The sequence below is a fragment of the Ranitomeya variabilis genome, chromosome 2 (assembly GCF_051348905.1).
Source record: "Ranitomeya variabilis isolate aRanVar5 chromosome 2, aRanVar5.hap1, whole genome shotgun sequence".
In the NCBI taxonomy this organism is placed as follows: domain Eukaryota; kingdom Metazoa; phylum Chordata; class Amphibia; order Anura; family Dendrobatidae; genus Ranitomeya; species Ranitomeya variabilis.
The window spans coordinates 3,456,781-3,668,652 of NC_135233.1; the positions used below are offsets into that span (position 1 = coordinate 3,456,781).

Consider the following 211,872-nt stretch of genomic DNA (forward strand, 5'->3'; position numbering starts at 1 on the left):
CCCATACCCAGGTCCCCATATTGTAGATATATCCCCATACCCAGGTCCTCATATTGTAGATATATCCCCATACCCAGGTCCTCATATTGTAAATATATCCCCATATCCAGGTCCTCATATTGTAGATATATCCCCATACCCAGGTCCTCATATTGTAGATATATCCCCATATCCAGGTCCTCATATTGTAGATATATCCCCATACCCAGGTCCTCATATTGTAGATATATCCCCATACCCAGGTCCTCATATTGTAGATATAACCCCATACCCAGGTCCTCATATTGTAAATATATCCCCATACCCAGGTCCTCATATTGTAGATATATCCCCATATCCAGGTCCTCATATTGTAGATATATCCCCATACCCAGGTCCTCATATTGTAGATATATCCCCATATCCAGGTCCCCATATTGTAGATATATCCCCATACCCAGGTCCTCATATTGTAGATATATTCCCATATCCAGGTCCTCATATTGTAGATATATCCCCATATCCAGGTCCTCATATTGTAGATATATCTCCATACCCAGGTCCCCATATTGTAGATATATCCCCACACCCAGGTCCTCATATTGTAGATATATCCCCATACCCAGGTCCCCATATTGTAGATATATCCCCACACCCAGGTCCTCATATTGTAGATATATCCCCACATCCAGGTCCCCATATTGTAGATATATCCCCATACCCAGGTCCTCAGATTGTAGATATATCCCCATACCCAGGTCCTCATATTGTAGATATATCCGCATACCCAGGTCCTCATATTGTAGATATATCCCCATACCCAGGTCCCCATATTGTAGATATATCCTCATACCCAGGTCCTCATATTGTAGATATATCCCCATATCCAGGTCCTCATATTGTAGATATATCCCCATACCCAGGTCTCCATATTGTAGATATAACCCCATACCCAGGTCCTCATATTGTAGATATATCCCCATACCCAGGTCCTCATATTGTAGATATATCCCCATACCCAGGTCCTCATATTGTAGATATATCCCCATACCCAGGTCTCCATATTGTAGATATATCCCCATATCCAGGTCCTCATATTGTAGATATATCCCCATACCCAGGTCCCCATATTGTAGATATATCCCCATATCCAGGTCCTCATATTGTAGATATATCCCCATACCCAGGTCTCCATATTGTAGATATAACCCCATACCCAGGTCCTCATATTGTAGATATATCCCCATACCCAGGTCCTCATATTGTAGATATATCCCCATACCCAGGTCCTCATATTGTAGATATATCCCCATACCCAGGTCCCCATATTGTAGATATATCCCCATATCCAGGTCCTCATATTGTAGATATATCCCCATACCCAGGTCTCCATACTGTAGATATATCCCCATATCCAGGTCCCCATATTGTAGATATAACCCCATACCCAGGTCCCCATATTGTAGATATATCCCCATATCCAGGTCCCCATATTGTAGATATAACCCCATACCCAGGTCCTCATATTGTAGATATATCCCCATACCCAGGTCCTCATATTGTAGATATATCCCCATACCCAGGTCCCCATATTGTAGATATATCCCCATATCCAGGTCCTCATATTGTAGATATATCCCCATACCCAGGTCTCCATACTGTAGATATATCCCCATATCCAGGTCCTCATATTGTAGATATATCCCCATACCCAGGTCCCCATATTGTAGATATATCCCCATATCCAGGTCCTCATATTGTAGATATATCCCCATATCCAGGTCCTCATATTGTAGATATATCCCCATACCCAGGTCCCCATATTGTAGATATATCCCCATATCCAGGTCCTCATATTGTAGATATATCCCCATAACCAGGTCCTCATATTGTAGATATATCCCCATATCCAGGTCCTCATATTGTAGATATATCCCCATACCCAGGTCCTCATATTGTAGATATATCCCCATACACAGGTCCCCATATTGTAGATATATCCCCATAACCAGGTCCTCATATTGTAGATATATCCCCATACCCAGGTCCTCATATTGTAGATATATCCCCATACACAGGTCCCCATATTGTAGATATAACCCCATATCCAGGTCCTCATATTGTAGATATATCCCCATACCCAGGTCTCCATACTGTAGATATATCCCCATACCCAGGTCCCCATATTGTAGATATATCCCCATACCCAGGTCCTCATATTGTAGATATATCCTCATACCCAGGTCCCCATATTGTAGATATATCCCCATACCCAGGTCTCCATATTGTAGATATATCCCCATATCCAGGTCCTCATATTGTAGATATATCCCCATACCCAGGTCCTCATATTGTAGATATATCCCCATATCCAGGTCCTCATATTGTAGATATATCCCCATATACAGGTCCCCATATTGTAGATATATCCCCATACCCAGGTCCTCATATTGTAGATATATTCCCATACCCAGGTCCTCATATTGTAGATATATCCCCATACCCAGGTCCCCATATTGTAGATATATCCCCATACCCAGGTCTCCATATTGTAGATATATCCCCATATCCAGGTCCTCATATTGTAGATATATCCCCATACCCAGGTCCCCATATTGTAGATATATCCCCATACCCAGGTCCTCATATTGTAGATATATCCCCATACCCAGGTCCTCATATTGTAGATATATCCCCATACCCAGGTCCTCATATTGTAGATATATCCCCATACCCAGGTCTCCATATTGTAGATATATCCCCATAACCAGGTCCTCATATTGTAGATATATCCCCATAACCAGGTCCCCATATTGTAGATATATCCCCATACCCAGGTCCTCATATTGTAGATATATCCCCATACCCAGGTCCTCATATTGTAGATATATCCCCATACCCAGGTCCTCATATTGTAGATATATCCCCACACCCAGGTCCTCATATTGTAGATATATCCCCATAACCAGGTCTCCATATTGTAGATATATCCCCATACCCAGGTCCTCATATTGTAGATATATCCCCATGCCCAGGTCCTCAGATTGTAGATATATCCCCATATCCAGGTCCCCATATTGTAGATATATCCCCATACCCAGGTCCTCATAGTGTAGATATATCCCCACACCCAGGTCCTCATATTGTAGATATATCCCCATATCCAGGTCTCCATATTGTAGATATATCCCCATACCCAGGTCCCCATATTGTAGATATATTCCCATACCCAGGTCCCCATATTGTAGATATATCCCCATACACAGGTCCCCATATTGTAGATATATCCCCATACCCAGGTCCTCATATTGTAGATATATCCCCATACCCAGGTCCTCATATTGTAGATATATCCCCATATCCAGGTCCCCATATTGTAGATATATTCCCATACCCAGGTCCCCATATTGTAGATATATCCCCATATCCAGGTCCCCATATTGTAGATATAACCCCATACCCAGGTCCTCATATTGTAGATATATCCCCATATCCAGGTCCTCATATTGTAGATATATCCCCATACCCAGGTCCCCATATTGTAGATATATCCCCATACCCAGGTCCCCATATTGTAGATATATCCCCATACCCAGGTCCCCATATTGTAGATATATCCCCATGCCCAGGTCCTCAGATTGTAGATATATCCCCATATCCAGGTCCCCATATTGTAGATATATCCCCATACCCAGGTCCTCATAGTGTAGATATATCCCCACACCCAGGTCCTCATATTGTAGATATATCCCCATATCCAGGTCTCCATATTGTAGATATATCCCCATACCCAGGTCCCCATATTGTAGATATATCTCCATACCCAGGTCCTCATATTGTAGATATATCCCCATACCCAGGTCCCCATATTGTAGATATATCCCCATACCCAGGTCCTCATATTGTAGATATATCCCCATATCCAGGTCTCCATATTGTAGATATATGTAGACCTGGGTATGGGGATATATCTACAGTATGAGGACCTGGATATGGGGATATATCTACAATTTGGGGACCTGGGTATGGGGATATATCTACAATATGAGGACCTGGATATGGGGATATATCTACAATATGAGGACTTGGATATGGGGATATATCTATTATATGAGGACCTGGGTATGGGGATATATTTACAATATGAGGACCCGGATATGGGGATATATCTACAATATGGAGACCTGGGTATGGGGATATATCTACAATATGGGGATCTGGGTATGGGGATATATCTACAATTTGGGGACCTGGATATGGGGATATATCTATTATATGAGGACCTGGGTATGGGGATATATCTACAATATGAGGACCCGGATATGGGGATATATCTACAATATGGAGACCTGGGTATGGGGATATATCTACAATATGAGGACCTGGGTATGGGGTTATATCTACAATATGGAGACCTGGGTATGGGGATATATCTACAATATGGGGACCTGGGTATGGGGATATATCTACAATATGAGGACCTGGGTATGGGGATATATCTACAATATGAGGACCTGGGTATGGGGATATATCTACAATATGGGGACCTGGGTATGGGGATATATCTACAATATGGGGACCTGGGTATGGGGATATATCTACAATATGAGGACCTGGGTATGGGGATATATCTACAATATGGAGACCCGGATATGGGGATATATCTACAATATGGAGACCTGGGTATGGGGTTATATCTACAATATGGAGACCTGGATATGGGGATATATCTACAATATGAGGACCTGGGTATGGGGATATATCTACAATATGAGGACCTGGGTATGGGGATATATCTACAATATGAGGACCTGGGTATGGGTATATATTTACAATATGGGGACCTGGATATGGGAATATATCTACAATATGAGGACCTGGGTATGGGGATATATCTACAATATGGGGACCTGGTTATGGGGATATATCTACAATATGAGGACCTGGGTATGGGGATATATCTACAATATGAGGACCTGGGTATGGGTATATATCTACAATATGGAGACCCGGATATGGGGATATATCTACAATATGGAGACCTGGGTATGGGGATATATCTACAATATGGAGACCTGGGTATGGGGATATATCTACAATATGGGGACCTGGGTATGGGGTTATATCTACAATATGGGGACCTGGGTATGGGGATATATCTACAATATGAGGACCTGGGTATGGGGATATATCTACAATATGGAGATCTGGATATGGGGATATATCTACAATATGGAGACCTGGGTATGGGGATATATCTACAATATGAGGACCTGGGTATGGGGATATATCTACAATATGAGGACCTGGGTATGGGGATATATCTACAATATGGGGACCTGGGTATGGGGATATATCTACAATATGAGGACCTGGGTATGGGGATATATCTACAATATGGGGACATGACTAGAGATGAGTGAATATGTTCACTGTCCCAATGAACAGGCTCGCCATGCATGTGTTTGAGTGTCACACAGCCGTGGCATAAGCAGCTGCGGTGCCGATCAGACGGCGCGCTCCATGTAGCCAGGATCCCTCTGCAGCTTGTTCGATAAGTGCTATAGCTTGCCCAGTAAGAGGGAACCAGAACATATTTGCTCATTTCTAGTGGTAACGCAAATATTTTCACGCACTTTTTACCGAATGTTTCCGATTTTTTTTTTTATTATTATTTTGCTCGTGTTTCTGATCAGGAATCCGAATGTGCCATATTCATGCCGAGTTTATGTTTGGTGATTGTTTTTCGAACAAATTTGCTCATCTGTAGTCTGGATTTCACAATCTTTCTTAAGGATTGTTTCTCCTGGATGCCCGGACGTCTGTTGTGTTGTTTGTCGTCTGGAGGGTCCTGGATTTTGACTACAGACCGTACAGGCAGAGGTCTGATACCAAAAGTTGGGAGTCAGTGAGTATCGCATGGTTCGGAGCAGTGGGACTATCGGCCTCGGGGACGGGATCTTGTGGACTGAGGACGTTTTATTTTGGCCATGTGCCTGAATTTGTTGTACAACCATGGATGTAAGGAATAAAAAGTCGCTGCCTCGTTAACCTGCCTGGGTGATTATTACAACCTCCGATCTTCACAGAGGTCTTTCCTCATTATGTCCCATCATGCTAGGGTTCTTTGGGGGTCTCGCTTCCTCTTACGTAGACTCCTCGAGTAGGGGGGGAACCAAGAAGCAGCGTCTTCAATGCGCTTGTTGCTGGTTAAAAATTAAAAGGAGAGCATTAAAATATGATCAAACAAATAGATTGAAATAAATCAATTCCTTACTTTGTGTATCTTCTAAATTCTCATAATGAAGTGGCGTAGAATGACCTGTCGCCTCGGAGGTATGGCCGGGATCCCGGGAGCCGTTCCAGCAAAATGCAAACCGAAAATGTTTTCTTTCCTTTGCAGAAACCAAATTTCAATTACCTTTATTTCAAATCACACAAACCAAAGAGAAACAAAAATGCATAAAAAAAGGCACCAAAAACAGAAGGAAAAATGCAAGTGACCTGACAGTGACCTCAGCTGAAGAATTCATGCAGATTCTCTGTGATCCATGAGCAAACACTGGTGCTGGGAATGAAGCTGGAGGCTTTTTTGTTTCTTTTTTATGCACATTTTAAGCTGCGCTTTACAGTACGAGCAAAAGCCGAGATGTCAGAAATCTCATGCAAACACATTGGGGGGTTTCTGACATAAAACAGCAGCAGATGACTTCTTTCAGCATTTTTTCAGTGTTGTTTTCACCCATTCACCCATAGGAAGCAATGAGTAAGTGCAAAAATGCAGCAATAAAACGCAGGTATCAGGATTTGCTGCATTTTAGGTTCAAAATCCTAAGTAGCCTCATGTTTATTGGGGGCTCTAATATCTATAAGCAGGTACAAGAGACAATAAAAACGCAGCAAAACAAATACAGGAAATAAGCAGCAAAACCCGCTTTGTGTCAGCATCTTCTTTACTGCCAAGAGAGCAGGTTTTACCGGCAGAAAAAAATGCAGCAAAAACGCAACATGTGAACATAACCTTACACTGGCACCTGAAGTGCAGGCAGCATGATCCATAGTGTAACAGCCTCCCTCCCTTCCATCCTCCCTCCCTTCCTTCTTTCCTCTCTTCCTTCCTTACTTCTTCCCTCCATCCCTCCCTCCCTTACTTCCTCCCTTCCTTCCTCCATCCCTTCTTCCCTTCCTTCCCTCCTTTCCTGCCTGCCTTCCTCTCTCCCTCCCTTTTTTCTTCCCTTTCTTCCTCCCTCCATCCCTCCCTCCCTCCCTCCCTCCATTCCTTCCCTCCTTTCCTGCCTGCCTTCTTCCCTCCCTTCCTCTCTCCCTCCCTTTCTTCCTCTTTTCCTTCCTCCCTTCCTCTCCCTCCCTTTTTTCTTCCCTTTCTTCCTCCCTCCATCCATCCCTTCCTTCCTCCATCCCTTCTTCCCTTCCTTCCTTCCTCCCTCCATCCCTCCTCCCTCCCTTCCTTCCTCCCTTCCCTCCATCCCTCCCTTCCTTCCTTCCTTCCTCCCTCCTTTCCTGCCTGCCTTTCTTCCTCCATCCCTCCTTCCTCCCTCCCTTCCTTCCATCCTCCCCTCCTCCCTCCATCCCTCCCTCCCTTCCTTCCTTCCTTCCTCCCTCCATCCCTCCCTCCCTTCCTTCCTTCCTCCCTCCTTTCCTGCCTGCCTTTCTTCCTTCCTTCCTCCATCCCTCCCTTCCTTCCTCCCTCCTTTCCTGCCTGCCTTTCTTCCTTCCTCCATCCCTTCTTCCCTTCCTTCCTCCATCCCTCCCTTCCTTCCTTCCTCCCTCCTTTCCTGCCTGCCTTTCTTCCTCCATCCCTCCTTCTTCCCTTCCTTCCATCCTCCCCTCCTCCCTCCATCCCTCCCTTCCTTCCTTCCTCCCTCCTTTCCTGCCTGCCTTTCTTCCTTCCTCCATCCCTTCCTCCCTCCATCCATCCCTTCCTTCCTCCATCCCTTCTTCCCTTCCTTCCTTCCTCCCTCCATCCCTCCTCCCTCCCTTCCCTCCATCCCTCCCTCCCTTCCTTCCTTCCTTCCTCCCTCTTTTCCTGCCTGCCTTTCTTCCTCCATCCCTCCTTCCTCCCTTCCTTCCATCCTCCCTCCCTTCCTTCCTCCATCCCTCCTTCCTCCCTTCCTTCCATCCTCCCTCCCTCCCCTCCTCCATTCCTCCATCCCTTCTTCCCTTCCTCCCTCCATCCCTCCTTCCCTTCCTTCCTTCCTCCTTTCCTGCCTGCCTTTCTTCCTTCCTCCATCCCTTCTTCCCTTCCTTCCTCCATCCCTCCCTTCCTTCCTTCCTCCCTCCTTTCCTGCCTGCCTTTCTTCCTCCATCCCTCCTTCTTCCCTTCCTTCCATCCTCCCCTCCTCCCTCCATCCCTCCCTTCCTTCCTTCCTCCCTCCATCCCTCCCTTCCTTCCTCCCTTCCTTCCATCCTCCCCTCCTCCCTCCCTCCCTCCATCCCTTCTTCCCTGCCTTTCTTCCTCCATCCCTTCTTCCCTTCCTTCCTCCTCCCTTTCTTCCATCCTCCCCTCCTCCCTCCCTCCCTTCCTTCCTCCCTCCTTTCCTGCCTGCCTTTCTTCCTTCCTCCATCCCTTCTTCCCTTCCTTCCTCCATCCCTCCCTTCCTTCCTTCCTCCCTCCTTTCCTGCCTGCCTTTCTTCCTTCCTCCATCCCTTCTTCCCTTCCTTCCTCCATCCCTCCCTTCCTTCCTTCCTCCCTCCTTTCCTGCCTGCCTTTCTTCCTCCATCCCTCCTTCTTCCCTTCCTTCCATCCTCCCCTCCTCCCTCCATCCCTCCCTTCCTTCCTTCCTCCCTCCTTTCCTGCCTGCCTTTCTTCCTTCCTCCATCCCTTCCTCCCTCCATCCATCCCTTCCTTCCTCCATCCCTTCTTCCCTTCCTTCCTTCCTCCCTCCATCCCTCCTCCCTCCCTTCCTTCCTCCCTTCCCTCCATCCCTCCCTCCCTTCCTTCCTTCCTCCCTTCCTCCCTCCTTTCCTGCCTGCCTTTCTTCCTCCATCCCTCCTTCCTCCCTTCCTTCCATCCTCCCTCCCTTCCTTCCTCCATCCCTCCTTCCTCCCTTCCTTCCATCCTCCCTCCCTCCCCTCCTCCATCCCTCCCTTCCTCCATCCCTTCTTCCCTTCCTCCCTCCTTCCCTTCCTTCCTTCCTCCCTCCTTTCCTGCCTGCCTTTCTTCCTTCCTCCATCCCTTCTTCCCTTCCTTCCTCCATCCCTCCCTTCCTTCCTTCCTCCCTCCTTTCCTGCCTGCCTTTCTTCCTTCCTCCATCCCTCCTTCTTCCCTTCCTTCCATCCTCCCCTCCTCCCTCCATCCCTCCCTTCCTTCCTTCCTCCCTCCATCCCTCCCTTCCTTCCTCCCTTCCTTCCATCCTCCCCTCCTCCCTCCCTCCCTCCATCCCTTCTTCCCTGCCTTTCTTCCTCCATCCCTTCTTCCCTTCCTTCCTCCTCCCTTTCTTCCATCCTCCCCTCCTCCCTCCCTCCCTCCCTTCCTTCCTTCCTCCTTTCCTGCCTGCCTTTCTTCCTTCCTCCATCCCTTCTTCCCTTCCTTCCTTCCCTCCCGTCACATTGAGGACGTGTGGAGTTCCCTGTCGTGTGACGTGTGGGGTGACGGGACACATCCTCACTGGTGCTTCGCCCTCCACCCCTGGGGGCACCACTGTGGATTGGCTGTGTGGGAGGTGTGACACTTGTGGGAAGTTGTGCAGCTGTATGTTTGGGCACAGCCAGTGATCTGGGTGGGGGTGTCAGACATGTCGGTGCAGGGATTGGTCGGACACTGTGTGTTTTCAGTGTGTAATCACTCTGTGCTGACAGTGCAGAACGTGGACAGTCACTTCCAGGCACATGCTGTATAACGGTGACTGGCTTTGATCCCTCAGGTATAACGTGTCGCTAACATCGCAGGTGAAACAATGGTGGACAGTGTGTATCGCACCCGGTCACTGGGGGTGGCAGCTGAAGGCCTTCCCGACCAGTATGCTGATGGGCGAGCAGCTCGTGTCTGGCATTACTACATTGGGGACAAGAGAGGCCGTACAGATGAATATCGGACCTGGATCCTGAGCCTGCTACACCAGCATGACTGCCAGACGGTGCTGGACGTCGCCTGCGGCACTGGGTGAGCACACTGAGACATGGTGACAGAGGCAAACCTGGAGTGACAGGACGCTTGTACACTGTCATGTAATACATGAAACAGAATATATCAATGAGCCGATGTCCTGACACACAAATCTCCAGAGCTACTTACATGACATACAAGTCACATACGGTAGTGCACGGCATGGCGTAATCACCTACTGTCATGCACCGCTCCGTCATCCTGTATTATCAGTAATACACTGCTCCGTCATCCTGTATTATCAGTAATACTCCGCTCCTTCATCCTGTATTATCAGTAATACACTGCTCCGTCATCCTGTATTATCAGTAATACACCGCTCCTTCATCCTGTATTATCAGTAATACACCGATCCTGTATTATCAGTAATACACCGCTTCTTCATCCTGTATTATCAGTAATACACCGCTCCATCATCCTGTATTATCAGTAATACACTGCTCCGTCATCCTGTATTATCAGTAATACTCCGCTCCTTCATCCTGTATTATCAGTAATACACTGCTCCGTCATCCTGTATTATCAGTAATACACCGCTCCTTCATACTGTATTATCAGTAATACACCGATCCTGTATTATCAGTAATACACCGCTTCTTCATCCTGTATTATCAGTAATACTCCGCTCCTTCATCCTGTATTATCAGTAATACACTGCTCCGTCATCCTGTATTATCAGTAATACACTGCTCCTTCATCCTGTATTATCAGTAATACACCACTATGTCATCCTGTATTATCAGTAATACACTGCTCCTTCATCCTGTATTATCAGTAATACACTGCTCCTTCATCCTGTATTATCAGTAATACACTGCTCCTTCATCCTGTATTATCAGTAATACACTGCTCCTTCATCCTGTATTATCAGTAATACACCACTATGTCATCCTGTATTATCAGTAATACACTGCTCCTTCATCCTGTATTATCAGTAATACACTGCTCCTTCATCCTGTATTATCAGTAATACACTGCTCCGTCATCCTGTATTATCAGTAATACTCCGCTCCTTCATCCTGTATTATCAGTAATACTCCGCTCCTTCATCCTGTATTATCAGTAATACTCCGCTCCTTCATCCTGTATTATCAGTAATACTCCGCTCCTTCATCCTGTATTATCAGTAATACACCGCTTCTTCATCCTGTATTATCAGTAATACACTGCTCCATCATCCTGTATTATCAGTAATACACCACTACGTCATCCTGTATTATCAGTAATACACTGCTCCGTCATCCTGTATTATCAGTAATACATTGCTCCTTCATCCTGTATTATCAGTAATACTCCGCTCCTTCATCCTGTATTATCAGTAATACACCACTACGTCATCCTGTATTATCAGTAATACACTGCTCCGTCATCCTGTATTACCAGTAATACTCCGCTTCTTCATCCTGTATTATCAGTAATACACCGCTTCTTCATCCTGTATTATCAGTAATACACCGCTCCATCATCCTGTATTATCAGTAATACTCCGCTCCTTCATCCTGTATTATCAGTAATACACCACTATGTCATCCTGTATTATCAGTAATACACTGCTCCGTCATCCTGTATTATCAGTAATACACTGCTCCTTCATCCTGTATTATCAGTAATACTCCGCTCCTTCATCCTGTATTATCAGTAATACACTGCTTCTTCATCCTGTATTATCAGTAATACACCACTACGTCATCCTGTATTATCAGTAATACACTGCTCCTTCATCCTGTATTACCAGTAATACTCCGCTCCTTCATCCTGTATTATCAGTAATACACCGCTCCTTCATCCTGTATTATCAGTAATACTCCGCTCCTTCATCCTGTATTATCAGTAATACAGCGCTTCTTCATCCTGTATTATCAGTAATACACTGCTCCATCATCCTGTATTATCAGTAATACACCGCTTCTTCATACTGTACTATCAGTAATACTCCGCTCCTTCATCCTGTATTATCAGTAATACTCCGCTCCTTCATCCTGTATTATCAGTAATACACCACTACGTCATCCTGTATTATCAGTAATACACTGCTCCTTCATCCTGTATTATCAGAAATACACCACTACGTCATCCTGTATTATCAGTAATACTCCGCTCCTTCATCCTGTATTATCAGTAATACACTGCTCCTTCATCCTGTATTATCAGTAATACTCCACTCCGTCATCCTGTATTATCAGTAATACACTGCTCCGTCATCCTGTATTATCAGTAATACACTGCTTCTTCATACTGTATTATCAGTAATACACCGCTCCATCATCCTGTATTATCAGTAATACACCGCTCCTTCATCCTGTATTATCAGTAATACTCCGCTCCTTCATCCTGTATTATCAGTAATACACCACTACGTCATCCTGTATTATCAGTAATACACTGCTTCTTCATACTGTATTATCAGTAATACACCGCTCCTTCATCCTGTATTATCAGTAATACACCACTACGTCATCCTGTATTATCAGTAATACACCGCTCCTTCATCCTGTATTATCAGTAATACACCGCTCCTTCATCCTGTATTATCAGTAATACACCGCTCCGTCATCCTGTATTATCAGTAATACACTGCTCCTTCATCCTGTATTATCAGTAATACACTGCTCCGTCATCCTGTATTATCAGTAATACACTGCTCCATCATCCTGTATTATCAGTAATACTCCGCTCCTTCATCCTGTATTATCAGTAATACACTGCTCCTTCATCCTGTATTATCAGTAATACTCCGCTCCGTCATCCTGTATTATCAGTAATACACCGCTCCTTCATCCTGTATTATCAGTAATACTCCGCTTCTTCATCCTGTATTATCAGTAATACACCGCTCCTTCATCCTGTATTATCAGTAATGCACTGCTCCGTCATCCTGTATTATCAGTAATACACCGCTCCGTCATCCTGTATTATCAGTAATACACTGCTTCTTCATACTGTACTATCAGTAATACACCGCTCCTTCATCCTGTACTATCAGTAATACACCGCTTCTTCATACTGTACTATCAGTAATACACCGCTCCTTCATCCTGTACTATCAGTAATACACCGCTTCTTCATCCTGTATTATCAGTAATACACTGCTTCTTCATACTGTATTATCAGTAATACACCGCTCCTTCATTCTGTATTATCAGTAATACACTGCTTCTTCATCCTGTATTATCAGTAATACACCGCTCCATCATCCTGTATTATCAGTAACACACCGCTCCTTCATCCTGTATTATCAGTAATACACCGCTTCTTCATCCTGTATTATCAGTAATACACTGCTCCGTCATCCTGTATTATCAGTAATACACTGCTTCTTCATACTGTATTATCAGTAATACACTGCTCCTTCATCCTGTATTATCAGTAATACACTGCTTCTTCATCCTGTATTATCAGTAATACTCCGCTCCGTCATCCTGTATTATCAGTAATACACTGCTTCTTCATCCTGTATTATCAATAATACACTGCTTCTTCATCCTGTATTATCAGTAATACTCCGCTCCGTCATCCTGTATTATCAGTAATACACTGCGTCTTCTTACTGTATTATCAGTAATACACTGCTCCTTCATCCTGTATTATCAGTAATACACCGCTTCTTCATCCTGTATTATCAGTAATACACTGCTCCGTCATCCTGTATTATCAGTAATACACCGCATCTTCATCCTGTATTACCAGTAATACACTGCTTCTTCATCCTGTATTATCAGTAATACTCCGCTCCGTCATCCTATATTATCAGTAATACACTGCTCCTACATCCTGTATTATCAGTAATACACTGCTCCGTCATCCTGTATTATCAGTAATACTCTGCTCCGTCATCCTGTATTATCAGTAATACACTGCGTCTTCATACTGTATTATCAGTAATACACTGCTTCTTCATCCTGTATTATCAGTAATACTCCGCTCCGTCATCCTGTATTATCAGTAATACACTGCTTCTTCATACTGTATTATCAGTAATACACTGCTCCTTCATCCTGTATTATCAGTAATACACCGCTTCTTCATCCTGTATTATCAGTAATACACTGCTCCGTCATCCTGTATTATCAGTAATACACCGCATCTTCATCCTGTATTACCAGTAATACACTGCTTCTTCATCCTGTATTATCAGTAATACACTGCTGCGTCATCCTGTATTATCAGTAATACACTGCTCCATCATCCTGTATTATCAGTAATACACCGCTCCGTCATCCTGTATTATCAGTAATACACCGCTTCTTCATCCTGTATTATCAGTAATACACTGCTCCGTCATCCTGTATTATCAGTAATACACTGCTCCGTCATCCTGTATTATCAGTAATACTCCGCTTCTTCATCCTGTATTATCAGTAATACACTGCTCCATCATCCTGTATTATCAGTAATACACCGCTCCGTCATCCTGTATTATCAGTAATACACCGCTTCTTCATCCTGTATTATCAGTAATACACTGCTCCATCATCCTGTATTATCAGTAATACACCACTACGTCATCCTGTATTATCAGTAATACACTGCTCCGTCATCCTGTATTATCAGTAATACACTGCTCCTTCTTCCTGTATTATCAGTAATACTCCGCTCCTTCATCCTGTATTATCAGTAATACACCACTACGTCATCCTGTATTATCAGTAATACACTGCTCCTTCATCCTGTATTACCAGTAATACTCCGCTCCTTCATCCTGTATTATCAGTAATTCTCCGCTCCTTCATCCTGTATTATCAGTAATACTCCGCTCCTTCATCCTGTATTATCAGTAATACACCGCTTCTTCATCCTGTATTATCAGTAATACACTGCTCCATCATCCTGTATTATCAGTAATACACCACTACGTCATCCTGTATTATCAGTAATACACTGCTCCTTCATCCTGTATTATCAGTAATACTCCGCTCCTTCATCCTGTATTATCAGTAATACACCACTACGTCATCCTGTATTATCAGTAATACACTGCTCTGTCATCCTGTATTATCAGTAATACACTGCTCCTTCATCCTGTATTATCAGAAATACACCACTACGTCATCCTGTATTATCAGTAATACTCCGCTCCTTCATCCTGTATTATCAGTAATACACTGCTCCTTCATCCTGTATTATCAGTAATACTCCACTCCGTCATCCTGTATTATCAGTAATACACTGCTCCGTCATCCTGTATTATCAGTAATACACTGCTTCTTCATACTGTATTATCAGTAATACACCGCTCCATCATCCTGTATTATCAGTAATACACCGCTCCTTCATCCTGTATTATCAGTAATACTCCGCTCCTTCATCCTGTATTATCAGTAATACACCGCTTCTTCATCCTGTATTATCAGTAATACACCGCTCCTTCATACTGTATTATCAGTAATACACTGCTCCTTCATCCTGTATTATCAGTAATACACCACTACGTCATCCTGTATTATCAGTAATACACCGCTCCTTCATCCTGTATTATCAGTAATACTCCGCTTCTTCATCCTGTATTATCAGTAATACACCGCTCCGTCATCCTGTATTATCAGTAATACACCGCTCCTTCATCCTGTATTATCAGTAATACTCCGCTTCTTCATCCTGTATTATCAGTAATACACCGCTCCTTCATCCTGTATTATCAGTAATGCACTGCTCCGTCATCCTGTATTATCAGTAATACACTGCTCCATCATCCTGTATTATCAGTAATACTCCGCTCCTTCATCCTGTATTATCAGTAATACTCCGCTTCTTCATCCTGTATTATCAGTAACACACCGCTCCTTCATCCTGTATTATCAGTAATACACTGCTCCGTCATCCTGTATTATCAGTAATACACTGCTCCATCATCCTGTATTATCAGTAATACTCCGCTCCTTCATCCTGTATTATCAGTAATACACTGCTCCTTCATCCTGTATTATCAGTAATACTCCGCTCCGTCATCCTGTATTATCAGTAATACACCGCTCCTTCATCCTGTATTATCAGTAATACTCCGCTTCTTCATCCTGTATTATCAGTAATACACCGCTCCTTCATCCTGTATTATCAGTAATGCACTGCTCCGTCATCCTGTATTATCAGTAATACACCGCTCCGTCATCCTGTATTATCAGTAATACACTGCTTCTTCATACTGTACTATCAGTAATACACCGCTCCTTCATCCTGTACTATCAGTAATACACCGCTTCTTCATCGTTTATTATCAGTAATACACCGCTCCTTCATCCTGTATTATCAGTAATGCACCACTCCGTCATCCTGTATTATCAGTAATACACCGCTTCTTCATCCTGTATTATCAGTAATACACCACTCCGTCATCCTGTATTATCAGTAATACACCGCTTCTTCATCCTGTATTATCAGTAATACACTGCTCCGTCATCCTGTATTATCAGTAATACTCCGCTCCTTCATCCTGTATTATCAGTAATACACTGCTTCTTCATCCTGTATTATCAGTAATACTCCGCTCCATCATCCTGTATTATCAGTAATACACTGCTTCTTCATCCTGTATTATCAATAATACACTGCTTCTTCATCCTGTATTATCAGTAATACTCCGCTCCGTCATCCTGTATTATCAGTAATACACTGCGTCTTCTTACTGTATTATCAGTAATACACCGCATCTTCATCCTGTATTACCAGTAATACACTGCTTCTTCATCCTGTATTATCAGTAATACTTTGCTCCGTCATCCTGTATTATCAGTAATACACTGCTCCTTCATCCTGTATTATCAGTAATACACTGCTCCGTCATCCTGTATTATCAGTAATACTCTGCTCCGTCATCCTGTATTATCAGTAATACACTGCGTCTTCATACTGTATTATCAGTAATACACTGCTTCTTCATCCTGTATTATCAGTAATACTTTGCTCCGTCATCCTGTATTATCAGTAATACACTGCTCCTTCATCCTGTATTATCAGTAATACACTGCTCCGTCATCCTGTATTATCAGTAATACACTGCTCCTTCATCCTGTATTATCAGTAATACACTGCTCCGTCATCCTGTATTATCAGTAATACTCTGCTCCGTCATCCTGTATTATCAGTAATACACTGCGTCTTCATACTGTATTATCAGTAACACACTGCTTCTTCATCCTGTATTATCAGTAATACTCCGCTCCGTCATCCTGTATTATCAGTAATACACTGCGTCTTCATACTGTATTATCAGTAATACACTGCTCCTTCATCCTGTATTATCAGTAATACACCGCTTCTTCATCCTGTATTATCAGTAATACACTGCTCCGTCATCCTGTATTATCAGTAATACACCGCATCTTCATCCTGTATTACCAGTAATACACTGCTTCTTCATCCTGTATTATCAGTAATACTTTGCTCCGTCATCCTGTATTATCAGTAATACACTGCTCCTTCATCCTGTATTATCAGTAATACACTGCTCCGTCATCCTGTATTATCAGTAATACACTGCTCCATCATCCTGTATTATCAGTAATACACCGCTCCATCATCCTGTATTATCAGTAATACACCGCTTCTTCATCCTGTATTATCAGTAATACACTGCTCCGTCATCCTGTATTATCAGTAATACACTGCTCCGTCATCCTGTATTATCAGTAATACTCCGCTTCTTCATCCTGTATTATCAGTAATACACTGCTCCATCATCCTGTATTATCAGTAATACACCGCTCCGTCATCCTGTATTATCAGTAATACACCGCTTCTTCATCCTGTATTATCAGTAATACACTGCTCCGTCATCCTGTATTATCAGTAATACACTGCTTCTTCATCCTGTATTATCAGTAATACACTGCTTCTTCATCCTGTATTATCAGTAATACACTGCTCCGTCATCCTGTATTATCAGTAATACACTGCTTCTTCATCCTGTATTATCAGTAATACACCGCTTCTTCATCCTGTATTATCAGTAATACACTGCTCCGTCATCCTGTATTATCAGTAATACACCGCTTCTTCATCCTGTATTATCAGTAATACACCGCTTCTTCATCCTGTATTATCAGTAATACACTGCTCCGTCATCTTGTATTATCAGTAATACACTGCTTCTTCATCCTGTATTATCAGTAATACACTGCTTCTTCATCCTGTATTATCAGTAATACACTGCTCTGTCATCCTGTATTATCAGTAATACACTGCTTCTTCATCCTGTATTATCAGTAATACACTGCTCCGTCATCCTGTATTATCAGTAATACACCGCTTCTTCATCCTGTATTATCAGTAATACTCCGCTCCGTCATCCTGTATTATCAGTAATACACCACTCCATCATCCTGTATTATCAGTAATACACTGCTTCTTCATCCTGTATTATCAGTAATACACCGCTTCTTCATCCTGTATTATCAGTAATACACTGCTCCATCATCCTGTATTATCAGTAATACACTGCTCCATCATCCTGTATTATCAGTAATACACCGCTTCTTCATCCTGTATTATCAGTAATACACTGCTCCTTCATCCTGTATTATCAGTAATACACTGCTTCTTCATCCTGTATTATCAGTAATACACTGCTTCTTCATCCTGTATTATCAGTAATACACTGCTCCTTCATCCTGTATTATCAGTAATACACTGCTCCGTCATCCTGTATTATCAGTAATACACTGCTCCATCATCCTGTATTATCAATAATACACTGCTTCTTCATCCTGTATTATCAGTAATACACCGCTTCTTCATCCTGTATTATCAGTAATACACTGCTTCTTCATCCTGTATTATCAGTAATACACTGCTTCTTCATCCTGTATTATCAGTAATACTCCGCTCCTTCATCCTGTATTATCAGTAATACACTGCTTCTTCATCCTGTATTATCAGTAATACACCGCTTCTTCATCCTGTATTATCAGTAATACTCCGCTCCGTCATCCTGTATTATCAGTAATACACCACTCCATCATCCTGTATTATCAGTAATACACTGCTTCTTCATCCTGTATTATCAGTAATACACCGCTTCTTCATCCTGTATTATCAGTAATACACTGCTCCATCATCCTGTATTATCAGTAATACACTGCTTCTTCATCCTGTATTATCAGTAATACACTGCTTCTTCATCTTGTATTATCAGTAATACACCGCTCCGTCATCCTGTATTATCAGTAATACTCCGCTCCTTCATCCTGTATTATCAGTAATACACCGCTTCTTCATCCTGTATTATCAGTAATACACCGCTTCTTCATCCTGTATTATCAGTAATACTCCGCTCCGTCATCCTGTATTATCAGTAATACACCACTCCATCATCCTGTATTATCAGTAATACACTGCTTCTTCATCCTGTATTATCAGTAATACACCGCTTCTTCATCCTGTATTATCAGTAATACACTGCTCCATCATCCTGTATTATCAGTAATACACTGCTTCTTCATCCTGTATTATCAGTAATACACCACTCCATCATCCTGTATTATCAGTAATACACCGCTTCTTCATCCTGTATTATCAGTAATACACCGCTTCTTCATCCTGTATTATCAGTAATACTCCGCTCCGTCATCCTGTATTATCAGTAATACACCACTCCATCATCCTGTATTATCAGTAATACACTGCTTCTTCATCCTGTATTATCAGTAATACACCGCTTCTTCATCCTGTATTATCAGTAATACACTGCTCCATCATCCTGTATTATCAGTAATACACTGCTTCTTCATCCTGTATTATCAGTAATACACCACTCCATCATCCTGTATTATCAGTAATACACCGCTTCTTCATCCTGTATTATCAGTAATACACCGCTTCTTCATCCTGTATTATCAGTAATACTCCGCTCCGTCATCCTGTATTATCAGTAATACACCACTCCATCATCCTGTATTATCAGTAATACACTGCTCCTTCATCCTGTATTATCAGTAATACACTGCTCCGTCATCCTGTATTATCAGTAATACACTGCTCCATCATCCTGTATTATCAGTAATACACCGCTCCATCATCCTGTATTATCAGTAATACACCGCTTCTTCATCCTGTATTATCAGTAATACACTGCTCCGTCATCCTGTATTATCAGTAATACACTGCTCCGTCATCCTGTATTATCAGTAATACTCCGCTTCTTCATCCTGTATTATCAGTAATACACTGCTCCATCATCCTGTATTATCAGTAATACACCGCTCCGTCATCCTGTATTATCAGTAATACACCGCTTCTTCATCCTGTATTATCAGTAATACACTGCTCCGTCATCCTGTATTATCAGTAATACACTGCTTCTTCATCCTGTATTATCAGTAATACACTGCTTCTTCATCCTGTATTATCAGTAATACACTGCTCCGTCATCCTGTATTATCAGTAATACACTGCTTCTTCATCCTGTATTATCAGTAATACACCGCTTCTTCATCCTGTATTATCAGTAATACACTGCTCCGTCATCCTGTATTATCAGTAATACACCGCTTCTTCATCCTGTATTATCAGTAATACACCGCTTCTTCATCCTGTATTATCAGTAATACACTGCTCCGTCATCTTGTATTATCAGTAATACACTGCTTCTTCATCCTGTATTATCAGTAATACACTGCTTCTTCATCCTGTATTATCAGTAATACACTGCTCCGTCATCCTGTATTATCAGTAATACACCGCTTCTTCATCCTGTATTATCAGTAATACTCCGCTCCGTCATCCTGTATTATCAGTAATACACCACTCCATCATCCTGTATTATCAGTAATACACTGCTTCTTCATCCTGTATTATCAGTAATACACCGCTTCTTCATCCTGTATTATCAGTAATACACTGCTCCATCATCCTGTATTATCAGTAATACACTGCTCCATCATCCTGTATTATCAGTAATACACCGCTTCTTCATCCTGTATTATCAGTAATACACTGCTCCTTCATCCTGTATTATCAGTAATACACTGCTTCTTCATCCTGTATTATCAGTAATACACTGCTTCTTCATCCTGTATTATCAGTAATACACTGCTCCTTCATCCTGTATTATCAGTAATACACTGCTCCGTCATCCTGTATTATCAGTAATACACTGCTCCATCATCCTGTATTATCAATAATACACTGCTTCTTCATCCTGTATTATCAGTAATACACCGCTTCTTCATCCTGTATTATCAGTAATACACTGCTTCTTCATCCTGTATTATCAGTAATACACTGCTTCTTCATCCTGTATTATCAGTAATACTCCGCTCCTTCATCCTGTATTATCAGTAATACACTGCTTCTTCATCCTGTATTATCAGTAATACACCGCTTCTTCATCCTGTATTATCAGTAATACTCCGCTCCGTCATCCTGTATTATCAGTAATACACCACTCCATCATCCTGTATTATCAGTAATACACTGCTTCTTCATCCTGTATTATCAGTAATACACCGCTTCTTCATCCTGTATTATCAGTAATACACTGCTCCATCATCCTGTATTATCAGTAATACACTGCTTCTTCATCCTGTATTATCAGTAATACACTGCTTCTTCATCTTGTATTATCAGTAATACTCCGCTCCTTCATCCTGTATTATCAGTAATACACCGCTTCTTCATCCTGTATTATCAGTAATACACCGCTTCTTCATCCTGTATTATCAGTAATACTCCGCTCCGTCATCCTGTATTATCAGTAATACACCACTCCATCATCCTGTATTATCAGTAATACACTGCTTCTTCATCCTGTATTATCAGTAATACACCGCTTCTTCATCCTGTATTATCAGTAATACACTGCTCCATCATCCTGTATTATCAGTAATACACTGCTTCTTCATCCTGTATTATCAGTAATACACCACTCCATCATCCTGTATTATCAGTAATACACCGCTTCTTCATCCTGTATTATCAGTAATACACCGCTTCTTCATCCTGTATTATCAGTAATACTCCGCTCCGTCATCCTGTATTATCAGTAATACACCACTCCATCATCCTGTATTATCAGTAATACACTGCTTCTTCATCCTGTATTATCAGTAATACACTGCTCCGTCATCCTGTATTATCAGTAATACACCGCTTCTTCATCCTGTATTATCAGTAATACTCTGCTCCGTCATCCTGTATTATCAGTAATACACCACTCCATCATCCTGTATTATCAGTAATACACTGCTTCTTCATCCTGTATTATCAGTAATACACTGCTCCGTCATCCTGTACTAACAGTAAAGTCTTCCTCACACGTCCATTTTTTACGGACATGCACACACCCATTATGTTCCATCGTGGTGCTAACATGTCAGGGTTTTCAGACAGAATACAATGTAGGAGAACGTGGTCAAACTCTGCGCTGCTGGATCATGCAGTCCAAAGGCATTATTAAAAAGCGGTCGGATGTTGCCAGGACCGGGTGTGCGACAGTCCAATGAGGAAGACCACCAGTCAAAAGTCAACTTTGAATTTGAATCTTCTATTGGTTTATTAAGAATGGCATAAACCAGTGCAGAGGCCAACCAAGTAAACATGGCCGCCCTGGCATCACGGGAACACAACAGATACCATATTGAGTGGGGAAATCAGTCTTTGATACTCTGCTGATTTTGCCCATTTTCCCTCCTGCAGAGAATGGGGGGTCTGTAATTGTTATTGTAGGTGCACCCTCCTGTGAGAAGATCACATCGTATCATTGTTACCTCATTAATTTGCATTTTATTGCCTGAAATAAGGATCTGATCGCCGCCGACCGACCAGCAGGAATTCTGGCTCTTACAGACCTGTTGGCTTCTTTTTTTTTTCAGAAAACCTAAGAAGCCAGCGCTGCCTGTGGTCGGCAGCAATACATGAAGTGCACATATTGATATTTAGCAAACAATTGATGAATTCTTGGAGCCACGTCACGGCATTCTCAGATGGGCCAGTCCTACTCTACGTGTTTTATATTCGCTGCGCCATTACGGCCTCCTAAATGTATTAAATGTACCTGAAGTGTTTGTGGATCCCTCTGATGGCGCCAGAGGGGCGAGCGCAGATGGAGGCCGAGCGCAGATGGAGGCCGAGCGCAGATGGAGGCCGAGCGCAGATGGAGGCCGAGCGCAGATGGAGGCCGAGCGCAGATGGAGGCCGACCAGCAGGAATTCTACAGACCACACTCATTACCTGAATTAATGGCGCCTGGATAGAACACTCCTGTCCACACGCTCAATCACACTGCAACTAGTCTACACAGGAATATATAGCCAACACCTCTGCTTCTATTAAAGCAGACTTTACGCCTCAAGATAATCATATATATATATATAGTAAGATGGCCGCCAGACGAGTTCTTGAGGGGAGATGTGTGTCATGGCGGCTATTAGCTGCGGTGATGTGAGCTCGGAGGTATGCTCCTGCACATATAGTGCTGAGAGAGTTATTTGGCCATTCCAGGGCCAGGTTTTATGAGCCATCATAAGAGATGGGTGGGAATGACCGCTCACATATCCCCACCCCAGGGGCGTGGATTGGCAGATAAAATGGTGGCCGAGTCTCTCATTCAGTGTCTGTGGCTGGAGGAGTGCAGACCTCCCGTGTGTGTTACTAAAGACACTGACCTGAGCAGGCCGACCCGCAGGACTATATGGACTACTTGGTTCCTGTTTGTGGATCGCCCCCTCTATGGGTACTCGGTACTGGGTCCTTCGGTTTGCAGGAGGATGTCACGGTGGCTGACCCGGCCCGTGGCCCTAGGAACGCCAGTGTAAAAGGGAAAGGTCTTTAAAGGGGAAGTGTTCGTGACGCCACTGTGGTATTCGGTCAGGGTGACCGACGCTGCTAAGGGGTCCGCTGGGGTGATGCTATGGCAGCTAGATGGTATACCTTCCCACAGGTGAAGTGTATCCCCAGGGCTCCCGGTGTGTAGATGGTGGAGGTGAGAGGTGCAGTGAAGAACGAGGACACAAGGTTGCAGTCTCTTTACCTTTACTGAAGACTACAGCGTCCACAGTCCAGAGCACCAGATCACAGGGCAGGCAGAGTCCGGACGGTTTGGCGGCAAGTCCAGAGTCCCCTTATCCAGGTGGAAATCAGTAGCCTTCCTCTGGCGCCTGTGTGTTGTAGTCCCTTACTGCTGAGCCTCTCATAAGGTCCTCACAGATGTTGTAGATGTTATGTCTCTCTCTGTCCCCCAGATGCATAGGACAAACCCGTATGACCGGTGGCTTGAGGTGTTTTACAGGGACTCGGTATCATGCTCCAGCCTCTAAGGGGTGCCACCATGCCTCCTGGGTATAGGGCGGGCAGGTAACGTGACATTAGCTGTCCTGCCGGTCTCGGGAGCAGGGCATAAAGGATCATTGCTCCCTCGATGCCCTGTCTAGACTTCTATATATACAGGGTGGGCCATTTATATGGATAACACCTAAATAAAATGGGAATGGTTGGTGATATCAACTTCCTGTTTGTGGCACATTAGTATGTGGGAGGGGGAACTTTTCAAGATGGGTGGTGACCATGGCAGCCATTTTGAAGTCGGCCATTTTGGACCCAACTTTATTTTTTCCAAAGGGAAGAGGGTCATGTGACACATCAAACTTATTCATTCAGAATTCCACCAGAAAAACAATGGTGTGCTTGGTTTTAACGTAACTTTATTCCTTCATGAGTTCTTTACAAGTTTATGACCACTTATAAAATGTGTTCTAAGTGCTGCCCATTGTGTTGGATTGTCGATGCGACCCTCTTCTGCCACTCTTGACACACACTGATAGCAACACCGCAGAAGAAATGCTAGCACAGGCTTCCAATATCCGTTGTTTCAGATGCTGCACATCTCGTATCTTCATAGCACAGACAATTGCCTTCACATGACCCCAAAGATAAGTCTAATGGGGTCAGATCGGGAGACCTAGGTGGCCATTCCACTGGCCCACGACGATCAATCCACTTTCCAGGAAACTGTGCACTGAAGATGGCACGTTCGCTGAGTTTTTCCAGCAAGATGGTGCAGATTATGGGTGTCAGGCCCGAGCATTCCTACATGAACAGTTTCCTGGAAAGTGGATTGGTCGTCATGGGCCTCTTTTAGTGCTGCCTCCCCCATTGGTGAGTAGGACACTACTTTTGCAGCAGATCCGGCAGTTTTTCCGCATCTGCCATGTAACGGATCACTTACGACAACACTGCGTTCGGCCTCATTCATTCCCTATGGGACTTGCGGACATTTGCGGCACTTGCGGTTTTGCTGCGATCCGGTAAATGCGGTACTTGCAGCAATGGAAAAAAAACACTGCTAGCAGTGTTTTTTGTATCACCGTAAGTGCAAATCCGCACATGTCCGCAAGTAGCCATCACTACCTGTCCCTGCACCTTCCTAGCTCATCCCTAACCATCCCCCTCTGACCTAAAACTGCACTATAAAGCTTTAGAAAAACAATGTATTACCTGACATACAGGTCCTTCTCAAAAAATTAGCATATAGTGTTAAATTTCATTATTTACCATAATGTAATGATTACAATTAAACTTTCATATATTATAGATTCATTATCCACCAACTGAAATTTGTCAGGTCTTTTATTGTTTTAATACTGATGATTTTGGCCTACAACTCCTGAAAACCCAAAAAACCTGTCTCAATAAATTAGCATATCAAGAAAAGGTTCTCTAAACGACCTATTACCCTAATCTTCTGAATCAACTAATTAACTCTAAACACATGCAAAAGATACCTGAGGCTTTTAAAAACTCCCTGCCTGGTTCATTACTCAAAACCCCCATCATGGGTAAGACTAGCGACCTGACAGATGTCAAGAAGGCCATCATTGACACCCTCAAGCAAGAGGGTAAGACCCAGAAAGAAATTTCTCAACAAATAGGCTGTTCCCAGAGTGCTGTGTCAAGGCACCTCAATGGTAAGTCTGTTGGAAGGAAACAATGTGGCAGAAAACGCTGTACAACGAGAAGAGGTGACCGGACCCTGAGGAAGATTGTGGAGAAGGACCGATTCCAGACCTTGGGGAACCTGAGGAAGCAGTGGACTGAGTCTGGTGTGGAAACATCCAGAGCCACCGTGCACAGGCGTGTGCAGGAAATGGGCTATAGGTGCCGCATTCCCCAGGTAAACAGCGGCAGAAGCGCCTGACCTGGGCTACAGAGAAGCAGCACTGGACTGTTGCTAAGTGGTCCCAAGTACTTTTTTCTGATGAAAGCAAATTTTGCATGTCATTCGGAAATCAAGGTGCCAGAGTCTGGAGGAAGACTGGGGAGAAGGTAATGCCAAAATGCCTGAAGTCCAGTGTCAAGTACCCACAGTCAGTGATGGTGTGGGGTGCCATGTCAGCTGCTGGTGTTGGTCCACTGTGTTTCATCAAGGGCAGGGTCAATGCAGCTAGCTATCAGGAGATTTTGGAGCACTTCATGCTTCCATCGGCTGAAATGCTTTATGGAGATGAAGATTTCATTTTTCAGCACGACCTGGCACCTGCTCACAGTGCCAAAACCACTGGTAAATGGTTTACTGACCATGGTATTACTGTGCTCAATTGGCCTGCCAACTCTCCTGACCTGAACCCCATAGAGAATCTGTGGGATATTGTGAAGAGAAAGTTGAGAGACGCAAGACCCAACACTCTGGATGAGCTTAAGGCCGCTATTGAAGCATCCTGGGCCTCCATAACATCTCAGCAGTGTCACAGGCTGATTGCCTCCATGCCACGCCGCATTGAAGCAGTCATTTCTGCCAAAGGATTCCCGACCAAGTATTGAGTGCATAACTGAACATTATTATTTGATGGTTTTTTTGTTTGGTATTAAAAAACACTTTTATTTGATTGGTCGGGTGAAATATGCTAATTTATTGAGACAGGTTTTTTGGGTTATCAGGAGTTGTATGCCAAAATCATCAGTATTAAAACAATAAAAGACCTGACAAATTTCAGTTGGTGGATAATGAATCTATAATATATGAAAGTTTAATTGTAATCATTACATTATGGTAAATAATGAAATTTAACACTATATGCTAATTTTTTGACAAGGACCTGTATTCCTACGATAATGAGGCTCCAGGCTTCGGCGTAGACTGGGATGGGCAGTCTCCGGGTCTCCATTCTCTCTGTGCACAGCCTCAGTCCCTGCCTCACTGCCTGTGCACGGACCTCCCTCCACCGGACCCGGTAATCACCGCTCGCAGTGGCATACCGGCAGAGGTGTATCTAGGGTTTCTGGCACCCGGGGCAAGAATTCAGTCTGGCAAACACCCCCCCCGGACATATGCGATTTGCACACTTAGTCATGTACCGACGAACTCCTCTCCCTAATGCTCTCAATGTTCAGTGAAAAACTGAGAGAAGCAGAAGAGAAGCTCGTTGTCACAGAACCATAAGTATGAAAGTCGCATATGAGTGAAGTGTCCATGTGACAACTGGAACCTGCAGAGCTGAATCCTGACATCGCAGCTTCTGAATTCTCACAACTAATGCACTGCACACTTTTAGGATTCTCCCTGGCCGGTGGACGGTCATGTCAGCACAAGCATGTGGTTTATATACTTCTGACCACATTCCGACTAGACGTGCCCGGCCTCGCTCAGTTCATTATCATTGACTGAGGCCACACACGTCTAGTCAGCACGTGACCGCATGTATGTAAATCACCAGCACGAGAGAATCCTGACAGTGTGCAGGGCGCACTGTGAGAACTCAGAAGTCTGCAGTCACAAAGAATGACTGCAGACTCAATATAAACCTGGACATCCCCTTTAATGCTCCTAACATAAATAAAAACATGAGAGTTAGTCAGTATCACAAATAACATTTACATCCAGGTACCTTATAGATGACGTCGCCTCTGGAGTCTTTCTCCTTCTTTTCTTCATCTTGTCCAGACCCCATGATGAGTTTTCTCCTCCACAGCCGTCTCTGCAGACTTCCATCTTCTCCGCTCTTTTGCAGAAAATCTCCACATGACGCCCTTAAAGATACAAGTGTCATTATAATGCTCCTGACTAAAAAATTGCCCCTCACTATATTGTCTGCACAAAATATGACCCCCACACTGTCCCTCTTATGGTACATGCTCTTCACACTGAACCTCTCCTTTCCACACCGGCCCCCTCTTCACACTGTCCTCTCATACTGTGTCCCCCCTATAGGGCCCAGTATTTATACTGTATTCTCTCATCACACTCCCCCTCCTTGGTATACTATCCCCTCCTGGCTGTGCCCTCACACTGTCCCTCCATGCTACACCCCCAATATTCAGTTTCTATTCTGTGCCCACTCACTTTTCTCCCTCATCATACTATCTCCTCTCACTATTCCCCTCCCTCCTCATACTGTCTCCTCTCACATCCCTCCTGTTCACTATACTGTCTCCTCATATATTTACCCCCTCACTTTCTATACTGCCTGCTCACCTGACTCCCCATACTGTGTCTGCACACATCCATTCACCCTCACTCCCCATACTCTGTCCACATACATTTTTCACATCGCTACTCATACTGTGTCCGCATACATTCCCCCGTTCGCTCCCCATGCTGTCTACACCCATCCCCATCCTGTTTCCTCATACATGCCCCCTATTCCCCAGTACTGTTTCCTCATATATGCCCCCAATATCCCCCTTTGCTCTTCATTTTGTGTCCTCAAATCTCCCCACATTAAATCCCCCCCCATCTCCACTCCAAATCTCCCCACACAATAAATAACCCCATCCTCACTCAAATTGTCCCCACATATAATAAATCCCCCCATCCCCACTCAAATTGTCCCCCTCCCGTCCACTTAATCTTTGGTGTCTTCAGCTCTACTGGAGCACTTACCACCATACCACCAGTGTTCGCCTCTGCAGCGCGAGTGAGTGACGTCAGCAGTGTGATCACATGATCTCATCACGCTGCTCGCATTACTCTGACCCGACAGTCAGAGCCTCAATTGTACTCACGTCTGTAAGATGCGAGTACAATTGATCCCTGAGCAGGGGCGGATACTGACAGCTTGGGGCCCCTGTGCAAGAAATGTCTCTGGGCCCCCACCTTTTATGACGACAAAGCTATATACAGTGCTCAAAAAAAAATGAAGGGAACACTTAAAAAACAGAATCTAACTCCAAGTAAATAAAACTTCTGTGAAATCAGACAGTCCACTTAGGAAGAAACACTGTTTGACAATCAATTTCACATGCTGTTGTGCAAATGGAATAGACAACAGATGGAAATTATTGGCAATTATCAAGACACCCTCAATAAAGGAGCGGTTCTGCAGGTGGGGACCACAGACCACATCTCAGTACCAATGCTTTCTGGCTGATGTTTTGGTCACTTTTGAATGTTGGTTGTGTTTTCACACTCGTGGCAGCATGAGACGGACTCTACAACCCACACAAGTGGCTCAGGTAGTGCAGCTCATCCAGGATGGCACATCAATGCGAGCTGTGGCAAGAAGGTTTGCTGTGTCTGTCAGCGTAGTGTCCAGAGGCTGGAGGCACTACCAGGAGATAGGCCAGTACACCAGGAGATGTGGAGGGGCCGTAGGAGGGCAACTGTTGTGAATTCTGCTCTTGGGCTCCCTCCGGTGGTTGTTGGTGGTAGTGCAGTTGTCTTGGGGTTGTAATCCAGGGCAGGTGTTTCTGCTGATTGCAGCTCTACTAGGTATTTAGGTTTGCAGGATCCATGAGTCCTTGCCAGTTGTCCATTGAACCTGGAGGGATTGCATCTCTCTCTGGCTCCTCATGCCCTGCTGCCAATTCAGCTAAGATAAGTGTCTGTTTTTTTGTCTCTGTGCACACATGCAGTGTGCTTTGCAATTCAGTGCAATTCATTGTGTTTTTGTCCAGCTTAGACTTTGTTTGGATTTTTCAGTCATGCTGTATTCTCAGGAGATGCAGATATACCTTCTATGTCTTTAGTTAGATGTAGAATATTTGTATTATCTGCTGTGGATATTTTTAGGGTTTTAATACTGACCGCTTAGAATTCTGTCCTGTCCTTTTCTATTTAGCTAGAAGTGCCTCTTTTGCTAAATCCTGTTTTTCTGCCTGCGTGTGTCTTTCCTCTTATACTCACAGTCAATATGTGTGGGGGGCTGCCTATCCTTTGGGGTTCTGCTCTGAGGCAAGATAGAATTCCCATTTCCATCTATAGGGGTATTTAGTCCTCCGGCTGTGTCGAGGTGTCTAGAACGTGTTAGGTACATCCCACGGCTACTTCCAGTTGCGGTGTTAGTTTAGGGTTTGCTGTCAGTACAGGTGCCACCTACTCCTGAGAAAGTCTCTCATGCGGCTCCACGGTCACCGGATCATAACAGTACAACTGGCCAACAATGAGTTAAATGCATCTCAGAAGAAGGGAAGAAAGAGCCTTTTTTTTCTGTAGCCTGCTTTGTCTTTTCTTCCCTCTTTTCCTCTGGGTGACTGAGGAGTCTTGTGCTAGCATGGATGTTCAGGGATTAGTTTCTCGTGTAGACCAGCTTGCTGCTAGGGTACAGGGTATTTCTGATTATATTGTTCAGACTCTGCTTTTAGAGCCTAGGATTCCTACTCCTGATTTGTTTTTTGGGGACAGGTCCAAATTTTTGAGTTTTAAAAACAACTGTAAACTGTTTTTTGCTCTGAAGCCTCGTTCCTCTGGTGATCCCATTCAGCAGGTTAAAATTGTCATCTCCCTGCTTGCTGCGTGGCAACCCTCAAGATTGGGCATTTTCCCTGGAATCTGGGAATCCGGCCTTGCTTAATGTAGATGCCTTTTTTCAGGCTCTAGGATTATTATATGATGAACCAAATTCTGTGGGTCAAGGGGAGAAGACCTTGTTGGCCCTGTCTCAGGGTCAAGAAGCGGCAGAATTGTATTGTCAGAAATTTAGAAAATGGTCTGTGCTGACTAAATGGAATGAGGATGCTTTGGCGGCAATTTTCAGAAAGGGTCTTTCTGAATCTGTTAAAGATGTTATGGTGGGGTTTCCCACGCCTGCTGGTCTGAGTGATTCTATGTCTCTGGCCATTCAGATCGATCGGCGCTTGCGGGAGCGCAGAACTGTGCGCGCTGGGGCGTTGTCCTCAGAGCAGATGCCTGAGCCTATGCAGTGCGATAGGATTCTGTCTAGAACGGAACGACAAGGATTCAGACGTCAGAATAGGTTGTGTTTTTACTGTGGCGATGCTTCTCATGTCATTTCAGTCTGCCCAAAGCGTGCAAAGAGAATCGCTAGTTCAGTTACCATCGGAACTGTACAACCTAAATTTCTGTTATCTGTGACCTTGATCTGCTCATTGTCATCATTTTCTGTCATGGCATTTGTGGATTCATGCGCCGCTTTGAACTTAATGGACTTTGAATTTGCCAGGCGTTGTGGTTTCCCCTTGCAGTCTTTGCAGAACCCTATTCCTTTAAGGGGGATTGATGCTACACCTTTGGCTAAAAATAAACCCCAGTTTTGGACACAGGTGACCATGTGCATTGCGCCAGCCCATCAGGAAGATTGTCGTTTTCTGGTGTTGCATAATTTGCATGATGCTATTGTGCTGGGGTTTCCATGGTTGCAGATACATAATCCTGTGTTGGATTGGAAGTCTATGTCTGTGACTAGCTGGGGTTGTCAGGGGGTTCACAATGACATTCCTTTGATGTCAATCTCCTCTTCTTCCTCTTCTGAAATTCCAGAGTTTTTGTCTGATTTTCAGGATGTATTCAATGAGCCCAAGTCCAGTTCCCTTCCACCGCATAGGGACTGTGATTGTGCTATTGACTTGATTCCAGGCTGTAAGTTTCCTAAGGGCCGACTTTTCAACCTGTCTGTGCCTGAACATACCGCCATGCGGAGTTATGTTAAGGAGTCTTTGGAGAAAGGGCATATTCGGCCATCTTCTTCACCGTTGGGAGCGGGATTTTCTTTTGTTGCTAAGAAGGATGGCTCCTTGAGACCCTGTATTGATTATCGCCTCTTGAATAAGATCACGGTCAAGTTTCAATACCCTTTACCTTTGCTTTCCGATTTGTTTGCCAGGATTAAGGGGGCTAGTTGGTTTACTAAAATTGACCATCGGGGGCATATAATCTTGTTCGTATTAAGCAGGGTTACGAATGGAAAACTGCGTTTAATACGCCCGAAGGCCATTTTGAATACCTTGTGATGCCATTCGGGCTCTCTAATGCTCCATCTGTTTTTCAGTCCTTCATGCATGATATCTTCCGGAATTATCTTGATAAATTCATGATTGTATATTTGGATGATATCTTAATTTTTTCCGATGATTGGGAGTCTCATGTGAAACAGGTCAGGATGGTATTTCAGATCCTTCGTGATAATGCTTTGTTTGTGAAGGGGTCTAAGTGTCTCTTTGGAGTGCAGAAGGTTTCTTTTTTGGGCTTCATTTTTTCTCCCTCATCTATAGAGGTGGATCCGGTTAAGGTTCAGGCCATTCATGATTGGATTCAGCCCACATCCGTGAAAAGCCTTCAGAAATTTTTGGGCTTTGCTAATTTTTATCGCCGTTTCATTGCTAACTTCTCCAGTGTGGTTAAACCCCTGACCGATTTGACGAAGAAAGGCGCTGATGTAATGAATTGGTCCTCTGCGGCTGTCTCTGCCTTTCAGGAGCTTAAACGCCGATTTACTTCTGCCCCTGTCTTGCGTCAGCCGGATGTTTCTCTTCCTTTTCAGGTTGAGGTTGACGCTTCTGAGATTGGGGCAGGGGCCGTTTTGTCTCAGAGGAATTCTGATGGTTCCTTGATGAAACCGTGTGCCTTCTTTTCCCGTAAGTTTTCGCCTGCTGAACGCAATTATGATGTCGGCAATCGGGAGTTGTTGGCTATGAAGTGGGCGTTTGAGGAATGGCGACATTGGCTTGAGGGAGCTAAGCACCGTATTGTGGTCTTGACCGATCATAAAAATCTGATTTACCTCGAATCTGCCAAACGGCTGAATCCTAGACAGGCTCGATGGTCCCTGTTTTTCTCCCGTTTTGATTTTGTGGTCTCGTATCTTCCGGGTTCTAAGAATATTAAGGCTGATGCCCTCTCTAAGAGTTTTTTGCCTGATTCTCCTGAGGTACTTGAGCCGGTCGGCATTCTGAAGGAAGGGGTGGTCCTTTCTGCCATTTCCCTTGATTTGCGACGGGTTCTGCAGGAATTTCAGGCTGACAAACCTGACCGCTGTCCAGTGGGGAAACTGTTTGTTCCTGATAGATGGACTAGTAGAGTGATTTCTGAGGTTCATTGTTCTGTGTTGGCTGGCCATCCTGGTATTTTTGGTACCAGAGATTTGGTTGGTAGGTCCTTTTGGTGGCCTTCTTTGTCGCGTGACGTGCGTTCTTTTGTGCAGTCCTGTGGGACTTGTGCGCGGGCCAAGCCTTGTTGTTCCCGTGGTAGTGGGTTGCTTTTGCCTTTGCCGGTCCCTGAGAGGCCCTGGACGCATATTTCTATGGATTTTATTTTGGATCTTCCGGTTTCCCAGAGGATGTCGGTTATCTGGGTGGTTTGTGACCGGTTTTCTAAGATGGTTCATTTGGTGCCTTTGCCTAAATTGCCTTCCTCTTCTGATTTGGTTCCGTTGTTTTTTTCAGCATGTGGTTCGTTTGTATGGTATTCCGGAGAATATTGTGTCCGACAGAGGTTCCCAGTTTGTTTTTAGGTTTTGGCGGGCGTTTTGTGCTAAGATGGGCATTGATTTGTCTTTTTCTTCCGCATTTCATCCTCAGTCAAATGGCCAGACTGAGCGAACTAATCAGACTTTGGAAACTTATTTGAGATGCTTTGTGTCTGCTGATCAGTATGATTGGGTGGCTTTCTTGCCATTGGCCGAGTTTGCCCTTAATAATCGGGCTAGTTCGGCTACCTTGGTTTCGCCCTTCTTTTGTAATTTTGGTTTTCATCCTCGTTTTTCTTCGGGGCAAGTTGAACCTTCTGATTGTCCTGGTGTGGATTCTGTGGTTGATAGGTTGCAGCAGATTTGGGCTCATGTGGTGGACAATTTGGTGTTGTCTCAGGAGGAGGCTCAGCGTTTTGCTAACCGTCGTCGGTGTGTTGGTTCCCGGCTTCGGGTTGGGGATTTGGTCTGGTTGTCTTCCCGTCATGTTCCTATGAAGGTTTCTTCCCCTAAGTTTAAGCCTCGGTTTATTGGTCCTTATAGGATTTCTGAGATTATCAATCCGGTGTCTTTTCGTTTGGCCCTTCCGGCCTCTTTTGCCATCCATAATGTTTTCCATAGATCTTTATTGCGGAAATATGTGGTGCCCGTTGTTTCCTCTGTTGATCCTCTGGCCCCTGTGTTGGTTGATGGGGAGTTGGAGTATGTGGTTGAGAAGATTTTGGATTCTCGCTTTTCGAGGCGGAGGCTTCAGTACCTTGTCAAATGGAAGGGTTATGGCCAGGAGGATAATTCTTGGGTTTTTGCCTCTGATGTCCATGCTGCTGATTTGGTCCGTGCCTTTCATCTGGCTCATCCTGATCGGCCTGGGGGCTCTGGTGAGGGTTCGGTGACCCCTCTTCAAGGGGGGGGTACTGTTGTGAATTCTGCTCTTGGGCTCCCTCCGGTGGTTGTTGGTGGTAGTGCAGTTGTCTTGGGGTTGTAATCCAGGGCAGGTGTTTCTGCTGATTGCAGCTCTACTAGGTATTTAGGTTTGCAGGATCCATGAATCCTTGCCAGTTGTCCATTGTACCTGGAGGGATTGCATCTCTCTCTGGCTCCTCATGCCCTGCTGCCAATTCAGCTAAGTGTCTGTTTTTTTGTCTCTGTGCACACATGCAGTGTGCTTTGCAATTCATTGTGTTTTTGTCCAGCTTAGACTTTGTTTGGATTTTTCAGTCATGCTGGATTCTTAGGAGATGCAGATATACCTTCTATGTCTTTAGTTAGATGTAGAATATTTGTATTATCTGCTGTGGATATTTTTAGGGTTTTAATACTGACCACTTAGAATTCTGTCCTGTCCTTTTCTATTTAGCTAGAAGTGCATCTTTTGCTAAATCCTGTTTTTCTGCCTGCGTGTGTCTTTCCTCTTATACTCACAGTCAATATTTGTGGGGGGCTGCCTATCCTTTGGTGTTCTGCTCTGAGGCAAGATAGAATTCCCATTTCCATCTATAGGGGTATTTAGTCCTCCGGCTGTGTCGAGGTGTCTAGGATGTGTTAGGTACATCCCACGGCTACTTCCAGTTGCGGTGTTAGTTTAGGGTTTGCTGTCAGTACAGGTGCCACCTACTCCTGAGAAAGTCTCTCATGCGGCTTCAAGGTCACCGGATCATAACAGGCAACAACCCAACAGCAGGACCGCTACCTCAGCCTTTGTGCAAGGAGGAACAGGAGTAGCACTGCCAGAGCTCTGCAAATGTGCATGTATCTGCACAAAGAGTTAGAAACTGACTCCATGAGGATGGCCTGAGTGCCCGACGTCCACAGATGGGGGTAGTGCTCACAGCCCAACACCGTGCAGGACGTTTTGCATTTACCACAGAGCACCAGGATTGGCAAATTTGCCACTGGCGCCCTGTGCTCTTCACAGATGAAAGCAGGTTCACACTGAGCACATGTGACAGACATGACAGAGTCTGGAGACGCCGTGGAGAGCGATCTGCTGCCTTCAACATCCTTCAGCATGACCAGTTTGGCAGTGGGTCAGTAATGGTGTGGGGTGGCATTTCTTTGGAGGGCCACACAACCCTCCATGTGCTCACCAGAGGTAGCCTGAGTGCCATTAGGTACCAAGATGAGAGCCTCAGACCCCTTGTGAGACCATATGCTGGTGCGGTTGGCCCTGGGTTCCTCCTTTCTAAGCTGCTGTATTATTTTGAAACTCTACCGGTTAAGGTCACCGCGAGTGAACTTAAAGCCCTTCAGGCATCCATAATGAGGTTCATTTAGAATAATAAGCGCCACTGCATATTCAAGCATGTCCTTGTCTCCCTTAAGTCCCAAGGGGGCCTTTTGGTCCTGGATGTTGTTAAATATTACTGGGCGACTCATCTACGGAGGAATGCCAAACTAGGACAGCACGGATCTTATCTGGATCCATCCAAAAACCTGAAGATGACAACAGGTACCCCAAAAACTGCACCTCCTGGACTGCAAAAACACATTTTTCTAGTTTAGGATGCAATTTGTTATCTTGTATTATTTGCAGCACCTGTTTAACATTCCCCTGATGTGTCTCCGAATCAGGAGAGTAAACCAAAATATCATCTAGATAGACCTCCACAAACCTAGCCACCAAATGATGGAAAATATCATTGATGAAATACTGAAATATCGCAGGTGCATTGGTCAGACCGGAAGTAGTGATGGGCGAGCACTAAAATGCTCGGGTGCTCGTTGCTCGGATCGAGCAAATTGTAATATTCGGGTGCTCAACCAATGTAAGTCTATGGGAAACACGAGCATTTTTCCGATGGCCCCCCAGCGGTCTGCAGAGCGGCTAGAAATTGCGGAAATCGATGAGAACACTGCTCAAATGACATGGGAACATCATGGGGAAGACCCCTGGAAGCATTTCTGACTCCCAGGTCACTGCTGTGAACAATGTTGTCCGAGTTTCACGCAATTTTTACAGACACAATAAAACATACAAAAACTCAACCAAAATGGATTTTCCTGGGAAATATGTTAAGGAACCTCCTTTCCAGGGTAATGACTTGTATATAATAAATATACAAAAACAAAAATGTTCCTCCACACCTTGGGCTATGTTCACACGTAGCGTTTTTGATGCGTTTTTGAACTTTAGCATTGCTTTCAACCAAGACAAATTCATTCACTGGGAAATGTCATTGTACCATGTTCCAACCTTATCTGGCCATGTGGTGTGTGACACATCATCAGACACATCCTGTTCATTTATGAAGGCGGACTCTGAAAGTCACAAAGCCTATTTATATAGGGCCATCAGGCGGCCTTAGGCTGCGACACTAATGTAAAAACAACTTCTAGCACAAGGAGGAAAAACATGAACCCTTCTACATCAATTGTAATGTGAGGTCGGCCACATATACAAATGTATCACATGAACCTGCAACTCCCAGTATGTCCCTAATAAAGAGATGCTGGGAGTTATTATTCTTTATCAGACTGCGGACCATACCGGAACCACAGCACTGATGAGACACAAATAAATATTTACAGGCGATAGCTTCTGTGATTTCTTTTCGTCTCCATCTTGTCCAGACGCCGTGGTGACTTCTCACATCCACAGCTCGTCTCTACAGACTTCCATCCTCTCCATTGTTCTGCAGCACTTGGGTGTTATTAAACTGCCCCCTGTATAAAAACATCTGTACTGTGCCCTAAGTAATCACAACACAAGAAAATACACCGTACCCACAGGTTAAGACTAGACTTCATACATGAAATGTAAAAAGTTCAATATTTTATATAAATTCAATGTAAATGATAGAAATAAAAGAAATAAGCAGGGAATCCCTGGGCTAAGCAGGGGCTCATATAAGGGTGTACATACACATATATCCAAGGCCAAAAAGGAATTAATATATAAACCTAAGGTTTACAGATGAATGTTTAATATCCAGCAAAAAATGCAGGTATGACCACTAGGGCAGAGTATTCGATGTTAGACATAGGGAATTGTGGCAGTGCACTTACGTGGCGGCACAGAGACGTAGAAAACATGGGAACACCGTCTCTTTAAGTTTTTGATGGTTTATTGTCAGGCAGCATAAACCAACCCATGGGAACAAAACAATAAAAGGAAAACAACAATGCTGCAGCACAGTCCGTATGTTGTGGGGTGGCTCCCCGCTCTGGAGGAGCACAGGTTCAGTCTGCGCTCGATGAGCCACAAAGCCTCTGGAGACTCCTCTCTCCCGGCTAGCCGAATGCAGACTGCCTATAGAGCTCGGTTATTTAACGCTAATCCTGTGTTTTCCCATCATGTGATTGATCACATGATCATGACCTCACGCAGGTCCTGGCAGGTCTTCCCAGAAGATAGAGTGGACCTTCTCCCACCCGCTCTATGAAGGTCCACATAAAACCAGCCCTTTTATGTAACTTAACCCTCACAACACGTAGTGTGCTGGACAAAAATGCTCTGGTTTCATATCACTGACGCCGTTAAGCGCAGTGACACATATCTCCCTTCTACCACCCTGCCACTGACTCTGTCACATATTACCCCCTCTGCCTACAGGCGGGGGTTCACTCACTAGGCAGGGGAGTCTGGACAGGGCATCTGCATTCCCGTGCAACTTTCCTGGTCTATGTTCTACGTGAAAGGTGAACTCTTGGAGGCCCAAGAACCATCTCGTCACCCGAGCATTCTTACCCTTTGTGAAGAAACCAGATTGTATCTTAATTTCCCAGACAACCATGTTTTTGCAAACCAAGAAGAATTGACTTTTTTATCTGTATATTGGCTTGTGGATTTAAGTGCTTATGTCTGGTGGGTCAAGAAGACAGACTTGCATACGCATACTAATATACTATCTAAGATACTGTGTAACTCTGTAATACTGACTGTACATAGGGTGTGTTTATCTTTGTTTATTGTGTGCTGATATGCTAATTGTGTATTATATTCTATAACCAGTTTGCTGACTTCGAAGGTAGGTAGGGAAAGGCTGTGAGGGGGACTGAAGAACAGTGGGTAATTCTAAAAATTGATTACCTGCCTCAGGTATAAAAGAGACTTATTTTCTTCTGGTTGGAGTCTCTCTTCAGGATCTCAGCTGAGGGTACGTTGGACCCGGCTGAAAGAACAGAGGACTGCTCTCAGTTATCTTACTATGCTTGTCGTTGCCTCCTCTCTGCATGCGTAGCACAGGCGGAGTAGCGACCCTGGGAGATCAGACATAACATCTACCATTATCCCGGCGAGTCAGCGGCAGGGTGAGACTCTGTAATTTGCACCATCTTGGGTATTACTGGGACTGTTCTGTGTGCTATTGGGTATTGAGGTGCAATAAAGTATTGCCACACTGTTTTACCTTAACCCTGTGTTTGTGTAGTGTATTGCCCACCAGAAGATAGAGCGGGCATTCAGTGGTATGAGACCTGGTCCATGCAGTCTTGCTAAAGACAGCCGGGCCAGCGGATGAGAGCACCCACTGACCCTGTTTCTCCACACCCTTCTTTTCCCTCAACCACCTCAGATGGGCATGTTCAGACACCAGCTTAAACCTACGGACCAGCAGGTAGTACCTCAGGGTATCTACAGCCCATTTTATAGCCAAGCACTCTTTTTCAACGATGGCATAGTTTCTTTCACATGAAGAGAGCTTCCTGCTCAGATACATGATGGGATGCTCCTCCCAATTCACCTCCTGAGATAGCACGGCTCCCAAGCTGACTTCTGGATAATTAACTCCTAGTTGAAGTCTGGTGCGACCAGAAATGGATGGCTACATAGAAACTGCTTCAGCTCCCGATTCAGCTCTCAGTCTCTTCAGACCGCTTCACTAACGTCGACCTTGTGCCTCGAAGGAGGTCCGTCAATAGCGCGGCAATCATGGCGAACCTTGGGATAAATCGCCGGTAGTAACCCACAATTCCAAGAAACGCTTTCATGTGCCTCTTGGATAGTGTTTGTGGTCATTTCTGGATCACCTCAATCTTGTTTATCTGGGGCTTGATCTCTACCCTCCCGACGACATAGCCTAGGTATTTGGCCTCTTCCTTTCCCACAGCACATTTATTTGGATTGATGGTGAACCTCTCATTCCTCAATGCATCCAGAACAGCCTGTAGATGACTACCTCAGTCCATGCTGAAGACCACAATGTCATCCTGGTAGGCGGCGGCATACTTCTTATGGGGAGCCAGTACTCGATCCATAGCCCTCTGAAAGGTTGCTGGGGCCTCTTGTAGACCAAGAGGCATCCTGGTGTATTGGAAACACCCATCTGGTGTCGAGAAAACAGTCTTCTCCTTAGCACTCTGGTACATGGGGATCTACCAATAGCCTTTCATCAGGTCAAGGTTGGTAATGTACCTCGCAGTCCCCAGTCTCTCAATGAGTTCGTCCATCCAGGGAATCAAATACACATCCAATTTGGAGACCTCATTCAGTTTGCGTTAATCATTGCAGAACCGCCACTCTCCATGGGGCTTCGGCACGAGGACTATGGGACTCGACCTTCCGCTTTTCGACTCCTCGATCACCCCGAGGTCCAATATCCTCTTCACCTCATTGGCTATTACCTCCTGAAGTGCTTTGGGAATTCGATATGGCCTGAGGTTCACCCTTACATGAGGCTCCATCAACATATCATGCTCTGCTAACTGCGTACGCCCATGCAACTCAGAAAACAGGTCACGGTTCTGCTGCAACAGTTCCTGACACTGTTGTCTCTAGGCCAGTGTGAGAGTCTCTGCAACCGTGACGTCGTCCACTGTGGCTTGGCGACTGGCACTTAGGCAAGGGGTTTCCAGCGAATCCTGTTCTCGCCATGGCTTGAGCACATTCAAATGGTATATTTGGTGTGGTGTTGTGAATTTGGATTCTGGGCTCCCCCGGTGGCTACTGGTGGAATTGAACTTGTGACATCATCTTCCCTGTTCACCTGTTCTGATTAGATCTGGGTGTCGCTATATAACCTGGCTTCTCTGTTAGATGCTTGCCGGTCAACAATGTTATCAGAAGCCTCTCTGTGCTTGTTCCTGCTCCCAGACATCTACTAGATAAGTTGGACATTCGTCCATGTTTTGTTTTTGTATTTTGGTTCCAGTTCACAGCTGCAGTTTCGTTACTGTGTCTGGAAAGCTCTTGTTGATCAGGAATTGCCACTCTGGTATTATGAGTTAATGCCAGAGTCCTAAAGTAATTTCTGGATGTGTTTTGTTAGGGTTTTCTACTGACCATGAAAGTATGCTTTCTGTCTTCTGCTATCTAGAAAGCGGACCTCAAATTTGCTAAAACTATTTTCCTGCTGCGTTTGTTGTTTCATCTCATATCACCGCCAATATATGTGGGGGGCTTCTGTCTCCTTTTTTGGGCATTTCTCTAGAGGTGAGTCAGGTCTTATATTTCCCTCTGCTAGCATTATTTAGTTCTCCGGCCGGCGCTGGGCATATAGGGATAAAAAGTAGGACATGCTACCTGGCTACTTCTAGATGATGCGGTAGGTTTAGTTCATGGTCAGTACAGTTACATCTTCCAAGAGCTTGTTCCTATTGAGGCTTATGCTAGTTCTCTGGCCATGGAGATCATGACAGTTTGACCGGCCCACTAAAGGGTTAAAATCCTTGGCTGAGAAAGGAGAGAAATAAGAAGTCTGCTGAAAATTTTTTTTTTTTTTTTTTTTTCTCTAGTAGTTAGTGTGCTCTTAATTGGATCACTTGCCAGTCTGTCTATGCTGCAGTCTTTCTTTTTTTTCTCTCTCCTTCTAATCTTTGAATGGCTCTATGTTCACCTGTCTATAATGGATCTACAGAGTGTAACTGCAGGTTTGAATAATCTCGCCACGAAAGTACAAAGTTTGCAAGATTTTGTTGTTCATGCTCCGGTATCAGAGCCGAGAATTCCTTTGCCGGAATTCTTCTCAGGGAATAGATCTAGCTTTCAGAATTTTAGAAATAATTGTAAGTTATTTTTGTCCCTGAAATCTCGTTCTGCTGGAGACCCTGCACAGCAGGTTGGGATTGTGATTTCCTTGCTCCGCGGCGACCCTCAAGATTGGGCTTTTGCATTGGCACCAGGGGATCCTGCGTTGCGCAATGTGGATGCGTTTTTTCTGGCCTTGGGCTTGCTTTATGAGGAACCTCATTTGGAACTTCAGGCAGAAAAAACTTTGATGTCCCTATCGCAGGGGCAAGATGAAGCTGAAATTTACTGCCAAAGATTCCGTAAATGGTCTGTGCTTACTCAGTGGAATGAGTGTGCCTTGGCGGCTACTTTCAGAGAGGGTCTTTCTGATGCCATTAAGGATGTTATGGTGGGGTTCCCTGTGCCTGCAAGTCTGAATGAGTCCATGACAATGGCCATTCAGATCGATAGGCGTCTGCGGGAGCGCAAACCAGTGCACCATCTGGCGGTGTCCACTGAGAAGACGCCAGAAAACATGCAGTGTGATAGAATTCTGTCCAGAAGCGAGCGGCAGAATTTTAGACGGAAAAATGGGTTGTGTTTCTATTGTGGGGATTCTACTCATGTTATATCAGCATGCTCTAAGCGTACTAAAAAGCTTGATAAATCCGTTCCCATTGGCACTTTACAGTCTAAATTTATTTTGTCTGTGACCCTGATTTGCTCTTTGTCATCTATTACTACGGACGCCTATATCGACTCTGGCGCCGCTTTGAGTCTTATGGATTGGTCCTTTGCCAATCGTTGTGGGTATGATTTAGAGCCTTTGGAGACTCTTATTCCTCTGAAGGGGATTGACTCCACCCCATTGGCTAATAATAAACCACAATACTGGACACAAGTGACTATGTGTATTAATCCGGATCACCAGGAGACTATTCGTTTTCTGGTGCTGTATAATCTACATGATGATTTGGTGCTAGGATTGCCATGGCTGCAGTCTCACAACCCAGTCCTTGACTGGAGAGCTATGTCTGTGTTGAGCTGGGGATGTAAGGGGACTCATGGGGACGTACCTTTGGTGTCCATTTCATCATCTATTCCCTCTGAAATCCCTGAGTTCCTGTCTGATTATCGTGACGTCTTTGAAGAACCCAAGCTGGGTTCGCTACCTCCGCACCGTGAGTGCGATTGTGCTATAGATTTAATTCCGGGTAGTAAATACCCAAAGGGTCGTTTATTTAATCTGTCTGTGCCTGAACATACTGCTATGCGAGAATATATAAAGGAGTCCTTGGAAAAGGGACATATTCGTCCATCGTCATCTCCCTTAGGAGCCGGTTTTTTCTTTGTGTCAAAAAAAGACGGCTCTTTGAGACCATGTATTGATTATCGGCTTTTGAATAAAATCACGGTTAAATATCAATACCCATTGCCGTTGCTGACTGATTTGTTTGCTCGCATAAAGGGGGCCAAGTGGTTCTCTAAGATTGATCTCCGTGGGGCGTATAATTTGGTGCGGATCAGGCAGGGGGATGAGTGGAAAACCGCATTTAATACGCCCGAGGGCCACTTTGAGTATTTGGTGATGCCTTTTGGTCTTTCTAATGCCCCTTCAGTCTTCCAGTCCTTTATGCATGATATTTTCCGCGATTTTTTGGATAAATTTATGATAGTGTATCTGGATGATATTCTGATTTTTTCGGATGATTGGGACTCTCATGTCCGGCAAGTTAAGAGGGTTTTTCAGGTTTTGCGGTCTAATTCTCTGTGTGTCAAGGGTTCTAAGTGCGTTTTTGGGGTTCAGAGAATTTCCTTTTTGGGATATATTTTTTCTCCCTCTTCCATTGAGATGGATCCTGTCAAGGTTCAAGCTATTTGTGATTGGACGCAGCCCTCTTCTCTTAAAAGTCTTCAGAAATTTTTGGGCTTTGCCAACTTTTATCGTCGATTTATTTCTGGTTTTTCGGATGTCGTTAAGCCATTGACCGATTTGACTAGACAGGGTGCTGATGTTGCTAATTGGTCCCCTGATGCTGTGGAGGCCTTTCAGGAGCTTAAGCGCCGTTTTTCTTCTGCCCCTGTGTTGCGTCAGCCTGATGTGACTCTTCCTTTTCAGGTTGAGGTCGACGCTTCTGAGATCGGGGCTGGGGCAGTGTTGTCGCAGAAAAGTTCTGACTGCGCCGTGATGAGGCCTTGTGCCTTCTTTTCCCGTAAATTTTCGCCCGCTGAGCGGAATTATGATGTTGGGAATCGGGAGCTTTTGGCCATGAAGTGGGCGTTTGAGGAGTGGCGCCATTGGCTCGAGGGGGCCAGACATCAGGTGGTGGTATTGACTGACCACAAAAATTTGATCTATCTTGAGACCGCCAGGTGCCTGAATCCTAGACAGGCGCGCTGGTCATTATTTTTCTCTCGGTTTAATTTTGTGGTATCGTACCTACCGGGTTCTAAGAATGTTAAGGCGGATGCCCTTTCTAGGAGTTTTGAGCCTGATTCACCCGGCAACTCTGACCCCACAGGTATTCTTAAGGAGGGAGTTATCTTGTCAGCCGTTTCTCCAGACCTGCGGCGGGCCTTGCAGGAGTTTCAGGCGGATAGACCGGATCGTTGTCCGCCTGATAGGTTGTTTGTTCCTGATGATTGGACCAGTAGAGTCATCTCTGAGGTACATTCTTCTGCATTGGCAGGTCATCCTGGAATTTTTGGTACCAGGGATTTGGTGGCAAGATCCTTCTGGTGGCCTTCCCTGTCACGAGATGTGCGAGGCTTTGTGCAGTCTTGTGACGTTTGTGCTCGGGCCAAGCCTTGTTGTTCTCGGGCTAGTGGATTATTGTTGCCCTTGCCTATTCCTAAGAGGCCTTGGACACACATCTCGATGGATTTTATTTCAGATCTGCCTGTTTCTCAGAAGATGTCTGTCATCTGGGTGGTGTGTGACCGTTTTTCTAAGATGGTCCATTTGGTTCCCCTGCCCAAATTGCCTTCTTCTTCCGAGTTGGTGCCCCTGTTTTTTCAAAATGTTGTTCGTTTGCATGGTATTCCTGAGAATATCGTTTCTGACAGAGGAACCCAATTTGTGTCTAGATTTTGGCGGGCATTCTGTGCTAGGATGGGCATAGATTTGTCTTTTTCGTCTGCTTTTCACCCTCAGACTAATGGCCAGACCGAGCGGACTAATCAGACCCTGGAGACATATCTGAGGTGTTTTGTGTCTGCTGACCAGGATGATTGGGTTGCTTTTTTGCCATTGGCGGAGTTCGCCCTCAATAATCGGGCCAGCTCTGCCACTTTGGTGTCCCCGTTTTTCTGTAATTCGGGGTTCCACCCTCGATTTTCCTCCGGTCAGATGGAATCCTCGGATTGTCCTGGAGTGGATGCGGTGGTGGAGAGATTGCATCATATCTGGGGGCAGGTGATGGACAATTTAAAGTTGTCCCAGGAGAAGACTCAGCTTTTTGCCAACCGTCACCGTCGTGTTGGTCCTCGGCTTTGTGTTGGAGATTTGGTGTGGTTGTCTTCTCGTTTTGTCCCTATGAGGGTCTCATCTCCTAAGTTTAAGCCTCGGTTCATCGGTCCGTATAAAATATTGGAGATTCTTAACCCTGTTTCCTTCCGTTTGGACCTCCCTGCATCCTTTTCTATTCATAACGTTTTTCATCGGTCGTTATTGCGCAGGTATGAGGCACCGGTTGTGCCTTCCGTTGAGCCTCCTGCTCCGGTGTTGGTTGAGGGTGAGTTGGAGTACGTTGTGGAAAAAATCCTAGACTCCCGTGTTTCCAGACGGAGACTCCAGTATCTGGTCAAGTGGAAGGGATACGGCCAGGAGGATAATTCTTGGGTCACTGCATCTGATGTTCATGCCTCTGATCTGGTTCGTGCCTTTCATAGGGCCCATCCTGATCGCCCTGGTGGTTCTGGTGAGGGTTCGGTGCCCCCTCCTTGAGGGGGGGGTACTGTTGTGAATTTGGATTCTGGGCTCCCCCGGTGGCTACTGGTGGAATTGAACTTGTGACATCATCTTCCCTGTTCACCTGTTCTGATTAGATCTGGGTGTCGCTATATAACCTGGCTTCTCTGTTAGATGCTTGCCGGTCAACAATGTTATCAGAAGCCTCTCTGTGCTTGTTCCTGCTCCCAGACATCTACTAGATAAGTTGGACATTCGTCCATGTTTTGTTTTTGTATTTTGGTTCCAGTTCACAGCTGCAGTTTCGTTACTGTGTCTGGAAAGCTCTTGTTGATCAGGAATTGCCACTCTGGTATTATGAGTTAATGCCAGAGTCCTAAAGTAATTTCTGGATGTGTTTTGTTAGGGTTTTCTACTGACCATGAAAGTATGCTTTCTGTCTTCTGCTATCTAGAAAGCGGACCTCAAATTTGCTAAAACTATTTTCCTGCTGCGTTTGTTGTTTCATCTCATATCACCGCCAATATATGTGGGGGGCTTCTGTCTCCTTTTTTGGGCATTTCTCTAGAGGTGAGTCAGGTCTTATATTTCCCTCTGCTAGCATTATTTAGTTCTCCGGCCGGCGCTGGGCATATAGGGATAAAAAGTAGGACATGCTACCTGGCTACTTCTAGATGATGCGGTAGGTTTAGTTCATGGTCAGTACAGTTACATCTTCCAAGAGCTTGTTCCTATTGAGGCTTATGCTAGTTCTCTGGCCATGGAGATCATGACAGTGTGGCTTCCTTCAGCCTGACTGGTGTACCTTGTAATTCACTTCACTCAGCTTCCCCACTACCTCGTATGGGCCTTGCCACTTGGCTAGGAATTTGATCTCTACCGTGGGGATAAGCACGAGCACGCGGTCTCTGGGCTGGAACTGTCTCACTCTTTGTGACCTGTTGTACACCCTTGCATGGGCTTCCTGCGCATGAAGAAGATGCTCCTTCACGATTGGCATCACCTTCGCCATCCTCTCCTGTAATTGGGTGACATGCTCTATGGCGCTCCGTTATGGCGTGACCTCAGCTTCCCAAATTTCTTTGGTACCAGGAGCCCTCTTGGATGCCGACCATGCAGGAGCTCGAACGGTGAGAAGCCATTAGAGGCTTGTGGCACTTCTCTGATTTAGAATAGCAAGAACGGAAGCAAATGGTCCCAATCTCGGTCATCCTTCTCAACGACCTTTTTGAGCATTGTCTCCAAGGTCTTATTGAAGCGCACTACTAGGCCGTCTGTCTGCGGATGGTATACTGAGGTTCGCTGCTGGGAAATCTGAAGGACCTTATAGAATTCCCTCATCACCTTGCTCATGAGCAGGGTCCCTTGGTCAGTCAAAATCTCCTTTGGCAGACCCATCCGTGCAAAAATATGAACAAGTTCCCTGACTATACTTTTAGCTGAGGCGTTTCTGAGGGGCACGGCTTCGGGGTATTGAGTCGCATAGTCCATGACCACTAAGATGTATTGGTGCCCTTGTGTAGACTTAAGTCGAGGCTCCACTAGATCCATGGCAATCCTCTCAAATGGGACCTCTATAACCAGCAACGGAACTAGGGGACTTCTGAAAAGAGTAGAGGGAGTGGTTATATGGCAGGTGGGGCAGAATCTACAATAGTTTAAGATCTCTTTGTAACAACCCGGCCAATAAAACCTCTGCATTATTCGCTCCTGTGTTTTCTCAACCCCCAGATTCCCCCCAAAAACATGTGAATGGGCCATGTCTAACACCCTCCGCCGGTAGGGACCTGGTACCAAAAGCTGCTGCACTATTTCCACTCCCCTCAGTGTGGTTACCCGATATAGTAACTCACCATTGACAGCAAAATGTGGGAACCTGGTGTCAGCCCCCAGCTCTTGAGCAACCCCATCAATTACAGATACATTTTCAAATGCATTTTTTTAAAGTAACATCCCGCATCTGCACAGAACCAAATGGGATTCAGTGCCACAGTTAGTTTTTATACAGGCACTGGCAACGAGGTAGTCCTTGGCATCGCCGTGGATGAAACGAACGCCCACGTGCTTCCCTGGAATCAGCTGGTGGGGAAGTGTAGACCTTATCAGGGTCACCAAACTGCCCGAGTCCAATAGTCCTGATACTAGCCCCCGTTTATGGTCACAGGACATGACTAAGGCCCATCCCCAGGCTGATAGTCCACACTGCAAGCGGGGTAAGCGAAGTATGAGCAGCGCTGGCCTAGACTGCAGTCCATCTGCTCTGAAAACAAAGGACAATGGGTAGCGACATGTCCAGGACCGTGGCACCGCCAACAGATCAAGTCCTCACCAGCAGTCTTTTGCACCCCTTCAACAGGACGTTGGACCCTTGGACCTCCACCAGTGGTGGCTCTACCCCTCTTTTGGTACTCAGGCACGCGCTGGGTACCCCAGTATGGGAATGCACCACCCCCGGGCTTCTTTAGGGACCTCTCGACCACCTGGTATCTTTCTACTAGGCCAACCAGGTCATCCACATTCCGTGGATCCTCCGGGCTACCCATGTCTGTACCGACCTAGGAAGGGAATGGATAGACCTGTCCATTACAACCTGCTCCACCATCTGAGCTGGGGTGGAGGCAGGGCCGTATTTAGAGTTTATGCTGCCCTAGGCACTTTTCGTGCTGCCTCCCCCATTGGTGAGAACGACTAATACAGGCACTGTCGGCAGTGACTTAGCCTACTTTCACATCAGCAATTTTTTCAATTTGCGGCAGATCCGACAGTTTTTCCGCATCTGCCGCGTAACGGATCACTTATGGCAACACTGCATTCGGCCTCATTCATTCCCTATGGGACTGTGGACATGTGCAGCACTTGCGGTTTTGCCGCGATCCGTAAATACGGTACTTGCAGCAATGGAAAAAAAATGCTACTAGCAGTGTTTGTGTCACACTGCAAGTGCAAAACCGCAAGTGCCGCACATGTCTGCAAGCAGCCATCACTACCTGTCCCTGCACCTTGCTAGCTCATCCCTCCCTGACCTAAAACTACACTATAAAGCTTTAGAAAAACAATGTATTACCGGACATATTCCTCTGATAATGAGGCTCCAGGCTGCGGCGTAGACAGTCTCCATTCTCCGGGTCTCCGTTCTCCGGGTCTCCGTTCTCCGGGTCTCCGTTCTCTGGGTCTCCGTTCTCCGGGTCTCCGTTCTCCGGGTCTCCGTTCTCTGGGTCTCCGTGTCTCCATTCTGCAGGTCTCCGTTCTCTGGGTCTCCTTTCTCTGGGTCTCCGTTCTCCGGGTCTCCATTCTCCGAGTCTCCGTGTCTCCATTCTCCGGGTCTCCATTCTCTGGGTCTCCAGGTCTCCATTTTCAGTGTCTCCATTCTCCGTGTCTCCGTTCTCCGGGTCTCCTTTCTCCAGGTCTCCGTGTCTCCGTTCTCCGGGTCTCCATTCTCCGGGTCTCCATTCTCCGGGTCTCCGTTCTCTGGGTCTCCGTTCTCTGGGTCTCCGTTCTCTGGGTCTCCGTTCTCTGGGTCTCTGTGTCTCCATTCTCCGGGTCTCCATTCTCCGGGTCTCCATTCTCAGTGTCTCCATTCTCCGGGTCTCCGTTCTCTGGGTCTCCGTTCTCTGGGTCTCTGTGTCTCCATTCTCCAGGTCTCCTTTCTCTGGGTCTCCTTTCTCTGGGTCTCCGTTCTCCGGGTCCCTGTTCTCCGGGTCTCCGTGTCTCCATTCTCCGGGTCTCCATTCTCCGGGTCTCCATTCTCCGTGTCTCCATTCTCCGTGTCTCCGTTCTCCGGGTCTCCGTGTCTCCGTTCTCCGGGTCTCCATTCTCCGGGTCTCCGTTCTCCGGGTCTCCGTTCTCTGGGTCTCCGTTTTCCGGGTCTCCGTTCTCCGGGTCTCCGTTCTCTGGGTCTCCGTTCTCCGGGTCTCCGTTCTCCGGGTCTCCGTTCTCTGGGTCTCCGTGTCTCCATTCTGCAGGTCTCCGTTCTCTGGGTCTCCTTTCTCTGGGTCTCCGTTCTCCGGGTCTCCATTCTCCGAGTCTCCGTGTCTCCATTCTGCAGGTCTCCGTTCTCTGGGTCTCCTTTCTCTGGGTCTCCATTCTCCGGGTCTCCATTCTCAGTGTCTCCATTCTCCGTGTCTCCGTTCTCCGGGTCTCCGTGTCTCCGTTCTCCGGGTCTCCATTCTCCGGGTCTCCGTTCTCCGGGTCTCCGTTCTCTGGGTCTCCGTTCTCCGGGTCTCCGTTCTCCGGGTCTCCGTTCTCTGGGTCTCCGTTCTCCGGGTCTCCGTTCTCCGGGTCTCCGTTCTCTGGGTCTCCGTGTCTCCATTCTGCAGGTCTCCGTTCTCTGGGTCTCCTTTCTCTGGGTCTCCGTTCTCCGGGTCTCCATTCTCCGAGTCTCCGTGTCTCCATTCTCCGGGTCTCCATTCTCCGGGTCTCCAGGTCTACATTTTCAGTGTCTCCATTCTCCGTGTCTCCGTTCTCCGGGTCTCCTTTCTCCAGGTCTCCGTGTCTCCGTTCTCCGGGTCTCCATTCTCCGGGTCTCCATTCTCCGGGTCTCCATTCTCCGGGTCTCTGTTCTCTGGGTCTCCGTTCTCTGGGTCTCCTTTCTCTGGGTCTCCTTTCTCTGGGTCTCCTTTCTCTGGGTCTCCGTTCTCCGGGTCTCCGTTCTCCGGGTCTCCGTTCTCCGGGTCTCCGTTCTCCGGGTCTCCATTCTCCGGGTCTCCGTGTCTCCATTCTCCGTGTCTCCATTCTCCGGGTCTCCATTCTCAGTGTCTCCATTCTCCGTGTCTCCGTTCTCCGGGTCTCCGTGTCTCCGTTCTCCGGGTCTCCATTCTCCGGGTCTCCGTTCTCCGGGTCTCCGTTCTCTGGGTCTCCGTTCTCTGGGTCTCCGTTTTCCGGGTCTCCGTGTCTCCGTTCTCTGGGTCTCCGTTCTCCGGGTCTCCATTCTCTGGGTCTCTGTGTCTCCATTCTCCGGGTCTCCATACTCCGGGTCTCCGGGTCTCCATTCTCAGTGTCTCCATTCTCCGGGTCTCCGTTCTCTGGGTCTCCGTTCTCTGGGTCTCCGTTTTCCGGGTCTCCGTGTCTCCGTTCTCTGGGTCTCCGTTCTCCGGGTCTCCGTTCTCTGGGTCTCCATTCTCTGGGTCTCTGTGTCTCCATTCTCCGGGTCTCCATTCTCCGGGACTCCATTCTCCGGGTCTCCGGGTCTCCATTCTCAGTGTCTCCATTCTCCATGTCTCCGTTCTCCAGGTCTCCTTTCTCTGGGTCTCCGTTCTCCAGGTCTCCGTTCTCCGGGTCTCCGTTCTCCAGGTCTCCATTCTCCGGGTCTCCATTCTCAGTGTCTCCATTCTCCGGGTCTCCATTCTCAGTGTCTCCATTCTCCGGGTCTCCGTTCTCTGGGTCTCCGTTCTCTGGGTCTCCGTTTTCCGGGTCTCCGTGTCTCCGTTCTCTGGGTCTCCGTTCTCCGGGTCTCCGTTCTCTGGGTCTCCATTCTCTGGGTCTCTGTGTCTCCATTCTCCGGGTCTCCATTCTCCGGGACTCCATTCTCCGGGTCTCCGGGTCTCCATTCTCAGTGTCTCCATTCTCCATGTCTCCGTTCTCCAGGTCTCCTTTCTCTGGGTCTCCGTTCTCCAGGTCTCCGTTCTCCGGGTCTCCGTTCTCCAGGTCTCCATTCTCCGGGTCTCCATTCTCAGTGTCTCCATTCTCCGTGTCTCCATTCTCCGGGTCTCCGTTCTCTGGGTCTCCGTTCTCTGAGCTGGGGTGGAGGCAGGGCCGTATTTAGAGTTTATGCTGCCCTAGGCACTTTTCGTGCTGCCTCCCCCATTGGTGAGAACGACTAATACAGGCACTGTCGGCAGTGACTTAGCCTACTTTCACATCAGCAATTTTTTCAATTTGCGGCAGATCCGACAGTTTTTCCGCATCTGCCGCGTAACGGATCACTTATGGCAACACTGCATTCGGCCTCATTCATTCCCTATGGGACTGTGGACATGTGCAGCACTTGCGGTTTTGCCGCGATCCGTAAATACGGTACTTGCAGCAATGGAAAAAAAATGCTACTAGCAGTGTTTGTGTCACACTGCAAGTGCAAAACCGCAAGTGCCGCACATGTCCGCAAGCAGCCATCACTACCTGTCCCTGCACCTTGCTAGCTCATCCCTCCCTGACCTAAAACTACACTATAAAGCTTTAGAAAAACAATGTATTACCGGACATATTCATCTGATAATGAGGCTCCAGGCTGCGGCGTAGACAGTCTCCATTCTCCGGGTCTCCGTTCTCCGGGTCTCCGTTCTCCGGGTCTCCGTTCTCCGGGTCTCCGTTCTCTGGGTCTCCGTGTCTCCATTCTGCAGGTCTCCGTTCTCTGGGTCTCCTTTCTCTGGGTCTCCGTTCTCCGGGTCTCCATTCTCCGAGTCTCCGTGTCTCCATTCTCCGGGTCTCCATTCTCCGGGTCTCCAGGTCTCCATTTTCAGTGTCTCCATTCTCCGTGTCTCCGTTCTCCGGGTCTCCTTTCTCCAGGTCTCCATGTCTCCGTTCTCCGTGTCTCCATTCTCCGGGTCTCCATTCTCCGGGTCTCTGTTCTCTGGGTCTCCGTTCTCTGGGTCTCCGTTCTCTGGGTCTCTGTGTCTCCATTCTCCGGGTCTCCATTCTCCGGGTCTCCATTCTCAGTGTCTCCATTCTCCGGGTCTCCGTTCTCTGGGTCTCCGTTCTCTGGGTCTCTGTGTCTCCATTCTCCAGGTCTCCTTTCTCTGGGTCTCCTTTCTCTGGGTCTCCGTTCTCCGGGTCTCCGTTCTCCGGGTCTCCATTCTCCGGGTCTCCGTGTCTCCATTCTCCGGGTCTCCATTCTCCGGGTCTCCATTCTCAGTGTCTCCATTCTCCGTGTCTCCGTTCTCCGGGTCTCCGTGTCTCCGTTCTCCGGGTCTCCATTCTCCGGGTCTCCATTCTCCGGGTCTCCGTTCTCTGGGTCTCCGTTCTCTGGGTCTCCGTTTTCCGGGTCTCCGTGTCTCCGTTCTCTGGGTCTCCGTTCTCCGGGTCTCCATTCTCTGGGTCTCCGTTCTCTGGGTCTCTGTGTCTCCATTCTCCGGGTCTCCATTCTCCGGGTCTCCGGGTCTCCATTCTCAGTGTCTCCATTCTCCGGGTCTCCGTTCTCTGGGTCTCCGTTCTCTGGGTCTCCGTTTTCTGGGTCTCCGTGTCTCCGTTCTCTGGGTCTCCGTTCTCCGGGTCTCCGTTCTCTGGGTCTCCATTCTCTGGGTCTCTGGGTCTCCATTCTCCGGGTCTCCATTCTCCGGGACTCCATTCTCCGGGTCTCCATTCTCAGTGTCTCCATTCTCCATGTCTCCGTTCTCCGGGTCTCCTTTCTCTGGGTCTCCGTTCTCCAGGTCTCCGTTCTCCGGGTCTCCATTCTCCAGGTCTCCATTCTCCGGGTCTCCATTCTCAGTGTCTCCATTCTCCGTGTCTCCGTTCTCCGGGTCTCCGTTCTCCGGGTCTCCATTCTCCGGGTCTCCGTTCTCTGGGTCTCCGTTCTCTGGGTCTCTGTTCTCCGGGTCTCCGTGTTTCCGTTCCCTGGGTCTCCATTCTCCGGGTCTCCGTTCTCTGGGTCTCCGTTCTCTGGGTCTCTGTGTCTCCATTCTCCGGGTCTCCATTCTCAGAGTCTCCATTCTCCGTGTCTCCACTCTCCGGGTCTCCATTCTCCGTGTCTCCGTTCTCTGGGTCTCTGTTCTCCGGGTCTCCGTGTCTCCGTTCTCCGGGTCTCCATTCTCCGTGTCTCCGTTCTCCGGGTCTCCGTTTTCCGGGTCTCCGTGTCTCCGTTCTCTGGGTCTCCGTTCTCTGGGTCTCCGTTTTCCGGGTCTCCGTGTCTCCGTTCTCTGGGTCTTCATTCTCCGGGTCTCCGTTCTCTGGGTCTCCGTTCTCTGGGTCTCCATTCTCCGGGTCTCCATTCTCCGGGTCTCCATTCTCCGGGTCTCCATTCTCTGGGTCTCCGGGTCTCCATTCTCAGTGTCTCCATTCTCCGGGTCTCCGTTCTCTGGGTCTCCGTTCTCTGGGTCTCTCTGTCTCCATTCTCCAGGTCTCCGTTCTCCGGTTCTCCTTTCTCTGGGTCTCTGTTCTCCGGGTCTCCGTTCTCCGGGTCTCCATTCTCCGGGTCTCCATTCTCCGGGTCTCCGTGTCTCCGTGTCTCCGTTCTCTGGGTCTCCGTTCTCTGGGTCTCCGTTCTCTGGGTCACGATTCACACCGTGACTGTCAAGATCCCTTAGCCGCTGCCCACAATATGTCACGGATTGGGGTGACTTTAGACCAACAGACGGCTATCACATGTGCAGGGGGCTTATCCTAGTTATCCCTCCACTGCCACAATGTGATGAAAAAAAACACACACGAGGCTATTGACCTCTTGTTTACAGAAGGGGCTTATTTTAGGTATCCCACTGCTCTTCAGTATACCATGAACTGCAGGGATTTGTGTATATCCCGCTTACAGTTCCACTTAAACCTTGCAGCTCTCTGGCGCCCCCCTTACTGTCAGGTCAGATTAGGTACTGCACCTAGGGTAATTATTCGCCAGAAAGGCTGCCTGCTATGTACTGGCTATTGGGCGCGCCGCAGCGACGCGATAACTACTCCCGCTCAGGCAGGAACAATAATTATCAAGCCGCAGTCGCTGCAATGTCACCCAAAGGCCTGCACACGGTAGTGCAGCCACCAGCTCCGATTAAACGGGCCCGGAGCTAACCCCAAAACAGTAGCGTAATTCCCTTCAGAGACAGGGTACGGTTTAGGGCAGGAAGAACGAACTAGTATTAAATATTGTACCCTATAAATGATTTTTAGGCAGTGTTTATAAAATATTTTACAAAGATGTTACAAATGAGACAATTGCAAATATGTACAAGGTAATTATAAAAATAAAAGGATTAAATGAAGAAAAGGTAACACTCACATATTCTCAGATCATTGCATTGCAGGCAACAGGCTAGGAGAACTTTCCATCTATCCCAGTGCATTTGCACTCGCAGTCTGGTCGCTTCAGGTAAAAACTCACACCTCCCTCCTGGAAGCCTGCCAGCAACTTTATAACCTACAGCCTGTGACCTCACAGAAAGGGCTGGTTTTTCCAACCCCTCCTCTCTCGTCAGGGTTACTCACTGTGCATTAAATATATCTGATGCCCGTAACTTCGCTCCAGAACATGTCATAAACGTACCATACCCAGCATTCATCTCGTATTATCGCGGGCATTCCGATGAGATCAAATATGTCCTATTATTTACAGAGCAATCCCTACTTCTTCACCCGATGGAGCTACAAGCCTGTGATTAGAGTGATGCGTAGATCCTCCGAGTGTGATTATGACGATATATTTTGGTGTTCGTATTTTAAATCGTTTGCCTAATATCTTACAAAAACAGAACAAAGGACTTTCATGATTCTAGAAGCTTCTAGTCCAGTGATACCTGGACAAGAGCTTACGCGGCAGGAAATGCCGGTCGTAAATGCCTTTCTTCAATAAAACTCCCCTCTCACATACATTGGCAAGGCAGCTCTTGGCTGAGTGAAAGGGAAGGGGGGTTTTTAACCCACAGCTTGCTAGCAACAGAACTAAACTTATATGATATTTCATACCATATCGTGACACTCTGGGTCTCCGTTCTCTGGGTCTCCGTTCTCTGGGTCTCCGTTCTCCGGGTCTCCGGGTCTCCGTGTCTCCGTTCTCTGGGTCTCCGTTCTCTGGGTCTCCGTTCTCTGGGTCTCTGTTCTCTGGGTCTCCGTTCTCCGGGTCTCCGTTCTCTGGGTCTCCGTTCTCCGGGTCTCCGTGTCTCCGTTCTCTGGGTCTCCGTTCTCTGGGTCTCCGTTCTCCGGGTCTCCGTGTCTCCGTTCTCTGGGTCTCTGTTCTCTGGGTCTCCGTTCTCTGGGTCTCCGTTCTCTGGGTCTCCATTCTCTGGGTCTCCGTTCTCCGGGTCTCCGTGTCTCCGTTCTCTGGGTCTCTGTTCTCTGGGTCTCCGTTCTCTGGGTCTCCGTTCTCTGGGTCTCCATTCTCTGGGTCTCCGTTCTCCGGGTCTCCGTGTCTCCGTTCTCTGGGTCTCCGTTCTCTGGGTCTCTGTTCTCTGGGTCTCCGTTCTCCGGGTCTCCGTTCTCTGGGTCTCCGTTCTCTGGGTCTCCGTTCTCTGGGTCTCCGTGTCTCCGTTCTCTGAGTCTCCGTTCTCCGTGTCTCCGTTCTCTGGGTCTCCGTTCTCTGGGTCTCCATTCTCTGGGTCTCCGTTCTCCGGGTCTCCGTTCTCTGGGTCTCCGTTCTCTGGGTCTCCGTTCTCTGGGTCTCCGTTCTCCGGGTCTCCGTGTCTCCGTTCTCTGGGTCTCCGTTCTCTGGGTCTCCGTTCTCTGGGTCTCTGGGTCTCCGTTCTCTGGGTCTCCGTTCTCTGGGTCTCCGTTCTCTGGGTCTCCGTTCTCCGGGTCTCCGTTCTCTGGGTCTCCGTTCTCCGGGTCTCCGTTCTCTGGGTCTCCGTTCTCTGGGTCTCCGTTCTCCGGGTCTCCGTTCTCTGGGTCTCCGTTCTCTGGGTCTCCGTTCTCTGGGTCTCCGTTCTCTGGGTCTCCATTCTCCAAGTCTCCGTGTCTCCATTCTCCGGGTCTCCATTCTCCGGGTCTCCATTCTCAGTGTCTCCATTCTTCGGGTCTCCGTTCTCTGGGTCTCCGTTCTCTGGGTCTCCGTTCTCCAGGTCTCCGTGTCTCCGTTCTCTGGGTCTCCGTTCTCTGGGTCTCCGTTCTCTGGGTCTCTGTTCTCTGGGTCTCTGTTCTCTGGGTCTCCATTCTCCGGGTCTCCATTCTCCGGGTCTCCATTCTCTGGGTCTCCGTTCTCCGGGTCTCCGTTCTCCGGGTCTCCGTTCTCTGGGTCTCCATCCTCTCCTCACAGTATCGTAATAGTCAGTCACTATGTGGTGGCAATATGTGGTCTGGTCATGGTGTGGCGGTATTTGTAGGTGTATAATGATTTGCATGGGGGAAAGCCGAGTGAATAGTGATTTGTATGGGGGAAAGCTGGTTGGATACTGTTTTGTATGGGGGAAAACTGAGTGTATACTGATTTGTATGAGGGAAAGCTGGGTGGATACTGTTTTGTTTGGAGGAAAGCTGGGTGGACACCAATATGAATGGGGGAAAGCTGGGTGAATACTGTTTTGTATGGAGGAAAGCTGAGTAGATACCAATTTGTGTGGGGAAAGCTGGGTGGATACTGATTTGTATGTGGGAAAGCTGGGTAGATACTGTTTTGTATGGGGGAAAGCGGGGTGGATGCTGATTTGTATGGGGGAAAGCTGGGTGGATTCTGCTTTGTATGGGGAAAGCTGGGTGGATACTGTTTTGTATGGGGAAAGCTGGGTGGATACTGATTTGTATGGGGGAAAGCTGGGTGGATACTGATTTGTGTGGGGAAAGCTGGGTGGATACTGATTTATATGGGGGAAAGCTGGAATTGACCAGTTCTTTAGTCTGAAGTGCTCAGCTTGTGATCTCCTGTGCATTTACACTGCAAGAAATCAGCGCTTTCACGTATAAAAGGCCAGAAGAGTCTGCAGCCAGAAGCCGCAGTGAGCGCTCCTCCATTCACTCCGCAGGTTGACCCTAGGTCACGACCCTGTGACGTCACAGAACTCCAGCAGCTCCCAGGAGAACGGTAGGGACCAGGTCCTGCTCGTGAGCACTTGTGGCCCTGGCCCCCCGAGGGCTCCTCCGCCGCTGTCTGATATTTCCCTGCAGAGCCTGGAGGACGAGGATGGGAGCGGGCTGCTGAACTCTCTGCCCTCAGCCATGGTCAGATGGAGCTCCCTCTTCATTCAGGTAGTGGAAGAACTTACCGGCCAAGGACATATAAGTAGAGGCGCGGAGCAGCTGTCGGCTGGGGAACATGGGCAGCGAAGGAGCAGGCTGTGTCCGGGGTCAGGCTGCAAAGTTCAGTAACGATTGAAGTGGGTGGGAGGACTGACCGCCCCGGACTTAAAAAAACAAAACCTTGCTCAGGTGCCGCCCCCGCATCCTGGCGCCCCTAGGCACGTGCCCTCAAGTGCCTAGTGGCAAATACGGCCCTGGGTGGAGGACTCCGGCCGTAACCATTTCTGCACCAGGTGGAGTAAGTCGAACATCTGGGAACAAGGTGGCTTATGACCGCAATACGCCCAATGATGAACCCGGACAGACAACGGGCCTGGACAGACATCGTCACCCCAGAGCCAGCGAGTATCTCAGTTTTCAGTTTCCCATATCCCCTGGCATCTTGCAAGGTCAGGCCATAATAAGCCTTCAGTCTCTCTCGAGCCACCATAAATGCCTCCACATCATCTCCCGGGGTCATTTTCTGCATCGCTCCTCTTACCTGGACTTTTGGGCTGGGTTTCCGGCCTTCCCCGAACCGCCTCGGCAACTAACTCGATCTGCTGCTGCTGTTGCTGGATGTGTAACTAACTCTTCTGGTGGAGTACCTGTTGCTGCTGTCGTCTGAATTGCTCCTCCTGCTGCTGCTGCTGGATGTGTAACTTACTCATCTCCTGGTGGACTAGCTGTTGCTGCTGCGCGCTCACCAGATGCTTGAGGAGGTCCTCCATTTTGCCTGTGTAGCGCCCCCACTGCCGCAGGGCCGAGGGGTACCCGGTACCAGGCCTCTGAGTCTCTGCTCTGGGGTTGTCACGGTGGCTAGACCCGGTCCGTGACCCTGCCGAGGGGCGCCCAATGAGAGGTGTGGGTAGTGATGATGTTGTAGTGGTGCGCTGCAGGTCGCAGTAAATAACAAGGACACCAGGTTGCAGTCTCTTTACCTCTTTACTGAAGGCTTCAGGATCCTCAGTCCGGAATACGGTTAACCAGGCTGCGCAAGTCCGGCCGGTCCGATGGCACCTCCAGAGTTCCCTTTGCAGGTGGAAATCTGTGCCTACCTTCTAGCGCTTGTGTTGTGGTCCTCCCCTGCCGTGCTTACGGGATAGTCCCCACAACTGTTGTGTCTGTTTCTGAAGTTCCCTCACAACTCGATTATGATGTTCTGCTTCGTCCCCCAGATGATATGGCTAGGACGCACCCGTATGACGGGTAGGCTCGGAGCTCTTCCGGGACCCTAGTGTCGCCCCTCTCCTGTTGTTGCCCCCTATGTCTTCTTAGGTGATTTGGGTGAGACAGCCCGCCTATAACTGACTGTCCTGCCGTAGGTTTGAAGTTAGGCCTGGAGCTCTATACTTCCTCGGCGTTCCGGCCACCGGCTGCGCGCCTCAGTAGGATGTTGCCTCGTCTCACAGCACGACTCCTACTGGTGTTTCTCCTTGTTGCGTTGATCTCGTTTCTCACTCAGCACAATAAACCTCGCTTCTTGTCCTTTCTTAGGGCACCGCCGCTATCTCGTGCAGGCGCGGTCCCGTAACGTTCTCTCTGTTCGCTAGGCCTCTGTCAGGATCCCACCCCTGACAGGGACCCCCCTGAGTCTCTCCCCGCAACACCCTCTGCCACAGGATGTTGCCTGGCTCCAACCCAGTCAGCTTCTCCCTAACTTCCTGTCTAACCCCCAGTTTTACCAGACTGTGAGGAGTGGCCTAATACATAGTGCCCTTAGCTCCCCCTGGAGGCCAAACTGTGAAGTGAATTGGTGTCTGTGATACCTGGTCAGGTGAACTCCTTCAGTGCCATCAGACGTACCATAGCCCCCCTTAGCAGCGGAGCATCAGTACTGCAACGACCAGGACTCTGGGGCGCTGCACTCCCCCCCGGTTAAATCCAGTACTCCTGGACTGGGAAGAAAACAACAATACATGTCAGCAAAAAGACATACAATTTTGAAATGCAATAACAATAAGCAAGTTTGAACAGAGCTTCCCTTTATGGGAGGTGAGGACACTTGAACGTTACAAACATGGATAAATATTTTAAATAACATACTATAAATAACTTTTCTTACCCAACCAGGTATTCTACTAAGTGCAAATTTTTGAACAATAATTTAACATTGCCTTTAAGGATGTACGCCTGAATCCACTAAAGACCTTCTTATAAAACACTATAAGGCTAATCAACTTTTCCTTCATTTTCCATCTTTCCATCTGCAGGACCGCCTGTCTATCTGCCCCAGGCCTACTGCCTCTCGTTCTGTTGCAGGACCGCCCCTTTCCGCCCGAGCCTACTGCCTTTCTGCTACTATACACAGTATAGAACGTATCATCCATCTCTCAGTTCAGGATCACCGAGCCATCTCTGTATGGCTCCTAGGAGGACTCACCGACTAACCCCGTACGGGTTCACTTCCTGTCCTCATTCTCTAACACATTATTAAACATTCCTTACAATTAACTAGCTAACTACATATAACTGCTACATGTCAGCATTATTACTTCTTCTGTCAAAGTATCATCATTCTCTAAGTGCTATCGATGAACGTCCCCTTTAAGAAGGGACCAAGTCTCTATGAGGTAGTGCAACTTTTCAAGCTGCAAGTTCGTATACAGCAAGGGCTCCGGTGCTGTTTCCAGGAACAGTTTCTTCGCAAACAGTCCTTTCTTTTGTAAAACCAGTAGAGGGCACCTTTAAGAAGGTGCAAACTATTTACAGGGAGTTTGTAATCATGCAGTGTTCATGATCCAGTAGTTCTTTATAACATGGGGGAACAAGGAGCAAAAAGGAAAATAAAAGCAAAAATAAAAAACAATAGGGATCCCGGGTAAACAAAGGGATCCCTTTAAGAATAACCCTAGTTGGGTATTAGCAGCAAAAACAAGCAAGAAGACAAACAGTTAAATGAACTATATACATATCCATGGCATCGAGGTTTACTCTTGCTCTGGCGGCCGTAGCTCTGCATAGACCTCGCCCGGCAAGGTGATCGGCGAACTCGGGGCCTTTAAGAAGTGCTCCATACCCGGGGCCTGATCCCAGGGTGTAAGGCGCTGGAGTTTATAGGTCCCAGGGAGAGGGGGTGCCGCGACGGGGCCTATCAGCAGGTCCTCTGCTGGCGGGGCAGGGTCGTTCTTCATACCTGCTTCAGATGCGGTCCCTCCGGTGCCGATTTGCTCCGTCTCCGCTGGGATCTGGAACGCTGGTTGCAGGGCCTTGCGCTGCGGCGTTGTCATCTCCGTTTGCAGCATCTCGCTTTCCGGCAGGGCCTTGCTCTCCAGCTTCGGAGCGCTGGAACTTCTTTCTTGCTCCGGACCAGACGAGGCTGCCGGCAGGTGTCTGGTGAGGCTCCCGATGAAGGTCTTCTTCCACCCGGCCTCAGTGCTCAGCCGCGTCTGCAGGAGTTGGTGGATCAGCTCGTCCGCTCCGGTCTGCAGGAGGTCAGCGTCAACTGTGGAGGTCTGGCTGCGGTGCCTCTCCGGGTAGCTGGGGGAGTCCTCGGCTCCGACCCCACACTCCGGCTCCGGGCGGCTGGCCATGGCGTCCTCCATGTGGCTCGCTCCTTCTTCCTCGTCCTTTTCCCGCTCTCTCCTTCTTGGGCGGTTTCGTTTTCTCTGTCTCCGCCCTCCATTGAGGATGAGGAGGTGGATCTCGGCTGCTGATGGACACATCCTCAAGGGGCAGAAATACTTAGACTGGGCGGCCATTGTCCTTCGCGCTCTTCAGCTTGTTTACGCCCACTTCCACGCCCTTCTTCTCCTGCGCTCCTCTTAGCGCTGTAATGGCGGCTGTTTTGGTGGGAACTTTTGGAGGCAATAGCAATGCACAGTCTTTGCAATAAGTCACAGTCCAAGCACAATAAATCACAGTTCCAAGGCACACATGACCTGATTCTTCAGGCTTAAGTAGATCCTGTTCGTGACGCCAAGTTGTAGCGCCCCCACTGCCGCAGGGCCGAGGGGTACCCGGTACTGGGCCTCTGAGTCTCTGCTCTGGGGTTGTCACGGTGGCTAGACCCGGTCCGTGACCCTGCCGAGGGGCGCCCAATGAGAGGTGTGGGTAGTGATGATGTTGTAGTGGTGCGCTGCAGGTCGCAGTAAATAACAAGGACACCAGGTTGCAGTCTCTTTACCTCTTTACTGAAGGCTTCAGGATCCTCAGTCCAGAATACGGTTAACCAGGCTGCGCAAGTCCGGCCAGTCCGATGGCACCTCCAGAGTTCCCTTTGCAGGTGGAAATCTGTGCCTACCTTCTAGCGCTTGTGTGTTGTGGTCCTCCCCTGCTGTGCTTACGGGATAGTCCCCACAACTGTTGTGTCTGTTTCTGAAGTTCCCTCACAACTCGATTATGATGTTCTGCTTCGTCCCCTAGATGATATGGCTAGGACGCACCCGTATGACGGGTAGGCTCGGAGCTCTTCCGGGACCCTAGTGTCGCCCCTCTCCTGTTGTTGCCCCCTATGTCTTCTTAGGTGATTTGGGTGAGACAGCCCGCCTATAACTGACTGTCCTGCCGTAGGTTTGAAGTTAGGCCTGGAGCTCTATACTTCCTCGGCGTTCCGGCCACCGGCTGCGCGCCTCAGTAGGATGTTGCCTCGTCTTACAGCACGACTCCTACTGGTGTTTCTCCTTGTTGCGTTGATCTCGTTTCTCACTCAGCACAATAAACCTCGCTTCTTGTCCTTTCTTAGGGCACCGCCGCTATCTCGTGCAGGCGCGGTCCCGTAACGTTCTCTCTGTTCGCTAGGCCTCTGTCAGGATCCCACCCCTGACAGGGACCCCCCTGAATCTTCCCCTGCAACACCCTCTGCCACAGGATGTTGCCTGGCTCCAACCCAGTCAGCTTCTCCCTAACTTCCTGTCTAACCCCCAGTTTTACCAGACTGTGAGGAGTGGCCTAATACATAGCACCCTTAGCTCCCCCTGGAGGCCAAACTGTGAAGTGAATTGGTGTCTGTGATACCTGGTCAGATGAACTCCTTCAGTGCCATCAGACGTACCATAGCCCCCCTTAGCGGCGGAGCTACAGTACTGCAATGTCCAGGACTCTGGGGCGCTGCACCTGATGCTGTCCGATGGCTGGTGGCCTCCTTTACCCAGGACATGCGGTTTTGACCACGACTGCTCCTGGCGTTCCTGGACCGATACCCGCATTAGAAGCACCACTTGTGGTAGTTCACTTACGTGGCGGCACAGAGAGGTAGGAAACATGGGAACACCGTCTCTAAAAGTTCAGGCTGCATAAACCAACCCACGGGAACAAAACTCAGGCTTTCTGGCCACAACAGGAACAAAACACTGAAAGGAAAACAACAAAGCTGCAGCACAGTCCGTAATGAGCCACAAAGCCTCCGGAGCCTCCCCTGTCCCGGCTCGCCAAGCGCAGACTGCCTGCAGAGCTCGGTGTGGCTACATTCACATCTGCGTGTGGCTGCTCTGCGTATGGCTGGGTGGTTCCTCCTGCCTACGCTCCGCATGCATCCTGCGTCATCCTGCATACCAATCTTTAACATTGGATACGCAGGACCCATGCGGAGCGTAAGCGGGGCTTAAAGGGAACCTGTCACCCCCAAAATCGATGGTGAGGTAAGCTCACCGGCATCAGGGGCTTATCTACAGCATTCTGTAATGCATTCTGTAATGCTGTAGATAAGCCCCGATGTATCCTGAAAGATGAGAAAAAGAGGTTAGATTATACTCACCCAGGGGCGGTCCTGCTGCGGTCCGGGGCCTCCCATCTTTATAGGATGACGTCCTCTTCTTTGCTTCCTGCCGCGGCTCCGGCGCAGGCGTACTTTATCTCCCTGTTGAGGGCAGAGTGAAGTACTGCAGTGCGCAGGCGCCAGGAAAGGTCAGAGAGGCCCAGCACTTTAAGTTTGACGTATCATGTTTTTGGATTTGGTTGCTGACACCGGAGTCAGCAAAATGTAACCCCTACGTCTGCCCTCATGGTTCAGTGGCTTCCATCTTGAACAAGTCCTTGCTGTTCCATGTGCCCTCCAGCCTGTTGTACCGAGACCCTGAGACAATGTGTCCACACTTATCTTTGGCTTCATGAATCCACTTCACCAGCTGACTTTAACACATGGTCTTTTACTGTTTTTAGAGTGGACTCTGAGATGTTGGTGGAAGAAGGATTCTCCGTGGTTAGCGTTGATGCCAGTGATAAAATGTTGAAGTATGCCTTGAAGACTCGCTGGAACAGAAGAAAGGAGCCTGCATTTGACAAGTGGGGTGAGGTGCTATTAGGGTTCTCAGTCGCTGTCATAATGATCAATCGCTGTGTATGAGGGGATGACTAGTGTGGCTGGTCATGGAGGGCAAGGTCCCCCAGTAGGAAGAACCCAAAGAGTGTATGCAAGAGAATGCCTGGATAAGTAATAGATGAGCGAGCACTAAAATGCTCGGATGCTCTTTACTCAAACCAAGCAATTCCTAATGCTTGAATGCTCATTTTGCGTGACGTGTATAATGGGAGCCAATGGGAAATCTGAGCATTTTTCTGGCAGACCCTACAAATAAGTCTGGGGCAGTGAAAATGTTAAAATGGATGGGAAAAATGCTGAATGGAAGGAGAACCACACGGGGAAGGCCTCTGGGAGCATCTTAGACTCCCAGATCGTTGCTGAGATGAATGGTGTGACACTTTTATTCCACTTTTAGGACTGTCAATAAAACATTCCAAATCCACGAGAAATTGCATTTTACAGGAAAAAAAATGTTAAACATTTATTCCTCTATAATGATTTGTATATAATACAAAATTTAAAAAGAATTTAAAAATATGTATAATTTCAGTAAACCAAAATAGATTTTTTTATTAAAATAAAATAGGAAATTTCAGTGTAATTTATGAAGGAATCAAAAACTTAAAAATTAGGGACTCAGATACACATTGTATTAGATATAAAGGAGATTTTCATACACATTCTGATTAAATTGTCATGTATACTCCTAGACTCATAAAGCCTATGCAGTAAGTGTAAATGCTGCCAAAACTTACAAGCAGGGTCATCCATATGCAACAAATGTAGGGCCTCATTCAAATATTGTGAGCAAAGTATGGTTGTAATACTCCTACACTCATAAAGGCTTTGCACAAAGTGCAAAGCAAGGAAAGAATTCTAAGTGTGGTCATCCATAGACCCTAGAAGGCAACAACTGGCAGGTTTAATTCAAATATATAACATTGAAAACACTTTATGTGCTGCTATCATCTGCTGGTGTGTAAAAGTCGAGTCTAAGCCGGGCTTTGTTCTTTGTTATCAGAGTGAGCCTGTGAGCATTTTATGTTGACAGGTGAAAGTGTCTCTCTGTTATGACCACCCTGTGGCACTAAGAATTCACTCAGACAAGACACTAGCGGCACTGCAGCACAACACCTCCAAGGCATAGAGGGACAGCTCATGCCAGGTGTCCAACTTTGAGACCCAATAGCTGAAGGTTGCAGAGGGATTTTTTTTTTCTCTTTTTCTTCTCTTTTTAGGAATTGGGGAGTACGCAGGTTTGGTCGGCCAGGTATTGCTTGACTATCTTTAAAAATGTTTCCCTCCTTGTCAAATATACCTGGTCATCAGGCTCTGGATGCTGGTGTCATGAAATTGGTTTATGCCTTTGACAGTGTACCCCTGCCTCTGCTGTGTGTCTCCCTGGCCTCTCCTCCTTGGTTGAGCAAGGAAGCTTGCCCTGCCGCTAGCGGTTTTCAACATAATTGTTATGCTCACAGGGCGTGATGATGTATAGTGGACTCACTAGACCACTGATGGTGCAGTGGTAGCTATATACCCAATACTCAAGCGACAGGAGAATGAGCTTCAAAAAACCAAAGGTGGCCTACATGCCGCAAAACCTGGACCAGAGGGAAGAACCGTACAGACAGTATAGAAGAGAATATGGAATACTGGCTCTGTCGGTGGAAAGAATCCCAGGAGCTCTGTGTAATCCTGGAAAGGCTGATCCACCCGGCAGTGATATCTGGATGGTTCCATGAGGAGAGGCTTGGTCAGCCTGGAGTGAAAACCAGAGTGTCCAAAAGGATCCATGATAGGGAACTACCAGCAGAGGATTCTGAGAAGACAGAGGTATTAGTATAATGCAAAGCAACAGTCTACAGATCGCAGAGCACAGCAGAGTGCGGCCTGAGCAGGAGGCAACGATCCTACAGAATGAACTCATTGCCCAGGCACCTCCCTTAAGGGGAGGATGTCTTTTATGCACAGAGCATCACAGCACAGACACAGCCCTTCTGGAGGACTTCTGGATAAACCCTCGAGCCAAATTCTCCTTGATGTAATCGGACATGGCTTGAGTCTCAGTGGGAGAAAGAGGGTAGATCCTACCTCGAGGCGCAGTAGATCCAGGGATTAGATTGATGGGACAATCGTAAGGCCTGTGAAGGGGAAGAGTTTTGGCTTCCTTCTTGTCAAATACGTCTGCGAAGGACCAGTAGGCAGAAGCTAACCCGGGTAAAGCTGCAGGAGGGCGCGGGGTAGAACCAGGCCGTACTGGTTTGAGGCAGTGATCGTGACAGGACTGACCCCATTGGAGAACATCTCCAGACAACCAATCCAGGACAGGTTCATGGAGGCGCAGCCACGGAAGACCTAGTAGAAATGGTGGAGAAAGATTCGGTGTCACATAGAAGGTAATTTTCTCCCTGTGGAGTGCTCCGATTTGAAGCTCCAGCCCTTCGGTGATACCAAGAATGGGATCTTTCACATGTTTTCCGTCTACGGAGATGATGCGCCGGGACTGCTGCAGAGGAAGTATTGGTATCCCAAACCGCCAGGCCACAGCTTCCTTGATGAAATTTCCACCAGACCCAGAGTCCAGATAGGCCATCTCGGAGAACCGCACCCTTCCAAATATCACCTGTACAGATATAGTTAGTGGAGGAGAGGAATCTTTCTCACCTAGGGAGGCCTATCTTACCTGTCCTAGGCGGAAGAGTTTTTCCGGCCTGTCAGTTCCACTGCATTGACCGGGAGCAGAGCGTCCACCATAAAGATGCGGATTCCTAGCGGGCATTTCCTCCTCCTGATTCCTTTTCACCTTTACGCTGTCAAGCTCCATGTGTTCATCCTCAGAGACCAGAGCAGGACAAGGCAGAAACCGAGGTTTTGGTGAAGAAGATGCTGGACGAGGAAATCGCTTCTTTAGAATCCTCTCTCTGGAGCGCTCCTGGAGATGCAGGTCAGTCCGAATGGCGAGGGATATGAGATCATCCAGGGTTTCGGGTATGTCCCTGACTGCCAATTCATCTTTGATTCTTTCATATAATCCTTGCTGGAAGGCTCCAACCAGAGGCTCATTGGTCCACTGGAGCTCTGAAGCCAGGGTGCGGAAAGGATGGAATACTGACGGACAGCGAGAGAGCCATGTTGAAAATTGAAGAGAGACTCCATGGCAGATGTGGCACGACCAGGCTCATCAAATATCTTGTGGAACGTGTCCATGAATTCCTGGAGATTAGACACGATGGGATCATTCCCCTCCATTAAGGGGTTAAACCTGTCTAAAGCCTCTCCCTCCAGGTGAGAGGCAAGGAAAACCCCCTTTCCATATCAGTCGGATAATGCTGAGGCAATAAATGAAAATGCAGCAAGCATTGGTTAAGAAATCCTCTTCACCACTTGGAGTCACCATCATAATGAGGAGGCTTGCAGAGACAAGGACAGGTGCAGCGCCCCAGAGTCCTGGTCGTTGCAATACTGTGGCTCCGCCACTAAGGGGAGCTATGGTACGTCTGATGGCACTGAAGGAGTTCATCTGATCAGGTATCACAGACACCAATACATTTCACAGTCGGGCCTCCAGGGGGAGCTAAGGGTTCTATTCATTAGGCCACTCCTCACATACTGGTAAAACTGGGGGTCAGGCAGGAAGTTAGTTGAGAAAGCTGACTGGGTTGGATCCAGGCAACACCTTGTGGCAGAGGGTGTTGTGGGGAAGATTCGGTAGGGTCTCTGTCAGGGGTGGGATCCTGACAGACGCTTGGCAACTTGAGCGAACGTAACGGGACCGTGCCTGCTCAGCATAGCGGCGGTGCCCAAGGAAGGATTAGAAGCGAGACAGATTGTGCTGAGTGAGAAACGAGATCAAAGCAATAAGGAGAATACCAGTAGGAGTCGTGCTGAAAGACCGAGGCAACATCCTACTGAGGCGCACAACCGGCGGCCGGAACGCCGAGGGAGTATTATAATATTCAGCTTCAAGCAATACTCTAAACAGCGGCAGGACAGTCAGTCTAAGGCGGGCTGTCTGACTTAAATCACCTATGCAGTCTTGGGGGGCAACTGGTGGAGAGGGGCGACTCTAGGGTCCCGGAAGAGCTCCGAGCCTACCCGTCAAACGGGTGCCGTCCCAACCGTAACATCAGGGAGGGACGGAGGATTAGCAGAACATCATCTAATCGAGTTGTGAGGGAACTTAAGAAACGGACACAACAGTTGTGGGGACTTTCCGTAAGCACAGCAGGGAAGGACCACAACACATAGCGCTAGAAGGAAGGCACAGATTTCCACCTGCTAAGAGAACTCTGGAGGTGCCATTGGACCGGCCGGACTTGCGCAGCCTGGTTTTCCGGATTCCGGACTGAGGACCCAGAGATCTTCAGTAAAGAGGTAAAGAGACTGCAACCTGGTGTCCTCGTTATTTACTGCACTGCATCACTACACCATCATCTACCCACATCTATCACTGTACGCCCCTCGGCAGGGTCACGGACCGGGCCTAGCCACCGTGACAACCCCAGAGCAGAGACTCAGAGGCCCGGTACCGGGTACCCCTCGGCCCTGCGGCTGTGGGGGCGCTGCAAAATTTGGCGTCACGAACAGGATCTACTTAAGCCTGAAAAATCAGGTCATGTGTGCCTTGGAACTGTGATTTATTGTGCTTGGACTGTACTTTATTGCAAAGACTGTGCTGTGCCACTTGCCGCCAAAATCCGCCGCCATTACAGCGCTGAGGAGAAGCGCAGGAGAAGAAGAGGGGCGTGGAGTAGGCGTGGACAGGCTGAAGAGCGCGAAGGACAATGGCCGCCCAGTCTAAATATTTCTGCACTGTGAGGACGTGTCCGTCAGCAGCGGAGATCCGCCTCCTGATCCTCAATGGAGGGCGGAGACCGAGAAAACGACACCGCCCACGAAGGAGAGAGCGGAAAAAAGACCAGGAAGCGACCCACGTGGAGGACGCCATGGCCAGCAGCTCTGAACCCGAAAGTGGGGTTGAAGCGGAAGTCTCCCCCAACTACCCGGATGAGCACAGCAGCCCGTTCTCCGTGGACAGCACTGGACTCCTGCAGGTCGAGATGGAAGGATTACTCGACCAGCTCCTTCAGTTGAATGTGAAGGCCCAGGCTCCGCACCAGGCGACACCGGACCACAGTCTCCTAGCGTCAGATCCGATACTGCTGCCGGGGCCCTCGCTGACATCGCCAGACGAACCCGCCGTGGAGGAGGAGCCCACATCGGCTGGTGAGTCCGCCGACCCTATTCCACCGGCCGAGGGCTTGCTAGTAGGCCCCGTTGCGGCACCCCCTCTCCCTGGGACCCATAGACTTCAGCGCCTGTTGCCATGGGAGGAGCCCACGGGTATGGAACACTGCATGAGAGCCCCGCTTCGACCCACTGCTCTGCTGTGTGAAGTCCGTGCAGAGCGCACAGTGTGCCGCTGGGAGAACCCAGGGTCCAACCTTATGGGGTTCCCCGGGGTGAAGACACGGGAAGGGGAGATGGTGCAGGCCCTGAGTTGGGAGGAATACCAGGCCCAGCTGGAACAGCAGTGGAAGGAGAAGGAAAAGGAGTACCAGGCCGGGCTGGAGGCCTACCATCAGAAAGACCTGGCGGTCAAGGACCGAACCCGCAAAGACACCACCGCTCACCAGGCCCCGCGCAGACAGGGCATCATCACCACCTTCAAGCTCCGCGGAGGCTGGGGCTTCATTAAAGAGCCGGGCCTGTATGCGGAGGTGTTTGTGAACCGGAGGGATGTTGAGTCGCACCTCAGAGAGGGCCACCCAGACCGGGATCTCTACCCGGGGGATGAAGTCTCGTACACCAGGCACTTTGGGGAAAAGGGGTGGTTTGCCCTGAATGTCCGCAAGAGGCAGAACCCTGTGACCCCCCCGGTTAAGGTGCCAGTGAAGCTGACCCCTGTAGCAAAGGTGCCCCCTTGTGGTCAGCCCATGGTCATTGCCAGGACCACCGAGATCACTCCAACGTGCACTATGGTCAAGACCACAACGTGCAGCATCGTCACTTCAACCACCATCGTGGCCAACGAGGCACCTCCTCAGGTGGGTGGTACCTCTGCTGCTCCAGTATCAAAGACAGTGGGTACACAAACCCCCAGATGGGACAGTACTCCACCTTATGCCGTACCAGGCGGCGGGCAATATCCTAAGGGATTGCCTCCGCCGGTGCTGCCCCCTGATTGGTTTAAGTAAGCAGGAATGCTTTGATGAATGTAAATAGTTATTGTTCTACTGTTTTGCTGCTAAACCCGTCCAGGGTTAACTTTTAAAGGGATTCCTTTGTTGACCCGGGATCCCTATTGTTTTGTTTATTTTTCTGAGTTTTTGCACAAAGTTTCCAGAACTGCCGCAATCATGAACAGTGCATGATACAAACTTTTTGTAAATAGTTTGCACCTTATTAAAGGTGCTCCCTACTGGTTTTACTTCAAAAAGGACTCTTTGTGAAGATACCACACTGGAACCTTTGTTGAGTACGGACTGGTAGCTTGAGAAGACATGCTACCTCATAGAGACTTGGTCCCCTCTTAAAGGGGACGTTCATGTGTTGCACTTAGAGAATAGTATTGCTTTAAGACTGAGAGATAGCAATAATGTTTTGATAAAGAGAACGTGATGATAATGTTTATGTGAGAAAGTTATATGTATCCAACTAGTTAATTGTAAAGAAATGCTGATGATGTTCCCTGAAAGAAAGTGAAAGCTAGAAGAAGGATGCAGTGGGCCCGTAGGGGTAGACGTGGTGTCCAGCATGCATGTTAGTGAGAAAGATAATGAGAAGGTTTAATGTTCTACAGAAAATGTTTGATAATGTTGATAGACAACGAGGACAGAAGGTGAACCCTGAGTCCTCCTAGGAGTCACGTAGAGATGGCTCGGTGCTCTTAAACTGAAAGTAATGTTATGTTCTATACTGTGTATAGTAGTTGAAAAGACAGAAGGCTCGGGCTGAAAGGAGCGGCCCTGTAAGAAAGGAGAGGCAGTAGGTCTGGTGCGGTTAGGACAGGCGGTCCTGCAGATTTAAAGAAGGAGAATGTAAAAGTTAAATTGCCTTATAATGTGATTATAAGAAGGTCTTTAGCGGATTCAGAGTGTACATCCTTAAAGGCGATGTTAAGTTATTGTTCAAAAGTTTGTACTAGTAGAATACCCGGTTGGGTAAGAAAAGTTATTTATAGCATGTTGCTATGATATTTAACCATGTTTGTAACGTTCAAGTGTCCTCACCTCCCATAAAGGGAAGCTCTGTTTAAATATACTTATTGTTATTGCACTCAACAAAACTGTATGTCTTTTTGCTAACCTGTATTGTTGTTTTCTTCTCAGTCCCGGAGTACTGTGTTTAACCAGGGGGGAGTGCAGCGCCCCAGAGTCCTGGTCGTTGCAGTACTGTGGCTCCGCCACTAAGGGGAGCTATGGTACGTCTGATGGCACTGAAGGAGTTCATCTGATCAGGTATCACAGACACCAATACATTTCACAGTCTGGCCTCCAGGGGGAGCTAAGGGTTCTATTCATTAGGCCACTCCTCACATACTGGTAAAACTGGGGGTCAGGCAGGAAGTTAGTTGAGAAAGCTGACTGGGTTGGAACCAGGCAACACCTTGTGGCAGAGGGTGTTGTGGGGAAGATTCGGTAGGGTCTCTGTCAGGGGTGGGATCCTGACAGAGGCTTGGCAACTTGAGCGAACGTAACGGGACCGTGCCTGCTCAGCATAGCGGCGGTGCCCAAGGAAGGATTAGAAGCGAGATAGATTGTGCTGAGTGAGAAACGAGATCAAAGCAATAAGGAGAATACCAGTAGGGGTCGTGCTGTAAGACCGAGGCAACATCCTACTGAGGCGCAACACCGGTGGCCGGAACGCCGAGGGAGTATTATAATATTCAGCTTCAAGCAATACTCTAAACAGCGGCAGGACAGTCAGTCTAAGGCGGGCTGTCTGACTTAAATCACCTATGCAGTCTTGGGGGGCAACTGGTGGAGAGGGGCGACTCTAGGGTCCCGGAAGAGCTCCGAGCCTACCCGTCAAACGGGTGCCGTCCCAACCGTAACATCAGGGAGGGACGGAGGATTAGCAGAACATCATCTAATCGAGTTGTGAGGGAACTTAAGAAACAGACACAACAGTTGTGGGGACTTTCCGTAAGCACAGCAGGGAAGGACCGCAACACCTAGCGCTAGAGGGAAGGCACAGATTTCCACCTGCTAAGAGAACTCTGGAGGTGCCATTGGACCGGCCGGACTTGCGCAGCCTGGTTTTCCGGATTCCGGACTGAGGACCCAGAGATCTTCAGTAAAGAGGTAAAGAGACTGCAACCTGGTGTCCTCGTTATTTACTGCACTGCATCACTACACCATCATCTACCCACATCTATCACTGTACGCCCCTCGGCAGGGTCACGGACCGGGCCTAGCCACCGTGACAACCCCAGAGCAGAGACTCAGAGGCCCGGTACCGGGTACCCCTCGGCCCTGCAGCTGTGGGGGCGCTGCACAGGGTCCCGTAGTGGGCACAACTGTCAGATGCTGTACCAGAGACAGAAGGACTGGAGGGGCAGCAACCAGCTGTACCTTAGTTAACTTTTTGGAAGTGCATCTGAACAGCAAGGTGGATTGCTGTTGAGGGGAGATAGAGAGAAAAAAAAAAAAATCTATAAATCTTCAGCACAGCGAGTGTGAGCGAGCTGAGTGTGACCTGAGCGTAAGTGTGAACGGCGGTAAGTGTGTGACTTGTGATTCAGTGACTTTGGAATCAGGGAGTTTACAAGGGAGGAATTGCTTCTGTTTTTTTTTTTTTTTTAATTAATACTTTGTATTTATTTTTAATTAAAGTTTCTGTGTGGTGCAATCCCCATTAGGAAATGTGCTCCACAATTGTTAATGCCATCCAGTGTACATCTTGCCACATGTATGCAGTCCTTGACCAGCCGGTCGAGGGTGCATACTGCTGTGCGAGATGTGAGCACATTGTGCATTTGGAAACCCAGATACTGGATCTAAATGTGCAGCTGGCAACACTGAGATCCATAGACAATATGGAGAGGAGTCTTCTGCTCACAGAGCAGACGCTCAATGGGATAGATGAGGAGGGGGATGGTAGGATGGAGCTGCAGGACAGTGTGGCAGTTAGCTGGGTGACAGACAGAAGGCGGGGTAGAGGGAAGAGTGCCAGGGAGGCTAGTCCTGATCTGGCACACCCCAATAAGTTTGCTAAGTTGGCAGATGAGGGGGGTGCCAGTACAGGGGTAGCACTGCTGCAGCCAGGCATGTCCTCTGAAAGCCGGAGGAGTGACTGCTCCAGTAAGGAGGGAAAAAGGAGAGCAGGGCAGGCCAGACAGGTGCTGGTAGTGGGGGACTCAATTATTAGGGGAACAGATAGGGCAATCTGTCACAAAGACAGGGATCGTCGCACGGTGTGCTGCCTACCTGGCGCTCGAGTCCGACACATCGCTGATCGGGTGGACAGATTACTGGGAGGGGCTGGTGAGGACCCAGCGGTCATGGTGCACATTGGCACAAATGACAAAGTTAGAGGTAGGTGGAAGGTCCTTAAAGATGATTTCAGGGAATTAGGCTGCAAGCTGAAAGCAAGGACCTCCAACGTGGTATTTTCCGAAATACTGCCTGTACCACGTGCCACGCCAGAGAGGCAACGGGAGATTAGGGAGGTTAATAAGTGGCTCAAGGATTGGTGTAGGAAGGAGGGGTTTGGGTTCCTGCAGAACTGGGCCGACTTCTCAGTTGGCTACAGGCTCTACGCTAGGGACGGGCTGCACCTCAATGGGGAAGGTGCAGCTGTGCTGGGGGAGAAAATGGCTAGAAGGTTGGAGGAGTGTTTAAACTAGGGATTGGGGAGAGGGTATTCATTTTATAGGAGAGGAAGATAGTGCAGATAGAGACCTGGGCACAAATAAGGAAGTTGGGGGTGGCGGTGGCATGGGGGGTGGGGTTAGAACAGTTAGTAATTTAAGAAAGAATAGAGGTACAGAGAGGAACATCAAGTGCATGTATACTAATGCCAGAAGCCTCGCCAACAACATGGACGAATTAGAACTAATGTTGTTGGAGCATAATTATGACATGGTGGGGATATCGGAGACGTGGCTGGATGAGAGCCATGACTGGGCTGTTAACTTGCAGGGCTATAGTCTGTTCAGAAATGACCATACAGATAAGCGAGGGGGAGGGGTGTGTCTGTATGTAAAATCGACCTTAAAACCCATCCGGCGTGATAATATAGGTGAATCTAATGAAAATGTAGTGTCCCTGTGGGTGGAGATAAGGGGAGGGGGAAAAAATAATAAATTACTGATAGGGGTTTGTTATAAATCTCCAAAAATAATGGAAGCAATGGAGAATATCCTCGTAAAGCAAATAGATGAAGCTGCGACTCAAGGAGAAGTCATTATTATGGGGGACTTCAACTACCCTGAAATAGATTGGGGAACAGAAACCTGCAGTTCCAGCAAAGGTAATCGGTGTCTGACAACTATGAGAGACATTACCTCTGACAACTGGTTCAGGACCCAACAAGGAGGGGGGCACTGCTAGACCTAATATTAACCAACAGGCCAGACCGCATAGCAAATATAAGGGTTGGGGGTCACTGGGGGAATAGTGATCATAAAATAATAAGTTTTCATGTAACCTTTAATAAGATGGGTAGTAGAGGGGTGACAAGGACACTAAACTTCAGGAGGGCAAATTTCCAACGGATGAGAGAGGATCTTGGTGCAATTAACTGGGACGATATCCTGAGACACAAAAATACACAAAGTAAATGGGAGACGTTTATTAGCATCCTGGATAGGACCTGTGCACAGTATATACCGTATGGGAATAAACATACTAGAAATAGGAGGAAACCAATATGGCTAAATAGAGCTGTAAGGGGCGCAATAAGGGACAAAAAGAATATAGAGAATTAAAGGAAGTGGGTAGTGAGGAGGCATTAAATAAATACAGAAAATTAAATACATTCTGTAAAAAGCAAATCAAGGCAGCAAAGATTGAGACAGAGAGACTCATTGCCAGAGAGAGTAAAATAATCCCAAAATATTCTTTAACTATATAAATAGTAAGAAACTAAAAAATGACAGTGTTGGCCCCCTTAAAAATAGTCTGGGTGAAATGGTGGATGAGGATGAGGAAAAAGCCAATATGCTAAATGACTTTTTTTCATCAGTATTTACAAAAGAAAATCCCATGGCGACAATATGATCAGTGATCAAAAATTCCCCATTAAATGTCACCTGCTTAACCCAGCAGGAAGTACGGCGGCGTCTAAAAATAACTAAAATTGACAAATCTCCGGGCCCGGATGGGATCCACCCCCGAGTACTGCAGGAACTAAGTACAGTCATTGATAGACCATTATTTGTAATCTTTAAAGACTCCATAATAACAGGGTCTGTACCACAGGACTGGCGTATAGCAAATGTGGTGCCAATATTCAAAAAAGGGGACAAAAACTGAACTCGGAAATTATAGGCCAGTAAGCTTAACCTCTACTGTGGGTAAAATCCTGGAGGGCATTCTAAGGGATGCTATACTGGAGTATCTGAGGAGGAATAACCTCATGACCCAGTATCAGCACGGGTTTACTAGGGACCGTTCATGTCAGACTAATCTGATCAGGTTCTATGAAGAGGTAAGTTCCGGACTGGACCAAGGGAACCCAGTGGACGTAGTGTATATGGACTTTTCCAAAGCTTTTGATACGGTGCCACACAAAAGGTTGTTACATAAAATGAGAGTAATGGGGATAGGGGAAAATATGTGTAAGTGGGTTGAGAGCTGGCTCAGGGATAGGAAACAAAGGGTGGTTATTAATGGAGCACACTCGGACTGGGTCGCGGTTAGCAGTGGGGTACCACAGGGGTCAGTATTGGGCCCTCTTCTTTTTAACATATTTATTAATGACCTTGTAGGGGGCATTCAGAGTAGAATTTCAATATTTGCAGATGACACTAAACTCTGTAGGGTAATCAATACAGTGGAGGACAATTTTATATTACAGGATGATTTATGTAAACTAGAAGCTTGGGCTGATAAATGGCAAATGAGCTTTAATGGGGATAAATGTAAGGTCATGCACTTGGGTAGAAGTAATAAGATGTATAACTATGTGCTTAATTCTAAAACTCTGGGCAAAACCATCAATGAAAAAGACCTGGGTGTATGGGTGGATGACAAACTCATATTCAGTGGCCAGTGTCAGGCAGCTGCTACAAAGGCAAATAAAATAATGGGATGCAGTAAAAGAGGCATAGATGCTCATGAGGAGAACATAATTCTACCTCTATACAAGTCACTAGTGCGACCACACTTAGAATACTGTGCACAGTTCTGGTCTCCGGTGTATAAGAAAGACATAGCTGAACTGGAGCGGGTGCAGAGAAGAGCGACCAAGGTTATTAGAGGACTGGGGGGTCTGCAATACCAAGATAGGCTATTACACTTGGGGCTATTTAGTTTGGAAAAACGAAGACTAAGGGGTGATCTTATTTTAATGTATAAATATATGAGGGGACAGTACAAAGACCTTTCTGATGATCTTTTTAATCATAGACCTGAGACAGGGACAAGGGGGCATCCTCTACGTCTGGAGGAAAGAAGGTTTAAGCATAATAACAGACGCGGATTCTTTACTGTAAGAGCAGTGAGACTATGGAACTCTCTGCCGTATGATGTTGTAATGAGTGATTCATTAATTAAATTTAAGAGGGGACTGGATACCTTTCTGGAAAAGTATAATATTACAGGGTATATACACTAGATTCCTTGATAAGGCGTTGATCCAGGGAACTAGTCTGATTGCCGTATGTGGAGTCGGGAAGGAATTTTTTTCCCCATGGTGGAGTTACTTTTTGCCACATGGGTTTTTTTTGCCTTCCTCTGGATCAACATGTTAGGGCATGTTAGGTTAGGCTATGGGTTGAACTAGATGGACTTAAAGTCTTCCTTCAACCTCAATAACTATGTATGTAACTATGTAACTATGTAACTATGTAACTGGTCATCCACAGAGGTCATGTAGTCCAACAAGCGGGTCTGCATCTCACGTTGGCGATTGAGTTCCTGATGGAGCTCTGCTAGCTGGGTCATGTTGGTGGGCTCGGCAGCCTGTAAAGTAGACAGGCGAGTATCCAAGGTTTCCATGAAGGTCACTAGCTGATCCTGGCCCAGATGAAGTGCAGCTAGCTCTCTCTGGGCTGAGAATCAGGTATCAGCGGAGTCCATGGCCTGGGCAACCTGTTACGCCCACAGGGCATAATGATGTATAGTGGACTCACTAGCCCACTGATGGTGCAGTGGCAGCTGTATACCCGATACTCAAGAGACAGGAGAATGAGCTTCAAAAAAACAAAGATATTTATTAAATAAAGCTTAACAAAAGATAAAAGGTGCCTGAGGGGAGAACCCTCTGGACCACGGCACTGTACCACGTAGTGGAGCATCAGGCAAGGTATACCCCTATACAGGGATTCACGCGTCGCAATACCAGGTGGCCTAAATGCCACAAAACCCAGACCAGAGGGATGACCCATACAGACCGTATAGAAGAGACCATGGAATACTGGCTCTGTAGGTGGAGAGAATCCCAGAAGCTCTGTGTAATCCCGGAAAGGCTGATCCAGCTGGCAGTGATATCTGGATGGTTCAATGAGGAGAGGCTTGGTCAGCCTGGAGTGGAAACCGGAGTGTGCAGAAGGATCCAGGATAGGGAATTGCCAGCAGAGGATTCTGAGGGGACAGGGTTATTAGTATAATGCAAAGCAACAGTCTTCAGATCGCAGTACACAGCAGGGTGTGGCCTGAGCAGGAGGCAACAATCCTACAGAATGAACACGTTGCCCATGCACCTCCCTTAAGGGGAGGATGCCTTTTATGCATGGAGCATCACTGCACATACAGCCCTAATAGAGAACAGGTGCCCTGCTGATTTAAGTATGTGCAGGGAGCGGGGCGTGCCTCCTAAGGGCATTTTGAGGAGACCTGACAAGGGGATGCAGGTTCCTAGCAGAGAAAGGAGCCGCCGATCATCTGGAGCCATGGACAGGTTAAGCAGTACCAGTGGAGCTGCGTGATAGGCGCCGTTCTCCCTGCACAGCGGAGACTTTTTGAGCATGGACTTGAGAGTTTTGTTGATGCACTCAACTAATCTGTCGGTCTGGGGGTGATACACCGACGTGTGCATCTGCTTAATCTTGAGGAGCTTGCACAGTTCCTTTGTCACTTTGGACATAAAAGGAGTCCCCTGATCAATGAGGATCTCCTTCAGTAGCTCAAGGTGACAGAACGTGGCAATTGGCTATAAGCTTAGCTAGGTGTGCTGCGGCAGAATGTCCTTCGGGTATTGGGTGGCGTAGTCTACGACCACTAATATGTGTTGGTGGCTCCGGGTGGATTTTACTATCGACCCCATCAGATCCATCGCAATCTGCTCAACAGGTAACTCTATAATGGGGAGGGGTACCAATGGACTCCGGTAGTTTGCGCTGGGTGAGGTTAGTTGGCACTCCGGACATGTATCACAGTACCTCTGGATCTCAGCATAGACTTCAGGCCAAAAAAACGCTGCAGTATGTGCTCCTGCATCTTTTTGGCCCCCAATTGCTCTCACAGCATGTGGGTGTGAACCATTTCGAGCACTGCCCACTAGTATGATTGGGGCACTACCAGTTCCACCACCTCATCCCGGATTTTATCCACCCTGTATAACAAATCCTGGTGGATAGCCATGCGGGGGAAAGCTGCCTTGGCACCCGGTTGCTGAGCCACTCCATATGTTTCTATCACCCTTTCTCATGCCCAGGCCAGAGTGGGATCCTGGAGCTCAGCTATCCCGAACGTACCAGGGGCCACTTTCAGCTCCGGGACCTGCCAATACCTCTAGGGGAAACCTATCGGGGTTACACTCTGTCCCTAGGTTGGTGACCCCCTTTGGCAGGTAGCCCTGACTCGAGAGCTTCATGTTCCGCACCTGGAATAACCTTTACCCTAGGAGGGTTAACCCTGGCCTCCCACAGGGACCAGAGTAGGGGCTAGTCTCTTCCCAACACAGTCCCGTATGGAACGGTCTTCACCACTTCCAACACATGTCTTATTTCTGCACACGGTGTGGAAAAAGTAATCTCCATGATCAGGAACTCTCAGAGTTCCCCATGTATACACACCACTCCCACTTTCTGTCCATTGGGGTTTCCCCGGCAACACGTCACCCATGGACCAGAGTCACTAAGCTTCCTGAGTCCAAGAGAGCCTCCGTTTGGTACCCGTTGATGAGTACCTGGCACAGCTGGGGTTTGCTGCTGGTAGTGCCCGTAGTTGCGATGCAGATTGGCTGGGCGTACATAGAGACTCTGCATATAAACCAGCGGTCTGTTAGGCAGGGCTTCCGGCGTGTCACTTCACTCACCCGTGCTGCAGTCAGTTCTCCCCTTTCTTGTGCTCCGCATGCTCCCAGCAGAGCTTCCAGACAGGCCTCTAGCCATGTCCTTAGAGCACATACGTGCGCTCCCACCCTCTTAAAGAGCCAGCGCGTGCACTTGCTATTTCCTCCCCAGCCAATGGCTGTGGGACAGTATGTATATATTGCTTCCTCCCTACTGGGGAGGTGCCTGAGGAACCTTCCTGTTTACAATCTATGTTGTTTAAGGTTGCATACAAGTGCAAATCCTGCCTGCTGCACTCTGATGCAAATCCTACCTACTGCACTCTGATACAAGCTTTGACTGCTGATCCATTCAGTCTGTCCTCTGGGTTCAGCTGCTGCATGTCCGTTGGTCTTTCCTGGAGTGGCATCTGGCGTTCATCGGGAGTCAAGTCTAACTTCACCATCAGAGGCTCTAGTGAAAAGTCAGGTGCTCATTTAGCCATGCCCTGCCAGGCTCTCCACGGTCCAAGGCACAGTGGTTCCACAAACCATGTCAGTGACACAGTCCATAGGTTCAGCCGTCAGGTGGCAGTTGGCAGCCACATGTCTGGGACTTTGGCACTGCCAACACCTAATAACGGTGGCATGACTGGACTTCGGGACCAGTTTAGGGGAAATGGGACTTTTGTCACGCTCACTTTAGAGTTCCTCCTCAGTATGGGCTTGGTTCTGGTTAGCCCCAACAGATGGTCATGGACTTTTATCAGGCTCCTGGGCTGTTGGTGCCCAACGTGACAGCTGAAGTGGAGCAGTGTCCCATATAAAGTCCTGAGTGGTTGTATACCGCTCAATCAGTCACCACGGAACAGACAGACCAACTGTTGAGGAGAATTTATTAACAGGAGTAAGACTCTCCTCGCAGGGAGTAAACAGGGGGTTAATAGAGATAAAGCAAACAGTAAACAGTTAAGCAGAATCGAAACGGTTAACGAATGTTCTTGTAACTTATCAGTCCAGGGAGGTCCTGACTGGAGGGTCCTTATTCCAACGTGGGTACCGTCACCAGCAGCGCTTGAAGATCCTGAAGTCTCCCCTCTGTCTCCTGGGAACTGGAGACTCCGGGGTTAAGTCTTTGCAGTCTTTTCTCCCAGTGCAGCTGGAAGCAGGAAGTAACACAGCCTCTCTGCAGCTGCACGAGTCTCTGTATATTAGCCTGGCAGTCTCTCTGCAGTAGCAATGCTACACACACGCTGAGCAGTTTACTTGTCAAACTCAGGGGTCCCGGCTTGTCAGTGCGGTCACTGGGGCTGCGCACTCAGGTCACTGTAAGGGGATACGTCTTCTCTGATTATGGAGGCTTCCAAGTCCACACTCTCACATCCAGCCTCCACTACGGCTGGTATCTCAGCCTCAGTGCCCTCACGGGGAGCACTCTCTTTCGGGAGCGCGGCGCTGCAGCCTGCTCTCTCTCTGGCGCGCTGTCCCTTCTGTCTGGCGCGCTCTGCTCTCCCGCTCTTTTCTGACCACACCCTTCTCTCTTCCTCTCTGCCCCCAGCAGTCACATGGTCCCTTCTGTCCAGGGCAGAAAGTCTTCCCCCAACAACCCAGCTGTCTGACTAAGTGGTTCCAGGTAAGGAGCAGGGAAAGCAACCTCCTTACAGCTGCTGGCACAGCCCTCACCATCTGGTCGACCTCCACCATCTCTACCATCTGGAAAGGGGTTAAGGTCTCAGGCTGAAGCCATTTTGTACCAGCTGCAGCAAGTCATATGCCTGAGACCTGGCGGGGAAAATTCCACAAAAGACCACTGGTACACCTGCTGAGCTTGCACATATGCATTAACCCCAAGTTGGGCAAGGATCTCACTTCTCGGCTTCTCATAGTCCAGTGCATCGTCCTGACTGAGGCCCGGGTAGGCCTTCTGGGCACCTTCCGTCAGGAAGAGGCCACCACTTCAGCCCACTGGAACATCGGCAAGCTCTGCTGTTGCGCCCAAACACAGTGAGGATAGCCTCCAAATCGTCCTCAGGACTCATTTTCCTCAGCGCTGACCAGACTTTTTACCGGGCCTCTGAATGGATCGGGGTCGCTTGTGATGGGGCCTCTTTCAGGGCCGCAATCTGCTGTAGAATCAGCTCATTAGTTTTCTGCTGCTGCTGATTGTGCTACTGCAATTGTTGTTGCTCCTAATGCCGTCACTGCAGCTCCTGCTGCCGTTGCTCTTGTTGTTGCTGCTAAAACTGCAGCCACAGCTGCTGCATGAGGGCCAACTGCTTGACTGTTTCCTCCATCTTGTCAGCAGGATTACTGACATGCAGCGGCCTTTGGGTATTCCTCAGTTCACACTGACCGCACTCTCCAACCATATGTTGTGTACTGGGGTTGGTGCAGTGTGACAGACAGGCAGTGACCACAGGAAAGTTCAAAAGAAAATGTCTTTAATATCCAACGTACTCACAAACGGAAAAGAAATAGTATCCTCCGGATCGCAGTCCCAGGGAATCAAGAAAGTCTGTATCCGAGGCCGGCTGCCGTGGGTGACTGCACCACCATGTCACGCTGAGGGGTGCCATGCCTTTTGTCTTCGCTTGGCTCCGTGTTACTTCACACAGGCTGAAACTTGCAGAACAATCTGCTCTGCAGTTTGCAAACCAAGACTGCCACACTCAACCCTTTGCTGCAGGGTTTTTAAAAGGAATCTGTGGCCATGCGCCACTTGTAAGACCCAGCCTGGAAGGAGCGAATTGCCCCATTACCATCTTGTCGTTCGCTCCAAAAATAAAAGCCCATGCCAAGTGTTCTTAGATCTGTCTTGAGCAGATTGCTTGTCCAAGACCAAACTCACTTTTATTCTGCACTGCAACCACAGCTATATGTGTGACTGCAATGCACCGCAGCGGCCTTAATATGCTTTATGAGGCAGTGACCGGGGTCATATGCGAGGGTCGCTATATGTCCCCCAGGATACACACACATACATATTGAGGCCGTGGGAGTGCATTGCAGTCACAGGCATAGCTGTCATTGCAATGCAAAATAAAAGTGTTTGTCTTGGGCAAGCTATTTGTCCAAGGCAGATTTAGGAAAACCCGCCATAGGCTTTTATTTTTTAAATGGACTACAGGATGATAGTGAGGCAGTCCATTTCCTTCCTCTGCTCAGGTTTTCATGTAAAAACCTCTGCAGCAAAGGGGTTGGGTGTGTCAGCCTTGTTTTGCAAGCCTGCAGAGCAGAAGGCTCTGCCATAGCTTCAGCCTGGGTGAAGCAACACAGAGCCAAGCGGAGCCAAAAGGCCTGGCACCCCTCAGCATACACAGCGGTGCAGTCGCCCATGGTAACAGATCCCTAACTAACTTGTTTCCCGGCTGCGATCCGGAGGATTCTATTTACTTTCTGTTTTGTGAGTAACCTGACGATTAAAAGAGACTATTCATTTGAGCTTTACTGGGTCACTGCCTGTCTGTCACACTGCACCAACCCCACCACACTACAGCTTCTATGGACATCCTGGGGGACACATAGCAACCCTCGCAACACCTGTCACTGCCTCACAGTAGGCACAGAAGCAGGAGGTGGCGTTATCGCCACTCACCATCTTTGTGGAGTCCTTAAAGTCTTTGAGAACCACACAATTGTCAGATATTCATGCCCATTTTTAGTTGTTCTGTGTGGAGGCCGAACAGAATTCCGATGGGCGTGTTGGAGCTGGTATTCTGCAACTGGCCTCTGCTGCATGCAAAGCCTTGCCAGCATGTGCAGTGCGTAGTTCCAGCGCAAGGTCACGTCGTACAACAGTCAGTGAGCTGACACTTGCATGCAATGTTGCAGCACTGCCAGAGCAGCAGCAGCAGCTGTAGCCGACTTCCAGAATAGGCGCTGATGCGACATACCTTGAACAGAAGCTCTGGCATATCTGTGTCGAGGCTCGGACTGGCCCATAGGGTAACAGGGTAATCCTCCGGTGGGCCCCTGTGCAGATCTGGGCCCCCAACCCCACTGTATGAGCAGTACTTTGCATAATTCAGTTGATCCTGTATAGAAAAAAGCAACATATCATCATTCATTAATCAAACTACCCAGTTTATGATTATATAGAGATATAGGTAAATTTGTGAACGAGGAAAGTGTAATATTTGTATACAAGTGGGCCCCCAAAGTTAGTGTTACTGGTGGGCCCTTGGTACCCTAGTCCGACTCTGTCTGTGTCAGTCTCCAGAAACCGCTGAACTAAGTTGAGCACGTGGGCCAAGCATGGCATGTGTATGAGCTTTCCAAGCTTCACAGTCGCCACCAGGTTACGCTTATTATAACACATGACCATGCCTGTTTGGAGATTCAGCGACGAGTCAGACATCTGTCTGGTCTGCTATTCCTTTCAATAACTCTGTCGCGCTGTATGGTTTGTCTCCTAGACAAATTAACTTCAGCAGAGCCTCTTGCTGCTTCTCTGAGGCAGTGCTGCAGAGCTTCAAGCTTCCGGTTGATGTGGACAACGTACTCTGAGATAGCAAATTGGAGATGGTGGATAAGGAGTAGCATGAGGGGGTGCAGGAACTGCTGTAGGAGGTGCAGGAAACCCTGACTGAAGTAGGACCAGCAATCCTTGGCGTCGAGAGCACATGTGCCATACCAGGTTGTAACTCAGACCCACACTCCACAATGTTCACCCAGTGTGCCATCAGGGAAATGTGGTGTCACTTGCTACAACTGCTTGTCCACGTGTGGGTCATTAAGTGGACAATGCCAGTAATTGCATTGGTATGGGTCGGGGGATGTTCCTGGACACATTCTGGTACAAGGGAGGCACACCACACCAAGAGAAAAAGTGGTGGCTGGGGACAAAGTAACGAGGGACGGCTGCCACCATGGAAATTCTCTGTGTCTACAAGCCGAAATGGCAACATTTCCATAGCAAGCTGCCTGGAAATGTGCCTTTTTAGCATTTGGGCCTGTGTGTGGGTAGCTAGGAACTTTCTTTTTCATAGGGTAAGGATTGCTGATTATTGTTCTGGGAATAGGATTTTGAAGTGCCAAATTATGGTGCCTCAGAATGTGCCAGGAAAATTGCAGGACAAAAGGCATCTGCGTCACTGTCATGAACAGGGGATTGTTAAGCACCTATGGCACAGGGGAAGAGGCAGTGGTGTCACCCACTGGCACCAGTCGTGGACCCAGGCTTTCGGACCACCAAATCTGGTGTTTAGATGACATGTGACTGATCATGTTGGTAATGGTTAGGTTCTTAGTGGTCAGGCCCCCGCTGATCTTGGCATGGCACAGGTTACAAATGGTCATTTTATTTGTCTCAGAATGCTATTTAAAAAGTCCTAGACTGGGGAACATCTAACTCATTGACAGAGAAATGCATCAGTTTTGTTGCTTTGTGGAAGTTTCCTGCTTTCTCCCTCTAGTCACCCCACTGTCTCTTCCTGTCTGTTTTGGTGCTGACGATCTCTCCTCCTCAGCGCTGCTGGCCTTGCTCTGCATGCCAGCTTCTTAGGTTGGGTCAGTAACTTTGTCTTCCACCACCCCATCTTCCACCCCCCCCCCCCCCCCACACACACACACACTCTCGTACTCCAGACTTTGTGACTTAACAACAACAAGACTTTGCGGCAATTGTGTCTCAACATTATTCTCCTTGGTCAAAATTTTCCATTCCTCACAATCATCTTCTTGTGGTTGTGGCTACTCTAAGTTTTGTGCATCACTAAGCAGCATGTCATCCTGTCCCACTTTGAGCATGCAGGTTGAGAGGCCACAATCAGGAAATGTTGTTGTAAAGAGCCCCTTGAAGTGTCCTAGCGTGGTAACACTAATCTCCTGTTTTTTTCCACATAGTGTGAGGAAGGAGAATCAGGGTGACTGTTAAGTGATCCAGACTGTAGGCTGGTGAGACTGGACGATGTGGAAGACTGGGTGGTGCTTCCAAGCCTGCTGGAAGCATTATCTGCTATCCAACCGACCACCTGTTCACACTTCTCTAGCTTCAGAAGTGGTGTATTATGCCTCTCTGCAAAGTGGAACAGGAACCTATGTGTCATGGATGGGCATATTTCTTGTGCTCCAGCAAAGGGCGTAGTCGCACCTGCCCCACATCCTCGGCATCTTGGTGCACCATCATCAGCGCTTCCACTTCCTCGTCCCTTACTGTACGCCTTAGACATTTTGTAATTGCTAGGTCTCTTGAAACCAATAAAAAAATTGGTCACCTGCCGTAGTCAAAGCGTTTTTTGGGAGTTTAATACCACCATAATGTAACAGAACCAAAAGTTTATGGATGACAATCAAATTCAATACAGAAAATGTTTCAATGCTCTTGTAGTGTTATATGCCATAGAAATGTACCATAAATGTAATGTAATGTAATACTGTATGGGTGAGAAATTTAACCCAGAAAAAATTTTAAACACTTTTTTGGAGTGCTGTATATCACAGAAATGTACCCCAGACCACGTTATACTTTATGGCTGTACAATTTTTTACTCTTTTTTTTTTCCAGTCTTATAGATCACAGAAATGTTCCCCAGACCACAGAATAGTGTATGAGTGAGAAATGTAATCCAGCAATTTTTTTTGCGCTTTTTTGGAGTGTTAAATACCACAGAAATCTACCCCAGACCACAGAATTGTGTATGGGTGAGAAATGTAATCCAGCAAACTTTTTAAACTCTTTTTTAGAGTGTGAGATATCACAGAAATTTACCCCAGACCACGTAATACTCTATGGCTGAGAAATTTAACCCTGTAAACATTTTTAATGCTTTTTTGGAGTGTTAGATCACAGAAATGTACTCCGCACCACAGAATAGTGTATGGGTGAGAAATGTAACCCTGCCAAATGTTTTAACGCTTTTTTTGGAGTTTTATATATCAAAATTTTTTACACCAGAACATAAAATAGTATATGGGTAAGAAATTTAACTCAGGAAAATGTTCATGTAATACTCGATGGATCAAAATATATTCAATTTTTTCACCAGCTCCCCCCCAAAATTTGCAGCTATATATTTGGCAATGGACTGCACAGCCCTAATTCCTGTCTAGAGTGCATTCCGCCACTTTGCCTGCTCCTGCGACTCTCCCTCCCTAAATTAAATGCAGATTGTATGTGATACAGATGATTACACCTTAGAAGTGCTCTCAGTATGATGGCTCAGCTTCAGCTCCAGTATCATCACTACAGACCTCTGATCCATTATACTGTGCACACACAGACCTGGACAAGCACTCTCTCCCTCCAATATGGACTGTCACAGAGCTGTGCATTAGGGTGCCGAGCCGGGCGCCGCCTGTCCTGTTATATCCCCTGATGATGTCACATAGCCAGCCAGTCACAGTAATGCCACAACCAAGATGGCTACGGCACTACAGTGATGCGCAGGCAATCATCGGGGATTCGAGTTTCCCATCGAGCACTACCCAATGCTCGCCGAGTAACGAGTACATCCGAGCACCCAGAGACTCACTGCGCACGTCTGCTCATCTCCAGGAGTAATGCTTCTGATTGGTCACATCAAATGCTCAGTGATCAGCCAACGCAGACACACTTGAGATTCCGACCGTGATGAAGACTTTAGGGTGAAACGTCGTGATCCACTACCCCTTCCTGTCCACTTTTATCCATATGGATATATGTTTTAATTGTACTTAATACATGAGAAGTTTTACTTCCCCAGAACGGCGTTTTTCACGATGGATCCTCTTTGTTGCTCCATTGATAATGGAGGGGTTATAATATGTATGAATGATTGACAATGGTGGGGATTGTTATATGCTTGCTGTTAGAGGTTTGTTATTTGTATGTGTGCATTGATAATGGAGGGGAGTGTAATTTGTATGGATGACTGATTGATAATGAAGTTATGGTTGATGTTATAGAGGATTGATAATGGAGCACATTGTTATGTGATTGATGAAGTGATATGAATGGATGATGGATTTTATTTGTATGCATGCATGGATGGATGGATGGATGATACAGGGGAATGTTAGATGTGTGGATGATTGATGAATGATGATGTTCACTTATGGGATCCTGACTCTACAGCTGATTGCAGGGGATGATGTTGGAGGAGTGAAATCTGTTTCTGATGCCGATATTCTGCATATTGCAGTCATTGAGGAAGGGAACTGGCTGTCTCTGGATCAGGACGTCCCTCGGCCTGGAATGGGATTTGACGCTGCCATTTGCCTGGGGAATTCATTTGCACATCTTCCAGATTTTAAAGGTAACTTGCGTCGCTAGCCTTGCACACACAATGTATAGAGATGGTGAAGCTTGTCTGGGCCCTACACAGTGACAGGTGAGACTGTGGAGACATCGCGGGGATTATGCCTGACTGCTGCTGTGCAGGTCTTCATGCATCGCCTGCACCATTTATGACCTCAATCTGCCTCTTTTATTGAGACAAATCAGACAAACAGGAAAGGGGCCAGCGGTAACAATGAAATATAAAAGAGCACAAGGATTCAGGTGCAGTGGTGCCGCCCCGGCCGGCCGATAGCGGTACTTGGTCACAGTGGTTTCAAGTGCTGGTTGAGTCCGACAGAATTTATGTGATGGACAACCCTACAGTCTTTGTCAATTGTAGGGTTAATAATATTAATAAAAAAGATTTGTGCCCCCTTTGGGATGTTCGGCCTGGTATGGTCGGGCACTGATGAAGGTCCCTGGGAGTTAGGTGGTGATGGACAGTGCCAGGTGATTAACCCCTTCTTAAATACGGCTGGCTCCCAGGGGAGTTGGAGCAGGAATGGTGCAGCAGAGAATCAGCGGTAGACAGGGTAATGATCAGTTTGTACTTTTTACTGAAGTTCTGCAAACCGTTCCAGAAGTTTCCATACAATTGACATACAGGGTTTTGGTCAGGCCTGCATGGTGAGAGTTCAGTTCCTCTGCTGTGAAGTAGTGTAGCCTTCCTGCTGCTAATTATACCTCTGGTAAATGATTCCTTGGGCCCCCAGCGGTCACAGGTAAACAGTTGCTGGATCCATGATCCCTTCCAGCAAGCAGGCAGCTCAAATCCTGTTGAAAACACTCTCTCTTGCGGCACTGTCCCTGATTCTAAGCACTGCTGAGCTCCTGGGCAAAAACACACTACGCTCCTTATATGAAAACAGAGCAGTCTTTCAGTTTAGCACAGACCCTGAAGTCTCTAGGGACTGATACCCTGCCTTGTGCAGCTTGTCCTCTGCCTGCGGACCTCCATGTTCCTTCCTCTTCCTACATCTTCACTGCTCAGCACATTGAAGCACCTCCTCCCCCCTGAGGGATCTTGCCCCCTTCCTGATTCAGGCACAAGTCTTCCAGAAAAGGATCGGGTAAAATGTGTGGATGCAGAGAATCCAGCCCTCCCCATAGCTGGCTATACGTATATAGGTATATCACACACGCAGGCATTTTGTGGTGCTACAGACATGGGCACCACACAGCCACCAGGAAAAGCCAAACAAGCTCAAAACTCCCAGAAAATAGATCAACCAAAACATTCTTTATCAGACGGTCATACCTGGATGTAGTGTCGTAATTGGGGTGACCATCTCAGAACAAGGGTGTCCTTATATAAATATCATGGCCAGATTGTGCTTACACGGCGTGTCTCCACTGGCAACAGCTATAGTGCAAAGCAAAAATAAAGAGTAAAGTAAGCCCGAGACAAATCCCAAGCACTGCACAAGTGCTGCTCCACTAAACAAATGCTGCACCACATTGCAAATCCTGATCACCCGACAAACCTACTGTGCTAATCTGAAACACTACATTCATTGATTGCACAAATCCATGGCAATGCAATAGTACTCCTCCACCCGGCAAATCCCAAGCAGCGCTCTAAGGGCAGAGACAGACTGCCGTATTTCTCCTGCGAGAATCACATCGTAAACCTCGTACTGGCTGACGGCTCTCCTGACCTGAGCTTGACAGCTGCATAGTAATCCATCATGCTGCCACGCTGGGGTCAGGAGAGGTACCGGCCAGTCCGTGCAGTGCGAAAAATACGGCAGTCTGTCTCTGCCCTACTACTGCTTCTCTAAATAACTTCTACATGACTGCGCACATCCCTAACACTGCACAAGTAGTGATCCACCTCATAAATCCTGAGCACTGCACAAGTAAGGGTATGTCTCCACGTTCAGGATTGCATCAGGATTTGGTCAGGATTTTCCATCAGTATTTGTAAGCCAAAACCAGGAGTGGGTGATGAATACAGAAGTGGTGCATATGCTTCTATTATACTTTTCCTCTGATTGTTCCACTCCTGGTTTTGGCTTACAAATACTGATGGAAAATCCTGACCAAATCCTGATGCAATCCTGAACGTGGAGACATACCCTAATGATCCACCTCATAAATCCTGAGCACTGCACAAGTAATGATCCACCTCATAAATCCTGAGCACTGCACAAGTAATGATCAACCTCATAAATCCTGAGCACTGCACAAGTAGTGATCCACCTCATAAATCCTGAGCACTGCACAAGTAATGATCAACCTCATAAATCCTGAGCACTGCACAAGTAGTGATCCACCTCATAAATCCTGAGCACTGCACAAGTAATGATCCACCTCATAAATCCTGAGCACTGCACAAGTAATGATCCACCTCATAAATCCTGAGCACTGCACAAGTAATGATCCACCTCATAAATCCTGAGCACTGCACAAGTAATGATCCACCTCATAAATCCTGAGCACTGCACAAGTAATGATCCACCTCATAAATCCTGAGCACTGCACAAGTAGTGATCCACCTCATAAATCCTGAGCACTGCACACGTAATGATCCACCTCATAAATCCTGAGCACTGCACAAGTAATGATCCACCTCATAAATCCTGAGCACTGCACAAGTAATGATCCACCTCATAAATCCTGAGCACTGCACAAGTAAAGATCCACCTCATAAATCCTGAGCACTGCACAAATAAATAAATAAATAAATAATCTTTATATAGCGCTAACATATTCCGCAGCGCTTTACAGATTGCACACATTATCATTGCTGTCCCCATTGAGGCTCACAATCTAAATTCCCTATCAGTATGTCTTTGGAATGTGGGAGGAAACCGGAGTACCCGGAGGAAACCCACGCAAACACGGAGAGAACATACAAACTCTTTGCAGATGTTGTCCTTGGTGGGGATTGAACCCAGGACTCCAGCGCTGCAAGGCTGCTGTGCTAACCACTGCGCCACCGTGCTGCCCACACAAGTAATGATCCACCTCATAAATCCTGAGCACTGCACAAGTAATGATCCACCTCATAAATCCTGAGCACTGCACAAGTAATGATCCACCTCATAAATCCTGAGCACTGCACAAGTAATGATCCACCTCATAAATCCTGAGCACTGCACAAGTAATGATCCGCCTCATAAATCCTGAGCACTGCACAAGTAATGATCCGCCTCATAAATCCTGAGCACTGCACAAGTAATGATCCACCTCATAAATCCTGAGCACTGCACAAGTAGTGATCCACCTCATAAATCCTGAGCACTGCACAAGTAATGATCCACCTCATAAATCCTGAGCACTGCACATGTAATGATCCACCTCATAAATCCTGAGCACTGCACAAGTAGTGATCCACCTCACAAATCTGTTATGACCCCAATGGCAGAGGGTCTCAGAAATAATTACTAAGTCTGCAAACACAAAAAACCAGCTCATAGGGCAGTGGTAACGGAGCTGACCATATATCTAATCCTAGCACCACAAATAGCAGTAGCCGGGGAACGTGCCTACGTTGGTTCTAGACGTCTCGCGCCAGCCGGAGAACTAACTAACCCTAGAAGGGAAAAGAAAGACCTTTCTTGCCTCCAGAGAAAAGACCCCAAAAGTTGGATACAAGCCCCCAACAAATAATAACGGTGAGGTAAGAGGAAAAGACAAACGTAAGAATGAGCTAGGTATTTAGCAAAGAGAGGCCCACTAGCTAATAGCAGAATATAGTAAGATGACTTATATGGTCAGCAAAAACCCTATCAAAATATCCACGCTGGATATTCAAGAACCCCCGAACCGTCTAACGGCCCGGGGGGAGAACACCAGCCCCCTAGAGCTTCCAGCAAAGTCAGGAATCACATTTTAGTACAAGCTGGACAAAAATAAGAGCAAAGCAAATAACCAAAAAACAAAGAAGCAGGACTTAGCTTAATTTTGCACGAACCAGGACCAGCAGACAGGAGCAAACAGAAAGGATCTGATTACAACGATGCCAGGCACTGGACTAAGGATCCAGGAAGTTTATATAGCGACACCCCTGGACTAACGACCCAGGTGGGTGCCAAACTGAGGAAAGACAATCCCAGAGTCATATCACTAGTAACCACAAGAGGGAGCCAAAAAGTCTAATTCACAACAAAATCCTGAGCACTGCACACGTAATGATCCACCTCATAAATCCTGAGCACTGCACAAGTAATGATCCACCTCATAAATCCTGAGCACTGCACAAGTAATGATCCACCTCATAAATCCTGAGCACTGCACAAGTAATGATCCACCTCACAAATCCTGAGCACTGCACAAGTAGTGATCCACCTCATAAATCCTGAGCACTGCACAAGTAATGATCCACCTCATAAATCCTGAGCACTGCACAAATAATGATCCACCTCATAAATCCTGAGCACTGCACAAGTAATGATCTACCTCATAAATCCTGAGCACTGCACAAATAATGATCCACCTCATAAATCCTGAGCACTGCACAAGTAATGATCCGCCTCATAAATCCTGAGCACTGCACAAGTAATGATCCACCTCATAAATCCTGAGCACTGCACACGTAATGATCCACCTCATAAATCCTGAGCACTGCACAAGTAATGATCCACCTCATAAATCCTGAGCACTGCACAAGTAATGATCCGCCTCATAAATCCTGAGCACTGCACAAGTAATGATCCACCTCATAAATCCTGAGCACTGCACAAGTAGTGATCCACCTCATAAATCCTGAGCACTGCACAAGTAATGATCCACCTCATAAATCCTGAGCACTGCACAAGTAATGATCCACCTCATAAATCCTGAGCACTGCACAAGTAGTGATCCACCTCATAAATCCTGAGCACTGCACACGTAATGATCCACCTCATAAATCCTGAGCACTGCACAAGTAATGATCCACCTCATAAATCCTGAGCACTGCACAAGTAATGATCCACCTCATAAATCCTGAGCACTGCACAAGTAGTGATCCACCTCATAAATCCTGAGCACTGCACACGTAATGATCCACCTCATAAATCCTGAGCACTGCACAAGTAATGATCCACCTCATAAATCCTGAGCACTGCACAAGTAATGATCCACCTCATAAATCCTGAGCACTGCACAAGTAATGATCCACCTCACAAATCCTGAGCACTGCACAAGTAGTGATCCACCTCATAAATCCTGAGCACTGCACAAGTAATGATCCACCTCATAAATCCTGAGCACTGCACAAATAATGATCCACCTCATAAATCCTGAGCACTGCACAAGTAATGATCTACCTCATAAATCCTGAGCACTGCACAAATAATGATCCACCTCATAAATCCTGAGCACTGCACAAGTAATGATCCGCCTCATAAATCCTGAGCACTGCACAAGTAATGATCCACCTCACAAATCCTGAGCACTGCACAAGTAATGATCCACCTCATAAATCCTGAGCACTGCACACGTAATGTTCCACCTCATAAATCCTGAGCACTGCACAAGTAATGATCCACCTCATAAATCCTGAGCACTGCACAAGTAATGATCCACCTCATAAATCCTGAGCACTGCACAAGTAATGATCCACCTCATAAATCCTGAGCACTGCACAAGTAATGATCCACCTCATAAATCCTGAGCACTGCACAAGTAATGATCCACCTCATAAATCCTGAGCACTGCACAAGTAGTGATCCACCTCATAAATCCTGAGCACTGCACACGTAATGATCCACCTCATAAATCCTGAGCACTGCACAAGTAAGGATCCACCTCATAAATCCTGAGCACTGCACAAGTAATGATCCACCTCATAAATCCTGAGCACTGCACACGTAATGATCCACCTCATAAATCCTGAGCACTGCACAAGTAATGATCCACCTCATAAATCCTGAGCACTGCACAAGTAATGATCCACCTCATAAATCCTGAGCACTGCACAAGTAATGATCCACCTCACAAATCCTGAGCACTGCACAAGTAGTGATCCACCTCATAAATCCTGAGCACTGCACAAGTAATGATCCACCTCATAAATCCTGAGCACTGCACAAATAATGATCCACCTCATAAATCCTGAGCACTGCACAAGTAATGATCTACCTCATAAATCCTGAGCACTGCACAAATAATGATCCACCTCATAAATCCTGAGCACTGCACAAGTAATGATCCGCCTCATAAATCCTGAGCACTGCACAAGTAATGATCCACCTCACAAATCCTGAGCACTGCACAAGTAATGATCCACCTCATAAATCCTGAGCACTGCACACGTAATGTTCCACCTCATAAATCCTGAGCACTGCACAAGTAATGATCCACCTCATAAATCCTGAGCACTGCACAAGTAATGATCCACCTCATAAATCCTGAGCACTGCACAAGTAATGATCCACCTCATAAATCCTGAGCACTGCACAAGTAATGATCCACCTCATAAATCCTGAGCACTGCACAAGTAATGATCCACCTCATAAATCCTGAGCACTGCACAAGTAGTGATCCACCTCATAAATCCTGAGCACTGCACACGTAATGATCCACCTCATAAATCCTGAGCACTGCACAAGTAAGGATCCACCTCATAAATCCTGAGCACTGCACAAGTAATGATCCACCTCATAAATCCTGAGCACTGCACACGTAATGATCCACCTCATAAATCCTGAGCACTGCACAAGTAATGATCCACCTCATAAATCCTGAGCACTGCACAAGTAATGATCCACCTCATAAATCCTGAGCACTGCACAAGTAATGATCCACCTCACAAATCCTGAGCACTGCACAAGTAGTGATCCACCTCATAAATCCTGAGCACTGCACAAGTAATGATCCACCTCATAAATCCTGAGCACTGCACAAATAATGATCCACCTCATAAATCCTGAGCACTGCACAAGTAATGATCTACCTCATAAATCCTGAGCACTGCACAAATAATGATCCACCTCATAAATCCTGAGCACTGCACAAGTAATGATCCGCCTCATAAATCCTGAGCACTGCACAAGTAATGATCCACCTCACAAATCCTGAGCACTGCACAAGTAATGATCCACCTCATAAATCCTGAGCACTGCACAAGTAGTGATCCACCTCATAAATCCTGAGCACTGCACACGTAATGATCCACCTCATAAATCCTGAGCACTGCACAAGTAAGGATCCACCTCATAAATCCTGAGCACTGCACACGTAATGATCCACCTCATAAATCCTGAGCACTGCACACGTAATGATCCACCTCATAAATCCTGAGCACTGCACAAGTAATGATCCACCTCACAAATCCTGAGCACTGCACAAGTAGTGATCCACCTCATAAATCCTGAGCACTGCACAAGTAATGATCCACCTCATAAATCCTGAGCACTGCACAAGTAATGATCTACCTCATAAATCCTGAGCACTGCACAAATAATGATCCACCTCATAAATCCTGAGCACTGCACAAGTAATGATCCGCCTCATAAATCCTGAGCACTGCACAAGTAATGATCCACCTCACAAATCCTGAGCACTGCACAAGTAATGATCCACCTCATAAATCCTGAGCACTGCACACGTAATGTTCCACCTCATAAATCCTGAGCACTGCACAAGTAATGATCCACCTCATAAATCCTGAGCACTGCACAAGTAATGATCCACCTCATAAATCCTGAGCACTGCACAAGTAATGATCCACCTCATAAATCCTGAGCACTGCACAAGTAATGATCCACCTCATAAATCCTGAGCACTGCACAAGTAATGATCCACCTCATAAATCCTGAGCACTGCACAAGTAGTGATCCACCTCATAAATCCTGAGCACTGCACACGTAATGATCCACCTCATAAATCCTGAGCACTGCACAAGTAAGGATCCACCTCATAAATCCTGAGCACTGCACAAGTAATGATCCACCTCATAAATCCTGAGCACTGCACACGTAATGATCCACCTCATAAATCCTGAGCACTGCACAAGTAATGATCCACCTCATAAATCCTGAGCACTGCACAAGTAATGATCCACCTCATAAATCCTGAGCACTGCACAAGTAATGATCCACCTCACAAATCCTGAGCACTGCACAAGTAGTGATCCACCTCATAAATCCTGAGCACTGCACAAGTAATGATCCACCTCATAAATCCTGAGCACTGCACAAATAATGATCCACCTCATAAATCCTGAGCACTGCACAAGTAATGATCTACCTCATAAATCCTGAGCACTGCACAAATAATGATCCACCTCATAAATCCTGAGCACTGCACAAGTAATGATCCGCCTCATAAATCCTGAGCACTGCACAAGTAATGATCCACCTCACAAATCCTGAGCACTGCACAAGTAATGATCCACCTCATAAATCCTGAGCACTGCACAAGTAGTGATCCACCTCATAAATCCTGAGCACTGCACACGTAATGATCCACCTCATAAATCCTGAGCACTGCACAAGTAAGGATCCACCTCATAAATCCTGAGCACTGCACACGTAATGATCCACCTCATAAATCCTGAGCACTGCACACGTAATGATCCACCTCATAAATCCTGAGCACTGCACAAGTAATGATCCACCTCACAAATCCTGAGCACTGCACAAGTAAGGCCGGGGTCACACTAGACCGTAATACGGACGAGTGCTATGCGATAAAAAATCGCATAGCACTCGGCACAATGTTAATCTATGGTGCAGCTCCCATCATCCGATATTTTCTCCACCGTATTTCGGATCCGAGGGAACTCGCAGCATGCTGCGATTGTCAGCGTATCTCGGCCGAGACTCGCCAATGCAAGTCTATGGGTGCGAGAAAAAATCGGATTACACACGGACCATGCGTGTGCATTGCGAGAAATACGCAGCGGTGTTCTATAGAAAAGCCGGTAATTCAATTGCCGGCTTTGCATTTCTCCTGCACAAACCCGACAGGATATGAGACATGGTTTACATACAGTAAACCATCTCATATCCCCATTTTTTTGCATATTCCACACTACTAATGTTAGTAGTGTGTGTATGCAAAATTTCAGCGCTGTAGCTGCTGAACTAAAGGGTTAAATGGCGGAAAAAATTGGCGTGGGCTCCCGCGCAATTTTCTCCGCCAGAATGGTAAAGCCAGTGACTGAGGGCAGATATTAATAGCCAGGAGAGGGTCCATGGTTATTGGCCCCCCCGTGGCTACAAACATCTGCCCCCAGCCACCCCAGAAAAGGCACATCTGGAAGATGCGCCAATTCTGGCACTTGGCCACTCTCTTCCCACTACCTGTAGCGGTGGGATATGGGGTAATGAAGGGTTAATGTCACCTTGCTATTGGAAGGTGACATTAAGCCAGATTAATAATGGAGAGGCGTCAATTATGACACCTATCCATTATTAATCCAATTGTTGGAAAGGTTAAAAAACACACACACACATGATTTAAAAGTAGTTTAATGAAATAAACACAGCGGTTGTTGTAATAATTTATTGTTCTCGCAATCCATCAGGACCACCCTCGCTTGGAAAAATAATAAACGCACAAGATACATACCTTCTGGTGAACCGTCTCGTCCCTCGAAGTAATCCATCTGAAGGGGTTAACTAATATTACAAGCAGGAGCCCTGCAAATGCAGCTGTGCTCCGTGCCTGTAATCCCCGGCGAATGAATGAAATGTAGGTCATTGACCTACATTTCCTTCAGTCGCGGTGAGGCGCCCCCTGGTGGATGTCCTCATATGACCTGGAGCGTGGGAAAAAGTTCCCAGGCTGCAGTTCATGAGAACATCCAGCAGGGGCGCATCACCGCGACTGAAGGAAATGTAGGTCAATGACCTACATTTCATTCATTCGCCGGGGATTACAGGCACGGAGCACAGCTGCATTTAGCAGGGCTCCTGCTTGTAATATTAGTTAACCCCTTCAGATGGATTACTTCGAGGGACGAGACGGTTCACCAGAAGGTATGTATCTTGTGCGTTTATTATTTTTCCAAGCGAGGGTGGTCCTGATGGATTGCGAGAACAATAAATTATTACAACAACCGCTGTGTTTATTTCATTAAACTACTTTTAAATCATGTGTGTGTGTGTTTTTTAACCCTTTCCAACAATTGGATTAATAATGGATAGGTGTCATAATTGACGCCTCTCCATTATTAATCTGGCTTAATGTCACCTTCCAATAGCAAGGTGGCATTAACCCTTCATTACCCCATATCCCACCGCTACAGGGAGTGGGAAGAGAGTGGCCAAGTGCCAGAATAGGCGCATCTTCCAGATGTGCCTTTTCTGGGGTGGCTGGGGGCAGATGTTTTTAGCCACGGGGGGGCCAATAACCATGGACCCTCTCCTGGCTATTAATATCTGCCCTCAGTCACTGGCTTTACCATTCTGGCGGAGAAAATTGCGCGGGAGCCCACGCCAATTTTTTCCGCCATTTAACCCTTTAGTTCAGCAGCTACAGCGCTGAAATTTTGCATACACACACTACTAACATTAGTAGTGTGGAATATGCAAAAAAATGGGGATATGAGATGGTTTACTGTATGTAACCATGTCTCATATCCTGTCGGGTTTGTGCAGGAGAAATGAAAAGCCGGCAATTGAATTACCGGCTGTTCACAGATATCGCACTGAATGAAATATAAATACAGAATATATATATATGTGTCTCAATGATATATATATATATATATATATATATATATATATATATATATATACTGTATATATGTTTTCCCGAACATTTGAGCACATAAATCCATTAGATGTTGGTTTTGCAAGCTTGCGAGAAAATCTCGGCATACGGATGCCATACGGATGTCACACGGATGTCACACGGATCATTTGATGCGAGGAAATCGCATCCTCGCACTGCACACGGATCACTGTTTTTGAAACATTTGTGCGATTCTCGGCCGTGAAAAACGGACCGTTTTTTAATACGTTAAGTGTGTCCCCGGCCTAATGATCCACCTCATAAATCCTGAGCACTGCACAAGTAATGATCCACCTCACAAATCCTGAGCACTGCACAAGTAATGATCCACCTCATAAATCCTGAGCACTGCACAAGTAATGAGCCACCTCATAAATCCTGAGCACTGCACAAGTAATGATCCGCCTCATAAATCCTGAGCACTGCACAAGTAATGATCCACCTCATAAATCCTGAGCACTGCACAAGTAATGATCCGCCTCATAAATCCTGAGCACTGCACAAATAATGATCCACCTCACAAATCCTGAGCACTGCACAAGTAATGATCCACCTCATAAATCCTGAGCACTGCACAAGTAATGATCCACCTCATAAATCCTGAGCACTGCACAAGTAATGATCCACCTCATAAATCCTGAGCACTGCACAAGTAATGATCCACCTCATAAATCCTGAGCACTGCACAAATAATGATCCACCTCATAAATCCTGAGCACTGCACAAGTAATGATCCACCTCATAAATCCTGAGCACTGCACAAGTAATGATCCACCTCATAAATCCTGAGCACTGCACAAGTAATGATCCACCTCATAAATCCTGAGCACTGCACAAGTAATGATCCACCTCATAAATCCTGAGCACTGCACAAGTAATGATCCACCTCATAAATCCTGAGCACTGCACAAGTAATGATCCACCTCATAAATCCTGAGCACTGCACAAGTAATGATCCACCTCATAAATCCTGAGCACTGCACAAGTAATGATCCACCTCATAAATCCTGAGCACTGCACAAGTAATGATCCACCTCATAAATCCTGAGCACTGCACAAGTAATGATCCACCTCATAAATCCTGAGCACTGCACAAGTAATGATCCACCTCATAAATCCTGAGCACTGCACAAGTAATGATCCACCTCATAAATCCTGAGCACTGCACAAGTAATGATCCACTGTTGTGAATTCTGCTTTTGGGTTCCCTCCGGTGGTAGTAGGTGGTAATGCAGTTGTCCCTGGGTTGCAGTCCTGGTCAGGTGTGTCTGCTGATTGCAGTTCTGACTGGGGTATTTAGGTGTGCAGGATTTATTAGTCCTTGCCAGTTGTCAATTGTTGTTGGGAGGTGTGTTATGATCCTTAGTGGTTGAGGATCACAAATAACTCCAGCTAAGTAACAAACATAGGACAAGCTCTAGGGAGGTGGCAAACTGGACTGACCGCAAATCTGAACCTATCCAAACACACTAGAAGTAGCCGGTGAACGTGCCTAAAAATCCTAGACGTCTCAAGCCAGCCTGAGGAACTAACTACCCCTAGAGAGAAAGAAAAGACCTCTCTTGCCTCCAGAGAAATAATCCCCAAAGATATAGAAGCCCCCAACAGATAATAACGGTGAGGTAAGAGGAAGGCACATACACAGGGGTGAAAGCAGATTCAGCAAATGAGGCCCACTAATACTAGATAGCAGAAAATAGAAAAGGGAATCTATGCGGTCAGTAAAAAACCCTTACAAAAATATCCACTCTGAGATTTCAAGAACCCCCACACCAACTAACGGTGTGGGGGGAGAACCTGAGTCCCCTAGAGCAACCAGCAAGCGAGGAAATCACATTTTAGCGAGCTGGACAAAAAACATAATGAACGCTGATAATCAAAAAATGAACAAACAAAAACTTAGCTTGTCTTGGAGAGACTGGGAGCAAGGTAGACACAAGGAATCTGAAGAGCACTGAATACATTGATAGCAGGCAAGGAACTGAGTATCCAGGAGAGCTAAATAGGAAACCACCCAAGGATAACGAACCAGCTGATACTGAAACCTGCAGAAAAACAACACTACACAGTACCGCTTGTGACCACTAGAGGGAGCCCAAAAATAGAGTTCACAACAGTACCCCCCCCTTGAGGAGGGGTCACCGAACCCTCATCAAAACCCCCAGGGCGATCAGGATGAGCCGCGTGGAAGGCACGAACCAAATCGGCCGCATGAACATCAGAGGCGACAACCCAGGAATTATCCTCCTGACCATAGCCCTTCCACTTAACCAAATACTGAAGCCTCCGTCCAGAGATACGAGAATCCAAAATCTTCTCCACCAAGTACTCCAATTCGCCCTCGACCAGCACCGGAGCAGGAGGCTCAACAGAAGGAACCACAGGTACCACATACCTCCGCAACAAAGACCTATGGAACACATTATGAATGGCAAACGATGCTGGGAGATCCAAACGAAAAGACACCGGGTTAAGGATTTCCAAGATCTTATAAGGACCGATGAAGCGAGGCTTGAATTTAGGAGAGGAGACCTTCATAGGAACATACCGAGAAGACAGCCACACCAAATCCCCAACACGAAGTCGGGGACCCACACCGCGGCAGCGGTTGGCAAAGCGCTGAGCCTTCTCCTGTGACAACCTCAAATTGTCCACCACATGGTTCCAAATCTGCTGCAACCTATCCACCACAGAATCCACCCCAGGACAGTCAGAAGACTCAACCTGACCCGAGGAAAAACGAGGATGGAAACCAGAATTGCAGAAAAAAAGGTGAAACCAAAGTAGCAGAACTAGCCCGATTATTAAGGGCAAACTCGGCCAAAGGCAAAAAAGTCACCCAATCATCCTGATCAGCAGAAACAAAACATCTCAAATAAGTTTCCAACGTCTGATTAGTTCGCTCGGTTTGGCCATTAGTCTGAGGATGGAAGGCCGACGAAAAAGACAAATCAATGCCCATCTTGGCACAAAAAGTCCGCCAAAACCTGGACACAAACTGGGATCCTCTATCAGACACAATATTTTCAGGAATGCCGTGCAAGCGAACCACATTCTGAAAAAATAGAGGAACCAAATCGGAGGAAGAAGGCAACTTAGGCAAGGGCACCAAATGGACCATCTTGGAAAAACGATCACACACCACCCAGATGACAGACATTTTCTGAGATACTGGAAGATCCGAAATAAAATCCATGGAAATGTGCGTCCAAGGCCTTTTCGGAACAGGCAAAGGCAAAAGCAAACCGCTGGCACGAGAACAGCAAGGCTTAGCCCGAGCACAAATCCCACAAGACTGCACAAAGGAATGCATATCCCGCGACAAGGAAGGCCACCAGAAGGACCTAGCCACCAAATCTCTGGTACCAAAAATCCCAGGATGACCCGCCAACACCGAAGAATGAACCTCGGAAATAACTCTGCTGGTCCATCTATCCGGGACAAACAGTCTCTCTGGTGGACAACGGTCAGGTCTATCCGCCTGAAACTTCTGCAGCACTCGTCGCAAATCTGGGGAAATGGCAGACAAAATCACTCCCTCTCTGAGAATACCAGCCGGCTCAGAAACTCCTGGAGAGTCAGGCACAAAACTCCTAGAAAGTGCATCAGCTTTCACGTTCTTCGAACCAGACAGGTATGAGACCACGAAGTTGAAACGGGAGAAAAACAACGACCAACGAGCCTGTCTAGGATTCAGGCGCTTGGCAGATTCAAGGTAAATCAGATTTTTGTGATCAGTCAAGACCACCACACAATGTTTAGCTCCTTCGAGCCAATGTCGCCACTCCTCAAATGCCCACTTCATAGCCAACAACTCCCGATTACCAACATCATAATTACGCTCGGCAGGCGAAAACTTTCTTGAAAAGAAAGCACATGGCTTCATCACAGAGCCATCAGAGCTTCTCTGCGACAAGACAGCCCCTGCTCCAATCTCAGAAGCATCAACCTCGACCTGGAAGGGAAGAGAGACATCTGGCTGACATAAGACTGGAGCTGAAGAAAACCGGTGCTTCAGCTCCCGAAAGGCCTCCACGGCCGCAGGAGACCAATTAGTCACATCAGAACCCTTCTTGGTCAAATCCGTCAAAGGTTTAACCACGCTAGAAAAATTAGCGATGAAACGACGGTAAAAATTAGCAAAACCCAAGAACTTCTGAAGACTCTTAACAGACGTGGGCTGAGTCCAGTCATGAATAGCCTGGACCTTGACTGGGTCCATCTCCACAGTAGAAGGAGAAAAAATAAAACCCAAAAAGGAGACCTTCTGTACTCCGAAGAGGCATTTTGAGCCCTTCACAAATAAAGCATTAGCACACAGGACCTGAAACACCATCCTGACCTGCTTCACATGGGACTCCCAATCATCAGAAAAGACCAAAATGTCATCCAAATAAACAATCATAAATTTATCCAGATATTCTCGGAAGATGTCATGCATGAAGGACTGAAACACAGAAGGAGCATTAGAGAGTCCAAAAGGCATCACTAAGTACTCAAAATGGCCTTCGGGCGTATTAAATGCTGTTTTCCATTCATCTCCCTGCCTAATGCGCACAAGGTTATACGCACCACGGAGATCTATCTTGGTGAACCAACTGGCACCCTTAATCCGAGCAAACAAATCAGACAATAGTGGCAAAGGATACTGAAATTTGACTGTAATTTTATTCAGAAGACGATAATCTATACAAGGTCTCAAAGAACCGTCCTTCTTGGCCACAAAAAAAAACCCTGCACCTTGAGGGGAAGAGGATGGGCGAATATGTCCCTTCTCCAAAGACTCCTTTATATAACTCCGCATCGCGGCATGCTCTGGTATAGACAAATTAAAAAGTCGTCCCTTAGGGAATTTACTACCAGGAATTAAATTTATAGCACAGTCACAATCCCTATGAGGGGGCAGGGCTCTGGACCTGGGCTCATCAAATACATCCTGGTAGTCAGACAAAAACTCAGGGACCTCAGAAGGAGTGGAAGAAGCAATAGACTCTAACGGAGTATCGCCATGAATTCCCTGACAACCCCAACTTGACACAGACATAGCTTTCCAATCTAAAACTGGATTATGATCTTGCAGCCATGGCAGACCCAAAACGACAACATCATGCAAATTATGCAGAACGAGAAAGCGAATCACCTCCTGATGTACGGGAGTCATGCACATGGTCATTTGCGTCCAATACTGAGGCTTATTCTCAGCCAATGGCGTAGCATCAATTCCCCTCAGAGGAATAGGAAATTCCAAAGGCTCCAGGACAAAACCACAGCGCCTGGCAAACGACACATCCATCAGATTCAGGGCAGCACCCGAATCCACAAAAGCCATAACCGGGTAGGACGACAAAGAACAAATCAAAGTAACAGACAAAATAAATTTAGGCTGCATAGTACCAATGGTGACAGGTTTAGATTTCTTTTTTAAGCGTTTAGAGCATGCTGAGATAACATGAGTAGAATCACCACAGTAAAAGCACAACCCATTTTGACGTCTATGACTTTGTCGCTCAATTCTGGTCAGAGTTCGGTCACATTGCATAGACTCAGGTCTCTGTTCAGAAAATACCGCCAAAGGATGAGCAGATTTGCGCTCCCGCAATCGCCGATCAACCTGAATGGCTAAAGCCATAGAATCACTTAGACTTGTAGGGGTGGGAAACCCCACCATAACATTCTTAACGGCCTCAGAAAGACCTTCTCTGAAATTTGCAGCCAGGGCACACTCATTCCATTGAGTAAGCACCGACCATTTCGGAAAGTTTTGACAATACACCTCTGCTTCATCCTGACCTTGAGAGATAGCCAGCAACGCTTTTTCTGCCTGATTCTCAAGATTAGGCTCCTCATAAAGCAGTCCAAGAGCCAGAAAAAATGCATCTACATTAAGCAATGCAGGATCTCCTGGCGCCAGAGAGAAAGCCCAATCTTGAGGGTCGCAACGCAACAAGGAGATAACAATTTTAACTTGCTGAGCGGAATCACCAGAGGAACGAGGTCTCAGAGATAGAAATAACTTACAATTATTCTTAAAATTTAGAAACCTAGATCTATCTCCAGAAAACAACTCAGGAATGGGTATCTTTGGTTCTGACATAGGGCTACGAATAACAAAATCCTGAATACTTTGCACCCGTGCAGTAAGATGATCCACACTAGAAGTCAGAGTCTGAACATTCATGTCTGCAGCTGAGCTCAAAACCACCCAGAGTTCAAGGGGATGAAAGAAGCTAAACAGACTGCAGCAAAGGAAAAGCGGGAGGAAAAAAAAAAAATGTACTCAGGTCTTCTTTTTATCCCACTTCTGCGATGCATTAAACACTTTTTGGCCTGCTATACTGTTATGATCCTTAGTGGTTGAGGATCACAAATAACTCCAGCTAAGTAACAAACATAGGACAAGCTCTAGGGAGGTGGCAAACTGGACTGACCGCAAATCTGAACCTATCCAAACACACTAGAAGTAGCCGGTGAACGTGCCTAAAAATCCTAGACGTCTCAAGCCAGCCTGAGGAACTAACTACCCCTAGAGAGAAAGAAAGACCTCTCTTGCCTCCAGAGAAATAATCCCCAAAGATATAGAAGCCCCCAACAGATAATAATGGTGAGGTAAGAGGAAGGCACATACACAGGGGTGAAAGCAGATTCAGCAAATGAGGCCCACTAATACTAGATAGCAGAAAATAGAAAAGGGAATCTATGCGGTCAGTAAAAAACCCTTACAAAATATCCACTCTGAGATTTCAAGAACCCCCACACCAACTAACAGTGTGGGGGGAGAACCTGAGTCCCCTAGAGCAACCAGCAAGCGAGGAAATCACATTTTAGCGAGCTGGACAAAAAACATAATGAACACTGATAATCAAAAAATGATCAAACAAAAACTTAGCTTGTCTTGGAAAGACTGGGAGCAAGGTAGACACAAGGAATCTGAAGAGCACTGAATACATTGATAGCAGGCAAGGAACTGAGTATCCAGGTGAGCTAAATAGGAAACCAACCAAGGATAACGAACCAGCTGATGCTGCCAACCTGCAGAAAGACAACACTACACAGTACCGCTTGTGACCACTAGAGGGAGCCCAAAAATAGAGTTCACAACAGAGGTGTAGGACCTCTGCCTGGTTCCTCCTGCCTTTCTGCCAAATCAGCAAAGATAAGTGTCTGTTTTTTTTTTCCTGTGGCACACATGCTGTGTGCTTCACAATTCAGTGCTATTCTTTGTGTTTTCTTGTCCAGCTTAGATTGTGTCAGTATTTTCTCAGTCTTGTTGGATTCTCTGGAGTGGCAGATATACATTCCATGTCTTTAGTTAGATTGTGGAACTTTTTGTATTATCTGCTGTGGATATTTTTGGAAGGCTTTTAATACTGACCGCCTAGTAATCTGTCCTATCCTTTCCTATTTAGCTAGAGTGGCCTCTTTTGCTAAATCCTGTTTTCTACCTGCGTGTGTCTATTCTTCTCCTACTCACAGTCATTATTCGTGGGGGGCTGCCTATCCTTTGGGGGTCTGCTCTGAGGCAAGATAGCATTCCTATTTCCATCTATAGGGGTATTTAGTCCTCCGGCTGTGTCGAGGTGTCTAGGGTTTGTTAGGCACACCCCACGGCTACTTCTAGTTGCGGTGTTAGTTCAGGATTTGCGGTCAGTACAGGTTCCACCGACTCCAGAGAAAGTTTTCATGCGGCTCCAAGGTCACCAGATCATAACAGTACAACTGGCCCATAATGAGTTAAATGCATCTCGGAAGAAGGGAGGAAAGGTGTTGAGCCATTTTTTTTTCTGCAGTCTGTTCTGTCTTTTCTTCCCTCTTTGTTTATGGGTGGCTGAGGAGTCTTGTGCCAGCATGGATGTTTGGGAATTAGCTTCTCGTGTAGACCGGCTTGCTGCTAGGGTACAGGGTATTTCTGATTATATTGTTCAGACTCCTGCTTTAGAGCCGAAGATTCCTACTCCTGATTTGTTTTTTGGTGATAGGTCCAAATTTTTGGGTTTTAAAAACAATTGTAAACTGTTTTTTGCTCTGAGACCGCGATCCTCCGGTGATTCCATTCAGCAGGTTAAAATTGTCATCTCCCTGCTGCATGGCGATCCACAGGATTGGGCATTTTCCCTGGAATCTGGGAATCCGGCCTTGCTTAATGTAGATTCCTTTTTTCAGGCTTTAGGATTATTATATGATGAACCTAATTCTTTGGATCAAGCGGAGAAAACCTTGTTGGCCCTGTCTCAGGGTCAAGAGGCGGCAGAATTGTATTGTCAGAAATTTAGAAAATGGTCTGTGTTGACTAAATGGAATGATGATGCTTTGGCGGCAATTTTCATAAAGGGTCTTTCTGAATCCGTTAAAGATGTTATGGTGGGGTTTCCCACGCCTTCCGTTCTGAGTGATTCTATGTCTCTGGCCATTCAGATTGATCGGCGCTTGCGGGAGCGTCGAACTGTGCGCGCTGTGGCATCGCCCTTAGAGCAAAGTCCTGAACCAATGCAGTGTGATAGGATTTTGTCTAGAACGGAACGACAAGGATTCAGACATCAGAATAGGTTGTGTTATTATTGTGGCGAAGCTTCTCATGTCATTTCAGTCTGCCCTAAGCGGACAAAAGGATCGCTAGTTCATTTACTATCAGTACTGTACAACCTAAATTTCTGTTATCGATGTCCTTGATCTGCTCATTGTCATCATTTTCTGTCATGGCGTTTGTGGAATCAGGCGCCGCCTTGAACTTAATGGATTTTGAGTTTGCCAGGCGTTGTGGTTTTCCCTTGCAGCCTTTGCAGAACCCTATTCCTTTAAGGGGGATTGATGCTACACCTTTGGCTAAAAATAAGCCCCAGTTTTGGACACAGGTGACCATGCACATGGCGCCAGCCCATCAGGAAGATTGTCGATTTCTGGTGTTGCATAATTTGCATGATGTTATCGTGCTGGGTTTCCCGTGGTTGCAGGTACATAATCCTGTGTTGGATTGGAAATCTATGTCTGTGACTAGTTGGGGTTGTCAGGGGGTTCATAATGATGTTCCTTTGATGTCAATCTCCTCTTCTTCCTCTTCTGAAATTCCAGAGTTTTTGTCCGATTTTCAGGATGTATTCGATGAGCCCAAGTCCAGTTCCCTTCCACCGCACAGGGACTGTAATTGTGCGATTGACTTGATTCCAGGCAGTAAGTTTCCTAAAGGCCGACTTTTCAACCTGTCTGTGCCTGAACATACCGCCATGCGGAGTTATGTTAAGGAGTCTTTGGAGAAAGGGCATATTCGGCCATCGTCTTCACCATTGGGAGCAGGGTTTTTTTTTGTTGCTAAGAAGGATGGCTCCTTGAGACCTTGTATTGATTATCGCCTCTTGAATAAGATCACGGTCAAGTTTCAATACCCTTTACCTTTGCTTTCCAATTTGTTTGCTAGGATTAAGGGGGCTAGTTGGTTTACGAAGATTGACCTTCGGGGGGCATATAATCTTATTCGTATTAAGCAGGGTGATGAATGGAAAACTGCGTTTAATACGCCCGAAGGCCATTTTGAATACCTTGTGATGCCATTCGGGCTCACTAACGCTCCATCTGTTTTTCAATCCTTCATGCATGATATCTTCCGGACTTATATTGATAAATTTTTGATTGTATATTTGGACGATATTTTGATTTTTTCCGATGATTGGGAGTCTCATGTGGAACAGGTCAGGATGGTATTTCAGATCCTTTGTGACAATGCTTTGTTTGTGAAGGGGTCTAAGTGTCTCTTTGGGGTGCAGAAGGTTTCTTTTTTTGGGCTTTATTTTTTCTCCCTCATCTATGGAGATGGATCCAGTTAAGGTTTAGGCCATTCATGATTGGATTCAACCCACATCCGTGAAGAGGCTTCAGAAATTTTGGGGTTTTGCAAATTTTTATCGCCGGTTCATTGCTAACTTCTCCAGCGTGGTTAAACCCTTGACTGATTTGACGAAAAAAGGCGCTGATGTGGCGAATTGGTCCTCTGCGGCTGTCTCTGCGTTTCAGGAGCTTAAACGCCGATTTACTTCTGCTCCGTTGTTGCGCCAACCAGATGTTTCTCTTCCGTTTCAGGTTGAGATTGATGCTTCTGAGATTGGGGCAGGGGCCGTTTTGACTCAGAGGGATTCTGTTGGTTCTTTGATGAAACCGTGTGCCTTCTTCTCCCGCAAGTTTTCGCCTGCTGAACGCAATTATGATGTCGGCAATTGGGAGTTGTTGGCTATGAAGTGGGCGTTTGAGGAATGGCGACATTGGCTTGAGGGAGCTAAGCACCATATTGTGGTCCTGACCGATCATAAGAATTTGATTTACCTCAAGTCTGCCAAACGGCTGAGTCCTAGACAGGCTCGATGGTCGTTGTTTTTTTCCCGTTTTGATTTCGTGGTTTCGTATCTTCCGGGTTCTAAGAATATTAAGGCTGATGCCGTTTCTAGGAGTTTTTTGCCTGATTCTCCTGAGGTCCTTGAACCGGTCGGCATTCTGAAAGAAGGGGTGGTCCTTTCTGCCATTTCCCCTGATTTACGGCGGGTTCTTCAGGAATTTCAGGCTGATAGACCTGATCGCTGTCCTGTGGGGAAATTGTTTGTTCCTGACAGATAGACTAGTAGAGTGATTTCTGAGGTTCACTGTTCTGTGTTGGCTGGTCATCCTGGTATTTTTGGTACAAGAGATTTGGTTGGTAGGTCCTTTTGGTGGCCTTCGTTGTCACGTGATGTGCGTTCTTTTGTGCAGTCCTGTGGGACTTGTGCGCGGGCCAAGCCTTGTTGTTCCCGTGCTAGTGGGTTACTTTTGCCATTGCCGGTCCGTGAGAGGCCCTGGACACATATTTCTATGGATTTTATTTCTGATCTTCCGGTTTCCCAGAGGATGTCGGTTATCTGGGTTGTTTGTGACCGGTTTTCTAAGATGGTTCATTTAGTGCCTTTGCCTAAATTGCCTTCCTCTTCAGAGTTGGTTCCGTTGTTTTTTCAGCATGTGGTTCGTTTGCATGGTATTCCGGAGAATATTGTGTCCGACAGAGGTTCCCAGTTTGTTTCTAGGTTTTGGCGGGCCTTTTGTGCTAGGCTGGGCATTGATTTGTCTTTTTCTTCTGCATTTCATCCTCAGACAAATGGCCAGACCGAGCGAACTAATCAGACTTTGGAGACTTATTTGAGATGCTTTGTGTCTGCCGATCAGGATGATTGGGTGGCCTTTTTGCCATTGGCCGAGTTTGCCCTTAATAATCGGGCTAGTTCGGCTACTTTGGTTTCGCCTTTTTTTTGTAATTTTGTTTTTCATCCTCGTTTTTCTTCTGGGCAGGTTGAGCCTTCTGACTGTCCTGGTGTGGATTCTGTGGTTGACAGGTTGCAGCAGATTTGGGCTCATGTGGTGGACAATTTGGTGTTGTCTCAGGAGGAGGCTCAATGTTTTGCTAACCGTCGTCGGTGTGTTGGTTCCCGGCTTCGGGTTGGGGATTTGGTTTGGTTGTCTTTGTCATGATATGTACTTTTGCCCTGTCCTGTATTTGAATAATATGCCATTTGATGTTTGTAACTGTTCTCTGGTTTCTATTAGCTGTAGTTTATGTATTTTCTTGTGCTGGGAGTCACCTGTAACAATGTCTCCTTTCCCCAATACTTGCAGCCCTAAGCTTTAATGTAATTAAGCTTTGTCAACTAGTGAAGGAACAGCCATTCTTCCTCACAGCAGGTGGCTAGTCAAATGTACATACTACGTAGACTAAGCGGAGCCGACCAGAATAGAATCTTCTGATGGACCCAACCATTGAATAGAAGGTGTTACCCCTACCCCCTTCATGGGCGGATCCCAGGAGCTCAGACAAGCCATTCTTATTTTTGAGATCAGATGTGAGTTGATCCTTGAAGGAGGAGTGGGGATTCTTAGCTGAGGCAAGACCCCATGTCCATCTGTGACTGCGGAAGCGAACGGAGCGAGACTTGAGCTGAGGACATATCTCTTCGTTCGTGGGATTGTTTTGGGATCCCTTGGACTCGTGTGGACTATTGTTTTGTTAGCTGGCACAAGGATTATCGGGAAGTGCCCCCGAACCGGTTCCGGTGGACTAATTGTGGACTCTGTAGATCTACCTGCATGTGTTGTTCCAGCGTTCTTGATAATAAATCTGTGGAATCATCCCTTGGCCTGTTGTCCCTTCTTGCTCTGCCGTACACCCCGTCACAGTCTTCCCATCATGTTCCTATGAAGGTCTCTTCCCCTAAGTTTAAGTCTCGGTTTATTGGTCCTTATAGGATTTCTGAGATTATTAATCCGGTGTCTTTTCGATTGGCGCTTCCGGCCTCTTTTGCTATCCATAATGTCTTCCATAGATCTTTATTGCGGAAATATGTGGTGCCCGTTGTTCCCTCTGTTGATCCTCCGGCCCCTGTTTTGGTTGATGGGGAGTTGGAGTATGTGGTTGAGAAGATTTTGGATTCTCGTTTTTCGAGGCGGAGGCTTCAGTACCTTGTCAAATGGAAGGGTTATGGCCAGGAGGATAATTCTTGGGTTTTTGCTTCTGATGTCCATGCTGCTGATCTGGTTTGTGCCTTTCATCTGGCTCGTCCTGATCAGCCTGGGGGCGCTGGTGAGGGTTCGGTGACCCCTCCTCAAGGGGAGGGTACTGTTGTGAATTCTGCTTTTGGGTTCCCTCCGGTGGTAGTAGGTGGTAATGCAGTTGTCCCTGGGTTGCAGTCCTGGTCAGGTGTGTCTGCTGATTGCAGTTCTGACTGGGGTATTAAGGTGTGCAGGATTCATTAGTCCTTGCCAGTTGTCAATTGTTGTTGGGAGGTGTAGGACCTCTGCCTGGTTCCTCCTGCCTTTCTGCCAAATCAGCAAAGATAAGTGTCTGTTTTTTTTTCCTGTGGCACACATGCTGTGTGCTTCACAATTCAGTGCTATTCTTTGTGTTTTCTTGTCCAGCTTAGATTGTGTCAGTATTTTCTCAGTCTTGCTGGATTCTCTGGAGTGGCAGATATACATTTCATGTCTTTAGTTAGATTGTGGAACTTTTTGTATTATCTGTTGTGGATATTTTTGGAAGGGTTTTAATACTGACCGCCTAGTAATCTGTTCTATCCTTTCCTATTTCGCTAGAGTGGCCTCTTTTGCTAAATCCTGTTTTCTACCTGCGTGTGTCTATTCTTCTCCTACTCACAGTCAATATTCGTGGGGGGCTGCCTATCCTTTGGGGGTCTGCTCTGAGGCAAGGTAGCATTCCTATTTCCATCTATAGGGCTATTTAGTCCTCCAGCTGTGTCGAGGTGTCTAGGGTTTGTTAGGCACACCCCACGGCTACTTCTAGTTGCGGTGTTAGTTCCGGATTTGCGGTCAGTACAGGTTCCACCGACTCCAGAGAAAGTTTTCATGCGGCTCCAAGGTCACCAGATCATAACAATCCACCTCATAAATCCTGAGCACTGCACAAGTAGTGATCAACCTCACAAATCCTGAGCACTGCACAAGTAATGATCCACCTCATAAATCCTGAGCACTGCACAAGTAATGATCCACCTCATAAATCCTGAGTTCTGCACAAGTAGTGATCCACCTCACAAATCCTGAGCACTGCACAAGTAATGATCCACCTCATAAATCCTGAGCACTGCACAAGTAATGATCCACCTCATAAATCCTGAGCACTGCACAAGTAATGATCCACCTCATACATCCTGAGCACTGCACAAGTAATGATCCACCCCATACATCCTGAGCACTGCACAAGTAATGATCCACCTCATAAATCCTGAGCACTGCACAAGTAATGATCCACCTCACAAATCCTGAGCACTGCACAAGTAATGATCCACCTCATAAATCCTGAGCACTGCACAAGTAGTGATCCACCTCACAAATCCTGAGCACTGCACAAGTAATGATCCACCTCATAAATCCTGAGCACTGCACAAGTAATGATCCACCTCACAAATCCTGAGCACTGCACACGTAATGATCCACCTCATAAATCCTGAGTTCTGCACAAGTAATGATCCACCTCATAAATCCTGAGCACTGCACAAGTAGTGATCCACCTCATAAATCCTGAGCACTGCACAAGTAATGATCCACCTCACAAATCCTGAGCACTGCACAAGTAATGATCCACCTCACAAATCCTGAGCACTGCACAAGTAATGATCCACCTCATAAATCCTGAGCACTGCACAAGTAATGATCCGCCTCATAAATCCTGAGCACTGCACAAGTAATGATCCACCTCATAAATCCTGAGCACTGCACAAGTAATGATCCACCTCATAAATCCTGAGCACTGCACAAGTAATGATCCACCTCACAAATCCTGAGCACTGCACAAGTAGTGATCCACCTCATAAATCCTGAGCACTGCACAAGTAATGATCCACCTCATACATCCTGAGCACTGCACAAGTAGTGATCCACCTCATAAATCCTGAGCACTGCACAAGTAATGATCCACCTCATAAATCCTGAGCACTGCACAAATAATGATCCACCTCATAAATCCTGAGCACTGCACAAGTAATGATCCACCTCATAAATCCTGAGCACTGCACAAATAATGATCCACCTCATAAATCCTGAGCACTGCACAAGTAATGATCCGCCTCATAAATCCTGAGCACTGCACAAGTAATGATCCACCTCACAAATCCTGAGCACTGCACAAGTAATGATCCACCTCATAAATCCTGAGCACTGCACAAGTAATGATCCACCTCATAAATCCTGAGCACTGCACAAGTAATGATCCACCTCACAAATCCTGAGCACTGCACAAGTAATGATCCACCTCATAAATCCTGAGCACTGCACAAGTAATGATCCACCTCATAAATCCTGAGCACTGCACAAGTAGTGATCCACCTCATACATCCTGAGCACTGCACAAGTAATGATTCACCTCATAAATCCTGATCACTGCACAAGTAATGATCCACCTCATAAATCCTGAGCACTGCACAAGTAGTGATCAACCTCATAAATCCTGAGCACTGCACAAGTAGTGATCCACCTCACAAATCCTGAGCACTGCACAACTAGTGATCCACCTCACAAATCCTGAGCACTGCACAAGTAGTGATCAACCTCATAAATCCTGAGCACTGCACAAGTAATGATCCACCTCATAAATCCTGAGCACTGCACAAGTAATGATCCACCTCATAAATCCTGAGCACTGCACAAGTAATGATCCACCTCACAAATCCTGAGCACTGCACAAGTAATGATCCACCTCATAAATCCTGAGCACTGCACAAGTAATGATCCATCTCACAAATCCTGAGCACTGCACAAGTAATGATCCACCTCATACATCCTGAGCACTGCACAAGTAATGATCCACCTCATAAATCCTGAGCACTGCACAAGTAGTGATCCACCTCATAAATCCTGAGCACTGCACAAGTAGTGATCCACCTCACAAATCCTGAGCACTGCACAAGTAGTGATCCACCTCACAAATCCTGAGCACTGCACAAGTAATGATCCACCTCACGAATCCTGAGCACTGCACAAGTAATGATCCACCTCACAAATCCTGAGCACTGCACAAGTAATGATCCACCTCATAAATCCTGAGCACTGCACAAGTAATGATCCACCTCACAAATCCTGAGCACTGCACAAGTAATGATCCACCTCATAAATCCTGAGCACTGCACAAATAATGATCCACCTCATAAATCCTGAGCACTGCACAAGTAATGATCCACCTCATACATCCTGAGCACTGCACAACTAGTGATCCACCTCACAAATCCTGAGCACTGCACAAGTAGTGATCAACCTCATAAATCCTGAGCACTGCACAAGTAATGATCCACCTCATAAATCCTGAGCACTGCACAAGTAATGATCCACCTCATAAATCCTGAGCACTGCACAAGTAATGATCCACCTCACAAATCCTGAGCACTGCACAAGTAATGATCCACCTCATAAATCCTGAGCACTGCACAAGTAATGATCCACCTCATAAATCCTGAGCACTGCACAAGTAATGATCCATCTCACAAATCCTGAGCACTGCACAAGTAATGATCCACCTCATACAACCTGAGCACTGCACAAGTAATGATCCACCTCATAAATCCTGAGCACTGCACAAGTAGTGATCCACCTCATAAATCCTGAGCACTGCACAAGTAGTGATCCACCTCACAAATCCTGAGCACTGCACAAGTAGTGATCCACCTCACAAATCCTGAGCACTGCACAAGTAATGATCCACCTCACGAATCCTGAGCACTGCACAAGTAATGATCCACCTCACAAATCCTGAGCACTGCACAAGTAATGATCCACCTCATAAATCCTGAGCACTGCACAAGTAATGATCCACCTCACAAATCCTGAGCACTGCACAAGTAATGATCCACCTCATAAATCCTGAGCACTGCACAAGTAATGATCCACCTCATAAATCCTGAGCACTGCACAAGTAATGATCCACCTCACAAATCCTGAGCACTGCACACGTAATGATCCACCTCATAAATCCTGAGTTCTGCACAAGTAATGATCCACCTCATAAATCCTGAGTTCTGCACAAGTAATGATCCACCTCATAAATCCTGAGCACTGCACAAGTAATGATCCACCTCATAAATCCTGAGCACTGCACACGTAATGATCCACCTCATAAATCCTGAGCACTGCACACGTAATGATCCACCTCATAAATCCTGAGTTCTGCACAAGTAATGATCCACCTCACAAATCCTGAGCACTGCACAAGTAATGATCCACCTCATAAATCCTGAGCACTGCACAAGTAATGATCCGCCTCATAAATCCTGAGCACTGCACAAGTAATGATCCACCTCATAAATCCTGAGCACTGCACAAGTAATGATCCACCTCATAAATCCTGAGCACTGCACAAGTAATGATCCACCTCACAAATCCTGAGCACTACACAAGTAGTGATCCACCTCACAAATCCTGAGCACTGCACAAGTAATGATCCACCTCATACATCCTGAGCACTGCACAAGTAGTGATCCACCTCATAAATCCTGAGCACTGCACAAGTAATGATCCACCTCATAAATCCTGAGCACTGCACAAATAATGATCCACCTCATAAATCCTGAGCACTGCACAAGTAATGATCCACCTCATAAATCCTGAGCACTGCACAAATAATGATCCACCTCATAAATCCTGAGCACTGCACAAGTAATGATCCGCCTCATAAATCCTGAGCACTGCACAAGTAATGATCCACCTCACAAATCCTGAGCACTGCACAAGTAATGATCCACCTCATAAATCCTGAGCACTGCACAAGTAATGATCCACTTCACAAATCCTGAGCACTGCACAAGTAATGATCCACCTCATAAATCCTGAGCACTGCACAAGTAATGATCCACCTCACAAATCCTGAGCACTGCACAAGTAATGATCCACCTCATAAATCCTGATCACTGCACAAGTAATGATCCACCTCATAAATCCTGAGCACTGCACAAGTAGTGATCAACCTCATAAATCCTGAGCACTGCACAAGTAGTGATCCACCTCACAAATCCTGAGCACTGCACAACTAGTGATCCACCTCACAAATCCTGAGCACTGCACAAGTAGTGATCAACCTCATAAATCCTGAGCACTGCACAAGTAATGATCCACCTCATAAATCCTGAGCACTGCACAAGTAATGATCCACCTCATAAATCCTGAGCACTGCACAAGTAATGATCCACCTCACAAATCCTGAGCACTGCACAAGTAATGATCCACCTCATAAATCCTGAGCACTGCACAAGTAATGATCCACCTCATAAATCCTGAGCACTGCACAAGTAATGATCCATCTCACAAATCCTGAGCACTGCACAAGTAATGATCCACCTCATACATCCTGAGCACTGCACAAGTAATGATCCACCTCATAAATCCTGAGCACTGCACAAGTAGTGATCCACCTCATAAATCCTGAGCACTGCACAAGTAGTGATCCACCTCACAAATCCTGAGCACTGCACAAGTAGTGATCCACCTCACAAATCCTGAGCACTGCACAAGTAATGATCCACCTCACGAATCCTGAGCACTGCACAAGTAATGATCCACCTCACAAATCCTGAGCACTGCACAAGTAATGATCCACCTCATAAATCCTGAGCACTGCACAAGTAATGATCCACCTCACAAATCCTGAGCACTGCACAAGTAATGATCCACCTCATAAATCCTGAGCACTGCACAAATAATGATCCACCTCATAAATCCTGAGCACTGCACAAGTAATGATCCACCTCATACATCCTGAGCACTGCACAACTAGTGATCCACCTCACAAATCCTGAGCACTGCACAAGTAGTGATCAACCTCATAAATCCTGAGCACTGCACAAGTAATGATCCACCTCATAAATCCTGAGCACTGCACAAGTAATGATCCACCTCATAAATCCTGAGCACTGCACAAGTAATGATCCACCTCACAAATCCTGAGCACTGCACAAGTAATGATCCACCTCATAAATCCTGAGCACTGCACAAGTAATGATCCACCTCATAAATCCTGAGCACTGCACAAGTAATGATCCATCTCACAAATCCTGAGCACTGCACAAGTAATGATCCACCTCATACAACCTGAGCACTGCACAAGTAATGATCCACCTCATAAATCCTGAGCACTGCACAAGTAGTGATCCACCTCATAAATCCTGAGCACTGCACAAGTAGTGATCCACCTCACAAATCCTGAGCACTGCACAAGTAGTGATCCACCTCACAAATCCTGAGCACTGCACAAGTAATGATCCACCTCACGAATCCTGAGCACTGCACAAGTAATGATCCACCTCACAAATCCTGAGCACTGCACAAGTAATGATCCACCTCATAAATCCTGAGCACTGCACAAGTAATGATCCACCTCACAAATCCTGAGCACTGCACAAGTAATGATCCACCTCATAAATCCTGAGCACTGCACAAGTAATGATCCACCTCATAAATCCTGAGCACTGAACAAGTAATGATCCACCTCACAAATCCTGAGCACTGCACAAGTAATGATCCACCTCACAAATCCTGAGCACTGCACAAGTAATGATCCACCTCATAAATCCTGAGCACTGCACAAGTAATGATCCACCTCATAAATCCTGAGCACTGCACAAGTAATGATCTACCTCATAAATCCTGAGCACTGCACAAGTAATGAACCACCTCATAAATCCTGAGCACTGCACAAGTAATGATCCACCTCACAAATCCTGAGCACTGCACAAGTAATGATCCACGTTATAAATTCTGAGCACTGCACAAGTAATGATCCACCTCATAAATCCTGAGCACTGCACAAGTAGTGATCCACCTCATAAATCCTGAGCACTGCACACGTAATGATCCACCTCATAAATCCTGAGCACTGCACAAGTAATGATCCACCTCATAAATCCTGAGCACTGCACAAGTAGTGATCCACCTCATAAATCCTGAGCACTGCACACGTAATGATCCACCTCATAAATCCTGAGCATTGCACAAGTAATGATCCACCTCATACATCCTGAGCACTGCACAAGTAATGATCCACCTCACAAATCCTGAGCACTGCACAAGTAATGATCCACCTCATAAATCCTGAGCACTGCACAAGTAATGATCCACCTCATAAATCCTGAGCACTGCACAAGTAATGATCCACCTCACGAATCCTGAGCACTGCACAAGTAATGATCCACCTCATAAATCCTGAGCACTGCACAAGTAGTGATCCACCTCATAAATCCTGAGCACTGCACAAGTAGTGATCCACCTCATAAATCCTGAGCACTGCACAAGTAATGATCCACCTCATACATCCTGAGCACTGCACAAGTAATGATCCACCTCATAAATCCTGAGCACTGCACAAGTAATGATCCACCTCATAAATCCTGAGCACTGCACAAGTAATGATCCACCTCATACATCCTGAGCACTGCACAAGTAATGATCCACCTCACGAATCCTGAGCACTGCACAAGTAATGATCCACCTCACAAATCCTGAGCACTGCACAAGTAATGATCCACCTCATAAATCCTGAGCACTGCACAAGTAATGATCCACCTCACAAATCCTGAGCACTGCACAAGTAATGATCCACCTCATAAATCCTGAGCACTGCACAAGTAATGATCCACCTCATAAATCCTGAGCACTGCACAAGTAATGATCCACCTCATAAATCCTGAGCACTGCACAAGTAATGATCCACCTCACAAATCCTGAGCACTGCACAAGTAATGATCCACCTCACAAATCCTGAGCACTGCACAAGTAATGATCCACCTCATAAATCCTGAGCACTGCACAAGTAATGATCCACCTCATACATCCTGAGCACTGCACAAGTAATGATCCACCTCATAAATCCTGAGCACTGCACAAGTAATGAACCACCTCATAAATCCTGAGCACTGCACAAGTAGTGATCCACCTCACAAATCCTGAGCACTGCACAAGTAATGATCCACCTCATAAATCCTGAGCACTGCACACGTGCTACTCTACTGTGCTAATACTGAGCACTGGGCAAATCCCAACATTGCAAGTATTGCTCCACTGAACAAATATTGCTCCACTGATCAAATCCTGAGCCCTGCACACATTTCGGAACACTGTGTGTTGGGTAAAGCAAATAGTGCAATGAAATGAGACATCTTGCGGAACATGTCTACCACCACCAAAATGACAGTATTACCTATAGACATGGGTTGATCAGTAATGAAATCTACAAATAAATGAGTCCAAGGTCTACTGGGAATCGCCATTGGTTGGAGAGACACAGACAGACGAGTATGAGGGTTTTTTGTGCAAACACTGCAGGCAGCTACATACTCCTAAATATCCTGATGTACCACCAAAAGCACTGAGTAAGTAGATCAGTGGTGGCTTTATTTCCAGGATGTCCGGCCAAGACCAAATCGTGATGTTCACTAAGAACTCTCAGACGGAGATTCACAGGCACAAGCAGTGTACCTAACAGGCAGCAGGGGCGTCCCTTAAACCTCAACAACCAGTTTCTCAAAATCGGAGCATAAAGACACAATAACCACCCCACTTATAGTATAGGAACCGGGTCACAATTATCTCCACCCCCAGGAAAATAATGAGATAAGGCATCCTCCTTAGTGTTCTTGTTCCCCTGCCTATGTGTAACAAAAAAGTTAAATCTGGTGAAGAACAGCAACCATCTTGCCTGACTATGCATCAGACACTTCACAGATTCTAAATCTAAAAGATTTTTCAGTGATTACCACGACCGGATGAACAACCCCCTCCAGAAAATGATGTCACCCTTCAAAAGCTCTCACCGATTAGTCGATTGAAAAATCGTATGTAATTACTTTAAGTTCACAGATCATCAACATTAAAAACATGATTTGGTCATTAAAAATACATAAATAGTGAACACACCACAAACAAAATATGTAATGCTACCCAAAGGAACGTGAGAAATATTAGAAAATTGATAAAAAATCAGATGGTCAAGAGTAAGGGCCAATTACCCTATTCTGTCCACTACTCTCTTCCCTAGCTATCACCCTAAGGAGGTTGGCACCCTCTTGGAATGCAAATGGCACCCCCACTCCACGTCAACTGGCCTGAAGTGTATTCACAATTTATGACTCTTCAAAAGCCCACTTAATTGTCAAGAGTTCCTATGAGATATGCGAAAATGATATCTAATTGATATCATTTTGATATCTGATGGAATGCCCTGTCAGATACATTTTGGTCCAAAATACTTGCTCCTAAACTCAGCCCACACCTTTGGGATTCCCCAAGACCAATGTTTTCCTTTAATTAGCCCAAGCAAACAGGCCTTTGGAGCTCTCTCCAGGGGGGCCTGAAAGGCATAGACCCTGTGTCTCCCTGCACCAAGTTCCACAATTATCATGGGGTGTGAACTCTTGTGCAGCTAGGGGCCAACTTTCTCCTTTGTTTGACTCAGGCTGACATGTGGCACTACAGATCCCAGGCTAAACCAGCACAAGGCTCTGAGATATTGAAACTAGAAAATGACCTATAGTAAAAGAATGCAATATCTCTGAGCCTAGCAGCGCACATAATCGGAATCTGTGTTCCTTCCCCACAAGCCCATCCCATTCAGCCACCTCTAGAACCCTGCATTATTGAGTTATAAAGCCTACCTACCAGGAATTAAATATGGCTGCCGTATTTGGTCTCCCTGCGCAGGTAAAGTCCATCAGAACCCAGTGGCGCTGCTGCCATTCCATCTAGAGCTTCAGGCAGAAAGTTATGGACATCCACAATTCTGGCCAGAAAACCAGGTATTTGGATATGGGAGGAGAGAGGCGGCCCAGCCCAGGGGGTTGGCACAGCGTGTGGGAGGGGGGCAGCCTAGCGGATAATAGGCAGCTCCTCATTTTGGACTCAGTTTTTCTACTGGCAGGAGGCTCGTTAGCTGACGCAGCCAGAGAATCTTGCAACAAAGATTTGGACCTGTGATCCGTCAGCACCTCCCTGTGGTCACATGCTACATAACACGGTACCGTATTTTCCGGCGTATAAGACGACTGGGCGTATAAGACGACCCCCCAACTTTACCAGTTAAAAAATAAAATCTTCTTAAAAGTTGGGGGTCTTCTTATACACCGTATGTCGTCTTATAGGGCCGGTGAATATGTGCCTTTTGGGGGGGGGGGGAGTGATCCTGATGAGGACGAGGGGGCGTCTCACAGGAAAGTGAGTATCCCCCATTACCTTATCATAGCGATGCAGCGTGGGGTCTCTGTGCTGGGAGCGGTGGCTGCTGTGCTGTGCTGTGGCGGCTCCTCTTCTGCAGTGTGGGGCCTCTGGTGCTGTGGGGCAGTGGCGGCGGCGTATCTTCATGCAGTCGGGGCTCCTCCGGCATCTCAAAGACTGGAAGCCCCGCCGGCAACTCCATCGGTACAATGCGGTCAGGTGGCCTCCGGGAAAATGGCCGCTGCTCAGATTCAGATCTCGTCCCGAGATCTCGGGAGACGAGATCTGAATCTGAGCAGCGGCCATTTTCCCGGAGGCAGCTCAATAGGTGCGATGCGGTGGCCCGGCCGCTGGGGGCTGCGCATGCTCAGATTCAGATCTCGTCCCGAAATCTCGGGACACGAGATCTGAATCTAAGCAGCGGCCATTTTCCCGGAGGCCAGCGCATTGTACCGATGGAGTTGCCGGCGGGGCTTCCAGGCTGAGATGCCGGAGGAGCCCTGACTGCATGAAGATACACCGCCGCCACCACCGCCCCACAGCACCAGAGGCCCCACACTGCAGAAGAGGAGCCGCCACAGCACAGCAGCCACCGCTCCCAGCACAGAGACCCCACGCTGCAGCGCTATGATAAGGTAATGGGGGATACTCACTTTCCTGTGAGACGCCCCCTCGTCATCAGGACCACTCCCCCCCCCCACCCACCATATACACCGGCGTACAAGGCGATTCCCGGCGTACAAGACGACCCCCGACTTTTAAGAAGATTTTCAGGGGTTAAAAAGTCGTCTTGTACGCCGGAAAATACGGTAATTGCAACCTATCTGTACCCTACCCTTGTACTACACTCCTGACTGTAGACTTGTATATCTGCTTTTGTAAATATATCCCTGTATCTTTCTAGTGCGCCTTTCAGCGATTAAATATAAAATTAATCTTGGGCTGCTCTTTTATGTTGATTCACGAATCCCCACGTCAGCACGCTCCGTTGGTTAATATACGCTACCCCGGGGTGGGTTTCTGACCCGATATAAGCCTGCTGTCGGATAGGGCTTATATCGAACGAGGAACTGGTGGCAGTATACTGTACTGTGTTACTGAGGAGCCCTGACAGTGACGGCCGGGAGGTTTATATATATATTGAAGGTCTTACCTCCTAATTTTGATCCTTTTTGGTCATGGATATTTTATAATTTTCTTTTTTTAAGATTAGTTATCATTTACTGGTTGATCAATGGCACATCATATTGCAGTTTTAAATGTTTGTTTAGTATTTATCGTCATGCATATGCTGCGTTATGTATGGTGTGTTATGCCGTTTACAGATCAGATTAATTGATTTTATATTTTGATAGATCGGCGTTTCTGAACGCGGCGATACCAGATGTGTGTACAATGTACATAGTTGTGTAATGCATATTTTACTGTAATAGAATGCTTACTGCCATTCTATGTTTTTTGAATTATAAATAGTACGTCCAGTTAAAGATATGACGACAAACTGAGTGGTTATTGTGTGTACAATATTGTGGAAAATGAGAAACATGGAATAATTCACATGCCTTGAGCAAGAGGTAAATCTAAATGTAATGTCAACATATTTTACATGGTGAATCCTTATGCCAAAAGGGACACATTTGAGGGGTAAGACTTACCAATTTGCAAAGTTCATTTTTCCTTGGCACCCTAATATATATATCCCCAGCCTGGACTGGTGATGTATATCCCCCCTCACTGGCAGCACCTCAATAACGCGTACCTATAAGGGAAGCTTTTCCGGCAACTATTTGCCCTCGGTGCAGTTCCCTGACTGACCTGGGGTAAGTGGTGGCACCAGGGAGCCGTTCCCTGCTGGTCCTTCTCTCCCCTACCTGAAGGTGAGTGAAGCTGTCAGACCCCTTCCCCTGTGCGAACCATCAAAATTCAATGTTAAAAATGTCATCGTTTTTCTGAGCGAACAGCAGTTTCCAGGGGATGCACCCTGCGACAATACAGCCACCCCCCCACTTCAGACGCATTAATTTCTACAATAAAAGGCTGAGTGACGTCAGGCTGCGCAGATGCAAAACACTATTTCAAGGTATCACGAGCCTCCCTGGCTCAACTGGACCATTTGGAAAAGTTTGTCCCTTTCCCGCTTATATCCATCAGCAGTTTGGGCACTAATAAAACGATTTGATGAACTAACGGTAGTAGTTAGCGAAGCCCAAAAACCTTTGTAACGCCTTTAGGTCCACATGACGATCCAAATCCAGAACCTCCTGGACTTACGCCGGACCCATGCGAAAACCAGTGCATGATAAGAAATACTCCAGAAAAGGGAGCTCCTGAACTGATAATATACGTTTCTCTGGTTCGACAAATAACTTATTGTATCTATAAGACCTTCCTGACATGTACCTGATGTGACACGAGCTCAGGCGAATACATTATTATGTCATCAAGATAGAGCACAACAAATCTAACTGCCAGGTGACTGAAAAAAGTGCTGAAAGACGGCGGGAGCATTCGTCAACCCAAATGGCATCACAGGGAGTCTAGGAGGCTGACTTCCACGCATCCGCCTCCTTAATTTGAATGAGATTATACACCCCCTGAGCTCCAGTTTACACCAACATTTTGCTCCTATGATCTGGTTAAAGAGGTCTAGGATGAGAGGGAGAGGATACAGTTGGACCAATAGAACGAGTCACCCCACCCAACTGCATTGGTTCCACAGTAGACTCAGACCAAAGTTCCCTGGTCTCTGGTGAAGATGGCATCTGACAACGACGGCGGGCGGGCCGCAGCCTCTGCCAACAGGTACCACGTGGGTTGGGGCTTTAGTGTCGCGTGTTGTGAATTTACCTTTTTGGCTCCCTCTAGTGGTTACTAGTGATTTGACTCTGGGAATGTCTGCCATCCCTTATATGCTCACCTGGGTCGTTAGGTCAGGGGTGTTGCTATATAAGCTCCCTGGACCTTCAGTTCAATGCCTGGCAACGTTGTAATCAGAGCTAATCTGTTGTGCTCTTGTCTACTGATCCTGGTTCCTGCTAGATTAAGCTAAGTCTGCTTTCTTGCTTTTTGCTATTTGTTTTTGTTTGCATTTTTGTCCAGCTTGTACATAATCTGTATCCTAACCTTGCTGGAAGCTCTAGGGAGGCTGGAGTTCTCCCCCCTGGCCGTTAGACGGTTCGGGGGTTCTTGAATTTCCAGTGTGGATTTTTGATAGGGTTTTTGTTGACCATATAAGTTATCTTACTACATTCTGCTATTAGTAAGCGGGCCTCTCTTTGCTAAACCTAGTTCATCTCTGTGTTTGTCATTTCCTCTTACCTCACCGTTATTATTTGTGGGGGGCTTGTATCCAACTTTTGGGGTCTATTCTCTGGAGGCAAGAGAGGTCTTTGTTTTCCTCTTCTAGGGGTAGTTAGTCCTCCGGCTGGCGCGAGACATCTAGCGACCAACGTAGGCATGTTCCCCGGCTACTTCTAGTGTTGGCGTTAGGAGTAGATATATGGTCAACCCAGTTACCACTGCCCTATGAGCTGGATTTTTGTACTTCGCAGACTTACTTGTTCCTCTGAGACCCTCGCCATTGGGGTCATAACAGTTATATGGTCAACCCAGTTACCACTGCCCTATGAGCTGGATTTTTGTACTTCGCAGACTTACTTGTTCCTCTGAGACCCTCGCCATTGGGGTCATAACAGTTTGCCAGGCCAGTATTAAATGTTAAATGCATTGCAGAAGCGGGATTATAAGAAAGAAAATTCTGAGTTTTTTTTTTTCTCTTTCTCATTTTTTTTTTTCTTTTCCCCTTTACCTCTGAGTGGCTTGTGTTTGCTGCAGACATGAATGTCCAGACCTTGATTACAGGTGTGGACCAGCTTACTGCTCGTGTGCAGGGCATACAAGATTATGTTATCAGAAATCCTATGTCAGAACCTAAGATACCGATTCCTGAACTGTTTTCCGGAGACCGATTTAAATTTAGAAATTTCAGGAATAATTGTAAATTGTTTTTGTCCCTGAGACCCTGTTCATCTGGAGACTCCGCTCAGCAAGTGAAAATTGTTATTTCTTTTTTACGGGGCGACCCTCAGGATTGGGCCTTCTCGCTGGCGCCAGGAGATCCGGCATTGGCTGATATTGATGCGTTTTTTCTGGCGCTCGGTTTGCTTTATGAGGAACCCAATCTTGAGATTCAGGCAGAAAAAGCCTTGTTGGCTATGTCTCAGGGCCAGGACGAGGCTGAAGTGTATTGCCAAAAATTTCGGAAATGGTCCGTGCTGACCCAGTGGAACGAGTGTGCATTGGCTGCAAATTTCAGAAATGGCCTTTCTGAAGCCATTAAGAATGTGATGGTGGGTTTTCCCATTCCCACAGGTCTGAATGATTCCATGGCCCTGGCAATTCAAATCAACCGGCGGTTGCGGGAGCGCAAGACCGCAAATTCCCTCATGGTGTTGTCTGAACAGGCACCTGATTTAATGCAATGTGATAGAATCCTGACTAGAAATGAGCGGAAAATTCATAGACGCCAGAATGGCTTGTGTTACTACTGTGGTGATTCTACACATGTTATCTCAGCATGCTCTAAACGTCTTACTAGGGTTGTTAGTCCTGTCGCCATTGGTAATTTGCAACCTAAATTTATTCTATCTGTAACTTTGATTTGCTCACTGTCATCGTATCCTGTCATGGCGTTTGTAGACTCAGGTGCTGCCCTGAGTCTGATGGATCTGTCATTTGCCAAGCGCTGCGGTTTTGTTCTGGAGCCATTAGAAAATCCTATCCCTCTTAGGGGTATTGATGCTACGCCTTTGGCAAAAAATAAACCGCAGTTTTGGACACAGGTTACCATGTGCATGACTCCCGAACATCGGGAGGTGATACGTTTTCTTGTTCTGCATAAGATGCATGATTTGGTTGTTTTGGGGTTGCCATGGTTACAGACCCATAATCCAGTCTTGGACTGGAAGGCTATGTCAGTGTCAAGTTGGGGCTGCCATGGAATTCATGGAGATTCCCTGCCCTTGTCTATTGTTTCTTCTACGCCTTCGGAAGTTCCGGCGTATTTGTCTGATTATCAGGATGTCTTCAGCGAGTCTAAGTCCAGTGCACTGCCTCCTCATAGGGAATGTGACTGTGCAATAGATTTGATTCCTGGCAGTAAGTTTCCTAAGGGGAGACTGTTTAATTTGTCGGTACCTGAACTTACCGCGATGCGTTCATATATCAAGGAGTCTCTTGAGAAGGGGCATATCCGTCCTTCTTCTTCCCCTCTTGGTGCGGGATTCTTTTTTGTGGCCAAAAAGGACGGATCTTTGAGGCCTTGTATTGACTATCGGCTTTTAAACAAGATCACTGTCAAATTTCAGTATCCTTTGCCGCTGTTGTCAGACTTGTTTGCCCGGATTAAAGGTGCCAAGTGGTTCACCAAGATAGACCTTCGTGGTGCGTACAACCTTGTGCGCATTAAGCAAGGCGATGAATGGAAAACCGCATTCAATACGCCCGAAGGTCATTTTGAGTACTTGGTGATGCCATTTGGGCTCTCTAATGCACCTTCAGTTTTTCAGTCCTTCATGCATGACATTTTCCGGAAGTATCTGGATAAATTTTTGATTGTTTATCTGGATGATATTCTGGTTTTTTCTGATGATTGGGACTCGCATGTGGAGCAGGTCAGGATGGTTTTTAAGATTTTGCGTGAAAATTCTTTGTTTGTTAAAGGCTCAAAGTGTCTCTTTGGTGTACAGAGGGTTCCCTTTTTGGGGTTCATTTTTTCCCCTTCTGCTGTGGAGATGGACCCAGTCAAGGTCCGAGCTATTCATGATTGGACTCAACCCTCGTCAGTTAAGAGTCTTCAGAAGTTCTTGGGTTTTGCTAACTTCTACCGTCGTTTTATCGCAAATTTTTCTAGCGTTGCTAAACCATTGACGGATATGACCAAGAAAGGCTCTGATGTAGCTAACTGGGCTCCTGCTGCCGTGGAGGCTTTCCAGGAGTTGAAACGCCGGTTTACTTCGGCGCCTGTTTTGTGCCAACCTGACACCTCACTTCCCTTTCAGGTGGAGGTGGATGCTTCGGAGATTGGGGCAGGGGCCGTTTTGTCGCAGAGAGGCCCTGGTTGCTCTACTATGAGACCTTGTGCCTTTTTCTCCAGGAAGTTTTCGCCGGCAGAGCGAAATTATGATGTGGGCAATCGGGAGTTGTTGGCCATGAAGTGGGCATTTGAGGAGTGGCGTCATTGGCTCGAGGGTGCTAAGCATCGTGTGGTGGTCTTGACTGATCACAAAAATCTGATGTATCTTGAGTCTGCTAAACGCCTGAATCCTAGACAGGCCCGCTGGTCATTGTTTTTCTCCCGTTTTGACTTTGTGGTCTCGTATTTACCAGGTTCTAAGAATGTGAAGGCCGATGCTCTGTCTAGGAGCTTTGTGCCTGATGCTCCTGGAGTCGCTGAACCTGTGGGTATTCTTAAGGAAGGAGTTATCTTGTCAGCTATTTCTCCTGATCTGCGGCGTGTGTTGCAGAGATTTCAGGCTGGTAGGCCTGACTCTTGTCCATCTGACAGATTGTTTGTGCCTGCTAAATGGACCAGCAGAGTCATTTCCGAGGTTCATTCCTCAGTGTTGGCAGGGCACCCGGGAATTTTTGGCACCAGAGATCTGGTGGCCAGGTCCTTTTGGTGGCCTTCCTTGTCAAGGGATGTGCGGTCATTTGTGCAGTCCTGTGGAACTTGTGCTCGAGCTAAGCCTTGCTGTTCTCGTGCCAGCGGGTTGCTCTTGCCCTTGCCTGTTCCGAAGAGACCTTGGACACACATCTCTATGGATTTCATTTCTGATCTTCCGGTGTCTCAGGGCATGTCTGTCATCTGGGTGATATGTGATCGTTTCTCCAAGATGGTCCATTTGGTTCCTTTGCCTAAGCTGCCCTCCTCTTCTGATCTGGTTCCTGTGTTCTTCCAGAACGTGGTTCGTTTGCACGGCATTCCTGAGAATATTGTGTCGGACAGAGGATCCCAGTTTGTTTTCAGGTTCTGGCGATCCTTTTGTGGTAGGATGGGCATTGATTTGTCGTTTTCGTCCGCTTTTCATCCCCAGACTAACGGACAAACGGAGCGAACTAATCAGACTCTGGAGGCTTATTTGAGGTGTTTTGTCTCTTCTGATCAGGATGATTGGGTGACCTTCTTGCCGTTGGCTGAATTTGCCCTTAATAATCGGGCTAGTTCCGCCACCTTGGTTTCGCCATTTTTCTGCAACTCTGGTTTCCATCCTCGTTTTTCCTCGGGACATGTGGAGCCTTCTGACTGTCCTGGGGTGGATTCTGTGGTGGATAGGTTGCAGCGGATCTGGAGTCATGTGGTGGACAACTTGAAGTTGTCACAGGAGAAGGCTCAGCGTTTTGCCAACCGCCGCCACGGTGTGGGTCCCCGACTTCGCGTTGGGGATTTGGTATGGCTGTCTTCTCGATTTGTTCCTATGAAGGTCTCCTCTCCCAAATTTAAGCCTCGCTTCATTGGTCCTTACAAGATATTGGAAATCCTTAATCCTGTATCCTTTCGCCTGGATCTTCCGGTGTCGTTTGCCATTCACAACGTATTTCATAGGTCCTTGTTGCGGCGGTACGTTGTGCCTGTGGTCCCTTCTGCTGAGCCTCCTGCTCCGGTGTTGGTTGAGGGCGAGTTGGAGTACGTGGTGGAGAAGATCTTAGATTCTCGTCTCTCCAGGCGGAGGCTTCAGTACCTGGTCAAGTGGAAGGGCTATGGTCAGGAGGATAATTCCTGGGTGGTCGCCTCTGATGTGCATGCGGCCGATTTGGTTCGTGCCTTTCACACCGCTCATCCTGATCGCCCTGGTGGTCTTGGTGAGGGTTCGGTGACCCCTCACTAAGGGGGGGGTACTGTTGTGAATTTACCTTTTTGGCTCCCTCTAGTGGTTACTAGTGATTTGACTCTGGGAATGTCTGCCATCCCTTATATGCTCACCTGGGTCGTTAGGTCAGGGGTGTTGCTATATAAGCTCCCTGGACCTTCAGTTCAATGCCTGGCAACGTTGTAATCAGAGCTAATCTGTTGTGCTCTTGTCTACTGATCCTGGTTCCTGCTAGATTAAGCTAAGTCTGCTTTCTTGCGTTTTGCTATTTGTTTTTGTTTGCATTTTTGTCCAGCTTGTACATAATCTGTATCCTAACCTTGCTGGAAGCTCTAGGGAGGCTGGAGTTCTCCCCCCGGGCCGTTAGACGGTTCGGGGGTTCTTGAATTTCCAGTGTGGATTTTTGATAGGGTTTTTGTTGACCATATAAGTTATCTTACTACATTCTGCTATTAGTAAGTGGGCCTCTCTTTGCTAAACCTAGTTCATCTCTGTGTTTGTCATTTCCTCTTACCTCACCGTTATTATTTGTGGGGGGCTTGTATCCAACTTTTGGGGTCTATTCTCTGGAGGCAAGAGAGGTCTTTGTTTTCCTCTTCTAGGGGTAGTTAGTCCTCCGGCTGGCGCGAGATATCTAGCGACCAACGTAGGCATGTTCCCCGGCTACTTCTAGTGTTGGCGTTAGGAGTAGATATATGGTCAACCCAGTTACCACTGCCCTATGAGCTGGATTTTTGTACTTCGCAGACTTACTTGTTCCTCTGAGACCCTCGCCATTGGGGTCATAACAGTCGCGCCTCCCTGCTCGCCGTGACGCCCTCGCTGGTGTCGTGGGACCTGGACACGTCGGCGCTAAATGCGCCAATCCACAGCCTCCCTGTGTGGTCGTACTGGGAGGTATATGCTCTGCTTGGTTCTCTAAAACTATGAGCACCAGCATCCCACTCTCCCACTTCCTGTAGTATGCGGTCACGTGACTAACGCCAGGCATATTGTGATTGGTCAGTCTAGGTTTTTAAGGGGCATGTTCAGTCCATGACGCCACTTTCCATGAGGGCACACCGCCAAAACGCGCATAGGGGAAGTGGCACCATCGCATGGTTTAGGTAAGACATGTTCATTACACTTACTACATCAATGTAGGATACTATGGTCTTGATACTTATGCTCCAGCAGTCTATCTAATGTGTATTGCAGGCACTTTAGCCTTAACTTTGAGGGATATAGGAATATAGTCAATACACTGTGCAATTTCTATCTCCTGGATGCAAGTCCTACTTATACTAGTACCTATTTGTGCATTTCCAGTCTTTTGACTACATTGTATATTAGCATTACACCTTGCCCATTCCTGCCATCTGGTGGTGCCACTTATTTTCTTGCCTCCTCACCATGCACTATATTGGCACTTTTTTAATTTATTGTTTGTTTCTTTTAAATTATCTCCAATAAAGTATTGTACTTATATTGTTCTTCTTACGCCTCCTTCTATATGCTCACGCTGACAGCTCAGCACGCCCCTGTACCAGGTTGGATGGCCGTGCTGTCAGTACCTGCATCCCAGACACCCTCAAGTGTGGAACCGTGACACTCTTATATACTTTGATGGTCCAACTCACAGCGCCCTATATAGTGTGATGGTACCCCAGAGCCCCCCCCCAAAAAAAAATCCCTATACTCACCTAACTGAGATTCCTCATCCTCTGCAGCATCTGTCTCCTCTTCTATCCATTCTCGCAGTGGATGCTGGCGGCACGAGGCAGTGACGTCATTGCACCGCCAACGTTCCTTGCTCAGTGCTGGACTCTAGCAGGCCACAGACAGAAGCGTGTTGGGATAAGTGACGAAGAAACAACTTTGTGCTCCACTACAACTGTTAGCAGAGTGGGCATCTTGAGGACGCTGATTATGTTAACAACATGGCAGACAGGGCAGCCCACAACCAGACAGGCCCTTCTGGTATTTGCCAGAATTGCCAGATGGCCAGTCCGGCCCTGGTAGTAGTCCCATCATCCGGCTAATGTGTTGAATGTAAAAAAAAACAAACCACAAACATATAACATACAACATATAACAGAACATATAACATAGAACATATAACAGAACATACAACAGGACATACAACATATAACATATAACAGAACGTACAGTACAGACCAAAAGTTTGGACACACCTTCTCATTTAAAGATTTTTCTGTATTTTCATGACCATGAAAATTGTACATTCACACTGAAGGCATCAAACCTATGAATTATCACATGTGGAATTATATACTTAACAAAAAAGTGTGAAACAACTGAAATTATGTCTTATATTCTAGGTTCTTCACAGTAGCCACCTTTTGCTTTGATGACTGCTTTGCACACTCTTGGCATTCTCTTGATGAGCTTCAAGAGGTAGTCACCGGGATTGGTTTTCACTTCACAGGTGTGCCCTGCCAGGTTTAATAAGTGGGATTTCTTGCCTTATAAATGGGGTTGGGACCATCAGTTGTGTTGTGCAGAAGTCTGGTAGATACACAGCTGATAGTCCTACTGAATAGACTGTAAGAATTTGTATTATGGCAAGAAAAAAGCAGCTAAGTATAGAAAAACGCGTGGCCATCATTACTTTAAGAAATGAGGGTCAGTCAGTCTGAAAAATTGGAAAAACTCTGAAAGTGTCCCCAAGTACAGTGGCAAAAACCATCAAGCGCTACAAAGAAACTGGCTCACATGAGGACCGCCCCAGGAAAGGAAGACCAAGAGTCACCTCTGCTTCTGAGGATAAGTATATCCGAGTCACCAGCCTCAGAAATCGCAGGTTAACAGCAGCTCAGATTAGAGACCAGGCCAATGCCACACAGAGTTCTAGCAGCAGACACATCTCTACAACAACTGTTAAGAGGAGACTTTGTGCAGCAGGCCTTCATGGTAAAATAGCTGCTAGGAAACCACTGCTAAGGACAGGCAACAAGCAGAAGAGACTTGTTTGGGCTAAAGAACACAAGGAATGGACATTAGACCAGTGGAAATCTGTGCTTTGGTCTGATGAGTCCAAATGTGAGATCTTTGGTTCCAACCATCGTGTCTTTGTGTGACGCAGAAAAGGTGAACGGATGGACTCTACATGCCTGGTTCCCACCGTGAAGCATGGAGGAGGTGTGATGGTGTGGGGGTGCTTTGCTGGTGACACTGTTGGGGATTTATTCAAAATTGAAGGCATACTGAACCAGCATGGCTACCACAGCATCTTGCAGCGGCATGCTATTCCATCCGGTTTGCGTTTAGTTGGACCATCATTTATTTTTCAACAGGACAATGGCCCCAAACACACCTCCAGGCTGTGTAAGGGCTATTTGACCAAGAAGGCGAGTGATGGGGTGCTACGCCAGATGACCTGGCCTCCACAGTCACCAGACCTGAACGCAATCGAGATGGTTTGGGGTGAGCTGGACCGCAGAGTGAAGGCAAAAGGGCCAACAAGTGCTAAGCATCTCTGGGAGCTCCTTCAAGATTGTTGGAAGACCATCCCCGGTGACTACCTCTTGAAGCTCATCAAGAGAATGCCAAGAGTGTGCAAAGCAGTCATCAAAGCAAAAGGTGGCTACTTTGAAGAACCTAGAATATAAGACATAACAAAAAAGTGTGAAACAACTGAAATTAAGTATATAATTCCACATGTGTTAATTCATAGTTTTGATGCCTTCAGTGTGAATGTACAATTTTCATAGTCATGAAAATACAGAAAAATCTTTAAATGAGAAGGTGTGTGCAAATGTTTGGTCTGTACTTTATAACATACAACATAAAACATACAACATATAACAGAACATACACCATATAACATACAACATACAATATACAACATATAACAGTACATACAACATATAACATACAATACATACATACAGTACATTCATAGATTACATACATATAACACACAGTACATATAACAGAGTACATACTCACCTGTTATGGCCTGGTGGTTACGGAGCAGTACTGAGATGACCTGGTGGGTAAGACCAATCATGGACAAGCTCAGCGGAGGTGGCAGCTCCACCGACAGTAATCACTGTTATGACCTAGTGATTACGGAGCAGAACTGAAATGACCTGGTGGGTAAAACAAATAAAGTACTAGCTCTGGGGAGGTGGTAGCTTTACTGACCGCAATCCCTACTCCTAACACCAACACTAGAAATAGCCGTGGAGCGTGCCTATCTCTGCCTAGACGCCTCTTCACAGCCTAAGAACTAGCCCTGAAGATGGAAACGGAAAACTATCTCGCCTCAGAGAAACCCCCAAAGGAAAGATAGCCCCCCACAAATATTGACGGTGAGTGGAGAGGGAAATGACAAACTCAGAAATGAAACTAGATTTAGCAAAGGAGGCCAAAACTATCTAAATAGACAGAGATAGAAAAGGCTACTGTGCGGTCAGTCTAAAAACTAAAAGTCCACGCAGAGTTTAAAAAAAATAACCTCCACACCGACTCATGGTGTGGAGGAGCAAATCTGCGACCCCAGAGCTTCCAACAAGCCGGAATAATTCATAATGACAAGCTGGACAAAAGAGACATAACTTAAACTGAACAGAAGGTCATAAGCAGGGAAACACCCAAAAACTAGCAGAACTTATCTTAAGCTGAAATGGACTGGCCAACAGAGAACTTCCAGGAAAGGACTGAATCCACAGGAAGAAACATTGACAGCTGGCATCAACTACAGCCTAAAGCCCAGTTAAATAACAAGGCCAGGGCACCGATTAGTGAAAGCAGCTGCTAAGTTCCACTTGAAACCATCAGAGGGAGCCCAAGAGCAGAACTCCCAAAAATACCATTCATGACCACAGGATGGAGCCCAAGAACGGAATTCACAACACTCACCATCACCTTGTCACCTTGATCCCGAAGCCAGTGTCACCTGTAAAAAATATTAAAATAATAAACCAACAATATACTACCTGATCTGCAGAAATCCAATTAATACGAGTGTCCCACGATGATCTCCCGTGGAGAACGGCAGCATCAGCTGATGCGACCGCTCTCCAGGGGCTCCAGTAATACAATGATGGAAGGGAGGTATCCTTCCGCATTGTATTCCTCCGCCACTGTAAAAAATGGTCCCTAGTCTCACTTGTGGCATTGCTGTGTGAGAAATGTTCCACGCAGCAATGCCATAAAGTGAGACCAGTGAACTATAGTAACCTCAGTGATGCACTGCAGGAGCCATTGTCTCCTGTCAGTGTCACTAAAGGTCCTATAGAGCAGTGACATCACCCGATGTCACTGTTCTATAGGGGAGATCGTCGTGGGACACTCGTTATTAATTGGACTACGGCGGACAGGTAGTATACGGTTTATTATTTTACATTTTATGCAGGTGATCGAGTATGGTAAGTATGGTGAAATGAAGAATATTAAAATACTTTTTTCTGGCTGTGTCTTTATTTTTTTTAACTCTTTCACTATTATAGGATTAATAATGGATAGGTGTCTTATTGACGCCTCTCCATTATTAACCCGGCTTAATGTCACCTTACAATAGCAAGGTGACATTAACCCCTTATTACCCCATATCCCACAGCTACACGGGAGTGGGAAGAGAGAGGCCAAGTGCCGGAATTGGCGCATCTTACAGATGTGCCATTTCCGGGGCGGCTGCGGACTGGTATTTGTAGCCGGGGGGGGGGGGGGGCAATATCCATGGCCCCTCTCTAGGCTATGAATATCAGCCCGCAGCTCTCTGCGTAGCCTTTCTGGCTATAAAATATAGGGGGACCCCACGTCATTTTTTTCTTGTTAAGAAACATCGGCCTTGCTATTATATATCTATGGATATATCTATCTATAGATATATTTATAGATAGATATATCTGTAGATACATAGATGTTTCTATCCATATATCTGGCTGCTTTCGCACATCAGGTTTTTGCCGTCAGGCCAAGTTGAAAAAAAAAGGATCTGTGTTTTTTTTCTGCCGGATCCGTTTTTTTTCAGAGTTGTATTAGCGCCGGATTGCTCCTGATGGCCTCACGTTTCATCCGCTTTTTGCCGGATCCGTCAGAAAAGCTGTTTCCGGCAGACGGAGAAAACGTACAGAAGAACGTTTTTTTTGTCCGGCGAAAAAACGCCCAGCGACTGATACGGCGAAAAATGTATGAAACTGAGATGTGAAATGATGAATCCGGCCTTAGAATCCGTTTTTTCATGCATTTTTTCCATTGAAATCATCATGCACATCTTTCCTTCTTTCTCTCTCTCTAAAAAACGGATCAGTTGCATCAGTTTTTCACTATTTGCAACGGATCCGTTTTTTCAAACATTCGCCGGATCCTGCCTGATGGATAGATGTAGATAGATATATGGATAGTTAGGCTACTGTCACACATCAGTTTGTTTCCGTCAGGCAGGATCCAGTGAATTTGTGGAAAAATGGATCCGTTGCAAATAGTGAAAAACTGATGCAACTGATCCGTTTTTTAGAGAGAAAGAGAACGGAAAATGTGCATGATTTCAATGGAAAAAATTCATGAAAAACCGGATTCGGAGGCCGGATTCATCATTTCACATCTCCGTTTCATCCATTTTTTGCCGGATCCTTCGCTGTGCATTTTTTTGCTGGACAGAAAAAACTTTTCTCTGTACGTTTTCTCCGCCGGAAAGTTTTAAGGATCCGGCAAAAAATGGATGAAACATGTGGTCATCAGCCGCAATCCGGCGCTAATACAACTCTATAAGAAAAAAACGAATCCGGCGAAAAAAAGAACGATGTGTTATTTTCAAAACTTGCCGGATTGTGCCTGACGGCAAAAACCTGATGTGTGATAGTAGCCTAACTATCCATATATCTATCTACTTCTAGGTGTAATGGAGTGTGGGTTGGACAAATGTAGAAGAGGAGGCTGGACAAGACATGACATCACAAATCTTTTTTTTTTGTTCAACAATACATCTTTATTTAGCTTTCAAAAATGCATCAAAAAACGCATCAAAACCGCGCAAAAAACGCATCAAAAACGCACCTGCGTTTCCTGCCAAGAGCTGCGGATTTAGGCTATGTGCACACGTAGGAAAAGAGGTGCAGAATTTTCTGCACAAAATCCGCATCTCCTGGCAGAATCTGCAGCTGCGGATTTGCCACGGTTTTTATGCGGATATTGTGCGGTTTTTATGCGGAATTGATGCGGATTTTCTGTGTTTTTTGCCACTGCGGGTTTCTATCATGGAGGGGTGCAGAAACGCTGCAGATCCGCACAAAAGAAGTGACATGCACTTCTTTGAAATCCGCAGCAATTCCTCACTGATTTTTCCGCACCATCTGCACAACTATTTTTTTCCCATTTAAGAACATTGTACTGTACATCACAGTGCGGATCTGCAGCGTTTCTGTGCGGAAAAATCTGCAGCAAATCCGCATCATGTGCACACAGCCTAATACTTTTTCAAGTAATTCCCATCCTGTGTTCTCATTACTGTTGATCCATTTTTCACTTTGGCTGTTGGTTCGGAGGTAGTCCGTGATATTTATTACACTTAAGCCTCCATTTCTTTCTTTTTTTGCAGTGTGGCGCCATACAACCCTGGGTCTTTTACCACTCCAAATAAATCCCGAAACTTGGGTTTGTAACTTCTGTAGCCAGTTTTCAGAAACCTCACGGGGGATTGTTGTAAAAACATGCAGTATTTTAGGGAGACAAAACATCTAGTATGTCAGTGTTTCCCCAACCAGGATCTGTCTTGTTCGGCAGCTTTGTGCTATCAATCTTTATGTTGTTCTGTTTAGTCTTTGTTTTCCTAGTGTTTGAGTTCCCAGATATGGTGTAGCGTCTTCTCCCGTACATACTTGGATTCTTTCTCAATACTCTTCTTCTGTTCCTCATCCAAGCACAAGTCCAGAATCTGTGATTTGGTCTGGTCGATTTTATAAAACAAGACTTTGGAAATGCATCTATTGTCCTGGTCATCGCTGTTCCTAGGATTGGTTACGGTGATTGGCGAGCATTGCATCGTCTGCACATAGACGGATTTTAGAGTTTCTGGCTTCTGTTGGAATACCTTTAATAAGAAGATGGATTCTAGTTTTTCTGCAAATGGTTCCATAACTATTGTAGATAATATGGGGGAGAGGGAATCTGGTCTCGTTCCATTGGTGATGCTAAAGATTTCCAAAGCCTAGTTATTTGTGATTATTGTAGCTGAGAGGTTTTATACAGGGCCATCATTCCATTCATGATGAGACCAGTGAAGCCACATGTGCGTCCAGGGTGAGGAGCCGAGAAGGCATCTGCTCAACCTCTCCTGGGCTCCTGAGAAGCCTTCTGCTCCTGGTCTGTCGCTTTGGGGAATAGTTTGTATTCTATTCGATGTAAGTAGTGATATGGGCCAGTAATTTGTGACTAACGTCTGGTCACCTTTGTTTTGACTCTTATACTTGCTTCTACCATTTCTTCTGGAACGTTTCCTTCAATTAAAGAGGTGTTGAATCCTCTGGTTATATGGAGGTCACTGGTTTGTGACATAATAGTCATTACTGGACCCATCTGGGCCTGGAGCCTCACTGTTTTTAGCTGACTTCTCATTTCTTCTAGTTCAGGTCCTGTCAATGGTTTCTTTACATTATCATCCAGTTGTTCACAATCTAATTTTGGTAACTGAAGTGGTTTCTGCTTTTTTCTGTTGGTTGAGTTGTTGTTTTTAGATTCTAGAATGCCTCGTTGTATTGTGCAGATGGTTTTCATATATCTTCTGGGTGTTGATGTGCGGAGTCCCCGCTGGTGATGAGACCCTCAGAGTACATTATGTGACTGCAGTGCCAGTGGGCGGTTGACATCATGCTCGTAGGCGCCCACTTATATTTGTACTGTTTCCAGTCTAATGACGGATGTACCAGTGTGCTCAGCACCATATAGCACGTAACCCTTACCTAGGATTGTACCTATGTATATACAGTATGTGTGAAGTGCATGCCATCTGCTCATACGTCCGGCGCGCCCCTTGCAGACATGCTTGTATGTGAGAGGGTGGATGTATTTTTCGTATATTCTTATGACCCCTCTTTTCTGGGACATTCATGATACAATAGAATCTCTGCACTCCGTCCCTCTAGCACATTATTACTATTACTATTATTATTATTAGTTATTTATATAGCACCATTAATTCCATGGTTCCATCCATCATCATTCCATCATTGCCCGTCAGTAAGTTCTTATGCTATTAGAGACTCTTTGGACGTTAAGGGGTTAATCCCCACCAGGTGACATATAGGTCTTCTTTGTGGAGCCGTCTGTTGGGTTTCGTATTGGTCTATACTCTCATCTGGAACCGCACTGAAATCTCCCAATATTACTATTCCCCTTTTTGGGTTTCTGTCATTTTTCCTATCACTTTGTGCATAGATATCGGTAATATTGTACAGTGTATTGTCAGTTGTGCACAGCACCAGTAGGACCTGCCGTCATTATCAATTATTGCTCTACAATCGGATAATGAATAGTAGTTCTTGTAATCAGCCTGACTCCGGCTTTTTATTGTTATGAGATGATATAATGTGTGGAAAGTCTTTGTGGGTTTTGGGTGTTTCCTCTGAGCCAATGAAGTCTGCATTGGATTCTGTCATTTCTTTCCATACGATGTGGCTTTTATTTGGGCTGTTCTACATTTAATGATAAAAACAGACTTTCATTGTTCTCCCTCTGGGTCCTCAGGTGGCTGAAAAGGACGTCTCCTAATCTGTGTAAGAGAGGGTCAGACAAAGCAAAACCGTTTGTTACAGCGAAATGAAGTATTACTATTAATTAATAATCAGTAAACAAGCTAAAGCACAACCACGATATATATATACTAGAGACCACGATATATATACTAGAGACCACGATCTATATACTAGAGACCACGATATATATACTAGAGACCACGATCTATATACTAGAGACCACGATATATATATACTAGAGACCACGATATATATACTAGAGACCACGATATATATACTAGAGACCACGATATATATACTAGAGACCACGATCTATATACTAGAGACCACGATCTATATACTAGAGACCACGATATATACTAGAGACCACGATATATATACTAGAGACCACGATATATATACTAGAGACCACGATATATATACTAGAGACCACGATATATATACTAGAGACCACAACATATATACTAGAGACCACGATATATATACTAGAGACCACGATATATACTAGAGACCACGATATATACTAGAGACCACGATATATATACTAGAGACCACGATATATATATACTAGAGACCACGACATATATACTAGAGACCACGATATATATACTAGAGACCACGATATATATACTAGAGACCACGATATATATATACTAGAGACCACGATATATATATACTAGAGACCACGATATATATACTAGAGACCACGATATATATATACTAGAGACCACGATATATATATACTAGAGACCACGATATATATACTAGAGACCACGATATATACTAGAGACCACGATATATACTAGAGACCACGATCTATATACTAGAGACCACGATCTATATACTAGAGACCACGATATATATACTAGAGACCACGATATATATACTAGAGACCACGACATATATACTAGAGACCACGATATATATACTAGAGACCACGATATATATACTAGAGACCACGATATATATACTAGAGACCACGATATATACTAGAGACCACGATATATACTAGAGACCACGATATATACTAGAGACCACGATCTATATACTAGAGACCACGATATATACTAGAGACCACGATATATATACTAGAGACCACGATATATATACTAGAGACCACGATATTTATACTAGAGACCACGATATATATACTAGAGACCACGACATATATACTAGAGACCACGATATATATACTAGAGACCACGATATATACTAGAGACCACGATATATACTAGAGACCACGATATATATACTAGAGACCACGATATATATATACTAGAGACCACGATATATATACTAGAGACCACGATATATATACTAGAGACCACGATATATATATACTAGAGACCACGATATATATACTAGAGACCGCGATATATACTAGAGACTACGATATATACTAGAGACCACGATATATACTAGAGACCACGATCTATATATACTAGAGACCACGATATATACTAGAGACCACGATATATACTAGAGACCACGATATATATACTAGAGACCACGATATATATACTAGAGACCACGATATATACTAGAGACCACTATATATATACTAGAGACCACGATATATATACTAGAGACCACGACATATATACTAGAGACCACGACATATATACTAGAGACCACGACATATATACTAGAGACCACGATATATATACTAGAGACCACGATATATATACTAGAGACCACGATATATACTAGAGACCACGATATATACTAGAGACCACGATATATATACTAGAGACCACGATATATATACTAGAGACCACGATATATATACTAGAGACCACGATATATACTAGAGACCACAATATATATACTAGAGACCACGATATATACTAGAGACCATGATATATATACTAGAGACCACGATATATATATACTAGAGACCACGATATATATACTAGAGACCACGATATATACTAGAGACCACGATATATATACTAGAGACCACGATATATACTAGAGACCACGATATATATACTAGAGACCACGATATATATACTAGAGACCACGATATATATACTAGAGACCACGATATATATACTAGAGACCACGATATATACTAGAGACCACGATATATATACTAGAGACGATATATATACTAGAGACCACGATATATATACTAGAGACCACGATATATACTAGAGACCACGATATATACTAGAGACCACGATATATATACTAGAGACCACGATATATATACTAGAGACCACGATATATATACTAGAAACCACGATATATACTAGAGACCACGACATATATACTAGAGACCACGATATATATACTAGAGACCACGATATATATATACTAGAGACCACGATATATATACTAGAGACCACGATATATATATACTAGAGACCACGATATATATACTAGAGACCACGATATATACTAGAGACCACGATATATATACTAGAGACCACGATATATATACTAGAGACCACGATATATATACTAGAGACCACGATATATATATACCAAAGACCACGATATATATATACTAGGGACCACGATATATATACTAGGGACCACAATATATATATACTAGAGACCACGATCTATATACTAGAGACCACGATCTATATACTAGAGACCACGATCTATATACTAGAGACCACGATCTATATACTAGATACCACGATATATATACTAGGGACCACGATATATATACTAGGGACCACGATATATATACTAGGGACCACGATATATATACTAGAGACCACGATATATATACTAGAGACCACGATATATATACTAGGGACCACGATATATATACTAGAGACCACGATATATATACTAGAGACCACGATATATATATACTAGAGACCACGATATATATACTAGAGACCACGATATATATATATATATATATACTAGAGACCACGATATATATACTAGAGACCACGATATATATACTAGAGACCACGATATATATATACTAGAGACCACGATATATATATATACTAGAGACCACGATATATATACTAGGGACCACGATATATATACTAGGGACCACGATATATATACTAGGGACCACGATATATATACTAGAGACCACGATCTATATACTAGAGACCACGATCTATATACTAGAGACCACAATATATATACTAGAGACCACGATATATATACTAGAGACCACTATATATACTAGAGACCACGATATATATACTAGAGACCACGATATATATACTAGAGACCACGATATATATACTAGAGACCACGATATATATACTAGGGACCACGATATATATACTAGAGACCACGATATATATACTAGAGACCACGATATGTATATACTAGAGACCACGATATATATACTAGAGACCACGATATATATATACTAGAGACCACGATATATATACTAGAGACCACGATATATATACTAGAGACCACGATATATATACTAGAGACCACGATATATATATACTAGAGACCACGATATATATATATATACTAGAGACCACGATATATATACTAGGGACCACGATATATATATACTAGAGACCACGATCTATATACTAGAGACCACGATCTATATACTAGAGACCACAATATATATACTAGAGACCACGATATATATACTAGAGACCACTATATATACTAGAGACCACGATATATATACTAGAGACCGCGATATATATACTAGAGACCACGATATATATACTAGAGACCACGATATATATATACTAGAGACCACGATATATATACTAGAGACCACGATATATATACTAGGGACCACGATATATATACTAGAGACCACGATATATATATACTAGAGACCACGATATATATACTAGAGACCACGATATATATACTAGAGACCACGATATATATACTAGGGACCACGATATATATACTAGAGACCACGATATATATACTAGATACCACGATATATATACTAGAGACCACAATATATATATACTAGAGACCACGATATATATACTAGAGACCACGATATATATACTAGAGACCACGATATATATACTAGAGACCACGATATATACTAGAGACCACGATATATATATACTAGAGACCACAATATATATATACTAGAGACCACGATATATATACTAGAGACCACGATATATATACTAGAGACCACGATATATATACTAGAGACCACGATATATACTAGAGACCACGATACATATATACTAGAGACCACGATATATATACTAGAGACCACGATATATATACTAGAGACCACGATATATACTAGAGACCACGATATATACTAGAGACCACGATATATATACTAGAGCACTGTCTCTAGTGATGTCAGCTGGAGCCTACAGATGAAATGGCTCCCAACCTCGGGGTGCACACTTCCCGCATTATCCCTGGAGGAAGAATAAGTGTTCAGTGCAGAAAATACAAAGGATGTTTGTTGGCTCCTGGATCCATCTACATCTTCACCACAGGCGTGTCAGACCCCAAATGTATAGAAATCCTAAAGATTGGCCTTCATGATTCATCCTGCTGGAGGCGCGTTCTTCTGTCGGCTGAAGGTCGGTCGTTCTGTCCAATCCTTTTAGTGTCTCTTTTGCATCTTCTGGTCTGTAAATAGGGATCATTTTCCCCCGATGAAGAATGAGGATTTTCGTGGGAAAGCCGCACCTGTAGGGGATCTCTTCTCATCTCAGAAAGTGACTTCACCAAATGCTCTCCTTGTTGCCAGTGTTTCTTTAGAAAAGTCGGAGAATATCTTAATCTTTTCATGAGGCGCTGGGAGGTTGTGATTTTCCGTTATGTATTCTGTGTTTTGACTGAAAGAAGTTACAAACGCATTATTAGGTCTCTTGGTAACTCCGGGAGAAGTGTTTTGGTCTTGGCAGTCTATGAATTCTGTCCACCTTTGTGTCCACTTCTTTAATGACTGGAATCGTGTTCTGGATTAAATCCAGAATGAAAGGTTGGAGTTTGCCTAGTGTGTTACTTTCCGGAATACCTCTCAGCTTCAGGTGATTTCGGTTCTCCAGATTTGCCATCTTTGCTTTTAGATGTTTTTATTTCCTCACTCAGTTTTTTCTGGTCCTTGTTAGTTGATTCTATGGCTTGTTCCATATTATTCATTTTTCTATCGTACACTTCCATTGAGTTTTGGACATCGATAATTTGCTTTTCTATGCTTATTTGAATTGACTTGCCAAATGCTTTAAGGGCTTCAGTTCTAGACTCTTCTGTTGATCAATTCTTCCCCATTGGTCTAATATTCTCCCATAAGTCTCCTTGATTTTTTTTCTGACGTCCGGTGGTATGCTGATGATTTTACATTAGGGGAGTTACTAAAATCCCTCCTTATTCTCTGCTTGTTTGGACTATTTGATGGAGATGACTATTCAGAATCTTCTTCATCTTGGTCAAAAACCTCCTCTGCTGCACTGCCCCTTTAAGTAAGGTGCTGCTTGATTCCAGTTTTTTCTTTTAGCACTTTGTTTTGAGGGGTTTGTACTTCCATTTCTGTTCCCTCTGTCTGAGAAAGCTGATACCTGCCACTGTCCTCACTTGTGCCTGAGGATTGTGGACATAATGAGGCCTCAGACACAGTCTGCCCAAGACATGGACAGGGGTTAGAGCCTTCTCTTTATCCTGTGGGTCTCTCAGGCCACGCTGTACTTTACCCCCAGGATGAAGAAGGCTGCTTGTAGGCTGCAACTTTCTTGGGGGAATCTTTTTCTTTTGGGGTCTTTGGGGCCTGTAGGCGGCATCTTTGTAGTCCAGGAGGGCTAATGGACCTGAATGGCCACTTATTTTCTTTGGTAGTATGTGTTAAACTAGCTTTATTAGCTTTTTCCATGGTAGTTCAGTCTTAATGCTGCTACATAGACTGAGTGCAGGCCACGCCCACCTTCCCCTTATGTTTGGAGGTGTTGGGTTGTGTCTTCCTCCTCCTATATTTGGAGGTGTTGGGTTGTGTCTTCCTCCTCCTATGTTTGGAGGTGTTGGGTTGTGTCTTCCTCCTCCTATATTTGGAGGTGTTGGGTTGTGTCTTCCTGTTCCTATATTTGGAGGTGTTGGGTTGTGTCTTCTTTCTCCTATATTTGGAGGTGTTGGGGTGTCTTTTCTTTGTCTTATATTTGGAGGTGTTGGGGTGTTTCTTCCTCCTCCTATATTTGGAGGTGTTGGGTTGTGTCTTCCTCCTCCTATATTTGGACGTGTTGGGTTGTGTCTTCCTCCTCCTATGTTTGGAGGTGTTGGGTTGTGTCTTCCTCCTCCTATATTTGGAGGTGTTGGGTTGTGTCTTTCTGCTCCTATATTTGGAGGTGTTGGGTTGTGTCTTCCTCCTCCTATATTTGGAGGTGTTGGGGTGTGTCTTCCTCCTCCTATATTTGGAGGTGTTGGGTTGTGTCTTCCTCCTATATTTGGAGGTGTTGGGTTGTCTTCCTCCTCCTATATTTGGAGGTGTTGGGTTGTGTCTTCCTCCTATATTTGGAGGTGTTGGGTTGTGTCTTCCTCCTATATTTGGAGGTGTTGGGTTGTGTCTTCCTCCTATATTTGGAGGTGTTGGGTTGTGTCTTCCTCCTATATTTGGAGGTGTTGGGTTGTGTCTTCCTTCTCCTATATTTGGAGGTGTTGGGTTGTGTCTTCCTCCTATATTTGGAGGTGTTGGGTTGTGTCTTCCTCCTATATTTGGAGGTGTTGGGTTGTGTCTTCCTGCTCCTATATTTGTAGGTGTTGGGGTGTGTCTTCCTCCTCCTATATATGGAGGTGTTGGGTTGTGTCTTCCTGCTCCTATATATGGAGGTGTTGGGTTGTGTCTTCCTCCTATATTTGGAGCTGTTGGGGTGTGTCTTTCTCCTCCTATATTTGGAGGTGTTGGGGTGTGTCTTCCTCCTATATTTGGAGGTGTTGGGTTGTGTCTTCCTCCTATATTTGGAGGTGTTGGGTTGTCTTCCTCCTCCTATATTTGGAGGTGTTGGGTTCTGTCTTCCTCCTATATTTGGAGGTGTTGGGTTGTGTCTTCCTCCTATATTTGGAGGTGTTGGGGTGTGTCTTCCTCCTCCTATATTTGGAGGTGTTGGGTTGTGTCTTCCTCCTATATTTGGAGGTGTTGGGTTGTGTCTTTCTCCTCCTGTATTTGGAGGTGTTGGGGTGTGTCTTCCTGCTCCTATATTTGGAGGTGTTGGGTTGTGTCTTCCTGCTCCTATATTTGGAGGTGTTGGGTTGGGTCTTCCTCCTCCTATATTTGGAGGTGTTGGGTTGTGTCTTCCTCCTCTTATATATGGAGGTGTTGGGTTGTGTCTTCCTCCTCCTATATTTGGAGGTGTTGGGGTGTGTCTTCCTACTACTCTATTTGGAGGTCTTGGGGTGTGTCTTCCTGCTCCTATATTTGGAGGTGTTGGGTTGTGTCTTCCTGCTCCTATATTTGGAGGTGTTGGGGTGTGTCTTCCTGCTCCTATATTTGGAGCTGTTGGGGTGTGTCTTTCTCCTCCTATATTTGGAGGTGTTGGGGTGTGTCTTCCTGCTCCTATATTTGGAGGTGTTGGGTTGTGTCTTCCTGCTCCTATATTTGGAGGTGTTGGGTTGTATCTTCCTCCTCCTATATTTGGAGGTGTTGTGGGTGTCTTCCTCCTCCTATATTTGAAGATGTTTGGGTGTCTTCCTTCTCCTATATTTGGAGGTGTTGGGTTGTGTCTTCCTCCTCCTATATTTGGAGGTGTTGGGTTGGGTCTTCCTCCTCCTATATTTGGAGGTGTTGGGGTGTGTCTTCCTACTCCTCTATTTGGAGGTGTTGGGGTGTGTCTTCCTGCTCCTATATTTGGAGGTGTTGGGGTGTGTCTTCCTGCTCCTATATTTGGAGGTGTTGGGGTGTCTTCCTCCTCCTATATTTGGAGGTGTTGTGGGTGTCTTCCTCCTCCTATATTTGGAGGTGTTGGGGTGTGTCTTCCTGCTCCTATATTTGGAGGTGTTGGGGTGTGTCTTCCTCCTCCTTTATATGGAGGTGTTGGGTTGTGTCTTCCTGCTCCTATATATGGAGGTGTTGGGTTGTGTCTTCCTCCTATATTTGGAGCTGTTGGGGTGTGTCTTTCTCCTCCTATATATGGAGGTGTTGGGTTGTGTCTTCCTGCTCCTATATATGGAGGTGTTGGGTTGTCTTCCTCCTATATTTGGAGCTGTTGGGGTGTGTCTTTCTCCTCCTATATTTGGAGCTGTTGGGGTGTGTCTTTCTCCTCCTATATTTGGAGGTGTTGGGGTGTGTCTTCCTGCTCCTATATTTGGAGATGTTGGGTTGTGTCTTCCTGCTCCTATATTTGGAGGTGTTGGGTTGTATCTTCCTCCTCCTATATTTGGAGGTTGGGTTGGGTCTTCCTCCTCCTATATTTGGAGGTGTTGGGTTGTGTCTTCCTCCTCTTATATATGGAGGTGTTGGGTTGTGTCTTCCTCCTCCTATATTTTGAGGTGTTGGGGTGTGTCTTCCTACTCCTCTATTTGGAGGTGTTGGGGTGTGTCTTCCTGCTCCTATATTTGGAGGTGTTGGGTTGTGTCTTCCTGCTCCTATATTTGGAGGTGTTGGGGTGTGTCTTCCTGCTCCTATATTTGGAGGTGTTGGGGTGTCTTCCTCCTCCTATATTTGGAGGTGTTGTGGGTGTCTTCCTCCTCCTATATTTGGAGGTGTTGGGTTGTGTCTTCCTCCTATATTTGGAGGTGTTGGGTTGTGTCTTCCTTCTCCTATATTTGGAGGTGTTGGGTTGTGTCTTCCTCCTATATTTGGAGGTGTTGGGTTGTGTCTTCCTCCTCCTATATTTGGAGGTGTTGGGTTGTGTCTTCCTCCTATATTTGGAGGTGTTGGGTTGTGTCTTCCTCCTCCTATATTTGGAGGTGTTGGGGTGTGTCTTCCTGCTCCTATATTTGGAGGTGTTGGGGTGTGTCTTCCTCCTCCTATATATGGAGGTGTTGGGTTGTGTCTTCCTGCTCCTATATTTGGAGGTGTTGGGTTGTGTCTTTCTCCTCCTATATTTGGAGGTGTTGGGTTGTGTCTTCCTCCTATATTTGGAGCTGTTGGGGTGTGTCTTTCTCCTCCTATATTTGGAGGTGTTGGGGTGTGTCTTCCTCCTCCTATATTTGGAGGTGTTGGGTTGTGTCTTCCTCCTATATTTGGAGGTGTTGGGTTGTGTCTTCCTCCTATATTTGGAGATGTTGGGTTGTGTCTTCCTCCTCCTATATTTGGAGGTGTTGGGGTGTGTCTTCCTCCTCCTATATTTGGAGGTGTTGGGTTGTGTCTTTCTCCTCCTATATTTGGAGGTGTTGGGTTGTGTCTTCCTCCTCATATATATGGAGGTGTTGGGTTGTGTCTTCCTCCTCCTATATTTGGAGGTGTTGGGTTGTGTCTTCCTCCTATATTTGTAGGTGTTGGGGTGTGTCTTCCTCCTCCTATATATGGAGGTGTTGGGTTGTGTCTTCCTCCTCCTATATTTGTAGGTGTTGGGTTGTGTCTTCCTCCTCCTATATATGGAGGTTTTGGGTTGTGTCTTCCTCCTCCTATATTTGGAGGTGGTGGGTTGTGTCTTCCTCCTATATTTGGAGGTGGTGGGTTGTGTCTTCCTCCTATATTTGGAGGTGTTGGGTTGTGTCTTCCTCCTCCTATATATGGAGGTGTTGGGTTGTGTCTTCCTCCTCCTATATAATAATAATAATAATAATAATAATTTTATTTATATAGCGCCAACATATTCCGCAGCGCTTTACAACTTATAGAGGGGACTTATACAGACAACAGACATTACAGCATAACAGAAATCACAGTTCAAAACAGATACCAGGAGGAATGAGGGCCCTGCTGCTCGCAAGCTTACAATCTATGAGGAAAAGGGGAGACACAAGAGGTGGATGGTAACAATTGCTTTAGTTATTTGGACCAGCCATAGTGTAAGGCTCGGGTGTTCATGTAAAGCTGCATGAACCAGTTAACTGCCTAAGTATGTAACAGTACAGACACAGAGGCTATTAACTGCATAAAGTGTATGAGAACATGATGGAGGAACGTGATTATGTTGTTGTTTTTTATTAATAGGCCACACAGGGATAATTAGGTTAATGCGTTGAGGCGGTAGGCCAATCTGAACAAATGAGTTTTTAGTGCACGCTTAAAACTGTGGGGATTGGGGATTAATTGTATTAACCTAGGTAGTGCATTCCAAAGAATCGGCGCCGCACGTGTAAAGTCTTGGAGACGGGAGTGGGAGGTTCTGATTATTGAGGATGCTAACCTGAGGTCATTAGCAGAGCGGAGGGCACGGGTAGGTTGGTAGACTGAGACCAGAGAGGAGATGTAGGGTGGTGCTGAGCCATGGAGTGCTTTGTGGATGAGGGTAGTAGTTTTGTACTGGATTCTGGATTGGATGGGTAGCCAGTGTAATGACTGGCACAAGGTAGAGGCATCGGTGTAACGGTTGGCGAGGAATATGATCCTGGCAGCAGCATTCAGGACAGATTGGAGCGGGGAGAGTCTGGTAAAAGGTAGGCCAATTAGTAGAGAGTTACAATAGTCCAGACGAGAATGAATAAGTGAGACAGTAAGAGTTTTTGCAGAGTCGAAAGTAAGAAAAGGGCAAATTCTGGAAATGTTTTTGAGATGCAGATAAGAAGAGCGAGCCAGTGATCGGATGTGGGGGGTGAATGAAAGCTCGGAATCAAGGATGACTCCAAGGCAGCGGGCATGTTGCTTTGGAGTAATGGTGGAACCGCACACAGAGATGGCAATGTCGGGCAAAGGTAGGTTTGTAGAGGGAGAGAACACGAGGAGTTCAGTTTTTGACAGGTTCAGTCTCAGATAGAGGGAGGACATGATGTTAGAGACAGCGGTAAGACAATCACTGGTGTTTTCTAAAAAGGTCGGCGTGATAACAGGAGAAGAGGTATATAATTGGGTGTCGTCAGCATAGAGATGGTACTGGAAACCAAATCTACTGATTGTTTGTCCAATAGGGGCAGTATACAAAGAGAAGAGGAGGGGGCCTAGGACTGATCCTTGAGGAACCCCAACAGTAAGGGGAAGGTGAGAGGAGGAGGAACCAGCAAAACAAACAGTGAAGGATCGGCCAGAGAGATAGGAGGAGAACCAAGAGAGAACGGTGTCCTTGAGGCCGATGGAGCGGAGCATAGTGAGGAGGAGCTGATGATCCACAGTGTCGAATGCTGCGGAGAGATCCAAGAGAATTAGCATGGAATAGTGACCATTAGATTTAGCTGTTAGTAGGTCATTAGAGACTTTAGTGAGGGCAGTTTCAGTAGAGTGTAAAGAGCGGAAACCAGATTGAAGAGGGTCGAGAAGAGAGTTATCTGAGAGATAGCGGGTAAGACGGGAGTGGACCAGGCGTTCCAGGAGTTTAGAGATGAAGGGAAGATTAGAGACAGGTCTATAATTAGCGGCACAATTTTGATCGAGGGAGGGCTTTTTAAGTAGTGGATGTATGATGGCATGCTTAAATGAGGAGGGAAAAATACCGGAAGTGAGGGAAAGGTTGAATATTTTTGTTAGGTCAGAGGTGACAGCCGGGGAAAGGGACTGGAGGAGATGCGACGGAATGGGGTCGCTGGTGCAAGTGGTCGGGCGAGAAGATGCAAGGAGCCTGCTTACTTCTTCTTCTGTAACTGGTTCAAAGTCAGAGAGTGAACTAGATGCAGTGGGGGAGGGAGGACAGTGCTTGGTATGAAGAGATTGGGAAATGATTTCCTGTCGAATGTGGTCAATTTTTTCTTTGAAGTAATTGGCCAGATCGTCAGCGTGGAGATCTGTGGTTGGGGCCTGCTCTCTTGGGTTGAGTAGGGACCGGAAAGTGTCAAAGAGACGTTTAGGGTTATTGGACAGCGAGGTGATGAGGGTGTTGAAATAGGTTTGTTTGGAGAGGTGAAGGGCAGAGTTGTATGTTTTTAACATGAACTTATAATGGATGAAATCTTCGGGCAGATTAGATTTTCTCCACAGACGTTCGGCGCACCTGGAGCACCGCTGCAGGAAACGTGTTTGCAGCGTGTGCCACGGTTGTCGCCGTCTGTGCCGAGTTGTTCTATGTATAGGAGGTGCAGCTTCTTCCAGGGCACTTTGCAGGGTTTCATTGTAATGCTTCAGAGCAGAATCAGGACAAGAGATGGAGGAGATTGGGGCCAATGAAGACTGCAAGTTCTTCATAAGTTTCTGGGTGTTAATGGCCTGTATGTTTCTATAAGTGTGGAAAGTGGGGATGACCTGAGCGGGATGGCAGTTCTTGATAGAGAATGAAAGAAGGTTGTGGTCAGAGAGCGGGAGAGGGGAGTTTGTGAAATCATCCAGTGAGCAAAGCCGGGAGAAGACCAAATCAAGGGAGTTTCCATCATCATGTGTTGGAGAGTTAGTATGCTGCGAGAGGCCGAAAGAGGAGGTTAGAGATAAAAGGTGAGAAGCAGATGGGGAGAGGGGAGAAGCAATTGGGATATTGAAATCACCCATGATGAGGGTGGGGGTGTCATAAGAGAGAAAGTGTGGAAGCCAGGTGGCAAAATGATCCAGGAACTGGTGAGAGGGGCCGGGAGGACGATACACCACCGCCACTCGCATGGAGAAGGGGACGTAGAATCTGACAGCATGGACCTCAAAGGAAGGGAATACAAGTGAGGGTACTTGGGGGATAACTTGGAAGGTACATTATGGAGGAGTTGGGGTTGTGTCTTCCTCCTCCTATATATGGAGGTGTTGGGTTGTGTCTTCCTCCTATATTTGGAGCTGTTGGGTTGTGTCTTTCTCCTTTATTTGGAGGTGTTGGGTTGTGTCTTCCTCCTCCTATATTTGTAGGTGTTGGGGTGTGTCTTCCTCCTCCTATATATGGAGGTGTTGGGTTGTGTCTTCCTCCTCCTATATTTGGAGGTGGTGGGTTGTGTCTTTCTCCTATATTTGGAGGTGTTGGGTGTGTCTTCCTCCTCCTATATTTGGAGCTGTTGGGTTGTGTCTTTCTCCTCCTATATTTGGAGGTGTTGGGTTGTGTCTTCCTCCTCCTATATTTGGAGGTGTTGGGTTGTGTCTTCCTCCTATATTTGGAGGTGTTGGGTTGTGTCTTCCTCCTCCTATATTTGGAGGTGTTGGGTTGTGTCTTTCTCCTCCTATATTTGGAGGTGTTGGGTTGTTTCTTCCTCCTGTATTTGGAGGTGTTGGGTTGTGTCTTCCTCCTCTTATATTTGGAGGTGTTGGGGTGTGTCTTCCTCCTATATATGGAGGTGTTGGGTTGTGTCTTCCCCCTCCTATATTTGGAGGTGTTGGGTTGTGTCTTCCTCCTATATTTGGAGGTGTTGGGTTGTGTCTTCCTCCTCTTATATTTGGAGGTGTTGGGGTGTGTCTCCCTCCTATATTTGGAGGTGTTGGGTTGTCTTCCTCCTCCTATATTTGGAGATGTTGGATTGTGTCTTTCTCCTATATTTGGAGGTGTTGGGGTGTGTCTTCCTCCTATATTTGGAGGTGTTGTGTTGTGTCTTCTTCCTCCTATATTTGGAGGTGTTGGGTTGTGTCTTCCTCCTATATTTGGAGGTGTTGGGGTGTGTCTTCCTCCTCCTATATTTGGAGATGTTGGATTGTGTCTTTCTCCTATATTTGGAGGTGTTGGGGTGTGTCTTCCTCCTCCTATATTTGGAGGTGTTGGGTTGTGTCTTCCTTCTCCTATATTTGGAGATGTTGGATTGTCTTCCTCCTCCTATATTTGAAGTTGTTGGGTTGTGTCTTCTTCCTCCTATATTTGAAGGTGTTGGGTTGTGTCTTCCTCCTATATTTGGAGGTGTTGGGTTGTGTCTTCTTCCTCCTATATTTGGAGGTGTTGGGGTGTGTCGTCATCCTCCTATATTTGGAGGTGTTGGGTTCTGTCCTCCTATATTTGGAGGTGTTGGGTTGTGTCTTCCTCCTCCTATATTTGGAGGTGTTGGGGTGTGTCTTCCTTCTATATATGGAGGTGTTGGGGTGTGTCTTCCTCCTCCTATATTTGGAGGTGTTGGGGTGTCTTTCTCCTCCTATATTTGGAGGTGTTGGGTTGTGTCTTCCTCCTCCTATATATGGAGGTGTTGGGGTGTGTCTTCCTCCTATATATGGAGGTGTTGGGTTGTGTCTTCCTCCTCCTATATTTGGAGGTGTTGTGTTGTGTCTTCCTGCTCCTATATTTGGAGGTGTTGGGTTGTGTCTTCTTTCTCCTATATTTGGAGGTGTTGGGGTGTCTTTTCTTTGTCTTATATTTGGAGGTGTTGGGGTGTTTCTTCCTCCTCCTATATTTGGAGGTGTTGGGGTGTCTTCCTCCTCCTATATTTGGAGGCGTTGGGGTGTGTCTTCCTGCTCCTATATTTGGAGATGTTTGGGTGTCTTCCTGCTCCTATATTTGGAGGTGTTGGGGTGTGTCTTCCTCCTATATTTGGAGGTGTTGGGTTGTGTCTTTCTCCTCCTATATTTGGAGGTGTTGTGTTGTGTCTTCCTCCTCCTATATTTGGAGGTGTTGGGTTGTGTCTTCCTGCTCCTATATATGGAGGTGTTGGGTTGTGTCTTCCTCCTATATTTGGAGGTGTTGGGGTGTGTCTTCCTTCTCCTATATTTGGAGATGTTGGATTGTCTTCCTCCTCCTATATTTGAAGTTGTTGGGTTGTGTCTTCTTCCTCCTATATTTGGAGGTGTTGGGTTATGTCTTCCTCCTATATTTGGAGGTGTTGGGTTGTGTCTTCTTCCTCCTATATTTTGAGGTGTTGGGGTGTGTCGTCATCCTCCTATATTTGGAGGTGTTGGGTTCTGTCCTCCTATATTTGGAGGTGTTGGGTTGTGTCTTCCTCCTCCTATATTTGGAGGTGTTGGGGTGTGTCTTCCTCCTATATATGGAGGTGTTGGGGTGTGTCTTCCTCCTCCTATATTTGGAGGTGTTGGGGTGTCTTTCTCCTCCTATATTTGGAGGTGTTGGGTTGTGTCTTCCTCCTCCTATATATGGAGGTGTTGGGGTGTGTCTTCCTCCTATATATGGAGGTGTTGGGTTGTGTCTTCCTCCTCCTATATTTGGAGGTGTTGTGTTGTGTCTTCCTGCTCCTATATTTGGAGGTGTTGGGTTGTGTCTTCTTTCTCCTATATTTGGAGGTGTTGGGGTGTCTTTTCTTTGTCTTATATTTGGAGGTGTTGGGGTGTTTCTTCCTCCTCCTATATTTGGAGGTGTTGGGGTGTCTTCCTCCTCCTATATTTGGAGGCGTTGGGGTGTGTCTTCCTGCTACTATATTTGGAGATGTTTGGGTGTCTTCCTTCTCCTATATTTGGAGGTGTTGTGTTGTGTCTTCCTGCTCCTATATTTGGAGGTGTTGGGTTGTGTCTTTCTCCTCCTATATTTGGAGGTGTTGGGTTGTGTCTTCCTGCTCCTATATTTGGAGGTGTTGGGTTGTGTCTTTCTCCTCCTATATTTGGAGGTGTTGGGGTGTTTCTTCCTCCTCCTATATTTGGAGGTGTTGGGGTGTCTTCCTCCTCCTATATTTGGAGGCGTTGGGGTGTGTCTTCCTGCTACTATATTTGGAGATGTTTGGGTGTCTTCCTTCTCCTATATTTGGAGGTGTTGGGGTGTGTCTTCCTCCTCCTATATTTGGAGGTGTTGGGTTGTGTCTTTCTCCTCCTATATTTGGAGGTGTTGGGTTGTGTCTTCCTCCTCCTATATTTGGAGGTGTTGGGTTGTGTCTTCCTGCTCCTATATATGGAGGTGTTGGGTTGTGTCTTCCTCCTATATTTGGAGGTGTTGGGGTGTGTCTTCCTTCTCCTATATTTGGAGATGTTGGATTGTCTTCCTCCTCCTATATTTGAAGTTGTTGGGTTGTGTCTTCTTCCTCCTATATTTGGAGGTGTTGGGTTGTGTCTTCCTCCTATATTTGGAGGTGTTGGGTTGTGTCTTCTTCCTCCTATATTTGGAGGTGTTGGGGTGTGTCGTCATCCTCCTATATTTGGAGGTGTTGGGTTCTGTCCTCCTATATTTGGAGGTGTTGGGTTGTGTCTTCCTCCTCCTATATTTGGAGGTGTTGGGTTGTGTCTTCCTCCTATATATGGAGGTGTTGGGGTGTGTCTTCCTCCTCCTATATTTGGAGGTGTTGGGGTGTCTTTCTCCTCCTATATTTGGAGGTGTTGGGTTGTGTCTTCCTCCTCCTATATATGGAGGTGTTGGGGTGTGTCTTCCTCCTATATATGGAGGTGTTGGGTTGTGTCTTCCTCCTCCTATATTTGGAGGTGTTGTGTTGTGTCTTCCTGTTCCTATATTTGGAGGTGTTGGGTTGTGTCTTCTTTCTCCTATATTTGGAGGTGTTGGGGTGTCTTTTCTTTGTCTTATATTTGGAGGTGTTGGGGTGTTTCTTCCTCCTCCTATATTTGGAGGTGTTGGGGTGTCTTCCTCCTCCTATATTTGGAGGCGTTGGGGTGTGTCTTCCTGCTCCTATATTTGGAGATGTTTGGGTGTCTTCCTGCTCCTATATTTGGAGGTGTTGTGTTGTGTCTTCCTGCTCCTATATTTGGAGGTGTTGGGTTGTGTCTTCTTTCTCTTATATTTGGAGGTGTTGGGGTGTGTCATACTGCTCTTCTCAGGGCCAGCTCCAGGTCTCAGTGGCCCCCCCTTTAACACATACCACGATTCATGATCGCATATAACACAGCCACGTAGTATATAACACAGCCCACGTAGTATATAACACAGCCCACGTAGTATATAGCACAGCCATGTAGTATATAGAACAGCCATGTAGTATAGAGCACAGACATGTACTATACAGCACAGCTCCCCTCCCCCCAAGAATGGCCCCATAGTCCAGTACTCAGTTATAGTTGCCAAAAAAATAACAAAAAACACTCCTCACCTCTCAGCGTTCCCGCGCCGCACTGCTCCCTCCCTGCTCCGGTCTCGGCGGCTGCCGCTGCACTGCCTTGCACACAGCGAGTGCGCGATGATGTCATCGCGCACCCGCAGCGGCAGTGTCAGAGGCAGAGTGGGGAGTGATGGGAGAGGGAGCGTCAGGTGACGCTCTCTCCTCCATCATTTGCTTTGAACTTTACCGGCAGACGCCGGTAAAGTTCAAAGCGGCGGGGGAGTTGGCGCTTGCGACAGGGGGGCCCCCTGCCTCACACTGGCCCCATAGCAGCTGCGTGATGTGCCGCTATTTGAGGGCCCATGGGGGAGTGAGGTCCCTAGGCACTAGCAGCTGCCTGCCCCTAACGCCGGCCCTGAATGGGCCCCCGTCTCGCCAGGGCCCCGACACTTGCCCGGGTACACCGGGTGCTGACGCTGGCCCTGGCTCTTCTGTTTTGTGCTGTTGTGGGTGTCTTTTTCCTCTTATATTTGGAGGTGGTGGGGTGTGTCTTTCTTCTGTTATACTTACTTGGAAGTAGTCTGGGGTGTGTGCATTCCACATGGAAGCTGTGATGGTTTTATCCTGATAAATTTGGTGGTGGTGGTTCCTTTTTCAACTTATATTTGGAGGTGGTGCAATATTTTTCTTGTCATAAATTTGGAAGTGGTGTGTGTGTCTGTCTTGCCTTATATTTGGAGGTTGAGGAGATGTTTCTCATACCTGTTCGGAGGTGGTAGTTGAGGTCTTTACTTTCTTATATTTGGAGGTGCTGAGGTTGAGGTGACTTCCTTTATATTTGGTACTGGGTGGTGTTTTCTTTCTCTTATATTTGTAGCTGGGGTGTCTGTCTTGCCTTATATTTGGAGGTTGAGGAGATGTTTCTCATACCTGTTCGGAGGTGGTAGTTGAGGTCTTTACTTTCTTATATTTGGAGGTGCTGAGGTTGAGGTGACTTCCTTTATATTTGGTACTGGGTGGTGTTTTCTTTCTCTTATATTTGTAGCTGGGGTGTCTGTCTTGCCTTATATTTGGAGGTTGAGGAGATGTTTCTCATACCTGTTCGGAGGTGGTAGTTGAGGTCTTTACTTTCTTATATTTGGAGGTGCTGAGGTTGAGGTGACTTCCTTTATATTTGGTACTGGGTGGTGTTTTCTTTCTCTTATATTTGTAGCTGGGGTGTCTGTCTTGCCTTATATTTGGAGGTTGAGGAGATGTTTCTCATACCTGTTCGGAGGTGGTAGTTGAGGTCTTTACTTTCTTATATTTGGAGGTGCTGAGGTTGAGGTGACTTCCTGCCTTTATATTTGGTACTGGGTGGTGTCTTCCTCCTCTTATATTTGGAGGTGGTGTGGGTGCATCTTGTGTCCAGGTGTTTAGCACCCTTATCATACTACTTGATTACCACTTTCATATGCCTTGGTTGTTGAAAAAGAATCTCCAAGTAGTTCCTGACTCATTGGTTTCGATTCCCTGCCCTCCCTCTAAGCATTTTACGCCACAGATGGGATGGAACTCACTATGGCATGACATCACCCTTTGCTGCGGTTTCATCTTCCATTTATTTGCAATGATTCCTCCACCAGCTATTGTTTACTGCATATGGTTCATGTCAGATCTCCTGATGATACTAGTAGTGGAAGAGCTCGTAGTACTTTGGCATTAAATTGCTAAGCTCTGCAGCTTGGAACTTGGCTAACATTTTTATCATCAATGACTGCATCTGGGATAAGTTGATAATAGAACATGAACCCCTTAATTGCAAACCTTTTCACTGAGCTGTAAAGTCACACAATAAAGATATGATGGCCATAAATATGAGGTTGTCATGGCAAAATTGCTATCTAATAACACAGAATTGCATCTGGAATATGAAATAACTGTAGGCAAAGCCCAAAAAATCCACTCAGTCTATGTACCGGTAACGTCCTCTTTCAGGGATCCTTCCACTTGCAACGTCTGCTCTCGATAATCCCTTCACAGCAATGTCTGCTTTCAGGGATCACGTCTCTGGCTGTCACTGCCACACATGACAAATTCCAGTGAACCTTAAGCATTTCATTGAAATATAAATTATATAAAAACCAGCGGTCAGAAACCCTGAAACGAGTTTTTGCATTGACCACACTGTCGTTTCTCTCCCTTTAGGAGATCAGAGTGACCATCGATTGGCTCTCCGGAACATTGCAGCGATGGTCAAACCAGGAGGAATCGTGATCATAGATCACAGAAATTATGACTACATCCTGAACACTGGCTGTGCCCCTCAAGGCAAGAACATCTACTACAAGGTGAGCTCAGTACTGGCCAAAGTGTCCCTGGAGCATTTACAGATGATGATGTCTCCATCTGTCTCCACAGAGTGACCTGACCCAGGACATCAGCACCTCCGTCCTGTGGGTGAATAATAAACCCCACATGGTGACCTTGGATTACACTGTCCAAGTACCTGCGTCCGGGGAGTCACAGCCAGAACTGAGGTACCGGTCACCGCCTTCCTTTATTAGTACTACTTACGGTAAATAAAGAGTAGAGAGACGAAATAGCAAATTATTAAAATGTTATAAGTTTATTTAAATGTGATTAAAAACATATAAAACAAGCTATAAGAACCACACAAAAGAAGAACACACAAACAGAGACCTATGGACAGTTCCAAATGAATATTTAAAGGCCAGGTATGTTTAGAAAATTAGTGCCATAAATAATAACGTATTCATAGAGCGACAGATGAAATCAGCCTGACAAATGAATGCTACACAAAGTCCCCCATAGAGGAAGCATTAGCGAAACGGCGCTGTCTGGGTGAGAGCACACGCACAATTTGGGACCGCTCCTATTTATTCACAGCCAGGTATGGTCACATTATTTTATTTTGCGCTGGTTCTCCACTCAGTAACCTGATCTACGGCTTTGTAATCTTGTAGAGATCTTTTCTCCGTAGTGGCACACTTTTGCATTACATGTTTGCACTGATTACTCAGCACCTTCTATTTACCAGCTGGTACATGCATTATGTGATTTATTTGATTAGGGTTTACCATTTATTTTGTGGAGAACCTTCATTATACTATGATCTATGAAATAATTGGTGCTGTTCATTCTCTGTTTTTGGTGCACATAGTTATTTCATGCACACATAGATTATTATTTTTTTATGTATTATTTTTTTGTTAAATTTAGACATTTATAATATCTTACAACTTGCATTAGCATTATTTATATGGGTATATTTGGCTGCATACACCTGCAGTACGCACTGGACACCTTATTAGCATTTGCTATTTTGCATTTTGTGTAGTATTGTTTTGCACACATTATTAGCATTGTTTATTCATACGTGTATTTAGTCCTATACACCTGCAGTACGCACTGGACACCTTATTAGCATTTGCTAGTTGGCACTTTGTGTAGTATTGTTTTGCACACATTATTAGCATTGTTTATTCATACGTGTATTTAGTCCTATACACCTGCAGTACGCACTGGACACCTTATTAGCATTTGCTAGTTGGCACTTTGTGTAGTATTGTTTTGCACACATTATTAGCATTGTTTATTCATACGTATATTTAGTCCTATACACCTGCAGTACGCACTGGACACCTTATTAGCATTTGCTAGTTGGCACTTTGTGTAGTATTGTTTTGCACACATTATTAGCAGTGTTTATTCATACGTATATTTAGTCCTATACACCTGCAGTACGCACTGGACACCTTATTAGCATTTGCTAGTTGGCACTTTGTGTAGTATTGTTTTGCACACATTATTAGCATTGTTTATTCATACGTATATTTAGTCCTATACACCTGCAGTACGCACTGGACACCTTATTAGCAATTGCTATTTTGCATTTTGTGTAGTATTGTTTTGCACACATTATTAGCATTGTTTATTCATACGTATATTTAGTCCTATACACCTGCAGTACGCACTGGACACCTTATTAGCATTTGCTAGTTGGCACTTTGTGTAGTATTGTTTTGCACACATTATTAGCAGTGTTTATTCATACGTATATTTAGTCCTATACACCTGCAGTACGCACTGGACACCTTATTAGCATTTGCTAGTTGGCACTTTGTGTAGTATTGTTTTGCACACATTATTAGCATTGTTTATTCATACGTATATTTAGTCCTATACACCTGCAGTACGCACTGGACACCTTATTAGCATTTGCTAGTTTGCATTTTGTGTAGTATTGTTTTGCACACATTATTAGCATTGTTTATTCATACGTGTATTTAGTCCTATACACCTGCAGTACGCACTGGACACCTTATTAGCAATTGCTATTTTGCATTTTGTGTAGTATTGTTTTGCACACATTATTAGCATTGTTTATTCATACGTATATTTAGTCCTATACACCTGCAGTACGCACTGGACACCTTATTAGCATTTGCTAGTTGGCACTTTGTGTAGTATTGTTTTGCACACATTATTAGCATTGTTTATTCATACGTATATTTAGTCCTATACACCTGCAGTACGCACTGGACACCTTATTAGCATTTGCTAGTTTGCATTTTGTGTAGTATTGTTTTGCACACATTATTAGCATTGTTTATTCATACGTATATTTAGTCCTATACACCTGCAGTACGCACTGGACACCTTATTAGCAATTGCTATTTTGCACTTTGTGTAGTATTGTTTTGCACACATTATTAGCAGTGTTTATTCATACGTATATTTAGTCCTATACACCTGCAGTACGCACTGGACACCTTATTAGCATTTGCTAGTTGGCACTTTGTGTAGTATTGTTTTGCACACATTATTAGCATTGTTTATTCATACGTATATTTAGTCCTATACACCTGCAGTACGCACTGGACACCTTATTAGCATTTGCTAGTTTGCATTTTGTGTAGTATTGTTTTGCACACATTATTAGCATTGTTTATTCATACGTGTATTTAGTCCTATACACCTGCAGTACGCACTGGACACCTTATTAGCATTTGCTAGTTGGCACTTTGTGTAGTAGTGTTTTGCACACATTATTAGCATTGTTCATACGTGTATTTAGTCCTATACACCTGCAGTACGCACTGGACACCTTATTAGCATTTGCTATTTTGCATTTTGTGTAGTATTGTTTTGCACACATTATTAGCATTATTCATACGTATATTTAGTCCTATACACCTGCAGTACGCACTGGACACCTTATTAGCATTTGCTAGTTTGCACTTTGTGTAGTATTGTTTTGCACACATTATTAGCATTGTTCATACGTGTATTTAGTCCTATACACCTGCAGTACGCACTGGACACCTTATTAGCATTTGCTAGTTTGCACTTTGTGTAGTATTGTTTTGCACACATTATTAGCATTGTTCATACGTGTATTTAGTCCTATACACCTGCAGTACGCACTGGACACCTTATTAGCATTTGCTAGTTGGCACTTTGTGTAGTATTGTTTTGCACACATTATTAGCATTGTTCATACGTGTATTTAGTCCTATACACCTGCAGTACGCACTGGACACCTTATTAACATTTGCTATTTTGCATTTTGTGTAGTATTGTTTTGCACACATTATTAGCATTATTCATACGTATATTTAGTCCTATACACCTGCAGTACGCACTGGACACCTTATTAACATTTGCTATTTTGCACTTTGTGTAGTATTGTTTTGCACACATTATTAGCATTGTTCATACGTGTATTTAGTCCTATACACCTGCAGTACGCACTGGACACCTTATTAGCATTTGCTAGTTTGCACTTTGTGTAGTATTGTTTTGCACACATTATTAGCATTGTTCATACGTGTATTTAGTCCTATACACCTGCAGTACGCACTGGACACCTTATTAGCATTTGCTAGTTGGCACTTTGTGTAGTATTGTTTTGCACACATTATTAGCATTGTTCATACGTGTATTTAGTCCTATACACCTGCAGTACGCACTGGACACCTTATTAACATTTGCTATTTTGCATTTTGTGTAGTATTGTTTTGCACACATTATTAGCATTATTCATACGTGTATTTAGTCCTATACACCTGCAGTACGCACTGCACACCTTATTAGCATTTGCTAGTTGGCACTTTGTGTAGCATTCATTTGTCAGGCTGATTTCATCTGTCGCTCTATGAATACGTTATTATTTATGGCACTAATTTTCTAAACATACCTGGCCTTTAAATATTCATTTGGAACTGTCCATAGGTCTCTGTTTGTGTGTTCTTCTTTTGTGTGGTTCTTATAGCTTGTTTTATATGTTTTTAATCACATTTAAATAAACTTATAACATTTTAATAATTTGCTATTTCGTCTCTCTACTCTTTATTTAAGTAGTAGTGTGTTTCTATCATTGTATTTGACGGTTTTTTGCAAAAAAAAATTTTTTCAAGACCGTGTTAAATAATTCTTCCTTTATTAGTGCGAGACATGAAATAACCCCATCTGTTGTATTGGGAAGCCTAAAAACTCACCGTCCCAGTAAATATCTGCAGCTTCATCGCCTCTCCAAGCCCCTGCCCATCACCACCACCATGTGATCTGACAGAAATGCTCTGCTTGGTCAGAGAGGATGGCGCAGCTTTAACCCCTTCACCCCGAAGCCCGTTTTCACCTTCCTGACCGGGCCAATTTTTACAGTTCTGACCACTGTCACTTTATGAGGTCATAACTCTGGAGCTTCAATGGATCCCTGTGATTCTGACACTGTTTTCTCGTGACATATTGTACTTTATTATGGTGGTAAAATGTCTTCAATATGACTTGCGTTTATATGTGAAAAAAATGGAAATTTGGGGAAAGTTTTTGAAAATTTCGCCATTTTCAAACTTTTAATTTTTATGCCCTTAAAATCAGAGTCATATCACATAATTTACTTAATAAATAACATTTCCCATATGTCTACTTTACATCAGCACCATTTTGGAAACATCATTTTTTTTGTTAGGAAGTTATAAGGGTTAAAAGTTGACCAGCGATTTCTCACTTTTATAACAAAACATATAAAACAGTTTTTTTAGGGACGAAGTCACTTTGAGGGGTCTATATGGCAGAAAATACCGAAGTGTGACACCATTCTAAAAACTACACCCCTCAAGGTGCTCAAAACCACAGTCAAAAAGTTTATTAACCCTTCAGGGGCTTCACAGGAATTTTTGGAATGTGGAAGGAAAAAATAAACATTTACTTTTCTTTCACAAAATGTTTTCTTTAGACCTATTTTTTTTTACTTGAGGGTAAAAGGAGCAAATGAACCATACAATTTGCCAGTTACTAACCCATTTACACACATTTTCCCCCAGACCAAGCATTCTCATTTTGTGTACCAACCTCTTGTGCGGCACGGTATCAAACGCTTTGGAAAAATCGAGATATACCACGTCCAATGACTCACCGTGGTCCAGCCTATAGATCACCTCTTCATAAAAACTGATTAGATTGGTTTGACAGGAGCGATTTCTCATAAACCCATGCTGATATGGAGTTACACAGTTATTCTCATTGAGATAATCCAGAATAACATCCTTCAGAAACCCTTCAAATATTTTACCAACAGTAGAGGTTAGACTTACTGGCCTATAATTTCCAGGGTCACTTTTAGAGCCCTTTTGGAATATTGGCACCACATTTGCTATGCGCCAGTCCTGCGGAACAGACCCCGTCGCTATAGAGTCCCTAAAAATAAGAAATAATGGTTTATCTATTACATTACTTAGTTCTCTTAGTACTCGTGGGTGTATGCCATCCGGACCCGGAGATTTATCTATTTTAATCTTATTTAGCCGGTTTCGCACCTCTTCTTGGGTTAGATTGGTGACCCTTAATATAGGGTTTTGAATGTTTCTTGGGATTTCACCTAGCATTTCATTTTCCACCGTGAATACCGTGGAGAAGAAGGTGTTTAATATGTTAGCTTTTTCCTCGTCATCTACAACCATTCTTTCCTCACTATTTTTTAAGGGGCCTACATTTTCAGTTTTTATTCTTTTACTATTGATATAGTTGAAGAACAGTTTGGGATTAGTTTTACTCTCCTTAGCAACGTGCTTCTCTGTTTCCTTTTTGGCAGCTTTAACCCCTTAACGACCGCCAATACACCTTTTAACGGCACTGTGGAAAAAGTGTATAGCGCCCCCCAGAGTCAGATTTTCTCTGGGGTCTCTGCTACCCCTGGCAACCGAACATGATTCAGGTCGGTTTTTACCGACCCCGGGTTGCGATCGCCAGTAATTAACTATTTACCGGCGTCCGCAAAAAAAACACGATTTGCCATTTCATTTCTCTGTCCTTTGATGTGATCACACATCAGAGGACAGAGAAATGGGGTTCCCGATCGCCCCCCGATACTTACCCATGTCCCCTAGTGCTCCTCATGGTTTCCCATGGGCGCCCCCATCTTCTTCCGGCAAAAAACTGGCCAGCCGGCACCAGGCAGATCTTTGGGGTCAGTTTTACCGACCCCTGTTTTGCGATCACAATAATTAACCATTTACCGGCGACCGCAAAAAAAATGCGATGTGTCTGTCATTCTCTGTCCTCTGATGTGACGCACATCAGAGGACAGAGAAATAGGGGGATCAGGGACCCTGTCATACTTACTGGTGTCCCTGGGTCCTCCCGTGTCCCCTCCTAGCCGCTGGCTTCTTCCTCCGGTAAGAAAATGGCGGGCGCATGCGCAGTGCACCTGCCGTGATCTGCTGGCCGGCAGAGGAAGGTTCTTCCTCTTGTTTCATTTTGGTCACTGTGATAGATCCTATCACAGTGATCAAAATTAAAAAAATAGTAAATAACCCCCCTTATCTCCCCCTTAGTTAGGAAAAAATAAAATAAAAAAATGTATGTATTTCCATTTTCCAATTAGGGTTACAGTTGGGCTAAAGTTAGGGTTAGGGTTGGGGCTAAAGTTAGGGTTAGAGTTGGAATTAGGGTTAGGGTTGGGATTAGGGTTAGGGTTGGCATTAGGGTTAGGATTAGGGTTAAGGTTAGCTTTGGGATTAGGGTTAGGGGTGTGTTGGGCTTAGGGTTTTGATTAGGTTTATGGTTAGGGTTGGGATTAGGATTATGGATCAGGTTGGTATTAGGGTTGGAGTTAGAATTGGGGGGTTTCCACTGTTTAGGTACTTCAGGGGGTCTCCAAATGCGACAGTTAATTTTGCGCTCAAAAAGTCAAATGGTGTTTCCTCCCTTCTGAGCTCTGCCGTGCGCCCAGTGGTTTACCCCCACATATGGGGCATCAGAGTACTCAGGACTAATTGGACAACAACTTTTGGGGTCCAGTTTCTCCTGTTACACTTGTGAAAATAAAAATAATTGGGGGCTAAAAAATCATTTTTGTGGGAAAAAAAATGATTTTTTATTTTCACAGCTCTGCGTCAAACTTCTGTGAAGCACTTGGGCATTCAAAATGCTCATCACACATCTAGATAAGTTCTTTGGGGGGGTCTAGTTTCCAAAATGGGGTCACTTGTGGGGGGGTTCCTACTGTTTAGGCATATCAGGGGCTCTCCAAACGCAACATGACGCCTGCAGACCATTCTATCAAAGTCTGCATTCCAAAAGGGCGCTCCTTCCCTTCCGAGCTCTGCCATGCGCCCAAACAGTGGCCCCCACATATGGGGTATCAGCGTACTCAGGATAAATTGCACAATAAATTTGGGGGTCCAATTTCTCCTGTTACCCTTGTGAAAGTAAAAATTTGGGGGTGAAAAGATCATTTTTGTGGAAAAAATATGATTTTTTATTTTCATGGCTCTACATTATAAACTTCTGTGAAGCAGTTGGGGGTTCATGGTGCTCACCACACCTCTAGATAAGCTCCACGGGGGTCTAGTTCCCAAAATGGGGTCACTTGTGGGGGGTTTCTACTGTTTAGGTACATCAGGAGCTCTGCAAATGCAACATGATGCCCACAGACCATTCCATCAAAGTCTGCATTTTAAAAAGTCACTACTTCCCTTCCGAGCTCTGCCATGCGCCCAAACAGTGGTTCCTCCCTACATATGGGGTATCAGCGTACTCAGGACAACCTGGAAAACAAATTTTTAGGGTCCAATTTCTCCTGTTACCCTTGAAAAAATAAAAAATTGCGAGCTAAAAAAAAATAATTTTTGAGGGAAAAAAAAGGATTTTTTATTTTCACGGCTCTACGTTATAAACTTCCGTGAAGCACCTGGGGGATTAAAGTGCTCATCACACATCTAGATAAGTTCCTTAATGGGTCTAGTTTCCAAAATGGGGTCACTTGTGGGGGGTTTCCACTGTTTAGGCACATCAGGGGCTCTCCAAACGCAACATGGTGTCCGATCTCAATTCCAGCCAATTCTGCATTGCAAAAGTCAAACGGCGCTCCTTCTCTTCCAAGCTCTGTCATGCGCCCAAACAGTGGTTTACCCCCACATATGGGGTATCGACGTACTCAGGCGAAAATGCGCAACAACTTTTGTGGTCTAATTTCTCCTCTTACCCTTGTGAAAATAAAAATGTGGGTGCGAAAAGATAATTTTTGTAGAAAAAATGCGATTTATTTTCACGGCTCTACATTATAAACTTCTGTGAAGCACTTGGGGGTTTAAAGTGCTCACCACACACCTATATAAGTTCCATAAGGGGTCTAGTTTCCAAAATGGGGTCACTTGTGGGGGGGTTTCCACTGTTTAGGCACATCAGGGGCTCTGCAAATGCGACATGGCATCCGATCTCAATTTCAGCCAATTCTGCATTGAAAAAGTCAAACGGAACTCCTTCTCTTCCAAGCTCTGCGGTGCGCCCAAACAGTGGTTTACCCCCACATATGGGGTATTTGTATATTCAGGAGAAATTGCACAACAAATTTTGTGGTTCATTTTCTCTTTTTACACTTGTGAAAATAAAAAAAATTGGTTCTGAATTAAAATGTTTGCAAAAAAAAGTTAAATGTTGATTTTTTCTTTCCACATTGTTTCAGTTCCTGTGAAGCACGTAAAGGGTTAATAAGCTTCTTGAATGTGGTTTTGAGCAGCTTGAGGGACGCAGTTTTTAGAATGGTGTCTATTTTGTGTATTTTATATCATATAGACCAATCAAAATGACTTCAAATATGATGTGGTCCCTAAAAAAAAAATGGTTTTGTAAAATTTGTTGTAAAAATGAGAAATTGCTGGTCAACTTTTAACCCTTATAACTCCCTAACAAAAAAGAAAACTGTTTCCAAAATTGTGCTGATGTAGAAGAAGACACGTGGGAAATGTTATTTATTAACTATTTTGTGTGACATAACTCTCTGATTTAAGGGCATAACAATTCAAAGTTTGAAAATTGCAAAATGTTAAAAATTTTCACCATATTTCCATTTTTTTCATAAATAATCGCAAGTAATATCGAAGAAAGTTTTCCACGAACATGAAGTACAATATGTCATGAGAAAAAAAATCTCAATCAGCGGGATCCATTAAAGCGTTCCAGAGTTATAACCTCATAAAGTGACAGTGGTCAGAATTGTAAAAATTGGCCCGGTCATTAAGTACCAAATTGGCTCTGTCACTAAGGGGTTAATTAGTTTTTTAGATAAAGTATTTTTCTCCCTATAGTTTTTTAGAGCTTCAATGGTGCCATCCTGCTTTAGTAGTGCAAATGCTTTCTTTTTACTGTTAATTGCCTGTCTTACTTCTTTGTTTAGCCACATTGGGTTTTTCCTATTTCTAGTCCTTTTATTCCCACAAGGTATAAACCGCTTACAGAGCCTATTTAGGATGTTCTTAAACATTTCCCATTTATTATCTGTATTCTTATTTCTGAGGATATTGTCCCAGTCTACCAGATTAAGGGCATCTCTAAGCTGGTCAAACTTTGCCTTCCTAAAGTTCATATACTTCTCTTTGCGGTAACGCACCTCCCGCAGAGCAGTATATGTAAAGCGGATGTCAGGAACGGGTTAATTGACCAGCACTCTTTCTATCCATTCCTTCAACTAGCCCCTCCATTGCCCTAGACCCCCAGGGTTGTTATCATTAAAGCAGTTTATCTGACCTTTTTTTTTTCTTTTACTATGCTCCTAAGAACTACCAGGCAGGTACTTGCTAACTACCTGCCTCTTCTACGGCTCTGGCATTGAGAGGTCACTGACCACTGTTTACGGCAATTCTGCTGTTCATGTTGACAAAGCAGCTCTTCCTCTTCCGGGCTGCGTAGTCGATGGGGTGTGACTGCCTGAGTCATGCTGTTTGAGTGGCCCAGAGTGGCTCTGGCACTTTACAGGAAATCCGTGTCCCAGTGAGCTGTCAGGTGTGGGGAGCATTACACTTACTTGTAGGCTGCAGGCCTCCACTGTCGCCAAGCCTCTGCTTTCGGGAGCCGCCGCACACAACTCAGGGGACACCAATTTCATTTCAGCAAATAGAAGTTTACTGGACAGTTCAAGTTCATCAGCGTGTGATATATCGGAGAGGACACAACACGTGTATGAATTGTATGAATTTTTCTTTTGGTCTTGATAAAGGCCAATTATGGTCGAAACGTTGCCTGCTGCGTCTTCCTGTTCTTTTTCTAATTGATATGGAATATAGAACAAGATTTTTACCAATAATTCACTGTTTTGGTGCCTCAGCTTTCCTGAACTTCTATATGCGGACTGGCACCATCAGCCCAGGGATTTACTGTCCAGTTTAGCAGTACATCTGGGGTGCGCTACCTTCTATTCACACAGCTCCTCGTCCATCTTCCCCTGTGCACCACAGAACACAATACGTCCTTTTAACACCCATGCCGGACTGTGTAAATCTGAGGTAGTGGGTTGTAATAATCACCTAGGCAGTTTAACAATGCAACTATTTTTTTATTCCTTATGTCCATGGTTTTACATCTTCAGGTAGATGGCCAAAATACCTTGCCCCCAGTCCACAAGATCCCCACCCCCAAGCTGGTAGTTCCACTGCACCAGTACCAGGTAATACTCACTGTCTCCCAACTTTTAGTTGCCCCACAGATTTTGTATCTCCCGCCAGTATAGTCTGTAGTCACAGTCCATGCTCCATACCATGACCGTAGCACGTCTCTCACTCCAGCTGGCAACAACAGTCATTAAGATGGTTCCTCATATCCAGACGATAGATATCATAGAATGTTGGAGTTGGAAGGGACCTCAAGGGTTATCGTGTCCAACCCCCTGCTCAATGAAGCACATGAATCACTAAACCATCTCAGACAGAAGTATGTCCAGCCTCTGTGTGAAGACTTTCATTGAAGGAGAACTCACCACCTCTCGTGGCCGCCTGTTCCACTCATTCATCTCCCTCACTGTCAAAAAGATTTTTCTAATATCTAATCTGTGTCTCCTCCTTTTCAGTTTCTTCCATTGCTTCTCGTGTTTCCATGTGCAAATGAGAATAATGATCCCTCTACACTGTGACGGACCCTCAGATATTTGTAGAACGCTAATAAGTCTCCTCTTAATCTTTTTTTTTGCAAGCTAAACATTCCTTGATCCTTTAACTGTTCCTTGTAGGAGATACTTTGCAGTCCGCTCACTATCCTGGTTGCTCTTTTCTGTACTTGCTCCAGTTTTTCAATGTTTTTTTTTTTTTAAATATGGAGCCCACAACTGGACCCAGTATTCCAGATGAGGTCTGACCAAGGAGGAGTAGAGGGTGTGTGGTGCAGTGAAAGGTGTAGTGCTGGACGGAAGATACACTGCTCAAAAAAATAAAAGGGAACACTTAAACAACAAAATCTAACTCCAAGTGAATCAAACATCTGTGAAATCAAACTGTCAACTTAGGAAGCAACACTGATTGACAATCAATTTCACATGCTGTTGTGCAAATGGAATAGACAACAGATGGAAATTATTGCCAATTATCAAGACCCCTCAATAAACGAGTGGTTCTGCAGGTGGGGACCACAGACCACATCTCAGCACCAATGCTTTCTGGCTGATGTTTTGGTCACTTTTGAATGTTGGTTGTGCTTTCACACTCGTGGCAGCATGAGACGGACTCTACAACCCACACAAGTGGCTCAGGTAGTGCAGCTCATCCAGGATAGCACATCAATGCGAGCTGTGGCAAGAAGGTTTACTGTGTCTGTCAGCGTAGTGTCCAGAGGCTGGAGGCACTACCAGGAGATAGGCCAGTACACCAGGAGACGTGGAGGGAGCCGTAGGAGGGCAACAACCCAGCAGCAGGACCGCTACCACGGCCTTTGTGCAAGGAGGAACAGGAAGAGCACAGCCAGAGCCCTGCAAAATGACCTCCAGCAGGCCACAAATGTGCATGTGTCTGCACAAACGGTTAGAAACCGACTCCATGAGGATGGTCTGAGTGCCCGACGTCCACAGATGGGGGTTGTGCTCACAGCCCAACACCATGCAGGAGCTTGGCATTTGCCACAGAACACCAGGATTGGCAAATTCACCACTGGCACCCTGTGCTCTTCACAGATGAAACCAGGTTCACACTGAGCACACGTGACCGACATGACAGAGTCTGGAGACACCGTGGAGAGCGATCTGCTGCCTGCAACATCCTTCAGCATGACCGGTTTGGCAGTGGGTCAGTCATGGTGTGAGGTGGCATTTCTTTGGAGGGCCGCACAGCCCTCCGTGTGCTCGCCAGAGGTAGCCTGACTGCCATTAGGTACAGAGATGAGATCCTCAGACCCCTTGTGAGACCATATGCTGGTGCGGTTGACCCTGAGTTCCTCCTAATGCAGGGCAATGCCAAATCTCATGTGGCTGGAGTGTGTCAGCAGTTCCTGCAAGATGAAGGCATTGAAGCTGTGGACTGGCCCACCCGTTCCCCAGACCTGAATCTGATTGAACACATCTGGGACATCATGTCTTGCACCATCCACCAACGTCATGTTGCACCATGGACTGTCCAGGAGTTGGCGGATGCTTTAGTCCAGGTCTGGGAGGAGATCCCTCAGGAGACCATCCGCCGCCTCATCAGGAGCATGCTCAGGCATTGAAGGGAGATCATACAGGCACGTGGAGGCCACACGCATTACTGAGCATCATTTCCTTGTCTTGAGGCATTTCCACTGAAGTGGGATCAGCCTGTAACTTCATTGTCCACTTTGATTTTGAGCATCATTCCAACTTCAGACCTTCATGGGATATTAGTTGCGATTTACGTTGATCATTTTTAGGTTTTATCGTTCTCAACCCATTCCACTATGTAATGAATAAAGATTTACAAATGGAATATTTCATTCAGTGATATCTAGGATGTGGTATTTTAGGGTTCCCTTTATTTTTTTGAGCAGCGTATATTTCTCCCAGCAGGATAAGATTTGGCCTGCATTTTCCTTAAGGTTGAGGACCTGCAGTGATGTCACTGTCACGTGATCAGCCCACGTGATAGGTACCTCACCTGTGGGTGTGGTTATGGTCTGTGTCTATGGAGGTTATTGTTTGGCACATGGTCTGTGTTCAGGGTGTGAGGAGCTAGGCTGGAGTAAGCCTGAATTTTTTTTTGTGGCAGATTACACATGCTGCAAAGGTTTGCGACAAGACTCATAGCAACCCTGGGAATGGCACCTGGCAAACGCCGCTGACCAGGCAGCCGCTTAGATAAGCCCTCCTGTGCAAGGGTGAGTCTGAGACCAGTGGTTCTCCATGCTGGAGTATGTTTGTGTTTTTTTTCTCGCACTTTCTGCCACCGTTTAAAGTGTTAATAAACCACTGAAGTTTGGACTCTAAGCCTGTGTGTTGCCTCATCACTGCGGCCCTGCCACTGCCTACCAGAGCAAATCCCTACATATTGGTGGCTTGAATGTAGGCAGACGCAGTGAGGCCGGTGCTGTTTTTGCTTATTTTTTTGCTCTGGACTCCAGCTTATGTCCTGGGTGAAAAGAGTGGCGCAGAACCAGTCGGGGAACTCTGCAGAAATGGAGGCCACGATGAAAGTGCTTATGGAGGCCATGTGACAGCAGCAGCAAGAGGCTACCCAGCAGCAGCACATATTAATCAACAGCAGCAGGAAACCTACCTGCTGTTGATATAGCACATCATGGTGTCTTCATGGGGAATCCATGATGTCCGGAAAGCGGTTCATACAGCGATCCCCAAAATGGAGAAATCTGACAATGTCGAGACGTAGCTGGAGATGTTCGAGGGAGTGGCTGAGAGGAAGAGACTACCCCGGGACCAATGGGCAGAAGTCATTGCTCCATTTCTAGTTCCAGGACCTATGAAAGCCTATCAAGACCTACCCCCTGAGCAAAGGGAGGACTAAACGATCGTCAAGGGTGAGATATTGGCAAGTCTTGGGGTAAATGTGTTAGTCCGGGCCCAGCGGGTACTCCACTGGGAGTTTAACCCCTCCAAGCCAACTCAGTCCGAGTATTATGACCTCTTGCACTTATTCCAAAAGTGGTTACAGCCTGAGGTACTGTCTCCCACTGCCATGCTGGACTGCATGGTGACTGATAAATTTAGGAGGGCTTTGCCCCACCCCCTCCAATCATGGGTTGGGCAGGCATCCCCTAATAATGTGCTACAGATGATGGACCTGATTGAATGATATGGGGCTACCAAAGAGCTCCAGGGAGGAACACCCCGAAAGGTAACAGGAAGTTTCCCTAGGTCTCCACCCTTGGTTCAGCAAGCAGAGCCCAGGAAGGCCGCTCAAGACTTATCTGGGGGAGAAAGGGGCCCCATAGTCTGCTAACGGTGCCATGAGCCATGCCATATGAGAACTGATTGCCCCCACCTGGCTGAGCCCATGGACACAAACTTTGGGTACCGCCAATCCCATTATGCCAAACTGATTTGTGCAATGGGCACCTCAGAGGGACCCAGTATGGGACATTTGTGTAAGGTTGATGTGGAGGGCACCCCAGCTGTGGCCCTACTGGACTCGGAGTCTCGTGACCCTGCTACGAGCCAGCGTGGTACAAACCAGCAAGTACACTGGTCGGAAAGTTGGGATGTTGTGTATACATGGGGAATTAAAAGACTATCCTACCGTACTACTGGTGATCAACACGCCAGTGGGAAGGCGGTGCTACGAGGTGGGGGTTGTGATTAATTTATATTATGAATTGATACTTGGAAGAGACTTTCCTTTATTTTCTGTACTTTGGCCAATAGTTGTCCCACCCAGTGAACAACTGTCGACACCGGTGGCAACCAGGTTTCACTTTTTGAGCAGGGGGTTGGACCAGATGGCCCAGGAGGTTGCGTCCAACTATCATTCTATGATTCTTTGATTCTCCATGAGTTGGGGCATGATCCTGGTGGCCCAGAGGACGTGCTGGTGGTAGGGGTAACCTCTCCTTTGGTGGAGGAGGGGGAAATTTCTCCCCTAGAAGTATTGTCCGGAGATGTGGAAGACTTGCCGCAAGAACCTAAACTGTCAGACTTAAATGTATCAGGCGACAATTTTGGTACAGCACAACTCCGAAACCCTACTTTGGCTCGAGCCAGGGGAAATGTACTGTTTACACTGTGTTCCAAATTATTATGCACAAAGAGTTTAGGAGTGATAAGTTTAGAGTTTTTTGTTTGTCATTTAAACTCATTGATGGTGATGTGTCAGGGCTCTTTATATCACTGAAAGCAATTGCAGAGACCTGTGCACATTAGTTTGGCCGGTGCGTCCAAATAAAGGCAAGACTACTTAAGAAGGCCGTTCCACATTATTAAGCAGCCTACATTTTTTGCCAAAATGGGAAAGAAAAAGGATGTGTCGGCTGCTGAGAAGCAACAAATTGTGGAGTATTTAGGTCAAGGCATGACTACAATCAACATTGCCAAGACACTTCATCGTGATCATCGCACAATCAAGAAGAATGTAGCTGATTCCCAGCACACACGTGTGTGTGCTGATAAGGAGAAATTGAGGACTCTTTCCAACAGGCAATTGTGTAAGGTTAAAAGAGCAGCTGCAAAAATGCCTTGTCATAGCAGCAGACAAGTTTTTGAAGCTGCTGGTGCCTCCAACGTCCCCAGAACAACAAGTTGCAGGGTCCTTCAGAGGTTTGCAGCTGTGCGTAAGCCATCCTGCCGACCACCTCTATCCACTGCACACAAGCAGAAACGGCTCCAGTGGGCCAAACGATACATGAAGACTGACTTCCAAACTGTTTTGTTCACCGATGAGTGCCGTTCAACGCTCGATGGTCCAGATGGATGGAGTGGAGGATGGCTGGTTGATGGACACCCCATGAAAACACGGCTAAGGCGCCAACAAGGAGGAGGTGGAGTAATGTTTTGGGCTGGAATCATGGGGAGAGAGATTGTCGGCCCCTTTATGATCCCTGAAGGGGTAAAGATGAACTCCATAATCTATGTGGAGTTTCTAAAACAACACTTCGTGCCATGGTTCAAGAGGAAGAACCGTGCTTTCCGCAGCAAGATCATTTTCATGCATGATAATGCACCGTCTCATGCTGCAAAAAACACATCTGCATCTCTGGCTGCTATGGGCATAAAAGAGGACAAACTTATGGTGTGGCCACCATCTTCCCCTGACCTCAACCCCATTGAGAACCTCTGGAGCATCATCAGAAGGAGTGTCTATGATGGCGGGAGGCAGTTCACATCTAAGCAACAGCTCTGGGAGGGGATTCTGTCCACATGCAAAACAATTGGAGCAGAAACCATCCAAAAACTGACAAATTCAATGGACGAGAGAGTTCAGAAGCTTCTTTCCAACAAGGGGTTCTATGTGCAAATGTAACATCACCTAGAATAAAGTTTTCACTTGAAAACTGTTTGATTTCATTTTGTAATAAGCTGATAATGCTTAGAACTTCACAACTGACCATTTTTTTGTTCAAAATAAAAAAAAGGTTGAAAACTCTGCTGTGCATAATAATTTGGAACATGCATTTTGAGTGTTTATTTTTTTAAAAAAGATCCTGTTTTCATAGGCATTTTTTTCCAAACATTGCAATTATACTAGAATAGTAGATGACTGGGAAATAACAATGACTGCAATTCAGATAGGTAATTTAGAGAAAATAGGAGGAAATGTTATTAGCATAATAATTTGGAACACAGTGTATTAACGGGGAACCCCAACAACCTGGGGCAGCCACAGTGTTGCCACGCTTTGAGCTGAACCGAGACCTGTTGTATCGAGTCAAGAAGATAAGTGGGGAAATACCTGGTACCTCATGCATATTGTAGGCTGGTAATGGACCTAGCACATGCGCATGTACTCTGTGGGCATTTGGGCCAAAAGAAAACCCTAGACCGAATATTGCAGCGGTTTTACTGGCTAGGGGTCCATGAAGAAGTTAAACAGCATTGCAATTCCTGTCCAGTGTGCCAGGTAACCAGTCCCCAGCCACACTTTCGGAGTCCTTTGGTGCCTCTACCAATTATAGAGGTAACTTTTGAAAAAGTGGCCATGGTTCTGGTCGGTCCTGTCAATAAGTCAGCAAGGGGACACCAACACATCCTGGTAGTTCTAGATTATGCCACCCTGTATCTTGAAGCCATTCCACGGTATTTTTCAACTTTTGACCTCACCAAAGGATACTAGTAGGTGCCCGTAACAGAGTCGGCTAAGGAAAAAATGGCCTTTGTGATTCCTGAAGGGCTGTTCCAGTATAAAGTATTACCCTTTGGTTTGCATGGCGCGTCGATGACATTCCAGCGGTTAATGGATATTCTCCGTTCCAATAGCCGTTATGCCTCAGCCTATCTGGATGATATTGTTGTGTACAGTGCAGACTGGGAAAGTCACATACCAAAAGGTACAGGCGGTGATAGATTCTCTCCGACAAGCAAGACTAACCGCCAACCCAAAAAAGTGTTCCATAGGGTTGGAAGAAGCTCGGTACTTGGGTTATGTCATTGGGAGAGGAGTCCGCAAACACAAAGTAAACAAAGTGGAGGCAATTCAGAACTGGCCCCGTGCTGAGTGACATTTGAATAAAATGACGGTGATCCCAGTCAGTGGAGAGTCGTTTTCGCCCTCTGCCGGTCTGTAGCTTTGTTGTCCCCAATGTCTGCTGCTTGACCTTGTTGTAATGGACTGCCGTCTTAGAAATGTTAAGGATGGAGGCAACATGATGTTCACTGTGTCCTGCTAGTAAAGCCAGAATTGAGCCCTTCTTTTCCTCACTCAATGCTTTTCAACTCCTTTGGCATGGTTAAAAGTTATTTTTTCATTTCTATTACTTTTGGGATATTACTAGCACTTGTCTTGCCATCCAGCTTGTCCTATTGCAGGAGGATTGTGAACACCACAGCAGGGTTTTTATACTTTCCTACGTTAAATAAGATTTGGTTCAGGTGATCGCCCACTCACAAGCTCATTACTTCTGGTTGGAATTGAACTGACACTGGAATGGAATGGCTGTCAGATGTAGAGAAGCTGATTTTTATAAAACTGTGCAGAGATCTCTTAATTTTTGCCAGAGCTGTATGTAAACTGGTCCATGATCCCAAGTATGCGGTAAAAAGGTCTGGCACCATAGTAAGAGAAACCTGTCCATATCATGATGCTTCACCACCATGCTTCACGGTCTTCAGCGCGTACTGTGGCTTGAATGCAGAGTTTGGGGGTCATCTGATGAACTGTCTGTGGCCCTTGGACCAAAATAGAACAAATTTAAGTTACAGTTCACAAAACGTTTCTCCATTTCTCTTTAGTCCAGTTGATGTGCTCTTTGGCAACTGTATCCGCTTAGGAGCCGATCATTGGTAACTTGAGACTGTGATCATCCTGGAGCCGATCATTGGTAACTTGAGACTGTGATCATCCTGGAGCCGATCATTGGTAACGTGAGACTGTGATCATCCTGGAGCCGATCATTGGCTGAGCCTTTGCCTTTCTGGCTATTCTTCCATCCATTATAATGGTCGTCTTCCGTTTTCTTCGCTCTGGTTTGGTTTCCATTATAAAGCATTGGAGATCATTTTAGCTGAACGGCCGATCATTGTCTGCACTTCTTTATAGGTTTTACTGTCTCCAATCATCTTTTTAATCACAGTACGCTGTTCTGAACAATGTCTCCAACAACCCATATTTCTCAGACTTTCCAGGAGAAATGCATGAGCAACATGTCCTGGCTTCACCCTTAATTAAGGGCCACCTGATTCACCCATTTGTCTTCACAGAATGATGGACCTCACTGATTGGACTCCACACTACTATTATTGTGATCACCACCTTACAATTAATTATTCTAATACACAGACTCAGAAACCTGCAGATCGTGAATGCGGAGTCTGGGGGTGTTCGTAGAATCTACTGCACCAACTGGTAAACTCTGTGACATTCGGTGATATAAATTATAGCAAAACAGGGATTAATCTGGTTAGTCATATTGTACTGCTATTATTATGTTGCACTCTACTGTACATGTACATACAGTTAGGTACAGAGATATCTGGACGGTGACACGAGTTTTGGCATTTTAGCAGCTTACCAGAACATATCCCCCATACAGTCCTATCACCAATCTGAGTGTAAAGTGCCAACTCTCAGCTTTAATCTGAGATATTCACATCCTAATTGGAGGAATGGTTTAGGAATTATAGTTCTGTAATATGAAGCTGCCTCTTATTAAAGGGACAAAAGCAAGTGGCCAATTATCTCAAAAGCTCATTGATGGGTGGCATTTGCATTTGGAAGCTGTTCCTGTGAACCCACAACATGCAGACAAAGAAGCTCTCAATGGTAGAGAAAAAGACCATCTTTAGGCTGAAAAAGAGAAGTAATTATTCAGAGAGAGATCAGAAATATTACTTGAGGCCAGATCACCAGTTTGTACATTCTGTAAAAAAAAAAAAAAAGTGTGCACTGGTGAGCTGGGAACTCAGAAGACCTGGATGTTCCCAGAAGACCCCTGTGACGGATGATCGTAGAATCCTTCCCATGGTGAATAAAAACCTCTTCACACCAACCCCCCAAGTGAAGAGCACTCTCCATAGAGTCGATGTTTTAGTACCCAAGTCCACCATAAACAGGCTTCATGAGATCAAATACAAATACAGAGGGGTCACCAAAAGGTGCAAGCCCCTAATCAGCTGAAAAATAGAAAGTCCAGATTACACTTTACTAAAAGACATCTAAAGAAGCTGCGCAGTTCTGGAAAAACAAAACTGAGATGAACCTGTACTAGAATGATGGGAAGAATGTCTGGAGAAGGCTTGGAGCGGCTCCTGATACTCCACACATCCCCTGTAACACATGGTTGAGGCGGTGTGATGGCGTAGGTATGCATGGCTGCCAATGGCGCCGAGTCACTACTGGTTATTGATGATGTGACTGAAGACCGAAGAAGCAGGATGCATCCTGTGTGTACAGGTCAATACTTTCTGCTCAGATTCACCCAAATGCAGCAAGGTTGATTGGACGACGCTTCACAGGACAGACTGACAATGACCTAAAACATCCTGTGAAAGCAAAGAAGTGGAATATTCTGCAATGGCCGAGTCCTCACCAGATCTCAGCCCATCGAGCTGCATTGCACAGGTTGAAGACAAAGCTGAAGGCAGAAAGAGCCACAAACAAGCGAGAACTGAAGTCACTGCAATAAAAGCGGCAAAGCATCATACTGGAGGAAACCAGTGACGGTGACGTTCATGGCCTCCAGACTTCAGGCCATCATTGCTGCAATGGATTCTGGGTATTTATTATGATGGAATATAGGAATATAGGCTGAACTGGATGGACAAATGTCTTTTTTCGGCCTTACTAACTATGTTACTATGTTACTATGATTCACTACAAAGGGGTAAACATGGACATTTCATTTCAGGGAAAGTGGATTTTTCCAATTTTGTGGAGGAGGCTTTGTAGAAAAATGGCTGTAATCCAGTAGTGGCAGACCACGTAACCACAATGGAGCCTGTGGGTTGGGAGGACCCCGTTCAAGCGCCGCCCCTCCATTGCATCGTACTTTCAACTGTTTTATAGAAATCATAGAATGGTAGAGTTGGAAGGGACCTCCAGAGTCATCATGTCCAACCACCTGCTCAATGCAAGAGTCACTAAATCTTCTCAGACACACCATGTGTAAGAAGAGAGCATGGCACTCACCGTCCCACAAACATTGTCCTTTATTTTGGATACATATACAGTTAAGTCCACATATATTTGGACAGACATTTTTCTCATTTTGGTTATAGACATTACCACAATGAATTTTAAACAAAACAATTCAGATGCAGTTGAAGTTCAGACTTTCAGCTTTCATTTGAGGGTATCCACATTAAAATTGGATGAAGGGTTTAGGAGTTTCAGCTCCTTCACATGTGCCACCCTGTTTTTAAAGGGACCAAAAGTACTTGGACAATTGACTCCAAGGCTATTTCATGGATAGGTGTGGGCAATCCCTTCATTATGTCATTCTGAATTAAGCAGATAAAAGGCCTGGAGTTGATTTGAAGTGTGGTTCTTGCATTTGGAAGGTTTTGTTATGAAGTAAACATGCGGTAAAGGAGCTCTCCATGCAGGTGAAACAAGCCATCCTTAAGCTGCGAAAACAGAAAAAACCCATCCGAGGAATTGCTACAATATTAGGAGTGGGACAATCTACAGTTTGGTGCATCCTGAGAAAGAAAGAAAGCACTGGTGATCTCATCAATGCAAAAAGACCTGGGCGCCCACGGAAGACAACAGTGGTGGATGATCGCAGAATAATCTCCATGGTGAAGAGAAACCCCTTCACAACAGCCAACCAAGTGACCAACACTCTCCAGGAGGTCGGCGTATCAATATCCAAATCTACCATAAAGAGAAGACTGCATGAAAGTAAATACAGAAGGTTCACTGCACGGTGCAAGCCAATCATAAGCATCAAGAAGAAAAAGGCTAAAAACATCTAAAAAAGCCAGCACAGTTCTGGAAGAACATTCTGTGGACAGATGAAACCAAGATCAACCTCTACCAGAATGATGGAAAGAGAAAAGTATGGCGAAGGCGTGGTACAGCTCATGATCCAAAGCATACCACATCATCTGTAAAACACGGCGGAGGCAGTGTGATGGCTTGGGCATGCATGGCTGCCAGTGGCACTGGGTCACTAGTGTTTATGGATGATGTGACACAGGAATGAATTCTGAGGTCTTCAGAGCCGCCATACTGTGTGCTCAGATCCAGCCAAATGCAGCCAAACTGATTGGTCGTCGTTTCATACTACAGATGGACAATGACCCAAAACATGAAGCCAAAGCAACCCAGGAGTTAATTAAAGCAAAGAAGTGGAATATTCCTGAATGGCCAAGTCAGTCACCTGATCTCAACCCAATTGAGCAGCATTTCACTTGTTAAAGACTAAACTTCAGACAGAAAGGCCACAAACAAACAGCAACTGAAAACCACCGCAGTGAAGGCCTGGCCGAGCATCAAAAAGGAGGAAACACAGCGTCTGGTGATGTCCATGAGTTCAAGACTTCAGGCAGTCATTGCCAACAGAGGGTTTTCAACCAAGTACTAAAAATGAACATTTTATTTACAATTATTGTATCTGTCCAATTACTTTTGGTCCCTTTAAAAGCAGGGTGGCATATGTTTTTTTTTTTTTAAATCAGATAATTTTTATTAACAATATTCAAATTGACAAACCGACACAATTGTGTCAGCAAAGGATAATAAACATGTTTACAAACATTTTGAAAGTCCCCCAGTCCCCCCTTACCTCCCCCTCCCTTAAAGCCTCTATAAACCAGAATAGGACAATACCATACATTATAAGACACCATCCCACTGGACTCAGTTCCTCTCCATCCACAGTTTCCAAAGTGTTTCAAAGATTTTCTCACTTTTCCTTTTTTCATAAATACCCTTTTCCATATTAATAACCATATCAGACGGTCTATAGAATTCCTGCGGAGTCGGCGGTACCTCACCCAACCAGTGCCTGGCAATTGGCACAACATACAATAATCTAGCTATGGCCACTTTATGATGATGGAACTCGGATCTCTTCCACATATCCCATAATATATATCACAGGATCGCTTGCGATTGCTCAGCCATACAATTTCCCAATGGCTTCTCCCACATCCAACCAGTATGATTTCAATCTCGTACATTGCCATAACATGTATAACATGTGTAGCAGGGCCCCTCGGACAGGCACCTAGGACACTCGGAGGTCTGTCTCAGCCCTGCCTTATATAGTCTATCTGGAGTTCTATATACTCTGTGAAGTACATATATTTGCGAAAGTCTACCCGGCTCACTTAATGATAACTGGGGGAATATACTCCATGATATCCTCCCATGTATCCTCCTCTGTCCTTCCCAGCTCTTCCTCCCATTTCTCTTTTGCCTTAATAGGGAATCTATTAAGAAAGGTATATAACAAATCCCTATAAATATCCGAGAATACCCTTTTGTTCCTCCCGTCGCACAGACATAGTCCACCAGAATGTCTCTATAAATTCCCATATCCATCGGTTTGCTTTGCACAAGATAGGCATGTCTCAACTGTCCACATTGAAACCTACAGGTCTCCTGCAACCCGTAGCTCTCCTGCAGCGCCTCAAAGGATAACAGTCCTTGTGCGTCCTGAATCTGAGCCACATATTGAATACCCAATGATGTCCACTTTTTTAATTCCCCCATTTTAATAAATTCAGGTAGTATTTCATTATGCCATATTGGGGAGAGATTTGTTAAAAGTCCCACTTCTCTTGTCTTTTTAATTGCCTCCCATACTTTTTGAACCAGCATCAAAGTAGGATAGGACGTTCCAAACTTCCCAAATCTCCCATCCCTGAACCAATGGGTCCCTTCCCACCAACCAAACCAAAATCCGTTGAACCGAGCCCAGTCCATTCACCTCTCTCCAACCTCTCATCTGCTGACCCTGCGCTGCCAAAAAGTAGATCCAGGGATTCGGAAGGGCCAGCCCCCCCCATCTTTAGGCCTCTGAAGCAATTCCAGCCTAATTCTTGGCTGTTTCTTCCCCCAAACAAGGTCTCAATATATAGAGTTAATGGTATGAAACCACTTTCGGGGCAACCAAGCGGGAGAATTATGCAATATGTACAATAATTGGGGCATAACAATCATTTTAATTAAGTTTATCCTTCCCACCAGATAAAACTTGAACCACACCCCTATTTTCTTCCTAAACCTGTCCAACAATGGGGACAGATTCAGATCAACGTAGCTCGAGAGAGGAAAAGACACTTGAACACCTAAATATTTGAACTGAGAAACCACTGTCCGCTTACTACCTGATATTGGGATGTCATCGCCCCCTTTATCCACTATCAAGATATTTGACTTCGCCCAATTGATTCCCAGACCAGATATATCACCAAATGTCCTGAGAATATTCATCGCACCCTCCAAGGCCTCTCCAGAATTTTCTAAAAAGAGTAACATGTCATCTGCATATAGGGCTATTTTCTCCTCTATCATGCCATACCGGAACCCCCTAACCGAAGTCAAGCTCCTAATTGTCTGTGCCAGGGGCTCCACTGCCAACGCAAATAGCAGCGGAGACAGCGGACACCCCTGCCCAGTCCCCCTATATAAACCAAAACTTCCAGACAACTCTCCATTAACTCTCACCCTAGCAGTCGGTGAAGAATACAATAACCTCACCCACGAGATAAAAGTCGGCCCGAAACCAAAAGATCTCAGAACCTCCCAAAGATAGCACCATTCAACACTATCAAACGCTTTACGCGCATCCAATGAGACTACAACTCTATTACCCTCATTGTCTGATGGCAGCTGCAAGTCCAGGAATAATCTAGGTAAGTTTATCGCTGTAGACTTATTTGGCATAAAACCAAAGTGATCAGGATGGACCAGGTTCTGGACCACACTTGAAAAATGGTTAGCCACTACCTTAGCCAAAATCTTAACATCCGCCGTCAGCAAGAAATTAGTCTATATGACCCCGCGATTTCCGGGTCCTTACCTTCCTTTAAAATAACTACAACTGTCGCCTCTCTCATGGACGCCGGCAGCTCTCCCTCCCGTAGCGCCTAATCAAAAACTATCTATAATTTAGCCACTGAAATATCCAATAAATTCTTATATATCTCAACCGGGAGTCCATCAGCTCCAGGGGCCTTGTTGTTAGTTATTGACATGACAGCAAGTCTAATCTCCTCTTCCGTTATAGGTTCATCCAACCTCCTATCGCAATCCCCAATCCTAGAAAGTTTTGCCTCACCCAGGAAGTTTTCAATATCCCACAATGTAGCCCTCAACCCAGATAAATACAGTTTCTCATAAAAACTTCTCAACTCACCCAAAATATCAACTACATCTGTCAACACAGTCCCTTCATGTCCTTAGTTTGCACACATACGATGATTCTTTCTGTGCCGCCGTTACCACCGAGAGCAAGTGCCCCACGTTTCTCAAAAAACTGTAATTTCTGAAAAGCTCTTCTTCTCTCCGCTTTTTTCATATACAACTTATTAACCGCTTCCTGGGCTTCCCTTAGTCTACATTGAGATATCTCTGATGGGTCCGACACCATGTCCCTTTCTGCTCTTTCTAATTTCTCAATGATCTCCCTATCATCCATCCTAGTATTGGATTTACATCTAGAAATCTCCCTAAAAAGAAGGCCCCTCAGAAAAGCTTTCATTGCGTCCCAAACTACCCGCTTATCAGCGCTATCTTCATTAAACTGCCAGTACTCTGTGATCTCCTTCTTAATGTTATCCATATTAATATGTTCAAACCACAGGGGGTGAAATTTCCACCCACCTCCCCGTCCAGTCCTCCCTCCTGTCCGTCTAATCAAGAGCTCTATAGTCTTGTGGTCCGAAATCACTCTTGGGAGATATTCTATGCCACAGATCATGCGCGTCATTAAATCATTTCCCAGTGCTAGGTCAATCCTGGAAAGCGAGCCGTGAGTTGCAGAATAACAGGAGTAACAGACTACATTCTCATTCCTCACCAATTCTGTCATATAATTACCAAAAGTGCCTTTCTTAAACCTTTCTTATACCTGTCCCACCCTTCATCCATCACATTATTGACATCCCCAATAATTAACATTGGTAATCCCATACCCCATTTATACAATTCAAATATTTCTTGTACCATTTTCCCAGAATATGGGGGTGGGAAGTAAACAGCCGCAAGGCATAATGGTTGCCCATAAATTTTGCAGAATAACAGAACATATTGCCCATCTCTATCTACATGGCTCTCAATTTCTTCAAAAGGCGTGGACGCCCCAATCAGTACCGACCCCACCTAGCATATGAAGAATACATAGAGTGATAAGACTTTCCAATCCACCTCCTTTTTAACACATCCTTCTTTTCTGCGAGCAAATGTGTCTCCTGGAGACAAATTACATCCGGGCCCCGTTTTCTCACATATTCCATAATTGCTGTTCTCCGAGTTCCCTCCGACAGTCCTCTTATATAACTTTGTATTTGTGCGGTTTCATGGTGGGAGACACAAATTCCTGACCCCTTGAAATAGGATGTTGTTCCCAGCAAACTAGAAGTCCCAATTTCCAGCAATAGATCTAACCCCTCCCCAATACTCATTAACACAATAACCCATAACTGATCCGCTGTTGTCTTTCACCTCTCTTATCAGAGAGTAGGTAGTCCAGCGTCTAGCTAGCCTTCCCTCAGTGCCTGTAATCCGCTGTAACTAGAACACCTCCCCAACCCCTCCGCATATACAACAACATTATGACAATAATAAGTCCTCTGAGAACCGCAACATCTATTAAACCAAAGTCCGGAGGTAACAATAAGGCAGCATCATCTTCATCTCCAGAATCTTCCTTTCACTTCCCTCCTTCTTTGTTCGCTGTGAGCTTCTGCTTATTTAAGTCCAGCCACTTAGTGGCTTCTTCTGATGTTGGAAAAAAGTGAACCGCCCCCAGGGCTACAACCCTTAATTTCGCTGGGTAGAGAGTAGAATAAATCAATTTCAAGTCTCTCAATCTCCTTTTAGCTGCTCCATAACTCATCCTCTGTTTTTGCACCTCAGCCGAGTAATCTGGGTAAATAGAGCTCTTCTGGCCATTAATGCGCATGTCCTCAGCTGCACGAGCACTCCTCAATATGGCATCTCTGTCCCTATGGTTCAGAATCCTAGCAAGGATAGTACGAGGGGGGAACCCGGCGGGAGAGGTTTCATAGGAACGCAGTGCGCCCTTTCCACCGCAAATAACTTAGGTTATCAGCGCCTATCTTGTCCTGGAGCCATTTTTCAATAAATTTTGTAGGGTCATTTCCTTCAGTCTGCTCAGGAAAACCCACTAGTCTCACATTATTCCTCCGTGAGCGATTCTCCAGAGGATGACACAGTACAGGGGGGCCAGAGGGGGAGGAAGGAAGGCGGGAAAACGATGGTGTGGAGTAAGAAGCTGTGGAGGAGCTTATAACTGGGGAACCCACTTTGCGAGACATTTATGCCTTTATTGTATTTACTTCTGCTATAGTCCCATCCACTCTGTGTGTGAGAGTTGTTATCGCAATTTTGCATGATCTGATCAGATCTTAAATGTCTTGCAAAGTGGGTTCCCCAGTTATAAGCTCCTCCACAGCTTCTTACTCCACACCATCATTTTCCCGCCTTCCTTCCTCCCCCTCTGGCCCCCCTGTACTGTGTCATCCTCTGAAACTTCTCCTTGCACTTTCCTTTTCTCTGCAGCCTGTTCCTCCTCCTCTTCAGCCAGCTCTTTCCCTGCTCCGTCCACCCAGGCATACTTTTCAAGCTTAGCAGCCACTTCTAGCCTCTTTGCATATGAGGCATTTGCAGCGTCTGCTCTCTCAGCTGCCTCCACACTGTCGGTGCCATCTTGGTTCTGGGTCACCGCTCCTGCCTTGGGGTCCTGCTGCCATTTCCGGACCATATCTGCACAGCACCACACATTGGGGCTGACCTCCGGTAACCTCCCTCACCATACAACGTGTTATCAGCTCCCAGAGAGCTCTTATCTTCAGGATAAATGCAGGGTCACAGCAGAGGAGCTCCAGAAGCCGACCGCTCACATCAGGTGCTAGACATGTTACGGAGCTGAAACTCCTAAACCCTTCATCCAATTTTAATGTGGATACCCTTAAATGAAAGCTGAAAATCTGAACTTCAACTGCATCTGAATTGTTTTGTTTAAAATTCATTGTGGTAATGTCTATAACCAAAATTAGAATAATGTTGTCTCTGTCCAAATATATATGGACCTAACTAAAACACAGGCAGGGAGGCTTTCACGTGGAAATGCACCGGACGACAGCCATTTCATGCTGGCTTGTGCTTCTACGGGACCTGGACAATGTTTGTGGGATGGTGACTGCCATGCCCTCTTCTTACACATGGTGAATTTGGACATATGCTTGTTTCTCGGCTGATCAGCACTCGTGTCCTTGGAGTTTTAATAAGCCTTGTGTCCTCAGAGTTGCCGTTCACCTTCCCCCTTCTTTACACACATCAAATCTTCTCAGACAGATGTCTCTCCAGCCTCTGTTTGAAGACTTCCATTGAAGGAGAACTCACCACCTCTCGTGGCCGCCTGGTCCTGGTTGCTGATACAGTTGAAAACAATGATGGGAGAGGGAGTGTTCACTGATGCTCCCACCTCTGTGACAGCTCAGTTCAGATGGCACGATAGCATCACTACAGAGCGCCCTGTGCGCTGAGCAGTGCAGACGGTCAGAAGGCTGCAGAGACCGGAGCAGCGAAGGAACGGGGGGTTGTGTTTGTTTATTTTTTTATGTATGGTGCCCATATTATTGCATGGAAGATGCATGTTGTAAAACCCAGCTGCATTAAGTAAGGAATTAAATATTTCTGTGCTTAAACATAAAACCATTAAGGATATGTTTACATGTTGCATTTTTGCTATGATATTGGGAATAAGGGCAATGCTATGATATAGGGGCAGTATTATGATACAGGGGGATAGGAGCGGTACTAGGATACGATACAGGGGGATAGGAGCGGTGCTAGGATACAGGGGGATAGGAGCGGCGCTAGGATAGAGGGGGATAGGAGCGGCGCTAGGATACAGGGGGATAGGAGCGGCGCTAGGGTACAGGGGGATAGGAGCGGCGCTAGGATACAGGGGGATAGGAGCGGCGCTAGGATAGAGGGGGATAGGAGCGGCGCTAGGATAGAGGGGGATAGGAGCGGCGCTAGGATAGAGGGGGATAGGAGCGGCGCTAGGATAGAGGGGGATAGGAGCGGCGCTAGGATAGAGGGGGATAGGAGCGGCGCTAGGATACAGGGGGATAGGAGCGGCGCTAGGGTACAGGGGGATAGGAGCGGCGCTAGGATACAGGGGGATAGGAGCGGCGCTAGGGTACAGGGGGACAGGAGCGGCTCCAGGATACACAGATAGGAGCGGTGCTGCAATACAGGGAGATAGGAGTGATACTACGATAGGAGCCAGCACACAGAGACAGGATAAGGGGGTGATGCAGCAGACATACAGGGGATGGGCGAGCAGAGCAGGTATTCGTAATGCAGCATAATATAGAGGAACGTGTGACTGTTATATTAGCAGAATGGATGTAGTGGGCTCAGTGAGGGAGATTTGTGCTCTACTGCTGAGGATGAGGAGAACAAGAAGACCCAGCATGGCATCTCTAACCGTGAACCAGCAGTGAATTATCAGTGTCCTGACCAATGAAGGTGGAGTGGGCGGGGCTAGTACCGCCCATGAGGAAGCGGCATGACCAGGAAGAGCAGCATGTAAACACATAGATTGGTATTTGACCCATCTGTGCCTATTTTCATAGAATCATAGAATGTTAGAGGTGGAAGGGACCTCCAGTGTCCTCGTGTCCAACCCCCTACTCAATGCAGGAGTCACTGAACCCTCTCAGACAGATGTCTCTCCAGCCTCTGAAGACTTCCATTGAAGGAGAACTCACCACTTCTCATGGCCGCCTGTTCCACTCATTGATCGCCCTCACCGTCACCCTTCTAATCTCTAATCTGTATCTTCTCCCTTCAGTTTCTTCCATTGTTTCTCGTGTTTCCATGTGTAAATTAGAATAATGATGACCCCTCTACACTGTGACAGACCCTCAGATTTTTCTGATGCCTGGGTTGCTTGTATGCAGAGTTTGTGTCCACATCCTGCTGGCACTTTTCAATGAGACTGGCTCCAATCACTGGGCGTGCAGTGATGGGGTGAAGGTGGATTACCAAGGCACACAATCTGTCAGATTCCCTCACCTGCGGCGGCCACCAAAATAAGGCGCCTAGTCACTAACGACTTCCCTCTTTTTTCCCCACAGCAAGTTCCGCCTGTCCTACTACCCCCATCGTCTGGAGTCTTTCACCGCTCTGCTGCATGAGGCCTTTGGAGGTCACTGTGAGCACATGGTGTACGGAGATTTTATGCCATATACTGCCGGCCAAGACACAGAGCCCTGTTACTTCATCCATGTCACCAAGAAAGCCACATGAGCAGAAGACACCCAAAAGGGGGAGGAGCCTCATCTATACTGGATGCCCGAGAGGGGGAGGGGCTTCATGTACACTGGGAGCCTCAGAGGGGGAGGGGCTTCACCTACACTGGACGCGTCGGAGGGGGAGGGGTCTCACTTACACTTGAGGCCCCACAGGGGGAGGGGTTTTACCTACATTAAAAGCTCCAGAGATGAGGGGCTTCACCTACACTGAACGCCACAGAGATGAGGGGCTTCACCTACACTGAACGCCATCATTTTGTGGTTTACTGCTGCTTGTGCTGTAATTGGAGATGCTTCTGTATGAATAAATCAGCTGCTACCATCTTCATTCTGTGCAGTGGTCTCCTGCAGTCCACGATGTATGCCAATGGCTGCCATGGGTCATCTCGCACCACATCTACGAACATCACATTATTTATAACATGCAGGAGAAGGAAATGTCTACACCCGAAGAGAAGTATTGGCAATTGTCCTACAGGCTGTCCTACATAATACACAAATAAGCTGGAAACCGCTAGACCGGAATATTTAGCGTGATTGGACTATTTTATATTTAACCATATTTTTACATGGTGATGGGGGCACAGTATCTATCAACACTGATGGTGCTGCGTGACATTAATGATGCACTGACACTGCTGTGCACTGCTGGGAGCTGACACTGATTGTGCTGTGCGCTGCTGGGGGCTGACACTGACTGTGCTGTTGGGGGCTGACACTGTGCTGTGCACTGCTGGGAGCTGACACTGACTCCTGTGTGCTGTTAGGGGCTGACACTGACTGAGCTGTGCGCTGCTGGGAGCTGACACTGACTCCTGTGTGCTGTTAGGGGCTGACACTGACTGAGCTGTGCGCTGCTGGGGGCTGACACTGACTGTGCTGTGTGCTGTTAGGGGCTGACACTGACTGAGCTGTGCGCTGCTGGGGGCTGACACTGACTGTGCTGTGTGCTGTTGGGAGCTGACACTGACTATGCTGTGTGCTGCTGGGGTGTCACGAACCAAGACTGTTAAGAATAGTGGATGACCATATACACCAAACAATGGGATGGACTGGGGAGAAGGCCCACACCGTAGGGAACAAGAGATGGGGCACCTCCTGAACTCCAACCTGTGTCTGTCCCTAAACTCCCCTAATGCCCTAAGCGGGTCCTTCCCCCTTCCATCTCATATCTAAACCCTGTTTGTCTCCTCACTATTCCCTGGCTAGTGCACTGGCCGGCAAGGATGCTAGCCTCACCACTGCAGATGGTCAACAACACAGGGAGAGGGATAACAACAAGACAGACAGAAAAGGGGAACTTAACAACTGTCTCTGCTGCAAAGCACTGCACAGCAGAGGGTACGGTACCAGGACTACGAACTCCATGAAACCAGCAGATTCACCACTGCAAAGAGAGCTCCTTACTCCAGGCTTGGTCAACATCGATTGCTCTATCACTGACAGGCAGCTGATCCGTCATGTGACTTTTTAAAGGATGGTGGAAGTGGTCACTACTCACATCAGCTGACTAGCAACAAAGCAGCTGCTAGCAAGGAAACTGACATTTAACCCTTGCTGGCCTGAAAGGAAAAAAAGCTACATTTCAATTATAGCAAAGCCAGTGCTACCATGAACCCTTGCTATATACAGAGGGAACCACCACCCTCCTCCTGAGAGGACTCCGAGACTAAGGGTTTACTTGTGGCGAGGGTTGAGTCTTGTCCCTACTCCCTGGTAGCACCTTAGCTGCCCCCAGCGGAGAAGGGGTAGGTTTGAGATGGACGACAGAGATTGTAGCTCCCAGGCAGCAGTCCTTACAAGACTGGTCCCAACTAACTACTTTCTTGGAGCGCCAAACAATGACTGGATTGTGTCTCTTCAGCCAGGGAAGGCCTAAGAAGATGGGGGTTGGCATACCCTCCAAGACGTAGCACGACCAGGACTCCTCATGAAAAGTCCCTATACGCAGGTTAACATGGTCTACAACTTGGGTCACACTCCCCTAGCTGAGAGTCAATCACCCGAACAGTAATGGGTCTCACCAGCGTCCTACCGATCAGACCATGGGTCTGAACAAAGCAAGAATCCACCAGATTGACTCCAGCTCCACTATCCACAAGCAGCAGTATAGTTTGTTACCCCGCCAACCACTTCAGCTGAAATGGTACACAGACATAAAGGTGGAGGAAATGTGCACACCCTTGTCGTCTACCTCCACACGACCAGGAGAATGTGGCTTTTGTGATGAAGTACATACTTTGCAGTGAGATGGGCAGACATTGACGTAATGATCATTCAGACCACAGTAGAAACACGTCCCCATTAGTGATGAGCAAGTGTACTCGTTGCTCGGGTGACCTCCCGAGTATTTATGACTGCTCGGAGATTAAGTTTTCATGCCGGCAGCTGAATGATTTACCGCTACTAGCTAGGCTGAGTACATGTGGGGGTTGCCTGGTTGCTAGGGAATCTCCACATGTAATCAAGCAGGCTAGTAGCTGTAAAACATTCAGCTGCCGCAATAAAAACTTGATCTCTGAGCAGTCATAAATAGAGTTGAGCAACTTTTACTTTTTTCGGATCGAGTCGGGTTTCGCGAAACCCGACTTTGTCAAAAGTCGGGTCGGGTGAAATCGGTTGATTATTGCATAATGTCAGGGGCCGACTGAAACACGAAACCCAATGCAAGTCAATGGGGAATCAAAGTCGGCAGTGAGTGGAGGACAGGAAAACACCTACAGTGCCCATTTTAATGCCAAAAACATCAATTCTTATTACTGAAGCTTGTCAATATTAATTTACTTTATAATAATAGTTAGGCATTGAAAACTGGGGGTCATTTGGCTAAAGTTGTGGGGAGGTAGGGCTGGCTCAAGTTTTTCATGGGCCCAGGAAACGCGGAATACGTCACGGCGGTGTTGCAGGGAGAGGTAAGTATTTCAACTTTGCAAGTGCTGTGATCCTGAGCAAGCAGGGGGGCACACTCGTTGGCACTGGCACAGGGCCCCTCATAGTACGGCGGTGTGTTTGACGGCGGGTGGCGCCTCCCACTGGCAGAGACACTTTTGCGTACTATGAGGGGCCCTGTGCCAGTGCAAACGAGTATGCCCCCCCCCCCACCTGATGAAGGAACCTGCACTTTCATCTGCACCTTCCTCTTTGTCCCCGTGTAAGGTGGTATAGTATGCAGGAAGGGGAACCTGACTATCAGCAGGGTCAGATTCTGGCTGTGTAGAGTGCAAGGGGAATGTAGTGGTCTGGGTCAATGTACCAGCAGACTCCTCTAGCACCGGCTGGGCAATGGGCAGGATGAGGAGGAAACACAGATATAGGCCCAAATAATAAAGTGGGCTAAATGCAGTTCAAAATTGGTAACAGGACTAAACAAGCGGCATTGCTTTGTTCAGCGGAGGACAACTGTAATGAGAGGCTGACATGGTGAGTAGGCCCAAATAAGTAAGTAGGCTAAATGCAGTTCAAAATTGGTAACAGGACTAAACAGGCGGCATTGCTTTGTGAAGCGGAGGACAACTGTAAGGAGAGGCTGACACAGTGAGTAGGCCCAAATAAGTAAGTAGGCTAAATGTCTGCCAAAATTTTTTTCAGAAATAAACAGGTGGCATTGCTACGTACAGGGGTGGGCTCCTCTGCTGAGTAGCAGACAGTGGTAGTAGGCGCAAAGTATTAACTGGTCTAAATGGAGGCCAGGGCCCCTGTATATTTTAACTATCATGTATCATTTCAAAAATTTGTATTGGCAGTGCCATTGAAGGATTTAACAGCCCAGACTACACAGTGGTGAAGCAGGGAGAGGTAAGTATTGCAAGTGGTAGAGCACTGTTCGACCTGGGGGCAACACTCACGTGGGCGGCGGTAGTGGCACAGGGCCCCTCATATTACGACCGTGTGTCTGACGTTGGTTGTGCACCACCACCGTCAGAGACACTTCATTGTACTATGAGGGACCCTGTGCCAGTGCCGTCGCCCAAGAGTGGGCACACCCACCTGTCGAGGCAAACGGCACTCGCACGGGTGCTTGCGCCAGGTGGTGACCACGGCCCTGTGGGGGGAGTCAGCCCATTTAGGGAGGTATAAAAATGGCCTATGATGGACATTCAGCAGCTGCAAATGGAGGAATTGGAGAAGTCAGTAAGAGGAGGCCAAAAGCCAGACCTTTTTACAGGCAAGCTACGTGTCAGCAGGGGAAGGTGGGGCAAAATAATTTGAAATCCATGATTGGTTCATTTTAATGAAGGCTACATCATCAACATTTTGGGTAGCCAGACGTGTCCTTTTTTCGGTCAGTATTGAACCAGCAGCACTGAAGACTCTTTCTGATAGCACACTAGCAGCAGGATAAGCGAGCTCCTGTAATGCATATTCTGCCAATTCAGGTCTGGTGTCTATTTTAGATGCCCAGTAATCAAAGGGGAATGACGCGTGAGGGAGAACATCGATAAGGGCGGAAAAGTAGTTCGTAACCGTACTGGAGAAATGCTGTCTCTTGTCACTTTGAATCGATGCAGCAGTACCGGTCGTGTCAGCGGTCATTGCGAAATCACTCCACAACCTGGTCAGAAAACCCCTCTGTCCACCGCCACTTCTGATTTGTGCACCTCTGCCATGTTGCCCCCTACGGCTCGTGTGAGAACCATCACCATCGCGGTGTGCTGGGAATGCCTGAACCAAACGGTCTACAAGAGTTGCTTGTTTGGTAGCCAATATTTGCTCCAGGTTCTCATGTGCCATGATATTTTGTAATTTTCCTTTATATCGTGGATCCAGGAGGCAGGCCAACCAGTAATCGTCATTGGTCATCATTTTGATAATGCGGGGGTTCCTTTTTAGGATACGCAAGGCATACTCAGCCATGTGGGCCAATGTTCCAGGTGTCAATTCACTGCTTGTGCTGGGTTGAGGAGCACTTTCTTGCAAATCAACATCACTTGTGTCCCGCAAAAACCCTGTACCTGACCTTGCAACACCACCAGTTTCTATTGCCCCCTGAGAAGCATCCTCCTCCCATAAATATTCATCCCCATCATCCTCCTCCTCCTCTTCGTCCGCCACCTCGTCCAGGAGAGTTCCCTGAGCTGACAATGGCTGTCATCAAGGCTTCCCTCCTCTTCGGCTGCAGACGCCTGTTCCTTAATGTGCGTCAAACTTTGCATCAGCAGACGAATTAGTGGGATGCTCATGCTTATGATGGCGTCATCTGCACTTACCAGCCGTGTGCATTCCTCAAAACACTGAAGGACTTGACAGAGGTCTTGTAGCTTCGACCACTGCACACCAGACAACTCCATGTCTGCCATCCAAGTGCCTGCCCGTGTATGTGTATCCTCCCACAAATAAATTACAGCACGCCTCTGTTCGCACAGCCTCTGAAGCATGTGCAGTGTGGAGTTCCACCTTGTTGCAACGTCGATTATTAGGCGGTGCTGGGGAAGATTCAGCGATCACTGATGGTTCAGCATACGGCTGGAGTGTACGGGCGACCGGCCGATGTGCGAGCAAAGTCTTCGCACCTTCAGGAGCAGGGCTGGTAACCCCGGATAATTTTTGAGGAAGCACTGCACCACCAGGTTCAAGGTGTGAGCCAGGCAAGGTGTGTGTTTCAGTTCTGAAAGGGCTATGCAGCCATAAAATTCCTTCCGTTATCACTGACTACCTTGCCTGCCTCAAGATGTACATTGCCCAGCCATGACTGAGTTTCTTGCTGCAAGTACTCGGCCAGTACTTCCGCGTTGTGCCTGTTGTCGCCCAAGCACTTCATTTCCAACACAGCCTGCTGACGCTTACCACTAGCTGTTCGATAATGGGACTGTAATAATTATAGAGGATAAATCAGGAGACTCTTTGCGTGGAACAAAACAACTACAGGACACAGTTTTATAAGTGGTAAAGTCTATATTATCACACGGTGATTCAAACAGGTGCAGAGAGAAACTCAAGTCCACAACACTTGGTGTAAATAATAAGCGCAGCTTAGCAGTCGATAGGAAACTTCAGAGGAAAATGCAATCAAGCAGAAAGTCTATGAAGCACAGTTATTCTTGAGGATACTTGACACGAATAAATCCTTGTCTTAGTCCAAACACAGATAGATAAGCTTATAAGGCAGTTCAAATCATATCTTAGCTCAACCAGGGAGGCCTGGTTAATAGTCTCAGGTTTTTGCAGAGCAGAAACAGCTTACATGTCCAGCAAATGAGATGGAAGTAAATACGAGCAGCAGATGAAGGAGGATTACTGGACACTGGTGAATGCAGCAAGAACTCAGAGTAGAGTGGCAGGATCACCACACAGGTTGACAGGAGCAGGTATATAGTCAGGGAGTAATCAGAGGTCAGGAGCTGGATGCAAGGCAGAATACTCTAGCACAGACTGAAGGCTGAGGTGGAGTTTTATAGCAGGAAGACAGTGCACATGAGACCAAAGACGCCATCTTGGAAAAGGGCAGTAATGCACATAAGGTAAAAAATGTTCAGAGTCCTGACATTACTCCCTCCTAAGAAGCGGCCTCAGGATGATCCTGGACCTGGTTTCTCAGGGAATCTCTGATGAAAACGAGAAATCTTCTGTTGGGCATTGAGGTTTTCCCCAGGTTCCCAAGAGTCTTCCTCAGGGGGATATCCCTGCCATCTTATCAGATATTGGAGCCGATTCCTGCGAATCCTGGAATCAATAATTTCCTCCACCACAAATTGTTCTTGCCCATCAATCACCACAGGCTGCGGAGGTGGCACAACACGTCCCTGGAAGGTATTAGGAGATACAGGCTTTAGTAAAGATACATGAAAAACTGGGTGTACCTTCATAGTCCTAGGCAGCTTCAGCCGGCAGGCCACAGAGCTCATCTTGAAAGGGCCAATGAATTTCTGTCCAAGTTTTTGTGAAGGAACGGTTAACTTCAGATTCTTAGTTGCTAACCACACGGAATCTCCTACCTTGAACATGGGTGCAGGTTTACGGAATCTATCAGCCGATCTCTTAGAACGTTCTTGAGCTGGGGTCAGGGATTCCTTCAGAACCTCCAGATTTTGTCTCATCGCAGTCAGCCTTTCCTCCACTGCCGTAACCGGAGAATTAATTGGAGACCTAGGTAAAATACACGGATGATAACCCAGATTGGCAAAGAAAGGTGTAAATTTAGTGGAGGCGCTCTGAGAATTATTATATAAAAATTCGGCTAACAGCAGCAACTCGAACCAATCATCCTGGAGATGGCTGACATAACATCTTAGATATGGTTCCAGCGTCTGGTTGGTACGCTCAGTCTGACCATTTGTCTGGGGATGGTAAGCAGAAGAGAGACAGACATTAATATTGAGTGCAGAGCAAAACCCCTTCCAGAATCTTGACGTGAACTGCACTCCACGGTCAGAGATGATCTCATCCGGAACCCCATGCAACCGAAAGACATTCTGTATAACCAAGTTCACTGTATCTTTAGCTGAGGGGAGGCCGGTGCATGGAACAAAATGAGCAGCTTTAGTCAGGCGATCAACTACCACAATGATTTTATAAATGCCCCCCGATGTAGGCAGCTCCACAATAAAGTCCATTGATATAGACCCCCAAGGGCGGGACGGAACAGGTAATGGTTGTAGAAGACCCGTAGGTGCCACATGAGGAGTCTTGTAACGGGCACATACCTCGCAAGAGAGAACATAGTCCTTGGTATCCTTCAGGCAAGTTGGCCACCAGAAGAATCGGCTCAGGAACTCTTGTGTCTTCTGTACCCCTCTGTGACCAGCCAACTTGGAGTCATGTACCAACTTGAGGATCTGCAGACGGACGACCTCAGGGACATAGATACGTCGATCTCTGAACCACATGCCACCCTTAAAGACAAGATTAATATCCACAGGTGGGTTGGCCAGAAATACATCACCGTCATAGGCCTCCCTGCACTCCTTCCACAAGTCCTGATCGTGGATAACTCCGATGAAATTGGCTTCAGATAGAATGGTCTTGGATGGGGCTCCAGATATGGAATCCGCAGCATGGATTCGGGATAAAGCATCAGCCTTCCCATTATGAGAACCTGGACGGTACGAGATAACAAAGTTAAATTGATTTAAAAATAAGTTCCAATGAGCCTGACGAGGAGAAAGACATCTAACGGATCTAAGGAACTCTAGATTGTGATGGTCAGTTAGCACTATGATCTGTTGTGCAACTCCTTGCAGATGATGCCTCCATTCTTTGAAAGCCGCAATACTAACCAGCAATTCCTTGTCTCCCACGTCGTAATTCTTCTCTGCGGAGGTTAGTCTACGGGAAAAGAAAGCACAAGGATGTAGCAGACCCTTCTCTCCAGTTCTTTGGGAGAGAATAGCCCCCAAAGCATTATCAGAAGCGTCCACCTCCACAATGAAAGAAAGTGTTGGATCTGGGTGTATGAACAGCGGTGCTCATGTGAAACAGATCTTAAGCCGATCAAAAGCTTCTTGAGCCTCAGTATTATCTCAAAAGAACAGCGCTCCACCGGGTGTATCAATCCAAAGAAGTCTTTATTTAGCCATATAGTATCAGCAACGTTTCGACCATATACTGGTCTTTTTCAAGCATACAAACATGGCAGCAAGGGGGTCTTAAATAGTGTGGACACCACGCAGGGAGCCAATCACTACTAAGCACCTCCCTCAATACATCCTACTACAATATTGTACTAAAAACCTTACAAAAATAGACATCAGACATTTATGTGCATCTAAGCCCAATATTACAATACCATCATCACTTCAATATACTTATTAATCGTTATAAAAACATATAATAGCGCTTTGTTTTCACTTCTCTTCCATGGGTATAAGATCGCATTTCTGTTACTATAGTAATGACTCACCAATGCCTTCCCATTTCCCAGTTCCTCATGTAGCCAATCAGTAACCAGATCGCCATTCAGCCAATCTAGTCAATCCTTATATTCAAGCTATATAGTGTACCTCAATCGGAATGCTCGTTATTTCCCAGCTAATCCTACGCCATCTCCGGTCTTCACTATAATCCGTATCACCCGGCAGACATTAGCAGCAGTGAAGTGCAAGCGCATCAGCGCCACCCCGGAATCTCCTCTCATCACGTGGTCCGATCAGAGACACGCCTAGCGGTGACGCCGACCCGCATCGCTCATCAACCACATACATCGATGCACAGTCCAGGGAATGCGCGTACCAATGACGCTTCACCTAGGTAACCACCACGAGCGTCCGACCAGGACGTGGAGCAGGGGCGCAGGAGCACCGCGTCACTGTCGTGTCTCGTCATGTGTCCTCAGAGGCACGCCCAGCTGCGGTGCACATCAGCGTCTCCCAGCAACCACTCCATGTGTCAGACGAGCAAGCCGGTTACCCAGGAGACATACATAAATAAAGAGGACTCTACCCGGGAGGCATCAATAGGCATATAGCCGCATTTTCACTAGATGATAAGCATAATAAACTTCCATGTAGGAAATAAAGGAAAGGAGCGTCCCTCATTACTCATCATAATTTCAATATATCAAAAGTAATGCGCATTTTAGACATATGTTGGTATAAATATACATAGAAAACCATACAAAACAGAATTCATCATCTTTCCCCCATCTCATGCGACCTCCCCAACGAACCTATCCATTACAGTAAATGGCTGCCCACTTTCCCCAGTCCCACAAGCCCGCTGTCTTGGGGTAATCCTTGACACTGATCTCTCCTTCAAACCACATATCCAAACCCTTTCCACTTCCTGCCGCCTCCAACTCAAAAATATTTCACGGATCCGTACATTCCTAAACCAAGAATCTGCAAAAACCCTAGTCCATGCCCTCATCATCTCCCGCCTCGACTACTGTAACCTCCTGCTCTGTGGCCTCCCCTCTAACACTCTCGCACCCCTCCAATCTATTCTAAACTCTGCTGCCCGACTAATCCACCTGTCCCCCCGCTATTCCCCGGCCTCTCCCCTCTGTCAATCCCTTCACTGGCTGCCCATTGCCCAGAGACTCCAGTACAAAAGCCTAACCATGACATACAAAGCCATCCACAACCTGTCTCCTCCATACATCTGTGACCTCGTCTCCCGGTACTTATCTACATGCAACCTCCGATCCTCACAAGACCTCCTTCTCTACTCCCCTCTTATCTCCTCTTCCCACAATCGTATAGAAGATTTCTCTCGCGCATCACCCCTACTCTGGAACTCTCTACCACAACATATCAGACTCTCGCCCACCATCGAAACCTTCAAAAAGAACCTGAAGACCCACCTCTTCCGACAAGCCTACAACCTGCAGTAACCACCGATCCACCAAACTGCTGCACGACCAGCTCTACCCTCGCCTACTGTATTCTCACCCATCCCTTGTAGATTGTGAGCCCTCGCGGGCAGGGTCCTCTCTCCTCCTGTTCCAGTTGTGACTTGTATCGGTCAAGATTATTGTACTTGTTTTTATTATGTATACCCCTCCTCACATGTAAAGCGCCATGGAATAAATGGCGCTATAATAATAAATAAATAATAATAATAATATAAAAAAATACATACCAAAACCCACCTATATAAACCCATGTGAAAAAAAGGGAAACTCTCAAACAAAAAATATTCAAACAACAAATAGATCAAACACACAGGGGAAGTCGGGGTTCACATGGAATATCGTCATCAGAAATACCCAATTTTCGATATCTTGCTTGCTCGTCTGACACATGGAGTGGTTGCTGGGAGACGCTGATGTGCACCGCAGCGATTGAGGTACACTATATAGCTTGAATATAAGGATTGACTAGATTGGCTGAATGGCGATCTGGTTACTGATTGGCTACATGAGGAACTGGGAAATGGGAAGGCATTGGTGAGTCATTACTATAGTAACAGAAATGCGATCTTATACCCATGGAAGAGAAGTGAAAACAAAGCGCTATTATATGTTTTTATAACGATTAATAAGTATATTGAAGTGATGATGGTATTGTAATATTGGGCTTAGATGCACATAAATGTCTGATGTCTATTTTTGTAAGGTTTTTAGTACAATATTGTAGTAGGATGTATTGAGGGAGGTGCTTAGTAGTGATTGGCTCCCTGCGTGGTGTCCACACTATTTAAGACCCCCTTGCTGCCATGTTTGTATGCTTGAAAAAGACCAGTATATGGTCGAAACGTTGCTGATACTATATGGCTAAATAAAGACTTCTTTGGATTGATACACCCGGTGGAGCGCTGTTCTTTTGAGATAATACTGAAGCTTTACCCAGGAGGGTTCCCTGGATATGGAACGAGCGCCCAAATGAGTGAGTGCTGTCAGCCACTTCTTTATTTCGTAAGCTTCTTGAGCCTGTGATGACCACTTAAAGGGCTTTTCCTTCTTTGTCAAGGAAGTAATGGGATGGACAATATCAGAAAAATTTCGAATGAAGCGTCTGTAGAAATTTGCAAAACCAATAAAACGTTGGACCTCCTTAACGTTCTTGGGTACCGGCCAGTCAAGGATAGCCTGACTCTTACCAGATTCCATGTTCAGCCCCTGGGGAGAGATGATATAACCTAAGAACTGTATCTCAGAACAATGGAACTCGCATTTCTCCGGCTTAATATACAGATGGTTCTCTTTCAGACGTCTTAAAACAGCTTTGACATGTTCTTCATGTTCCTGTAGAGAGTCAGAAAAGATTAGAATATCGTCCAAATAAATCACCACAAACTGGTCCAACAAATCTCTGAAAATGTCATTAGCAAGGTGTTGAAACGTTGCAGGGGCATTACAAAGCCCGAAGGGCATCACGAGATATTCAAAGTGTCCATACCGGCATCGGAATGCTGTCTTCCACTCATCCCCTGGACGAATACGCACCAAATTATAAGCCCCACGAAGATCCAGTTTAGAGAACACCTTAACATGGCAGACTCTTTCCAGTAATTCGGGAATCAGAGGCAAAGGGTAACGGTTTCGTACGGTTACCTTATTGAGTTCCCGATAGTCAACACAGGGTCTCAGGGTCCCATCCTTCTTTTTTACAAAAAATATAGGTGCCCATGCTGGTGAGGAAGAAGGACGTATGAAGCCTTCGGCTAGATTTTCATCAATATACTCCTTTAAGGCTTGAAGCTCAGGTGCCGCCAAAGGGTATACATTACCAAAAGGAATAGCTGCCCCAGGAAGCAGCTCAATGGAACAGTCATAATGCCTGTGTGGAGGAAGCTGATCTGCATTCTTCTTGTCACAGATGTCAGAGAACTCTATATATGCTGGAGGTAAAGAAAATACCTGTACATGTGGTTCCGTAGCCGTGGACTCAGGGACAGCTTCTGTTAACGCTGAGTTGCTCCTTGTTGGAAAGATAATCTCCTTGGTCTCCCAGTTGATAATTGGGTTCTGAGAACGCAACCAAGGAATGCCTAAAATCACAGGAAAATGAGAAGAAATTAGCAAGAAAGAAAGTTGCTCCTGATGATTAGGCTCCAACAAAATTTCAAAGGGTACGGTCTCCTGATCCACAGGCTTAGAGATTAAAGGTGACCCATCCACTGTTTCCATGGTAATTGGAGAGGCTCTTTGCTGAATTTCAATACCATGTTCCTTGGCAAATGCGATATCCATAAAATTGCCACCTGCACCTGAGTCAATCATAGCTGAACTGGAAATCCACTGTCCTGAACACAGGATCTTAATAGGGAGAGAACAGTGAGAGTTCTTCTCCGTCAGCTCCTTGGGGGGTGAAGTAATAGAAAGTGAATGGAATACAGCGTTTAAATGCAGGCTACATTCAGAGATATCAGATTCATCATCACAGTTGTCATACTCCCCTACTGCTGCTAGCACCTTGTTAGGCCTTCTAGAACACTTAGGACAATTGATCAAGAAGTGGTTAGACTGACCGCAGTAGAAACATAGACTTTCACGAAGGCAATGCTCCCGGCGCTCATTGATCTCGTGCCTCTGAACGGAATCAATTTGCATGGGCACCTCCTCCACCTCCGGAGAGGTTTTACCTGCAGGCTCTTTGGAAGGAAGGGAAAAGTTAGAAATACGGTTATATGCAGCAAATTTCTCCTCCCTACGCTCAGTAAGGCGAATGTCTATGCACACAATGCTGTATAAATGTCTCTAGTTCTTGTGGTGACTCAGAGCGGGCTAGTTCATCTTTTACAATACTAGACAGACCCCTTTTAAAAATAGGCAATTGTGCATAACTGTCCCAATTGGTATCTACCGCTAATCTCCTGAATTCAGTGGCATACTCAATAACAGAACGTTTAGCCTGGCATAAAGACAACAAAGCAGATTCAGCGGTTGCACGGCGATTAGGGTCATCAAACATTAATGCCATAGCGGCCAAGAAATCATCCAAGTTATTTAACCGTGGGTCACGAGACTCAATCATCGGATTCGCCCAGGCGAGCGCTTGTGAGGTCAGTAGCATTATTGCACACAATACTTTGGATCTATCAGTAGGAAAACGGTCAGCATGCACATCAAAATATAGCATACATTGGGGGGCGTGGCTATGGAGTAAGTGAAGGAAGACATGTTATGGGAGAGCTCCTCAGTATCCTGCTGCCATTCTGTCTATTGGACCCCTATATTGGCACATACCTTGCCGCTGCCGAGACTCCTGGAAACGCAGAAGCTACTGGCCTCTGGAGAGGGCTGAAGCGGTGACTGGAGAGCGTCGGTGAGGGAGAGGGACCGGCGGCACGGTGAGCCCTGCATGTGACGGCGGCCATCTTCCCGGCGGGCACTTCTTTGACACAGAACACGGCGCTGCAGATAACGGCAGCTGAAGTTCCTCCTCGGCTTTCGGAAGGCAGTGGACGCCTGCAGGTGAGAGCTGCAGGGCCCTGGTCCGGCGGGAGAGAAGAGGAGACTGTATTGGTGATGGGGGCGGCTGTGTGTGGCGGCTATTGCTGAGGCGCGTGCCTCTGCAGCAGAGGGGGCAGCGCAGCTTCTCATCACCACAGCGCTGCTGAGCAGCGCATATCAGTTTTCCATAGACTCAGGGACAACGTGGTGTGAGCTCTGAAAGATTGAGCCCCACGTTCCCCCATAAACAACAACTCAGCCGGCTGTACCTCTAATTGGAGACCTCCAGGCCCCCCCTTAGCCGTTATTGCCGCTACTTGAGACTTTCCCTATTGCAGGGACTGCTGTTAATTTTCAACATATATCTCTGGATAATACATCAGCACACCTCCTGGTCATAGAGGCTCGCAGCAGCATTACATACTATATACAATAACTCTGGTGTGGCCGCTAGGCGTTGCTGTGATTCTGATTTGGACCACCCTGCTGCGTCACTCACTGGTCAATCATGCAGCGCACAAAGAATACATCTGCAGCTGACAAACTTAAAGAGTTTGCTAGAAGTGATGCCCAAGATAATGCAAGATCTCTTAGGAATAGCTCCTCACAAGCCCAGCGGGGGAAAAACCGTCCTTCTGATAATATTGATGAGGTTGAGCAAGATGAACTGACTCTTACGCAAGCATCTGCACAATTAATGCAAGCTATATCTCTGACTAGAACGTCCCTTTCTGAGCAAATAGAGGATGTGCACACTGAGGTGGGACGTCTAAGGGTACCGTCACACATTGAAATTTTCATCGCTGCGACGGCACGATTCGTGACGTCGCAGCGTCGTATAATCATCGCTCCAGCGTCGTAGACTGCGGTCACACGTTGCAATCACGGCGCTGGAGTGATGCCGAAGTCCCCGGGTAACCAGGGTAAACATCGGGTAACTAAGCGCAGGGCCGCGCTTAGTAACCCGATGTTTACCCTGGTTACCAGCGTAAACGTAAAAGAACAAACAGTACATACTCACCCGTCGATGTTCTTCAGGTCCCTTGCCGTCTGCTTCCTGCTCTGAGTGCAGCCGTACAGTGAGAGCAGAGCGCAGCACCGCTGTGATCTGCTCTCACTTTCCGGCCGGCACTCAGAGCAGGAAGCAGACGGCAAGGGACCTGAAGGACACCGACGGGTGAGTATGTACGGTTTGTTTTTTTACGTTTACGCTTGTAACCAGGGTAAACATCGGGTTACTAAGCGCGGCCCTGCGCTTAGTTACCCGATGTTTACCCTGGTTACAAGCGAAGACATCGCTGGATCGCTGTCACACACAACGATCCAGCGATGTCAGCGGGTGATCAAGCGACAAAAGAAAGTTCCAAACGATCTGCTACGACGTACGATTCTCAGCAGGGTGTCTGATCGCAGTAGCGTGTCAGACACAGCGATATCGTAACGATATCGCTAGAACGTCACGAATCGTAACGTCGTAGTGATGGAAATTTCAATGTGTGACGGTACCCTAAGACAAGACATGCAAGCCATGAAGGGTCGTATGGTGGAAGTAGAGACAAGGGTGTCTCAGGTAGAAGACACCATTAAACCTATGGAGGCAAAATTGGCAAAAGTTGCTGGTTCCACGAATGCCTGGAAGCAAAAGGCTGATGATTTAGAGAACAGAATGCGTCGCAATAACATTCGCATCATAGGTCTGCCGGAACGTGCGGAAGGCCAGCAGCCTGAACAATTCTTGGAGGATTGGCTTAAGTCCTCGTTGGGAGACGCATTCTCCCCAATGTTCTCGGTGGAAAGAGCCCATAGAGTTCCCACCAAACCTCTTCCTCCTGGAGCTCCGCCTAGACCTTTCCTGGCGCGTATCCTCAATTGCAAGGACAGAGATGTTATCCTGCGGCTGGCACGGCAAAAGAGTCCCATCAAGTTCGACGATGCTATAATCTCAATATTTCCAGACTTCTTCGCTGAGCTCCAGAAGCAGCGGGCAAGATTCGTAGATGTCAAGAAGCAACTTAGAGATAAGAACATTATTTACTCCATGATCTACCCGGCGCGTCTGCGGGTTGTCAGCAATGGTTCCTCCCTGTTCTTCACTGACCTGTCAGAGACGGCGGACTGGCTGCGCTCTCGTGGGAAGTCTAATGGAGCAGAACCCTGATAAATTCTAAGCTGATCTACAACTATTCAATTGTCGAATTGGAGCTCTCCCTATGAGCGTTTAATGTACCAACAATACCGGACGCTGGAATCAGCGGGTGTATCCCCAGGTTTATTCAAGAATGGGAGCATTGAATTAAGCTCCTGCATTATTCAGTTCTTGTTAAGTTGTTTTTTTCCTTGTTAAAGTTAACTAGCCTCAGTAGGTATTTAGGTAAAAGCCGCCTTCGACACTGTTACAACCTTCTATGCGTAGTATGTGGACTCTTATTATTATCAATACATATCATGTCTTTAACGGGTGGATATGGGGTCTGAGCTAATATGTATGACATGGAACATACGGGGTATTAAAACACCCCGAAAGAAAATTAAGATGTTTTCTCAGATAAGGCGGTACCATCCCCATATCGTGGTCCTGGTGGAGACGCATCTGACCAGAGACACGGCCAAATGTGTACAGAAACCTTGGGTACAATGGCATGCTCACGCATTTCACACTAGTTACTCGAGAGGGGTGTCATTGTTAGTACATAGAGATGTCAGATGGGAGGCCCAGACGACTCGACGGGATCTGGAGGGGCGTTTTGTTTTTGTCCATGCATTAATTGATTCCCGCGAATATGTCATATTGTGTATTTACAACCCTCCTCCGGCCAGTACCTCAATACTTAAGATGGCAATGAGCTTTGTGTTAAATTACCCAGACGCACATGTTATCTGTATGGGTGACCTCAACCTAATTATGGACAGTGATCTCGATAGAATGAGATTGGGAGATGGATCTTCTGGGGATCCCCTGCCCTTCCCCTCTTCTTCAGCCCCGACTCAGCTGGCACTGTTCATAGAAAATAGCGGCTGGGTAGACCTGTGGAGGATGCGCCATCAGGAGGAGAGGGGATATACCTGCCACTCATCCACTAAACGTTCTCTCTCACGTATAGACTATATTTTCGGATCCGGCAACTTGGTGCAGTGGGTGGATAGTGTGGAGCACGGTAATAGGGGAATCTCGGACCACAGCCCAATTATACTTAAACTCGTGTTTGGGAAGATGAATAATGGTAGAATATGGAAGTTAAACCCCTTCTGGCTCAAACTAATAAATTCAGATGATAGGACGGTTGATCAGTTGCACTGTTACATCCAATCCCACTCAGATCTTCAAAATATTAATTTATTTTGGGATGCACTTAAGGCATATTTAAGAGGCTGTCTCTCTTCTACAATCTCTTATATCAAAAAGAAAACGTCAAGGGAGGACGATGAGGTTGAACAACGACTGAGAAAGGCTGAGGCTGCATATACGGCTGCTCAGACTAATAACAATAGGATTGAATGGCTGACTCTACAAAGACTATATACCCAACACTTGGACACTAAATCTAAGCGTAAACTTTTTTTCACGCGACAATCATACTTTGAAATGGGGAATCAGGTGGGAAAATTTTTGGCCTACTTGGTGCGTCAACACAACGCATCTAACATGATAATACAAATTCGCTCACCAGATAACTCATTAAATTCCACTACTAAGGAAATTCTTCAATGTTTTTATAATTACTATAAAGGATTGTATGAGTCTAAGAGTGGTTTTAGCGTTTCCGATTGTCTGGGTTATTTGTCCGATATAGTGTTCCCCACACTGAGCCCCACCCAGCAGGCCTTTATGGACGCTGAATTTACGCTGGAGGAAGTGGAGCAAGCTATAACGGATATGGCTTCTGGGAAGGCCCCTGGGCCGGATGGCTTCCCTGTAGAGCTGTATAGGAGATACCGGGAGACGCTGGCTCCGCTTTTGCTGAAGGTATTTAAGGAGATATGGGAGGGTGGATGTCTACCTGATACTTTTTATGAAGCACATATTATCGTACGTAAGAAGGAGGGGAAAGATCCTTTGGAATGTGGATCCTATCGTCCCATATCTCTGGTAAACGTGGACTACAAGATCTTTACTAAGATACTGGCTACCAGGCTGAACTCCATCATATTAGATATCATACATCCAGACCAAACAGGCTTTATGCCTGGTAAAAGTACATCTATAAACATTAGATGGGTTCAATCAGTGATCCAATATAGCTCTTTACTACCAGATAACAGTTGGGAGCTGGCGTTGCTGGACGCGGCTAAGGCGTTCGACTCTCTCGAGTGGCCCTTCTTGTCTGCTTGTCTGCAGAGGTATGGCTTTGGGGAAAAGTTTTTAAATTGGGTTGGTGTATTATACGCGAAACCTAAAGCCCGCATAATCGTAAATGGCTCTGTGTCTGAGCAAATTTCACTACACAGGGGAACCCGTCAAGGGTGTCCCCTCTCCCCAGCCTTGTTTGCTCTAGCGATAGAGGCATTAGCTATACGTCTACGCTCTGCCCCCGATATTGATGGTATCAGAATAGCAGATCGTACCGATATCATTGGTCTATATGCTGATGACATGATAGTATTCATGGATAAGGTAGAACAAACGTTGCCAAAGGTAATAGATACCATAGACAAATTTAGTGGGTTCTCAGGCCTATATATTAATTGGGATAAGTCTGCCCTATTGCCTCTGTCCCAATCCCCAATATCTAATCTTAACGCTCTTTCCCCGTTACCTGTAGTGTCTGAATTTAAATATTTGGGTATTTATATGTCCCGATGTAGCGGATTGGATCTACAACTCAATGTCCTCCCCGTTAGAATATGCCAAATCGAAATTTACATCCTGGAGTAAACTTCCACTGTCTGTAGCAGGCCGCATTAATCTCATAAAAATGATTCTGCTCCCTAAATTCAACTATTGTCTTCAGCATAGCGCAGTAACCGTACCAAAATTCTTTTTCACTAACTTAAATTCTTATGTTGCCTCATTCATGTGGGGGAAAAGTAGACCCAAACTTAAACTGACGACTTTGCAAAGACCTAAACAGGGGGGAGGAGCGGCACTGCCGGATTTCTTTTTAAAATATCTGGCGGGACAGGCCAAAGCACTTTGTAAGTGGATGCCTCATAATTATCTCCCTAATTCGGAAAGCCACCTAGTTAGTTCTGTTGGTGCTAAATGTCCACTGGGCCTTCTAGAGTCAGAAAAAATTAATGCCCCCCGATTGTTGCCCATGATACGATTGGCGCGATCCACTTGGAAGAAAATTAAAAGGGTCACTGGGTTTGGGGACATTGTGGCTGAGATGCCTCTATGGGATAATGGTTATTTTCCTGCACTGGTGAACCACCCATCTGCAAACTTTTGGGTTTCCCACGGAGTCCTGTCAATGGGAGATTTGTACGATCAGGGGGTCTTTAGATCCTTTGAGCAGCTACAAGTTAAATATGATCTTCCAAGATCTCAATTCTTCCGATACCTGCAACTCAGATCTGCCATTCAGTCATTTGTCAGGAGTGTGGGAACAAACCGTAACATTTCATCCTTACCCGATAGGTATTCTTAAGTCACAAGGACCTCAGGGCCTTATCTCGTCCCTATACACATATCTGCTGTCAACGGGAGCGAATTCTGCTATGGACTCGGTGAGAGGCAAATGGGAGGGGCTTATCACAGATATGCAGAACGAGGAATGGGAGGATATTTTGGGCTCCCCCCTCAAAGTCTCCCCATCGGTCAATAATAGGATGACTCAGCTATATATACTCCATCAGTCATATTTGACCCCACTGAGACTCTTTCGAATGGGTCGATACTCGACGTCAGAATGTTTGCGTTGCCACTCACCGGACGCTGACTTTGTACATCTGATATGGCAGTGTCCCATTATTCTTCATTATTGGAGGGAGGTGACGTCACTATTAGCTTCTGTACTGTCAATCCCGGTTCCTATGGAACCTTTAGTCTGTCTGTTTGGAATATGGGACGAGGAGGCTTGGGACCATTATACGGGGATCTTTCTAAGTGAAACTCTGTTTTTGGCACTGAAATTGTTAGCTCTGCGATGGATGGGGAATTCACCCCCCTCCATTAGGTCCTGGATCGAGTTGGTGAATGCAGTTGTCCCCTATGAGCGCACTCTTTATCAAAACAGGGGTTGCCCGGGTAAGTTCAACAAAATCTGGGCTAGATGGAACACCTCTCATCTCACCTTGTGACATGACTAATAGACAAAGACATGGTTTCTCTGACTTTTGTTCTGCAAGCACTGCGCAGTGGAGGGGGAAAAAGGGAAATTAGACTTACTGGTAATTCCATTTCCAGATAGTCCCTCAGGACAGCACCATGGAGGACGTCCTTCCTTGACCTATAGCGGGACAGGATCATAGAGAGGTTAAAAGGACCCTCCCACCTCCACCCTCCAGTGTTGTTTCAAAGTACCACCGAGGATGGAAATAAATGGTCCAAATGTGCCCTTACAAACATGTCTGTAATAACCATTAAACTGCTTCATCTTAATTTCGAGCCATGGTGACCCGAAGGATAAACGATCTGCCGGTAGATTAATCCCGAATAATCCTAAAAAAACAGAAACATAAGGGAGGGAACTATGGGTGCTGTCCTGAGGGACTATCTGGAAATAAATTACCAGTAAGTCTAATTTCCCTTTTTCCATTACGTCCCTCAGGACAGCACCATGGAGAATACCAAAGTAACTCTCCCAGGGTGGGTACAGAAGCCCAGGAATCAAAGTCCCAGGCAAAAACCAGACTAAATATATAGAGGATCTGAAAGATAAGAAAAACCATAGATATTTAAAGAGATCCGCAAAGAAAATCACCGTAGTGAGTGTCTGATATACATCTATAATGGCCAATTTCAGTATGAATGTGGTAAATGAAATAAGCATCAGGAGCAGAGAGTGAGATTCACCCATTGTACTCCAATACCAATAATGAACCACAGCAAGTTATTTATTGTGATAGATACTTATAGACATCACCGCCCCAGAATAGGGTTAGAGAACCTTACTGCCCAGCAAAATATGGTGAAAGTCACAGCCACCACACAATGAGGACTGTACCGCCCAATAATAAGCTGCATGTGCTTATAGCCCAGGACTGTTCCTTCATCGGTCCTTCTGGGCTCAGGTTAAGCCTTGGTTACAGACCAGCTTACCGTACTACAAGGAGACCTGCAGGACAGAGGCCCTGGACTGCGGGAATATCAAACCAATAACGGTTAGTACATGGATAATGGCAGAGCATTGGGTGTATGCACAGTACTCATCCAGGAGATCACGTCTATTCCAAATCCTTAGATGTCTAACCCCAAGAAGGGTTATATATTATTGAAACTAAGGAATACACCATCTGGCAGGTAATATCTCCTGCCATTACCAACGTCTGGCTTCTCATTAGAAGCGCTGAAAGAGAAACGTGGGTCATCACTCCTGTATTACTTGATGTTAGACACAGGGAGTCAGGACTCTGAATCGATGAAGGTGGTGGTGGTAGAGCTAGTAAAAATCTTCCGACACTTTAAATTATTCGGAACTGCATTTATACGAGTCATTAGTCCAGGCATTATAAGTATGTCAACTTATTTGTCCATATATGCATATACGCACATACATATCCAAGAGGCAATCTTCTCAGGGATCTTTATACACCCAGACTGCCATTGTGGGAGTAACCATATTCCATGGCTACAGAAAAGGTAGGTTTCTTCCCCATTACGGAGGGAGATTATCTACTGTGAGGCAGTGAGACTATGGGGTCTGAACAGTAAGAGCCCTGGATACGGTTTCATTTATCTTAGGAGCCGTGACTGCTGTAAGAGCCGCGAGTATGGGATCCTCTGCCACACGACACAGTGCTGCTGCTTCACCACAAGGTACAGAAGGCCGTGCTGATGTCCCTGGTAAACACAACAGACTTATGGGACAAGAATCTGTCTGATTGCCGAATGTAGAGTTTGGGATGGATTAATAATAACAACAATAATAAACTTTATTTATATAGCGTCAACATATTCCGCAGCGCTTTACAGTTTGACAGTTTCAAACACAACGGTCATAAGTAACAACCATATAATAATTAAAGCAAAATAAGACGACCCTGCTCTTGAAAGCTTACACTCTACAATGAGGCAGGGAAGATACAAAATACAGGTGTGTATCAACAATATTTTATTTATAATGATGGCCCAACTATTTCAGGGGGTGGGGGATAGATGGAGATAGTGAATGGGCTACACGCACAACATAAAATGACTGATTAGGGAACCCGATAGACCGCTCTGAACAAATGTGTCTTAAGGGAGCGCCCAAAACTATGCAAATTGTAGATGGTCCTAATATCTTAGGGCAAAGCATTCCGAGGCGCAAGGAATCCTTCCTTTCAACTCGTGGGATTTTCCGCTCCCGGGACAGTAGTATGTCCTTCTATAGGATTATAGAATGTATCAAAATGACGTATGTCATCTTTTAAAGCTAATTATGAAATAGACTTGCCTTTAGCACTCAAGGTAGAACCTACCTGAGAGACCTGTTCCAAACAGAAGAAATGCAGATTTTACTAAGCCAATTCAAGCATATCTGTTTGCTTGACTAAGCCCTGTTGTAAAGAATGAAGTAACAGAAGCTGGATCTGGGTCTAAAACACAAGGACTCCATATCCAGAGTTGAGGCCTAAGACAAAAATGTGAAGTGGTAGGCCGATGATACAATGTGCGGCCACACAACAAGGCACCAGACAGAAGGTCTGATCCAGTGGCTCACAGCCAGAGGCGAAAAAGGCACGAAGCCCGACACTGATACCCCCTGCCTTGCAAAAGGGCACCGAAACCTTATAATGCAAAATGATGCATATAGGACCTATGAAACATATAGGAACTATGAAGCAATATAATGCAATATGATGTACAAATTACTATGAAGCGCTATGATGCATATAGCAACTATGAAGAAATATGGTGCACAAAGGCAATTTGAAGCACTATGATGCATATAGGAACAATGAAACAATATGATGTAAATAATGAAGCAGTATGATGCAATATGATGCATGAAGTAACTATGAAGCGCTATGGTGCATATAGGAACAATGAAGCAATATGATGAATATAGGGACTATGAAGCAATATGCTGTAATATAATGCGCAAAGTCACTATGAAGCGTTATGATGCATATAGGAACCATGAAGCAATATGCTGTAATATAATGCACAAAGGCAATATGAAGCGCTGATGTGTATAGGAACCATGAAGCAATATGCTGTAATATAATGCACAGAGGCAATATGAAGCGCTGATGCGTATAGGAACCATGAAGCAATATGCTGTAATATAATGCACAAAGGCAATATGAAGCGCTGATGCGTATAGGAACCATGAAGCAATATGCTGTAATATAATGCTCAAAGGCAATATGAAGCGCTGATGCGTATAGCAACCATGAAGCAATATGCTGTAATATAATGCACAAAGGCAATATGAAGCGCTATGATGCACATAGGAAACCTGAAGCAATATGATGCACAAAGGCAATACGAGCACTATGATGCATATAGGAACAGTGATGCAATATGACGCACAGAGTCACTATGAAGCGCTATGATGCAGATAGGAACCATGAAGCAATATGATGCAATAGGATACACAAAGTAACTATGAAGCGCTATGATGCATATCGGAACAATGAAGCACCTTGATGCATATAGGAACCATGAAGCAATATGATGCAATATGATACATGAAGTAACTATGAAACAGTATGATGCCACAGAGGCACTCAATATGATGCATAGATGTGCTATGATGCAGTATCATGCACAGAGGCACCCAATATGATGCATAGAGGCACTATTATGCAGTATTATGCACGGAGGCACTCAATATGATGCATAGAGGCAGTATTATGCACGGAGGCACTCAATATGATGCATAGAGGCAGTATTATGCACGGAGGCACTCAATGTGATGCATAGAGGCACTATTATGCAGTATTATGCCCGGAGGCACTCAATATGATGCATAGAGGCAGTATTATGCACGGAGGCACTCAATATGATACATAGAGGCAGTATGACTAGGCCATGCCTGAAGGTGCCAAACAAGAGACCAGACTTACACTTTTAAGCAAAAGAGCAATCTATCAGAGTTCCAGATAAATCTCCACTCTGAACAATACATCTCATTTGTCAGACTGACTCCACCCGAAGGTGCTAATTAATGAGCCGCAGCTGGAGGGCAGTCTTCATGGAGACAATGTGCTGAATTAACACCTTGTGTCCTCCTATGGATGGAGTAGTTAGGTTGCAAAGAAAAGTGAAACACTTGCTTATTGAACCAGAAAATGGAAAGCATGCTTCCAAAGTCACTCTGAAGCCCGATCATAAGGCTCTGTGCAGACAAGACCTGCAACTAACTAAATTCCAGTCATGAGATGTAGCCTGGACATATGGCCCCACCATAGCCTAGAGGTCCAAGGCCTAGCTGCAAATGGGTTCCAGGTACAGCTTTGGCACAAAGGCCTGAGACTAGAGTCAGTCCAGAGGCCCCGGCCATCGATGCAACATTAAACCAAGCACTCACCTGTGCTGGCTCCATACCTGCTAGAAGACAGGGGGAGCTGGTAACGCCGAGAGCCTACCGTGGAAGGAAGCGGCGTCCATTCAGAAATGCTGCATTACTGCCTGTGCCCCCTTCCGTGTTCCATTGTGGAACGCACGCCGATCAAATGTGCCGGCGCTCCTCTCTGACGTCACTGGGAGTGCAACGGCCTTCTCCACCACACGACTTTTCGGAAGAAGCGGTGTTTTGCCGGTCAGCATCCGAGCCGAGAGCCCC

The 211,872-nt window shown here is 46.0% G+C and overlaps 1 protein-coding gene across 2 annotated transcripts; it reads left to right on the forward strand.

Moving 5' to 3' along the window:
- The first annotated feature begins 9,702 nt into the window (after window positions 1-9,702).
- Window positions 9,703-187,554, forward strand: GNMT (glycine N-methyltransferase). 2 transcript variants are annotated; one of them, XM_077281857.1, is made up of 6 exons: window positions 9,703-10,099; window positions 63,399-63,526; window positions 87,042-87,155; window positions 157,074-157,216; window positions 157,287-157,405; window positions 187,051-187,554. In XM_077281857.1, the coding sequence occupies exons 1-6, from the start codon at window positions 9,894-9,896 to the stop codon at window positions 187,220-187,222; spliced, it is 882 nt and encodes a 293-aa protein (XP_077137972.1). In that variant the 5' UTR covers window positions 9,703-9,893; the 3' UTR covers window positions 187,223-187,554. The 2 variants fall into 2 exon arrangements, with proteins under 2 accessions (XP_077137972.1, XP_077137973.1); XM_077281858.1 differs by lacking the exon at window positions 87,042-87,155 and having other exon boundaries at window positions 9,762-10,099.
- Window positions 187,555-211,872: the final 24,318 nt, after the last annotated feature.

Coding starts and splice junctions, on each gene's coding strand:
- GNMT (XM_077281857.1), top strand. CDS start 9,894: ATGGTGGACAGTGTGTATCGCACCCGGTCACTGGGGGTGGCAGCTGAA. Junction 87,156..157,073: donor ACATCTTCCAGATTTTAAAG/GTAACTTGCGTC, acceptor CTCTCCCTTTAG/GAGATCAGAGTGACCATCGA. Junction 157,406..187,050: donor GAGTCACAGCCAGAACTGAG/GTACCGGTCACC, acceptor TTTTCCCCACAG/CAAGTTCCGCCTGTCCTACT.